The sequence below is a fragment of the Mesoplodon mirus genome (assembly GCF_964341445.2).
Source record: "Mesoplodon mirus genome assembly, chromosome: 10".
Taxonomy (NCBI): domain Eukaryota; kingdom Metazoa; phylum Chordata; class Mammalia; order Artiodactyla; family Ziphiidae; genus Mesoplodon; species Mesoplodon mirus.
Window position 1 is genome coordinate 36,798,483 of NC_138986.1, and position 278,277 is coordinate 37,076,759.

At 37.5% G+C, this 278,277-nt stretch overlaps 2 protein-coding genes and 1 pseudogene across 4 annotated transcripts in view; all 3 read right to left on the reverse strand.

Moving 5' to 3' along the window:
* Positions 1 to 15,397, reverse strand: part of TPD52L1 (TPD52 like 1) — a 95,155-nt gene extending 79,758 nt beyond the window's left edge. For both annotated transcript variants that reach the window (XM_082633461.1, XM_082633460.1), the window contains exon 1: positions 15,274 to 15,397. In XM_082633461.1, the coding sequence (XP_082489587.1) occupies positions 15,274 to 15,292 (19 nt within the window). In that variant the 5' untranslated portion in view covers positions 15,293 to 15,397. The remainder of the gene's footprint in view (positions 1 to 15,273) is intronic.
* Positions 15,398 to 40,211: 24,814 nt separating this feature from the next.
* RNF217 (ring finger protein 217) lies at positions 40,212 to 168,549 on the reverse strand. The gene is made up of 6 exons (XM_082633544.1): positions 167,589 to 168,549; positions 84,665 to 84,898; positions 72,696 to 72,860; positions 53,955 to 54,156; positions 49,242 to 49,313; positions 40,212 to 47,851 (listed from the first exon to the last, which is right to left on the reverse strand). The coding sequence occupies exons 1-6, from the start codon at positions 168,462 to 168,464 to the stop codon at positions 47,778 to 47,780; spliced, it is 1,623 nt and encodes a 540-aa protein (XP_082489670.1). The 5' UTR covers positions 168,465 to 168,549; the 3' UTR covers positions 40,212 to 47,777.
* Positions 168,550 to 253,338: 84,789 nt separating this feature from the next.
* On the reverse strand, positions 253,339 to 254,861 carry LOC309811284 (inositol-3-phosphate synthase 1-like; annotated as a pseudogene). Its single transcript has one exon. The product of its transcript is annotated as an inositol-3-phosphate synthase 1-like (transcript).
* Positions 254,862 to 278,277: the final 23,416 nt, after the last annotated feature.

The window sequence follows — 278,277 nt, forward strand, 5'->3', positions numbered from 1 at the left end:
TACACATCAGGTGTCCAATGACCTCTTTTTTGAGCTTTCTCATGAACAAAACTCTATGAAAAAAATGTGAAATTCTATATTGAATAAAGATATCACAGGGGAAACTAAGAGGTGATGATAGCATTTCCTGGGAAAGCACCATTAGAAGCATCTCTTGTCCTAAGTTTCTCTCCTCAGCCTCCAGGCATCTCTTCTTCTCTCCTGCTGTATTTCTTTCTCTCCTGCTAAGGCTCACTCTTTGCGGGTCCTTCCCTCCCTGCTTCCCATATTTCCCCCTTACCCTCTCCACAGCCCTCTCACTCTCGTTTTCTTAAGAGGAGCAACTTAGCTCTACCCCAGCTTCTATTTTTATGTCGACATTCCCCAACACCTAAGCTTAATATCTTCTTCAGCATTTCAATCTTGGAAACATTCCATGACAATGAAAGAATACTGAGAATTCTTACTATCACTCTAGCACTTCTTTAATTTGGAGAGCTTTTATGAAAAGTTATAATAAAAAATTTTAAAAACTATTCATTTCTTATAAAAGTTGAAATGTTCATCCCCTATTACACCCTGCCGGGGTTATATAAGGCATTATCCACTCAGTACTATTCATTCATTCATTCATCGTTTCCTCCACAAATATTTACAGAGTGCTTTCCATGGGCCAGACATCCTTCTGACGCTGGGGATATGGTAATAAAGGAGACAAAGCCCCTGCCCTAAAGAAGTTTAAATGATAGTTGGGAGAAAATGAAGACAAATAGTTATGCATATATACTATATATGCATATAGTATATATGCATATATATACTATATAACATACCATAGTGCTATGAAGAAAAAGAAGGTAGAGTAAAGGGAATAGATTGTGATGGGGTTTTATATATTTATATTTATACATAAATAGTTTTCATTTGTGCATTATTTATTTTTTGAAACATCTGAAATAGCAAGAGCAGAAATCTGCATTGTCATTAGGAGCTTTACAGAATACTCAGAAATCTCAAGCATGCTGCTAAGCAACAGAAACCGGGATCTTCAAAGGCCTGCCATCCAGAATACACACCTTGCTCCACGGGCTCTGCATTCCTTCAGCAAAGCTGCACTGTAATAATCAACATCCAAGCCACGAAAGATCAGAAATAAGATCAGCTAACTGAAAAGATAAGCACTGCCAGCACTCCCCACCACCCCGATGATTTATTAAATTATTATGAGAGAAGCAATGGAAATGAAAGCAAAAAATTTAACCTGTTCGTCCTCAAAACATGTCCAAACGATGAACATTGCTTTGTTTTGCCTGCATATCTCTAAGCTTTTACCAAGTAAATAAAGAAGGACCCAAAGAGCAATCATTCTAAATATCCTCTTGGGACTTCCCTGGGGGCGCGATGGTTAAGAATCCGCCTGCCAATACAGGGGACACGGGTTCGAGCCCTGGTCCGGGAAGATCCCATATGCTGTGGAGCAACTAAGCCCGTGCGCCACAACTACTGAGCCTGTGCTCTAGAGCCCACGAGCCACAACTACTGAGCCTGCGAGCCACAACTACTGAGCCCGTGTGCCACAACTACTGAAGTCCGCGCACCTAGAGCCCGTGCTACACAACAAGAGAAGCCACCACGAGAAGCCCGTGCACCACAACGAAGAGTAGCCCCTGCTCACCGTAACTAGAGAAAGCCCGCACCAGCAACGAAGACCCAACGCGGCCAAAAACAAACAAACAAACAAATAAATAAATAAATTTATAAAAATAAAAATTAAACAAAATATCCTCTTGTTAGCAAAACTGCAGTGTGTTTTAGTAGGTAAAATTTGTACTTCAGAAAAGAACTTTGCATGTTGGCCAGATGTCCAAATTCCATCAACTTATATACACTTATTTCTATCTTCAACCTACTCATCTTTCCTTAGCTCCAGAGAGCTATATTTAATCATGTGGTAGGTGGTGTACCACATCCAAAGAATTTTCTGATAAAAGAATGCATTAAACATAGTAACTTGACACCTAACTGCTTCAATAAAAATAGGGTGGTAAGCTCACAAAGAAATGACATTTGTTTAATAAATAAATCTCACCTTTCCTTTTAATTACCATAATGGTACCCAAGCACCATCCCAAGCGCTTCGCGGGAATCATCTCCCTCAGTCGTCACCATACCCACTGGGTGGCCACAACTCTCACCATTTTGCAGATGACCAAACTGAGACTTGGTTAAGTTAAAGGTCACACAACCAAAAAATGACTGAACTGGGACACGAATCCAAATCTCTGTGACATCTGTGCTCTCCACCACTAGGCTAGAGTCCCTTTATCTGACAGAACCTTTATCTTTCTTCTATTTCTTCCTCCTGACCTCTCCCCACATGACTGCACTCACCTCTCAGCCTGGAGAAACAGCTTATGTACAGTCAAACTCTAAATGAGACGTACCAGCATCCAGACTAAAATCTTAGGAATTACGTTAGGAAATGAAAATACCTAACTTGACTGCAAACTTTCCATATAGAAATGGAAGCGAGCATAGTTCCATTATGGTTGTTTTATATATAAAGGAACAGCAGCTTTATATATATAAACATACACACACATCTGCATGTGTACATATATACAGATACATACAAATCTTTTTTATTTTTAGAAACAACACGGATAAAAGAACTTGAATGAGCCTTTCAAGAACGAGCTAGTCAGTACCTCAAAGGACATCTGATCCAACCCCTCAGGTAAGAGGTGAGCAAACAGACCTGAGAGGTGAGTCATAATGATGACAAAGCCGAGACCAGACACAAGTCTCCGGGCTCCCAGGCCAGTGCCCTCTCTCTACATCAGATTGCCTCCCAAAAGGGTTTGATCAAGAGACAGAGGACAGAAACAATAGAAAGCAACTACCCAGGGAAAAATGTAGATTTATATTGGGGAAAGCAGCCAGGGCTCTCTATAGATATCCTTTGGACCATGTGCCTGACTCAAAGTGGAGAGTCCTTTGGGGCAAATGACTGAGCTGGCACAGCCTGGTAATTAAGGGAAGGGAGAGAGGAAAATGGGGCACAGACCAGTGGGGAAGCTGGACTCTCTCTGCCTCCTGGATTCCTTCTGTGAGCACATGATCACATCTACAAACCGACCACACAGTCACCAGTCTGCCACAGGAAAAGAAGAGGCCTGCTGATAGAAAGTAAGGGTTACATTTCATGGTGATACTGGTAGATGGACTCTGGTCTTGCAAGAATGGCAAACCCTGGGTCAGTTTGTTCTTTTTATGGGGAAGTCGCAGGGAGTGGAACACATTTTTTCACTTATTTAACTACTATGCTTCAAACTATTTTCTTCACATTTATTTTTTACCATTCATGCAATTATCCAATACTGAACTGAGTCAGTAGAAAGAGCCAGCTGACTTCAGTGGAGCATTAACAAGGAACCAGTAGACTCTCAGAAAGATTGTAGCTTGCTTCATTCATTTAATAAATATTGATTGAACCCCTATTATTCGTCAGCTGTAGGTACTGGAGATTGAGCACTGACGAACTCAGTAAAATATTTTGGCCTCAGTGAACTTACTTTTAGGAGGGGTAGGAAAAGCCAAGGAAAAAAAAATACATTAGGTAAAATATGCAGTATGTGAGAGGGGAATAGCGGTTAAAAAGAGAAATGGAAAGCAGGTTAGGGAAATATCAATAGTAAGTGTCTCTGTGCACATGAGTGGTGAGGGTGCAGGGTGAAGTGTCATGTAAAGAGGCCATGACGAAATGATCATCACTAACCTTTGCAGGGCCTACGGCAAGAGTGCAAAGGAGGCACACAGCCTGTCCTCTCTTCCCACAGACACCCTGCACCATGTTAGCTACCAACTGCCACATGGCATGTTACCATGAAGTTAGCTGCTTCAAATGCATGCTTCTATTATCTCTGAGCTTCTGTGGGTCAGAAACCTGGGCACAGCTTGGCTGGGTCCTCTTTCAGGGTCTCACAGGGCAGTAAGCTGTAACCCAGGTGTCAGCCACAGTGCACTCTCTTTTTTTTCTTTTTTTTTTTAAATTAATTAATTAATTTCTGTATTTTTGGCTGCATTGGGTCTTGGCTGCTGCGCGCGGGCTTTCTCTAGTTGTGGCAAGCGGGGGCTACTCTTCGTTGTGGTGCACGGGCTTCTCATTGCAGTGGCCTCTCCTGTTGTGGAGCACAGGCTCTGGGTGCACGGGCTTCAGTAGTTGTGGCTCGCGGGCTCAGTAGTTGTGGCTCGCGGGCTCTAGAGTGCAGGCTCAGTAGTTGTGGTGCACGGGCTTAGTTGCTCCGCAGCATGTGGGATCTTCCCGGACCAGGGCTCGAACCCGTGTCCCCTGCTCTGGCAGGTGGATTCTTAACCACTGTGCCACCAGGGAAGCCCAGCGCTCTCATCTAGAAGTTTGACTGGGGGAGAATCCACTTCAAGTCTCACTCAGGTTGTTGGCAGAATAATATCCTGGCATCTACAGAGCAGAAGGCCTTAGGTTTTTGCTGCCTTCCTCAGGTCCTAGAAAACACCCACAGTTTCTAGAAGCTGCCCAAAGTTCCTGGTCATGTGAGCTTGTCTAACACAGCTGCTTCCTTCATCAACCCACCAGGAGAGTCTCAACTCCAGTCTGCTAAGACAGAGTATTATTAAAGTAACATAATCAAAGGATAACACCCCATCATGTCTGTCACATGCTGTTAGAAGCGAGTCACAGGTCCTGCCTGAAATCTCGGTGGAAGGACCATACAGGGGTATGAAAACTGGAAATCATTCATCACTGGGGGTCACCTAGAGGTCTGTCCATCGCAAGCACAAACAGGGGCTCCTGTGCACGTGCAGGGGGAAACCTAGCCCAGTGAGTTTATATTGGAACTCTGAAACAGAATGTGCATCAGAATCATTGGGAGGGCATTTTAAAACACAGATGGCTCACCTCCAAAGTCTCTGATTCAGTAGGTCGAGAGTGGGGCTTAAGCATTTGCACTTCTAACAAGTTCCCAGGTTAAGCCCATGATGCTGGTCAAGGGATCACACTTTGACAACCAGTACCCTAGCCTGTATGTCCAAGCGACTCCCACTGCCAACTCCAAGAGCAGCCAGCCCGTCATCTCTCAGGATGAAGAATGTTCACACTGGCAGCATGGTCTACTCTTGGAAGGCACAGGCAAGCCTGGTAACACACTGAGGGCTGTTTGGGCAGAGAATTCTGGAGTCCCGGGTACCCAGAGCTCGGTCTAGAAGAGGAGGCATAGGTTCTAGGTGGGTCTATAGACTACTCATTCCAGACAAGGCTCACACAGAAGGCTAAAATGGGGTCCTCTAAAGTTAACGGCTCAGGAAAGGTGTCAAGAATTGTGAAGTGTTGGATTTCGCCCCACTCGCAAGCAAACAAATTAGGCTGCCAGTTTCACAGATGTTGGCAGAAGATACAAGACTCCTGGGTCACAGAAAAAGAAAATGTATTACTCAAAACAATAGCAGTAGCCATAGTAACATCATTGCACCAGTTCCCTAAGCCCTAATTCCACAAGGGTGACGTGCTGAGGGCCAGGTGGTGCCTGATTACACAGTGGGATGTGTTTCCGAGAGTAACACGGAGATTAGGATGCTCTGATTTTATACAGGGGCTGCTAGCAAATCTGCACGACATGGGGTCCAGAGGGAGTCCTGATCTTTATTATCTTGGACGGTAAATCTATCTGCCCCTAAGGGAGACAAGTCTCTGTCTTCCAAGGCTGCCTGCTATGCAAAACCTCCTTGAAAAGAGTCAAGGGAAAATTAGCTGTGAATGCCTTTGCTCACAAGACCAGTTGCACAGAAACTTGAGAGACCCACAGAGGACTGTCTCCTGACGACAGGGGCCCAGTTGCCAGGACTAAGGGTAACACTGGCTGGAAACGAGGATGAGGACTCAAGCCAGGAAGGCAGCTGAGGGAGAGTTTCTGAGGCAGAAGGCTCAGAAGGCTCAGCTGAAAGGCTCTGAAGAAGCAGCAAAGGGAATTCCAAAGGAGAGCATTAGGAGATAAGGTCGGGGAAGTAACGAGGAGGAAGGGGGAATCACGTAGCACCCTTGTGGTCACAGTAAGGACCCTCCTCTTTATTCTTAGTGAAAGGAGGAGTTCCTGCAGAGTTCTGAAGGGAGGAATGGCATGATACTACCTGTTTTGAGACGATCACTCACGTTACTATGTTGGGAATAGACTGAAGACAGGCCAGGGCCCAAGCAGGGAGACCAGCTAGGAAACTCCTGCAGAAACTCAGGTGAGAAATAATGGTGGCCTGGACCAAGACACGGTCAGCAGAGAGGGTGGGAAGTTGTTCCACTCTTAATATATTGTGAAAGTAGAGCTGGCATGACAAACTGGAAATGGGATATGGATATGATGGGGTGGGGGGGAACCCCAAAACAAAAACCTTTCCTGGGATAGGTTTTGGGCTTCCATATTTGAAATGGAGTTGCCATTAGCTGAGATGGCAATAACTTTGGGAGATACTGGGAGACTAGCGTTATTTCAGAGGAAGAGGATCAGAAATTCAATGTTAGACATGTTAAGTTCAAGATTTTATTAGACATTCATGCAGACATAGTAAGTGAGTAGACTGAAGGTGAGGGGCCAGGTCCAGGCTGGGAAAATAAATTTGGGAGTTCTGGTTTGTTGGTGTATGGATGGAATTTAAAAGCACAGTCACGAGGAGCTCACCAAGAGAGCGAGTGCAGATAGAAGGCAAAGGAAACTGAGGAGGGGCTTGCGAAGAAGGAGGAGGGGGGAAAGTGCTCGGCATCCTGGAAACCAAGAGAACAAAGTGCTCCAGGGAGGAGGGAATGAGCAACTGTGCCAAGAGATGCTGGTAGGTCAACTAAGATGGGGACCGTCGGAGGACTGACCACTGGATTATTTTTTTTTTTTTAAGAGAAAGAGCTAATTTTCTCTTTCCTCAAAGAGAACCCAAATTCAAAGCAATTACATGGGACCATTATAACTCCACCATATATAACAGGTCCCATTACATTAATCCAAAATATCTGTTTTCCCTCAGCCTTGAGCAAGGACTAAGAAGAACAGACAAAAATCTGAGGAAGGCAACTCTGCAGAGGCAGGCACAGGGTGTCATCGGGGAAGAGAGCATCAAGTTCTTTTTTTCCTGAGGTCAGATCTCCACAGGAGGTAGTTTTCATACTTTTACATGTTGTGAATTCCTGGGTCATTGCAAACAAGCATATTTAACTGTAAGTACACAACATGTGGGATGACACTAAATATAAATGGGTTTTTTTCTCTACAGTAGCAAAGGTCATAAAAAGTTATATTTGTATCTAATTGTAAGATTTGGGATAGTAGATTATAACATGTTAGTGCTAATACCACTATTATTTGTCCAGTTCTCTTAATGAGGGAAGTCAGCAACCCCATAACATACATAATCAAAGAACTTAAGTCAATGTGGTGTGAGCAATACTGTGATTCCAATTCTTTTCAAATGTATATCTGAATCTCTTTTCAGATGTGTGTTTTACCGCTGTTGTTTACTGTTACTCAACCGACCTCCCTTTTTTTTCCAATACGAGATTTGCTTTTCAAATGTATTGGATTTTTTATTTGTTAGTACAAGGGCCTTTCTCCTTTGTGGAGGCCAAAACCCTTGCTCGAAAGGAGGGGCCTGGGTCTCAGCCCTTCTCCTGCATGCCAGAGAATCTGTAAAGCATATGCGTTGAGCACTGCCAGGAAGTAACCACCTGCCTTCTGGCTGGTGGATACACTCCCCTGACGTCTTCACATGCAGATTTTATCAAAATAGCAAGATCATATTTCAAAAAATTTCTGCATGTGTGTTGTCTCTATACATTGTATCTATGCATCTAACCTCTCTTATCTGTACACATTCTCTGTCACAGTGAAAAAATGCCAAGTCCTAATCCTCCTTCTTTCAGGGACAGTGGCATTGAGAGTGGACTATGGGAACCTGATGGAACATCTCATAAATGACTGCAACCATGCCTGGCACACAGTAGGTCCACAATAAATAGATATTTTCCTTATCAGTAATGTCCTTCATGGAATGAGGAAAATAGAAATAGGTGAGTGCTTATAAGAACCTTCCAATCACTTGAAATAAACTTTGCAGGATGAATATCTTGAAATTTCCAGATGGAGACCTGGGGTATCAAAAGAGGAATAACGAGGCCAAGGACTTCAATTTTCTCCTGGCCTGTCCTAACTCTTAAGTAAGGGAACCATCTTTCCATAATGTCTTCATGTAGAAATGAATCCATTTTGAAATCCTGAATGTTGGAAATACTTATAAACAATTTTCTTTTCTGCTCTCATTATTGCTACTCTCAGCTCATTCATGTGCAGGGGGGAAAATCAGTGAAAAATAAACAAACAAATATCCAACAGCCAGAGACTCTGAAACTGGGAAATCTGAAGAGATCCCTTCTCACCGTCCCCAATCCCTAGTTATCTTTTTCTTCTGAATGAATCAGTTCTGCTTCCAGGATTCTTGACAAGGAGCTCTTGTTACTGATTGACAAAAGAGGTGTCTAATTATAAGAAAATTGCATTTTGCAATTTCCAAGGGCTTGGAGGATTCTATGTTTTAGATACACAGCAGGGAAAATGTAATTTGTGTAAGGTGCAAATAACCATGGATAAGTCTGGAGATGAGGTGTAACATATACACACGTTTTCAGCGTGTGGTACATCATTTGGCTATAGCACAAATAGTCAAGTGTCAGATTTTTGTCTTTTGAGAAAGAAGCAATATGGTGGTGATGAAGGGGTACTCTTGGAAATTTGTGGTTTTATTCTGGGAATTTCACACCCTCTGCATCAAAATGTAACACTTATAAACGACTCACACTGTGAGAAACTATTTAAAATTCATCTTTCCTTGAAGACCCAAAGCTTTCATTGAGCCAACTCAAATTCATTAAAATGTCCTACTGCCTTCCCTGGTGCATTAATAATGATTCTTAATTTAATGCATAGATTTTAAATAAATTACACTTCATTTCTAAAATATTCATTGAAAAGTAGAATGACAGGCTGGAAAATCCACAGACTGGGGTCATCCTTTACGTGTTCTTAACTGCATCCTAACTCCGTAAGTTTAAAAAGTGGCTTCAAAGTGTTGCTGGGGACCTTCCAAAACTGCAGTAATGGTGAACATCCACATACATGGAGAGCAAGCCAGGCTGATGACTGGGACTTCCACCCTCTTTTCTTCAATTGTCATTTTTAAAAATTAATTTTTATTGGAGTATAGTTGATTTACAATGTTGTGTCAGTTTCTGCTGTACAACAAAGTGAATCAGTTATACATATACATATATCCACTCTTTTTTAGATTCTTTTCCTATATAGGTCACTACAGAGTATTAAGAAGAGTTTCCTGTGCTATACAATAGGTCCTTCTTAGTTATCTATCTTATATATATAGCAGTGTGTATATGTCAATCCCAATCTCCCAGTTTATCCCTTCCCCCTCTTTCCCCCTTGGTAACCATAAGTTTGTTTCAATTGCCATTTTAGACCACAAAAATTTAACACAGAGATTGCTACAGTAGCTTAAGGACAAACCCTCTGACGATTCAATTTTTTCCACTAGGTACCTTCTTAAAGTAGGTATTGTGCTAACGTGCTGGGAGATGGTTAAATTAAAACATATCGGGGTAAACAAGTAATTATAATACTCATGAGACTATAAAAATCTTTCTTTTTTGGGTATTCCTTGAGATGAGTCCTTTTAGCGGGCATCTAGAGTGTACAGACCCTACTCTCTGGAGACAAACAGGTAGATCCTATGCCTTTTATTTATTTTAAAGTCCTGAGATTATGAGATATAGATGAACACGAAGTGGAATAACATATTTGAACCATTCCACCTTTGAAGTGGCTTTTCCTTGCAGCTGCTGATAAAATTCCATACTGGTTCTAAGAATCACATGGCCTGTGATTTTACAGAATTTCCCATCTTGAAAACAGAATTAAAACAGCAAGCTGTTACTACATAAGCACCCCTATCCCAACTTGCCATAATATGGGGCTTATTCTTGCAGACCTCAGCTATTCTGGGTCATATTCCCAGACCTAGACGCTGCCCATATATGCAATGGACAGTATGGTTAAATTCTGCCCTTTTAAAACCCCCTTGACCATACAGAATGTCAAGAAAAATCTATTATTTTTAACTTTGCACACTGACCACTTATACACACCAACTTAAGGAGATGTTATAGAATATTAATAAAATCCCAAAGTGTGGAGTCAAACTCTCTGATTCCAAATCTGGGCTCCAACACATCCAAGATCTATGAATTAAAGGAAGTTGTGCAACTACTCTGTCATTTAGTTTCTTCATCTGTAAAACAAAAATAGCACTACCTTCCTCTTGACTTTGTTGTATTTAGTAATAACATGATTTTTTTAAGTGCATAATAGCATGGCATCTGGCACTTAAAAAAATACAGTATTATTGTTTTTATCACCCTCATTGTGAAATAGTTCTAATTAGTACTTTAATACTCAAAAAGTCCCAATAGATGGAAATATATCATCTAGTTAGTTCTATGTGCCATTATCCATAGGAATGACTCTTCTTGGTTGCCCTCCCTGGAAAGATGACCCATGTCAATCAAACACATCTTTGCTTCCCGTTGGCATATACTGCCCAGCACATACTGAGAAATGGTGTAGTATAGTGGTGGAGCTTACACTCTGGACTCAGATGGACTTGCAATTGAATTCTGCCTTCCTCACTGAATTTTTCTGACCTTCAGTTTTCCCTGTCTATAAAATGAGTTAAAAGTAATAGTATCTATCCCATGGTGCCATTAAAAGATTCAATAAGATAATGCATGTAAAGTTCTTGGCACACGCTACTAAAAACATCAGCAAATGTTTATAGAGTACTTACGAAGTGTCAGGTACCGTTTTAAGCACTTTGCATATATTAACTCGTTAAATCCTCATTACAATCCTATGAGATAGCTGTTATTATTTTCCTCACTTTATGTATGGGGAAACCAAGGCCCAGAGAGATCAAATACATTTTTCAGGGTCATGTTAATGGTAAGTGACCATGGTAGGATCAAAATACAAGCAGTTTGACTTGATTCTGGAATCTTAACCACTATCCCCTGCTACCTCTCAATAGTAAGTGCTTATTGAACATTTGCTATTACTATAGTAATCAATAAATATTTGTTGAAATATTTATTTGACAAATCATTATTTGTCAAAGTATCAATACTTATTTATTATTTACTTAGCTCCCTAAGTACCAAATCTTATGACTGGCCAGAAAAATGGACTGTTTTGCTTTTAAGTTTTTTGAAGCAACTTCTCAGATTCTGCCTACCAAGAGTATCAAGAAAACAAGGTGTATATTAGGGAATGCAATTCAAAATAGGTTCCAATATACTATAGTATCTATGATTTGTTATGACTCCATTTTATAAGAATTTTAATTGCAACAATAGTACATGATTTGTTGTAAATGATTGACTTTATCTTATATAAACATCATTAATTACTTTAAAACTTTTATTTAGAGGGAAAATAAAAGAATAGAAGGTAGCTTTGAAGACACTAAGAATGCTCTTCATAATATCTTCAAAAGTCATTAATCAAAATGTGTAATACCTAGCTTCCACAGTTTGAGGTTTATGATTATATGGCCTGAAATGTGGAAAACAGATTTTTTTCCTTGGGTAATCTGATCCCTACAATATAAGAGACTTGACCTGTTGCTATTTTTGAAAGAAGGGATTATTTTACTGCTTTGTAAAAAAAAAAAAATAACATGCCTTGTTTACAAAGCAAGAATTTGTTTTCATGGAATATTAATAAAAAGGTTATAACTGTATTCATTTTTCTAGAGCTCATTCCTTGCTCCATTTTCTGTTCTTATCCTGGTTTGTTTTCTTTCATCTATTTCTAATTTACATTACCTTGCTGTGTTTCATGTATCTGTATAAGCTGCCCTGAGTTCTTCCCGGAACAAGATGAGTGCAAATAAATGTCCTTTGAGTAAAGTAGAAAGTAAGGTAAATATGACATTTTCACTTTAATGGCATCTGCAAACAGGATTAATCTGATGTTTATTACTTTGTGTCATTCATGGACTTATGAGAATCCTCCTGAGCAGAACAGAATGTCTGAATATAAAAAATAGTTACTGTAATTTGGCTGAATAACGGCACCCAAAGATATCAGGTCCCAATCCCTGGAACCTCTAAATGTTACCTTATATGGGAAAAGGGTCTTTGCAGATGTGATGAAGTTAAGGATCTTGGGATGGGGAGATTATCTTGGATTATCCAGGGGAGCTCTACATGAAATCACAAGCATTCTTAAAAGAGAGACAGCGGGAGATCTGACAGACAGAAGAGAAGGCAATATGACCACAAAGGCAGAGACTAGAAAGATGCAGCCAAAGAATACCAACAGCCACCAGTAGCTGGAAGAGGTGAGGAAAAACTATTCCTTAGAGCATCCAGAGGGATGGAAGCCTTGCTGACATCTTAATTTTGGTCCAGTGATAGTGACTTTAGACTTCTAGCCTCCAAACTGTGAGAGGAAACATTTCTGTTGTTTTAAGCCACTAAATTTGCAGTAATTTGTTACAGCAATTATAGGACACGCATACAATTATTAACCTGAATACATTCAAGTGTTAAGTGAAATTTTGCCTTTTAACATTAAAGACAATGGGAAAGACAAAGTTATTTCCTAGAGTAACGAAATATTGAAAGGTAGTTCAAAAAGATCAGGAACTTTTTACTTTAAAGGACTGCCATATGTTTCAGGAAAATGCTACATTCCTAAATAAATTCTCTGTTTAATATATCATTTTTATAAAAGCAAATTCTCTACTATCAGGAAAACAACTGGCAACGTTGGCCTCCTGTGGGCCTCTCACTGCATCCTGTTCTCCAGGCCCTCTTCATGGAATGGCTCTGCTCCTAACCCCACTTCTGTGTTTTACCTTCTACCAAAGTCAAAGAACATGTCTGCAGCATTTCACTTAGGGAAACGCTTCTAGGACCCGCTGCTGCATTTATGGAGCGATGTGTGCAAATCATGTCCATAGCATTTGTGTGTGGGGGGGGTCCCCTGCAAAGTACATGGGGATATCTTATCAGCAGCTGACCACTTAACCTCACTCAGTTTTGCTTTTCTCTAGATCAAGAGGCAGAAAGAGAAGCCATCCCCACTCTAGATAATTCTAAAATAAACGGTGTTGAGGATAGAAACTTGCATTTAGGAAATCACAGGACTCTCTTAGAATCTAAGAGGCAATTCATTTAGCCAGAGAAACGTGCGAAGGGGCAAGAAGATCCTGAACTTGATGTTACAAGAAATTTACATCTTTGACCTGTTTCCTTTCTGGAGAACTGGAAGGACAACACTACCTAGCTCATGAGACTGCTGTGAAGAAGAAATGAGTCAACACATGTAAAGCACAAAGAGCAGAAACAGGGACACAGTAAACAAACTCTGCTGGTTTGATTATCACCTACTAGGCCGGGAGATTTTTCAGGCTTTTGCTACACTGTGGCCCTCTTCTTATCATTAAGATGCTTGCAATTTTACATTTTACTTATCAAATAACTATCAAATTAATGTCCATCTCTTCCTCTACTGTAAATTTCATGAAGCAGAGGTCAAGGCCGTGTTTGTTCCTCCTAGCACAGTGCTTGGCCAAGGAAAGCACTGGAATATTTGTTACGTATATTCCTCAAGTAAAGCAAACGAATAACACTAGTGGGTCCAATCTGTAGTTTCAGAAACCTGATGAATGTTTCCCATCTGCTGTAGTTTCTCTCCAGCCTCACTGAGTAACAGATTCACCTGGGAAGATTTCAAATATACCCATGCCCAGGCCCCAGAGATTCCAATTTAATTGGTCTGGGATCTGCCAGGGCCTGTATTTAAGACTGCAAATAATTCTAATCTGCAAAGCAGGTTGGAAAGCTCCAGACTTGTTTCCACCTGCTTCAGCTTAGGAGTGAAGGCTTCCAACTTGACCTCTACTTTTGAATTTGACCAACAACCCTTGGTTGAATTCCCCTTTCCTATTTAGAGAGTGGGGGAAAAAATACTGGAATTGGCAGCTTTATGCACAGGATCTTGGCTGATGGTAAGAACGAGGATGGTTTGTACTGTTCAGACCATCGTAATCCTGGCAGCAAACCTGTTGGGTGGCTCCAGGCCCAAGTATCTGCCAAGTCGCTCACATGCAAGACGCTTAGGCCTCTAAAGGGCGAGCACATAGGGTCATGAACCTCTTGCTTTTTCTTTTTTTAAACGGGTTTTTAAATTTATTTTAAAAAGCCTTCACAGAATTTCCCGCAGTGTGTTAGAAAGGTGGTGGTGATTGTTTTAAAGGCTGAACTCTATCCCCGATTCCTTCTTGGCATTGCTCCCAAGATAGACTCCAGAGTCAGTTCCTTTCCTACCAGTCTCCTGTTCCACCTCCGCCCACCTCTGTTTCTTTCCACCGACCATTTACTTCCACTCTTGTACGATTCCTTCGGGATTCCCTAACCCTCGTCCGTGTGTGACCCCAAGACACCAGGCTGCCCTTGGTAAAGCGGTCTCGGGCTCCTCGAGCGGGCGACCCCAGGAGCTGGGAGCGTGGCGGCCAGACCGTGGCCGGCGGCCCTGCGCGCCTGGGGAGGCAGAAGTCGCTCCCGACCGTGGGAAACAGGGACACCCGTGTCGAGCTGCTGAAGATCAGCGGGCGGTAACGCTCTCCCGGCCTCGGAAGGCAGGTCCCGGCCCTGCAAACCCCTCGCGTAGCCGGGAGAGCCGGATCCCCGAGGAACCACCGCCGCGGCGCGCGCCGCGCTCAGCCCGGGACTTGGGAGCTGCGGGACGCTAGCCCACCGCTCAGGGCAGGAGGCGTCGCGCTCCCCGCTACTCCCCGCGGGGAAAAGGGAACGAAACGCGGACTCCGGTCCCTGCCCAGCAGGTCCTTTGGGCGCCCACGAGGTTCGGGAAGCGTGTGGGCGACGGGCTGGGAAAGAAGTAGGGCATTCCGCCGGCGCATTTCCTACGGAGGCTCCTCTGCACTTAATGCGTCCTTCACTGGTCCCCAGCCCCACAGCAAATCCTGAGTTTGGGGAGCAGGAATTGCCCCGCAGGCGCGGGTAGGAGCGGAGTTGCGGACGTGTGGAGCGGTCACCCATCCGCTCGGTCCGGGAGCAAAGTTAGGTGACGCAGGGAAAGGGCCTTTACGCTCCCCAGGGACTGACCCTCAAGGCGGTCGACGACCACTCACCTCGTGCCTGCGCCTCCATGGTGGCCGACTTCGGACTGAGCGCGGCGGGGACGCCCGGCGCTTGGAGGAGAAGCAGCAGCGGTGCCCGAGCTCGGAACGCAGCTGGCACAGCCGCTCGCGTCCTCTCCCCGCACGCTTGTAGCGAGCGCAGCGCTGAAGGGGTGGGAACCGCGGAGCGGCCTCAGCTGCCCGCTTCTGGTTACCTCCGCCCCTTCCAGTCCACCTGGCCCAGGCCTCGCGGGGAGGGAGCCCGCCCCTGGGCGCCACCTGCCGGCCGCTCCGCGCATCGGGCGGACGGCGCCCGCTCCGGGCTCGGGGCGCGTGCTCCGCCCTATGAAGGCTTGAGGTCGGCTCTGCCTTCACTTTTTGTGTGTTTGGGTTTTTTTTAGTGAATGCATTTATTGATACCCATTTTATATAGTTCAGTGAAATAATCCACAAATTTAAAAGCATTTTTCTTTTGGATATCACCATGGTCCATGTAAATACTTAACTGTCAGAATCGTCTGCAAGTAGCACTCCAAGTCACGTGTTTAAGTTTACAGACCTGAATATACATATTTCATTAAACAGTGGCACTTAGGTACTCAAGTGATCCAGTGGCTTTGGAATCTATGACTACTGGGCATGTGGGATAAAAATAATGCGTACGTTTAAATCAAGGGAAGGGTATCAATCATCAACAAAAAGAAAAATTATGAATTAATATCCTAGGTGAAGAAAGTTCCACAGTTGACACTTGGTGTCAGAATACTGGAGATGAACTTTTGTGTGTGTGTGTGTTTTGTTTTTGTTTTTGTTTTTATGGGACAGTTTATTGTGAATGATATTGCTAGGCCAATGGCAAGATCCATGGGCTGCAGCACAGTGGGCCAATGCCCTGGGGAGAGGAAGGAGGGTGGATTTACAATAAGGAATCATTGCTCCTGGTAGAAATACAGTGCTAGGTTCCTCTGACATTCTGGACCCCAAATTTTTGTCAACTGATCAGTATCTGTTTTATGTGTGTTTCTGTTTAAAGATACATCATTTAATACATGCTGTTAACTCATTAACATTGAGCTCCCCAGCCAACAGCGCTATTAAGCTTATTTAACTGACGAAACCTGAATGAAACTTCTTAAGCTTATTCAGTGTATGAATTTCTCCCTAAGGCACAGACTGCCTTCTGGCACTTAGGATACCTGACAGCACTTCAGCACTAGGCTTGGGGGTTATTTTAAATAGCAAAATCACCCTCCATAACACACAGAAATAGTCTGTTTGTAGTCTGTGAGAAGGGCACTTGTTTATAATCTGAGTGCTGAAACAAGAAGGTGGAGCTTAGCCTTTTTAGACCTTTGCTGGGAGGTGTGCACCTGTTTACCCAAAATTTTCAGGCCTCTACCCATGTCCGGGAGGGACCAAGAAAGCACTTTATTGATTCTGGTGTCACAAATAAATGTTTGTGGGGAGGCCAATTCACAGATATGGAATCTGCAAATAAAAAGCATCAACTGTGGATATATTTTCTAATCTGAAACCCATGGGCTGCATCTGTAAGTTGATGAAGCAGTCATATTTTCAGAGAAAAGACTAGAAACATACAGTTCTGTTACTGACCTGGCCTGGCAATGTGACTAGGAAGCATGGCAGGGACTAAGAAATGTCACCTCCTGTCTCACCTCCTCAGGTCCTTAGCTGTCACAGGTCTTCCCCTTTTCTTCCCATCTATACCATCCTCATCTGCAAAATACAACGTAGCATTTACTTACATTTGGTCTTGAATGATTTGCTGTATTACTCAGTCTTTTTTCTCTCTTAGATGGCAAAGTCTGTCAGGGTCCGGTGTGGGTCTTATATTGAGCCTCTCATATTTCCTGCCAAAGAGCCTTATACAAATTCATAGCTAAAAAAAGATTTATTGAATAAACAATTAACTAACTAGTAGGTTCTCTAGTTACTCTCAGAATATAGTCTAATAAACATTAATAGAATCTTACATTTTTGCTTGAAAGAAGGAATACTCATGATTGCCTGGCACGTGTATAAACATATTAGTGTTTTTTGTTATGTTGAAGATGTCCCTGATTTGTAATCAGTGCCATTAAAATTCCTCTATAGGGCTTCCCTGGTGGCGCAGTGGTTAAGAATCTGCCTGCCAATGCAGGGGACATGGGTTCGAGCCCTAGTCCGGGAAGATCCCACATGCCGCGTAGCAACTAAGCCCGTGAGCCACAACTACTGAGCCTGTGCTCTAGACCCCACGAGCCACAGCTACTGAGCCCGCTTGCTGCAACTACTGAAGCCCATGTGCCCTAGAACCCGTGCACCACAACGAAGAGTAGCCCCTGCTCTCCACAGCTAGAGAGAGCCCGAGCGCAGCAGCAAAGACCCAATGCAGCCAAAAATAAATAAAGTTATATTTTAAAAATTCCTCTATAGATCACCAGGCATAGGGCTTTTAAATGGTTTTTGGTGATCGTGACCATGGATGCACCAAGTGATGAATCAGAATCGGTGATTAAATCACTTTTTAGAGTCTATTCCGTTGTTCTGGTCCTCTCTGTGCTGGAGATTAAACACCAGGTTACAGCTGACTCCTAGCTGTTAAAAGGAGCTAAAAATAGTTAACGATGTTCTAGCTTGAGTCATCTAAACTTCTTCTAAACTCTGACTCATTTTTCTGATTTATTAAATTTTAAGGTCTGCCCTCTTAAACTCTTCTATCATTGTTCATAATAATGAAATATTGATATTGATTCAGAAACAGCTACTGAGTATCTTCTGTGTGTCAAGGACTGTGCTAGATGCTGAGGATACAGGTAGAGCCATGATCCTTTTTACCCGGGGAGTTTATGGTCTCGTGAGAAGGAGGGGTAAAGAGATGCTTTCTAAAGCAGTGCAATATAATAAGTCTGTACCAGAGTTAAGTCGAGTATGCATGTGAGAAATGAGGGAGGTCTCCTAACTCAGACGGGGGAGGAGATAAAGGAAGGTTTCTTTGAGGATATTTGCCTCACCTGAGTCTTGCAGGATGAAGGAATTAGCCAGGTTTGCTGTGTTATTCCCCACATAATGGTTTAGGCAAGGAAGACTGTGCCATGTCCTTGTTTTTCCTTGCCACTTGGGATGATGAATTTCCTTCACATCTTTAAAACTTAGGAAAACAACCATCTTCACCCTCTTGTTCTTTGTTCCTGTAGATACTCCACATGGAAAACAACGGGAGGGTGTTTGGTTAAGTCAATGAAAACCTGGTTCACGCCTCCAGAATTGATCTTTCTACAGAGGTGGGGATGCAGGGGAAATCTTAAGTGTCCAAAGGGAAGGTGTACTCAGCAGTCTTTCCTAAACGAGTCCTGGTTAGTTGTAAGGTGCCCTTGGGAGATGGGCAGAAAACAGAAATTTGAGGAAGGAATAGGAAAGGACTTAAAGCATGCCGCTCTGACCATGATCCTTACTTACACACTGAAGGCGAACGTGGCCTTTGGGGCTTCATTTGATTCCCACTCTGAAAATTACTAGCTGTGTGTAAACTGAGGCAAGTTTCTTCCCCTTTTTGTGCCTGAGTTTCTACATTTTGTGACAGCGTGCTCTATGGGGTGTTAATTAGTGTTCATTCTTTCCCTCCTATCCCAGGGACTAGAGCAGTGTTTCCCAGCCCACTGGTGCACCTGCACAACACCGAGGGGCTTTCAAACATTTCTGACACCTGGATCCCACTCTCCAGACATTTTGAGAGCTTTTTGAAAGCGCTCTAGGTAATATTGATTGTGCTTCCAAGATTGAGAATGACTGTTCTAGAAACTGTCCACAGTATCTAAAGATAAAAGATATTAAAATTTGAGCTTTTAAATTAAAACGTCACCCAGAGGTAAACAGAATATAATGAAAAAGAAATGTGGGGGCTTCCCTGGTGGCGCAGCGGTTGAGAGTCTGCCTGCCGATGCAGGGGATGCGGCTTCGTGCCCCGGTCCGGGAGGATCCCACATGCCGCGGAGCGACTGGTCCCGTGAGCCATGGCCGCTGAGCCTGCGCGTCCGGAGCCTGTGCTCCGCAACGGGAGAGGCCACAACAGTGAGAGGCCCGTGTACCGCAAAAAAAAAGAAATGTGAACAGACGAAGAGAGGATTTTCTGCCCCTACTTCCGGAGGAGTTGGGGAAGGAAGAGAAGTTTGAAGGAGAGCTTAGGCATGGGTCTGTCTATGTATCTAACCCTGCCCTTTGTCAAAGAAGACTTGGCTTGGACAATTCCGTAGGGAGCTCTGATGGCCAGATAGTTTTGAGAACTGTTAGGGCAGAATGAGTGTGACGTTGAATTTCCCACCCTCCCAAGCAGTATAGGAAAATACCTAGGAGTTCCCTTGAGCCCCCTATGGGGTATGGAAGTTAGGGGAGAGAGAACCAGCTAGTGAGCCCACATTCCCAGGAGGCTGGAGGAAGGGAGGCTCTGTGAGGGAAGGAATGGGTACGGCAGAATCACTCATGAAGACAGGAGGGGCTGCCCAAAGGGAGAGAGGCAGTTAGTGTCTGTGTGGGACATCTGTGAAGCCAGGGGCTTGCTGGCAACGCCCACATCATGCCACTGAGCAGGGCAAAAGGAAATGGGGAGAGCTTGGTGAGGAAGTTCTCTGGGAAGGAACCAGGACTGTCTTCTCTCCATCTTCACAAAATTCTCAGTCCTCAGGGGGACTGGAGCATAGCTCCTGTTCAAGCCCACCAGCCAGAGAGTTGGCCTTGGAGGCTGGGAGGAGATTAGTGAACTACAGTCCTGCCAGGACCGCTGAAGTAGAAAGCCAAGAGGTGAGCATCAGAGGAGTGCAGCATAAGGCCGTCAGCTGGGGTCCACCAGGGCCCAGGGGAGCCTGACGTCTCTCAACCACATCCAGGAAGATGGAGTTAATTATGGAGTCATTTGGTTTTATCCCTACTGCACCCTCTGACAAAAGGAGTTGGTACCTAGGAGATAGAGGGGTAAAAACATCAGACTAGGTTTTTCTCTGTATGTCTCCAACACACACACACGCAAACACATCGAGAGAGAGAGAGAGAGAGAGAGAGAGAGATTTTCCAAGCAGTGTTAAGAGAGGGGAGAAGAGGTTTACTTCTAGATTGAGGAGAAGACTAGATCATATACCAACATAAGACTGTTCTACTAACCAAAAACACCAAAATTAATGAATCTGGACCAGCTGCCTGTAAGAAAACCATTTTCCAGCCAGTTGAGGAAACAGTTATTGGAAAAATTCAAATATTTCATGTTTATCCCTCAAAGACTCCTCAATAAATTGGTTATATTGTATAAAATCTTTTCCAAAAACAACCTAGTGTACAGATTTTGTTTTTTCTAAGTTCCTCCAAAATTTCTAGACATAGTCTCTGGATCATAAATTATCCACAAATGTTCAGAGGATTTAGAGGATAAAGGTGCTTTTTTTCATTATAAAGAGACATATTATTTAATTGTACCCTGAGGTTTAGTATGCACAAATATTAAAGCCTACTCTTTTAGATTTTAAAGCTTTAAAATATAGAACCATTTTAAAAGAGCAATCTCTAAAATACATTTAAAATGTAGTAATTTTTTAAGGTCTTAATACAGTTTCTTAACCTCAGCACTGTTGCTATTTTTCACTTGCTAATGTTTTCTTGTGCTATAGGATGGATAGGAGCATCCCTGGCCTTTGTTCACTACATGCCAGTAGCAACTCCTCAGTTGTGGCATCAAAAATGTCTCCAGATGTTGCCAAATGTCCCCTGGAGGGCCAAGTTGCCCCCTGGTGAGAACCATGACTTTAACTCTTTCTTGAAGGTCATTATGAATAGAATCATATGAATAGAAATGCTTACCCTGTGTAATATAGGGAGACCCACAGTATACGGAGCCCTCCGCGCCTAGCCAGGGAGGGATTCTTACCCAACACTTCCACACACAGCTGCTCTGGAACTTTCCTGTCGTCTTCCTCCCTTATCATCATCACTCCTCATCTGCAGACGCCTTATCTGAGAAAGGACTAAGAGGGGCTTTACCTCATTCCTAAAGAGAGGGGGGAAGAGAAGCAGAAGGCAGAATGATCCCTGTGGTTTTTCTCTGTAACTCTGTATGAGAGGAAAGTGCTAGAAGTTTGTTCTCTTTTTTGAGGTTGAACGGGTTCATATAAGTTCTGCCCAACTACACACTTGACCTTACAGTGACAGTGTTCTTAGCCCAATCTCTTTTCCTGGGAGACGTGTAACAGAGGATGGGGAAGACATTACTTATATGGGCCCTCAGGTTGGTTCAAAGGTGCAATTTCTTTACAAAAGGCTCCAAGATGGCTTGTTGCTGATTAGATAGCTCTTGTGATTAGTGGCTGTGTTTCCAGTGGCCGCCTTACTTAGCCAGGGTTTGACCTCTAGATAAATGGATATGACCACACCATTCTCGTAAAACAAAAGCGGAAAAGCAGGTATCGGCCCTGCTTTTTCAAACACAATGTACACTTCTGGCTTTGCTGTTTACAAGTGACATTGAAAAATTAGAGAAAGGTTAAGTAGAATGTCACAGAGATTATTGATAAGGTCCTTAGGGATAGTTTTACAGGAGCCAGGAGGCTCGTTCATTTTGTTAACAGAAATCTGGGTGATATCTTAATGACAGCCCACGTCTATCACCCACGGCCACAGGATAGACCGCAGACAATGCTGCAAATGGCAAAGGGTTGTCTAGTGACCACAATAGCTACTTTCTAAAACTTCAAAGTGACTTTGACATTAATCTAAACTGGGTCTTAAACAAATGTGATAGACAATACAAATTGATCATTAAAACTGCAGTAGGTCAATAAGAACATGTCAACGTAACCTGTGTTACACCAGCTTATGTCAAATTCAAGGACCTGGGCTGGTAGGTAGGCTTGTCTCAGTTAAGACTCAGTCAGAAAAATCAGCTCTGCTAGGGTTGTGAATGAGTGAATAGTATTAACTTTTCATTTTGCAAACTATAAAATGGAATAAAGCAATTTAAATTTGATTTGAATTGCTGGCTTGAATGGTATCAAATATTTAATTTTATGATATAATTATAAATTATTTTTAAAATTGTTTCCATTTCTTCTCATACTCTTAGTATATAAGAATTCTTCTTGCTCCATACCCTTGCCAACATGTAAAAATCCTTTGTAAATTTTTAGGTTATACAATGAAATGGGCTAATGTGATCAATATTAATCTTTATAATTATCTGCACAAGCTTCATCAATATATGTTTTTCTTTATGAACTTTTTAACTTAAATAGAATGTTTCTTAAGTGTTGCCAATCTAGTGTGTGTAAAATTGTATTTCATTGCAGTCTTCATATGCATTTCCTAGAATGACAAGATTAAGTGTATTTTCATATGATTATTTACCATTCTGTTTCCTCTTTTGTAATATACATGATCTGTTCTTTTGCCCACTTCTCTATTGGGTTGTTTTGCATTATAAGGTTAACATTTGGGAGCTCTGTACACATTCTACATACTAGTCTTTTGTCAGTTACACATGTTGCAAACATTTTCTCCCACTTTGTAGCTTCTCTTCTCACTTGTTTTCTATATTTTTTAATTGATTGGCATTCTAATTTTAATATGGTGAACTGTTCTATTTTCACTTACTTTTTGTGCTTTTCTGTTTAGTAAGAGAGAACATTTATTGCCCTGGAATCATAAATATATTCTGTCTATATTTTTTTCTAAAGGTCTTAATATTTTGTCTTTCACATTTAAATAAAATATTCTTTCAATTTAAGTGAATTAAATATTGCTTATAGTGTGAAGAAAGAATCCAAGTGCATTTTCCTCCATACCATTCCAGGTCAATTATTAATACACCTTTTTTTTTTCCAACAAATTTGCAATGCCAACTCTGTCATATATGACATTCCCATAATATGTGGTTTAATTTCTGGAATATCTATTCCATTCCACTGATCAATTTATCTATCCCTAGGCCAATACTACAGAATCTTAATTAATAATATTTGATACTAAATTGTAAATCTGCTCAGGAGCGTCTTCTAGCTTGTACTTCTTCAAATGTGTCTTGGCTACACATAGCTCTTTATTCTTTCACAGACATTTCAGAATTAGCAAGACAAATTCTACAAAAACTGCTACTAGAATTTTGATCAAAATATCATAGAACCTATAGATAAATTTTTAAAAATTTGAATCTCCCATCCATGATCAGAGTAACTAATTCCATTCATTTATGTCTCCTTTAATATCTTTCAATTAAGTTTTATCGTATTCTTAATACAATGAATACCTTGAACTTCTTTTGTTACATTCATTCCTAGGTTCCTTGTATCTTTCGTTGAGTCTAAACTTTATGAAGACTATTCTTGCATTTGGCTCCCCATTTTTTTGTAGTTACAAGACCTGTTTTCTTATTTCTTTCTGAATGGAAATAAGAATCTGCATATGCTTCCAAGGTATCTTACTTCCCCAGATATCTGCTCATAATTCACCCTTGTCCTCATATCTCCCTTACTATTTTTTAACCTCTTCTCTTCATTTAAAAAGTGTATTTAAAGTTTTCAATAATTTAAGAATATTTACGTTTTTATCTAGTGGGGTGGTGTCAGGATCTCTGGTCTATCATATTATGAGAATTAGAAATTTGAGGTTTTCATTTGCCAAATGTAAATTTACTAATGCAAGGTTTTCTCATTCCTAGTTTTCCTTACTTTCTAATCTTTGAAGAAGCAATAGACTTCACATGTAAGTATTATCCTGTTGATCTAGGATGATCTTATGTATGGGCAGAGTGGACAGGCAACCACTTGGAGCTGTCAATACAGCCTTTTGCCAAAATTTACTCCTGACTCTTGATGATTGACATTCTCCCACTAGGCAGTTTTCTAGATAACTTGAAAGCAGTTGTTAAAAAGCAAACGTGTTCTGACAAATGGTTAATATACTAATTTATGATCATATATATGGATACCTTAAAAGAGAATTAGGAACCTGTGCTTGATAAGTGTTGACTGGGAAAAGTGAAGATATAGTGCCACCTCTAAGTGACCATCCGGGTGGAATCTCTAGAAAATAGAAGTTAGGAAGGCTGGTCAATAAGACCAGCCACACTAAAATGGTGGGTTAATTCTGGGAATAAGTTGTAGATAAGGTTGGATAAATCAGTGGAACCCAAGGAGAATCTGAAATGCCAAATGGTTCATACTATTAGAGGTCATGTTCTAATTTTCATTTTGAAAAATTAAACCCAAAGTAATAATATTGATTTAAGTTAATATTAACAATTTAATTTTAGACTGTGCCACAATGATAAAATAATCTCTTGCACACACATAAAGTCTCTTTGGAGAGAGGTATTTTCATCCACCTTACAGACAAAGAAGCTGAGTCTTGGGTTGTTTAACTGGCTTAGATCAGACAGCTAACAACTGTGGAGCTGGACTATGAACCCAGATTAAATTCCTCAACCTGTGTTCTTAACACAGTTGCCAGACTGCCTCCAGTTTCTAATTTTCTTTCCCTCCATTCCTGGGAACAGTTAAAAAAATTACAACCACAATTCATTCTGTAATAAGATTAGGGAATATTCAGTGAAAATATAAGTTAAAAAAATTTATTCGATTAAATTCTCCTGAAATAAATGTTGCATAATATCAATGGAAGAATTTGAAAAAAGAAAAAAATTATGTTCACTTTCTCTTAAAAACATTGACTTACCTCTATACCAGGATGCTTCACTTTCTGCATATCCAACGATATCTGTTACCCAATCACCTGTGTTTTTCAGATGAGGAAGAAAAGGGCTGCTCTATTTAGGAGCTGGGTCAACAGTTTAAAACATTCACTAGAAAAATGAAGAAAATTAACACAATCTGACAAGCTGAAGGAACTCTCAAGCAATGTGACATTTCAAACCAGTTCAGTAAAGAAAATGTGTAATTATTCCCCATAACTGTCAAATGAGTAGAGCAGCTGCTTTAAATGCTAGTTAATAAAATCAATTTGAGAGCAAACAGGATCCATCAAACTGCTTGAATAATTCAATATCCTCTGGAAAAAAGATTTTCCTCCCTTTTTACTGCTCTTAAATATTCAAGAAGTTTTGTTTTCTACTTATGAGATTTTTTTTTTAATTCTACCTCTCTTTATCTCCAACTCACTTTTGCCAAAGCACTACCTTGTACAAACATACATATGTTCACAGTCTGGTTTTGATAACTCATAATGATAAGAGTCACAATTGATTTCTATTTCATAAGCTAAAGTGTTCCACCTACATCTGTCATTTTCAATAAAAGCAGCAAGAAACTTTTGAAGTACACAATATAATTATTGAAATAAAAAGGAAGTAATTTTTCTATAATTTGTTACTGTTGAGCATTTATCATACCTTTTATTCTATCATCATGATTATTTTGTTACTCAGATCTGCCTGCCATTGTACTAATTTCTTGGCATGGGATATTTCTCTATTTTTCTAAGAAGTCTCTCCTTCTGTCAGTTCTTTATGTCTCTTAGGTTTTGTCATTCCTTCCAATAAGCTCCATTACTTTATTTAATGTCTCCTTTTTTTTAAGGCATAAATTACTGCTTTCAAATTTGTACTGCCCTAAAATTATTTTTAGCTATTATAGTTTAAAATTCATGACATATGCAGTGATTATGTTACATTTTCTACATGCACTATGGGTGATTCAGCCATAATCTAACTCATTTGGCAGCCTCTAGTTTTTTTTTTTCTTTCAAGTCAGCCACCATACTGTTACTAATGATTCTTCTAAAACACAAATCTAATCATGTTATTACTGTCTTTATAAAAAAAAGAACTCTCCACAACCCAAGGGCATTTCTTACTTGCGCTGTCTCACAGTAAGACAACATTTAAAAAAATAAACTACTCCAAGATCAAACATGTTAGGAAATCTGCATATTATAATGTCCTCTTAGAGTTTTACAGTGCTGTGACAACCTCTGCAATAACAAAATACTGTGTAATTTGATTTAACTCAGCTTTTCGCAAGCTCGACACCACATACACACACATAAACACTTTTGAGGGGTGGTGAGGAGAAATATTTACTAAAATCTCATGGAACTCAATTCTTGGGAAAATGATGACTCTACAGGAAAGGAGTCCACAGTCTTCCCCACGACCCAGGAAGCCTTCCTTGACGTGGTCACATCCACCTCTCTCCCTGTACCAGCCAATTACTGACTTGTACTCCGGGGTCTGGCTATTTGTAACCGCTTGCAGTTTCCACCATGAGGCAAGTGCTTCCACAGCTCTCTGCATTTACATGTACTTTAATCTCTGTTGGGAAAATCCTTTGTCCTCTTGTCCATCGAACTAATGTCTCATAATTCTTTGATTCAATTTTTAAAAATTGCTTCCTCTTTTGAAAACTCTCCTAACCCTTCATATAATGAAATCTGTTGATATAAAATAAGGTTTCTCAGGTGTTGTATGAGGTATAATTCTGGTTGGTACCCAAAATACAGTTTTCTATATTAACAGTTATGTGTTTGACAAATGTTAAAAATATACTGGTTTAACATTGATCATAATGATAGAAAACTGGTTTTGGAAATATATTGATTTTCCCTTAATAAATAAGTCAAGTTAAATAAAATTATTAAGTAAGTAACAGCTCTTTTGGATTGACAAAATAGCATGTAAATGATAGTTTGAGGAAATACTGATTAAGTTAGCTTAACACTACCAACTGATTCAAAATTGCAGTGCCCAGTAGGAACACCAGAGGTCTCCAAATCATAAGCACTTTAAAACATAAGCATGTAAAAGACCTTATTTCAGTGGCAGCAAATCCAATGATGATAATAGCTATCATTTCTTGATTATCTATTTTGTTTTAAGCATTTTGCTAGGCAATTTACATATATAAACTGATTTATTCCTCACGATATCCCTTGAAATGAGCTATTATTATCTCCGTTTTCTAAGTGAGGTTATTTCTGATAGTAACAATGTTTTGTCTCGATTTGATCTTTTGAATTTAACATTGTTCCATGCACTGTGCAGAGGTTTTGATATAGGTCATCTTAGTTATAATTTTCAAGAACCCTGTGAGTTAGGTTATATTGCATTCCTTGTTTATAGATGAAGAAACTGAGGCTTAGTGTGATTAATTAATCTGCCCAAAATTACACGGTAAGGCAGTTTTCGGTGAGACACGTCTGTCTGAAACTAAAGCTTCTGATTTCATGAAGTTAAACAGCTTCTCAAGCATTTCACAACACATCTTTCTCTTCATGTGCATTAAATACATAAGGTTTAGCATATTCATTACATCACTGCTATAACATTGTGGTATTAGGTTAAAGTGTTAAAAGCAATCATCACACAAGGTATAACAATGTTGATACAAGTGTTGGATGTTTATTACAATATTCTTATGTATATTTATCAGAAAAAATAAAGAAGCAAGGGAACGAGCAACTTAAGTAAATTCACCATTGTATACTAAATGCATTTCATAATTTAATAAAGTGACACGTAACAAGGTAAGAATAAATCCTAACCTAAAGCCATTGTTGTCTACGTGACTCTGGGTCATTTTAGAAATGCAAGAGTTATACACCTTTGTACCAGTACCAAGAGAGTTATCTATTAAAAAAGAGATAGAGACCCAAAGAGAGACTCCAGGGTAATCACTATAATGATTATGGCCTTAATAACCATGTCTTGGTTCAACAAATATTTATGCTGCTGACAGCATTTCACCAGCAGCTGAAATGCTGAACACTCACCAGAGTGTTCCCCACAAGAAGCCTCTATGTTAAGTTTATACTAAAGTGGAAGCATCATGAAAGAAATTTAAATTATGAAATTTCAAATGCAATAAGAGGGACTTGCCTGGTTAAGAATCCACCTGCCAATGCAGGGGACACAGGTTCGAGCCCTCGTCCACTAAGATCCCCCATGCCGCGGAGCAACTAAGCCCATGTGCCACAACTACTGAGCCTGCATTCTAGAGTCCACAAGCCACAACTACTGAGCCTGTGCACCACAACTACTGAAGCCCGTGTGCCCTAAAGCCCATGCTCTAGAGAAGCCACCACAATGAGAAGCCTGCAGACTGCAATGAAGGGTAGCCCCCGCTCACCGCAACTAGAGAAAGCCCGCACGCAGCAACGAAGACCCAGTGCAGCCATAAATACATAAATAAATAAATAAATTTATTTTTTAAAAAGTGCAGGAGTAGTCCTACATTAGAATATTTACTCTAGTAATAAATCACCTGGGATAAATGTAAATAGAATAGCCCTGGTTCCTGACAGCAAAGATAATCACAGAATTGAAGCCTTGGCTTTCGCAGAAGTTTTCCCCTTTTGTATGTTCTGGCCCTCTGAACAAATACTTTTCTGTGACAAGCTTTGTTACCTTTGGTCACCAGATTGTCCTCTAAATTGGTTGAAGCTTGTGGATCCTAAGTTATAAGTAAGATCTTTCAAACCACAAGAAGTTATAAGCAATATGATGAGATCAATAGTTTGAATTTAGGCCCCAAATGGCTGTGTTTGAATTTTAAAACACATTTGTTTTTTAAGGGACTTTGAAAGGATTGGAGGGCTACTCGTTTTACGTGGCCCTGTTCTTGAATGTCTGATAAATTTCATGCATATGCTGGTCAGGTCATAACAGATTGTCATATGGCTACTATCTCAGCTAGAGGTCTTTTCTTTCTTCCGCATTTAACCTGTGGGTTGGTAGGTGGTGGCATTAACATTTTGCTCATGCTTTCAAGTTTAGTCCTTCATAGAAAGGCTCCTATGATAGTTTCTATTTTGGAATCAAGATAGTACTATTTTTAAATTTAATTTATCTTTATTATTTCACCAAAATACAATTTACAAATAAGTTAAACCTTTGCCATGTGTGTCTCTGTATAGGCACCCACACATATATATGGACACATACATGTAGTAGTCATGTGCTGGCAAACCAGCTCTCTGCCCCACTCCCACCAAACAAACAAACAAAAATGCTCTGGTGTGTAGAGACTGCCAATTTCTGTAGTGTAAACACTCACATCTTCGCTGATTTGAAACTACTAACTTGACATTACTGAACATAGAGTCTGGAAGAGATGAACATAATTGATTCTTGAAATCTGATGGAAGCCAGTGTCAAGACATGCGTGCGTGCACATGTGTATGTGTGTGTATCAGAGGCTAATGTGATTAGCCTAACAAATTGTCTTATTTATCTTCTTTGTTGGTGTATTTATCCCTACAATGCTGCATTGCTACCGCTTATACTCTCACGTCTCCTCAGCCCAGGCTTTTACTTTGGCCGCACAGAGGCAATCAGTTGCTGGCAAAGGTAACCTGGCAGCACCTTCCTCAGATTTCCATCTTGGGAGCTCTCTGCCTCTACTTCACTGGATGTCCTGTGCAGACTTCTGAGCCCTTAAGATTCCTGTACATGGAAGTATGAGGGAGTTATTGTTCCACGGAGCAACCTCAACTAATGGGCATCAGAGCAGGTGGATAAACTTGTCCTCTTCTGTCTTTGGGGTGGGTAATTCTGAGAAACAGATTACATGGCTCTTCTGAGGGACCTCAAGGATTGATTGAGGTACAGTGCCCACAGAGACAACTGTGCCTTGATAATGCATCCTTAGATAAGCCTACAGTCCTTTCCTGATTCATTCTCCCAGCTGTTCATTTGGGTTCAATGTTTCTTGGGTTCACATCCCAAATTAAGCTATTACCTTCAAGCAAGATCTAATCTTGGACTCTGCTTTTTTGGAGGGCACAGCCTGAGACCCTAGGCTTATTGCTAAGGCTATATGATGAGAATGACCTGATGAAATGTAATCACCACCAGCAACACCGAATAGGTTATTAGTTAAATTTTTGTCTACAAAACACTTAATTTGCTTTCTCCTTAGTTTAACTTCAAATTAAGATCATTTGGCTTAGACTGTAACTTCTAATTAAAAAAAAGACAGTTATGTGATAAAACCCAAATGGCCTTATAAAAAGGAGAAAATACTTGCAATACAATGGTTTACAAAATTGCCTTGGGCTTCTTCTCTTTAAGGTTTATATGTCAGCAAACTATCAAAGACAAAGAAATATACATTTACTCAGTAAACTATCTATTTCTCCTGCCCACATTCACAAAATATGAGTTCTTATAGTCATATACTAGAAGTATTATGTTTAAGAACACACAAAATTCTTATGCAGGGTTTAAAATGGTTATGGAAACCATTGTCATAATATAATAGCAAAACATGGTGACTATGCTGATTTTCACATCAGTAAGTAAAAAAATTAATAATGAACTCAGAAGGTAATTTTAACCTCTACACATTCTGTGTTATAAATTGGGTTATACTATTTTTGGCTTAGGTTTAAAACATTTAAGTATGGTAAGACAGCTATTTTTGATTTATACATTTCTGTGTTTTCCTTCTCTTTCAAATAACCACAAATCAAAACTTAATAGGAGGCATTCTCATTCAAATAAAATGAAAGAAGAAACACTCTAAACACACAACATATCCAAAAGATAAGACATATATAAAACTTAAATTTTCTTTAAATCTTTAGCAGAAAGTACCCAAATACACAACCAGATGAGTAATACTATATTTTACCTAAGTTACTTATTTAGAAACAAATAATTTTAATTTTTCCCTATTTTAAAACATAGAACTTGAACACAAAAGAAAGACGTGTATATAATGAGAATTTAGAAAATACAAAAAAGACTATTAAAAGAAAACCAAAAACTTTATTTGAGTGTAAGAATATTTCATTTTCTTTTCTTCCTTTTTTTTTTTTTGGTGTGTGTATGTAATTAAAATTTTTAAAAACCATTTCTTTGATGTACAATTGACATTAAACTTTTATATTTAAATTTAAAGTGTACAATTGAATGAGCTCCCACATGGGTATAAATCATTACCACAATCAAGTTAATGAACATTTTCCAAAAAGTTTTCTTGTGTCCAATTGTAATCTATCCTCCAATCTCTTTCTTCTCTCTGTCTAGGAGTCCAAGTGCACATGCATGAGAACTTCTGATATTGTCCCCCGGATTCTTAAGATTTTATTCATTTTTCTTCAATCTTTTCCTTTCTGTTCTTCAGATAGAATAATTTTTACTGATCTAGCTTCAAGTTTACTGACTCTTTACTCTGCTATCTCCATTATACTTTTGAACTCATCCAGGGAATTTTTCCAGATATTGCATTTTTCAAGTTTAAAAAATTTCATTTGATTCCTTTTTTTTTTTTTTGCGGTACACGGGCCTCTCACTGTTGTGGCCTCTCCCGTTGCGGAGCACCGGCTCCGGACATGCAGGCTCAGCGGCCATGGCTCACGGGCCCAGCCGCTCTGTGGCATGTGGGATGTTCCCGGACGTTCGTGCCCCTGCATCGGCAGGTAGACTCTCAACCACTGCGCCACCAGGGAAGCCCTCATTTGATTCCTTTTAATATAGTTTCTATTTCTCTGCTGAGCTTTCCTCTTTTCATTCATTTCTCCTTCTCCACTCTCTCCCCTCCACAACTCCCCTCCGGCCCTGTCTTCTTTCTGGGGTTCTGAAGGCAGGTAAAGGCAACAGAGGGTTCTACTGGAATTTTAGCAGCTGTGTCCTCTACAATCATGCCTTTGGAGCAAAACATTAGAGGTAAACAACAGAGACCATCCCACCATGGGGGTGGCTTCTCCACATTTGATTTTCCACCACAACCTGCCTGTTCTTGTTTATTTTAACCTTTTCTGGTACACGTTTTTTGTTTTTGTTGTACTCACAAGAAAGGGTCAGCTATAGGGGGTTTATAGCACCATAGCAGAACAAATCCTCCCCAGAAACATTTATTTTTGTTTTATAAAACAAATTTTAGATGAAATAAAAGCAAAGAGCTAGACTTTTATAATAAAAAATGGCTACCTGTAGTTTTAAACACATTTGTTCAGCCCCAAAGACATTTTGGGGATAAAGACTTGGAGCCTTTTTTTGGCTTATTTAATAGTAATAATACCAAGTTAACATAGTTGAAATAAGTTTCAGATGGTTATTGTATTGTACTTGATACTTCCCGGTTCTGCTCCTGGTCCCATGCCTAATGAATTAGATTATTGCAATTTTCCAGGCCTTTATTAATTCATTTGTATAGAAAATAAGCAACAAGAATAGTGTTCTTAAGGGCTCTTAGCAAAGATATGAGAGATGTTTGACACTGTTTCCTAATGACCTGGTAATTGTTTAGCAATGATGTGAAAGTGTTCCAATACAAACCTCTTACTGCCTCCAGGCTTTAAAAAATGATTCAGCTTTCTCTTCACAATTACTCTTAGTCTAAAACTGAGCAAAGTTTGAATACAAAGTCATGGAAGATAAAAACTGTGGGATCATGCAATCCTTTTTTTAATGCTTTTCATTTAACAAAACACCATCAGCATTCAGTCATATTGTAGATATTTGCTCGTCATTCTGAAGCAACTCCAAGAATAATGGAATGATTCTGAGTGCCTCTGGTGGTTACAGGAAATGTTGCAGTGATGTGTGTGGTGTTTAGCTCACAGATTTCCTCCTCAGAGGACCAAATGGTTCTAGCAATGAGCTAGCAACTTGACTCCAAAAGTTCTTTGAGCAGCCTTTATTCATGCTGCTTGGGAATGGGCTTATGGCCTCCTGGAGTTAATTGCAGCTGCCAGTCTTCCCTGCAAGGCCAGCTGCTTTTTATGGTCAGAGGAGATAAACAGAGGCTCAATAGGAGATCTATTTCTGGATGTTGAAAGGGCCTCTGTGCTGCTGGTTGCAGGGGTGTGTGTGTGTGTGGGGGGGGAATCATCCAACCTCCCTCATGGAATGCCTGGGTGATTTCTCGGGCTGTCCTCATGCAGGCACTTCCTGTACCCAATTGAAATAGTAGATCGGCTAAGACAAACAAGTGTTAAAGCATCTTACAGTATGCAATGATGTCTAACTTGGCAAGCCAATATGTTAATTCAAGGTTGAGTTAATGACCAGGGTAGGAAGTGTATTAATTTGGGGTCACTATTACAACCCAGCGATTGTTAAGGACATTCTCTGGGTCAAGTGTGATTTGCTTGAGGGAAGGGAGATTCCATTCATTGAACACTACTTTGAACCTCCTGCTTGAACAGTATCCACAGTATGTTTATTCCCATTGTGCAGTTGTTAAAGCAAAATTTAACTTTATACAATTGTGAAAGAGGTTTTTAACTGCTGTAGTTTAACGTTATTACATATTACTGTTCATATAATATGTGTGTTAGTGATCTGGTCCCCCCACGTTCAAGGAAGGGAACTTGGCTACAGAAAGATGGAACATCTCCTCCAAGGCCAGGCACCCATGAGCAGGCAGCAGAAGCCAGGCCTTTGGACTCAAGTCATGCTGTTTTCACTACCCCAGACCACCTTATTCATGTGATCTAAGTTTCTTGGTTAAGAACGCAAGTCAGGGGCTTCCCTGGTGGCGCAGTGGTTGAGAGTCTGCCTGCCGATGCAGGGGACGCGGGTTCGTGCCCCAGTCCGGGAAGATCCCACATGCCGCGGAGCGGCTGGGCCCGTGAGCCATGGCCGCTGAGCCTGCGCGTCCGGAGCCTGTGCTCCGTAATGGGAGAGCGGAATGAGAGGCCTGTGTAAAAAAAAAAAAAAAAAAAAGGAACGCAAGTCACCTGGAAGTTTATACCGCTTTGAGAACTTCTAGTTGCAAACTAAATGAGTCACAGCTACGAAATGCAGTGTGGCGTATATAGTCAATAACTATGGAATATGTTTGTTAACATATGGTAACTAGACTTACTATGGTGATCACTTTGAAATGTATAGAAGTATGGAATTACTGTGTTGAGTAACAGGAACTAACAGTGTTCTAGGCCAATTATACTTCAAAAACAAACAACCTCATAGAAAAAGAGATCAGATTTGTGATCGACAGAGGCAGGGGGTGGGGGGGGAGGGGGGATTGGATGAAGTCAGTCAAAAGGTACAGACTTCCAGTTATAAGATAAATAAGCACTAGGGATGTCATGTACAATATGATAAATATAATGAACACTGCTGCATATATATGAAAGTTGTTAAAATCTAAATCTTAAAGTTCTCATCACAAAGAAAAATAGTTTTTTCTACTTTTAAAAATTTTGTATCTATATGAGGTGATGGGTGTTCACTAAACTTATTGTGATAATCATTGCCTGATGTACTGATATGTAAATCAAAACATTATGCTGTACACCTTGAACCTTTGCTTAGCACTGTCTCCACTAGATCAGTGTTGGGGCCTGGCCTTCTCCTAAATGCATATACGCTATATTTCTTATAACATAGGAGGAGCTCAATACATGTTTACCAAAAAAAAAAAATTAACTGAATAAAAAGTATCAAACAGATTTTCAACAAATGATTAAATCAAAGAGAAAATAATTGGCAGTATTCTGTATGCTCGCAGACATGCTGTCTCATTTGATGGGAGCCTCAGCTCTCTATGGTGATTATTCCCTATTTCCCAAAGTTCCTTTGTAAAAAATTGCAGATGTTAAAAGACTGCTTGGGTAACTTGCCTCGGATTCCCTGGCTAATAAGAGGAGATGGAGAAGCAATCCACTGCTGTGGCTCAAATCTCAGCTCTGTCCCTGACAGGCTGTATGACGGGGCAAGTTATTTAGACTCAGTCAATGCTAACGAATAATGTAACAGTGGTAATTCTAATGTTTGGGGGGAACCAGGACACGCTAATGTAGAGGAAAGAAAACTGGCTTTGGGATTGAAATCATATGGGGTTTGCAACTGTCTTGACTTCACTTCTTTGGCTCCTTTTAACTATTCTAGCTTCCTTTTTTTTTTTTTTTTTTGCGGTACACGGGCCTCTCACTGTTGTGGCCTCTCCCGTTGCGGAGCACAGGCTCCGGACGCGCAGGCTCAGCGGCCATAGCTCACGGGCCCAGACGCTCCGCGGCATGTGGGATCCTCCCGGACCGGGGCACGAACCCGTGTCCCTTTCATCGGCAGGCGGACTCTCAACCACTGCGCCACCAGGGAAGCCCTCTAGCTTCTTAAATGTCCCTTTCTTTCCTCTTTCCTTTCCCTTCTCCCTTTCATCCCGTTCTCCTTCTGTTCCTTTTCTTTTGGGTAACGTTTTTTAATGAGATGTAGAAACTTTATCAGCCAGGTTTATGAGAAGTGATCTGGCAAATGGAAGCTGCGATCAGAACACTGCAGGCAACTGTCTTCTAGCCTCCCCATAAAATTAGTTTAATTTAATTTAAAAATTCACCTCAATTAAAAAACAAACAAAACAACTTTCTTCCTTTAAACATGCAGGAATGGGATGTGTTGCTGGCGCACAGACGTCGCAGCCTCGCTGTCCCTCCCCTTGTGCTCGCGGAGGAGACTCGCTTCTCCCAGAACCCCTGTCCAGAGGAGCGGGCAACAGCGGAGGTGGGCGGGGGGAGGGAGGCGGCGAGCAGCGCCCGGGCCGCAAGCACCCCACCCCTGTCCCCGACAGACGCCCGGAGGCAAGGTGGTCACCGCCCGCAGCCAGTCCGACTGCCTTGCTCAGGGCAGCCGGCGGCCTCGTGCGGGGGTTGCTGGCGACCAAGATGCTCGTGGGCACTGGCTCCGCCTCCCCCGAAGGAAGGCTTTTGCAACCCCTGGATCCCAGGACTGTAGTGGTCCTTGGGGCGCCTCCCACTGGACCGGGTGTACCTGGTCCCGGCCTGCGCTGGGAGAGGATGCGCGGAGCGGGTCTCTGAGTGTAAGCTCCTGTCCGGAGACGCCCTTTCTGCTTTGGACAAAGGCAACCCCAATTTGTTTTTGTTGCGGACTGGGGAGAAGGATGTTGAAACTGTGAAATGGTATTTCCCTCTCCCTTTCCTCCCCTCCCCTCCCCTCCCCTCCCCTCCCCTCCCCTCCCCTCCCCTCCCCTCCCTTTCCCTTCCCTTCCCTTCCCTTCCCCCTTCCCTTCCCCCTTCCCTTCCCTTCCCTTCCCCCTTCCCTTCCCTTCCCTTCCCTTCCCCCTTCCCTTCCCTTCCTTCCTGCCCTCTCTTTTCTTTTCTCTTTCCTTTTCTTCTCTCTCCCTCCCTTCTTTCCTTTCTTCCTTTCCTTCTTTCTTCCCAAAAGATATCAGAATTTTCCCAGGGGAAGGAACTACCTACTTGCAGTTTGAATGAAGGCTTTGCTGCATGACTTCAAACAGATCACTGAACTTTTGGTATTTTTAGTTTTGTTTCATTTGTAAAACTTATAAAATGGGGATAATATAACACCACAGGGTGGCTGTAAGGATTATCATAACAATACATTTGAACATACTGGATGGACAGAGATCCTGTATGAACACATAACAGGTTCATGTCAAACGTTATCCATTAAAATAATTTGCCTTTTGGCAAAACACGATGTCTAGGAATGATACCAAGCTAGCATATTCCAGTACTTGTGAGTGATATCAATGAATCATATTGTATGGGCCAATGTGTCCATAATAATAAGAGCTAACGTTTATTGAAAGCTTGTTAAGATCAAGGCACTATTTTAAGTGCTTTACATGGTGTTTTTAAAACTCAGTGAACCCTCACAGCTCACTTGGAGGCATGTGCTGCCCTCCCCATTACAGAAGAGAAAACTGAGCCACAGAGAAGTTAAGTGACTTGGCCAAGGTTACACACCCTTCAAGAGGCAGAGTTGGGGTTTGAATACAGCAGCCTAGCCACCCAGCTATGGTCTTAACCTCTTTGCAAACCTACCTCAATTGCGATCTGAGGATTAAAACCCAGCCTATTGTAAGTTTCATTTCTAATAATCTAGTTATTTTATATTAAGTTCCTAATAGTACCTTGTCTAACACCCATATGAAGTGATACAATATTTTTATCATCCCTTCCTAGTCAATAACCCGCACCCCTAAGGTAACTAGTGTTGTGACTCTGTCACCATCGATTAGTTTTATCATCATATAAATATATCCCCTTTTGTGTCTGGCTTCATTTGCTCAACAGGTCTGTGAGATTCAACCATATTTTTGTGCACTGCTCTGTAGATTTTTAAGAAATTATTATTTTTTCATTGTTGTTGCTCTGTAGTATTCCATGGTATAAATCTACCCCAGTATACTTATCCACATTACTCTTGATGGGAATCCTTATACATGTCCTTTGGTCAACAAATGCCCTTGTTTCCCTAATTATAGATCTAGGGAAAGAATTGCTAGGTTAAAGAGAAGGCATATATATTTAGCTCTAATGGTTTACTGGTTTCTACTTTCCCCACTCCTGTCCAGCCTCTTTTGTCTAAAGAGCAGTCACCATCCTAAGCCAAATTCTTAATTTCACAGTATTTGCTTCTTTATCACACCCCATGCAGAATGATCGTCACTGTTTTGTGTGCTTTCCTCAAAACATGCCACAGCAACACAACACAATCCACCTTCCAAAATACACACTCATGAATTTCTATGCATTCCTGCTTCTCCATTCTTAGAATCTAGCGCAGAAATGACTTTGATAACTTTCCAAATTTACTTATGTACATGTAATTTTGGCACTGCCAAATTTTATCTTTTAATTTCTTTAAATTCCAAATCTATTGGAAAAAAACCTCAAGAGTCTTCTCTTTTAAAAACTTTTATTAGGCATTGCTAGATGACGCTGCACGATGTCTTGCACACATCATGCGAGTAAACAGCACTCCACAGGAATCCATACAACAGGTAATACAGTGACAATCAAAGTAGTTGATTCCCATTATAATTTGCATCCAAGTAGAGTGAATGTCGTTACACCCCTCCATGAGATCTGATCTCACAATTAAGATTACCCTTCCATTCTAAAACAATCAACCAAAAACAAACAAACAAAAAAAAATAGAAGCCCAACCACAACAAAAAGCCATAGGGGTGTTACTGAAAGTCCAAAATGGGACTCCAAAATTTCACAAAGTATCAATCTTTTGAAAGACTAGCCCCTAAATTTTAGGGTAGCCCCTAAAATTTGTGTGATCTGACACTTGGGTTGCTTTTACCGCCAGCAGCAAGTGAGATTGTATTTATGAAGAAGGTTCATTACACTGATATATATCCACTGAAAATTCTTGAGGTAATAGATTTTTAAATCTCATTCCTTAAAAAAAAAAAATCTGTTAATTTCCATGTCCTGTCCAGCAGGACATATCTGTTGGCAGGAAGATTCTTTTCCTCTTTTTTTCTTTGTCAAATATTTACACATGTTTGCGTATACAACCTGTGTCTTTGTCTTTTCTAAGCACATGATTTATCTAATTATTCACTATACATTCATCAGGAAAAGTTGAATTACTTACTATAGTACATAAAGAATACAACAAAACCAGCTTTTTGTATAACACAAAAGGCAAAGACCAAGAAGAGCAAGATAATATATTGTACAAAATGTCTTGATGTCGATAAAGCCCACTGTGAGTTTATAACTCTGTGTAAATAGCAAACACCATCATTCTTCAGCATCTGTGTGGAAGTAGATTACAGACGAAATATTACCAAAGACAAGTGGTAGTGAACTGGTCGAATTCCTGAAGTACCATATAATTACTTTTATTTTTAATGTTTTTTGTAAAGTAATTTTGCCCTAATTGGAGCTATAGATAAAGACTGATAACCATTCCAACTCCTGTTTTAAACTTTAAAATAAATTTCAATTATAATGGCTTCAATTTATGGTGTTTAAGATCCTTTTTAAAATACTTTAGCTTAAAAATGAACAATGAATTTAAGAAAAATATATTGGCTAACCTGCTGTTCTAGAGATAATACAGTGAATGAAAGTAGCAAATGCAGCCTATATATATATTCCTAGAGATACACTGTCTCATCAGCACTTTAAATAGAAGGACAAAAGAACACTCACAAAAAATATATGGCTCTTTAGATAAGAAATAAAGTCAAGTGAAAAAAATAAGGCACTAAGAACATATATAAATGTTTTATATTCTCATCACACAAAGCACCGTATGGAAGGTTAAAGGGACTATACATTAGTGCTATTGGAAAATGGTAATAAACCCAGTTTCTCTGACTTTTATTCACTAATTTCTTCTTTTCTTATAAGTGATTAATGTATAAACACTAAAATGGTGGGGGGAAATTATATATTCTGCTAAAAGCACAATTCATGGAACCAACAGCATGAAATAATCATTTGGAGATAAGCAGATTGCTCTAAAAATGTAAGAAATTAAGGTCTTAAATACTCCTGATTTTTCAACATTTTCATCACAAAAGAGTTTGCTTCCTTTCCAGTTTTCTTTTAGGAATTTCTACAAAAGAGTATTAAGATTTTCTATTTTCTTATTTTATTTCTACATGCCTCTTTCTTAAAATATATTCATAATGATTTCCTCCACATAGTTTTATGAATACCAAAGTTAACAGTATGACTAATGAAATGTAGACAAAGTTAAAAAGTAAAATTATATAAATACTTTCAATGTCATTGAAAATGTAAAGAAAATCTCTTTTCAACCAGGCTCCTATATAAATATGAAAGTAGTATGACATTATTTGGAAAATGGCTACAAGTTTTACAGAACAGGAAAAACGTGTAATGTAATGAAACTATGGACAAGATCTAGTACAAACTACTAGTGAAAGTCATTCATCTTAAAATTAAGAAATTCTTCTCATTTGCTATTGTTTGTGAGGATGTAATTATTGATAAAATGGGATATATTCTGGTAATTCAAACAGGAGGTAACAATTATTCTTTAGAACTACAATTTCTAAATATACAGTAATGACAGCGTAAACACCCAAATGTTTTTCTTTTTAGCATTTTACATTCTTTGAGTAAAAGGAGAATGTGAATACAGTAATTTAATAGGCCCACAATTTTGCAATATATATTTACATATAAATAAATTTGTTTCATGAATATATCTTATAATCAATTTTGTTTACAATAGAAACAAAACAACTAACTGTTGTGGCTTCTTAATAAATAATGTGTTGTTATGTTATGTTAAAATGTGTTAACCTAACAACATTTTTATGCCACTGTTTTTGTGTTCCTTCTACACAGAACTATTTCTATGTTCTCTCGGAATTTACTACTTATTAAATAATAATTTCTTTCATAAGCAACATATATATATCATATATATATACCAATTAGTGTTCTAGGTTTCATAAAAAATATAAGGTTGGTTCACCTTTTTCAAGACCATCTACAGAATTTAAATTATGATGAAAATGATCGAATAACAAAATTAAGCTGTTGCCACATGGAATTAAAAAAATAGGTCTTAGGCAGACGTAGAGAATGGACATGAGGACACAGGGAGGGGGAAGGGTAAGCTGGGACAAAGTGAGAAAGTGGCATGGATATATATACACTACCACATGTAAAATAGATAGCTAGTAGGAAGCAGCCACATAGCACAGGGAGATTAGCTCAGTGCTTTGTGTCCACCTAGAGGGGTGGGATAGGGAGGGTGGGAGGGAGACGCAAGAGGGAGGAGGTATGGTGATATATGTATATGTATAGCTGATTCACTTTGTTATAAAGCAGAAACTAACACACCATTGTAAAGCAATTATACTGCAATAAAGATGTTAAAAAAATAGGTCTTAGAGAAAGGGTTTGTAATCAGCTGATAAAGTCATACTTTATCTAGAATTTTCTTTATCAAGGAACATAAAGCATGCTAATTTTGTTTAAACTGAAAAAAATTCAGATATTTCTATCAAATATTTAGACAGTATTTACTCAAGGGAAACAATAAAGTTATATTTGGACATAGAGGAAGTAATATATTAATGAAAAAATATTATTTTTAAGAACTTGACTGGATTATTGACATGATTTCTCCAGCTGGGGCATGAGGTGAACACCTAACTTTATAGGGAACTGATGACCGATGTAGTCTGCCAGCTACAAGGAAAAATCTGAAGTAACATCATCTCAGCAATTTGAGGGGATTTTTAACACCCAAGTTTGACTATCCCTTGAATTTTTCCATATCATGTAATAAACCTATGCTAAATATATCTTGAGTGTGGCTTATATCTCAATCATATCAATGAAAAAGTTGAACATTTGCAAACGATGCATGGTTTCTCTAGAATAGGGCTGATATTAGTTATATGCAATACCATCCACTTTAGATTATCAGGAAGTCTAATAACATTCCCAGAATTAAGAATCCACAGTCAAGTACAAATGTGACAATATTATAAATCCAGCCCTAAGTCCAAGCTGTGGTACTTTTTGTTGAAACAAAGACCCCCAAACCACACATTTGGTCATTTTGGATGAATCAAGGATGATCTGGGGTCAGACTGGATGAATGTCCACACATGCTTTCTGTCCAACTAATAGGCAAACACAATATTGACCTTATAATAATCATGAAACAATTTCTGAAGCTTGGTTTCAGAGTATTTCTAGGTTCTCTGATTCAAATAACGTCTCATTCATTTTACTTCTTGTCAGAGGGCTGGGCAGGGTTCTCCAACTCCTATCAGGAAGAGGGACGTGTTCCAAGTATTCCTGAGATGTTTTAACTTACAGATAAAGGAAGACAAGGTATATTATGTTTACTACCAGGGCCAAATTCTGGAGTCCTTTCAGTTTGAATTTCATTAGAGTCAAAAAAGTTAATGGTGAGAGAATTTATCCCACACTTCGTCAAGATGGGAAGGGGACTGCAGAGGGAAAAAGAAAGATAACTAGGAAATCTAAAAAGAAAACAGAAACTTGATGTTGAAGTATGTGAGTATCACTTCACAAGCAGGGAAGAAAGTCATTTAACATGATGGAACAGAGTGACAAAAATGTGGGATAGACCTGAAAAACAAACAAAAAAAATTTCTATGCTAATAAGTCTGTGTAATCTAAGTAATGCAGTAAGTAAATATACCTAATGAAATTTCTTTTATAAGCTAAAAGGAAGTGTCCAAAAAAAAGGCAGTAGTAATTTTTTATGTTTTCTTTTAAATTTATTGCCTTTTAAGTTCATATTGTTATTCTCAAAATAGTCACTTCTTTAGTCAAAAAAGAATAGTTTATAATATACATAATTACATGCTGCTAAAATTGGCACTATGTATGAGAAAATGTAAGGTATGTGATATATAAAGACTTCAGCTAATGCCCCAAATAGACAATTACAAGTCTCACACTTCTGTGACTCTCTGCTTCTTGGATTTTGATAAAGTGACTACAGTCCAGCCTCAGAACAGTGATATACAATAAAAGCCCCACACAACAGTTGGCCAAGAAAGGAGTATTAGTTCTACCCTCTAAACCAGAGTTGCAAAGGAATGCCTTTCTCTTATAAAGGTTTGCATTGAAAACGTAGCATTTCACAATCTTGAATACTCCCCAAATTTGGAACTCTGATTTTGTTCAGACCATAGTTTAATGCCTCTATAAAATTATTTCAGTTTTATTAAAGTAATAATTATAGATATTCATATTAAAATGGGACTTGCAACTTATTTTCCAGAGGAGGAAAATGTCATAATTAAAACACAATGATTTGAAAAACAAAATATACTCAAACTGGCTGTTGATGGTAGTTTTAATTTACTATGTTACTAATCAGTGGAATTTCTTTATAGATTTCATGAAAAATAAAAATGCAGCTAAAACTTTCAGTAGAAACTAACTTAATATTTTAAACAAACATTCCAACTAGGTTATTAGGTAACATGTATTAATTACTTGCTACGTTTGAGCTCCTAATACCAATTTCTAGGATTACTATAATTTCAGAAACTTGGCTACATCTTTTCCAGGTACGTTTTACTTGTTTTAAATTTCCAGCTTCTGATTCCACCCCCTCTCTCTGCCCCCCTGCCAAATTTAAAGAGGTGACATATATTTGCTAATACTGTTATTCTACTGTCTCCATCAAAATACTGCAATTAGTTTCCTCAACTCTGTCAAATTGCTTAAATGGCACAAGTATTTTAAAGTGCATTATTGGATCTTAAGGCTATATTTATATTAAGCATTAACACAAAACAATAAAGTTGACCACAGGAAAGATTACTTTCAATAGTTGGGATAGATTTCAGCCACAAATATGAAAGGTTAGGCATACAATCCAATGGGAAGACTCACATTAAGGCATATATGCAGCCTGCATATAAAATTCAAATATAAAATGGCATTTGCCATGAATTTTTATTTTGGTACTTAATGAAGTATACCAATGGATATTATTTAGGCCACTAACTTTTTATAATTATGAATTTAATAGAGCTCATAAAAGTCTAGTGTTAAAAACAACTGCATTGTTTAACAAGTGAGGAACCAGATCCATTTGGTGGCACGTGTACTCAATTTGACAAAGGTCTGGAAGGAATGCTAGTGCTTTGCACGTGCCTGAGTGAGTTTTTAACCCACTCCTTTCTCTCCTCCTCTTTTCTAGTGTAGAGGAGCTGGTTAGAATCTCAAAGGAGTGTAGAAAAATGAGGTTGATCGTTCAGGGACTGGAAGAGTATTTTGAAGGTCCTTTAGGGGATCCACGGGCCATGTATTTAGGTGATAGGATTGAAGGATAAAGACTACCTGTGGCTTTGGGACTCAGGAAATGGTGGGTGACACAAGACAGGGAATTTCCTGAGAGGCACCACTGAATCCTGATATCACAGCAAGCAAAGTACAATTAAAGATACCAGGTTGTAACCCGACCAGTGTTTATCTTTGATTGTTTTCCAGTCTGTTCTACCTTTAGGATACAATAGCACTTATCAGAAAATCAAGGTGGTGGCAACAGAATGTTGTTTGTGCCAAAAGGTTTGACCCCTCTTTTCTTAACTTCACATACAGGAGTTCTTAGGGAAAGGCTGGGATTCATTGTAAAATAAAGGTTTCATGTTATTCCAAGTTTAGGAGCATCCCAACAAACCACCAAACCTCACATACAGTCAAAATTATTTTTCTGTGGAGAATGTGGTCATTCATAATTACCAGCATGTTGCTTCCTACTTTTCACAATGGCATAATTAAGTTCCTCTGTGGAGCAACATGCATGAACATGGATAGTGTTTTAAAAAACGTGACAAACATGATCACTTTGGCTATTTCATTTAAATCCCTCAAGTTTTAAAACTAGGCAATCCAAATGTCAATGCATCTTTCTCACATTATCTTATAGACATCTCATTGCATTTTATTTTTATTGGAATAAGATGAATTTTCTTCTGTAAGTGTTGGCAAGATATTTATTTGGCTAATCAAGCATGGGGGGGGAAGTTATCCTGCAAAAGATGCTTTTCTTTAAAAATTATGCACTTTTACACAAGTCTTTCTCCAAGAAAAGGGCCTTAAATATATTATCTCTATGATCTCATTCATTGAAAATGCATTAAAATTTTATTACTAATATAAAAACCAAATTTAAAAACTTATGAAAACGTTCACACAGTGACAAAAATATATGTAAAGGATCTTCACTAATGCTTTGTAACAGAGAAGTGAAAACAATCTTGATGTTCATTCAATAGTAGACTGATTAAATAAAGTATAGCCCCACAATGGAATATGTAGTAATTGACAAAAGAATAAGGTACATCTATTTAAACTCTTATGGAAATAGTCACAGGACAGTAAGCATATTATTATTATTTATACAAAATGAATACATACACAGATACACACACACACACGCATACTTATTTGTATATTTATAGATAGTATCAGGAAAGACACATACCAAACTATTAACAGTGGTTACCCCTAGAAAATAAGGGGTGGGGAAAAGCAGAGGAATTTGTATTTTATAATTCAATATAGTTTGATTTTTTTAAAAGGAGCATATATTAAATTTACAATGAAAACATACGAAAAAATGACAAGCCTTGGATAAAAAGATATTCATCTTACATGCATGCTGTTTTTGTTAAAGTCGTTTTTAGAATTTACCCCAAAAGGTGCGATTGTTTTACCTTCAAGTTAGCACTAACATATAAATAATCTTTTATGTTTCTTCTCCCTTTTTAAGATCTTAATGATATTTAGCAAAAAAATTCACAAATAACTACTTTAAGTCACTAGCAGGGAAAGGCCTGATATATACCAACTTTGAAAGCGAAAAATGCATATGTTAATTTTTTAAAATCTATGCAATAGAAAAATGAAAATCCTGTGCAGCACTGTGCACACTATCGCGAGTGCTGATGAAAGAGCCTTCACTGATAACAAACGCCGCTCTGTAAGTGGAAAATTGGAACATTTCCAAATAATATAAAAATATCTCCAAAAGATAAATTATTCGAAGAAAGGAATAAAAATCCCTGAGTAGGCCAAAGACAACAGATACAATAACCTAAGAAAATAGATTATCCAGGACCAGAGAGTATATTATTTAGCTAGATGGTATATATGTATTCACATACAGCTATGTATATGTCTAAGTATATATACATACACATATCATACAGAAACACATCCACTAGATTTAGAATACATCATATTCACACATCGTCAAACTAACACCCAAGTCTAGGAAAGGACAATTTACAAAAATTAAGCACTTTTATAACAGAATTACATGGATTTAGGGCTAGAAATTCCCATTCTCTCAGTTTTAATACTAGAGCAAGTAGAATAGGCACTCAATAAATATTTGTTGGATGGATAGATGGTTGGATGAATCGAAAGATGAATTTGTGAAACTAGATTCTTCTTGTATCATGTTATGCTTTAGAAATATGCTATTCCAGGCCATAAATGGCACACCCTTCTCTAACTGGAAATAGACTAGTCCAGCAGTATAGCTTTTCTGAGTGTTACTCAGAAAGAATGGAAGTGCTGGCTTGTTATCTATGAAAGCAAACTTCACTATTACGGACTTTCCAGATCAAATAAAAATGATAAATGTTCTTATACTCTGGAGCCCAACAAGACAAACTATCCATGTTAATGCATGTTTTATCACATAATCTATTTCAATTCAGAAAAGGTTGTTGAAAAGTAAATGCTACATCTACGCCAATAGCTAATGTTAAGGATCTGGAGACAAGTGGAAACTTTAAGCTTCTTAGAGGTCTTTAATTCCCTTCTGCTGATGAACATTCGTGATGAAAACAAACAAACAAAAAAACAGTTTAGTTACTTGTCCTTTTCTTATTTTTAAAGATTTCTCAGCTTGGTAAAACATCCTGAAAATATTTTTTTCATTTTTTTTTGTTTCCTCCTCCAAAAGCAGTTTATATTTTAGATAAACCCATGAACACAAAAAGTTTTGTTTTAAATCACCCCTCAATAAGAATATACTAACACATTATTATGCATTTGAGCAATAAACATAAGAAAACTCCTTCAAAAACAGTATTTGTTTTTATGAAAAACTTGAGAAGTAAAAGAGAGAGAGAGAGAGGGAAAGGAGAGGTGAGAGGGTGGGGTTTTAAACAATATCATATGCTTAACCTAAAGCATAATTATTGTAATCACAAGTTCGTTAAAAAATTAGCAGAATAGGGATATGTTTAAAGGCCTCAGCAGTTCTCTCTACAGCACACTTATTTAAATTAATTATAGAGTGAAGCAAGTATGCCAACATATAAGAAATCTGAAAAAGAAGACAGAGAATTTCCTAGGAGCAGCCTATTAGTTTTATCAGTTTATAAAGTTTGATAATCCTTGAGGTGACACTGCACAAATTTCTCTGTGTGTGTGTGGGACAGAGAGAGAGAGAGAGAGAGAGAGAAAGAGAGAGCAAGAAATAGAAAGGGTCAACATCAAAATAGCCTGTTGTGTACGTTGACTTTAATTCAGTACATTACCAAATTATGCCCACAAAGGAACAATCATTTTTAAATATGTCTATGAAAATGTGGAAAAATAGTGTAGGCATGGAACTTGACAAGTACAAGGTATTGGACCTAGTTTTAATACAGATATGTATATATACACACACATTCACACCCCTACACGTATACACTTCAGTAACTATGATTCTTCTCATTCGTTTAGTTTCATTAGTTCCCTTTTGGGCATTGAGATTTTTAACAATTATAGCATCTGAAGGATGAAGGAATTATACTGCTTGGGTCACGGATGAAAACTGGTGCATATGGTGAGCCTTCATCTTCTGAAAAGTGGCCTTGCTTGTTGGTACAGGTGGGACCTTCAGTTATTCACACCAAGTCTCAGAAGAGGGCATGGAGGGAGATTCAGGTACAAAGACAGTCCAAGCAACGCTCAGGAGATGCATGCTCAGACAGTTCTGAGGATAACTGGTTCTAATTAAAATACTTTCTTCCAAGAACCATTAAGAAGATCAGAGTTATGATATAGATGTTTATAGTCTATGAAAGTGACCATTTTGTAAAAGCAGCAATCTGTATAAGGAAAGGACAGGATACCATGCCGGGAATGCACCGGAGCTAGAGGCATTGTGGCCTGCAGAGAACACAGGAGAAGAGATGGCAAAAGGGTCCTCTTGGCAGTTTTCAAGAAGTGACCCTCAGACAGGTGTATAATTCTGTGTAGCTCCTACCCGGACCAGCGTAGTCAGATGAAATCATCTGCATTTACCAGTGCATTCCTGTCCGTGATCGTTTTCTCTGTTTTTTACAAAGGCAATAGATAGGAAATACAAATAAACCTGGGGATTAAAAAAAGAAAGATTAAAGCTAATTAAGAGGACAGGCTTTTAGTATCACAGATTTGAAAATTTTCTATTTTCAAATTTTTATTTTGCTAGCTATAAATAATCATTATTTAGTAATACATGAAAATGAAAAGTGGGAAGATACCTATGCTATGAAATGTACTTAGTTCTTCAAGATTTCATTCTTTATTGTTTTTCTTCAGCTCCTTCTCCCCCTTTTAATAAAGTCTGTGACACCAGTCTGGATATGAATGTTTTTTTATCAAAATATCAAAACTTAGGTTTAAGTCTTCTTTATATCACTAGTCATATCACTTGCACACTGATATTCATGCTTCGGTTTCAGGCCATATAGCATGTTACTTAAGAAAATGGGCAGTGGAGCAAATGTCAGCTTTGATTCCCAGTTCTACCACTTGTGAGGTCCTAGTAAAGCCTTAATTTCCTCAACTGTAAAATGCAGATAATAACAGTATCTACTTCATAAAGCCTCATTCATTGTAAGAACTTAAATGTTAGTTACCTTATAATTCTATCTGTCCTGCTCATGCAAATTACTTGCTAAACAGAACTTTACATATAAAAATCAATTTATTTAGGAAAAAAGAGAAATCTCATCTACTATGTGGAACAATGATCAAAGCAGCCTTTAGCTCTAGTGTTTAATTTTAAATCCTCTACAGCAATGGTTCTCAAAGTGTGATCCTTGGACCGTCCGCATCAGCATCACCTAACTTTTTAGAACTAGGCCCCTACACTGAATCAGAAACTGTGAGTAGGAACCAGGAACCTGTTTTTTAACCAGCCCTCAAGGTTCTTATAAAGCACTCCAGAGTCTGAGAACCACTGCTCGAAAATACATATTTTAATATACTTGTATGAATAAAACTATATTTATCACTGATACATTTTCTATTTGTTAGTGCTCAAGTATATGTTGGGTACGTGTTCCTATACACATCAAAAGTATCTTTTTGACCCAGGGAACCCTTTTACTAGAACTAACCAAAGACCCAAAGGTGTAACAGAGCCTCTTTTCTTCAATGTTCCAACCTGAACTCAGAATTGGAAAATCTGGGTTCTCGTCTACTGCAATCTTTTGCTAAAATACTAGTTACATTAACTTTTGTATTAAAAGGGGATTAATAATGCTTTATAAGAAACATGAATCAAAGTGTTCATGGACTGAGAAAGTGTCACACAAATACACCCTGTACGAAACACGCTCCTCTGAATCTATAAATCATGTGCTGATTGCTTATTTAGAGCAAGCATGGAACAGGTACCATCTACACTTAATACTGACTCATTATTACATTTACACTCATATTCTCTCTGTGGCACTCAGAGAATTCTCATCTCACATACATTAAGTATTTCTTACCGATTACAACTGCTATGGCCCCTAGTGCTAATCCCAAGACCAGAATTAGAGGTGCAATGAATAATTTTCCAGCTGGAAAACAAAAGGCAAACCATTTAGAGAGTCTTAAACTGAAACTAAAAACAATTTCAGCAATGCTTTTTAATATCACAATGTATGCTATTTTTTAAGGAGTCATTAAAATTAAGGCAATATTTCTCTAAGGAAATGTATCAGGTGTAGAACAAATACACATATGTAAGTTCAGTAACTTCACTCAAGTCCTGGGCACATGTGTCATACATCGCATAAATCATCCTTTACAACCAAGAAAATTCCGAAGCTACTGGTTCACTTTATTCCATCAGGACCATTCATCTTTGTGTTTTTCCTTTAGATCTCTTCCATTTTAGATTTTTAAGATTAAGAAAGGAGTGAACATTCTGAGCTGGCAGGAGAAAATCTAATTAGCTCACAAAATGGAGAGCTAGTAGGTGCTACAGAGGGCTGTGCCCAAGTCTACATCTGCAAATGTGATTTATTTATTTCCTGGGTCCAAAATAAACTAACTATATGAACACCTAATACACTGAATTACAAATGGGATGTTTCAATACCATTGTTAGAGAAAATTACCAATAAACATACAATATATTGAAGGTTTTTCAAATGAATCATTTTAACAAACTTAGAAAGGAAGCACTTATAAGGATGCCAAATGGCTTCAACCAGCACTTTTTTTTCTAAATGAATAACTGAGCAGTGATTACAATAAACTCTAGTTATAGCACAGAGTTCACAACTGGAATCCTACTAGCGTTAAAAGGCACTAGCACAAAAATAGAGGCTAGTAGTTAATATCTTGTCATTCCATAGTAATCTTGATATTAAGACATGTGACACAGCAATAGCTGTACAACCCAAACACAACAAGAGAAGAGGAAGGAATGGAGGGACTTTGCAGTCGACTCCCTTAGCTGTTGAAAATAAAGCAGCAACACCATTCTATAAATAAGGACAGTAATTTGGAATAACCAATTACATTAAAAAACAGAAACATAATGCAGCCATTTGTTGGAAATTTGTCAGAAAAATATTAACTTCTTTATTCTTAAGAAAGGGGCTTTGGAACCACAGAAAAAACATAGATAAAAAATACAGTTTTTAATATCTAATTTTGAAAAAACTGCCATTCAATTGACACAATGTCTAACCATGGGGTTTACTTACATTTTTCACCAATGACAGACTCAACCAAGTAATACTAAATCACATTGAACAATTACATTTTGTACATTCTTAAAGCTACACTTGAGTTTATACTATATTGATTTGCATATTGTAAAAGAATCTGTTTTTTTTCCTACACATGTAGCTCAGTGTGCTCATTCATGTTTCCTTTTTAAGTAATTATCAATATATTTTCATAATAACGATGAAACATGACTGCAAAGTAACAGCACTATTTTTTTTTTCAAATATCAAAGAACTCAAATAACCAGATATGTGCTCTCTCTGTTTGGGAAGTAATAAACTTATTACAATCATGCAATCAATGTTCAATACACGTTAAATCTGCCTTTGAAACTGTCTTGAGGACAGTTAAGCACAGATTCTCTTATTCCTAGATCAATAATAATTCTTTTAAAATACCATTCTCAATAGCTGAAATAGTATTCTATTATATCCATATATTCTAGCTTATTTAAATATTTTAGTACTTATTTTTTGTTCCCTTTTCTGCTATTTTTAATTATACTTGCAAATAAACCATTGTCAACTTAGATTTTTTATCATGTTTTAAAATATCCTTCACATTACTATCAAATTTCTTTGTAAAAGAATTGCACAAAATTTCCAGTTCATTCAATAGAGTATGGATGTCCAGCATAGAGTATTAATTTGACAAAAAATCTGCTAATCAATATCCAGAAAAAAATTTCATTTTTTACATTTCTCTGACTACTAATAACACTGAATCTTTTAAAACATGTTTATTGGCTATCTGTATTTTTTCAATTCTGGTTCCAGACTTTTCTTTTTGAAAAATGTGATATTTAGTTTTGGAGGGGGTGGGTTCCATTGCTTTTGTTCATATAAATTATTTGCCAACTAGAAATCAGTTAAGGACCTGTATGTTCTTTATTATTATATGTTTTAATGTAATATTTTCAATATTTGTATGGAATTATATGAGAACAAAGCATTCTTTCTGTCACTTTTATTCCCAACACCATTCACTGAATAACCTACCTACTCCCTACCAGGGAGATACCTGCATGTCAGAGGCTGCTAATTATCCTCAAATCACTGTTCTCCCTTATCCTCTAGAGGCAGAACCTCTGATCTGTGACTGGGCAGATGGTCACATGACCATCCTTGTTTTCCAACCTCCAGCTGTGAGAGGAGGGCAGGCCCTTTCTCTGTCTCTGTCCAAGGACATCTGCAGGCTGTGGTCCCAAACTGAGACGCAAACTGGGTTCCATCATGCAAGGATGGAGGGCAGGAGGGCTTTGCTGTCATCCATCTACTCTCTTCCATGGCAGGGAGAAGGTAAGCTTGGGACTTACAGAGTAACTCCTTTTCCTGCCTTTTGTAGGGATGAGATGTTTGAAATTAAATTGCTCTTTTTATTTAAAAACATCGCTTATAAAATCATTCTGTCTGATTTTGTAAAATGTAATGGGTAACATGAATTACTGTATTTTTTCCTTGTTTGTCCACAGGAAAAAAGTCCACATTTCCCTGCTATACTTGGAGTGATGGTCCAACAGCAGTTCGAGGCAGCCGTGCTGGAGGTGCAAAAAATATGTGTAGGAGGGAGAGCTTATCATACGGCCAGCTGCTCCCTCCTTTGTCAGGTTCATCCTGACACACACGAGTACACACACATACACAGAAAAGAAAATGGGCCAAAAAGAAAACCATTTATAGAAAGCTGACCACAAAATTAAAAACAAAAACAGAGAAGACTGTACAAAGAAAATATTTCCCTGTTGACAATGTTTATGGGCTGTCCATCCTACAGGCTGTTAAATATCTTGACTCTATTTTATGACCTGGAAAGAGAATTCTAGTGGCATCTAGGCAAATGGTGAAGGGGCTCAAAGAGAATGAACCAAAATATTATTGAACAAATAGGGCAGGAAATGACTTTCCTTATTTAAGAATGACTAAACAGACAAACGAAAAGGAAAAAAAAACAAGCATGGCCAAATCAAAGATTATTTAAAACAAAAATGAAAGGAAACACTCTGCCACAAAATGGCATTGAAGTAGGAAAGAAAAGGACTAACAGTGCAGGGAATATAAGGATTTTGGTTTTTAGGTTGCTTTCTGTATGTACAGACTTACAAATAGGTTACAGCCCAAAACTTAATTTTGCAGTTAGTTTTCTCATGGTAGTATTGTTATAAATAGTGGTTAGATTCCCTAGCTATCCCTCTAAAGTCTGTTTAACTAGTAAGTATATATTGGTTATATAATTATAATATATACCATTATAAGCAACTAAACAGAAAAGCACTGAAAATCATTAAAACCAATCTTGACTATATTGAATGCTGTTGGTTGTGGGAAATTATGTTTAATTAACGCTCAGTAAGGGTGTTTTTATAGATATCATATAAGATTTTAGAAAATGATGGCACTGGTTTCCCCATGATAAAATGAAATTTAAAATATATGTTTTATTGTTTACCTGACAGAAGTATATTATTACCATCAGCTTTGTTCTAATTAGCCTGACATGATTCTAGCGAGGACAGCGGTTTACAACAGTAATGAAGTGATGGAGGGCTAAAGAGTGATATAAAGATAGTCTCATGAAGTAACGAGGCACAAGTAAGTAGAAAGCAAGAAACGTAGACAATGTTAAAAAGTATTGTGTATACATGAGAAAGACTGCCAGAGAAAGAAATAATGGAGTTCTGCATGATGAAAAAGAAAGAAATGTCACAGTAGGTATATTCCAGAGGAGTAGGGAGCCATTGGAAGAACTATTAGGCCAGAAGAACACTGCATCACTCAAAGGTGGTGACATTAGGCCAGAGCAGGAATCCGTGTTTATCTCTGCATATTTATATATGAGACTGTGTGTTGTTGAGGACGAAGAAAGGGGTAAAAATGTCAATTCATAAAAGCATTGCACTTGGATATTTAAACTTGGGTTTGTATGCAATGAGGGCATTTGATGCTCATTTCATTAACTGCTAGCTATTAATATTAACTACTAATACAACAGAAAATACATACAAATATACACAATGGCTTATCAACTATATAGATACAATGGAACTCCATTACAAGACTCTGAAACATAGGGATTTTTAAAATTGCACTGTTTGTCTTCCATGGATGGATAGAGGATATGCCTAAGACACACTGCTAGGTACTGTCACTACAAAAGAAATGTGACATTGTCCCCTTTCATCAAGTGGATTACAATAGGCTTTCAGAAGACTAAGGACTTCATATTTCTGCAGTGTAATAAATTATTTGTTTTTCGAACAAAATCTGCTCGCTCATGTAAGCAGTGCCCTGCTAACAAACAAGTTTTTTATTTTAAACTCAAAGGGAGAGAAAACATCTTCCTCCTATTTTGAGCTAAAGGCTCTACTAGAATACCTGGCAGGTGCTGAGATTTGTCATGGTTATTCTATTACATTCCTAAGTTCTATCATCATCACTGCTTCCTTACTGGGGAAGATTGTATAAGTCACGTCAGACACTCACCACAGACTGACCCTCGCACTAGTCTCCTTAGATGAGGTCTCTCTGGGAGGTAGCGGTATTTGCATCCAAATATACTGAGGTTTGATGTGTGGTCTCCAAAGAAACGGAGCTGGCGGTATCTCTCCCCACATCGATAACAAAAATTAGTGTTACACTGTGAACAGGTCATATGGTCACACCCTTCCGTTCTCTGGATATGGATCTGTACCAGCGAAAGAGGGAAAGAGAAAAAAGGTTACTAAATTTTTTATAAAGTAGAACCTGGCAAATATATGGAATAACAGTTACTAGTTTCACCAAAATAAAAGCCTTACAAAGAATTCCTGAGACCGTAAGTTTGCTTATTATCACGCTCTCCCAGGCCACCTTTGTATCAAACACTTTAAACGTGTAAAGCTCAATAACATTTCAGGTGCTCAAGCTGTTGGCTTATTTTGAATAATACAGATATAAACAAACACATCCCAAAGAAAACTCACTTATCTTTCCAGACATGCATCGAACTCAATGATTAGGAGGCAATTTAAAATGCTGTGAAGGTGAGAAATGCAAATCAAAACTACAAGGAGGTATCACCTCACACCGGTTAGAACAGGCATCATCAGAAAATCTACAAACAACAAATTCTGGAGAGGGTGTGGAGAAAAGGGAGCCCTCCTGCACTGTTGTTGGGAATGTAGATTGATACAGCCACTATGGAGAACAGTACGGAGGTTCCTTAAAAAACTAAAAATAGAATTACTATATGACCCAGCAACCCCACTACTGGGCATATACCCAGAGAAAACCATAATTCAAAAAGACACATGCACCCCAATGTTCATTGCAGCACTATTTACAATAGCCAGGTCATGGAAGCAACCTAAATGCCCATTGACAGATGAATGGATAAAGAAGTTGTGATACATATATAAAATGGAATATTACTCAGCCATAAAAAAGGAACGAAATTGGGTCATTTGTAGAGACGTGGATGGACCTAGAGACTGTCATACAGAATGAAGTAAGTCAGAAAGAGAAAAACAAATATCATATATTAATGCATATATGTGGAATCTAGAAAAATGGTACAGGTGAACTGGTTTGCAAGGCAGAAATAGAGACACAGACATAGAGAACAAACGTATGGACACCAAGGGGGGAAAGCCGGTGGGGGTGGTGGTGGTGGTGGTGGTGTTCGTATGAATTGGGAGATTGGGATGGACATATATACACTAATATGTATAAAGTAGATAACTAATAAGAACCTGCTGTAATAAAAAATAAATAAAATTCAAATAAAAAAAAATGCTCTCTGGGCTTCCCTGGTGGCGCAGTGGTTGAGAGTCCGCCTGCCGATGCAGGGGACACGGGTTTGTGCCCTGGTCCAGGAAGATCCCACATGCCGCGGAGTGGCTGGACCCGTGAGCCATGGCCGCTGAGCCTGCGCGTCTGGAGCCTGTGCTCCACAACGGGGGAGGCCACAACAGTGAGAGGCCCGCGTACCCCCAAAAAAAAAAATGCTCTGAAGGTATGTTTTGTTGATGCTATGATCAGCAAGAATGAGGTGGCTTGGGGAATAAGAAGAGATGAAGAGGATTCCTTAAAAGAAAGGATTATGTAAAATTTTTGTAAACAAATGTCAAGGAAAAGAAATCCTGTTGTGGAAGGAAATGATAGCAGGTGTAAGTGTACTTGCAGTACCATTTTAGTTTCCAGCTCTAATTTCATTTGCAAATGCTTGTACAGGACTGTGTATGCAATGTTACCTGTGCAACTAAGCACCTCCCTCTGTTGTTGCTGTCAAGTTACAGGTAAGTACGGAGGTTACTTCTTATCTCCCAAGCTACAATTTAGATGATATTACTTACACGAAAATAAAAATGTGATAATACGCATACAGTGACTACAACATTTTGGGGGCACATATTGAGTCAGATCAGTATAACATTGCTTCCATCCATCCCTTCCCCTTCACCCACCTAAAAATGTGAGAAACTAAATACCAGGGCAATGCAACTGGCAATCCCTGATTGCCAGGTGATCTCCTTTCTCACTTCTTCAATTGGGTGATTCTTAGGCTGATGCTAGACTAGAGTACCTTCCTGGATAGGTGAGGGCTAGCTTGTGGTTAAGGGCATCTAAACATCTGTGGTCAAGGGTAACTACCAATCAATATTTGGTCAACATAAGCAAAATTTGCTTTTTCTGCTATTGGCCACCTCATCTTTTTCAATTACGTTGAATTCGTTTTCTTTTACCTGACAGACCAGTGAGAGTCGACCCAGGTTTTGTTGGGCCTGGAGGTTATCTAATTGGGGGGCCCACTTAAAGGAGAAGCATGTAAATTACAAATACAAATTAGATACGAGGCCTAAGAAGAGACCTGAGCAGGTGAGGGTCTTTGCAGCTTGAGCTCTTTAGCTTCCTGGTAATTTCTCCCTTAGTCTCCCCATTGCACCTGTTTCTATGAATGATTCTGAAGAACAATTCCTATGACCACATCCATTTAGCACAGCAGATGGCATTAAGGAATGAGGTAGGCTAAGGCCATACTGAACCTTTGAACTATTTCTCATCTTTAAACTACCTGAGCACTAGGAGAAAACTTGTTCAGAGACAACAGCTGAGCACCCAAAATAAAGGTTACTTCATCATATGCTCAACTTTTTGACTGTATATTGTAATTGCTCTTAATATGGAGGTAATTAAAGCTTAACAGATTTCCTGGCCACATAGCATAGTGTTGTATGTGACCTGTAAAGGGAAAAGGACTAATATTTGTTTAGAGCCTACTAAATGCCAAGCACTGTACCTAGCTTAGCGCCTTTAAGCCTCATGACCACACCATGAGACTGGCATGCTTATTCATAACCAGAGCTCAGAAAAGTACTCTGCTTGAATGAATGGAGAAAGTATTTTGATTCTTGTCTGTTTCTTTATTATGCTAAGCAGCCTCTTATTATAAACTTAAAGATAAAACCAGAGGGTCAACTGTATTCTTTGCTAACTGACAAAGTAGTCATGTCTTCCCTCCTGTACAAGGCATGTTCAAGTCTTTCTGCTTGTTTTAGCCACTCTCTGGGCCAGTTCACATTCTTCCTTTAAAATAATGTCAAAAATTTTTCTGACAAGAAGCTTGCTCTAATAAGTTAAACTTGTCACTGACAGTTCATTTGCCTCAAAATTTTACATACCATTTTTTCTGTCATTTTATATCTGCTTGTAATATTGTTTCATTGTGTTCTAAAATCTTTATGTGGTATACTTATTATTTCATTTAAATAGTGAAGACTGCAAATTTTAGCCTCTTTTAACAGTCTTTCCTCATTTCTAAAACAATATTTGAAACATAGCAGGCAACTAAAATACTGTTAGTCCAAAAATATTTCTGCAAAGGAAGTGATAAAATTCTAAGTTCTGACAATACTCTACAGGAACCTCATACGTTGCAGGATTATATAGTTCTATAGATTAATTTGAATATTTTACTCATATAATGGCAATGATTTAATCATGAAAATGGTTTCATAATTTCCAACTATCAAGTACACAGTGATTCCTTTAATACTATTGCAAATATATATTGATTATATATGAATATTTTACAACTTCATGCTAAAAGAGAAATGAACTGACATAATGCAAGTTAACTTGTAACAGAAGACATTACTTTTCATATTTGCTAAGAAGCAAGTTGTAATTTTGAACTCCTAACACCCAGAGGCTAATACATTTCATATGATAAACGACTTCCCTGAATATATCTTTAAAGGTCACATTGTGACAGTGCCGTTTTTGTTTTTAAAACATAGAGCCTTAAAAAGTAGGTTTAAATTACATTTATGTAAAGTCCATTTTATTTCTCAGTGAAGCTTTAAAAGTTTTTTTTATTATAGCTTCAAAACATTTATCAGTTTAGCTCTGCTATAAAACATACCAATCACCCAAGTGGCTGTAATTCAGCATCAAAATTCTGTTCTTACTTAAGGGATGGAGACAGAGTAAGACAGATGAGATATTTCTAACCCATTAGATTAAACTGACTACCCATAAGCCACAAACATCATTTGATTTGTTATCACTAACAGGGTTTCTTCTCTCCATCTATACCAAATAAGGATGGCTGATACGTAAGGAGTTGAATATTTAAGCACTAAATGTTGTTTATATAGCTCTACATTTACAAGCCATGAGATAAAATGTTCAGGATATGCCAGATATTTCTTTAATATGAGTTTGATATTAAGTCCACATAGACAGAAATGACAGCACAGATCATTTTTGAGCCTATGACATTCTTTATAGTACATATCAACACCTGTAATAAGAGAGTAATCAATATATGTACCTGCCCTCTTCAAGCTGTTTACATTTAGTTTAATAAAATGCCCACAAATTATCTTAAAAAATAGAACTAGAATTCAGCTTTTTATTTTCATACAGATTCTACTTAATTATAAGGTGGAAGAATAACAATAAATGAACTGCTAAATATCCAACCTATTTTATAACTAAATCAGTACACATCTGCCCAAGTATTTATCTCCACTTTCACCAAGAATTGAAGGCTTATTTTATTCTTTAAGCAGGAAATGATAACTAAATTAACTGTTATGTATTATTGTTCCCAAGAAATAATTTAATCTATGTATAAAATTATTTTAATATATGTATTTGCCTCAATGGCTTTGATATGGGGGAATTAATTAGAAGCAATAATTATGAGGAAAGTTTTAAAAAATCCCATGAGTAACTCTCAGTTCCTTACGTATCTCACTATACCAATCCTCCATAACACAGGGATTTTTTTTTAACATCTTTATTGCAGTATAATTGCTTTACAATGTGTGTTAGTTTCTGCTGTATAATAAAGTGAATCATCTATATGTACACATATATCCCCATATCCCTCCCTCTTGCATCTCCCTCTCACCCTCGCTATCCCACCCCTCTAGGTGGTCACAAAGCACCGAGCTGATCTCCCTGTGCTATGTGGCTGCTTCCCACTAGCTATCTATCTTACATTTGGTAGTGTATATATGTCCATGCCACTCTCTCACTTCGTCCCAGCTTACCCTTCCCCCTCCCTATGTCCTCAAGTCAGATTCTCTACGTCTTCGTCTTTATTCCTGTCTTGCCCTTAGGTTCTTCAACACGGGGATTTTTAAAAAGCAAACATCTACACAAAGCCTTCAAAGACCTCATTAAAAATATGAACCTAGAATTGTTGTCCAATTACAAAATAATTAATATATGGGGGTAAAAATGAAACAATTCCAGAGATGCTAAGACTCCTCTGTTCCTTTTTTGGTGCCATGACTTAAGGAAGCACTTCATTAAGTGAATGTGCAAGTCAAGAAAAGACAGTGTTACCACATACCAAAAAAGTTGTAAGAAATCTCAGCGAAAGAGCTGAAAAGCAATCAGTCCAATTTAGAACAGGAAGTCAGCTGGTTTCAAGAACACCTTCAAAAAATAACAATGGAATATACATCAAGCAATAAAATTCCTGAGGAGCTTAATATTAAATAACATGATAAATAAAGTTGTATTTCTATTCCCAATAAGGAAGAAAGAGAAACAGTAAGGACTTTCAGGAAAAACAAAACAAAATGAAAGGCGTGTAAGTTCCAAATATGAGGCGTAACAAACTACAGCATGATTAAGTAATTGACAGTGAGCAAAGATGCAAAAGGCATTTTTCCTAGAAGTTGTGATCTCATGGAAAAGGAAATGTAATCTTTGCTCCATAATTATATGTTCTTGATTATGTAAACATCCAATTGGTTTTCCCATGTTAGAATTATCCTTTAGAAATAACAGAAGTATTAAATATTATATTAGAATAGAGTGTGGATGTTATTAAATTTGACAATATAAAAACAAAGTTACAGCTTACAGAAAATGGGAAATAGAGAAGTGGAAAGAGTTGTAGGAGGGCTAGATCCTCATATATCACCTAAAATTGTTAGACTATTGAACCAAGGTTACAGTATATTATTTAAAGGTAAAAGATAATCAAAAGAAGAACTAAAATAATAATTATCAAAAATTAGAAGGAGAAGGGAAGGGATAGATAAGCAGAATGAATCCTCGTCTGTCATGTCAAACATGGTGGCCTCTATTATGGTAAACTATATTGCAAAAAATATATAAGATGATTTCAAAATCATTTGGTGTCTCCTGCTATGTTAGCTTTTTAAAGCCAAGAGTCTAATTGTCCTCCAATGTCCTGGTTTTCTTAGTTATAGGAAATTTCATACATATTTCAGTCTTATGATTGATTTATGATGACAAATTCTTTGAAGAAGAGTGTAGAGTACTGTCCGATTCTCATTCCTCATGGTAGACTGTACTACAAATTAGCCCCTAATTTTCTTCCTTCTTCTTTACCGTACTTCCCTTAGCCCCACACCCCATGTTCTCAGAAATCTCCAGATGTCAGTTTTCCCCTCCTTCCCGTTCATCTTTACCCTTTCCCCTCTGTGACTGCACCGCTTAGCCAGCTAATAGCTCAGGTGTCTCCCCATCCTAATAAATCCTTCCTTTAATTCCACCTGACCTTCTAGCCAATGATTACTCCCACCCTTCCATTTTAACCAAGCTTCTTAAAAGAATATTTTCACTGCTTTTCTTACTCACCTCTCAATTCTTCCTCAGTTGACAGCAACCCCATGTTACTGCAGTCAAATATTCTACCGCTGAGCTATATCCCGACAGCCCCATGTTAATGAAACATCCAGATCAACTGTCTTTCTCCAGGAAACATTCATTCATTCACTCAATAAATATTTATTTGTCCATTGATAAAATCTGACATGCCTTCTGCCTTAAGGAGATTTTAGTCTAAGCTGTAGATAGACATAATCAATTCTGCAAATAAATAGACACTCATAAGCTATGAAGGAAAAGGATAAGGTATGAAGAGAATACTTAAGAAGCTTGATCTGGTCTAAGGGTCAGAAGAGGCTCCTCTAAGGAAGTGTCAGTTGATCTGAGAAATGAAGAACAAGTTAAGTTCACCAGTTAAGAAGACTGGGAGGTAGGGAGACCATTCCCAGCACAGCATATTCAAGGCACTGTATCCATGAAATGAGAAGCAAGCTGTACTAGCTTGAGTGAGTATTTCTCACTCTCTATTTTAAAACTCTTTAATTATATGTCTCTGCTCAAACCCTCTCCCAGTCGATAAGATCTGAAAGGGCCCAGATCATGTACATCTTGTTTGTTATTTTATTAAAGGGAGTTGCACTGATCCTGTCACATAGCATGTTCTCAATAAATATTAAAAGAACAAATGAGTATTATCCATGAGCCTCTAATTGCCAAATCCAATGAACGTGTTTTTAATTCTTATCTTATTGTATCTCTCAGTGTCATTTAATCAGTTGACCACTACTTCCCTCTGACCTTCGATATACTCTTGCTTCAGTGACACCTTTTTACCAGGGGCTCCTCTTACCTCTCTTAGGTTCCTATTTCTTCACTTATCTCTCTTTTTTTTTAACATCTTTATTAGAGTATAATTGCTTTACAATGGTGTGTTAGTTTCTGCTTTATAACAAAGTGAATCAGTTATACATATACATATATCCCTATATCTCCTCCCTCTTGCATGTCCCTCCAACTCTCCCTATCCCACCCCTCTAGGTGGTCACAAAGCACTGAGCTGGTCTCCCTGTGCTATGGGGCTGCTTCCCACTAGCTACCTATTTTACATTTCGTAGTGTATATATGTCCATGCCACTCTCTCACTTCATCCCAGCTTACGCTTCCCCCTCCCCGTGTCCTCAAGTCCATTCTCTACGTCTGCATTCTTATTCTTGTCCTGCCCCTAGGTTCTTCAGAACCATTTTTTTAAATTCCATATATACGTGTTAGCATACGGTATTTGTTTTTCTCTCTCTGACTTACTTCACTCTGTATGACAGACTCTAGGTCCGTCCACCTCACTACAAATAACTCCATTTCATTTCTTCACTTGTCTCTTAATCCCATCCATGAATCACCACTTTGCACATACTCTTTGGGTGATCTCTTCCACACTCAAATGGCTTCAACTTCCTTCCACTGGATCTCATTTCCTAATTTCAACTGCAGACCTGACTCCTGAGCTGCAGGGTCATGTAGCAACTGGTTGGGGGTCATATGCACCTGTATGCCTTACAGCCATTTCAAAGTCAAATAAGCAAAACCAAACTCATAACCATTCCAAGGCTCCCTAGCCCAACAACAAGAAAACTAAGCCCATCTCCATGATTTTATCACAGTTTATGGTATCACCATCCATTTAGATACTCAAACTAAATATCCTGTTGTTATCCTCTTCTCACTTCTCACCTCCAGCCATTGAACAAAATCAGACAGTTTTAGCCACAAGATATTTATCGAATACTTCTCTTCTCCAGCCTTTGACCATTACCTTAGCAAATACAATCATCATTTCCTTCTAGATGTCTACAACTACCTTCATATAATCAACAGCAACCAACCTAAAATATCAATTGGTTACCACCATTCCCTTGTTTATAACTTTTCAGTCTGGAGGATGAAATCCAAGTTTCTTAACATTGCATGCGAAGCCCAGGCTTCTGTTTGTTTCTACAGCCCCACCTTTCACCACTTCCTTCTGTGAACCCTACTCTAAGGGAACCACAAAGCGTTTGTGGCTCTGCTACACAGCACTCATTTCCTGGCTCTGTGCCCTGTCCTTTAAGTGTAATACTCCCACTCCTGGATACCTTTCATCATGCCAAAATCCACCCAATAATCCTCAACAACCTAGCTCTCCCTGCTTTCCCCGAGATGAACGGAGATGTCCCCTTTACCATGAACTCCCTTATAATACTCTACGCAAAGCCCTGCTGAAGTGCAACAGTGTTTTATCATCTTCCGTGACCACTGCGTCTCCCCTTCTGTGGGTTTCAAGAGAAAAAGGACCATGTTGTACAGAGCACATAATGGATTCCCACTAAAAGTACATATAAGGAGGAAAGAAAAATGACGTTCATTCATTCAACCATTTTCTATTTAGTGCTAAACAATGCCCAGAACTGCTCTAAATGCAAAAGGTACCTCAAGGATCAAAACAGATCAATATCCCTGCTCTCATGATGCAAAATATATCCACTATTTTAAATAGTGATAAGCAATATGGAGCTATGGAAAAAAATAAAGCCTATAAGGAGCATATTACCTATTGAGGTAGGGGAAAGTGATTACTGAGAAGCTGAATTTTGCTCAAAGACATGAAGGGAAAGAGCTGGGTGTGTAGATATCTGGGGAAAGAATATTTCAAAGGGAAGAGCAGGCATGGACACCCTGAGAAGGAAACATGCCTCATGTTTTTGAAGCACAGTCAGGAGGGCAGTGTGGCTGGAGGAGGGTGAAGGAAGTAGAAGATGAGGTCAGAGGAATAATGGGGTGTGGGCGTGAGCAGAGTGTGATGGGGCACATGGTCACTGTAAGGACTAACTTTTGCTTTGTGTGAGATGGGAGCCATGGAGGATTTTGAGCAGAGGGGTACGTAATCTGCCTTATGTTTAGTAGTCTCGTTCTGGCTGCTGGGCTGCTGGGTTAGGAACATTGTGAAGAGTAAGAATCCAGTCAGGAGGCTATTGCAAAAATCTTAGAGGGAGAAAGATGATGATGTCCTGTACCAGATTAGTGACAGCAAGGGTGCTGAGATGTTGTCAAATTCCACATATAGTTTGATGGTACAATCTACAAAAGTTAATGACTGACAGTATGTGTGGGTGTGAGAGAAAGAGGTCAAATTCTTGACTTGAGCAGCTAGAAGGTTGCAGTTGCCATTTACTGAGACGGAGAAACTATGAGAAAGCCCATCTTGGGGACAGGAGAGTGCACTGTGCTGGAGAAGCTCACTAAGGCAAGTGAACACATTGCTTAGGAATTTGGATATAGACCTTTTCTCATAGTTCTCCAAACTTTGTTGATCTGCCTACTGATCGCTGCTACCAGCAAAACTTGTATCCTGTTTGGAATTCTAAGTTGAGTTTGCTGCAGAAAGAAAAAGCAATTCTTAAAGCATGAAATCAAATGAAAAGAAAAATAAATGAACCATCTTAGAAAGCTTTAGATCCTTTAGCAAAACTGGCCCCATAGGTATCCAAATGGAAAATGGGCAGATTTTTACTCAATTATTCCCTGTCTACACAGCTCATTGGACTTCATTCCTCTCAGAAGCCCTCATCTCTAACAGAGGCTCTCCACAGGGGCTCTCAGGCCCCTGGAGATACTTCAGAATTTCTTTGGTAGGGGAATGTTCAGTTGTCACAAAGGTGGCTGATGCTGGCATTTCGGGCTGTTCTTCAATGTTTGGGACATCCCACACAGAAGAGACTTAGGTTCCACCCATACAATTTTCTGACACACTAGATGTTCATATAGGTGAAAATCTGTTTATAAATATCTGAACATGTTACCTAACTTCATTTTATATAAAAACGCAAAATAATGTTTGTATGGTTTTACTAGATAATTTTTTAGTTACTGTATAACTACGGTGTAAACTGAGAGTGATTGTATTTAGAATCTAACTTCATTTTATATATAAGCCCCAAAGAGGTATGTATGATTTTAATGTATCTTGAATTTTCTAGCAATAAAATTGTATAAATTCATATGTACATATGCATACATATATAAGCATACATATATATACACACATATATATACATATACACTAATTTTGTCCTAATTTTAAAATGTCAGATAAAAAGGATAGCTATTGATAATATCTAAGCTTCACTTCATGGTTTCTTAAATCCAAATTTATGCATTTTAAATGGGTTCAAAGATCTGACTGCTACTTTTTGTCTTTTAATGTCATAGTACCTGAACATTTACATGTTGAAATACATATTATTTCATTATATTTGCACTTATTTTTATTCTATATTACGAGGACAATATATTGATTTTTAATGAAATGTTCTATGTACTCACATTATACATTTAATCTCAGACAGTAAACAAATATTGAAGTTATTAGTCATAAAAATGGGGCATTGGATGAAATACAGTTTATATCCTATAAAATATTTGTCACCAAACAATCAAGCTCTTCTCACAACTAAGGTCTAGGCTTTGGCACTTCAAGAAGACAGTAGCAGTGATAAACACTGCTTCAAATTTAGTGATTTCAAACAATCTGGAGAGTTAAAGTGGGTAATTAGTGGTCAAGGAGAAGCTATTTTATTTTCTACAATGGGCACTATTTAAAAGCAGTCACCAGCTGCTGAACATACTTTTGCAGCGACGTGTGAAGTGCTAGAGAATTGCAGGATTATCTATAAAATCCAACATTAATACCCTAAGTTCTTTCCTCAGTAACCATAGGCTCTATAGCTATAGCTTAGATATAAGAGTCCACAGACAGGGTTTGTGCTAATTTGATGTGAACAGGAACAAATTAATCTTTTCTCTGAATCAATACATTTTTGCCAAAAGCATCCTATTACAGGATTTAACAGAATAAAATATCTGAAAGGAAATATCTTGACAAGCAAATTCCTTTAATTCCAAATTCTCAATAAATTATGGATGAATATAATGTACTTTCCCCTGCGTGCCTTTTGGTTCAGTTACTTAACCTCTCTGAAACTGTTTCTATATCTTGAAGTGGTGGTAATTACCCCTTTCTCACAACTTTCTTTTGAGATTTAAATGAGACAACAAATGTAACTCACATACTATTGAACCTATCATTTTATTATTACTGTGAAACACCTTAAAGTTTTATCAAAAGGCATTTAATAGTTAAGATTTGGATGGCACATTGGAACTTAGCATCTTAGTATCACATCTGAGGATTTGATGAGATAATATGCGTGTAAAACTGCAATGGAGAGTAATATGTAGTAAATATCAGTACATGTAGATAGTATTGCCATTATTATTACTGTGCTAACACTACGAAGAAAGACAGAGCGTTGTACAAAGGCATTTTTATGAATAAAATAAAGCTGGCATATTAGAACTCAGCACTCCCTGTTCATATCTTGGCATTTCTTAAAAAAAAAAAAAAGTGTCCTGCCTCCTAAAAATAGGATATATGTTAACCTTGGAATAAAATAAATGACTTAATTACCCTTAATTCATAAATCACATTACTTATATATAGCCTATGAAAATGTATAACTTCCTAATTAATTATCCCTATTCAATGTTTTGTAAAATGTCCTAACTAGAGATATGTTATTATTTATATAAGAGAAAAATTAAAGTGGTCAGCTGCATGTCATCTAGTTGGCTATGACTATATTTGTACCACATTATATAAATGTTTACATAAGTATTTCTCTTATCTGACATTAAGGAAGAAGGTAGTTTGGGGTAGGGATGTTTGAGGAATTCCCCTTTAATTTTCCAAGTTATGAAAAGCTAACCATTTTGAGAAATATTAACCCCAACTTTGCTTTAGTAAGCCCAGTATTCTTAGAAACATTTAACTTTTACCTGAGGAAGGAAAAAGAAAATGTAATAGTCAAATCCTTAGAGGTTGCATAGGCAAATGGAGATGTGTAAGCAGCTCCAGAAAGCTGTGATGTTAGAGTCCTTCTGTTCTCTTGTTAGGTTTTATTTATTTTTACTCATGAAGTATTTCCAACATTTAAAATTTAAAGATGATAGTGTAACAGACATCTATGGATTTACCACTGATATTTAATAATGTTAACATATTACAATATTTCTTTCAGAAATATTTTTGAAGAGATAAAACTTTCTTTATATACTGCCTTTTTTATAAAATTGTTTCTTAACTTTAACTTCCTGCTGGCTTAAAACTGGCTTGCCTCAAATTATTAGGTAAAAGGGCCTGAAGGTGTGTCCATCTCTCTTTTGAAAGTACGTATGTTAAAAAAATATACACAGAGGGCAGAAATCTGGCCTTTGTCGAGTTTTGAATGTTAAAACCCCATTTTAAAAAACATTTTAAATAGAAAAACATGATATAGCTAAAAGATAAAACCTGGTTAACTAACACTAATTGACTAGTATTAAACCTTTTGAGGAACAATCAGAAGATTGGATCATTAACCATTTTTACAGAGTTCTCATTCACATTCCTGAAGGTTCACATTCCTGAATGATTGTTTTTATCTTTAATGATGCTTATTATAATATTAGACAATAATATTAGAGATTTCTAATTCTTCTAAAATCTAAAATTGTTCAGGCCTTTAGAATCATCCAGCTGGGGTTTGCTATGACCTAACACACATTTATTAATAAACTAAAATAAATAATAAAAAGACTTTCGGGGAGTTCCCTGGTGGCCTACTGGTTAGGATTCTGGGCTTTCACTGCTGTGGCCAAGGTTCAATTCCTGATTGGGGAACTGAGATCCTGCAAGCCACACAGTGCTGCCAAAAAAAAAAAAAATTTTTTTTTATAACGTATGTGTTGAACAACAAAATTATAGGTGGTCGCCATTTTCTGGAAAAAAGGAAATGATAAAATAATTTCTTTCTTTTTTGCTTTTAATTTAGTTAGTGGGGTATTACTGTACCATTTAAAGAACTATCAGTGTATACTTTTGGAATAGTTTAAGTATTTCAGGCTTTCAAATGATAATATATATTAAAAAAAATTTGCACTTAATATTATTTCCAAAATTTTTCATGAACAATTTAAATCTAAAGTATACAAGTGAAATTGCTTACAACTGCTTATTTATTTGCTTTGTATTGTATAATCTCATGTCTGTTAATTTTTAGGTGTGCATCTCACTTTTCATTTTCTTTGACTCAACAATTTTTTTTTCTTATTAACTCCGAGTTTAGTATCTTATAAGACACAAGTCTCAAATGAATTTTTGCATAAAACTGAACAAATATTCTAATACCTCCAACAAAATTCAAACCTGCTATTTGCTTTAAATTTAACTTAAAATTATCATGAACTAGATTTAGTTTTGTGGTAACTATTTTCCAGAGAGACATTTTAAAATTAGCATATATATCTGGTAGGTTAAGGATTTATACAAAATAGAAGACACATTTTTAAGATAAAAATTGGTGTCTCACAAGTGACTGAAGAATACTATGAATTAAGGAAGCAATGAGACTCAAAAAAAATGGCTAAGAAAAGTTGATCTTACTATGCTACTATTAATTTTTCATAAAAATGTCCTATAAATAAATGACTTCCATAAATGCTTGTATATTTTTACCCTAGTATTAAAGAAAAACACTTATGAATAAGTATCTTGATTGTATATGGGAGAAAAAATGTTTTAATACTCATTCTGATTATGTGCCAAAATTCAATTATAAATAATAATTTTGATTTCTCAGCATAAGTCAGATCTCTTCATAATACTATACCATATATTAAACTGATCTTTCCACTTGAGATAAAGATAAAAACTCATTACAGGATAAATAATAATTATAAGTTAATGAAAGAAAAGTTGGTTTATTTAGAATACTAATTGAAATAATGAATTGATTATCAAACTTTGTATGGATGGGAACATTTTACAAAAACACAATCATTTAACACTCACCAGTACAAGCACAGAATTTTTTTTTAAAAATTAGCAGCTACAAGATTAGGGAGCTCAGAAAAGAGCTCTTATATATATTTAATATAACATCAACATATAACATCTTAATTTAATATATGTTTAGAGAAAAATTACAAATCGATGGGTAGGGGGACACATTTAGATTAGATGCTATTAATTTGGAAAAAATTAGTGTATGTATTCAATGGATAATAAACATCAAAATAAGTAATGGGTAGATCAAAGAGTTAAAATATTTAGAAATTAAATACTAAAAAGAAAGAAAATAGACCATTTATCAAGCTTCTGGATGACAGATAAATTTTTAGGCTTAGGAGTAAAATACTTATAAAAGATATACAAATATAAATATATGCACATATCATATATATGTGTGTGTTTATGTGTGTGGGTTCTGTCTTTCCAAAAATAAAAAGAATGATATATTTGGTCAAACACAAATTTTTAAAAATTAAAAAAAATGCACACACATAAACCAATTAAGTTTAAAAAAAATTATCACTGATATAAAAGAAAGTAATAAAAGATAGGCAAGGGCTTCCCTGGTGGCGGTGGCGCAGTGGTTGAGAGTCCTCCTGCCGATGCAGGGGACACGGGTTTGTGCCCCGGTCCAGGAAGATCCCACATGCCGCGGAGCGGCTGGGCCCGTGAGCCATGGCCGCTGAGCCTGCGTGTCCGGAGCCTGTGCTCCGCAACGGGAGAGGCCACAACAGTGAGAGGTCCACGTACCGCAAAAAAAAAAAAAAAAAAAGATAGGAGAAAATATGTCAGAAAAGGAATTAATATTTTCAAGTAGAAAATAGAGAGCTCATATAATTTGATAATAAAAAGTATCCCCAACCTGACCCAAACAAGTGGGCAAAGGATATGAACAGATAATTAAAAAATGGGCACTTCAAACTCAAAAACACATGAATTTGTACTCAATCTAAAAGCAAACAAGACAATTCAAAATATATGAACAAAATATTTTTAAAGTATTAAATATGCATTTAAAAATACTTGAAAATGCTAATAAGAAATGATCATACAGAAATAGGTTCTCAGATTTTTCTGGTGGAATTATAAATTGTTTCAGTCTTTTTAGAAAGCAAATTGGCACTATGTACCAAATACTGAAAACACTGATATCCTTTAACCTAGTAATTCTGTCTTCAGGAATATATGCTTTTAAGGGTCAAAAATATGGAAAAATACAAATTCAAGATGAATATCAATACATTATTTATAATATATAGATATTTTTTAAAAAAACCCAAACCCAAACAAAGCCAGCTTTGGTAACTAATAGCAGAAGGATATTTAAGCAAATATTACTTAGTTAATAAATGTTACGAAAACTATTTAGTAACATAAGAAAAGTTTGACATGTTAAATGGAAAAACAAAGCATATCAAATTATCCCCATACTACGATTCTTTTTTTTAAAAGCTACTTAAATAGGGGAGAGACCGAGGAGACACTAATATGTTAACAGTGAGTATATTGGAGTGGCAGGATTCTGGTGAATTCTTTCCCTCTCTTTTCCAAATTTCTATCATATGTTATGTGACCTATATGAACAAAACAATCATTTAAAAATCAAAATAGGGCTTCCCTGGTGGCGCAGTTGTTGAGGGTCTGCCTGCCGATGCAGGGGACACGGGTTCATGCCCCGGTCCAGGAAGATCCCACATGCCGCAGAGCGGCTGGGCCCGTGAGCCATGGCCGCTGAGCCTGCACGTCCGGAGCCTGTGCTCCACAATGGGAGAGGCCACAACAGTGAGAGGCCCACGTACCGCAAAAAAAAAAAATAATAATCAAAATAATTATTAAAATTATGAATCAATCTAAGCAAATATACCTGTGCAGGGTACATAAATATACTTTGGTCACAACAAAATTTTAAACATATTTGATCATTATTGAAAACATATTCATATGAAAATATATGATAATTGTTTTGTTCACCTGGAAGCACTGTGTGAAATTTTTTCATAAACTCCTAGCATCTTCCTTTTTCATATTTATAAATTTTAAAAGATTATTTATAAAAATAAAGCCTTAGAATATAAAATATTAATACACTGAATAATATCTCCTTGTGGATTTCTAGTATTAGAGAGGCTTCATGGGCAAAAATATAATTTTATGGTCCAACAACAATGACAAAAAATCACAATTAAGAAAATGCAAAACTTTAAAGTCATATGCTTATAAAAGCCCTGAAACTATTTGTATTCAAACGAGTCATAACATATAACTTAAACTGACATAAATTTTATGGAACCTGGATCTCACCAGCAAGTAGATTCTCCACTACAAGGTAGTCGTGTAAACTCATTCCAAGGTTCTTTGGCTCCTTTCCCTTCAGCTATTTAAAAGGTAGTTCATTTTCAAACCACAACTTTTTAGCTATTATTTCAAGAGAGAACCAGCATGTATGCATCCTCTTGGCTGTTTATCTATATTTGTAAAACCTGTGGGAGCTGTTAGTGCATTCAGTAAATTCCTTACAGCTGGGTGCTTTTTCGTTCAATACATCGAGTCCATTTAATGTTAGATTGAGGGATTACAGTAACAAATGTATGTTTTTATGTATTACCTCAACTCATTCAGAAAATCCCTAACATATAATGTTGCAGTAGTCCTCATTTAGCGCTCATTCTTAGAGCCAGGCCAACTGGTAATTGTTTCACAGCTTTCCAGAGAGATATAAAGTATACTTATGAACAAAGTGTCATGCAGAATGACTTAAACAGTGCTCCTGAATTCCTACTGGCCTTTATTTAGTTTGAAACTGAGCAGTACCTCTGAGTAAATTGGAAAGGCAACAGAAAGGGGGAAAGGCTTCATCTTCCCATTGTCCTTCAATGGGTAAAAAATAAAAATCTACTGAGCAATTGATGCAGTGGTCTGAAGCAGCCTTACTAACACACCACTGTAAAGCTATTATACTCCAATAAAGATGTTAAAAAAAAAATCAAAGGGATAATTGTAGATAAATTTGCCTTCTACACAGAAAACAAAGAAAGCTTTAACTCAAACATCTGTAGATGTCACTTTTAAGAGAGCCAGGCTATCCAAAATATTTCAAAAATTTCTTCTAATTGCTAAGAACATAACATGTTCCAATTGCTAAGAACATAACACGTTATTTCAGGCAATGCTTTACTTACTATACATATAAACTAGTATGTGAATTTGGTGTAGTGAATCTGTGCATTATATTTATTCTCATTTATAGGCTTCAGAATATACTTCTACTACTTCAAGTTGCATTCACATGATTAATTTAAAAATTTTTCCTGATAATTCAAATTTCATTTATCTTGGTGTTAAGTCTCCTGGAAGGAATTGCAAAATTATTCTTGAAAGAAAATTAGGCCTGGTTTAGACATGATTATCAAAAATAAATTTGGCACAAAATGGAAACCACACATGGTGGAGTGTACATATGCATTTACATACATATAATTTTCTAAAGTGAGCTTTAAAAAAAAAAAAAAACTTCAAATTTCAACAGATCCCTATCCTGTAAGAGTCAAATCCAAAGTTTTCTGGCTGGATTTACGTGCTGATTTGTCTATAGGAGATCGTTCCCTGGCTGTCTGCATGGTTGACTTTCAACATCTAGGTCTCTGCTCAAATGCCTGCTAACTCTTGATTACTTGCACGATCATCAAGAGAAAATTGAAAAATGGGATTCATAAAGTCCTGATTTTAGCTCTTAGCTTCTACGTCACCAGATTTACAAAAAGGGAAATGACCAGTTTAATGTAATCCTAAAGTGATAAGCAATGGCAGAGGGGAAAAAACCCAAAGGATTACAAGGATTCAGAGCCTACCTAACTGAGAAGTGATTATAGTACATGTTGGCAAACTAGAAATAATACTTTATATCATTTTCATATGAGCTTTTTCCTGTACACACATCTCCATTTTTAAATGGAAAATTAGAATTTTGAAGTTTGAGATCCATATTTATACATAGCCTCCTTAAATTCTGAAATGTAATGTAAGAATATACATTGTTTATATATAAAAATCTTCATTTTAGTTATGTAACGTAATTACTCTTCTAAAATGAAACAGCAAATATTCTTTTCCTCCACGTCTGCATTAAGAAAGTTATACAGAGACTTCACTTCAATATTGTAAATAGTATTGTTCAGTGATAGCCAGATGCACGTGTTTATTTCCTTCCCTCCCGAAGGCTGTCTCACCTTGCACTTTGGACACTTCTGGGCGTTCCTCTGCCCATGCTCAATTTCGCTGGCCCAGTGACGCAATAATTTGTCTCCTTTTTTGTACTCCTTGCAGTTAACACCTTCATGCCAAGGAGAGTGGCACTTAAAACACCAGACGAATTGGCAAGTGGGGCACTGGATCTGCATAAGGAAAAGTAATATTAAGTACTAGTAGATATATTAAATTGTCTAAAAAGATAAGAATGCTGATGCTTAGGGAAACTAGCTAAAAGGCTATAATCGGTCCAAATTTAAAATACCCCCCCCCATACAAAACTGAAACTAGAATAAGATATGACTGTCCTGTTATTAAAGGAGGGAAGAATTGCTCTGGCTGGCTGATCTGACTGTTTGTAGACCACACTAGAATTAAACCCTTCGGATATTCTGGAAATCAATTTGGCCTTATGAAACCCCCCTAGATTGAAGCACAGAGTAAAATCTGAAGGCTCACAATGTCCCAAATCCACACTCAGGCTTCTGCCCTTGAACTCGCCTGTCCCTTGAACCAGTTTTCCAGGCATTTCCATCGCTCTTCTTACCAATGGCTTCATTCACTTTTATAAAAGCAAAGCTCCACAGATGCTTCATCAAATGAAAAACGCACTGGCAAATAAACTACTATACCAACATTTGCTATGATAATGGATATCCATGGTTTGCTATTAATCTAAGGGAGGTTAATTATAAAAATAATATAAAGGATCTGATTAGAAATATATACATATGGTGGTCCTGTGGCCTGTACCTAGGAAACCATCAGAAGATGTCTTCGTATGTTCACTATGTGGAGGTGTATGTGAAAATGCATGTGTGTATTTTGAAAATATCTGTCTTCCACTTGACATGAAAGACACTTTATCTGACTTCCTGTATTTTGAATAACAGTGCAGCATCCCATTCTCTCACCATATTTCTGGTCCTCACTCTCTAAAAACAAATGAGCATAACTTGACCTTCCCAGGTCTGTTTGATTAAAGTGAATTAATAAAATGTCTCACTATAAACAACTGACTATTCTCTGTGCTCCTGCAAATTACTTCACTGAGCATGACTGAATTTACTGACTACACTTTGAAGATTAGTCAGATAGAATTTCTTTTGGTAAACTGTATACAATATCACTACTTTCGTTTTTGGAAAACCACTTTTTTGACAATGGTGTTTCCAATCTATAGATTAGCTGAGTGGCAATTACAATCAGCTCTTATGTTTATACCTCAAAGCACGGCAGTATTCATTTATGTCAAGAATAGATAATGTTATTCCTATGCAAATATGAGTAACAAAAATACTTTCTCTTTTACTTTATATCAAAACAAAATAGTATTTTGTCATAAAATTCTAAAAATCTTCATGTTTATTTATTAAAATGCTGTTATATGGTAATGCTTATACTGCTGCATAACATGCATAATTTATCTTTATCAACAAAATAATGCTGTAAAGTCAATATGAACATCATAAGTTTACAGATGAGGAAACTAATGCTCACAGAGATTAAATAACTTGCCCAAAGAAACATAGCAAGTAAAGTTGTCTGACTTCAAGGCCAGCATTCTTTTCATTGTGCCAAAACAATTCCTCATACTAAACAGCATTCTTGCTTTGATGACTGAAAACCGAAGTGTAAAAGTCAAAGGTCAAGTGGTTAATCTATTCAGTAAATCAGAATTCTATATGACTATCAACATAAGGTGAATTTTGAAAATCCCTTTCAAGATTTTACTCCCATAAATTAGGAGACCCCTTGTTTTTTTTTTTAAAGGATGATACTATTTAGTCATTTAAAATAGCCATTTTTGCCTTTTCTGATCATTAAAGTTAAAATAAGTTATTTTTAAAGTAAGAAGAATGAGTCGAAGTGCGTAAACTCCAAATAATAAAACAATGTAAAAAGATCACTTAAAACAATGAAGAATACATGTGAATATCACATGGGGGCCTAAGTGAATGTAATTTTTGAATGTAATGAATGAAACGGGGAAGTCGAAAAGATTCACTTTTCCTCCTGCTTCTGCTACTATGTCAGAAGGGCTGGAATATTTAATTCAGTTCTCTCCTATTAGACATTATACATAATTCTAAATTACTGAACTCTAGCATTGTTAAATTAAAAAAAAAACAAACCTCTTTGGTTTTTAATCAGTCAGTCTTAGATTATACTTATGAAATGAATAGTAGAAGAATGACTGTAATGGGTGCTTTGAAACTGGGATTAACTCAAAGGATGTCAGACATTACAATGGTTCAAGGATCTCTGTGACCAAGTGCTGAACTATCATACCTATGGATCTCTAATGAAGACAATTAGAAATGTAGGTTCTCCTAAGAATGATAAGGAATCTAATACTCGGTGTCCTTCCCAGGGACTCTGGCTTCCAACTTCACATAATAAACAACTAAGTTTCACTGCCGATCCTCACAGACAACACAGACTTGGTTGCAAACTATGAAAGGAGTTTTGCAGCAAGCTCTCAAGTGAAGATACATAATTTAAATTCAGACTCGCCTGCTTACTGTCTCACTGAAAACATTAAAATAACTACTGCCTTGCTCTGGATTAAAATAAAACAAGGACTAATCACCAATCCCAACCACCTTGTTATTCAAAGACTGCACCTGAACTGTTTAAATACTGACTTTTTGGTTTGAAGATGCCTTATTCATTCCAACCGTAACCATATTCAAAATTGTAGACATGAACACTGCATCTTCCTCCACACGAAATGCCATCTCACAGCCACAGCCCTCCCACACAGAGTGCCTGCCTCCTGAGTCATCATGTTCACACAGAGGTCACCACACTCTACGCTGGCTACTCAAAGTGTAGCTGGGGGATCGGCAGCATCAGCAACACCTGGGAGCTCGTTGGAGACAAAGAATTCACGTCACACCGCAGACCTACTGAACCAGAGCCTGCATTTTCGTCCCCATGTTAAAGTCTGAGAGCATTGCTCTACATCATGTGACCCCATAGCACTGGCCGCAACTGATTACACCAGGGATGAGTCCCCAGGCTAAAAGCAGGGATCTACTTGTGGGCAAGAAGCCTACGACGTGGCTGGCAGGAGCTTTGGGCAGAGCATGTTCCTTGTTGAACAGAGATTAGCCAAGACAGATTTTCTCTCTTGAGGAATGAAAAAGGGATACACATGCACTCTATCTTGGCTGCAGAGGCAAAGACAGAGAAAAGCTAAGTGAACACAATGCAGATCACTGGAGAAGGGAACAGTAGTCATTTTCACTTCCTAGTAACACAACAGAGGGGCTCTCATGCCCTCAGAGCTAGTGTCTGGTTCTCCATGAGGCCCGCCTGGGTGGCAGCTGAGACTGCTTTCTTGCCCTTCCTACTACTTCCTGTGCAACATTATAGTAAAATGCGTTAAGTGAGGGGGCTTGAAAGACAGCAAAGCTCTGCTTCTTGTAATTGGAGAAGGTCCAATGAACACAATCTGTCTATTGAAATCTTAACCAGATGAAATGCTACTTGCTCCAAGGTGTCTTCCCTATTTCTCCCAACCAGATTCAGTATCTTGCAGAACTTACATTACAGCTACATTACATAGCTATCTAATCTCCCTAACAGCCTACAGGTTCACTGAGGGCAAAGGCTGCTTCTCATTCACTCTGTTTCCTGAGTTAAGTAACACAGAACTTGTGGCACATGGTAGGCACTCAGTAAGTTCTTTGTAAAATGAATTATTTTGCACAGAGCAAGTACTGCATATTGGCTAACATTACATGAATTCCAAGAAAACCCAACATGTCTAATTTATGACCAGTGGCTGAGATGGTATCACTGCTTCTTAGATTACCAAATGCTGTTTACTAAATATTTTATCCACATAACATTTTACTGAACATCATGATTAATGTGCAAACTCTTCTACAAGAGGCAAGGCTACAAGTGTTTCAAAAATAAAGTTATCAGAGTTGGGAGTCTTGACTAACTTGTTCTATAATCCATGAACGATAAAAGAACCTCACATTACATTTTCTTTTACTTTTGAATTCCCTTCATTTTTCTAGAATTCTGGGTTACAGTGACACTCAGATGACAAATTAAACCAACCCACTTGCCCAAAGCAAATGGTATTTTCTCTTGACAGTTCATCATGCCAATAAAGAAATAACCCACAAAACAAAAACAGAATTCAAAACCAAAGAGCACCCCAAATAAGTCTTTTCTTGCCTAAATACTATACACTCCTATATACATAATTATTTTAAATAAACCACAAAATCATTACTTATCAAACTCAAAATATTAGACAACATCCATGTATAAACGTAGCATTGCCAATATGAATTAACTCGATTTACCAAGAAGAATCTGCTTTATTAGAAATTCAGATTAAGACAAATACTCAAGAATGAAGCATTCATCAATTCATTTGCCCATTCAACAGATATCTATTGAGCACCTTCAAGTAACGGATACTGAGTGTACTGATTTTAGGCACATCAAAAAGAATGAAAATACTGTCCTCAAAAAAATTACTGAAGGCAGACAGATATAATAAACCCCAAGAGCTATAAAACCATGTAACAACTGCTAGAGTAGACACTTGGACAAGAGGGTGCCATGAGAAATGTGCCTCAGGGAAGGCGAAAGAGTAGAAGACAGAGAGAATACGGCCTTGGAAGATAAGTGGGATGTCACTGGGACGAGTGACAGGATAACACTTCAGGCAGAGTCCAGCCTGAGCCACCATCAAGGCCTGAGAGCACATGGTGCATTGGGGAAATAGTAAGTGCTCCAGTGGGGCCCGAACAGAGGTGTCACTTCAGCTGGGTCAACCCTGAGCCTTGTAGACGTGCCCCAAAACAGGGTCCAATTAGTCTTACGTTAAGGTTCCTATACCCCTGATGTGTCTTTCAAAACACACTGTGGTCCAGAAACTTCTTATATGAACCATATAGAACTTATGGCTGTCTGCCTAGTATGTCCTAAAGAAAGTGATCAATATACATGTAAATAATCACGACATCTTGTAGTTATAAAAAGTTTTGTAACAACTTAAGGAGGTTTTCTTGAAGAGAAGAAGATTGTGAGGAAGTGCTGGGTATTATAGAGAGGAGAAAAGAAGTCTCTTATGCGTGACTTCAAATACTTTCAAGGAAGCACGATCTGCTCCCTTATAAGATCAAATCCTAGAGCAAGAGTGGCAGTGGGGGAAGGTTCCCCAAGTGGGAAAGATGACTTGACTTCTTGCCTTGATTTTATTCCCTAAGATTTTACCTCCTACTTGGGAACCTCTCCCTGAATGTAGTGACAGTAATACATGGGCTTCATGAGGCACTGCTCCCTAAACAGAATCCAAACGTGGTCAAGTGAGCCTTCCCTTAATTTCTCCCAGCATAGCTTAAACTAAACTGGAAAATGAAAGGGAAACTTTCCTAAAGGTTGGGGACCAAATAAGGATGAGAATGCATAGTAACTCATGACAAGATAACCTAAATGGAGATAGAGTGTTTATTCATATAAATAACCTTACCGACATCCCTCTTATGGTTTCCAGGCTCCTTTGACATATGCAACACACTATTTATTGCACAATACATTCACTTCAATACTAGCTTTTATTTTCAACGGAGAGGCATGCTTTTCTAGGGCAGTATATCGGAACTTGGGAATGGGGGTTTTGTGCTTTGAAAAGAGTCCTTCCTCTCTCCCTAATTTGAGAATCACTGTTCCATACTAGCCCATCTTGCTTGTATCGCCAGGAATCATCTTTAAGCATTTATAGACTCTTCCTCTAAACCTAGAGAGCAAGGCCCAGAGGAATATCTGAGTCTATTTCTTCCACCTCTTCATAGATGAATATAAAGTGTACTGGAAGATTCTGCTCTGATTTGCATAACCCAAATTCACTAGCCAGAGCAGGATGGCATCATCCTGTTTGCAAAAGGACACCCTATTCTGAACACAACACAAAAGGCTAACATCTCACAGAGATACCCATGGAAAGAAGCAAGAGGGCTAAGTACAGAGTGTACATGAGAAAATGGGAGTATTCTCTGTAGCCAATAGGTGAAGCAGGAGAAAGAGATCTCAGCCTGAAGGTAACAATGAATCTTTCAAAATGGAAGGGAATGATTCTACAAGTAGCAAGTTCCCTAACAATGGAAGTGTTCAGTGGCTGAATGGTCACCTGGTAGGCATTTAGACTAATGCATGGGGTTCCCTTACAGTTCTGAGATGGCAAATATGGAAAAGTAGAAATACAGAGTAAAGTAGGTGAGAAATGCACAGTCCTAACATCTTCCAGATCATTTTATAATGGGCACAAGGCTTGGCTTACTTTTACCCACTATTCAGCAGGTCGTCAAAGAGAAATGATTCTTCACTTGTCTCTTGTGCTGAAGATACAAGGGATGATGTGATGAAGTGAAAAAAACAAACAGTTCTCAATCCCATGGCTGGTCAATTTATGGTAGCCATGAGACTCTATTATTACAATTATTGTAGTTTTTTCTTTTTTAAGGTCAGATGAAGGCTAAAATTTCAAATGAATTCCAATATTTGGCTTTTGTTGCTAGAAGTTCCAAGTACAAGTAAAGACTCTATAAAATATTATGGCTAACTTATGCATCAAGACAGGAAACAAAGAACAACTTTAGCAAAGCATCTCATTAGTAACTAGAGGGAGAAATGCATCCTAATAAAACTTAGTAGGCTTGCATCATAGATGAGTGCTATACATTTGTTTAGTGGAAACATATATAACACACCCTTTGTTTAAGATGGCTTCTTTATTTTTTTTAAAATTTTTACTTTATATTGGAGTATAGTTGATTTACAATGTTGTGTTAGTTTCAGGTGTACAGCAAAGTGATTTAGTCATACATATACATATATCTATTCTTTTTCAGATTCTTTTCCCACTTAGGTTACTACAGAGTATTGAGTGGAGTTCCCTGTGCTATACAGTAGGTCCTTGTTGATTATCTATTGTATATACAGTAGTGTGTATATGTTAATCCCAACCTCCTAATTTATCCCTCCCCCACAAGATGGCTTCTTTAAACTGGGCTAGAGGACTTTTATCTTTATCTCCCTCACAAATCTATGCTAGCAACAATCATTTAAGACACTACACTTGTTTTCTATCGGCTCCTGACATCAATGATGCATTACTGCCAAGAGAATTCAGTGTGTGTCGTAAGCTAAACTGATCTTGCCAGGCTGATGCACAATCTGACTCCCAATTTGTAAACACTGTCAACCTAAAGTGATGGTGTCGAGGGAAAACAGAAGAGCAGAGCAGCATGCTAACTACACTTTCATGTGAAAGCTTTAAACATTTTTATAGATGGAAAGAATTTCTCAAATCATGTTTACAAGAAGGAAGCTTAAGCACATTTTATTCATTTATTTTTTATCTATTTCTATATAAATGAAAATTGTTCATTGGAAGTACAGCTGAAGAGGTACAGCTGGGATTTGAATAAACAAAGGACAGGCAGGCCCCCCAGAAGCAGAAATAGTGGGAAACCATTGCCATCCCTAGGGCCAAAGAGACAAGGGAAGAAAGAATTTTCTGGAGCCTAGTGAGAATTAGAAACATGGGGGCGGGACTACCTAGGGGGAAGCCATAGTCATGGAGGGACATAGCTACTGCCAGAGCTTTGGCACTGAATTAGGAAGGGAGTAAGGAAGTAATGCATCAACTATTCTCCTTTCCATCCTCCCATTTCCTGCCAATGCCAACCCTTGGTTGAACCCAAATAGAGATTGAGATGGTAAGGGAGTCGGGAGAAGCAGTCCAAGGAGGTATCTTTCTGGAGTTTAGGACAGGTCATCAAGGTTTGAATAACTGACAAAGGAAGAGGGTAAGCTGTGTATTACTAGAATTCCAGCCTTTCACTTAAGCATATTTTAAAGTTCACCAATTAGGAACAACAAACCCATTGACTTGATTATATTCTTAAAGACCTTAGAGAAGTTCTTTTCCGCATGAGGAAATAATGTATTTGTGCAGTTTTATAATATAAACTGTGATTTCAACCCAGAAAATGTATGATTACAAGAGAGAAAAAGTAATGCATAATATACAAGGTAAGAACATAGAGGGAGTTTCCTCAGGACATTTTATTGGCTTTTTTCACCTTATGATGAGTCAAAGCACTGTTTTGTGAATTATCAAGGTTCTGCTTAATATTTGTGGGAGAAGAGTGGGGATTATTATTAGTTTTGCCTCAAGGAAACCATAAAGAGGATTATCTCCAACACGTTCCCTGTGTTGATTTATGCATGTCCTTCAACTTACCCCAAATCAATATGAAAAGGGGGATCCTTTCTTGGTCTACACTTGGAAATAAGAAGGAAACCCAGAACTGCCCCTACCTCAGTAAAACTCCTAGGAGTAAAATAAGTACATTTAAGTATCTGCAATCCTCTCCTCTCTCCCATGAGAAACTGTAACTTTTCCCACCTCCCAAAACATATATTTTTAATTTCTGTGAATTCAGGGACCTCCTCCCCTCCTCAAATATTAATGCTTTCCATCAGATCACTCCTAGCATTAGATCCATGCTTCTTGGATATCTCTTTGATGCCCCAAAGGGTCTTCAAACTTAACTTTATCCCACATTTCAAATGAATTAGTTTTCTGCTCCCCAAACCTGCTCCTCTTCCTCAAGACACAGTCTGTTTCACCCCCCTTTACTCTGACCATCCATCAGTCACCCCATCTTTTATTCCACCTCTATTCTTTTTGACTCCTCAGTCCCTTCCCTAATAACCCAGGGTTGTTCATTCTGCTGCCTTCGCCTGATAATAAGCATAATAATTTCTAGCATGTGTTGAGCACTTAGGATATATCAGACATGGTGCTAAGCACTTTATATGTGTGAACTTGTTTAATCCTTATTACACTCTTATGACAGGTATTATTACTACCACCAGTAAAAGATGCAGAAACTGTACTCAGAGTTACAGAGCTAGCATATGGCAGGCTGAGAATTTAAATTTGGTCTGAAGCTTGTGCTCTGACCCACCTTTTCGAGCATAGCAAATTCAACATTTCAAGGCTTAGTTTAATGTGTTTGACCTTTACTGAAGCCTTCCCAATCTCTCCTTTTCTTCTCCTGTGCTCTCAGCACCCACATCTATTATGCATTGGCCCATTTATTAGTTCCCTCAAGACATATATTTTGAGAGAATACTCTACCAAAGTGCTTGACACAGGTTATCAGCAGTAAGCAAGCCTGGACCTGGTCTCCTAGAGACCAGTGGGAGAGACTTTAAGCAAATAACCACACGAATACACCATAAAATCTTAGCTGATAATTGCGATGGAGAAAACCTTCAGGTGCTGGTGATGTGTCTGTCTCCAGGCATCACCTGAGAACCATTACAACCATAACTTCAACATTTTTATTTTCTCAATGCTAACTTGTTCTCTGTATTAACATTCATTTGGAGCTGCATTAATAAATTATAGGAACTGTTTAGGTTAGAAATTAGATTTCTAAATGGAAACTGAAATCAATCTTGTAGAAATGGAGTGGTAAAACTTTTTGGCTTCATGAGTTGCAGGGATGAGAAGGCAAATGTTATGAATGAAAAAGACTGGATTTGACCAAAGGCAAGGCTGCCTCAATGTAAATTTCTCAAGTCAGGAATACGCTTGTACTATTTCATATAGTAAGAGTTTTATTGCGTTCAGAACATAATGAAAAGCTCTATTTACTAAATTTTTGCGAGAAGATGTTGAGTGAGGGATCAGTTTATCCTAGAAGGTTAAACTGGCACCTAAAAGTTCTTGTTACTGCTTGTTGATATATTCTGGTTTTCCCTTTTCCACCTGCAGTGTACAAAAAATTTATAAAAACCTATTCAAATGAAGTACCCAAACACGATATTTTATATCTCAGATTTCATATGTGATATACTCAAAGGTATTTCCTGCTATAAAATAGCTATAATATTTTCAAGCAATTTTAACCTTGTATGTTAAGTGCTTCTGAATTGACAGCAGAAACCATAATAAATGCTCAAAGAATGACATCTTGGATCAGGACATTATAAGTCGACTCACAAAGAATAATATTGAAATAAACATTACAAGGATTTTACTAATAGATACAAAACACAATTTGGGCTCTAAGTGATATTATGAAGAGAGTTTAAATTGCTCAGACATGTTAGACATAAGCAGTAAACTTTTTTCTATTTCTGTTGCCTTATGACTCAATTTATTTTATTCAAGTACTTGAATTCACTGCTCTTAAAGTTATGACAAACTATACCAATTTGGAAGTGGGTTCTGTTATTGGGAAAACTGAATTTTAAAAAATACAGCAAACCTAAAAACTATCCATTGGTTAGCCCCAAAGGATGATGATATTAGTCTCAGTTTAGGGTGCTATACTGTAATCATGAATATCACAGTGGCTTTGCTGGAGTATCCATGCCTGTGCTCCCTTTACTCATAATATCCAGACAGGTATGGGCATGTGAATCAGGTAGTTAATACTAATGTCAGAACTTGGAGTTTAATGATGAAAATGCTATATAAACATTGTACTAAATAGTAAAAATCATTGCTTCAGGAATTGTGTAGAACTATGTAGAATATAGAACAGGGGGATGGATAATTTACCTCTTCTGTTATAGATCATCTTTTCTGTAAGAGTAAATAAGAGTAACAACAATAATCATCCCCAAATTCTGCAGTAGCTTTATTTTTCTTGAGAGCTGCTTAATAGTTTCACTTTAGGTTGAGATTTTTCATCCCTCACCTATTACCAATGATTTTAATTGCTTCATGATCAACCACATCTAGTTTGCATTGACTTCTGCTTCATTTACTGCAAAGGTTCCCAATTCTGCTACATATTAGAGTCACCTGGTGAAGTTCAAATATTTGCAAGACAGTTGCTCTGGGGCGAGAGGGTTGTGGGCTGGAGACCAGGCACTGGTGTGTCTAAAAGTTCACCAGGTGATTCTAATGTACAGTTAGGGCTGTGAATCAAGGATTTGCTCCCACAGTTGTTGCCATGATTTCCATGCCTTCAGTCTTGCCCTCCTCTGACATCCTCTATATGCTGCCAGAATGATCTTCCTGCAATGCCCACAGAATTAAATTCAAGCCTGAGCACAGTGTAAAAGACTCAACATGATCTGCTCTTAAATACCTGACCAGCTGCCTCCCTGCCACTCTATCTCCCTAGTTTTATCAAGCACTCATTTCCAACACGCCTGCCTCAGCCTCCAGGCCTGACGCTTACTCATCCCTTGCACTGAAATGCTCTCCACTGTTTATCTGCCTGGAGAACTGCATCTTCTCCATGAAGCCTTTCCTGACACGCTAGCCCCCTCCTCGGTCAGTGTTCTCAAAGCACAAGTGTATTGGGTTTCACTTTTTTGTTTTCTAACTTCTCATATAGAACTGTCATTTCAGAACATATGTCTCTCTCACCTTCATAAGACATTTTTATGAGCAAGGACTGTGTCACATTTGCCACTGTATCCCCAAAACTTAGCACACTGCCTAGCATACACTGGCATTTTGTATTTGCTGAATAAATGAATAAATAGCATATTATACTATTTTCACTTATTATAGACAGAACCGGAGGAGACTCACGTTGGGTTCACTGAAAAATTTAAGCTTGTACTAAAATTTTTTAAAAGTCTTAGTATTTATTTAATATTTAGTAATAGCAATGATAATTACTTTAAAGATTAGTCTTTCAATTAGTGAACTGTACACAGGTTAAAGCCAAAGAAGTTTAATTAAATCCTCAGTAGTGCTCTAACAATAATAATCATAGCATCCCCAAAGCATACATATTCAGAATCATAGCCATTGTATACTCACCTCAGACTCCGATAAGGGAAGGAAGCCCACTTAATGCCTACCACAAGTTGGCCTAATTTGGCTGCTCCCAACATGTGCCATCTAACCCCCAACTCTGGTGAACATGCTTACTTTGTATTTGTTTTCTGATCTGGAAGGGGTGGGAATATGTCCTTTTTTCTTGAAGGTTGTAAAGTGCTTGCACTGAGGACATGGCTTGGTGCTGGAATCAATACGGCCAAGTTCCAAGAAGTACTTGTATTTGATGGAGTCTTCATGCGTTAAGTTATAGATAACCGTTGTTTCTTCCAAGAATTCAAAACATTCTGTGATAGGGCATTTGATTTCCACTTGGCCAAGTTGTACCTGTGTGAAAGAGCAAATGGGAGAGAAAAAAGGCACCAGTTATTAAGCTTCTCTTCTTTTTTCTTTTTCTTTTTTCATACAGTACTGCTTATTTCATGATTACTGTAAAGGATTATGTCATTTTTCATGATTCTTAACATAATAAATGATAATCACTTTGGTACCTATATCAGGCAGTACCAAATAATTAATTACTATATAATGTTTCCAAAATGATTGATAGCATGTTTAAGCATTCTCTATCATTAAATATAATGATAATCAAATATGAGAACTTAAATGGACCTAAGCCACAGGCTCATTTAGGAAGCAAATTCTCATTCCATCCTCTGGAAACTGCAGGATGAGAAAGCATTCAGACAATGAGCCAACTAAAGGAACAGCTCGGATGAAAATGTGTTTCAGATTTTTCAACCTTACTACAAAGTTTCCTTACTACAACCTTACTCAGCAGTAAACTTAGGGCACATTTAACTACTTTAAAAAGACAGAAAAAGAGGGCTTCCCTGGTGGTGCAGTGGTTGAGAGTCCGCCTGCCGATGCAGGGGACACGGGTTGGTGCCCCGGTCCGGGAAGATCCCACAGGCTGCGGAGCGGCTGGGCCCGTGAGCCATGGCCGCTGAGCCTGCGCGTCCGGAGCCTGTGCTCCGCAATGGGAGAGGCCACAACAGTGAGAGGCCCGCGTACCGCAAAAAAAAGACAAAAAAAAAAAAAAAAAAAGACAAAAAAAGGGGATTTTGAAAGTACCTATATATACTACAACTAGTAGCTTAAAAATCATTGCTAGAAAACCCTCTATTTTCCCTGACTCTTCCAGGCAAAGAACATATAACTGTTCCCATGTCATCAGTATCATAGGAACAAGTAAGAAAATTAAACCAATCATAATGTTGTAAAAAAATCCCTATGAGATCTGACTACTACTGAGGTAATTTATAAAATGAATTTCTTCAAAGAACTACAGAGTTAGATTAGGAGAGAGGAGAAGGAATATACTGGAATGCTACATTTATCATTTATTTGGTAGGGGATTCTAGAAATGGTTAGCATTAAAAATTACAGTATAAGATTCAAGTACAAACTGTGGACACAATTATATTTTAAAAGATGAAGAAAATAAGCTACTTTGAAATAAGGAGGACCTGGAATTGTTTTCCACAAGTAGTGAGCAAGAACTCTTTATATTCATAGCATCATAATCTCTTTTTGCTCATCTTAGGGTAGCAGAGGGAGGTAGTGAAAGCTCCAAAAGGCAAACAACACTAAACCATTTCTTTTTCACTTGGGTGAACCTGACATTCTGAGAAGGCAAAACACATTGACCTTAAAGAGAAAAGCGCGCTATGAAAATGGAGGGAGAAATGAGGAAAAGCCACATGATCCAGGGAAAGAAAATCTCTGCAGTGAGCAATTAACAAAACCCCTAAATTCATAGTAACTTTTCTTTTAACTTTGCTGTTTATCTGGCACAGACTTGAGGAAAGGTAGTTACGAAGCTACAGGCTGAAGGATGCCTGGGAACAATATCTTTAATACGAGTGAAGAACATGAACCAGACTGATAATAAAATGAAACAATCTGGCTTTGGGTAAACCATTTTATTAGTACTGATCTGTTGAAATGTAAGTTGCTATATCATCTTATGCTACAATTGTACAAAACATAGTCCAAAGAGGTCTTTCAAATATTAGCCCAAAGCAATTTTTTCTACTTTTTTTGATGAGTCTGCTTATAGTTACAATCAGATTTTATTTTTATGCTTGTTACAGAGTTATTATAACCCAAATTATGTTTTGTAGTAAATTATTTTCAGTTACAGCTAAAGGCAGAGGCTGTACAGATGAACTGGGATCAGAGCAGGAGGGCAGAGCATGAAGCCATGTTAGGAGTCTGAAGTAGACGCCTATGAAAACAGAAAACTTCAGTTTTCAGCATGTGAAAGACAATTTCTTTTCATTCCACATAGAAGGAGTCCACTTGGATAATCTCAAGGGACTCTTGCTTATTGAAGAGCTGCATACTTTTGGGAGTAAGAGCTGGAATGTTTTACTCCCAGGTCAATGTTTTAACCTGGCCTCCCTTGCCTCTAAGTTTATTTATTTTAAGTATATAAATAATAACAATGGAAGCAGTCGTTTCACAACCACCCAGAGAGTCAGGTCGTATAGAAATGGAATGTATATAGGAACCAGAACCATCCAAGGCAGCTCAAGGGAGAGAGTAATCTGGTCACTCTTCCTGCAGTGGGTGTTCATTACCACACCACACTGGGACACCTACCACCTAACGTCCAACCAAGTGCCTTATCTTCTTCTTCAGCGTCTCTCAAATCTGCCTGTAAGTCTATTCTATTTCCATAGCACACACAATTTCCTTATGCTTCACACCCTCTGCATTTTGCGTATTCCATACCTTCTCTTCTCTCTGAAAGCTCCAAAATCCCTACTCCACTACATTGATCCAAATGATCTCATATTTTATTAAACAGACAGAAGCAATATGGTCACATTCCTTTATCTTCCCACTACAAACTCTCCCAATCTATGTCTGTCTCCATCTTTTCTGTCTTCCCTCCTTTTTTTGTATTCTTCCCTGTTATTTTTTTTAAGGATCATGCAGCTTGATTATTCTCTTCATCAGATTTTTTTACAGCTATTTTTTTAAAAATTTTATTTATTTATTTATTTATTTGGCTGCTTTGGGTCTTGGTGGCAGCACTCGGGATCTTCATTGTGGCCTGAGGGATCTTTAGTCGCAGCATGTGAACTCTTAGCTGCAGCATGTGGAATTTAGTTCCTTAACCAGGGATCAAACCCAGGCCCCCTGTATTAGAAGTGAAGAGTCTTAGCCACTGGACCACCAGAGAAGTCCCAAGTCTTCCCTTTTTTTTTAGCTTTTATGTTTTTCTTTCTTTGTTTTTAATTTTTATTTTATATTGGAATATAGTTAATTTACAATATTGTGTTAGTTTCAGGTGTACAGCAAAGTGATTTAGTCATACATATACATATATCTATTCTTTTTCAGATTCTTTTCCCATATAGGTTATTACAGAGTATTGAGTGGAGTTCCCTGTGCTATACAGTAGGTCCTTGTTGATTATTTTGTATATAGTAGTGTGTATATGTTAATCCCAACCTCCTAGTTTATTTCTGTCTTCCCTCCTTTTACAGCATAAGGCCTGAATCTACTTCCAGGACAACTGCATGAGTCTCTTGAAGTGTTTGTTGAGAATTCAAAATTCCTGGACCACCTATGGTTTATACAATTTGAATTATTGCTGGTAAGCTAATATTTGGCAGTTTGGAACAATTACTCATACAGTCCTTTGAATTACACATACTTCTTCATACTAACAATATTCCCTTTTTCATAATAAAATGCTACTCATGACCTATGCAATCTCTTGGCCTCTACATGTCTATCTTTTCCAAATAATTTCCTCAATTTCCGAATAATTTCCTCAAAAGATCACTAAAAACCAATAATCATTAAGCAAAGTGCATTCATTTATTTATTCAACAAGGTACATATTTCATCAATTCATAAATATTTCAGTATGGGTCTAAAGAAAAGAAGAAATCTTTTAAAAAACATAATCACGATACCAAATATTTTCTAAAATGACAATAATTCTTTAATATCAATTTAACAGTTTCAATAACATCATCTAACTTCTATTTGTAGGATTTTATGTACTTAATATCCTTAAAACAAAGGTCTAAATTTCTGTTGTGTTCAATGCTAATACTACTATTTATATCACTGAAAAATATGCTCTCCATTTCTGAACAAAACATGTCCATTCTTGTAAGACAAAATTACTTAATTCTAAAACAATCTCCAAGGGTGTTAGTAAGAGACACAATTATCCACTAGATAATTATCCACTACCTCAAGCTAGATGGCTAATTTGTCACTTGGGAGAACTCAAAAGTAATTTAATGCCACAGGTGAGGGAAACCACTGGAAAAGTGACAGATTAATTAATTAACTCTTCCAAAAAATAAAAAAAGACAGAAAATATAAACCTTGGATTCAAAGTTCAGTTTATCAAATGCATGGTTTATGAATTTGATCTTGGTTTTAAGTGTTGATCATGATAGTTTACAGTGTGCCTTGGCCTTTAGTTCACTTAATACCAAGGGATTTCAGATTTCCTCTATCATTAAAAAGAAACATATTAATATGGCAGAGGAGAAGAGAATACCACAACAAAAGCAATAACAATAGTCATGAAATGTATGCAGCACCTCCTCCATGCCAGGCACTGGTAGAAGCACTTTCTGTGCATTAATTACTTTGTGGAATACCATAGAGGTAGAGTCATTTTTAGGTTCTGCATTTCTCCATAAGGCTGCTTTACTGATAAATATGTTTCTTTGTTTACTCAGCAGGTATTACAGAGCATTGTGCTAGATGCCTTTGATTTTTTAAAAAAACTAATGAAAACCATCAAGTCAAATATCCCAGAAGTTCTCTCAACCCCAAGCAAGAAAAATATAAAGAAAATCCACTTAGGCACATCAAGTAAAAGTGCCAAGTACCAAATACAAAGGAAGTATCTTAAAAGCAACAGAGGAAAAAGACATTCCCACATAGAACACTTCAGCCCCAGGTCCCTTGCTGGTAAATTCTACTGAGGATTTAAGGATGAAATAACACCGATATCACAAAACTACTCTTAGTGAATAGTGATAAAAAGGGGGGGATCACTATTCAGGTTGTTTTATGAGGCCAGCATAGTCATGATACCAAAACCTGATAAGGACATTTCAAGAAAGGAAAACTACTGACTAATTTCTTTGTAAACACAGATGCAAAAATCCTAAACAAAACATTAACAAACCAATCTAGACAATACATGAAAAAGATAATATATCATAATCAAAGCGGGCTTATTCCAAGAATGCAAGATTGGTTTAACATTCAAAAATCAATTGCTATAACTCACACATAAATAAAATAAAGGAGAAACATCATATGATTATCTCAATAGAAAGAGGAAAGGTTATTTGATAAATTTAACATTCATGCATGTTAAAATCTTAGCAAACTAGGATGAAAATTCCTTAATCTAATAATGAGTATATATAAGAAAATCTACAGTAAACCTAACACTCAATGGTGAAATATTGAAAGCTTTTTTCTTAAGACTGAAAATTGGGTGAGTATGCACTGCCACCATTACTAAACATTGACTAGAGCTAGCCAATGCAAGAAGAGAAAAAGAAAAATGAAAATAAAATAATTAGAAATGAAGATATAAAATCCCCCATTTTTTGCAGATTGCATAATTGTATATGCAGAAAATCCAACATAATCTACAGATAAACTTTAGGATAAATAAGTGAATTTAGAAAATTTGCTGAATAGGTCAATACACAAAAATCAAACTTCCATACACTAGTAACAAGCAATTTCAAAATAATATTTAAGAAATAGTCTCACTTATAACATATTAAAAACATTAAATATGAATAAATGCAACAATGTTCAATACCCCTGTATAGAAATATCTGAAATGTTTTTGGGAAAATGGAAAGAAGCAAATTAATGGAGAAATATATCAAGTTCTTGAACTGGAAGATTCGTTAAAGATGTAAATATGGTCCATATTGACCTACAGATTCCAGGCCATCTTAATAAAATTCCCAGCAATTTTCTCTCTCTCTTTCTCACTCTCCCTCTTGTTCTCTCTCTCTCTTTTTCGAGGGGAATCATCTTCTAATTCAAAATTAGAAGATGATTCTAAAACTATAGTAATTACAATAGTGTGACACTGGCACAAGGATAGATAAGGATAGATACCAGAAAAATAGAACAGAAAAAAAGTACAGAACAGAACCACTTACATACGAACTCTCGATGTTTCAAAATTATAGAGCAGTGGGGACAATGTTATTCTTCAATAAAGTGTGCTGGGTCACTTAAATATCTATTAAAAAAATCTGTTTGATTCCTACCCCAAACCAGGTAAACTGTAGCTATAGTTATAAAAGGTGAAACAATAAAACTTCTAAAGATGGTCAAGAAGAATATCTTCATGTCCTTAGGGAAGGGAAAGACTGCTTACACATGACACTAAAAAAACTCACCATTTAAAAGAAGTGATAAATTTGACTAAGTAAAATTTAAAGCTTCTGTTCATCAATAGATACTGTTAAGAGAATGAAAATGCAAATGAGAATTGGAAAAGATATTTGCAATATGTGAAGAATAAGGTTTTGCTTATCCAGAATACATAAAGAGCCCTTCCAAATCAGTAAAAAAAAGGCAGACAACCAACCCAACAGATAAATGGTCAAGAGGATGTTCAAGTGACCAATAAACATATGAAAATACGTTTAACTTCATGAGTTGTCAGGGAAATGAACATTAAAACCAAAATGACATGTAATTTTGAAGGAATTAATTAATTGAGCTCTCATAACTCTCAAAGATTCAGCAAAATAATGTTTAGTCAAAACAATAACTATACAAGTAGTACAGTATTAATTTTCTATTCAATCATGCCAAATGTATTTTTCTATAGACAGTCCTCCTTTATGTTACTTAAACTTCTTTCTTCTTTCCTCACTACCCAAACTTTCATGCTCCCTTATCCACTTAAGTAAAATTTTATCCAATAGGTGAATTGCACATTCAGATTTGGGAACTCAAGCAGTAAAAAATGTTTCTTAATATGTGGAAAGAAATATAAACTTAATCCAGTTTTTCTCCTTGAAAAGCACACTGAGATATATTATTAGGTTTAAGCAAACAATTTTTTAGGATTCTATACCTTATCTTGATTCTTGAAGAAGATAACACCCAAATTCTAATCCATCCTCAAAGAATATTAATATGGAGGGCTTTTTCAATGCAAATCACTGAGTAAGTATTTAGAAGAAGACAACACCCAAATTCTAATCCATCCTCAAAGAATATTAATATGGAGGGTTTTTTCAATGCAAATCACTGAGTAAGTATTTAGACTGAGAGAGAAATGCATAATGTGTGCTCAGATAAACAGAACAAGTACATATTCATTTAACTATAATCAATTTTACCTTTTGAAAGGTAGAAATTTTAGAACAGGCTAGATATTTGGATACACTAGAGAGGGAAATATTTCTAAAAGAAAAAAATTTTGAGCTTACTTTGTTTAAATGTTATCCACTCTTTTTTTCATCATTACACTTATCTAAATCAGATATTCCAATTTATTACAATCAGAAAATAAAGATACTACATAGGTAATTTATGAAAAGAACCCTGGAATGGAAATCAGATATAGGATTCTGGTGTTATTAATATTTATGTGGCTGCAGGTCCTTGGGTTCCAGGGACACACACAACCAAATCTCTTAGAGATGGACTGATTCACCTTTAGGATTCCCTACTGGTGCTAAAATTGTATAATTATAATATATGCTCTAATTTACAAAAAGACCAAAAGTGTATGTAAGCTCTAAAGCTTTAGCTCTAGCTTAAAAAGCTGTAGAGGTTAACAGTTAAAAGAGTAGATTCCAGACTCAAATTGGCTCTGCTCCTTACTACTAGTTGCTAAATCTTTCTCTTGCCCAGCATCTGCATCTGTAAAAACCGGAATTTACCAATCGAATTTGGTTGTTTAGAGGACTGTATGAGTTGATTTACATAAAATACCTGAAACAGTACCTGATAGGGATACTCAATAAAAGTTTGCTAATATTTACCTTTGTTGATATTCAGAAAGCAGTATTTCACAAAATTAATTTCAGAAATTAGAAATTCTTTTATGCTTATTTCTTATACAAGGAGAACATTTTAAATTCTGTAATCATCCGTAATTCATAATTCAGTACTCTCATTCATAATTCAGTGTTCTTCCTCCAAAAGCGTATATGTAAAGGAAGATAACTAAAAGTACAAATTACATGAATATACTGTAGAACTGAATGCTGAGATACAAAAGAAAAACAAATCATATACATTTACATCAAAAGTGTCCCCATTTTTAAAATAAATTTGACCAAGAATGGAAATACAGATGCATAATTATGGAAATGTACATATATAGTTCACATTAATAGACATAAAATAGCTTTGGAAATATTTTAGTCAATCCAGTACCACAGATTAATAATCAGTATTACTCTAGTGGGAGAGGGAAGCCTTAAATTTTGTTTTACTCAGAGGTTTAATTTCAGTTAAAAAGGGCAAGTGAAAATTTCAGAGACTAGAAACAACTTTGGAAGCTTAAAAAAAATATTACAAAGCTCACAAGAGACCTTTTATAACTTCTCTCTCCCCCTCTTCATTGGTGTCTTTCCCTTGGCTTTCAAACTATGCTTAAATATTCTAAAAATGCCAAAAGCAAACAAAAGCAAAAGCCATTGGTGGTTTAGTTATGGAAAAGTATTTTGCCCTTCCACAAATCATATTAAATTCATTTAACAAGTCTGAAAAGTGACATAAGAAAGCAAAATTTTGCAGATACAGGTGATTTTGGGGATTTACGAGTATTAGTGCCCAGTTAGAGCCATTGACTGAAGTGTGGGTATATTTAAGGTACTGGATTCAAGGAAGATTATTGCAAAACAGACATGTCAGCCCAGACATGGGTAATGTAGTAGCTTCTCCAGTTTTCTTCCCCGTACACACCAAGGTAATTTTAATTCTCTCTTGGGTCTTGTAGCATATTTACCCACTCTTCTTGGTAAGGTATTGTTAAATGCTTGAAGATAGCTGTCATGTCCCTTCAGTCTTTTTCTCAGGAAAACATCCCACTTCTTTAAAGTCTTTAAAGTCTTCTTTGAAGACTTTCCTTCTTCCTACGTTGTTGGTTTGTAAAATTGTGATACCCAGAAACCAAAGCCATCATGCAGGTGTGGTCTGGCTACTGGGGAAACAGGATTATCCTCAACCACAGTAAACTGAAAGAAAGGAAAATGAAAAGAAAAAAGTCCTCAGGAATTATAAGTTACCAAAATTAATCCAAGAAGAAGTAGAAAACGTGAATGGGCCAAGTATAATAGAAGACATGAGGGTATGTCTTCTTCTAGGAAGGCCATCTATTTCCTAGATTTTCACCTTTGTTGCAATTGAATATTCTCTCACTGAGAATATTCTTAATGAAAAATAATATTCTCTTTCTCTCTGTGGTTTTTATTTCTTTCCTCATCATGTCTCTTTCTCATTTTCATTACTTTCACTTTGGTCCCTAAATCAGGCTCCCCAAACAATTAATCTTTTGTTTCTTAAAATAATTAGCTTTGGGCTTGCTTATCCTTTATATTGCTTTTTTCTCTTTTAGTTTTCCTTTCTTTTGATTTTTACATTTAGTATTATGCTTTCCCTGCTTTTATTTGTCTCATTTTGTTATTCTTTTTCTAGTTTCTTACAATCACTTTGTTTTCCGCTTTTACTCTTTAGTAATGAATACAGTTTTTGCTACGTTCCAAAAATTTTGGTATGAAATGTTCTCTCTTCATTATTTTCTAGGCAGTTTATAGTCTGTTTTTACTTCCTATTTAAGTGTTTCTTAATTTCTATGCAGTTAAAACATTTTTTGGTAACTTTTTTTCTAAAATTTATTTTCAACTCTACTTGATTATGAATAAAGTAGGTAGACTGTAAAAACTCTTTATTTTGATGTATTAAGGTTCTTTTCTAGCCAATTACATAATCTTTTAAAAATGTTTTTTGGATATTAAAAATATTTAATCAAGAGAAGTAAGATTCTATATAGATTTCTATTAAATCACAGCTTTGATGATTTAAGTCAACTTCTCTATGGGCTCATTAATTATTTATCTACTCAATCTGATTCTGAAAGAGGAATATTGGAATTGCTTACTATAATTTTTTTCAAATTATCTTTGCACTTCTAGTTTTTATATTTTTGGTTTATATATTTGACTGCAGTGTTTCTTGGTGCATACAGGCTTGTGACATATCTTCATAAATAGTCTTCTCTCTATCTGGTGTTTGTACATTTAAATTCTACCTCAACCTCATCAGAAATTAATACTACCACTTCCTCTTTTTATTGTCATTTTCCTTCTATGGCTCTGCTCATTTCTTCTCACCTCAACTTCATTTTAAATCACTTTGCTGGAAATGATTCTATGGATTAAATACTCAAATATTTATTCAGTGCCTACCATGGACAAGGCACTCTACTAGCTACTGGGGGGAATTTAAAAATGAATAAACTACCTTCAAGCAATTTTCAGTTTATTAGGGGAGAGAGACTTGGGCATAAATAACCACGGTTCAGGCAGAGAAGCACAAAGGAGAACTGGGTTTGACTGCTCATGGAAAAGAAGGTATTTTAGTTAAACTATGAAGAATGAAAAGGATCGCAATGAGTAGATTTGACTATGTCTTATTTCTTAAATAGGAAAAAAAAGAAAAATAATATGAAATACATATCTGATAATATTAGGTCAGAAAACATAATAAACATTGTATTTGTATATTATAAATATGTAAAACCATATGTGAAAAAACATAAACTGAGAGGGAAGAAGGAGAATTACTAAAACGATTTTTCAGGTTGTGGAATTATTTTTTTCTTATTTAATGTTCTAGTATTTTTTTTAAAATAAATTTATTAATTTTTTTTTTTTGGCAAGTTGGGTCTTCGTTGCTGTGCGCGGGCTTTCTCTAGTTGTGGTGAGCGGGGGCTACTCTTTGTTGCGGTGTGCGGGTTTCTCACTGTCGTGGCTTTTCTTGTTGCGGAGCATGGGCTCTAGGCATGCAGGCTTCAGTAGTTGTGGCACATGGACCCAGTAGTTGTGGCTTGCAGGCTCTAGAGTGCAGGCTCAGTAGTTATGGCACATGGGCTTAGTTGCTCCACGGCATGTGGGATCTTCCCGGGCCAGGGCTCAAACCTGTGTTCCTTGCATTGGCAGGCAGATTCTTAAACACTGCACCACCAGGGAAGACCAATGTTCTAGTATTTTTGTTACAATTTTTATCATTCAGTAAATTTTTTTTGCATCAGTGTTTTCTGACTCTTAATAGGTGACAGATACAGAATGGATAGCAACATCAGTAAACCAAAACTTTGCATTGGTCTTGAAAACAAGAGAGAATACTGAGAATTATGGGTCCAGGATTTTACTTATCAAAACTAAATTATGAACATTATTTAAGTTTGTTTCTGAACACACTTGGTGGTCTAAGTTTAAAGCCTCTACCATTGCACTGATGGATTCTGGGCTCTGTCCTAACCCTCTGCAGGGTGCAGTGGAGAAACAGACATTTCGTAAGTCAGCTAAACCCTGTGGGAATGTCATCCCACACAGTCCTGCCATCATCACAGCTACTTCACAGAAAGCAACATTCCTTTCACAGAGCTCATGTCAAAATAGTTTTTTTAAAAAAAAATAGTATCCAGAAACCTTCTTGAAACTTGTTTAACAAATAGAACAACAAAATCACTCCTTACGATACTACTTGTAAACCTGGATGTAGTCCAAGTTTGACAAACTTTAAAAATACATGTTCTGTATTTTTATTCACAGCCATTTCAATATTTGGTGGGGTTTTTTTTTTCCCCTACAGGTTTTGGTCTTTCAATACTGGCAAGCATCAGTGCTTTCCTAGACTTTAAACCAAGTTAACATCGTTTTTTAACTTAAAAAGAGCAATTTCAACAGAGCCTTTTCATGCCAAAAACAAAGTATCTTTGTGCACCATGCACCCAATTCTAGGAATAGTCTGTTCATTACCTGGAGTTTTTAGATTCGAGAAAGAAAAATATAATTCCATTCCTGGCTTCTATTCATTATTTGCAGTTACAAAACACTGTTTAATGTAGAGTGACTAAATTTTCCTTTCTGTCTCCCAGGAATAAAGTTAAAATGTATATGAATATGAAAAGAGAAAAAAATATATGTTTTTTTTTTAAAAGTGTCTTCTCTTTTGATGTTTGAATTTTAATACCTCCAAAGTAGGGAGAAATCTTTGCCTAGGAGTATAGAAATCTCTTTTAAAAATATGATTGAGCTAGAGAGGTATCCACAAAAGGCTAGCCTGGTGAATGAAAAGTTTTGTGGTTAGAGTGAAAAAGGGTTGGAATACCTGGTATACCCACAGTGTTAAATGTCTTGATTTACTGCACATACACTTGAGAAAATCCCATCCTGCTTCAACTGAGTTTCTTTTCGTTAGGAGACTACAATACAATGATGAAAATCTCTTGACTTTGCTGCTGGCCAACGAGGTAAATACTGCTCTTGCATTAGAACGGAGACTGCTCAAATGAGATTGTTTTCATTGAAATAACAAATCACTTAAGAAAATTAGCTAAGATAAAGTATAGAGGAAGATGGTAAAACAGAGACCACAACAGAAGACTGTGAGCTATATGGAAAGAGTAGAACACCTCACCATATTCTAACAGAGAAAATAATCACAAGTAAAAATGAAACTCAAGTTGTTTTTAAAAACGCTTATACTTTTCTAAGCCAAACATAGGGAAAAGTGTAAAGGGAGAATAATAATATAATTTAAAAGTTTTTTATAAAGCACTTATGAATACTATATAAAAATACTTTATATATATACTAATACTGTTTTGTATTAGTACTATTTCCAGTTTTATTATATGTTCTTACCTCATTTTTATATTGAATTACAATAAATTTTGCCATTATATTCCAGAAATTAAATCCTCTTAGAACTACTCAGAGTGTATATATATGTATATCAGGGGATCCTAACCTGGGATCCTGAAATTATCTTTTACTATTACTTTACTGTTACTCTTTGCATGTGAAAAAAATGCTACTGTACTATGAGTACATTGTGGTTCTTTTGTATTTGTTTTAATTTTTTTCGTCCAGTAAGGGAGACAGATTTGGGCAGTTAAATCATTTACATACCCACCTGTTCTTCCATGAAATCAAGGGTCATCCAGGAAAGCAATGAGAGTTAAGAGAGTTTAGGGATTGCATATGGAAACCTGCCTACTAAAAAGACTCAACTGATAAACATCTAACTTTGATTCTTTTTTTTGTGTGTGAAAGGTTTTTTATATTTGTTTTAGTTTTGTCCTCTCAAAACAGGAATGGCCAGTGCCTTCTGTCATTCTTTCTACCACAGAAAAGTGGAGCTCTGATGACATGTTCATGCTCTATAGTAAAGGCTTAAATTGTAAACCTTCCTGAAACTTCTGGTACTGTCACAGTGAACTGAATGATGGTGATGATGACAGCAGCAGCTAATATTTATTGAAGCTTTAATCCAAACCCAGTCACTGCCAGAGCCTGGACACACTGTCACTAAGCAAGCCCCTGCAGATGCCTCTCCAGACTTGGCAAAATTAGTCACTTGGAATAATAATGCCATGTCGCTAGAGGCCACCCAGAATTCTTAAATGCCTAATGAAAAGCAGTACATGCCTTTCTAAACATGATCCCTGGATGAGCATAAGCAGTCTGTTGACAAGCAGATGGTCCCAAGCGCATCTGGGCTGTCATCATTGAGCAGCAGCCTTTCTCTGGGTCCCTCTAGGTCACTCCTTCCTTACCTATGAAACATTTCTAATTTCCACCTCCTCAAGTCCTCATCCCAACCTTTCAAGTGACTGATACACACACAATCAACAACCTCACTCCCACTTGACACGGTAAAATATAATGTGTTCAGTTGAGAACCCCTTCAACTTTCTGTTCCCCATACATTCTCTTCCCCCCTTCCTTCCTCTTTGGTAGAAAGCAAGACCTTCCAAGCTTCCCAAGATGAATATTTCTACCTGCCTTGTCAGGAATCTCAACTCTCTTTGGTAACTTCAGACAATCAAGCATATGATGTGCTCAAGTTTCTCCCGTCATAAAAGCAAAATGAAATAAAAACTCATTAGGACCCCTATTTGCCTTAGTCTCTACATCTTAGTCTCCCTCCATTTTTCAGCCAAGCTAACTGAAAGATTATCTAATGTTCTTGTCTCTGTGTCCACATTTAAAAACCCACTACAATCTGTCTCCCCCCTCCTCTTTAAGTCACTCTCTACAAAATTACCAATGACCTTCTCCTTCCTAACTGCCCTCATGAATCCTTATCTTACTCGCCTCCTCTGCAGCACTGACCCTGCTGACCTCTGCTTCTTTCTTGACCCCTAGGACATCACATTCTCTTGGTTCCCAGTACCTCCTTCTGTCCCTTTTGTGAATTCTTCCTATGTCTATCTCTTAAAACTTCCTGGGTTTCCAAGGCTCTGTTTATTACAGATTGTTCTCTGAGAGTTATTCCTTCACCCCTATGGTTTCAAGTCCACACATATGCCGAAGGCTTCCCCATGTAAACCTCCAGCCCAAATCTCTCTACTGAGCTTCTGATATCTACATGCAATTCCTTACTTGATGTCTTCAGTCACATACCTCAAACTCAGCCTAAAACCAAACTCATCACCTCCCCATCTCTCCCTGACAGCCCACTGTCCTTCATGTTCCTTATTCCTGTGAGTGACGCAGAAACCAGAAAACAAGGTATTCTCTCTCCTGACTTTTCTTTGCCTCGTCTCTCCCTCAACCAATCAATCAACAAAATTCCATTTTATTCATACTTCAAAGAACCATTTATATCTTTTGATCTCCACTGCCACTAAGTTAGCCCAGGCTCTGGAGTACTCTTTCTAAAACACAAATCTGGTCATGATACTCCACTAATTAAGTGAAAACTCCTTTGTATATGAAATAAAGATCCAATTAATGATTTGATGGCTTTTCTGGATTCCCTATTGCCATTGCCCCATCGCAAGCTATGCCCCAGTCATACACTAGTTTGCCTCTAGAACCTGCTGTTCCTTCTATCTGGGACATGATTCATGCACATGCGTCTTGCCTAAATTCTGCAGGTCTTAGCTTAGATGTCAAATCTGTAGCAGCCTGTACTCATTCCTGTCATTTTATTTATCCCATTACAGACTGATTGCTTGTATTTTCCATTATCCTATAAATTTTTTTGAGGGCAGAAACTCTGCCTTGTTTATTCTTGCATTTCATATACCTCACTCACTACCTGGCACAGGGTAGGTGTTTAATGAAAATTTGCTGAAATTCAAAAAGAGGTTAATGTAACTAGTGTTGGTTTGCCAGGTAGTTTTCAGGTAATGGATCTCTAGCCACAGAAGGCTAAGGGTCAAGCAGGGAGCATAGACAGAGATGATAAAGGGGAGCACGGGGCCACTAGCCCAGGTGCAGCATTAATTGTACGGGAGGAAATGTGATTTTATTTGTTTTGTCTAGTGTATAATGTAGGCTTGTAGGAAGAATAATTAATGTCCTGTTCTGGATCATTCTAAGGGGTTCTGGGAAGGAGGGGGGTGACAGTCAAATTACCCTCGATCAATAGTTCTAAGAAGATAAAAAGATCAGTTATAACTACCAGGGCAGAGAACTCACATGGGCTGGAAGCCCAGCCTTCCTTAAGGGGAACAGACACATCCTTGACTGGCCACAGGCTCAACTATTGTACCCAACATGTTAATGGAAAGAAAAAAAGGCTGGGATGTAGGAAAGGAAACACTTCTGGGCCTCTCTAATGGTCAGCCCATCCTTCCTAGTCCAACTCCTCTAAAGTGTCCCTAGGCTGCTCCGATTAAGGGGCATTGATTTTTTTTTTTTTTTTTTGCTTTTGTTTGTGTTTTAATGCACTAGCTGCCAAAAGTGTTACTGGCTGACCAAAATTTCACTAGATCCTTACTATATATAATGGAAGTATGTAAGTTTTGTTAACTGTTGAATAATCTCATCATTTTGAGGAAGAATAGAAACATATTTTTTCTCCCTAAACGAAATAGGTCTGGTAGACCTATTTCTCACTTGCTAGAACTAACTGGAAATCAGATATCAATCATACTGGGGCCCTGGAGTGTAGGGAAGTGTTTGATAATAGTCTTGGGGTCTCTTGTGTTTGTGCTTAAATGATTTTATAAAGGAAATGTGGAAAACAGAAAAAGAGGAAAAATTAGGTTTTGTCTTATCATCCAAATGTGAACAATATTAACACCTTCATATATATCCTTCTAATATATACTGTATTTATTCTATACACACACTAAATTCAATTTGGCATCCTGCCTTTCCATATAACACAACATGAGCATTTTCCATGTTATTACCACTTATAATCATCGTTTCAGAATACTGTATAATATTTCAGAAAGTAGAGGACCCAGTTAACCTGTGGAGACTCCTTCCAATTTTATGCTATTATAAATAATGTGGTGATGAATAACTTCATGCATGAAGCTTCTTCTGTATTTCAGATTATTTCCTTAGGATAGATTCCCAGAATTGGAATTATTGGGTCAAAGAACATGATTATTATAAGACTCCTGACACATACTGCCAAACTGCTCTCCAAAAGCCGTATTTATTTACAGTCCATGATAGTAACCATTTCACCATAACTTGCTCCGATTAGTACCATCATTAAAAAAACAAGCATGCAAAATAAAACAACCAAAATAACCCTCCGATACTTTTGCCTTTAATGTGATAAGCAAAAATGGCAATATTTTTCTTTTTACATGTGTGGTTTAAACCTTTTTTTTTACTAATTGTAAGCTTTAATATATACGTCAGTATATTTATTTGTTGTTTTCTCCTTTCCTGTGAATCTTCTAGCTATGTGCTGACCTGAAAGAGTTTGATGACCTATACATACTATTCAGTATTCATGAAGATTATATAATACTCCATGTGAAGTAAGAATAGTTTCCAACAAGATGAGCCAAAGCAACAAGCCCGTATCCAGAATCCAACCCTGAACAGATGTTTGCTTGGCAGCCTAGCTGCAATAATTAACATCAGAAAGCAGGGCAATTAAAAAAAAATACAACCAGATCTCACATCTATGAATCATGGTTCTGTAAATGTCCCAAACCATCTGGATGACTGGGCTCCAATCCTCCATTTTGAGAAAGACCTGAACGATGGTCCTAAAGACAAGGGACCTCTGAATACCAAATGCTCATAGGATATTGTTTGTTGCCTCTTAAATCACTTCTCATTCCCTACCTTTTAATAACTGATATTGATGTAACTGTCTCAGGCCCTCTTTCCCTGGATTATATACTTCTCTTAGGCACATACCACATATGATTTATCTTGGTATCCTAGACAGCACCAGGACCCTGCCCTGCATACAGTAAGCACTTTGTATTTGTTTGTTGAAATAAATTGAAATAGAATAATCAAAGCCTTGGCAGATGTCTGACCCCAAGCCAGAGGGTGTCTCCTAATTGCACTGGTAGTTGTTTACCATTATGATAAACAGCTCTGTCTAAAGCCCCGCTGATGGTGGGAAGTTGGCACAGGAAAGCACAGCAGTGCTGCGGTGAAAAGCAATGTAAAGACAGAACAGCCCTTGGCTTCTGAGGCAGGTGGAGCGCCTTCACAGCACGTATGGTGCTTGCCCAGGTTTGCTGTGTGGTTCTTCACAAAGCTGACTGAGCGAGGAGGCAAACAGTGACGTCAATTTCATGTGCAAAATGGCAATATACTATTATTTTAACATACATTATTTTAGCTAAGGATTATTCATTTCCCCAATAAACAGATGGTAACAGGCAATTCTCAAAGGGAAAGAGAGGACTGCCCACCTGAATTACCAACTTAGAGAGATTTTCATTTAAATTTCTTAGTATTATTTGATCGAATATTTTCAAAACATTTAACTAACATGTATCCCGCATTTTAGGAAACATGCTAATTGCCTCCAATCCACATCATTTCTTTTGCAATATTAAAATCTTCACTAAATCTGTTCTGGCAAAGAATTTACTAAAGCACTTTTTAAAAAAAGAATGCATGGCATAATCTGTCCCTCAAATTATTTCCTTCCAGTTTTCAATTAATGAAACATTTCAAGTCTCTGCCTCTCTCTCTCTCACACACACACACGCACACGCACACACACATGCCTCTTACTTTTTTCTTTTTTTTTGCTTAACCACTTAAGAGAATAGGGGCATTATTTTACTTAATTATGATATAATCATCTCATCAGGAAACAGCATAGATAAAATATTCCTAACTAGTACACATTCTATATTCATATTTCCCTAATTGTCCCCAAAATGTTCTTCATAGCTGATTTTTAAAAATCATTCAGGATCCAGTCAAGGATCATATAGTACATTTTGTTGTCATTTCTCTTTCATCTGTTTTAATCTTTGTTTTTTAAATAAAATAATTTGTACTAGCATTTTAAGAATTCAGGCGAGTTGTTTTGTAGAATGTCTCACAATCTGGAATTGTTTGCTATTTCCCCATAAACAAATCTGACTTCAACATTTTGGGTGGTGTGTACTTCCCATGGTGTCAGATCAAGAAGCATGTACTTTCAGCTTTCGCCATTGTTGGTGGTGACAGTTTTGATCACTTGGTTATGGTGATGCCTGTGCCAGATCTCTCTATTTTAAAAGTACTTTTCCCTTGTAATTAATTAATAATCTGATTGATACTTGACTATGGGACTATATTTTATTCCCCCAAAACACTTTAGTCAGTAGTTTTACCACTGGGTATCAAAAACCACTGAGCATCATTGTCTCTAGGCCCTTTCAGTCATCAGAGTTATTAAATATATATATATATATATATATAATTTTATACATGTATATATTATAAATTTAATGTATTTTAAATACATATATTTTTTTTCTTTATTTTAAATCAGCATTTCATACTGATGCTTCCACTTATAACCCAATGCTACAAGGGTTCTTTCTCACTTTCCCTCATTCCGTACTTATAACTCTCTTCTGCCATGGTTAGAAAACTGATATCAACATATTTATTTATTTGCTTTATCTTCCAGTACATAAATAAGAATTTCCTAATTACCCTATCAACAAATTAGCAACAACAAACCACTACAGAAAGATAAAGATTTGTCTGAAATTCTCTTTCTGCTCATAATATATCCTACTAAGCATACACTCAGAGTACTGTTTTTAAAGTTGCCTGAACTCATTCTTTTTTTTTTTTTTTTTTTTGCGGTATGCGGACCTCTCACTGTTGTGACCTCTCCCATTGCGGAGCACAGCCTCTGGATGCGCAGGCTCAGCGGCCATGGCTCATGAGCATAGCCTCTCCGCAGCATGTGGGATCTTCCCGGACCGGGGCACGAACCCGCGTCCCCTGTATCGGCAGGCAGACTCTCAACCACTGTGACACCAGGGAAGCCCTGAACTCATTCTTCTGTGTCTATGCAATTTGATAAATAGTTATACCCTTTGCTTCTGTTCATACTCTATCTTCAGGCTTACTTTAAAATTTTTTTTTAAAGTTCTTTTTGATTGAATTTTATTTTTGATAAGTAGAACATTAACATGGTTCAAAGTCAAAACTACATGGAAAGGCATACTCACAGAGTATTTTTACTCCTACTCTACCTTCCACCCCATTCCCACCCGCCTCTATAGGTAACCATTTCACTGTCTTGTGTATCCCTTCTATGCTTCTTTTTGCAAAAATAGGCAGATATATTCATATATTCACATTTTTTTTTTGTATTTTGCCCTAAAGTGTTTTTAGTCTAGTTGAAGAGATACAGCATTCCCACGTAAAGAGTTAACTAAAGAGTGCAAGGCACAATATTAGTGACAAAATAGTCCAGAAAATACATGCACTAGTACTAAATGCTCTGGAGGTTTTCTTCAGTACATCTCTAAGAGGTATTCAGAGACAGGTTTTAATAATCTGTTTATTCATGCACAGGATTAAAAAAGCTATAAACATCCAGAGCTTTGCATTGCCAAACACATAATACAGTAAGAATAACATTTTCAAAATTAGCTAAAGCAAGTTGTAGTCATTATTTGCACTTATTCTTCACCATCAAATGAGCATTCACAATCTGTCATGTACATGACAAGAAGTAATAGTTATCATTATACAAAAGACAGTGGAAATCATGAAAGTCCACCTTAGAATTTTTAAACGTTTAGCAATAGAAGTGTATATACGCTAAAAGCTTTTTATTTTTTTCTATTTTAAAATAGAATACACAAGCTAATTCTTCACTTTAAAACAGCAAACTTAAAGAGTTCTCATAAATAACTCTAACTGGCCTTAGAAGTAAAAACTTTATTAGTGATATGACCTTTGGCTAGAAATTGATTAAATATCCAGACATGATCATTTCTGGTTTTAGAGGTTAATTAAGTAACTATTCAGTTAAGTGCTATTCAGATGTAATCTGCTTTCCCATAGCTTATCAAAAACTTAATGGATTAGAGAGGCAAATACATCTGTATTAAAGTAGTATTAATAATACCCAACATGGACAATACGTACCAAGCACTATACCAAATGCTTTGTATGCATCATTCTGTTCTCTCTTTATAACATTCATATGAGGTTATTTTTATTGTTATAATCACTGCCATCATCTCCATTTTGCAAATGAGGAAACTAAGGCTTCTCAAAAGTTAAGTAGCTTTCCCAGGGTCACAGAGCGATACAATACTGTCTATGCAACTGAAAAATTAGAGTTAGGTAAGTCACCTATATGTGATTGTTTACTCTATTTTTATCAATATAATACTTGCCTGTTATTTTAAAAAATCAAATGATTCTTACAAGGTAGGTAATAAAAACAGAAATCCAACTCTAACCCCTATTCTGAGGGAAACAGTTTTTAACATAACCGTTTCTTTTGTTACCCTTTTGTTTCTAGAGAATATGCTTATGCTCCTAATATGCGAAGATTAGAATTTAGAACTCTCCTACTTTTCTCTTTTTACTTATTTCCATCCTCTCTGTAGTTATAACACACATTTTTGTTAATTAAAAATTCATTTTAAAACTATTGTGACTATGTAAGTGATATTTACTATTTACTAGTGAGCCTAATATTATATTACAATGTCATTTCATTTCTCACATAACTCTTTTTTTTTTTTTTTTTTTTTTTTTTTGCGGTACGCGGGCCTCTCACCGTTGTGGCCTCTCCCGTTGTGGAGCACAGGCTCCAGACGTGCAGGCTCAGCGGCCATAGCTCACGGGCCCAGCCGCTCCGTGGCATGTGGGATCTTCCCGGACCGGGGCACGAACCCATGTCCCCTGCATCGGCAGGCGGACTCTCAACCACTGCGCCACCAGGGAAGCCCTCTAACATAACTCTTAACATTTCTAGGGCTTATAATTTTTGTTTATTTTTCTTTTTTAGCTTTTTATATACCTATTACTAATATTTCTTAAAACTCTGCAACTGAATTACAAACTTCTCTTGAAGATTATTTTGCACATAATCAGATGAACTAGTTTATCAAATTCCATTTCTTCTTTCTCAGAGCATACTTTCTGAAGCCCTCTGTCCTGCTCCAATATGGACTGTTGCTAAGCCTAATACTTTTGCCTTTTGTTGGAGCCCATAGCTTCCTGGAGTTCATGTTAACCACTATCTTGCTTCATTTCTCCTGTTTTGCTGAAGAACATCTCCATGGAGGAGTCATGCAATCCACATTTCAGAGTGAGAGAGTAAGAAGCTGAGGGGGACATCTGTGAGCCAGCCTCACTGGCTGACTGCACTGCTAAAGTCAGGTGGCAAGCTGGCCTTTTTGCTGGGAAATCACCAAGTAGCAGTAACCTTAGGTATTTTCCCTGGAGCTATACACATTCTCCAGGGAAGAATCCTCTGGCTTTATGCCTGGAAGCGTATGTCCAACAGCCAGTGCCAGAGCATGTGACCAAACTGGGTGTGGGGGATTTGTTGCCCTTTGTGTGGACTTGCCCACAGATCCCTACTGTCAGTGCAGAGCCTCTATCTCATCACACTGGGCCTGCAGCATCCCTGCTAGAAATCTTATTACTCTGGGAGAGGGGCAATCACTTTGCTATGTAAGGTTCAGAAAGGTGAGGGGGGTGGGGCTCCTACTCTTCATTCAGATTTTCAACTAATCCTGCTACCTTCAGCCCCACAATACACCACCATCTTAAAAATATTCTGAGGCTTCCTGTTCCAAAGATTTTCTGAGATTCATGGGTGCAGACTAACCTCTTTCCTTTTTTTAGTCATCCAAGTTTCAACTAGCTCTAAGTCAGTTATCCCTCCATCCATTTTTTCCTTCTAAAAATGGGTCTGGATTTCTGGTCCACTGTTGTCTTCTCCCTAGTTCTTATTGTCCTTCTGAGTTGAAATCCAAGTTTTGTGAATGCTAATGTGTTTGGAAAGCCTTCAACTAAAACAAACAAGATGTTATGTTTTCAATGAAAATTCTTCTACTCAAGGAGATTTGTCCTTGAAATAATACAATGAGATCATTCTGTTGTATCAAAATGAGGTATGAATTAGACCAAGTTTTGGGAAAAAAGGGTAAATAATTCTAATTTTTAACACAATACCAGTGACCCCTGCATTTCCAGCAAGTCACTTGATCTTATGAAAATAAAGGTAATTGTAACTTTCCTCAAATGTAAAATGGAAGGCTTGACTAAGAAATTATTAAAAACGCCATACAAAATACAGATATAATGCAGTAGCATTTTTCAGTTCTGTTCTCCATTAATTGATGCTAATGCCAAAGAAAGGAGCCAATTTACCATGCTTCTATAAAGAATATAAAGCTTTTCTTTAATACTTACAAGTTACTCTATCACAAACTCTTGAATAGCCAGCATTAGAAATGACTAGTGGTTATACTTATAAAAACTCTAATTCTACTGTGTACTATTAGAAGGTTGAGTGTAAACATATGTTTAAATGCATCAGAAGATCTGATTAAAAGAAATAAGTGGTAACCTCTTTTGTAAAGTGAATAAATGCTTCTCTGTATCACTGGCTTTGTAATTCTACATGTTTTATCTTAACCTTTTACCACTGAATATGTTCATCTATTTATAATGCTTTGCTTTTGCCAAAATAACCACTGAATACAATTTGAATAGAAAGATTAATATGACTGGTGCCCAAACTGTAAAAATATACACTCAGTTAAAATTTAATAATAACTTCCCAAAGTCAATGACATTCATATATACATAACTAAGGAAAGAATTTAATCCCTATTTTAATCATAGGATTATATACACTTGAGCTTAAAGGCCAACAAAACACATGATCCTAGTATCAAGTGGAGAGAAATGTGTACACTCCCTAAAACAACACTACTTATCCAGAAATCTTTTTACTCCATGTAGGTTTTTTTTATCATTTTATGCCTCCATGTACATGTTTTCTATACCTAACTTATAGCTTATGGTAAGACATACAAATAAAATAAAGCTGTAAAATAAAGGCAAAAGAACCCCTGTCTAATCTTGCTCAGGAAAACTCCAATTAATCCCGAAATTTAACTCCATGTTTCCCAGTGCAAAGACAAATGTGAAAAGTAGTGGGGTGAATGTCTGTTAGTGTTCAGTAAAGAAAAGCATACCAACTCACTGAGAGAAACATTTTTTTCTACATGAAATTCTAAGAAAACCTATATGACTCTTAATATAAAACACTGAATACCATGAAAGGCAGAGTCACCAAAAATATTTTTTGAAAGATGTGTTCACATGGCCATGTCTTTTTTTCTCTTTAGTGGTATTCACAGCTAAGATTTATTTCAGTAAAAGGGAAAATAAACAAAGGAAGAAGGCACATGGAGTGAAGTCCAGAGGAAACCAGGTGCAAGTTTCCAAAAGCGCTCTCGCAGTGAAGTCACACAGAGGGCAAGTAATTCTGCCAGCAACAGACAATGCATGTGAAGCCTCATAGCCCATTAGAGATTCAGGGCCCAAGCTTTTACTGGGGACTGCTCATGTTAGCTCCCTCTGCCTAGCACAAACCCAAATTCCAGACTCCCAGAAGATAGGCAGGTTTTCAGGATAAATTGTATTCTGTTCACAAAGAGTTTAGGGACAGTGACCCACTCTTACCATTTGAGGAAGGTTTTACCTCAGTGTAGGAAAATGTTTCCCACTCAAGTTCCCATATGTCAGCCAAGGGTCCAACTTGCAAGTTGGACTTTCTAAGGATGGTGGGCTCAAGCCTGCTATGTTAACTCCTTTCTGCACAGATTCCATGAAAATGGGGCACTAATGACCCACTAAACTGACCTACAACCTATTAATGAATCATGCCAGTTTGAAAATGCAGTTTTAATATTTCCCATCTTAAACAAAGAAACAAACAAAAAATCCCTTTCTTGACACCACATTCCCCAAAACCTTACAATTTTTTTCTTTGCTTTCTTTCACTGTAAAATTTTAAAAATCTAGAAAAGTAAAACAATAATGAATGAAACATATTCCTGTCATCTAGTAATAATAACTATTAAGATGTTGTATTTGCTTAGACTTTCATTTATGTGTGTGTATATGATTTATTTAGTTATCTATTTATTTATTTAAAGAAAAAAAATAGTACAAATTCTGAAGTTGCCTTTACCTAGCCCCATTTTCTTATTTCTTCTCCCAGTAGCATCAACAGTCATTAGACTGGCAGGCCTCCTTCTAGTCCTCTTTAAACTATTAGGTAAAAGTGTATTATTTGCCTATATAGTCAACATGTATTGTTCTATATTGTGCATTTTTTCACTCAGCATTTTTTGAGACCTACTTATGTTGGTAGATAAAGATTTAATTTTTTGGCTGAAATGCTATATATAATGTTTTATCAAATGATATGTCATATTTTATTAATCCAATATGTTTTTAGCGGACTCAAGGTTGTTTCCAAAGTTAGTTCTTAGAAATAGTATAGCAATGAAAATGCCAGTACATGTTAATATATGTGTGAATGACTATCTTCAGAATTAAAATTCTTGGGTCTTGGAGGAACTATGTCTCTTTTTACATTACTATTTTTTTAAGATAATGTGAAAATACAGAAAATACAAAAAAAGATATATAGTTCTATCTATAATTTTATAGTATCCATATTTATAACTCTATAGGATTGTATGCATATATATTTTAAATAAAATACAGATCATACTATATACACTATTATGACTTGCATTTATACTTATTGTATCATAATAATATTTCCTAAAATATTTTAAAGTGTCTGCATACATGGTGTCCCATTATTTATTTAACCAACATCTACCATTCAGCATTTAGAGTTTTCCACGCTTTCTCTATTATATAATATAGTGATGAATATCCTAGTGATAAGTATTTGTGTGTGTGTGCATTTCTGACTGTTTTCTTACAAAAAATCATAAAATTCGTGACTTTAAAAGTATGAATTTTGAGGTCCTGGAACCAAGATGGCAGAGTAGAAGGAAGTGCTCTCACTCCCTCTTGTGAGAACACCAGAATCACAACTAGCTGCTGGACGATCATCGACAGGAAGACACTGGTACTCACCAAAAAAGACACCCCACATCCAAAGACAAAAGAGAAGCCACAATGAGACACTACAAGGGGCACAATAACAGCAAAATCAAATCTCATAACTGCTGGGTGGGTGACTCACAGACTGGAGAACACTTATACCACAGAAGTCCACCCACTGGAGTGAAGGTTCTGAGCCCCACGTCAGCCTTCCCAACCTGGGGGTGCGGCAACTGGAGGAGGAATTCCTAGAGAATCAGACTTTGAAGGCTAGTGGGATTTGATTGCAGGACTTCGACAGAACTGGGGGAAACAGAGACTCCACTCTTGGAGGGCACACACCAAGTAGTGTGCGTATCGGGACACAGGGGAAGGAACAGTGATCCCAGGGGAGACTGAACCAGACCTACCTGCTAGTGTTGGAGGGTCCCCTGCAGAGGCGGACAGTGGCTATGGCTCACCGTAGGGACAAGGACACTGGCAGCAGAAGTTCTGGAAAGTACTCCTTGGCGAGAGCCCTCCCAGAGTCCGCCATTAGCCCCACCAGAGAGCCCAGGTAGACTCCAGTGTTCGGTTGCTGCAGGCCAAACAACCAACAGGGAGGGAACCCAGCCCAACCCATCAGTCGTCAAGCAGATTAAACTTTTACTGAGCTCTGCCCACCAGAGGAACAGTCAGCTATACCCAGTCCCTCCCATCAGGAAACATACACAAGCCTCTTAGACAGCCTCATCCACCAGAGGGCAGACAGCAGAAGCAAGAAGAACTACAATCCTGCAGCCTGTGGAACAAAAAACACATTCACAGAAAGATAGACAAGATGAAAAGGCAGAAGGCTATGTACCAGATGAAGGAACAAGATAAAACCCAGGAAAAACAACTAAATGAAGTGGAGATAGGCAACTTTCCAGAAAAAGAATTCAGAATAATTATAGTGAAGATGATCCAGGACCTCGGAAAAAGAATGGAGGCAAAGATCGAGAAAATGCAAGAAATGTTTAACAAAGACCTAGAAGAATTAAAAAACAATGAAACAGAGATGAACATTACAATGACTGAGAAGAAAACAACACTAGAAGGAATCAATAGCAGAATAACTTAGGCAGAAGAACGGATAAGTGACCTGGAAGACAGAATGGTGGACTTCACTGCTGAGGAACAGAATAAAGAAAAAAGAATGAAAAGAGACCTCTGGGACAACATTAAATGCAACAACATTCACATTATAGGGGTCCCAGAAGGAGAAGAGAGAGAGAAAGGACCCAAGAAAATATTTGAAGAAATTATAGTCAAAAACTTCCCTAACATGGGAAAGGAAATAGCCACCCAAGTCCAGAAAGTGCAGAGAGTCCCATACAGGATAAATCCAAGGAGAAACACGCCGAGACACATAGTAATCAAACTGGCAATAATTAAAAACAAAGAAAAATTATTGAAAGCAGCAAGGGAAAAATGACAAATAACATACAAGGGAACTCCCATAAGGTTAACAGCTGATTTCTCAGAAGAAACTTTACAAGCCAGAAGGGAGTGGCATGATATACTTAAAGTGATGGAAGGGAAGAACCTACAACCAAAATTACTCCACCCAGCAAGGATCTCATTCAGATTCGATGAAGAAATCAAAAGCTTTACAGACAAGCAAAATCTAAGAGAATTCAGCACCACCAAACCAGCGCTACAGCAAATGCTAAAGGAACTTCTCTAAGTGGAAACACAAGAGAAGTAAAGGACCTACAAAAACAAACCCAAAACAATTAAGAAAATGGTCATAGGAACATAGATATTGATAATTACCTTAAAGGTGAATGGATTAAATGTTCCAACCAAGACACAGGCTTGCTGAATGGATACAAAAACAAGACCCATCTATATGCTGTCTACAAGAGACCCACTTCAGACCTAGGGACACATATAGACTGAAAGTGAGGGGATGGAAAAAGATATTCCATGCAAATGGAAGTCAAAAGAGAGCTGGAGTAGCAATACTCATATCACATAAAATAGACTTTAAAATAAAGAATGTTACAAGAGACAAGGAAGTACACTACATAATGATCAAGGGATCAATCCAAGAAGAATATATAACAATTATAAATATATATGCACCCAACATAGGAGCACCTCAATATATAAGGCAACTTCTAAGAGCTATAAAAGAGGAAATTGACAGTAACACAATAGTGGGGACTTTAACACCTCACTTATACCAATGTACAGATCATCCAAAATGAAAATAAATGAGGAAACAGAAGCTTTAAATGACACAATATACCAGATAGATTTCATTGATATTTATAGGACATTCCATCCAAAAACAGCAGATTACACTTTCTTCTCAAGTGTGCATGGAACATTCTCCAGGATAGATCACACCTTGGGTCACAAATCAAGCCACAGTAAATTTAACAAAAATTGAAATCATGTCAAGCATCTTTTCTGACCACAACGCTATGAGATTAGAAATCAATTACAGGGAAAACTATGTAAAAAACACAAACACATGGAGGCTAAACAATACATTACTAAATAACCAAGAGATCACTGAAGAAATTACAGAGGAAATCAAAAATTACCTAGAGAAAAATGACAATGAAAACATGACGATCCAAAACCTATGGGATGCAGCAAAGGCAGTTCTAAGAGGGAAGTTTATAGCTATCCAAGCTTATCTCAAGAAACAAGAAAAATCTCAAATAAAGAATCAAACCTTACACCTAAAGGAACTAGAGAAAGAAGAAGAAACAGAACCCAAAGTTAGCGGAAGGAAAGAAATCATAAAGATCAGAGCAGAAATAAATGAAATAGAAACAAAGAAAACAATAGCAAAGATCAATAAAACTAAAAGCTGGTTCTTTAAGAAGATAAAGAAAATTGATAAACCACTAGCCAGATTCATCAAGAAAAAGAGGGAGAGGACTCAAGTCAATAAAATAAGAAATGAAAAGGGAGAAGTTACAACAGACACCACAGAAATACAAAGCATCCTAAGAGACTACTACAAGCAACTCTATACCAATAACATGGACAACCTGGAAGAAACGGACAAATTCTTAGAAAGGTATAACCTTCCAAGACTGAACCAGGAAGAAACAGAAAATATGAACAGACCAATCACAAGTAATGAAATTGAAACTGTGATTAAAAACCTTCCAACAAAAGTCCAGGACCACATGGCTTCACAGGTGAATTCTATCAAACATTTAGGGAACAGCTAACACCCATCCTTCTCAAACTCTTCCAAAAAATTGCAGAGAAAGAAACACTCCCAAACTCATTCTATGAGGGCATCATCAGCCTGATACCAAAACCAGGCAAAGATACTACAAAAAAAGAAAATTACAGACCAATATCACTGATGAATATAGATGTAAAAATCCTCAACAAAATACTAGCAAACAGAATCCAACAACACATTAAAAGGATCATACACCATGATCAAGTGGGATTTATCCCAGTGATGCAAGGATTCTTCAGTATATGTAAATCAATCAGTGTGATAAACCATATTAACAAACTGAAGAATAATAACCATATGATCTTCTCAATAGATGCAGAAAAAGCTTTTGACACAATTCAACATCCATTTATGATAAAAACTCTCCAGAAAGTGGGCATAGAGGGAACCTACTTCAATATAATAAAGGCCACATATGACCAACCCACAGCAAACATCATTCTCAATGGTGAAAAACTGAAAGCATTTCCTCTAAGATCAGGAACAAGACAAGGATGTCCACTCTCACCTGTATTATTCAACACAGTTTCGGAAGTCCTAGCCACGGCAATCAGAGAAGAAAAAGAAATAAAAGGAATACAAATTGGAAAAGAAGAAGTAAAACTGTCACTGTTTGCAGATGACATGACACTATACATAAAGAATTCTAAAGATGCCACCAGAAAACTACAAGAGATGATCAATGAATTTGGTAAAATTGCAGGATACAAAATTAATGCACAGAGATCTCTTGCATTCCTATACACTAATGATGAAAAATCTGAAAGAGAAATTAAGGGAACACTCCCAGTTACCACTGCAAGAAAAAGAATAAAATAGCTAGAAATAAACCTACCTAGGGAGACAAAAGACCTGTGTGCGGAAAACTATAAGACACTGATGAAAGAAATTAAAGATGATACACACAGATGGAGAGATATACCATGTTCTTGGATTGGAAGAATCAATATTGTGAAAATGACTATACTACCCAAAGCAATCTATAGATTCAATGCAATCCCTATCAAATTACCAATGGCATTTTTTACGGAACTAGAACAAAAAATCTTAAAATTTGTATGGAGATACAAAAGACCCCGAATAGCGAAAGCAGTATTGAGGGACAAAAACGGAGCTGGAGGAATCAGGCTCCCTGACTTCAGACTATACTGCAAAGCTACACTAATCAAGACAATATGGTACTGGCACAAAGACAGAAACTTAGGTCTATGGAACAAGATAGAAAGCCCAGAGATAAACCCACGCACCTATGGTCAACTAATCTATGACAAAGGAGGCAAGGATATACAATGGAGAAAAGACAGTCTCTTCAATAAGTGGTGCTGGGAAAACTGGACAGCTACATGTAAAAGAATGAAATTAGAACACTCCCTAACACCATACACAAAAGTCAACTCAAAATGGATTCGAGACCTAAATGTAAGACCAGACACCATAAACCTCTTTGAGGAAAACACAGGAAGAACACTCTGTGACATAGATCACAGCAAGACCTTTTTTGATCCACCTCCTAGGGTAATGGAAATAAAAACAAAAATAAACAATGGGACCTAATGAAACTTCAAAGCTTTTGCACAGCAAAGGAAACCACAAACAAGACAAAAAGACAACCCACAGAATGGGAGAAAATACTTGCAAACGAATCAACGGACAAAGGATTAATCTCCAAAATATATAAACAGCTCATGCAGCTCAATATTAAAAAAACAAACAACCCAGTCCAAAAATGAGCAGAAGACCTAAATAGACATTTCTCCAAAGAAGACATACAGATGGCCAAGAAGCACATGAAAAGCTGCTCCACATCACTAATTATTAGAGAAATGCAAATCAAAACTACAATGAGGTATCACCTCACACCAGTTAGAATGGGTATCATCAGAAAATCTACAAACAACAAATGCTGGAGAGGGTGTGGAGAAAAGGGAACCCTCTTGCACTGTTGGTGGGAATGTAAATTGATACAGCCACTATGGAGAACAGTATGGAGGTTCTTTAAAAAACTAAAAATAGAATTACCATATGATCCAGCAATCCCACTACTGGCCGTATACCCAGAGAAAACCATAATTCAAAAAGACACATGCACCCCAATGTTCACTGCAGCACTATTTACAATACCCAGGTCATGGAAGCAACCTAGATGCCCATCGACAGACGAATGGATAAAGAAGATGTGGTACATGTATACAATGGAATATGACTCAGCCATAAAATGGAACGAAATTGGGTCATTTGTAGAGATGTGGATGGATCTAGAGACTGTCATACAAAGTGAAGTAAGTCAGAAAGAGAAAAACAAATATCGTATATTAACACATATATGTGGAACCTAGAAAAATGGTACAGATGAACAGGTTTGCAGGGCAGAAATTGAGACAGAGATGTAGAGAAGAAACATATGGACACCAAGGGGGGAAAGCAGCTGGGGGTGGGGATGGTGGTGTGATGAATTGGGAGATTGGGATTGACATGTATACACTGACATATATAAAATTGATGACTGATAAGGACCTGCTGTATAAAAAAATAAATAAAATTAAAAATTTTTTTTAAAAAGTATGAATTTTGTAAAACATCTCATACATCTAATATATGGCTATTTTAAAAGTCAACACTAATTCTATGAAGAGATTTTTTACAAGGACATAAAGTAATGCAGTCCAGGTTTGTAGCTTTCTGAAGATGTGACTTCAGACAGGACACTTAATGTGTCCCTTTGTTTCCTTTTCTGGAATATCAACATATTTTGTTGACCTTCTAATAACTAGCTAGCATACACACTGATATCAAGAAAACTGCTATGTGGCTGCTAAGTGTTAGGTGAAAGTCTGTAAATTCAGACACTAGGATTTAAATGGTAATTTTGGTGGCTTTCTGTGAGAATAAAAACACACTACTAATAAACGTATACAGTTGCAGGGCCAGTTCGTCTCAGGACACAGGTGGCCTAAACAATATCATGAGCAGGGTCAATATGATTCATCAGGAAGCAGCTTTGGATGTGCTCAAAAGTTCAATCAAGCAAATGACTAAGTCCCCATCAATACTATACTATAACATACGTCAAGAGATGACCTTAAACTGAAATAGTATTAGTTTTTAATTAAAAAGTAATTTCCCTTCATTACAAAAATGGATTCTTCAGAAAACTGTACCCTAGGTAAATGAAAGATTCATTGGAGGAATGAAGTCTTTGTTACTGTCCATCAGAATGACAAGCATCTAACCAACATGAAAAGCTTAGTTTTGGTGTTTGATTTTTGAACTATTTCTGACAATAACTGACTGAAAGATTGAGTTATCTTTCAAGACTAATTATTCTACCTATAGTTGGATGATGGAATCTGTGTAGAGAAGAATGCATATCCTATTTCCATCACCAGAAAGGATACTGTTCAATTAATAGTTATATCAAATAATTTAATCCTAATATTAACTAGTAGAAAGCAGAGCTTTATATCAATTATTATTTTATTTTTCTATCTGTTCCTTAGTTTCATCATCTGTATATACCTCAGAGAGTTTTTCCAAGGATTTTTTTTTTTTTTTTTTTTTTTTTTTTTTTTTTTTAGCGGTACACAGGCCTCTCACTGTTGTGGCCTCTCCCGTTGCGGAGCACAGGCTCCAGAAGCTCAGGCTCAGCGGCCATGGCTCACGGGCCCAGCCGCTCCGCAGCATGTGGGATCTTCCCAGACCGGGGCACGAACCCGTGTCCCCTGCATCGGCAGGCGGACTCTCAACCATTGCGCCACCAGAGAAGCCCTTTCCAAGGATTTTGTGAGCTAATCCATGCAAGGCATTTAGAGTAGAGCCTGGAATGCAGTATAAACTCAATTAAGTGTTAGTGATTATCATCATTATTGAAAATCTTTTCCTATCTACTCTACAGCGGTATTTTGTTAAAAGCACAGACGAGATTCCAATCTATTCTGGGATCACCTAGTTTAGTCAGGGCCATCCATTTTGCCCAAAGCCAGGGATTATGTTATAAATGTACTACCTAGGGCCATCTACCTAAACAGTACCCTCTGGAGTTGTGTAACATATTAGCCTTGAATTTGGTCCAGAGACAGTTCCTATTTAGAAAATTACAAGATGATGAGTAAAAAGGGTTGGCTGATTTAGTATAACTTGCATATGTAGCTTGGAGGGCATTATATTTCTAGGATTTATACTAACATTTCACAAATGAGTTTTCTATCTTACAGCAACAAATAATAACTGCTTTTACTTCTTGGTGCTGTTTTATGTCATTTATCTTATAAACATTATCCAGTAGGTAAATAACAGCCAAGTGGTGATTTGAACCTTGACCTGCTAGGTGAAAAATATTGTGCTCTTTTCCAGTTGCCACTCAGTGAGATGACACAGTGAATTATTAAAATACAATGAGTATACATGGAGTATTCTTGCTATGCCCTTTCTTTCAGAATCCACATACTTCTCTTTTACTATATTATTTAATATGAATTAGATATGGTAGATGAATAAGAACTGTGCAATGAATAAACTGGCATTAAACATAGCCAAAGCTTTTAAACTTTTTTTTTTTTTTTTTTTTTTTTTTTTAGCACAAATATACTCTGGCCTCAGCACTTTTGTGCCTGCTCACCCTTCTCCCTGGAAGTCTCCTCCTCTGGGTGTTCACATGCCTCATTCCCCTGCTTTACTCAGGGCTCTTCTGAACCATCCCATCACACACAAACCCTGCCAAAAACAGCACATGAGCTCACACGCGTGTATGTGCACACACACACACCCCCCACATTACCTACATCTACCTATCTACCTTTCCTCTTACCTTGGTTCTGTTCTTCTGGCAATAACCATTATCACCACTGTCCTACTATGTATATTTATTTATTATCTGTTTCTTCCTATGAGAATGTAAGCTCCAAAAACTGCTATATCCCTAGAACCATGACCAGTCTATGTTATATATAGTAGGTGCTCAGTAATATAATAATGCTGAATCAGTGAAAACATCAAAATTAAATATCAGTTATTTCAAATATTTTTCTTTTTTTCCCCAATGGGCTTTTAAGAATAATTTTTAAGAAATGGTAACTTTCAGGGAATAAACACTTAATATTCTATATCTGAAAAACCACCATGACAAATGAATGTGTTGTTCAAAGATATTTTACTCAAAGCTCTGAAAAGATACTTGCAATTTGAGGTATGAAATAGGCATTTAAAAAGGACATGGAATACAGTCATCAAAATATAATGAACATTGAATAAGAAATTCAATGATCAGAGATTAGTCAATAAAGCCAAAACTCAAATTAAACTAAATCATTATTTCTAATTTATTCAAATATTAATGACACAAGCACACTACAAAAGTAAAATATAACTTTAAATCCCACAGGCTGTCTGCTACCATAATTCTGCTAAGGAGCACCAAAGGAAAACACGGGACAAATTCTTGGAAAATTTCAAATAGAAAAAATTTCTGTAAAACACAAAACTAATGCTTTCTATGAATATAAAATACTTGAATTATAAATCTACCTTTATCAATAAAGCTCATGTTAAATTACAGTAATTATCAAAATATATTTTAAATAGAAGCCCAAAAGCAGTATATACAACTGTGAACCACTAGGCAAAATGGATATATGCAGTGTTAATACAATTAATATATGAAAACACACTGCAGAGATGATGGAGTACATTTAAAATGTTATATTCATTATAGATACCTTATATTTATCTGTGAATGTTAATTTAAAAAAATTTCCCAAATTCTGTCAGGTGAGCTATTCAAACTTAAAAGTCCTCAATCTGTTCTGTTTACCAGGATAGGTCTTTATAATGCTTTCTATTTTAGTATTATATATATTTAAATATATTTTAAATATTTAGAAACATCTAGAATACCTAATTCCTTTCTATTCTTTGGAAATTTCTTATTGCTTCTTTTTAAGGATGCTTTAAAGAACTAGATGCCAAACTACCTTTGATTATCTCTTTTGTTTAATCAAGGCCTTTAATCAAATTCAATATCTATTTGTTCAATAAGTGTCCTTTTAAAAGGAGAAAGTGTCTTGATTTAAAAGTGACCTCTGGCCAGCACCTCCTGATGTGACCCTTTCAATTCCCACTAAAATGCATATGAAGACAAAGGAAAAAGACAAGAACTCAGTAGCAAAAACTAGGGCTGGCAGTTAATACCCTACTAGGAAGAATTTCTTTAAATACCAAGGTTGAGGAAGGAGATACAGAGGAGGAGGAGTAAAGAAAAAACAAAACGCAATGACAAATAGAGAACTAAGTGGAAAATACCATGAAAAGAAATAATATTCGTTCCGATTAAACGCTCATTTTTAAACTAAAAGTGACTTTTTCAGAACCTAACATTTCCTTGTTCTCTCATGTAAGACTTTTGGATCTAATTCAATGGAAGACGCATCCACACTAATGAATGTTGGCAGATGCTTTAAGACATTACCTAACCAAGTGATTTTTGAGTAATTACATGAAGAAAATTGTTAACAAGGCTAAGATAATCAGATCAAGAAACTGAAAATCATAGACAATGGCATCTGACAGACACACAGTAGATACTCAATAAACAGTGGCTATTATTATTACCTGTATCATTGAAGGTGACAGCCCATTTAACACTCAGGATTTGCTTTTAGTCTTTAGCAGTAGTCTACTGTCCCTGAAGATTAAAGTTTTTGTGGAGCAAAACCTAGGCAAACTTTAAAAGAAGAAAAGTTTGTATTATGTGTTCTGCAACCTTCCCTTTTATCTTCCCCTTGTCATTTCTTGAATTCTTGGTTCCCTTTTATCACCACCATAAGTATACCTTCAAAGTTATTGCTTTCCAGAGTGATTTAAGTCTAAAGAGCCTGTGCTAATGTGTCTGAGATGCCAGTAGCTTAGTGTGTTAACCTTCCCAGGTTTTTACTGAATTTCACCCCCTGTCTTTTTGGAGACACATCTTAATTGAAATCATGAATCTAACAGCAAAACTTTAGGTTCCATGGCAGACCAGGGAGGGGCAGACATGGGAGCTGGCAGATCTTAGATCATTTCTCAGATCTCTTTTCTGCTGCACCCAAACATAGCAGGCTAGGGAGACTACTAAAGGCACTTGGACCCCAGAGTCTCTGGCTTAACTGGGATGTCATGGGGTGGCCAGGAGCAAAGAAGCAAAATGCACTCTTCCTGTAAATTTTGCCTAAGAGAGTAAATAGTTGGGTTAAAGAGCCAGTATATATTTAAACAAAAGCAGTTGCTTTTTTCCTTAAATTCTAAAAGGTACACTATTTTTTACACAGCAAACTTTTTATTGAGTTAAAAAAAAAACCTCAATTGAAGCATTTTTGAACATTTCCTAGAGATTCAATGTGAAATAGTTTGTGCCAGAAGAATAGAAATTGGTACAGGCATTCAAATCTGCAAAATGCAATTCTCCCTTGAGCTACTTTGTGAACTGCTTATTTAGAAGGCAGTTAATGCATATATTTAATTAAATATTAAATATCAAATCAGTTCATACATTAGACTTCATTAGCACACTCCAACAAGGAAGCTCAACTGAAACTAAAGTTAAACATATACAATTACTAATAAACCAAGAATAATATAAACAAAAACTTGGTAAATCATTATGTTCTGGCAGTTCCTATCTTAAGAGAAAATAATTTCTAGTCATACTAGTAGCTTTGTGCCTGTTACTTAAACACCATCCTCATTCATTTAGAGCAAACACTCAAGAATAATAATTTAAGAAAATGCTGTTCATTTCAATTATGTGAAATGTATGAGATGCAAAGAAGACAGTACACCCGGAGGGCAACTGCTGTCCTTTCTTCTTTTCTCTGTGAAAGCCACACCTATCAGTCTGAAAACCTGTCTGACCCTTAGATTGAAAAAAAAGAAAAAAAACCTGCTAAGCTGTTTTTGCATCAGCAAACAGAGGTGGAGGAAGACAAGCATGAACCAAAAAAACTATTTACTGAAACTAGTCTAAAATAACTGGAGCAATAGAGAAATCTGATCATTTTTAAAGATTCTATAACAAGGGTAAGATCAACTGGAAATAAAATTGCAAGGATATAAACAGTTTTTTTCAGAAATTTCTCCCAATGAATATGCATGGAGAGACTGCAGCTTGTAGCAGTTTATGTCTACTAGTTAGGAAAACAAAGGCTTTTATATTTGTCTATATCTTTCAGGGGAATAACACAATAGAAATGATAGAAAAAAAGGGAAGGAGGGAGGAAGGGAGGGATGGAAGAAAGGAGGGAAAGAGAAAGAGAGAGAGAGAAGAAATAAAAGAGAGAGTAAGAATAGAGAGAGAAAGACAGTCAATATCAAATTATAATGCCAGGAGAATAGTCAGCTGCCATGAACCAAAGTCCTGTGGCATCATGATGCATTATTACATGGATATAGCTCTCCATGGCATATATTCATATTCATTCCCTCTCTCTCTCTCTCTTTCTCTACCTCCCTCCCTTTCTCTCTCTCTCTCTCTGTGTGTCTCTTGCCTCCTTCTTATTCTTTCTAGAAAAACATGGCATCATTTGAAAGACAATCACCTCTGCTTCTAAGAAAGTGAGAAAAATTTACTGTCCAGGTGCCATGTCTGTGAGAGGGCTTGACAGGAGGTGTTTTGAAGAAATCACAAGGGCTCCTGCAGCACAATTAAATGTGCCCTTTGTCTACATAACCTACCTTTATCCCTTTCTTGAACTGGCTTGTGAGGGTGGATGAGAAGAGAAAAAAAACTAGTTATGCAAGAGCCTTGATTTTCATCCTATGCCTTTACCCAAGTTCTAGCAACAGACCCATGAATACAAATAGAGAAAAAAAATGGTTCAAGGTCAAAGAACATATACTCTTATATGTACATTTCGGACACCTCTGCTCAGGGAAGCCCACTCTACCTACTTTTTTGTTCTTTGTGAACTAATTATATAAAATTACATGCAATGTGGTATAAAAGTACATATAATAAGGTATAATTTTCAACCGTTAAATCAAGTAAAAACATTTTAATTGATAGCAGTGAATGTTAATATCAGTATGAAGAAACAGTCTCATGTATTGCTAGCAGCATAGTAAATTATAAACCATTTTTGCAAATAATTTAGTGACTTCAGTTCAATATGATGAACTCAGCTGATATGAAAAATTTATCATACACAAACACATAAAAATACTGAATAAAATGAAATATTTTTCCTATCTAATTAAGCTTAAAACCAAGAGAGGGAAATCACCAGGATCCAGAAGAAAGAGGGGTCTCCAAGGAAGGGGCCAGATACAGGCTATAGCTGAGGGCAACCGAGGGAGGGGAAAGGATCCAATCACAAGGAGATCTTGATCTGAGCTAAATGCACAAGGCCACAGAGGGCTGCTCCATTTGCAGGACTAATCAATACCCCACCAAAGGCAAGAGGGGAAGCCATCAGCCTTGATGGATGGTAGAAAGAGAATCATTCCAAAAAGTTGGAAATCAAGGCTTAAACTGTGCTCAGGACGGGGATGTCCAGACCCATAGCACTCTGTGATTCGTGGACCCCGAGCAAAAACTGGATATGATGACTGGTCTGGGATTAGGTAATGCTTAACTTCTTTGTAAGTATGGCTCTCTAACCTGGAGCACAAGGGATGTTTGTGGAACACAATCCCAGTAACGATTCACGTAACCATAAGAAACTGCAAGGTTAAGAACAAGGAAACATACATGCACGAAGCAACAGTCACCACAAATGAGATTTTTGCAGCCCAAGCAATGGACACAGCTGAATACATGAAAAAAGACTTTAAGGTAAGTAGGTTTAAAACCTTCAAATTGAGTAAGGGAAGAGTAGAAACTATTAGGCAAGGATAAGGTTGCTACAGGAAAAAAAAAAGTAAAAGAGGTCAAAATGAAGTAGATAGAAATTCTAGATGAAAAGCACAATCATTGAAATAACTCAACCAACAAGTTGATTTCTAGGCTCAACAGAGTTGAAGACAAAATTAAAGAATTAGATAATAGATCTCAGAAAATTACCTAGAATTTTATTTTATATATATGTTGAATATACATATATTAAATATATGTATATATTCAATAATTGTATTTATTGAACATATCCAAAATATTGATAAAGTTATATATAATACAAAGATGTTCATCACTGAATTCAATTTCAATAATAAAAATCAAAACCCCAAAATAATTGCAACATACACTGATAAGACTATGAAGTTGTTATAAATCCATTTAGTGGAATAGCATGCTTTCTTTAAAATTAATTACAAAGTCTGTGGAGCAAATTGGTAAATCCATAAAAAAGAAACCTAAGTGAAAGAAAGGATAGTAATTTCTATGCAATCATTATGAGTATATAACATATATAGAAATATGTATAGCAATACAACATCGTACTAGTGACTGTGCTAGGGAAGTGAGGTTATATACTTTAATCTCTTCTATAGCCCTGTAGTTAGGAGTTGAGTGTTACTAATCACCTGTATTAGATAAGTCCTCTAAAATTTCTCAACTCCCAACATCACAGTTATAATGTAAATTTTGGAATCTAGAGAAAAAAGTTCAGGCCTCTTTTCTCTTCATTAAATACGACTTAACATCTCCAACAAAAGGGGGTACTCTACTTCTATGCCCCGTTCTTCATTCACACTTTAAATGACACTGTTATGGGAAAATGGCCTCTATAAAGAAGCAGGAGCTCTCTGGGAAGTGTGCTCAGACCTCTGGTCCTTTGCAGGAACTGCCAGAGATGATGCAGACTTTGACAGCTCTTTCCTGGGCCTGGCAAAGTGCCTCAAAAAACATCTGTTGAATCAACAGACCATTATTGAGTCCTTAGAAATGGACACATTTTCTTACTGATTTTTCAAGGCTGTAGGACAGAGTATAAATCTTCTTTACCTGCAGTTTAAATATTACTCCTAGAAAGTGTGATATAAATCAAGCCCGAATTTGCTACATAAATAACAATTTCCCATAATTCCTAATTATGCTCCAATGCCTTATGCTCTAGAGAAAACCATATTTAATTAATTAGCAATCTATACTTGAAAGCTTTCTACTGCATACAGTTCAAGGAGAATAGCATAAATTCGTATTTTTAGAATATAACATGATACATGAATTTCTAGCATTACATCCTAAAAATTCTTAAAGATTAAATGTCTCTTCAAGATTGCAAAGATTTGGATTTAAGAAAGAAATTCTTTCAAAAGATTTTCAAAGGCAGCTTTGAAGATCTGTTATTGGAAGCTTAGGCAATGACCGCTTGATGACTGAAAATCCTATCCAGATATCTGCTTTTATCAAGAAAGATTTTCCTGCAAAGATCAAGTTTCTCATTCTGTTGCCTGCAAAACAGAAAGTCTTTCTGCTTTCTCATCATCTTTAAGAAGTTTCACCTTATACCCTTATGTTATGCAAGATCTATCTGTCTTTAAATTGCAGAGTCAACATCCTTGCATGGAATTTTTTATCCTTTGATGTCTCAATATGCTGATATTTCAATGTCAAAAAGCTTCAGATACTTCCCTGAATGACCTGAGGCACGAGGTTTGAGGCTGAGTTTACAAAATCAATCTTTTCCATTGCGGCTATAAATCCTACATACAAGCCCTTAGAAAATACCTTTTATTTTTCTTCCTTTAGTCAGCTACTGAAAAAAACCTGAATATTCATGTGACTATAGAATAGTGAGATCACTGTAGTATATACAGTAGTCGAAATATAATACTGTACACATAATCGTAACAAAATTTTATTTAAAAAAACAAACAGGGAAAGTCTGAAAAACTGTCACAGCCAAGAGGAGCCTATGGAGAGACATGATGACTAAATGTAAGGTGGTAACCTGGATGGGATCCTGGAAGAGAAAAAGGACACTGGGGAAAAACTAAGGAAATCTGAATAAGGTATGTACTTTGGTAAATAACAATGTATCAATATCGGTTCATGTGACAAATGCACCATACTAATGTAAGATGTTAATAACAGGGGGTACTGGGTATGGGTTATACAGAAACTGTACTATCTTTGTAATAATTCTGTAAATCTACAACTGTCCTAAAATAAAAGCTTATTTAAAAAAATAAAAAATAAGAGACTAACTTTCACAGGAACAAGTCAGAATTAACATTTCAAAATGAGTGTGGCTCTTGTCCTTTGTGTATATATTTTGCATTCATAATTTTACCTTTCCCTTTACACAAAAGGCTTGTAATGAACACAACAGAGGATCATTAAAAAAGATTCAGACCCTCACAGAACCTCACTAAGAGCTTTGTTCTTCTTCTACCGATGCTATCTATCATGGCTCAGAACACTTCTGTACCTGCCTTTGGGGACAATTTCCTAGCCAGGCAAGAAAATCATTCTCATTATCTTGAATCTGCCAGGCATTTATTCTCCCTAGGGCTAGGGCCTTGACTGCACTGCTTATCTCCCCTCAACTTCCACCCCCATACCTCTTGCCTGTGATTCACCAGCCACAGGAAAACTATCCTATCTGGATGCTGGTGGGTGTGGTTTGAGGGTGAAGGCAGAGGAAAAGGCTAGGACGCAGGCTAGAATTGCAGTGTGATGACAGCCATTCCTACACCAGCAGCCTCCCGCTCTTAGGCACACAACTGGACCTTAGTAACAGGGTTAAGATAGGATGTAGACCGTAAGTCAAAAGAGAAATACTATCATTGGTATATCTTGTTTCTTTTAATAATTGGTTTTAGATCTTATTTATACATTTCTCTAAAACTTTCCTACTGGATTTTTTCTAAAACTACCTCTGAGAGAGGTAACCTTATTTGATTGCTGAATTCTAAAGAAAAAAATTTTAACTCACCATTAAAGAAAAAAGATCAGAAGCAATTTTAAAACATGCATTTCACGTGCAGAGTTTTGCAGAGCTTGATGTCATTTGGCTGCTGGACAATGAAACTAAACATAGATGTTGGGATCAGTTAGTTCTAAGTTCCCATCACAGGCCTTTCCTAACTTCTCTGAACCTCAATTTCTTCCTCCCAAACCATTTACCTCACAAGGAGATTTCAGGACTAAAAAGGACGGCATAAGTGAAGGGGCACAGTGTGAGATCTGACAACAGCTACTCACAAACACTCAATAAACATTTAGCTTTTCCTTTCCTACAATTACCTTTCATAATGATGATGATGACGTTGCTGTCTACCAATCCTCGAGTGTTCATTATGTACTAGCTACTGTATCTCCATTATAACATGAGGACCCGGAGACCTGGGGAAGCTAAATACCTTTTCCAAGGTCACAAGTCCACAAGCAGCAGTGCTGGGAGTTTACCCCATATCTGCCTTACTCCAGAGCCAGTCCTGTTTGCCACTGCGATGCTTATTCCCTCTTCTTGTTTTTTTTTTTTTTTTTTTGTGGTACGCGGGCCTCTCACTGTTGTGGCCTCTCCTGTTGCAGAGCACAGGCTCCGGATGCGCAGGCTCAGCGGCCATGGCTCACGGGCCCAGCCGCTCCGCGGCATGTGGGATCTTCGCGGACCGGGGCACGAACCCGTGTCCCCTGCATCGGCAGGCGGACTCTCAACCACTGCGCCACCAGGAAAGCCCCTTACTCCCTCTTCTTAACAGTTGTTGTAGAAACATGTAGCCTCTCCATTCTGCTTCTTACTGACCCCAACTTGAATAAACCTATCATATGAAACAATGTATTTTAGTTTGATTTTAAAAGAATAAATCCTGGATTGCCAATCACAGCTATGTATGCCACATTTTGGTAACAAATACAGAAAAACATTCAAATGAGAGGAAATGATGAAAAATGAGAAATCTGTTTCATTCCACTCAATTCATTCTAGACTAAACGCCAATGCTAATCGCTAAATCATATGATCTCGACAATGCGAGTCAAGACTTTAAACATCACCTACTATACCCACATATCTGATTCTTAGCCACCTTTACCTGTCTAAACACATGTGCATGTGTGTGTGTGTATAAAATGACAGGATGCTCACTACTGAGGCAGGCCACTCAATCTTTGGCCACCGCTGTTACTAAATCAATCTTTCCAATATACGACCAATTTTTTTCACTTTCTCCTTATCCTACAGTAAGGTTCCCAGACTCCATGGCATGCTGGTTGCTCTTATTCATCTGACATATCTGCCTTATACCATGACTCCAGAACTATAACAATATAACGAGTAGCCTCCTCTGACTTACAGAGTCCTCAAAACTCCTCTACATATAATAGAACAAAATAGATTCTACAATATGCATCAAAGTACTTAGTTACAAAATAACACAATAGGGAAGAATCTACTATAATGAGGGATATGAAGCCTCATAAGCCAACACAAAAGTCACGTGGACACCGGCAGAAAGTAGAGAAGAGGAGGGAGACTGCCAACAGGAAAGCGTGGGGCCAGGGTTAAAATGACAACAGAAAGCAACAAAGGAAAATGGGGGCAGCGGTAGGTAGGAGTCAATAATAGGGTCCAAAGAAATAATAACTTTCGGGATGAAAGTCAGGGAAGGGATCCAGGTTGGAAGTAAATGAGGAAATGCAACCAAAACAAAGCACAGAGAAGCAAGCAATTCTTCTAAGTCCCATAGGGAGGTGAGGAGTGGCCAGGAGAGCATTTAAATATTGAGATGGAGGCAAAAGTAGGACAGTAATTCAAAGCGACCTGGGCCAGTTAGAAACCTCATCACCTCCAGTGATGAGGAGGATTAGAAGACTTAAGGTCATCAATTACTTAATCCACAAATGAGCACATTGTTGCTGCAGTGCCTGGAAAGTGGCAGCTAAATTCCTCAGCAGCCAAGCAAGCTTCCTCACACTCAACAGTGACAGACCAGACAGAAAGACACTTTATTTAGAAGCTAACAACTAGACAAAGATGTTCCAATTGGGATAATCAAAGTAGGCCACTGTAAGGATTGTTATTCTTTTCAGTATTTTACTCTCCGACAATACCAAAATAATTCAATGTATACCAACCCTTAGAAGTTTGGAGTTTATAAAAACTTGTCATTAAAGATCCTATTTCATATTTAGAATACAAAAGCACTTAAAATATACCTGCACAAATTATTTTAGTATGCCCTGCCTAGCTGGAAACACGGGAATTCTAGAGGTCGGCTTCAGAATACTCCATCTGTCAGAGATAATTGATGGCAGTAACATTTGTTCTTCAGCTGCTGTGCATTTTTTCACTTATCACTGCTTTGAATCACACCACTGAGGATTAAAAGATAATCACTTCGTTTCCCTCTCTCAGCACAAATAATAAGGAATCCATGCAGTGATGCATGGAGGATTCCGTTACAATGTATTCCTATCACACAAGGAAAAAATCCTATGCTTCATTCAAAATTGTAAAATTAAAGGAGAAAACCAAGACAAGTGTGTGAATTCTGGACTAGTAAGTAAATAATCCCTAAATTTAATGACTGTGATTCAATTTTTAACTTCACATTTTTACACTAAAAAAGTGTATTTATAATTAGGAAGAAACTAACTTATTTCAATTTATTTTTATTGTCATATTTAATTACTAGTTGAAAATGTATTAGTACATCTTTATCATAAGATACTAACAGGTGGTAACATTAATATGGGATTCTGTGTACCTCAGCTGTCACTAGATCCTTCATTCTATAGTTCTTAAATTAAGTCCAACAAGCTTAAAAGCACAGTTCTATTTATTGCTGACCTCAAAGGCATAGCCTCTAAAAATAAATGGTAGCAAGAATGGAGTATAGTAGAAGAATAAACACACAGGAAGACCAATAACAAGAAAAAAATACAGTGAGAATACTAGAAAATGTATTTAAAAATTCACATCAATACTAGACTCAGCATTCCCTAACAGAACTCTAATCTTCGGAATACTTTTGCCTTCTTTTATTTTCCTCATGAGAAAAATCTCATAAATAAGCAGTAGGTGCATATTAATTAATAAGGAAATCAAAGGACAATTTAAAAATTAATATTCTGCAAAATGCCAAATCAATAAGTAAAAGGTAATCTCTGAGTTGATGGTTGAAAATTTGAGACTCTATATTCCAAGGTCTTTTTGGAATTTTTAAATTATGTGTAACTGAAGTATAGTTCTCATATATCATACTTTTATACATATGAAACGCCTTATAACATTAAAAGTAAAAGGAAGAACATAAAAATGCTTAGTAAAAGCATGTTACCATTTAAGTTTACCCTATTTTTAGAAAATCTTTTTACATAGTAATCCATTCAGGACTCTCTCTTCCCATTAGTGGAGCATGTTGCTGGACTACAAAGCCTGATTCAAACTAGAATAGGAAAAACTTCCTCAAAATGTATTGGGTCACAAAATTATTTCCATTCCCTTTAAAACATGCAGATACTCCCATACTTCAGTCAACATATTTACATAAAATATATTCTAGAGTGTCTATTTCTCTAATGAATACAAATCTGAAATGCACCAGGTTTTCCTAGAATATTTGATTAACATGAGGACCAAAATTTTCTTAGGAAATCAAGACAGAATATTTAAGGGTAAAAGAATCAATAGTTGTGTTTTTCAAAAAATAAGAAAAAGTTTTCTTTACAGGATTTACATTCATATAAAATGACAGCGAACAAATTGTAACTGTTGTCTGATACCTCTAATACCCACCCCTTGCATTTATACATTACGTGTTATATATAACACCTCATATGTTATAACATTATGTTGTTTCTGAAACTGGAATCCAATATACAGTGATCATCACTATACTCAGGGAGTTTTTTTAAAAACAGGTTTTAAAGACAAAACTCCTGGGCTTCCCTGGTGGTGCAGTGGTTAAGAGTCCGCCTGCCGATGCAGGGGACACGGGTTCCTGCCCCGGTCCGGGAAGATCCCACATGCCACGGAGCGGCTGGGCCCGTGAGCCATGGCCGCTGAGCCTGCGCGTCCGGAGCCTGTGCTCCGCAACGGGAGAGGCCACAACAGTGAGAGGCCCGCGTATCGCAAAAAAAAAAAAAAAAAAAAGACAAAACTCCTTTTTGAGTGATTATCCATGTCTTACACCATTTAATAGAATATATCTAGCTTCTAGACTCTTAAATAAATTAAAACACTGCTTTAAGATCAAGATAATGGTACAACATGGCAAGGTTTTGTACTACCAATTGCCAAGGGCTAAAGGGAAAGGAACAGAGATGTTAATGCAGAAAGTAAATATTAAATGATGAAACCCCATTATATAACCAGGGTTTCTCAGTAGTCTGAATGGAGAAAGGCTTGAGAGAATTGAGTCATCACATGACCAATGGCAGACTAATTAGGATAACATTCATCTACACTGATTTAGTTTCAGGAAAAAAAATATTCATTGCATTAAACTGATCTTGTAAATTTGTAGTTAAGTTACTGGTTGTGTAATTGTGTTGGGACCTATGTTAAAATCTGTTTCTGTTTTATAGCTGTAGAACTGCATGAGGGGAATAAATATAAAGCATATGGAAAGTGTAACTGCATGTTTATGTATATTATAATCTTAAGTCAACAGCAGGGAGTCCATAACAATTTTCTCCTTTAAAGGTGGTCTGAGTATTTCTCAATTTTAAGAAATACTGCTGCATACTTTCCTAAGCAGGCTTTATCATTTCATCTGATCCTCAGAGCAGCCCTGCAGGGCTTACTTATCTCAACATTTTCAAGATTAGGCAAATGTGGCACAGTTGGCTTACCTGTCCTGTCTGCAGTTATACTTTCAGCTTTGGCTAAGTACAGTGCTTTTTCCATAATACCACAAACATATCAGTGAGTGTGAACTACAATTTTAAACCTTGGGAGAAAAAAAAAAGATTCCATTTGTATTTGCTCTTTTTCTAAGAGAAGTGACAGAGATGAAAGAAGAGATACACTTATAGGTATTCACAAGGCAGAAAGCATCCAGTGAAACCGAAGAAGAGCTCTGCTGGGCCTGTCAGCTGAGGAAGCAATGAATCCCTGCCAGCTCCAAGCACCAACTTCCCCGTGCACCTGCGGTTAGCCACTGATATCACGAGCAGGCTAAAAATGGAATGGCGTTTCTACAAGAGGAAATTTAAAATAAAATATCCCAAGACCAACCACCCTTAGGACTCGACTAGGAGACTCAGGACCAGAGCTAATAGGAGCCAGCAGGCCCTGCTTGTCCTCATTGTCCTAAGCGCTGTGTTTTTCCTTGTTCATTCATCAGAGGCTCCAAGTCACCCTGAAACAGGAAGGTGTGTTTGATGTCAAATTCTGCTATACAACTGCAGGTTCTAGACCATAGGTAAAGGTGTAAGAAGACATGTTTACACTTGAAAACAAAAAGTGGCAGCAAAGAGCACTTTTGAAGGACTCAATTCAACATGTACTTATTTAGTGCCTACTATATGCAAGGCATTGTTCTTCACCAAAGTGAGAATATAGATTCCTTGTCAACTACAAGTTTATAATCTCATAGGTGCTTATAATCTTATGTTGACAAATAATTACTATACATTTGATAAGAGCTATGACCAATATAAACATAATATGTATGGAAAATGGTATTTAGAGAATTTAGAATTTTGAGATGTTGGGCAAACTGAAGATTTAGGTAAGCTTATGGATTTACATTAGCATTTAGGAAACCTCCAGTCAAATGAGTCTTCACTCCCCCTTGTCTATACCCCATGGCAGTTCTTTTCCTCAGCTCCTTTCCCCTGTTTCAGACTGAGAAAAAAAAGGCAGATGTAAGTGACACATAAGGTGTCATCCACAGAGTGGGATAACAAAGGTGCAAAGGGGAAAGTGACGTGCGAAAAAATGAGGTAATAGTCAGAGATGACCAAGATTTGAGGCTAAGCGACTAGGAGGATAGAGATGACAGTAACTGAGAAAGGAACATAGGAGGATGAAGTGGTGAATGTTCTGGAGAAAACATAAATACTTTCTTTTTGGACATATTTAATTTGAGGTATGTCAGAAGCAATGTCTCTTAGGAGATGCCCCCAGCTCACAATCAGAAAAGGGACTCTGGAGCCTGCAAGAGATCAGGGTTAAACACAGAAATTCTGGAGTCACTCCTGCATAAGGGCAGCTGAAGGGATGGGAACAATGAGGTCAAAGGAGTACGTACAGGGTGGAAAACAAGTCTGAAGGCAGATCATGGAGAAATACACTAACTGAGAAGACAGGGTCCAGAGACGCCATCGAGGGTGAGACAGCAATAAAGCTAAAGGTAGAGAGAATGGAAAGACAGCAGGGACAGCAGTGTTCAGGGCTGTAGAGGGTGAACAGATAGAAGGCAGCATTACCTTGAAAACAATGTCAGGGCTTCTCATGTGCACTGGCTCCCTTCAAGGTCCTAGGAATGTACTCAAAGGGTCACATTTTTGCAGAAATAAGATATTTCAACTGCAACTGGTTAACACCACTTTCGCCTTCCACTCTGACCTCTCCCCATCACTGGGTCAGCTGTTGTTATTGCGGCTATGAGTGAACATTTTTCAGATCTGAGAATTTGAGTTGGTGATATAAGAAGTGTGAGTCTGGGGGGATATGTCGATGTGATTTGCCGTCACTTTTGAGTATAGTTAACTAATTGGTAGGGCCCCAGGGTAGGAACAACTTCCAGGAATGTCTTACTTCCTCCTGTAATGACTCACCTGGATCATGACATAAGGTACAAGGATTGTATCACACAGCGTCATGTCCTACAGAGCTCAGGGTGGGAAATACGCATGCCATGCAAGAGAAAAGAGGTTTGAAACGTAGGGAGGCAGACATTTATCTGTGGAAAACTCCTTCTCATCATCAAACACAAAGCATTTAAACAGGGATTTTATTCGTTATGCTTAGGTCAAAACGGAAGTTCTCTTCAATCAGTTTAACAATTAAAAACACATCATACTTTTTCTTTTTTATAGAAATATGACATAGAATTTATCTGCATGCCTTTGTCTATAGGACACACATTTGTAGGAGTACTACAGGCAAGTTTGTATGAAGAGAGACATGTTTCACGCAGCCCAACTATCAATACTAAAAACATAATACAGATGTATGAAGCAGTTAATACCATATTATATTGTAAAACTGTGTGACTTTGTAGTATTTTTCAGCTTTCTAAATTTGTAATTTGTTTTGATTTTTCTAACCATTTTCTTTTGCACCTAATTTTATATTCGCAATTTATGGTTCTTTGTCTTAAAGACTATACCCACATGGCATAAGCTTCAGAGTCCAAAAACCTAGGTCTACCCCTGATTACAGATCTTACTTTCAAGACAGCTTATCAGTAGAATGGTGGGGACAGAACTCAGATTGCAATGGCTTAAAGAGATTTAAAACTCTTCATAAAAAGAACATCATAAAAATAACAAAAGGAAAACCATGAACTGGGGAAAGATATTGGCAACACTCATAACTAACAAAGGATTAGTACTGCGAGTATAAAAATACAACTCCCATGAATCAATAAGGAAGAGACAAGTAACCCAAGAGACAAAGAGAAAAAATGCGCTAGACCTGAAAAGGCACTTCAAAGAAAACATGAATGAACCATAATGTAAAAAAAAAAAAAAATGTTCAACCTCATGCACACATTAAATTATGAGATTTTTTTTCATACTCACCAGATTGGTCAAACACTTAAAGCACTACAAAGTGCTGTTGAGGTTATGGAGCAACAAGGACTTTCATCATTTGTGAGAGCAAGTATAAACTGGCTCAATGACTTTGGAAAACAATTTGGCAATACCAAGCCAAGCTAAAGATGCAATAGCTTCCTGGATATAAACCCTGGAGAAATTCCAGTACATGTGTGTTGTAATAGAAACAGTAAGCAACAACATCAGAAACAATTCAAATGTTTATCAATAGTATAATGTCTGAGTAAATTGGGGTTTATTCATACAATGAACTACAAAACAGCAATGAGAATGAGCAAATTGCTGTCATGCACTTCAATATGGATGAACCTCAGGAATTTAACTTTGAATTTAAAAAGCATGGCATAAAAGAATATACAACAGGGGCTTCCCTGGCGGCGCAGTGGTTGAGAGTCTGCCTGCCAATGCAGGGGACACGGGTTCGAGCCCTGGTCTGGGAGGATCCCACGTGCCGTGGAGCAACTGGGCCCGTGAGCCACAACTACTGAGCCTGCGTGTCTGGAGCCTGTGCTCCGCAACAAGAGAGGCCGCGATACTGAGAGGCCCGCGCACCACGACGAGGAGTGGCCCCCGCTTGCCGCAACTAGAGAAAGCCCTCACACAGAAACGAAGACCCAACACAGCCATAAATAAATAATAAAAAATAAATTAATTAAAAATTGCAACCTCCTTTAAAAAAAAAAGAATATACAACATATGTTTTCATTTATATAAAGGTGAAATTAGGCAAAAATAATCAATACTGTTTAGGGATACATATATTTGTGGTGAAAATATATTAAGAAATGATTCAATAAAATCTGAGATATTAATTATCTCTCAAGGAAAGAGCACAGAATGTTTTGGATGGGTATCACGAGGCAATAAAACAATATTAACTTAAAAAATTGTGTCAAGAAGATAAAGGTATAAATAACAAGTCCCAAACATCTCCCTATTCAGGGTTGTAAATACCATCAAGAATTAAGCAGTACTCTTGTTTCAATTCTTTCTTAATGGATATATAAGTTTTCCATAGGTAATATTTGAGTACCTAGCATCACGGTTTTGCATAATACTAGCAGCCTGGATTTACAAATGATATTTTATACACCTATAACATCAGAAATTCTTGTACTATATCCTTGACTAGTGCTCTCTCTTTCAGACAGTGAGCTCCAAATCCCTGAGGCTGTCAATAGTCAGCCACAGAGCTATAAAATTCAGAGTCAAGTAGCAGGTATAAATTTTCAAGTATAATTCTTACTCCTAAAAAGATGAAAGCATAGTTAGAATATAATGCCACACAACTGCCTACTGTAGCACTGTGAGCACTGAAGGAAACAAACGGCAGTTCAGGACACATTAGTTTCAAAATACATTCAAAAGTTGGTTGTAGAGATTTTTGTTACCTACTTAAAGTCATGCTAGTAACTATCTTCTTTCTCCAAACTGGAAGCAGCAATTGCAACTGAGGGAGGTTTGGAGTCAGAAGTCTGGGCAATCTTGGTTATTTCACTTACAAGCTTGTGAACTATGGCACTTATGAGGCAACTGGAAATTTTAACACTGACTAGATATATGGTGATATTAAGAAATTATTGTTAATTGTTTAGGTGCAATAATATATTCTGGTTATGTTTAAAAGAAGGTCTTTATAGAGATACATACTGAGGTATTTGAAGATGAAATTATGTCAGGAATTTGCTTCAAAATAATAAAGAGAAGGGAAATTAGTGAGAATAAAGATGGAACAAAATTGGTCACGGGTCACAGACTATTGTAGTTCGGTGATGGGCATGAGGGGATTACACTACTCTGTCCATTATTTTATGTTTGAATTTTTCCATAATAAAAAGATGCATACACATATTTATAACACACACATATCCCTTACATACTTTTTTCTCTAGGCTAACACTTAAAAATTACCATTTCTTCTAGCCTCACTTTTTCCTCCTCCTCCCATCATGATGCCCTCCCCTTCTCCAACCTTTACACTCAAGGAGAGCAATTCATTTTCTAAAATGTAAAACATTGTTGCTTCAATGACTCCTCACTGCCTGCAGGATAAAGGCCCAAATTCCCTGCTCTTGATTACAGATGCAGCTCTTTGTGACTGAGTCCTCCTCACGGATCAACTGTGTCTCCTGCTTCTACTAAAGTCACTTCGATTCAATGGAAGAGCTATGTTTTTGCAGTCGTGGTTCTCTCGGGCCTGGAAACCCTTCAGTAGCCCCTCCCACATCTGGCTAATTCCTTCTTACCCTCAGATCTCACCTGAAGCCTGACTGGGTTTTTAATAAAACCCTTCCTAACAAATAGCCTAGCCTACCTATCCCTCCTGTGTGCTGTCCCAGCACCTGAACCCACCTCTAATGTAGCAACTACTACACTGCAAGACAAGGGCTTTTACTTATATGCCTATCTGTCTAGTCTGTAATTCCTTGACTTAAAAACATGGTATGTTTGCTTTGCATCCCCAGGACCTGGAACAGTACGTGTAGTATCTAGAAAGCACTCAATGAATATTTGTGCAATTAGGGAATAATCTTATTCTCTCATATTTCCTTAGCCTTTTCATCAAAAAAAAGGAGAGCTGGGGCTTCCCTGGTGGCGCAGTGGTTGAGAATCTGCCTGCTGGTGCGGGGGACACGGGTTCGAGCCCTGGTCTGGGAAGATCCCACGTGCCGTGGAGCGGCTGGGCCCATGAGCCACAACTACTGAGCCTGCGTGTCTGGAGCCTGTGCTCCACAACAAGAGAGGCCACGATAGTGAGAGGCCCACGCACCGCGATGAAGAGTGGCCCCCACTTGCCACAACTAGAGAAAGCCCTCGCACAGAAACGAAGACCCAACACAGCCCTAAATAAATAAATAAATAAATAAATAAATAAATAAATAATTCAAAAAAAAAAAGGAGAGCTAAGCAAATGGTGGTCCAGATGAGCTAAGGATATAATAGTTTTAATAATAACAATAGAAAGGTGGGAGAGAAGAGCTAATATGTATTAGTGCTTACTACCTGCCAGTTATTGTTCTAAGCATTCTATTTATATTAATTCATTTAACCAGAAAACCCAAGCCTCTTGTTAAAAATACAGATTCCTGGGACCATCCCAGAATTACTGAATCAGAATTTGTTAGGGCTGGACTCAGGAATCTATTTTTAATAGGTGCCTCATACATTTCTGATGTTAAGTCAGCTTTAGGAATAACTAGCAGTACAGAGCCAAAGAAAGTTCATATGATAGCATGTACACTTTTCATTTTGAAGTTCACAGTTACATAATATTTATTATTCCATGACGTTCTATAAATCTGTGAATAATCCTAGTGTAGGCAGAGTCAATGACATTGGCTTCTCAGCCTGTAAAATGGACAAATATTCTGTTAAATTGGAGAATTTAAGAGGCTTCACAGCAATGTCTTTTTCTGATCTCCAATTATTACATCACCAAGGAAACAAATTGTTTTAGGTAAGCGATGGCTGGTCGTTTAGCAAGTAAGGATAAGATTAATAAACTTCCAATTGCTTTAAAGTTAGAATTTGACAACAAATTAAATTATAACAAAGAATAATATCCTGCTGAATAATTTACAAAGACTTGGAATAGAAATCTCCAGTGTTTTATCATTCAAAAGTTAATTTCCAACTTCTTAAAACCAAATACAAATTCTGAACAAAAACAAAAAACATGTCAATTTCAACAAGAAAATTCTTCTCTCCTCCTACTATTCTAAACTTTCATTATTTTGCTCTAGGAATCAGCAAACTGGCCATTACTTTACACCTACACACCATTATAAATATAAAGCATCACAAAGCATCCTATGTCAAGTACATTCTTAAAATGAATATTCTACAGTTTCTCGGTTTCTTGCTTGTTCCTGCTTGACTATGTATTATTTATGAAGCTTTCATCTGAGAATAGGGAATACATTTTAATATATGTAGCTGTCTGTGAGACCAGTATTTAAGATACCAGTGCGTTTTATTTAGGAAACATCCTAATTACAAAAGTACACCTTTGTGATAATAATGAGTAAGTGTCCTACTAAATAATATTAAATAAAATAATATGAAAAGGAAGTATTTCTTCACATGTACAGAGTACTGTCTAGCCTTACTACTGAATGTGTGATGTCCCAGACCAGCAGCACTGGCGTTCCCTTGGAGTTTGGTAGAAATGCAGAACTTAAGCCCCATCCCAGACCTACTGAATCAGAATCTGCAATGTTAACAAGATGCCCTGGGCCTTGAAAGTGTTGTTTTATAGTTTTCATAAATCATTTGAGTCTCTTGAGTTCTATCTGAATTCTGGATGAACAACCTGTGTGGCCTTGGAGGAATCCACCTGACTCTGAGCTGTGCTGTCCAACAGAGCTTTCTGTGAACTTTCTGTGATGATGGAAATGTTCTATCCCTGGGCTGTCAAACACAGTAGCCACTGGTCACACGAGCACTTGAAATGTTGCTATTGAGACTGAAGAACTGAATCTTCAATTTTATTTAATTTTCAATTTATATTTAAATAGTGCCATGTAGCTATTAGTACAAATCTAGAAAGTACTGATAGTATAAAATCCCTTCCAGCTCTAACTTCTTACAAACTAGATCCAGAAAAATGACTTACAAAATCATATTCAGGACTGTATTTAAAACAAGTATCTGTTGAGTTCCTACTATGTGTCAAGCACTCAGGCTTCACTAATGAACAAATGGAACAAAATCCTTGTCCTCATGGTTTACAACCTTGCAGGGAGAGAAAGACAATAAAATAAATATAATAAATAAAATGTAGCATTATTAGAAGATAATAAGGCTATGGGAAATAGAGGAGAAAAGAAAGGATGAAGAATGGTGGTGCAGGGATGAGGGCTGGTAGCATTTTATATGAGGTGCTTGCAGAGAGGAGGCCACCAGGAGAAGCTGACACTGGAGCACAGCCTGGAAGCAGACAGGAGTTAAACATGTAAATATCAGGAGGAAGAATGCACCCAGAGAGAGTAAAAAGCTACTGCAAAGGTCACAATGTGAGTAAGGACCTGATGTGAATGAGAAACAGTAAAGAGTCTCCGGAAGCTGGATCTGAGTGAGCCACGGAAGGAGTAATGGGAGATGGATCAGAGAGGAAACAGCAGGGAGGAGAGGGTCATGGGTCATGCGGGGGCTTCAGGCCACTATAAGTCTTTTAACTTTTATTTTGAGGAGCTACTATTAAAGAGTAATGTGTCAGATCACAGTTTTTAAAACGATCTCTCTGGCTTCACTCTTGAGATCATTCCACAAAGGCTCCAGGGCAGAAGCAGGAGGAATAGTTAGGCTCTTATTGCTGGATTCCTGGTCAGAAATGATAGTGGCTTGGTTCACAGTGGTAGCACGAGAAATGGTGAGAAATGGCTGGATTCTGAATAAATTTTAAAGGTAGAACTAACAATAGTGCATGAAAATTAAGAATGTAGCATGAGAGAAAGAGAAGAGTCAAAGTTGTTTCCAAAGTTTTTGTCTAAACAACTGGAAAAATGGAATGGCCATCAACTGAGATGGGAAAAACTATGGGTGGAACACATTTAGAGGGAAATATATTAAAGAGTGGAGCATTTGACATGCCTATTATACCTTCAAGTAGAGAAGTATTACGCAGAAGGATAAACCAGTCTGGATTTCAATGGAACAGCCAGAGCAGGTGATATAAATTAGAGAATCCATGGTATGTAGAGAATATTTGCTAGAAATTGAAGAAGATGACAAGAGCAGTGAACATAAACAGAGAAGAGAAGAGGACCAAGGCCATTGAGAGTTAAAACAAAAGTTAAGAAGTGACTCAAAAAAGGAGGAATTAAGAAAGAATCATACAAGAAATATCCAGAGTAGAAAGGAAAAAAATCAAGAGACTATGGTGTCCTTGAAGTAAAGTGAAGAAAGTGTTTCAAAAGGGAGTGATCAATTATGTCAAATACTGTTAAGAAATTAAGTAATGTGAGAGTGAAAAAATTACCGTTAGATTAAGCAATATCAAGGCCAATGGTGACCTTTACAAGAGCAGTTATAATGAAGAGGTAGAGGGAAAGCTTGACCGAAGTGTGTTCAAGAGACAATGAAAAGAAAGGATATAAGAAATGGGGAATATAGACAACTTTTGCAAAGAACTGGACTGTAAGGAGACTGGAGGAAAGGAATGCTAGCTACAATGGAAAATGGGGCCCTATGAGGGTTTTTGTATTTATTTTGTGGTTGTTGTTGTTTTTAAAGAAAAGAGCAATAACAGAGAGTTTGTATGCTGATGAGAAAGATCCAGGAAAGGGAAAAATCAATGATGTGGGACAGTGTTAAGCTAACTATTTGACACGTGGGCCAAATCTGGCCCATTGACTATTTTTACAGCCCACGAGCTGAGTGATTTCTACATTTCTAAACATTTGAAAAGAAAAATCAAAAGAATAATAATATTTCATGAAATAAGAAAATCACTTCAAATTCAAATTTCATTGTCTACAAATAAAGCTTTATTGGAACACAGCCATGCTCATCATTTACGCATTGTGTATGACTGCTTTTGCTTATGATGGCTGAGTTGAGTTGTTGTGATAAGGGATTATATGTGACATTTTCACTGATTCCCACTGTTGCACAGAGCTCTATGAATCACAATGATAGTTACTGTTATAACTTAACAGTATTTCAAGTGTCATATATATTGCCATAGTGTGCACTTTATTTTCTTATTACAAATGCAAAAGGAGATAAAATGGACTTGGAATGTCATGCTTTGAAGGCACAGTACAGTGTGGATTATTTTGTTATTGAATTAGATGGCAAAGCATTTTGTTATGTAGTAACATGATAGCTATGCTAAAAGAATACAGTATATGTCAACATTACCAGCCTACTCACTCATCACAATACTCCCAACTCATAGGAAAGCAATAGTCAGTCAAATTAGAAGATTTAAAACAGAATATCCCATTACAGCAGAATTTCTTCACAAATGTAAAAAGTAAAATGAGGCTGCAACAAAACTTAATTTTGCAAATGGCATATTTGTTAGACAAGCAAAGAAAGCTGTTTACCAATTGCATATTAATTAAATTATATTATACTGCAGTTGCCAAAGATATGTTTCTAGAGAGAATAAACTTATTTAAGACTAAACCTTTTGGTAAGAACACTGCTGCAAAGAGTTGAAGAAATTGGAAGCAACATCAACAGTCAATTAATTTAAAAACAAGGCAAATGATTTCAAGTCATTTTCCTTAGCTCTTTACATGTCAATAGATGTACAGATACTAATTAATTGTTGTTATTTTTTTGAGGAGTCAATGCTATTTGAAGTGATAGGAAAATTAGCCTCGTATGGATAGTCTGCATGAAATAAACTACAGGCAAGAATATTTTTAAAGACGTTGAGAAAACATAAATTCAGTATAACCTGAAGTGGAATCTGCTAAGATATATTACAATGGATTTGTGGTAAAAATATATGTAAAATAAAAAAAGGTTTAGTTTGTCAAATTAACAAAGCTAGTGAAAATTTAATGTGTTTAAAGGCTAGGATTACTCACTGTTCTATTCATTAACAGGTACTTTACGAAAAATATTCAAATCTATCATGTTATTGAATGAGTAGTGTTAACAGTGGAATTAATTTGCTTTCATGAAGTGAATTATGATTAGCTCTGTGCATTTTGTCAGGAATAGAAGTTGAATATACTGACTTACCTTACCACACAGTACACTGTAGTGTGATGGGCTAGTACTGGTAAAATTTAATTGCAATTTTTTTAGCTCAGATCAGTTTGAAATTTTTCTGAATGACAAGAACCACCTTTAACCACCTTTGGAAATTAGATTTTGCTGAAAACCTTATGTTTATTAATGAATTCAACCTAAAATCACAGACAAGATAGCACTTGTATTCAAGAGTTATACTATAGTAAAATCATTTTGACAACTACCATTTGAATCACAAGTAATGTCAAGCTGCTCTATAAATTTCTAGTACTGTTAAAAATTAAAACTAGAAGTAAAATATCCATTTCCACACAAATTTGCAGCTGATATTCTTTCTGAGCTCAAACTACAATTCAGTCAGCATTTCTTTTGGACCCTGATTGCAATGCAATAGAAATTTCATATTTCAAAATTCATTTCAGTCACAAAGGAACACATATTGTATGATGCTATTTACATGAAATATCCAGAAAAAGCAAATCTATACAGGCAGAAAGTAGATTAATGGTTTCTTAGAACTGGAAGGGATGTCGAGGGGGCAGGGAGTGACTGCTAATGGGTGTGGGATTTCTTTGAGAACTAAAATGTTCTAAAATTAGATAGTAGTAATGGTTTTACAACCCTGTGAATATACTAAATAACATTTAATTATACACTTTAAATAGGTGAACTGTATGATATGTGAAGTACATTTCAATAAAAATGTTTTTAAAAATCCATTTAATTGTTCATCAAGGAGCTTCCACCTAACCTTCGATTGGAAGTAATCAATTTGCAATGTAATGACATTCCAAATGCAAATAAAGAGAAAAATCTACTAAATCCTATAAAGGACTTCCAAAGATAAATATGAATATACATACAGGCCAGTAGGTTGATACCAGTGTTTGACAATGCCTACCTGTGTGAAAAGACATTTTAAAGATGAAATATGTAAAATCTCAAGACAGATCAACATTGACAGAAGACTTATTTGTAATTAACACTGATGATAGGGGACACTAACTTTGAACCCCAATTAAGCAAATTGTTATCCCAAAAGAAAAATTCTATTATTTTTTTTGTGTGTGTGCAGTACGCGGGCCTCTCACTGTTGTGGCCTCTCCCATTGTGGAGCACAGGCTCCGGATGCGCAGGCTCAGCGGCCATGGCTCACGGGCCCAGCCGCTCTGCGGCCTGTGGGATCTTCCTGGACCGGGGCACGAACCCATGTCCCCTGCATCAGCAGACGGACTCTCAACCACTGAGCCACCGGGGAAGCCCCAAAAATTCTATTCTTATTAGTAGATCTGTATTACATAGAAAAATTCCTCTATTATTTTTATTTTTAAGTTTGTCAATAAAAATATGTGGAAATTTGTTTTATTCTCTTAGAAGTTCTTACATAATATTCTTGAATGTCTCTTGGCCTGCAAAACCTAAAATATTTACTGTGTAGCTCTTTACTGAAAATATTTGTCAACTAATGATATAGAAGAAAGAAGATATAGATGTTGGAAAATCGTTTTGAGAAAGCAAAAAAGGGAAGTTCTTATACCACTGGAGAGATTTAATTCAGCCTTTAAAAAAACCTATTAGAAATGATTAGGTACAATGACCTAGCATGAAGGTAGGACTTACAATAATCAAAACAGATTACAGCAAAGGTCAAAGACAACTGGGGGAAGAAATCAATGGTGGAAGCCACACATACTATATCTTTGTAAAATTCGAAGGATATGTGAGATCAGTAGTTGAAAATAATATCAAAGAAAGTTTGTGGTCTGAAGGTTGTCCCCATTTTCCGCTAACCACAAAACTGTATCTTTCTAAATGTGAAAAAAATATGCCAACATGGCAATACCGAGAAACAAGGTCAAAAATGAAGGTAAGGCATTTATAGAAGTAGTGATCTTTAGCTTTATAAAAAGAAATAGTTTAAGATCAAGAATAATGTCAACTTGGCAGTGAAGACAGATGCATACTTCCACTTAGATGAGGAATTGAGAATTATGCTCCTTTAATGGAGATGATTATTTCTACTTTTGTAACCTATCTAGAATTCATTTTAAAAAATGAAAGAACTGAAAGCAGAGAAGAGTGGAAGATACAGTTTTCATTAAAAACATGGTGAATAATTATGGACTATCATCCATAACTTCTATCAGAGAGGTCTCCAGAGCTTTTGCAAATACACAGTCGACAGTGGTAGGGCAAGAGACCCAAGAGGTTGAGTTTAAACCCAATAATCTCTATGGCGACACACTACATTGTACTTTGTAGATGTGTGCTATCTAGTAAGAAAGTGCTAGTTTGGTCCCTGCAGTGAGCCACAGCCACCCGCCACCTCTGCAGGCTACCCTCCAATACTAGCAGCAGTGTGGCCGACAGGGTCTTGGTGCTCCAGCCTGGTGTCAGGCCTGAGCCTCTGAGGAGGGAGAGCTGAGTTCAGGACATTTGACTGCCAGAGACCTCCCGGCCTCACGTAATATCAGTCGGTGAGAGCTCTCCCAGAGATTTCCATCTCAATGCTAAGATGCTATGCATCAATTCTAGTAAATGGATTAAATGCTCCAGCCAAAAGACAGAGACTGGCTGAATGGATATGAAAACAAGACCCACATATATGCTGTACACAAGAGACCCACTTCAGACCTAGGGACACATACAGACTGAAAGTAAGGGGATGGAAAAAGATATTCCATGCAAATGGAAACCAAAAGAAAGCTGGAGTAGCAATTCTCATATCAGACAAAATAGACTTTAAAATAAAGACTACTAGAAGAGACAAAGAAGGACACTACATAATGATCAAGGGATCAATCCAAGAAGAAGATATAACAATTGTAAATATTTATGCACCCAATACAGGAGCACCTCAATATGTAAGGCAAATGCTAACAGCCATAAAAGGGGAAATCGACAATAACACAATACTAGTAGGGGACTTTAACACCCCACTTTTACCAATGGACAGATCATTGAAAATGAAAATAAAAAAGGAAGCACAAGCTTTAAATGATACATTAAACAAGATGGACTTAATTGATATTTACATGACATTCCATCCAAAAACAACAGAATACGTTTTCTTCTCAAGTGCTCATGGAACATTCTCCAGGATAGATCATATCCTGGGTCACAAATCAAGCCTTGGTAACTTTAAAATATTGAAATGGTATCAAGTATCTTTCTGACCACAACGCTATGAGAGTAGACATCAATTACAGGAAAAAAACTGTAAAAAATACAAATACACAGAGGCTAAACAATATGCTACTAAATAAGCAAGAGATCACTGAAGAAATCAAAGAGGAAATCAAAAAACACCTAGAAACAAATGACAATGAAAACACGATGACCCAATACCTATGGGATGCAGCAAAAGCAGTTCTAAGAGGGAAGTTTATAGCAATACAATCCTACGTCAAGGAACAAGAAAAATCTCAAATAAACAACCTAACCTTACACTTAAAGCAATTAGAGAAAAAAAACACACAAAAAAAACCCCGAAAGTTAGCAAAAGGAAAGAAATCATAAAGATCAGATCAGAAATAAGTGAAAAAGAAATGAAGGAAATGATAATAAAGATCAATAAAACTAAAAGCTGATTCTTTGAGAAGGTAAACAAAATTGATAAACCACTAGTCAGACTCATCAAGAAAAAAAGGGAGGGGCTTCCCTGGTGGCGCAGTGGTTGAGAGTCCGCCTGCCGATGCAGGGGACGCGGGTTCGTGCCCCTGTCCGGGAGGATCCCACATGCCGCGGAGCGGCTGGGCCCGTGAGCCATGGCCGCTGGGCCTGCGCGTCCGGAGCCTGTGCTCCGCAACGGGAGAGGCCACAACAGTGAGAGGCCCGCGTAATGCAAAAAAAAAAAAAAAAAAGAAAAAAAGGGAGAAGACTCAAATCAATAGAATTAGAAATGAAAAAGGAGAAGTAACAACTGACACTGCAGAAATACAAAAGATCATGAGAGATTACTACAAGCAACTATATGCCAATAAAATGGAAAACCTGGAAGAAATGGACAAATTCTTACAAAAGCACAACCTTCTAGACTGAACCAGGAAGAAATAGAAAATATAAACAAACCAATCACAAGCACTGAAATTGAAACTGTGATTAAAAATCTTCCAAAAAACAAAAGCCCAGGGCCAGATGGCTTCACAGGCAAATTCTATCAAACATTTAGAGAAGAGCTTACACCTATCCTTCTCAGACTCTTCCAAAATATAGCAGAGGGAGGAACAATCCCAAACTCATTCTATAAGGCCACCATCATCCTGATACCAAAACCAGACAAAGATGTCACAAAAAAAGAAAACTACAAGCCAATATCACTGATGAACATAGATGCAAAAATCCTCAACAAAATATTAGCAAACAAAATCCAACAGCACATTAAAATGATCATAGACGATGATCAAGTGGGGTTTATCCCAGGAATGCAAGGATTCTTCAATATTCGCAAATCAACCAATGTGATACACCATATTAACAAACTGAAGGATAAAAACCATATGATAATCTCAATGGATGCAGAAAAAGCTTTTGACAAAATTCAACACCCATTTATGATAAAAACTCTCCAGAAAATAGGCATAGAGGGAACTTACCTCAACATAATAAAGGCCGCGTATGACAAACTGACAGCGAACACCATTCTCAATGGTGAAAAACTGAAGCCATTCCCTCTAAAATCAGGTACAAGACAAGGATGCCCACTCTCACCACCATTATTCAACATAATTTTGGAAGTTTTAGCCAGAGCCATCAGAGAAGAAAAAGAAATAACAGGAATCCAAATTGGAAAAGGAAAAGTAATGCTGTCACTGTTTGCAGATGACATGATACTATACATAGAGAATCATAAAGATGCTATCAGAAAACTACTAGAGCTAATCAATGAATTTGGCAAAGTTGCAGGATACAAAATTAATGCACAGAAATCTCTTGCATTCCTATACCCTAATGATGAAAAATCTGAAAGAGAAATTAAGGAAACACTCCCATTTACCATGGCAACAATAAGAATAAAATACCTAGGAATAAACCTACCTAAGGAGACAAAAGACCTGTACGCAGATAACTATAAGACACTGATGAAAGAAATTAAAGATAATACAAACAGATGGAGAGATATACCATGCTCTTCATTTGGAAGAATCAACATTGCAAAAATGACTATACTACCCTAAGCAAACTACAGCTTCAGTGCACTCCCTATCAAACTACCAATGGCATTTTTCACAGAACTACAACAAAAAATTTCACAATTTGTATGGAAACGCAAAAGACTCCGAATAGCCAATGCAACCTTGAGAAAGAAAAATGGAGCTGGAGGAATCAGGCTCCCTGATTTCAGACTATACTACAAAACTACAGTAATCAAGACAATATGGTACGGGCACAGAAACAGAAATATAGATCAATGGAACAGGACAGAAAGCCCAGAGATAAACCCACGCACATATGGTCACCTCATCTTTGATAAAGGAAGCAAGAATATACAATGGAGAATAGACAGCCTCTTCTTTAAGTGGTGCTGGAAAAACTGGACAGTTACATGTAAAAGAATGAAATTAGAACACTCCCTAACACCATACACAAAAATAAACTCAAAATGGATTAAAGACGTAAATGTAAGTCCAGATACTATAAAACTCTTAGAGGAAAACATAGGAAGAACACTCTTTGACATAAATCACAGCAAGATCCTTTTTGACCCACCCCCTAGAGAAGTGGAAATAAAACCAAAAATAAACAAATGGGACCTAATGAAACTTAAGAGCTTTTGCACAGCAAAGGAAACCATAAACAAGATGAAAAGACAACTCTCAGAATGGGAGAAAATATTTGCAAATGAAGCAACTGCCAAAGGATTAATCTCCAAAATACACAAGCAGCTCATGCAGCTCCATATCAAAAAAAAAAAAAAAAAACAACAACCCAATCCAAAAATGGGCAGAAGACCTAAATAGACATTTCTCCAAAGAAGATATACAGATTGCCAACAAACACATGAAAGGATGTTCAACATCACTAATCATTAGAGAAATGCAAATCAAAACTACAATGAGCTATCACCTCACACCATCAGAATGGCCATCAACAAAAAATCTACGAACAATAAATGCTGGAGAGGGTGTGGAGAAAAGGGAATCCTCTTGCACTGTTGGTGGGAATGTAATTTGATACAGCCACTATGGAGAACATTATGGAGGTTCCTTAAAAAACTAAAATCAGAACTACCATATGACCCAGCAATCCCCGTACTGGGCATATACCCTGAGAAAACCATAATTCAAAAAGAGCCATGTATCACAATGTTCATTGCAGCACTATTTACAATAACCAGGACATGGAAGCAACCTAAGTGTCCATCGACAGATGAATGGATAAAGAAGATGTGGCATATATATACAATGGAATATTACTCAGCCATAAAAAGAAACAAAATTGAGTTATTTGTAGTGAGGTAGATGGACCTAGAGACTGTCATACAGAGTGAAGTAAGTCAGAAAGAGAAAAACAAATACCTTATGCTAACACACATATATGGACTATAAAGAAAAAAAATGGTCCTGATGAACCTAGGGGCAGGACAGGAATAAAGAGCAGACGTAGAGAATGGACTTGAGGACATGGGGAGGGGGAAAAGTAAGCTGGGATGAAGTGAGAGAGTAGCACTGACATATATACACTACCAAATGTAAAATAGATAGCTAGTGGGAAGCAGCTGCATTGCACAGGGAGATCAGCAGGGTGCTTTGTGACCACCTAGAGGGGTGGGATAGGGAGGGTGAGAGGGAGATGCAAGTGGGAGGGGATATATGTATACGTATAGCTGATTCACTTTGTTATACAGCAGTAACTAACACAACAATGTAAAGCAATTATACTCCAATAAAGATGTTATAAAACAAATTATCACAATAAAAAAAAGTGCTAGTTTACTTACAAAATAAACCTATACTACCTGTCACCATGGATGCCATAAGAGGACAATGATTACAGAATACTAGAGCTAGAAGAAGTCTTGGAAATTATAGTATTCATATTCCTGAGTGTTTAAAATGAACTTAAACAATAAAAAATATTTATTTTCCAAAAATCAACCAAATTTTAAAAAGTAGATTAATGTAACATACATGTTTTCACAACACCCATTATTAACAAATGCTAACATTTTATCATTCTGCTTCCTATTTTTTATACAAAAAGATAGAACATTACAGATAAAAAGTATTTACCATTCTTCTCTCCTGCAGAATTATGCACTCTTATAAATCTGGCTTATGTTTATTTTTTAATACTACACTAAAACCATATCTTTGAACAACATATCATGACTTTATATGTTTTTTAAAATTTCATTGCATTGAAACTGCTTGAATTCTGAAATGTGGTCAGTTTTTACTTAATATTGCATTTTCAGTGTCTATATTTATGTTAATACATATAGAGAGATTTAGTTGATTAAATTTAAGTGCAGTTGAATAGTATACTTATGAATATACTAGAATTCACTCATCCATTTCCTAATGATAGAAATTTGGTTCCAATTTTTCAACTATTATAAATAATGCTGCAATACATACCTTGTACATATCTCTCACATATGTGCAAGAGTTTTTTGGGGAACAAGCAGTGTCTAAACATTCCTTTGCCCCATATCCTAACCAGCACTTGGTTTGCATCAGACTTTCTGATCTTGCCATTTTTAAGACCAAAATGTTATCTTGTTTTGTTGTTGCTAATTTGTGTTTTCCTCATTAGTATAAATTGTAATGTGTCTTAATAATGAGTATGAACTTTTTTGTATACATTTACTGGCCATTTATGTCATTAAACTTTGCATTTTCCAATGAGTAACTAGTCTTTTTCTTATTGATTTCTAAGTTTTTCTGTATAACGGATAATAATTCTTTATGACTTGTATATTTTATTTTATTTTTGTTTTGTTTTGGTTTTGTTTTATTTTGTTTTGCGGTACGTGGGCCTCTCACTGTTGTGGCCTGTCCCGCTGCGGAGCACAGGCTCCGGACGCGCAGGCTCAGCGGCCGTGGCTCACGGGCCTAGCTACTTCGTGGCATGTGGGATCTTCCCGGACCAGGGCACGAACCCGTGTCCCCTGCATCAGCAGGCGGACTCTCAACCACTGTGCCACCAGGGAAGCCCTATGACTTGTATATTTTAGAAAATGATATTTACAGGATGTGAATTGACTTTAACCCTAATTTATAGTATCATTTTCCTCCCTCAGAGATTTTTCACTTAGATGGAAACTTCTTACTTTTAATTTTAATGAATGTATTTTCCTCACCTATTGAAATTATTGTATGGTTTCTTTCCTTCAATCTATTAATGTGATAAACAATATGAAATAGATCTCTCAATGTTAAATAAAGCATTTTGCATTCCTGAGATAATTGACCATGATGTAATTGTGGTTTTTAAAAATGCATTTGCTGGATTTTATTTGCTAGCATTTAGTGAGGATTTTAAAAATTAATGTAAATGATGTAAATGGGACTACAATCTCCTTTTTCTTACTCTTATTTTTGTATTCTCCCAGTCTGCCTTTATTTATCAAGCTCATATGAGCTTCATAATATAAACATTTTACAATGTGTAAAGGTTTCCCATACATCATCCCATTAATTGACTTTTCCAATAGTCATAGGCTTATAATATAGCAAAGATTGAAACTCAAATGTTCTAACTCCAGACTTCCTTTTTACTGGTCCAGTAAGAAGCACTACAATTGAAATAGGTCCACAAAGCACTGAAGGAGATTAATTAATTAATTGGTTTACTAGGGGTGAAAGGTCACTATTATGTTCACACACACCCCCCCACAAAAGTGAGAGCTACAACAGATGAAGAAACAGAATGACCCATATGAGTATTAGTATTTTTTACTGGTCATCTCTGTTCACATAAGTGTATGACTGAAAAGAAGGTAGCTTTGATACTTAGATATCTACCTTGAATTAGATGACCTCTAAGGTTCTTTCCAGTAGTGAGAGGTTAGGACATAAATCCATTAAACCACCAGTCAGGCTCTAAATTTACACTTGTCCTGCTCATATTCCATCCACTACCTCAATCTTCTATTTATTGTGCCTTCCTCTGTACACTAAATAGACTGAATATTCCACATATTCATATCTAGCCCATATCTTGGTTATCATAAATACAAACACCAGAATTTGTCTTTAGCTCCCAAGACATGAAAATCTTTCAAAGTTAGTAGCTCTAAACCTTTTTTGGGTAATGGTCTAAAAACCAGTAAATGTTATTAACCTAATCACAAGAGAAAATGGACTTTGCATAGGATCTCAAGGCATTTATAACCCTTCTGAAGACAATCCATGAACTATTATGACTACCAAGTTAAGAACCCCTATTTGGAAAAAGGGATGCTGAAGTGATGTTGAACAGAAAATACACAGAAAGCTTTTCTTTTCCTTTAAAACAAAGTACTCTCTAAAGTGGCCCTTCCACTCTGACAGTTATATCTGTTTCTTCCCTTTTCTCACCAGACAACAAACCTGCAAGCCAAGGAAGGATGAATGACTTCCCTTTACAGTTCTTCAATCTTATTTAAAGAAAAGATTTGAGTAATATAAACCCATTTTCATTCTGCTCACCAGAAACTGAGTAAATAACTTTCACATACTATAAAGTCATCAACTTTTGACCCTTTTTCTTTACAAATTTATCAATGGTATACCCAAGGTGACCTGGTAAACAAGTGTTTGCATACCATATAGAAATTTTTAAAGTCTTGAGAGAGTAGGTATGTAGGTAAAACAATTTTTTAATTTGTTTTCAGGTAGAATCTACCATAGCATCATATATAAATAGATTATTAATGATAAGTAGTCTACAAGATGGCAGTGGTTATAAATTATTATGTGAAATGTGTTATTTATACAAAACACAATGCAGGAATATATATATATATATATATATATATATATATATATATATATATATATATATATGTATTTTGGTGGTTGGGGACAGGGTTTTGACTATGGAATTTTTGAAATATCAACCACATTTTTTGCTACAGAAAATATCGAAGTATCTATAAAGTGAGATAAACATTGAAAAAAATATCTTATATCACCTCATGAACTAGCTTTTATTTTTAAATAAAATCGGTACTTCTGGGACCTCCCTGGTGGTGCAGTGGTTAAGAACCCGCCTGCCAATGCAGGAGACCCAGGTTCGATCAATGGCCCGTGAAGATCCCACATGCTGCAGAGCAACTAAGCTCGTGCGCCACAACTACTGAAGCCTGCATGCCTAGAGCCTGTGCTCCACAAGAGAAGCCGCCGCAGTGAGAAACCCACGCACCACAACAAAGAGTAGCCCCCATTCTTCACAACTAGAGAAAGCCTGCACGCAGCAACGAAGACCCAATGCAGTCAAAAATAAATAAATAAAAATTTATAAAACATAAATTAATTGTTTAAAAAATAAATAAAATAAAATAGGTACTTCCAAGAAAATATGTTAGAGTGTTGGGATACAAATTAAATCCCATTCACATTTATAGAGGAAAAATAATGAATTGACTTTGAAATGAGTTGTTCTTGACAAGAAGATTAATACAGAGGAAAAAAAGAGCTAAATTATTTGCAAACAATTGAAATGAAGTATTACAAACATAATGGATGTTCTAAACATAAACTATAAAGTCCAACTTTTCTAACTACTTAAATTTTTCTCAAATTGTTTTATAAACAAAGTACTCCTAGATGTACCCGGTATCTGTGATTGCTCACATTACCTAATTTGAAAATATTTTAAATTTAGTAAACACTACTGGTCTTTAAATAACTTTTATCCAGCGGTGTTACATGGCAAGACAACTGAAAAACCTGTCATGATACAAATGCATAAGGTTTATATTCTTCTAAAATTTACACAACCCACACATGGAACAAATCTATTTTAAAGATAAATACTTGAGGTTTTCTCATAAATACTTTAAAAAATCGATATTTTATTACCTCCAACTGAAATATTACTGGTTCTATGATGAATAATAGAACGTAATTAGAGGAAACACTTCAGGACTCTGAAATAAACAAATGAAGGTTCATATAGGAGAGAGAGGGAACTCAGTTACTCAGCATAAAATCAACAAAGCAAATCTTTAAGTAATTACTTTATCAGTGTACCCTTACTAAAAACAAAGAAAAGGACAACCACAGTCAAAATAAAACAGCCACTGTACAGTTAAGCCATGACCCCAGGGCCTTTCCCATTAAAAGTAGAGGAAGTGGAACTGACACCCAAAGAGAATACTGTTACAAAAACAAGAATTAGGAGTAAGAGAGGAATACGTGTAACAAAATAAGAATTAATTGAGGAAGCAAAGGACAGTCATTCAAAACAATGCAAAACCATAAGGACAAGAACTAAATAGAGTTATGAAATAATCCTAACTTCCTCTCAGAACTTACTGGTGGACCAGTGAGACCTTCGCCATCTGTGAGAAGGGGAGGGTGGGAGTTCCTATTTGTTTTAAGTAATGACATAAGCAAACTGTTGAGCATAAAATGAGGACAGACTAAGAACGGCAAATTGCAAAAAAGTAGGTAGCAGAAAATAGCTCAACTTCTTTGATAAACTGATTCTGACAATCAGTAAAATAACAACTATGGACACCTATTCAAAAGATGTTTTCATATTTTTCGGTCAGTGATTTTCTACATGGTGTCTCTGGAACCAAACAATTAAAACCAAACAAACAAACCCATTGCAGACAGGCAAAATGCAAGAGGGAATCAAGTTGAACAGAGGTTGATCATACACTGCTTGAAAGATAAAGACGGCAGCTGGTCCAGAGTTATACAATGTGGACCTCTGAACATTAAAGGCTGCAAGGACTGGCAGGACATTCTGCTAGACCAAAGGCAAAGCACTCCCTGCACCTTTTAAAACCAAAAGCCCAATAAGTGATAGGACAGGAGACAACCATTTCCACACTAGCGCAGACCACTGTCACCTCTGCCCTGGACTGCTGCAGACGCCTCGTAGCCCATTTCCCTGCTTCTCTTCCTGCCACCTCACCCCTCAAACACAGTTTATTCTCCACACTGAAGCCAGGCTCTTTTCGGAGCATTAATTATCATTTGACAGCTCTACTAAATTTTCCAATGACTTATGATTACAGTTGGAATAAAGTACCAATTCCACAGAGGGGCATCACAGCTGTAAGTGATCTGACCCACGTCTCCCTCGATAAGCCATCTCCGACCAGGCTCCCTCTGTTCCCTGGTCTTGAGACACAGCACACCCGTGGGTCTAGATTTGCAGAGGGATGCTCTGTCCAGCTGCCTGCGGTGCTCTGCTCTGTACTGAGGCCTCTGTTCCACAGACTCCTGCTCACCATTCAGCTCTCACCGCTCTACCTGTATTTGTGTACTGTCCTTCCCAACCACTCTCTCTAGCCATGGTGACTTGCACGCCCTCCCTCTTTATTTCCACAAATGTAGTTTTTTTTGTTTTTTTGTTTTTTTGTGTGGTACGCGGGCCTCTCACTGCTGTGGCCTCTCCCGTTGCGGAGCACAGGCTCCGGACACGCAGGCTCAGCGGCCATGGCTCACAGGCCCAGCCGCTCCGTGGCATGTGGGATCCTCCCGGACCGGGGCACGAACCCGTGTCCCCTACATCGGCAGGCGGACTCTCAACCACTGCGCCACCAGGGAAGCCCAACAATCACTTTTTAGATACTAGCCAAGTTCCAACTTTTTCTACTCCGATAAACACAACTTTCTCTTCCTAGAACCACTTAAGTCAACAATCAGCATCACACAACGTAATTATAAACCTTCCCTAATATTTTCTGGACAGCTTACTTTTCACCTATTGAATTTCTAAACTCGCTGAGGATGGATCATAGACTACACTGTCTCTTCTCATAGTGATCAGCATAGCTCTAAACAAATATTTTGTGCTCAGTAAATGTTTTTAAGAGAATAAGAATGCTCTAGTTCCCCCTCCCCTTTGATTCCCTTAAACCTATTGAGTACTAGAGAACAGATCTTCTACCATGTGAATACAGTGAAAGAAAGGAAAGTCTTGTCCACTTGAAAAGATTTCTCTACATAAAGGTTTCTGCAACTCACTAATTATCTAGTAGAACTTTTTTGTCGTGTGTTTTTCCAGAAGTGGTGATGAGATGATTAATAGTAATTCTTCCATCTTGTCTCAGCTACAGTCTTATGATCAGAAGCAGACACTTTATATCTGACTGTGCAGGGTTAAGGGTAGGGTTATGGTCCCAGATCAGCGTCCTTAACCAGCCTGTGATGAGACCTCCTGCTTTACCTTGACCTCATTAGCACCCTGAGCAAACCAACAAGGTTTTGTCCAATCCATCTAGACTATAACAAGCCAAAAGAATCCAAAAGTTGCAGTGATTTTTTTAACATCTGAATCTTAATTTTATTGTATTAATGATACAAAACATCTTATAATCACTAATAGAATGAATAATTGTGAAAGCAATGTGTTAGAACCAGCTTTCTTATTTTTAAAAATCTTTCTTCAGCATTTAGTGACACTGGGTCTCTAAGGTCTATGTTCAATTTATTTTGATATATTGCTTGAAAAAGCACCACACACAGAGAGGCAAAAAAAAAAAACAAAAAAAAAAACCTGTTGCCTGGGCTTACTAAATCATTATACTTATTTTTACATCTCATCTACCAAGTACTCAAAGATTGCTGATGAAATTCAGCTAGTAGATGTACATCTTCCCTAATGTCAATCAACTATTCTTGCAGCTAATCATAAAGTGTTATTTTTTAAACAAGTGGGTCAAAACTCTCTGAAGCAATTCATTTGGGTATTTTTCAAGCAAGATTGAAAATTCTACTTCCAAATTTTATAAGTTTGTAGTGATTTTTAAAGAGAAAAGCATATCTGGACAAACAATATTTTTCAGAAATCCTAAAAACTAAAAAAAAAAAAAAAAAAAAAAAGAAGCAAACTCTTGGGAAAAGAATTACTATTGTTTCAAATGTTTTCTTTTCAAGCATTCCTCTAAACTCTCCTTTTATCCTAAGGGTGAAGCCCTCAGTGACTCACAAAGTGACATATTAAAAACTAACAACAAAAAAGGTAAGTTCAAGGGACATCTATTTTAGGTTGATTCAAACTAAACCTGAAATACATGAATTTACCTGAATGACTATACTTAGATATTTACAAATCAAGAGCAGCAAATAATCTTCTTTTAACACACAAATAAACTTGAGACGTTCTCACACACACACACACACACACACACACACACAGAGTTTTAACATAAAGCACGAGCACACTGAACACACAGAATATTTCTTTTATTTTTAGGAGCCTATTATTTTCAAAATGTTTCTTTCACAAACAAACAATCTTGAGGAGGAAAAATGGTAATATAAGAAAAAAAACACTAAAGTTAATAGTAAGACTAGTTAAAAGTAGGATTAAATTAGAACTCTTGGGATTGCACCTATCATTTCCCACCAAGGGCATCTCTAGCAGAAGAATAAACACCCCCCTACTCTCTATAGAACTAATGAAAGAAACTCACTTTCCCTACCGAGGTCATATGCTCATACAAACATGGTACACTAAGATCTAGCCATATCGAAGTCATTTCTGATTTGACCCAACAGCTCTACTTAGACTTAAACTAATAATAAACTAAACTGTAAACATTAGGAAAAATGGCATTATCAAAGGAAACAAAACACTAGTGAAACACTATGACCAATTGTTTTATTTTACCTGCTGTTTTAAATTGTTAAGCAACCAGAGGAAAAAGCTGCGGTGATTTAACTTGCCTCTTACATCTCGGAGATTCAGGAACACTGAATATGTCCAATAATCACGTGAGGAAATAAGGCAAGAATCAACACCACAAAAAGGGAAGTCATTTGCTAGGTAGCCTATAATTAGCCTCTGAATCTTACAGTAGAGAATATCATTGAGGCAAACAGCTTAGGAAGATTTAAAAATGGATCAGTCATTCACATGAATGCATAAGCACAGAATTTAGTTACTTCAGCTGGGGGAAAAGAAAAACGCCCATCATAAAAGCAATATACCTCCTTTGTTTCAGGGTGCATATATCCTCAACCAGGAAGAGATTTCTGAGCACAACATGTTTGGTTCTGGAAACGTAAGGTTTACCTATTTGAGAGAACGCTAATCACATGATAAAATCAGCCAAATTGGAATATCATAAACAATAAAAAACCAACAGTGGGTCAATTTAACAAAGGTTAACTAGGGTGGTTAATTCTTAGGTATCATTAAATATAATATAATTTCTGTATAGAATATCCCTGGACTACAAAAACTATCTGTTACATCAACTCTCTTTATTCAGCAAGGTATTCAATCTTTTCAAATAATATTTTAACCTCTAATGAAGCTAAAATGGAAATTACATTATGTAGAATAATTTTAAGTGGTGTTAATAATTAGAAGCTGACCCTGATCTCAAGATATTTCAGTTACAATGGAATTATCTAAAATATTTAATTTTAAAAGGGAACAACTTTTATGTAAGATTTACTTAAAACTAAATGAAGCTTTATTGTTAAATTATTCAAGGATAAAGCACAAAAAACCCCCACAACACCAAAGTATAAAATCAATATAATGATATGAATAGGAAATATATAATTAAATGATTGAAAAGACATGAAATTTTTTTAAAATAACAAATTAAAATTCAGGCTCAAAACCTTTACTACCTAAATTCACAACATTCCTGATTTTTGTCTGAAGTAGTGTGGTGGATTAAAAATATGGCCCCAAATTCTTTTACATGTTCACAAAAAAAGTTGAGGTCTAAGTCTCTTCCCCTTGAATCTAGGCAGCTTTGCCCAGGTGATGCTGATGACTTCCAAAGTTAAGACAGAAAAGATCATGCAGCTTCCACCTGGCTTACTTGAGACTCTTGCCCCAGAGGAAGCCAGCCTCCATGTAAGAAGCCACTTCCCTGAGACTATCTTGCTGTCAAGGCCACATGTAGGCACTTCTGTACACAGCCGCAGCTGAGCATCCTGACAAAGGCCAGCCAGCATCAGCTGACAGCCAAGTGAGCAAGCTGACATCTGACTACAACTGCATGAGAAACCCCAAGTGTGAACTGACCAGCTGAGCACTTCCCAAATTCCTGACCCACATGCCATGATCGAAAAAAAAAAAAAAAAAAAAAAAAAAAAGGTTGTCTTAAGTTCCCAGGTTCCAGAGGAATTTGTTAAGCAGAAGATATAGTAACCAGAATAGGTTTTATAATTAAAGAAGCATTTCAGTGATAGGTGGGATGCTAGGATAAAGAATCAGGACATAGCATTCTGTTGCATTAAAATTTTAAATCTATTGTGAAATAAGATATCAAAAATTCAGGTTCAAAATCCTACCTTATTTTTCCTACCAAGCTAAACTTACTATAATTTACTATCAATCATTCACTCAGTCTTTAAACAAATACTTATTGAGCACCTATTCCATTCTGGGCTTCATGCTAAATGCTAGTTATAAAAGCAGCTCAAATAATAGTGGGGAAGGGGAGATAATTAATCAAACATCAAATAATCACACAAACATATAATTACAAAAGGAGATAAAGATACAATGGCTGCAGAGTAAAAAGGACTCTAAAAGCATAAACGGCAGGACTGATTCAGTCTGGAGACCCAAGGATGGCTGACATCTGAAAGAAGAGAAAAATTAACAGAGGGAAGGCTACACACCTGATACACGTCTGACATAGAGCTGGAGGGACAGAGAAGAGACTGAAGAGAGCAGAGGCCAAACCTAATCATCAGTGTTATGAACTGGAATCTTTTTGTACAGCAATGGGAAGGCCTTGTAGGTGTTTACGCAAGATAATGAAATGTTGAGATTTTCATTTTAAATACCATCTTGGCTATCTATTCTCATACTCTGTATATTGACAACTAGCACCTCATTTATTAATTATTTATAGACTAACTACATAAGTCCACTATACAAATACTCATTTCATGTGTACAATATGCCAAGAGCTAAGAAATCAATCAAAAAAATGAATAAAGTTTCTGCATGCATCAAGCGTTACAGTCTAATGGGAGCATAGAGCAGGAAACAGGTGATTTAAATATAGTGAAATGAGAAAAATCTTATAGTGAGTCAAAGCGTTGTCACAGAATATAGAAAGGATGCTTAATCCAGATATAGAGGGTCAAGAAGAATTCTCAAAGGAAGAAATGTCTGAGCTAAGACTAGAAGAATGAATCAGTGTGAAAGAGGCAAACAGAGTTGGGGGAGTGTGGGAAATAAAGTAGACCCCCCCCCAAGACAGAACCTAATGTTACTAAACTAAAGGATCATAATTAAGAGAGTCACAGAGTGCTCAAGGAACAAAAAGAAGTTTAATATGGCCAAAGGCTTAGGGGGGCACTTGATGAGAAACAAAGTTAAGAGTGGTAAATAGGAGTTAGATCACTCAGGCACATGTAAATCATGTTTAGATTCTATTCTACAAGCAACAGGCAGACTGAAAGGCAAAGAAAGGGAATGCTAAGACCAGTCGTGCCTTTTATAAGACAATGCTGACTGTAGTATGAAGGACAGATTGGAAATGGTCAAGATTGGAGCACTAGGACCAAGCAGGAAGCTGTGGTTGGAATCCAGGAGAGAAATAGTGGAGACCTCAGTAAATGCCAGTAGAAATGAAGAAAAGTAGAGTAGAGAAAATATAAAAATAATTTCAGGAGGTAGAACTGAAAGAACTTGGTGATTAATTAGATCTGGGGGGTGAGGGAGAGGAAGAATTCAGGGACGATACCCAAGTTTCTGGCCTGGGTATAACTGATGGAAACACAGAAGCCCAAAGGAAGGGCAAACAGGAGGAGACAAACAGCTACCTGGTACTGCAGGTGAGAAGAGTCATCCGGGCTAGAGACAAAGATCTGGAAATCAAGAGCATATAGGTGTTACCTAAAACCATGGGAGTGGACGACATGGCCCCCCTACTAGTACACAGTGTGAGGAGAGGAGAGAGAGGGTTTAATATAGGACCATGTAGACACCAACATTAAGAGATGGTAACATAAGAAAAAGCTCAAACGGAAACAAAAGGAATGGCCAAGAGAATTAGGAAGAAAAAGGGAGAGTGTGCTGCCATTAAAACTTAATAGTAAGTCAAATCATAGCTCCTCTAAAGTAAACTCCTCTTGATTTTCGTACATGACGATGAGGCTGACTTTGGTAGAAATCTTCCTCTGGATCTAAATTTGGGCAAGAGACTTCCACTTCCTCAAAACATGTAATTAAGTTTCTTCTTGGACTGGAAGACTTGTGATTCTGTACAATATCGATATAAACTTAAAAGAAAAATGAAATAAATATATATTTAACCTATAAATAAGATAATAAATGCAAAGACCGTAAAAAGACCTTGGGTTTTAGAGCCAAATGGACCTGAATCGAAATCCCACCTTTGCCATTTCCTAGCTGTGTGATTTAGGGCGAGTTACTTAATCTCTCTAACCTTGAGTTTCCTCACATAACATTCTGCTACCTACAGTACAGAAATTGAGCTATTCCTGTTTTCTTGAACCCATTCTAATCAGAAAGCCAACCCCACCAGTGCCAATGAAAACAGCACTGTTCACACTTACAAATAATCTCCTTGTTGGGAAATCCAATGGTCAATTTTAATCTTTATCCTGCTGAAACTATCGGAAGCATTAGACAAAAATGATTACTCTTTCCTTCTTAAAACATCACCTTTGTTTGGCCTTTGGGTAACCACTCTGCCTTGGTTTTCTTCTTGCTTATCTGGCGCTCTCCCTTTCAGACTTTTTGCTGGTTCTTTCGTAAGTCCCAGACTCTTTGTCTGCAAACACTGGTATGCCCAGACTCAGTCCTCAATCCTTCCCTATCAACTATCATGCCCCAGGTGACCTCATCTGGTCTCATGGCTTTACATATCAACTATATGTCAAAAATGTTCAAATTTACATCTTCTGTTGAGATCGCTCTGCTGAATGCCACACACCAACTGCCTATTCAACATCCTTTTATGAATGTCTAAATACCTTTTTAAACTTAGCATGAACTCCTGATTCTCCTTAAAACTAGTCCTCCTACAGTATTCCTCACCTTATTAAATGACAAACCCATTCTTCTAATTGCTTGGGCTGAAAACCTGAGTCATCCTGGACTCTTTTTTCTCTCATCCCACACCCAATCATCAGCACATTCTGTCAGCTCTACTGTCACAATATATTCAAAATTCCACCAGTGCAAACCATATTCACCTCTATCACCCTAGTCTGAACTGTCACACCTCCCCTCTGGTTTACTGCCATAGTCTTCTAACTGGTCTTTTTACTTCCATTCTTGATTCCCATAGTATATTCTCCACAGAGAGCCAGAGGTACTTTCTCATAAAGTACTTTCAGCCAGTACTTTCTCATAAAGGTAAAGTCATATCTGATTAGCTCAAAACCATCTTACAGCTTCCGATCTCATTCAGAGGAAACGCAAATTCTCCATGGCCTTAAAGCCCTTTCCGATCAGCTTTTCCCACTCTTCCTGCTGGCTTCTTCTTATCGCTCACCACCTCATTCCCTATGCTTCAGCGGCATGGATCTTTTTGCCACTCCTGGAACCCCCCCAAGTATGCTCCTGTCTCTGGAACTTTATACTTGCTGTTCCCTTAGATATCCTCATGGTTTGCTCTCTCACGGCCGTCAGAAAGATCTCTGCTCAAAAGTCACCTTGTAAAATAAACCCTCCCTGACAACTCCTAAAAACACTATAAATGTATAAAGAAAAACCTCCTCCCCAATATTTCTTATCACCCGTCCCTTGTTTTTCTTTCTCTATAGCCCTTATTATCTCCTAATATACTAAATAATTTACTTATTTTATTATCAACCTCTCCCCAGCCTGGTATATAAACTCCATGAAGTAAGGGGCTTTATCTGTTACTGTTCTCTGTATCCCCAACACCTCCAACAGTGTCTCATAGGTAATAAGTATTTAACATGTAAGGGAATTAAAATTAAATAATAAAATGTGTAAAAATGCTTGGAATATAGATGTTCCATTACTGGTTGTTATTATTTGTGGAAACTCAAGTGTAACTACCCAAAATTGATAGGGCAAATAGTACTGATAACATTGAAAGAGAATATTATTCTAGGAATTAATTGTCCTGCAGACACTGAATTTTTGTTTTAAGACAGAACTTGATTTGGGAAGGTTCATTTCGCTTATCACATAAAACCCTTCTGACACAGTGAATTTAAACAAAAAAAAAACCCAATTCTTTGAAAGTATCATAACTTTAAAGATTTGTCACATTGTCATGAATGATCCAAAACAAACTTAGCAAAATTATGTTTTCTTTTAAGCAAAGGTAATAAAGATTTTGAAAGAAGCAAAGTATTAACTAATATTCTATTTATCACAATTACAAAGAACTCTGAGAAATATGTTTATTAAGAAAAAAGTAATGCGTAGATTTATTACTTTGAAATAAACATAATAGGAGGAATAGTAATATGCTTACTAAAAGGTTAACTGGTATTTCAGAATCGGCTTAAGAAAATCCTCCCAGAAAGGAAGCAGAAGAGGGGAGACCCACAGCTGTCTGAGAACTTAAAGGAAAGCTTATTTATGCTTGGAAGACAAAGCTTGGAAGAAACACTGCCAACTAGTCTCTAAGATGGCTCCTTGGGGGCATTTAATACATTTATAGATTATCTCATGGCCCTTGCCACACAAGTACTCAATAAATGTTTGTTAAATGCGTAAATGGTACATTAACAAATGAAAAAGTTAATTATAAAAAATTATGACTCAAGTATCTGTCTACATCCCCATCACAAACTCTTAATAAAAAGCTGGGAGCTCAAGTCCTAACGTTCTCCTTTTGCCGTCTCTCATATGAGGAGTAAGGAAGAGCCTTCAAGTGTAAACGCTGAGCTCTATCTACTCTAGGAGAAAAAAGAAAAAATCACCACTGTAAAGGTTTCAGTTGACGCCTGAGGTAAGTAGTACTAGTCATGTTATTTGAGATCTTGTAGGCAATGGAGCACAATGCAGGGTTTCTCCACGTGGCGTCGCCATCTCCAGATGCTGGAAGCGACGGGAAGGAAGACACCCAGGCAGTGCCTGGACCAGGTCCTGCTGGCCCAGGGATGAGCCCTTGATAGGGGATTGATTCCTCTGCAGAAATCAAGTGCTACTTAAAATCGAATTTTGAAAAGTAAGAGAAAAAAGAAATTATTAAAGAGAAATGAAGAAATTATTCAAAGAGATACCATTAAAGAGTCAGAAGGGGAAAATAAGTAAGTGCATGAGTCAGGAAGGTATAAAAGCAAACGTTATCACAGCCCCCCAATACACATACACACACACACACACACACACACACACACACACTCATTCTGTACACAAAAAAATAAGCTTACATATGCCTGGATTCTCACTTTTCAAATTCTCAGAGTGATTTAACAGAGTTCAGTCTCTTTTATTCTTCACATTTTTAAGACTACCAAAATCACACCTGGCATGATAGGATCTGTAAATCACCTGTGTGAAGACGACTGCATGCAAACTCCATATTGAACAGGACAGATTCTAAAAATACCCAGGTTGTTTTAAGGTTTAAAGGGAAAAAGTAGGTTACACTTTTACCCATACAAGTCTGGATGACTCAGAGTTTAATAATAGGATACAGAAGCTTTCATCCCTAGGTCACTGATTTGAGGGTGACTATGGTAGACAGTCATTCTAGGACATTACCACCTAGCAGCTGTTTTGTTCACAAACTGTAGAAGAAATGTGTTGCTTGTCTCTATTAATACTCATTTGACAGGTGTATACATTCCAAGTCACATGCATCTGCGAGCACTTTGAAGCAGAGTGATGAAAGCTACAACAGCTGTTACCTTTAGAAAGCCCTTAGCATGCCCAATTCTCTTCTTTCTTTACGTAAAGTACTAAATACTAATATTTCACATCATAACAGATTTTACTGTCTCAAACCAAAATCATAAAAGAAAGATACCTGTGGAGGATTTTTTGAAATGAGCACAATATCATCCTATGAAACAAGGAAAACAACAATCTTTCCTCCTAGAAAACGTGGTAAAGGCCAAACCAGCTGAGGTCAGTACTCAGAATGGCCCTGCGACCTGCAGGAGACTGCAGACATCCCTGGGACTGTGCACTCTAAGCCATGGTCATACATGCACACATAGCTTACTAGGAAACATACTTCTAAAATGTATGTACCAAAGATTTATGTACCCAGGGAACACAAACCAGTTAAACTCCCACTATCTCTGTCATGGTACTCTAGAGCCTTTAAGTAACTCCCCTATGTAAGTGCCAAAGATTATAATGTGTCAGTTCGATCCTTCACCATGGCAACTGGAAACTGGATGGTACCTATCGGCCAGTAAAGTCATTCCACTAAGAAGGATTCTCCAACAGCCCCAGTCACAGTGATAACTGAAGAAGAATTATGTTTTGAAAAACTATTATTTTTAAAACACAGTATGGAGGTATTTAAGTCACCACCCTACTATGCCTGCACTGAAATAATGAAGACACCTATCTATCAGCCTTTGCCACATATTCAGTCCACGGCACTAATGGAAATAAGATTTATGATCTAAAAACCTGCATTCCTGTCTTCCAACTTTGTACCTTCTTTGAAAGAACTCAGCATCTCCTTTTAGAAGAATATTAATTTAACCAGGCAATATTCCAACTCACATTTAGTATGCATTTTTAATGTTTGCATAAAATGCTTAATAGGGACTCTGCTTTGTTTTCTTAAATGATGTTAAATAATACACTATTTGGCACAGATCCAAAAGATGATGAAAAAAGTCACTAATAACTTTTTATTTCAAATATATCATTTTACTTTAAAATGTCTTAAAAGAGTCTTGCATGTTCAAGCTTGACAGATGTACTTCTGTCAAAACCAAAAAGCCTTATAAAATGAGAAAGAGGGCACTCTCCATGCCCTTTGACCTGGCTCAGTAATGCAACAAAACAACTCTGCAGTTTGATTTTGTTTTGCTTTAGAATTGGTGTGTCATTACAGATCATGGTCTGCAATCCCATTTCATTGATGTGGAAATTAAGACACAGAGAGGTTAAGTGATATGGAAACACAGACTCTTTAAGTAGAAGGGACCTTATCATTAACACAGATCAGAATGATAACCACAGGCCTAGTTTTATCCAAGTGAAAGAAATGCCATTTTTGTATAAGCTAAAAGTTTGTTTAAAAACTCTTCAATTCTAAGTTTAATAACAAACTTAGCAAACCTATTATTTTTGTCTACTTTAAGTCTTTGTCTTTTGTCTTAAACATCAAGAATCTCAGAGTAGAATTCAGTGCTCAGGCAGATCACCTCCTTCTAGCCGTGGTTTCTGGGGGCAGTTTCATCATCTCTTTGTCGCTCAGCTCTTCATAAACTCAATAACTAATTAGTTGAGCATCTGTTATGTGTCAGACAACATTCTAGGTGCTAAAGCCACAGTAGGGAACAAATCATGTGAAAACTCCTGTCTTCATGGAAATCAACTGCATAAGTACAAGACAGAGTATTTTTATCACTATGGAGAAAATAAATAGCTGGAAAGGAGATCTAGAGTGTGGGGTGAGGCTCAACTTTGGTTGACCACCAAAAAGGTGGTCAGTGAAGGTCACACAGGTGACATCTGCATACAGACCTGAAAGGGAGAAGGGGAAGGAGTAAGCAAGGGAATGGGGGGTGGGGGGGACTCCAGGGGGATAGTCCAGGCACAAGGACAACACACACAAAGCCCTGAAGTGGAAGCATGCCTGGCCTGCATGATTCATCTTTTTGTTGTTGTTTCTTATTTCAAATAAAGTGTATTTTTTCTTTATTGAAAGTTCTGTCAAATACTTCAGAAGAAGGTCAGAAACATACATACAATCCTAAATACTGCCCACAACCTTCAGATACTATGTTACCTCAGAGGAGTTTTTCCCAGTTGTGCATGGCAATGATTCCTCACTCACCTTGCCACCCTCCCACTCCCCACCCCCATTCCTTCTCTTTCTCCACTGGAGATCAAAACACTGACTTCCTAAAACTAACTTATGGTGGCCAAAAAAATTTTGCTGTGGGGAAAGGGCCCACCTTAAAGGAATCAAACTGCAGAGTACCCCAACCTATAACGACCACCTCCCTTGAACTTGTAAACGCACTGCATCTGTATCCAGCCCTTAAGAGTAAGTGTTACATGATATTGTTACTCCGCTTACATCTTATTATATGCTACCTTGTATTGTTCTTGTGTACACATCTTGTATACACACAAGGGGACTTCCTTGGAGCAGGGTCCATACCTTGGGAATGTCTGAATCCCACCACAGGGCTTTGCACATGGATGGCACCGATATCTGTTGGGCTGTTTGACAGTGATGTCATAGAAACTGACACAATGGGCAGCAGGCTTTCCTCCTTTTTCAAGCATCTGTCTGCCGATAAAGCATGAAAGAGACATCATAGTCTCTCACAGGCGTTCGGATAATCTCAGCCATCTTGGCCAAGTCACTGTTTGTCTAACATTCCATTCTGTCTAAATTCCCCTTTGCGTTTGCCGTTGGGCACGTTACACACTTTCAGTCTAGACACAAGCATGGATTAGCCACAATACACAGAGGAACGGCACCGTGTGAAATCCTCTTCAGTTCGCTTCAGCCAATGTTATTAAACACTATTATGGGAAAGGATACCAACATGAAACTACCAGACACAGTGGCTATAAAACACTGTCCATACAGCCCAGTCAGACAAACAGACACATATGGAACAACTTCAGTGCATGCAAGACATCCAGAAGTATTTTGAAAGTATACAAGCAGTGGCCTGGAGGGTGAGGTAAGGCTTCACAGAAAAGTTGGCACCTGAACAGCCAGAGTTTTGAAAGACGAATAGGCGTAGGACAATCAGACATGGGATCAAAGGGCATTCCGAATTGTGCAAAACACTGGCAGAAACATAACAGACTGAAAACTGCTGGAAGGACGCATTCACCACCAGGGAAGGAAAGCTGGTCTACTGCACTCTTAAACTTTCCAAGAAAAAAAACAAGTTTTCAAATAAGGAGCTGAGGAGGAAAGTTTCACCAGCACTTGTTTTGTTAAGCCTCTTAGCCTTGCTTTGCTTTGTTTTGCTCTTTCTGTTTTGTTCCCTCTCAGAGAAATAAAGCACTCTGCTGGCATAAAACTTCAGTGAGAAACAGTACTTCAACTTCACTGAGGAAAAAGAAACTGAAAAGCAGACCAGGGCCAAGGAATAAATAAATTAGTAACACTTTTTCTGGATTATCTAAATGGAGCAAAATTTCAAATTCGGTATCATTCATTGCAACTGTTCTCTCCACCAACTCAATACCTATTTATTTTATGCCTACTATTTGTTAGTTTCTGGGATACCAGGCCTCTGAGGCACTCTCATTGCCCTCCTCTTTGAGCAAGCTCCTTGCTTGCAATCTAATAAAAGAAATAGCAGAAGGCAATTCACTTGTACCCTGTTCCTTCTATGGTTGCCAATCAAAGCTGGAAGCTCAAGCAGAGTTAAATTCCAGTCAAGTTAACCAGCAAAGACAAACACACTTAAACCAACAATGGAGATGTAAGAAACTGACAGAGGTCCTCCATAAGGGTGTTCATCACCTCTTCCTGTGAGCAGGGAGCTGGCGAGCTGGACTTCCTGGCCAGTGATTTGGAATGCTGAATGGGGGACAGGGGAGGGACAGAGGGGCTGAGGTTACCTGGGAGCTCAGGTAGACTTTGAGGCACTCCTCGCACACGGCCTTCTTGCAGCAGGGCAAGGGCTTGATGGGCTTGTCTTCCAGGCACACCCGGCACATCAGCACCATGAGGGGCGCATAGGGATCCCCGACCCCACCCAGGCCAGAGTAGGGTGGAGCTCCCAGCAGGCTGGGCACGGAGAACGGCTCGGGCGCCAGGTAGAACTCCAGCTCGATGCTGCCGCCGTCGGGGGACAGGGGGTCCGCTGGGAGCGACAGCCGGGGGCTGGGGAAGGAGGAGGGGGTGCTGGGAGGGTTGGTCACCGGCGGAGCCCGGGGTGGCGACGCGGGCAGCGAGAGCCGCTCCGCCGAGGGGACCTCGGGCAGATCGTTCTCCACGCAGAACACGGAGCAGAAGACTTGTCTCTTGGCGGGGGGCGGGCGCCGCTGGCCCAGCACGTCCAGGACCAGTCCGTCTGGGGCCCCGACGCGGGCCCGGGGCTCCGGCAGCTCGCCGGGGGGCGCCTCCTGCTGTTCATCCCCTCTCTCGTTTCGGTCCCCCGCTTCCTGCTCCTCCTTTGCCAGCTGCTGTTGCAAAGCCTGGGGGTTGAGGGGCCCGGTGTAGGCCAGTCCTGCGGGCTGCGCCGGTGCCTGGTTCTTCTTCCAGCTCGGGGCCCCCCGGCTCCTCGCGGGCTCCGGGACGCTCGTGTCCGCGCAGCCCCAGTCGCTTCCGCAGCTGTCGCCGCTCGGCTCGGCGGAGGAGGCGCGCGGCCCGGGCGCCCCGGTGCTGTCCCTCGGCGGCCTCGGGGGCTCGGGGTGGCCCGTGGCGCCGCCAGGGGGGGTCCGCGCCTCCAGGGGCCCGCCGCTGCCGCTCACCGTGCTCTGCTCCTCGCCCATCGCCGCCCGCGGCCGAAGCCGCCGCCGCCCATCCAGCCGCCGGGACCCCCACCCGGCGCCGGCGGGCAGCGGGGGCAGCGGCTCGGCTCCACTCGCGGCTCCGCTTCTGCTTCCGGGTCCCTCCTCCGGGGCTGGGACGCCCCGAGCTCCCTCAGGGGAGCCCGTGCTCCCGGGCGGCGGCGCGCGGGGAGCCCGGCCCGGCCCGCTGCTCCTCCTCCTCCTCCTCCTCCTCCTGGTCCTCCCGCGCGGCCGGGCACCGCCTCGGGGGCGCCGAGGGCCGCTCGCTCGGGCCGCCGGCGCGCCCGCCCCACATGCAGGTCGGGGCGGCGCCGCGGCCCCCAGGAGCCCCTGGAGGGACAGAAGCGTCCGGAGGGAGGAGGCCGTCAGTCCCGCGCCATCGCCGGTCCCCGCTGGGGGCCGGGCGGCCGGAGGGCGGTGGTCAAAGGGTCGAGGGGCCTGTGGCGCCGCCGCGGCGCGCACCAGGAGGGGCAGCCGGAGCGCGAGCCAGCCGCCGCGGCCCCTGGGGGAGAGGCCGGAGCGCGCGACCTCCCGCTCCCGCTCCTCGCGCTTCACCTAGCGCCCTCCTCACGGCCCCTCACCCCACCCCTTTGGCACACACCTCCCCACACGTACACACGCGCGCGGGCACCGCGCACTCACTCACGCACACCCCGAGTGGGTGTGATCTCAGACCAGGATGCGCTCTCGCCCCCAGGGTTCACGCTCGGCCTCCACTAAACCCTCCAGAGCCGGCAGGCTGCCCTTCGGGCTATGCTTTGAGCAGAACTTCCTACAAAACTCCTCTTTACGGAAAGCTAGAACTAGAAAACCCTGGCTTGTTAGGATTTTGGTTTCGCTTGTTTCTCTTGCGTTCGTCCGATTTTAAATCCTCCAAAGAGGGAGTTCAGAGAATTAACGCTAGGCATTATTAGTTCAAAATGCTGTGTATACAACACTCTGCTCTCTGCTTAATGAGGTAGGAAGGATGTTTGAAACCCACAAAAGTGCCAAAAAGCACGTTTAACCTACTCCTTTAACTAGAAGCCTTATGAGAGCTGGTAAATAACGAATTTAAGATTTATCCCCCTTTCCTCCTTTTCAATGTCCTCTTAGGAACTTTTTTTTTTTAACCCTTTGAATATTCCAAAATGGGTAGCATTAAGGTAGTAAGATGGTCTGGCCTAATTAATAAACCGGATCGTTGGTGGAAATCATGAAAAGTTTCATTAGCACAACCATATTTATCCCCAAAACCGTTTCCAAGACAACAATTATAGTTGAGCCAGAACTTAATTATGTGTTGATCTATCTTTATTTTCCAGGAAGTATTAGTCACCCAGACTGGTGCATGTTAGTTCCCTAAAGCCAATGAAAACATTTTTGGGAAGCCAACCTTTGTTTTTTTCATCTTGAGAGGGAATTCAATTTACACATTCATGTAATAGGAAGGAGCTGTGAAGTGTGTAGAAATTTTTATCTTGAAGTTGATATTGAGTTGTTCTAAAATATTTTCCAAATCAGATAACAAATGCTAGAAAGGTGACTAGCTATGCAGTACGAAGAAAGGAGGGTAACACCAAAGAACATGTCCATGATGTATGTCTGATGTTCAGCGGCACCACAAATGGATGAATCTAATCAATCAGCCTAAATGCCCACCTCATTGATCAGTCTGACCCAAGAATGAAGAATTCTTATTTGGAAGATTAAATGCTATTTAGGGATTTTTTTTTTCATTTGGCTAATTGATTTCATAGTAACTGCTATTTTTTTTCCAAATGATCCTAGTGTTTATTGTTTTAAAGGCAGGGACAAGAAGCCTACATGTTTGTGTCTTTTTTGTGTGTGTGTGTGGTACGCGGGCCTCTCACTCTTGTGGCCTCTTCCGTTGCGGAGCACAGGCTCCGGACGCGCAGGCTCAGCGGCCATGGCTCACCGGCCCAGCCGCTCTGCGGCATGTGGGATCTTCCCGGACCGCGGCACGAACCCGTGTGCCCTGCATCGGCAGGCGGACTCTCAACCACTGCGCCACCAGGGAAGCCCTGTGTCTTTTTTGGTATGCCATCTGATAACTACTTTTCTATTCTTTCTAAAGGGATATAAAAGTAATCCATGTTTTCTGGGTGACAACAGTGAGAGTAAGACCAGAGTAACAATAATGGATACAAAAAAGTATATCTCCACAGTGTCTCTAGGAATCAAACCCCTCAACGTCTTCCCATAGCTTGGGGACTCCCTCCTCCACACATATTTGTCGTAGGTGTTCCAAGAACTTGTTCTTGCAGTGCCCACCATTTTGTTCCTTATCCCTCAGATTTGGTTCACTGAAAGTGGCTTTCCTCGACACTGGATCAAGTCACTGGTGGGATTTTTGAAGGCTGCCCTGTAGCTCTGCAGCCCTTCTCCTTACCATGACTTCCTCCCCATGGGATTCATCTGGTGTTTGTGAAAATAGAACCATGGCATGCCATATCTCCAGCCTCCAGACAGACTCAGACTTGCCTCAATCCTGGGCCCAGCACTCCTGGTGTTCAATCTGGGACCCATGGGACACCAGTAACATGGAATTAAAATGCAAAGTTAATATGGTGATCCTACTATCAATTTCCCCTAAAATTAAACACATGAAGCACCTATGATAGTTGTACTGATAGGATTCATTTTAAAAAATTGGTTGAAAATATAGTACCGTAGCAAAAATTTCACTTATCTAACACAAGCTTAACATTCTCAAAACTCAGACCGTCTGCTCCATGTCAGGCTGTATACAGTTGTTAGTACAGTATAAATGTTATCACCAATATTCCATCACTACCAGTTTCAACTTTCAATGTTTTGTAATTTGCAATGGGCTGTGCACATTCCCTAAAACCAAGACTTGAATACTGGGAGACAATGTCAAGTTTGAGAATTGACATAGTCAATTACTTTTGGTCATTACTGAACGTTATTTTTTCTATTACCAACTTTCTTATCCTGGCGTTTAAGCATGACTTGTTTTTGCTTCCCTGGAAAATTTTTATTCAGACTTTAATTTGATAATTAAAGAGCCTAGATTTATTAATTTATTAAAAAATGTTATGAAACCTCAGAAAAGCTGTGAATAATTTTAATTTTACATACTAAAGGTAAAGCAGATTTCTTCATAACTGTTGTGGAGAAAAAATACATAATGTTTAAATACCATGAAATAATTATACAGCAAATACCTGATTTTCAACTATCAAATATATATGTGTGTGTGTATATATATACATATATATATTTTTAAATTCATTTCCTGAAGAGGAATGAAAACAGTGGAGTGAATTTCTAGGTCTGCTTCTGAAAGACACAGTGAAATGTTGGTCCTCACTCTCCTATTTTCTCTCCTCTTCACCCATGGAGGGAGAGAACCCGGAATCATTAAGGAAAAGGGGCATTAGTACAACACAATTGTTTCGCTTTATTTTTTCACCCAAATTTCCTAAGGAAAATCTAAATGAGATAAAGTTAAAAATAAAATGAAACAGTATATTCCTTCAAATTATAAAATTAAAGCCCAAATGCTTGGAAAACAGAGGAAACCAAGAATAAAAAGGAAGATGAGGAAGGAAAATGAAGACAAATGGAAGGGAGGAAGGGGAAAGAAAAAAAGGAAGGAGAGAAGGAGAGAGGGAAGGAGGGAAGGAAGAAAGGAAGGGAAGAACTTTATTATCCACTACCCAAAATAACCACTTAAACTACTTTAACATATTGATAAACTTCATTCTAGTGTTTACATCTGTGTGTATAAAAAAATATCAAATGAAATTTGCTCCTTTTCCTACATTTTTAAAATTAGTAATATATCCTGACCATTTTTCACACTATTAAGACATCTGTATATCATCATGATTTGTGACAATATAGAACTTTACTATATAGATGCATCACAATTTATTTAACTAATTCCATTTTATTTTTAAAAAGTAGATTATTTATGATTTTAAGAAAACATACAATATAACATTTAATATATATGAATATGTATTATAACCTTTGTGTACATTCCTAATATACTATAGCATAAAGTCCTAAAAATTAAATAGTTGCTCAAAAGAGTAGATGTAATTTTGAGGTTTTGGCACACATATCAGAGAAACTTAGCACCAATTTATAACCCCATTAACAGTGAGGGTATGAGAGAGTCTACATCCCTAATCCTTCTAAGGAGATTTTTAAAAATTAAAAATGCTGTAAATAACAAGTTACTTTTAAATTAATGAGCACATTCTTTTAGATTAAAAGGGAAAAATCAAATATTAACTGTCGATTGCCTTTGGATATATATAATTTAGCATCATATGTTATTGTTCTCTATTCCTGAGGTTATGGTTCTAACAGCTTTCCTTCCTCATCTTTTAAAAAAATTTCCTCATTACCTCTTCTAGTGACAGTAATGCTCTAAATATACTCAGCGGTAACCTCAGTCATAGGTAATACTTCTAAGTCTATGATACCAATTCCTCATTTCCTAAATACAGGTGCACCTAAATACAGGTGCACTTATTTGAGTGCCCCAGACTCATTCCCAAATGAATACGGTGCCAAGGAAACTCCATCTTTCAGCCCTCACTGTGGAAGCTCTTGAATTAAGACAAGAAGAGATCCACTAATAGTGCAAGATCGACTCTTCTTGACCTGAGAAAAGCCCGTTCCCTCCTCACAGAAAAAGTCACCTTGGAGTTTAAAGGCATCTCAGAGTTTCTACTATGGTGGCTTTGGTTTACCAGAAAGATGTCAACCCTGGCTCTGCATCTAGAAATCCCTGGTCTCCTCTTCCCAAGGTACAGAGTGACATAAAGAGAGAGGTGTATTCTGTTCTCTCTGTTTCCCAGCTTCCCTTTCTAAAAGGGGTGTCAAGTCACAGCCTCCTCCTGACAGGCTTTGTTTATAGCAGGAGTCAGAAAAATTTACAGCCTGGCTCCTCCCTGGCCCTGAGACTGGAATGCCTCGTTGGTTCAGTAAGCAAGAGCAAGATAAATCTCTTCTTGTACAACTCTCAGTACCCAGTACCTCCTTGCTGAGTAATTCACAGTAAAGGAAATCATTTTGTCCAAACTAAAGGGTAATCAAGCATCAATGTAACAGAACTGAAGATGCCCTTTTACAAAATGACACTTTAATTCTGAAAAGAGTAGAGATTTTCTTAGCAAAAGGAAAAGCAAATCTCTTCCAAATTAGGGAAGAAGGAAGAGGTAATTTAGAGAAGATTTATTTAGAACAATGGCGAAGTGCTTACAGAACTATGTTAAATGAAAAAACACAAGAAAAATCTAATATATATGATTACAGCTGTGTTGGGATGTATATGATAAAATAAGGACAAAAGTAATAGGAGTTATTGTATAAGGGTGATGTGGTTATGATTTTTTTTATTTCCTAAAATTTCTAAAATATTATGTTGCTTTTATAATGGACAAAAGAGAAAAACAAGATTTTTTTTTTAAAGAGTGAAACAGTTTCATCCTAATGAACAGGGAAATAGATTTGGTGTTAATAGATGTTATTTGCATGTACACTCGCGATAGTTAAGGTAAGCCATTCCTCCCATTTGTGTTACAATTCAGTCCAACAACCATTTCCTGCAAGTCTGTTAGATCCTGTGTCAAACTTTGGAAAATTCAATTTACCAATTTGTTCCCCAAATTTTCCTTCATTTTTAACTTCATAACATCTATTCAACACTTTAAGCTGTCCAGAGCCAGAGCATATCTTAGCTATACGTGGAAGCCCAGTTCCTAGCATTCTACACATATTTAGTTCTCAACAAAACATTTTTAAAGGAAAGAAACCACGAAAAAATGATCTTCTGTAGTGATTTAATCGTTATATAGAACTATGGTTCTCAAATTGTGTGCCAAAGGGCCCTGAGGCACTGCAGTAAACTCCTAGTTTCTAATTTATTAAAACTCTTAGGATATTTAGAATTTTTCAGGGAATCATGGCATTACCTGTTGGACACCATGTAAACTACTGCTATTGAGTTGTTTGAACCTAATTACTATTAGGAATTTCTTTTTGCCTAAATTAAAGGGCACCATGAAAAATAACTGAGACATGAGGGTGCCACAATCTGAGAAAGTTTGGAACCTCAGGTTGGAAGCCACAGGTATACAGCAGAAACAACAGGATCAAGACGCTAACCTCTTAGAGATTTATATTTTAAATGTATGAGACACCTATGTCATAAAGGATTAACCTTGCCTAAGAAAAGTTTTGGTCTTTTCTGCCAGCTCCTGGAAGGTAAGTATAGGCCCTGACTACAGGAATGAGTCTCTCTGTTTATGTGAGGACCTTAGACCTCACATAAACCATGCCACAGAGTCTCTGCTAACAATGTCATGTATGGGGTGGCGGAGGGTGTCCTTGGGTCACGTGGTATCAGCTTGACCTCTGGAGGGGCTGGGAACTAAGCTGAGCCATTTGCATGGTCTGCCATGTCTACATCACTGACTTCCCATAAAAAGCCTGGATACCAAGGTTTGATGAGCTTCTGTGGTTGGCAAAATTCCATGCATGTTGTCACACATCATTGCTGGGAGAAATAAGCACTGTCCACACAACTCCACTGGAAGGAGACAACTGGTGGCTCCATGCCCAGCCTCTCCTGGACCCTGCCCGTACCTTTGCCTGTTACTGATTTGAATCTGTGTCCTTTCATTGTAATAAACCATAACCGTGAGTAGACATTTTCGCTGAGTTCTGAAAGTCCTTCTAGAGAATTATTCAATCTGAGGGTGGTCAGGGGAACTTCCTGAAATACACCACTGCAAAAATGCAAATCGACTAACTTTTATGAGTTTCCATTTCCCCAAGCAGAAAGATGTCATTGAGAAGGTACAGTATCCACTAAAGCAAGAATAAGACAAGTTTAATATAAAAACAGAATAAGAGAAAATTCATGACCTTGTTCTTGGCATACAAGAAAGTTGATTGGGCTTCCCTGGTGGTGCAGTGGTTGAGAGTCCGCCTGCCGATGCAGAGGACACGGGTTCGTGCCCCTGTGCGGGAGGATCCCACATGCCACAGAGCGACTGGGCCCATGAGCCATGGCCGCTGAGCCTGCGAGTCCGGAGCCTGTACTCCACAACGGGAGAGGCCACAGCAGTGAGAGGCCTGCGTACCACAAAAAAAAAAAAAAAAAAAAAAAAAGAAAGTTGATTGTCTCAGAAAATATAGATAATTAAGTGACCCTTTTAATTTATGAGGTGCTTGAAATTCATTATGACATTTCACTTGACAAAATCTAGGAAAATATTAAGTGATTCTGAAATGTTCTAAGCTGACAGTTTAAACCATTCAGTTACATTTATTTTTAAATTATGGCAAATAATTTTATCTATTTATCCCTTAACACACTTGCTACCAAGTTGGAATGGGAGAACCCAGATGCCTTTGGAGGATGTTAAATACCACAAGCTGTTTCTCAAACACTGTGGAATCAATAAAGCACAAAATATTTTCTCAAATACTTTAAAAAAATTTCTCAGCATGTATCTTAAAAAGCTTTTTATTCACAAATTCCTAACTCATTTACATTTTATTTTTTCTTATATTTATAAGACTTTGGAGTTGTTATTATAAGCCTTATGAGAATAATGCTTTATTCCATAATTATATAATAGAAAAAGCACAAGACTGGGTAATTTAATATCTGTATCATAGTCGTATTTTGCCATTGTCTATTTCCGGGCCTCAGTTTTTACTTTTGTAAAACGGGCAGATTGAACTGGATGACTCTAAGGTTCCATACTAAAATTATCATTTTCAATTTAACCAATAGGCATTAATCCCTATTTTGTGTACATTGTTGTGAAATCTATAAGGTGTGTAAATGGTGAATGTAACTCAATCCATGCCTTGAAGAATCTTGCAATTAAATGGAGAAGACTGATGCCTAACTATAATATCAGGCAGATTTTAGTGGATGGTATAGAACCATAAATTCAGGATTATGGGAGTTGCAATGCAGGGAGATTTCTGCCTTGGTGGATCATAAAAAGTTTTATGAAGAGCCTGGAAGATAAATTAGATTCTTACAGATGGAGAAGTTAGTGAGGATAGTAAACATTTCAGTAGGAGGGCTAGATAAGCAAACATGATGGCAGATCACATATGGTGCCTTGGGTGGCAGCTTGTGGTCCTGGGTGTCTGATCATATGTGATGCATGGAGAAAGGACAGGAGGGGAGGCAAGAAAGATAAGCTGACACAAAATTATTTAGGGACTTTGTACTGGATAGTTCTATTTGTCCTTTTAGATCCACTCTCTGCTTTCCTCTACCCTCTCTGCCTCTGGAGGCTGATGCATAGGGGCACACATCAATGGCCTCAATCACCCTCTGCCTTCCAAAGCAGGTCAGCCAAGGGAAGGTACTGGCAGGTGATCAGAGAGTTGGTGTGTTTATTTTTCTAGCTCTCAATCTGCCAGTTCCCTGCATGCTGCATGCTGTCTGTGCCCCTCTATCGAAGGCCATAGGTGCCATCATCTCTGGGTTCTGAGAATTTCTGCCTTCAGATCAAGAGGAGGTGTGTTAGTTTCCCAGGGCTGCTCTAACAAAATACTGCAAACAAGAAGGCTTAAAATAACAATAATTTATTGTCTCATGGTTCTGGAGACTAGAAGTCTGAAATAAAGCTGTCAGCAGGGCCATGCTCCCTCTGAAATCTGTATGGGAGAATCCTCCTTCGCCTCTTCTAGCTTTTTGCGTTTGCTAGCAATCTTTGGCATTCCTTGGCTCGTAGAAGCATCACTCAAATCTTTGCCTCTGTTATAAGAAGATGACATTCTGAAGTACAGGGGGTCAGTACTTCACGTATCTGTTTGAGGGACACAATTCAACTTATAACAGGAGATAAGGCTCCCCGCAGTCGCTAATACCGAGGTACTGTGCTATCTCTTATGCAAGTCCTAAACCCTAGCCACACCTTTGTAATTGGTCCCAGGACTAAGCTCTTCTATGTTACCCAGTTTGTCTGTACAGTCTGTTTTCTTCAGGGATTCTGATTGTATAGATTCGATTTCCCTGACAATGATTGGACCAAGCATTTTGTTTTGCTTTAGACAGTGGGATATATTTAATAGTTTAAGTTCTGGGTTAAAAAATATATATATATATATATATACTGTAGCAAAGTAAATATGCAATAGATGAAGGAGACCCAGGGGACAAGACATGAGGTAGTAGCTTATGGTTATATTGCCATGTTGGGTCCCGACGGGGTCTGAAGTGGGAAGGGGCACCAAAGGCTTCCTGCATCCCAGAGTAAAATCCAAAGTCTTCCTTAAGGCCTTTCATATGGTTTCACCTTTTCCTACCCATGACCCTCATCTCCCCCTCATTCATCACACAGACTCTCACTGGCCCTTTGCTTTTCCTCAAATGTCCCAGTCATACTCTTAGCCCAGAGCCTTGATCCATATTCCCTCTGCCAGGAGTGCCCTTGCTCCCTGGCATAGGCATGACCCCCCCCCACTTCCTTCTGGTCTCTGCTCAAAATGTTCCTCTTCCAATAGAGGCCTTCAATAACGGACTGTGGTAAAATACAGTCACCTTCATATACCTCATCCCCAGTCATCTCCAACCCTTTATTTATTTTTCCTTACTGTGATCATCAAGTGAGGTAGTACTTATTTCTTTATTTGTTAATTGTCTCTCCCTCCTTAGAATTTAAGGTCCGTGAGAACAGGGATATTTTCTGTTTGTCTCCTATGCTGCCCCAGTGGATAGAACTATACCTGGCACAACAAACATTCATTAAATGGTAGTCACCATTAGAGGCAGAATCTGTGGGATATGGTAATAGATGTAATGTGGTGAAAAGGATGACCAAAAGGAACTGAATATGGCTCCAAAGGATTTTTTTTCCTCTTAGGTAAACCTGATTTCACACAAGTTAATTTTAATGCCTTTCAAAGACGGGAATGTATGGTAACCCAGTTTAGTTATTTTTTCATTTTACATTTTAAAAAAAAGTTTCTTTTATTTTCAATGTAATTTTAAAAGTTCTAACGTTAGTCATTGAAATCAGTAATTCTTATGAGAAATGTGAGTAGGTTGTGACTCATAAATACATTTTTAAGATTGTGCTTCTGATTTGTATACTGTTATTCTATTATCAGATTCTATTGATACGATTCTGTCTGTGGGCTGTGGCGGAGAGTTCTAGTGCTTTTTTTCCCCTTTCCTTTAACTTCATGTAACAGTCTTACTATGCCTATGCCTCACCAGCTGACTCAATGCTCCCTTTTTTACATCAAATAGTCAAGTTAGAGAATTCGTCAATGTGTTTAACATGATTATCCAGCTTGCTCTGTGATGCATGACATTTGTTACTTAATTACTTGCTTCCAGATTTAGGCATGACTAAGAGATATTGTGAAATTACAACTCAACAATGCTTTATGGGACAGGTGTTCCCACACCTAAGAGACTATCCAGCATCGAGCCATCACCTCGCAAAATGGCGTCAAGCCAGCACTTCTCAAAATGGCGTCAGTGGATGAAATTCTGCAGGCAGATGGAGACGCGATCTGTTGACCTCTAATTGTCTCAGTGAGTCACGAATCTGCAAAACCTCTCAGACCCTGGGCTCTAGAGACTATTTATGCTATTATTTTAAGAATCCTTTTAAATTCATAGGGACTATGAAGTAATAAAATTAGGGTAATTTTAAACGTTACTAGTGATAAATAACTGTCAACAAACTTGAATCAAACAAGACTTAAGTCCGGGAAAAGACCTTCTTTTTATCCCGCTAGAAAATATTATGATTAGTAAAGTATTTTAAAGTCTAGATATAATTCCTACTTTTTATGTTCACTAAAATGCAGCAGTGAAGACTCAGAGTATATAATCATTCACTTTTTAATATATAATATTCATTTGAAAGACAAATAAAAGTTAAAACTAGGAACTTGGAAATTCAAGTTTACTTCAATTGTTTACTGAACAGTTATGTTAAAATCAGATTATGAAGAAGTCAAAGTATATCACCTTCCAGGCTATGGAGGATTATGACTATTGATTTTATGCCATTTTTCTCTAATTCCAAAGCAGCCAGATTATTTTTGCTAAGGTTAGATTTGGAAAAATATTGTGAAGTGAACAATGTGTGTGTTGGTGTACCTCGCCTTGCTCATGGTTTAAGTGGTAGGATCTTACGCTGGTAGTACCTGGAAAATAATGTTGCCCACCAAATTCATCTGGCAAGACTCAAAACATTCCTTTATCATTCCTTTCATCAAAACTTAACCTTACCTATGTCCAGTTCCCTCAGACCTTTGTGTTGCCCTCAAAATGACAAGGGGTAATTATTATCATTAATAATAATATCACTTATTTATAGCATGATTCACAACATATTTTCACATGCATTATCTCATCCAATTCTTCAACATTGTACAATAGGAATGTCTAATACACATAAACCAGCAAACTACCACCCGCCACTTGTACAGCTTTCAAGCTAAGAATGGTTTTTATATTTTTAAGGAGATATACAAAAAATAAAAGGGGCCATGAAGCAGAATGTTGCCCACAAAGTCTACAGTATTTACAGTCACTTTACAGGTAAAGTTTCCCTATCTCTGGATCAGCATTATAACATTCATTAAGAGATGACTAAACAGAGACAAAGCTACATATAGGTTAAAAGCTAGAAGCCTTTGACTTTAAATCTATTTTTAACAATGCCAAGAAACTAGTGTGCTCTGTCTCTCTCTTTCTTTTTAAATTTTATTTATTTATTTATTTTTGGTTGAACACAGGCAAATTTATTTTGTTTTGATAGCTATCCCTTTTAATATGTATTAGAAAATACATACTTAGCACATCAAACCCATGGTTTCACGGTGATCGCTACTCAGGATGAAATTGAAGTAGATAACTATATTAGACCTAAGACAACCTCAAGAAAAATATTTACTAAATAGTACAGGAAGGAAGTACCTATTAAAAACAAAAATATAAATAACCTACGATTCTGCAATTCAACTTGTAGGCATCAACCCTCAGTAAATTTTCACACACACACACACACACACACACATGCACACACACAACGCTTCTGCGTAGTATCCTATAAGAGCAAAAACAGAAAAGTCTTCCTGTCTATCACATGAGAAATGGGTAAATAAAATGTGGCAGAGTCACATCATGGCAATCTACATAACAATTACAAAGGATGAACTGCATCTACACTTAGCAACATGCTAGATTTCAAAAACATTGCTAAGCAAAGAAAGAAAATTGCAGAACGATTCAATATAACATCTGCATTAAACACAGTATTTTCAATAAACTCCCTTTCTCTCTCTCTCTCTCTCTCTCTCAATTTCTTTTGCTTAGAAAGGAGTGGGAACAAGTACTCTCTTCTCACTAACCACAGCCTGAGACCCTGCTGACCTCATCCTCCTTACTTATCTGTCTCTTTGAATCTGTAGTACAGTGAAGGTAATGAAATAGTAAGGATAAACAAGACAAGGAGAGAAGAAAGGATGGGCATATGGGAAAGTTGTATTATTTTAGAACAGGAATAAAATAAAAATTCCAAAAAACAATAAGAGTGCTACTTTCCCTTGCTCTCCCTGAATTCAAATGTATCATGAGGGCATGAGCAATTAATAAGAAAGATGAGAAGTAGAAAGATGAAGAATGAGTACGTACTGACACTTATTTTGTACTAAGAACTTTAGGATGTGTTTTTCTTTTTCTAACATCACCTAACTTAATTCTTAATTTATCCAGTATTATCCTATGTATAACAACTACTCAGGAATCCTCTCTGATTCTTAGCAGCTCAGGAAATAACACAGCCGTAAAGACATCCAACAGAGGGATAGAGTAGATAGAGTTAAGAATATGTAGTGACATACCACAGAAATATAATCCCTAGGGTATGATACAAATAGCTCTTATTGGATATGCAACATCAGGAAACTTTGTCTAAGGCCCATTTGTGTTAATGTTTAAATCATGTAATCATTTGGTCTTCAATTTCTAATCTGCAAAATTAGAGGGTTTGTCTGGATACTTGAATCTGTTCCATCTCTAAGGTCTGTAAGTCTGAAATGCCTCCACTGACTAAACTATAGAGAATTACATCCTTCCAAGTCCAAAATATACCATTAGTTAAAACAATAAAATGTTGCAAGGGAATTGTATCATGACTTTGATTCTCCTGAAGGCTCTGAAAATAAACTGAGATTGAGTTCAATAGGAAATAAAACTTTTTGAAATACCTACTTTCTTTGACATTTTAGACACTATTATTGGACTTTTTCTCCCAGAGACTTAACAGTTCTATATGATTTTAAAATTTCAAAAACTGACAATCAAGTTCTGCTTCTATAGTCATGTAAGTTCTTAGGGGACTGACTCTCCCACATATAACAGATATAAACTCTGAATCAAAACCAAAAATAAAACAAACAACAACACACAGACCAAAAAACAAAAACAATTACTGAAAGCTCTGGACAGTGAGCAAAAGCAGGCAGATTCTGGAGGAGAGTCAACCTGGAAAGAAGGAATTGGCTCAGGATGAGACTCCTGTTTCTATATCTTTATCTGTAGGACAGACCATGGTCTGCACTGCACAGGGTGGCAGGAAACATGTTAGAAAACTCAGAAGTTTGAATGAAACTCAGAGGTTTGAATGACTGGAGGAGAGTTTGGGCAACATCAGCTGCCAGAAAGTAAGGGGGGAATTTCATAAAGAGAGAGCCAGTAGGCTAAGCCACAGACTCTATGTATTAGTTCTGCCAGAATCTCTGGCTGACTCTGAAACACACATGAATGGGGCACACTGTAAGCAGTCCAGCTAAGGATAAAATAGTTAAAATGAGATGAAAGCTGCTACAAAGAGACAACATTTGTAGTTTAAACCCAGCCAAGTTAATTGCTTGTTCAAACAAAATCAATAAACAGTTAATAAATAGCTAAATCCAAATATCATTAAATATCAACAATTTGGAGAAATATAGAGAACTGATAATCCTACAACATATCATTCCCAATGTCCAGCATACAATCCAAAATTATTTGACATGAACAACAAGGAAATATGACCCATTTGCATAAGACAAAACATCAACAGAGAGCAAACACAAAATAACCCAGATGTTGGAATTAGCAGACAAGGACATTTAAAGCAGATATTATAATTATGCTCAGTGAGGTAAAGGAAAATCTTCTCATAATGAATTGTAAACTCTCAGCAAATGTACAGAAACTACAAAATAGAACCAAATGGAGATTGGTTCAAGATGGCAGAGTAGAAGGACATGCTCTCACTCCCTCTTGCAAGAACACCAGAATCACAACTAACTGCTGAACAGTCATTGACAAGAAGACACTGGAACTCACCAAAAATGATACCCCACATCCAAAGACAAAGGAGAAGCCACAATGAGACGGTAGGAGGGGCGCAATCACAATAAAATTAAATTCCATAACTGCCAGTTGGGTGGCTCACAAACTGGAGAACACTTATACCACAGAAGTCCAACCACAGAAGTGAAGTTTCTGAGCCCCACATCAGGCTTCCTAACCTGGGGGTCCAGCAATGGGAGGAGGAATTCCTAGAGAATCAGACTTTGAAGGCTACTGGGTTTTGATTGCCGGACTTCAACAGGACTGGGGAAAACAGAGACTCCACTCTTGGAGGTAATGTACAAAGTGGTGTATGCATGGGAACCCAGGGGACGGAGCAGTTACCCCATAGGAAACTGAACCAGACCTACTTGCTAGTGTTGGAGGGTCTCTTGCAGAGGCAGGGGGTGGCTGTGTCTCACTGTGAGGACACAGTCACTGGCAGCAGAAGTTCTGAGAAGTACTCCTTGGCATGAACCCTCCCAGACTCTGCCATTAGCCCCACCAAAGAGCCCAGTTAGGCTTCAGTGTTCGGTCGCCTCAGGCCAAACAACCAACAGGGAGGAAACCCAGCCCCACCCATCAGCAGACAAGTGGATTACAGTTTTACTGAGCTCTACCCACCAAAGCAACAGCCAACTCTACACACCACTAGTCCCTCCCATCAAGAAATTTGCACAAGCCTCTTAGACAGCCTCATCCACCAGAGGGCAGACAGGAGAACCAAGAAGAACTACAATCCTGCAGCCTGTGGAAAAAAAAAACCACATTAACAGAAAGAGAGACAGGATGAAAAAGCAGAGGGCTATGTACCAGATGAATGAAGAAGATAAACCCCCAGAAAAACAACTAAATGAAGTAGAGATAGGCAACCTTCCAGAAAAAGAATTCAGAATAATGATAGTGAAGATGATCCAGGACCTCGGAAAAAGAATGGAGGCAAAGATCGAGAAGATGCAAGAAATGTTTTAAAAAGATCTAGAAGAATTAAATAACAAACAAACAGAGATGAACAACACAATAACTGAAGTGAAAACTACACTAGAAGGAATCAATAGCAGAATAACTGAGGCAGACGAATGGATAACTGACTGGAAAGACAGAATGGTGGACTTCATTGCGGCAGAATACAGTAAAGAGAAAAGAATGAAAAGAAATGAAGACAGCCTAAGAGACCTCTGGGACAACATTAAACGCAACAACAATCATATTATACAGGTCCCAGAAGGAGAAGAGAGAGAGAAAGGACCCAAGAAAATATTTCAAGAGATTATAGTCAAAAACTTCCCTAACATGGGAAAGTAAATAGCCACCCAAGTCCAGGAAGTACAGAGAGTCCCATACAGGATAAACCCAAGGAGAAACACACCAAGACACATAGTAATCAAATTAGCAAAATTAAAAACAAAAATTGTTGAAAGCAGCAAGGGAAAAATGACAAATAACATACAAGGGAACTCCCATAAGGTTAACAGCTGATTTCTCAGCAGAAACTCTACAAGCCAAAAGGGAAAGGCATGATATACTTAAAGTGATGGAACGGAAGAACCTACAACCAAGATTACTCTACCCGGCAAGGATCTCATTCAGATTCGATGGAGAAATCAAAAGCTTTACAGACAAGCAAAATCTAAGAGAATTCAGCACCACCAAACCAGCTCTACAACAAATGCTAAAGGAACTTCTCTAAGTGAGAAACACAAGGGAGGAAAAAGACCTACAATAACGAACCCAAAACAATTAAGAAAATGGTTGTAGGAACATAAATATAGATAACTACCTTAAACGTGGATGGCTTAAATGCTCCAACCAAAAGACACAGGCTTGCTGAATGGATACAAAAACAAGACCCATATACATGCTGTCTACAAGAGACCCACTTCAGACCAAGGGACACATACAGACTGAAAGTGAAGGGATGGAGAAAGATATTCCATGTAAATGGAAATCAAAAGGAAGCTGGAGTAGCAATACTCATATCAGATAAAATAGACTTTAAAATAAAAAATGTTACAAGAGACAAGGAAGGACACCACATAATGATCAAGGGATCAATCCAAGAAGAAGATATAACAATTATAAATATATATGCACCCAACATAGGAGCACCTCAATACATAAGGCAACTTCTAAGAGCTATAAAAGAGGAAATCAACAGTAACACAATAATAGTGGGGGACTTCAGCACCTCACTTACACCAATGGACAGATCATCTAAAATGAAAATAAATGAGGAAACAGAAGCTTTAAATGACACAAGAGACCAGATAGATTTAATTGATAGTTATAGGACATTCCATCCAAAAACAGCAGATTACACTTTCTTCTCAAGTGTGCATGGAACATTCTCCAGGATAGATCACATCTTGGTTCACAAATCAAGCCACAGTAAATTTAAGAAAATTGAAATCGTATCAAGCATCTTTTTTGACCACAACACTATGAGATTAGAAATGAATTACACGGAGAAAAACGTAAAAAACACAACCACACGAGGGTTAACAATACGTTAGTAAATGACCAAGAGATCACTGAAGAAATCAAAGAGGAAATCAAAAAATGCCTAGAGACAAATGACACTGAAAACACGACGATCCCAAACCTATGGGATACAGCAAAAGCAGTTCTAAGAGGGAAGTTTATAGGTATACAAGCCTACCTCAGGAAACAAGAGAAATCACAAATAAATAACCTAATCTTACACCTAAAGGAACTAGAGAAAGAAGAACAAACAACACCCAAAGTTAACAGAAGCAAAGGAATCATAAAGATCAGAGCAGAAATAAATGAAATAGAAACAAAGAAAACAATAGCAAAGATCAATAAAACTAAAAGCTGGTTCTCTGAGAAGATAAAGAAAATTGATAAACCACTAGCCAGATTCATCAAGAAAAAGAGGGAGAGGACTCAAATCAATAAAATAAGAAATGAAAAGGGAGAAGTTACAACAGACACCACAGAAATACAAAGCATCCTAAGAGACTACTACAAGCAACTCTATACCAATAACATGGACAACCTGGAAGAAATGGACAAATTCTTAGAAAGTTATAACCTTCCAAGACTGAACCAGGAAGAAATAGAAAATAGGAACAGACCAATCACAAGTAATGAAATTGAAACTGTGATTAAAAATCTTCCAACAAACAAACGCCCAGGACCAGATGGCTTCACAGGTGAATTCTATCAAACATTTAGAGAACAGCTAACAGCCATCCTTCTCAAACTCTTCCAAAAAATTGCAGAGAAAGAAACACTCCCAAACTCATTCTATGAGACTACCATCACCCTGATACCAAAACCAGACAAGGATACTACGAAAAAAGAAAATTACAGACCAATATCACTGATGAATATAGATGCAAAAATCCTCAACAAAATACTAGTAAACAGAATCCAACAACACATTAAAAGGATCATACACCATGATCAAGTGGGATTTATCTCAGGGATGCAAGGATTCTTCAGCATATGCAAATCAATCAATGTGATACATCATATTAACAAATTGAAGAATAAAAACTATATGATCATCTCAGTAGATGCAGAAAAAGCTTTTGACAAAATTCAACACCCATTTATGGTAAAAGCTCTTCAGAAAGTGGGCATAGAGGGAACCTACCTCAACATAATAAAGGCTATATATGACAAACTCACAGCAAACATCATTCTCAATGGTGCAAAACTGAAAGCATGTCCTCTAAGATCAGGAACAAGACAAGGATGTCCACTCTCGCCACTATTATTCAACATAGTTTTGGAAGTCCTAGCCACAGCAATCAGAGAAGGAAAAGAAGTAAAAGGAATACAAATTGGAAAAGAGGAAGTATAACTGTTACTGTTTGCAGGTGACGTGATAGTATACATAGAGAATCCTAAAGACGCCACCAGAAAACTACTAGAGCTAATCAATGAATTTCATAAAGTTGCAGGATACAAAATTAATGCACAGAAATCTCTGGCATTCCTATACACTAATGATGAAATATCTGAAAGTGAAATTAAGGAACCACTCCCATTTACCACTGCAAAAAAAAAGAATAAAATAGCTAGGAATAAACCTACCTAGGGAGACAAAAGACCTGTGTGCAGAAAACTGTAAGACACTGATGAAAGAAATTAAAGATGATACACACAGATGGAGAGATGTACCATGTTCTTGGATTGGAAGAATCAATATTGTGAAAATGATTATAATACCCAAAGCAATCTATAGATTCAATGCAATCCCTATCAAATTACCAATGGCATTTTTTACTAGAACAAAAAATCTTAAAATTTGTATGGAGACACAAAAGACCCAAATAGCCAATGAAGTCTTAAGGGAAAAAAAAGGAGCAGGAGGAATCAGACTCCCTGACTTCAGACAACACTACAAAGCTACAGTAATCAAAACAGTATGGTACTGGCACAAAAACTGAAACATAGATCAATGGAACAAGGTCGAAAGCCCAGAGATAAACCCACGCACCTATGGTCAACTAATCTATGACAAAGGAGGCAAGGATATACAATGGAGAAAAGACAGTCCCTTCAATAAGTGGTGCTGGGTAAACTGGACAGCTACATGTAAAAGAATGAAATTAGAACACTCCCTAACACCATACACAAAAATAAACTCAAAATGGATTCGAGACCTAAATGCAATACCGGACACTATAAAACTCTTAAAGGAAAACATAGATGAACACTCTTTGACATAAGTCACAGCAAGATCTTTTTTGATCCACCTCCTAGAGTAATGGAAATAAAACCAAAAATAAACAAATGGGACTTAATGATACTTTAAAGCTTTTGCAAAGCAAAGGAAACTACAAACAGGATGAAAAGACTACCCTCAGAATGGGAGAAAGTATTTGCAAATGAATCAGCGGATGAAGGATTAATCTCCAAAATATATAAACAGCTCATGCAGCTCAATATTAAAAAAACAAACAACCCAACTCCAAAATGGGCAGAAGACCTAAATAGACATTTCTCCAAAGAAGACATATAGATGACCAAGAAGCACATGAAAAGCTGCTGAGCATCACTAATTATTAGAGAAATGGAAATCAAAACTAAAATGAGGGGCTTCCCTGGTGGCACAGTGGTTTAGAGACCGCCTGCCGATGCAGGAGACGGCGGCTCCAGTCCGGGAAGATCCCACGTGCCACAGAGCGGCTAGGTCCGTGAGCCATGGCCGCTGAGCCTGCACATCCAGAGCCTATGCTCTGCAATGGGAGAGGCCACAACAGTGAGAGACATGCACACCAAAAAAAAAAAACTACAATGAGGTATCACCTCACACCAGTCAGCATGGCCATCATCCAAAAATCTACAAACAACAAATGCTGGAGAGGGTGTGGAGAAAATGGAACCCTCTTGCACTGTTGGTGGGAACATAAGTTGATACAGCCACTATGGAGAACAGTATGGAGGTTCCTTAAAACACTAAAAATGGAATTACCATGTGACCCAGCAATCTCACTACTGGGCATATACACAGAGAAAACCATAATTCAAAAAGACACATGCACCCCAATGTTCATTGCAGCACTATTTACAATACAGGTCATGGAAGCAACCTAAATGCCCATCAACAGATGAATGGATAAAGAAGATGTGGTACATATATACAATGGAATATTACTCAGCCATAAAAAGGAATGAAATTGGGTCATTTATAGAGACATGGATGTATCTAGAGACTCATACAGAGTGAAGTACGTCAGAAAGAGAAAACAAATATCGTATATTAATGCATATATGTGGAACCTAGAAAAATGGTAGAGATGAACCAGTTTGCAGGGCAGAAATTGAGACACAGATGTAGAGAACAAACGTATGAACACCAAGGGGGGAAAGCAGCATGGGGTGGGGTTGATGGTAGGATGAATTGGGAGAATTGGATTGACATGTATACATTGAGGTGTATAAAATGGATGACTAATAAGAACCTGCTGTGTAAAAAAATAAATAAAATTAAATTTAAAAAAAAGAGAACCAAATGAAAATTCTACCTGAAAAATACAATATCTGAAATTTTAAAATTCACTGTATTGGCAGAATAACAGAATGGAGATGATAGAGGAAATAGTCAGTAAAACTTGAAGATAGATAAAATTTTTTAATCTGAAAAAGAGGAAAACATTTTTTTAAATAGCAAGAGCCTCAGGTACCTATAAGACAATACCAAAATACCTAATCTGCAAGTACCTTAAGTCTCAGAAGGTGAAGAGAGGTTTGGTGAACCCTCTCTCTTAAGAGAAAAATACTTATCCAAATATTATTATTATTAAATACTTACCTAAAAATTTCCCCAATTTAGTAATCAAATAATTCAGCAGTCCTCAAGCAGGGTAACTAAGAACCTTGGCTCATTATAGTCAAATTGCTGAAAGCCAAATATAAGAGAAAAAATTTAAAGCAACCAGAGAAAAATGACATGTTACATACAGAAAAACATGGCTTCAAATGATCACTGACTTATCTGAAACTATGGAGGGCAAAAGGTACTGGAACAGCAGTACCTTTAACCTTTGAAGTGTTAAAACAACAATAACAACAATAAAACAAAACTGTCAACCTAGGATTGTATAACCAGTGAAAAGATCCTTCAAGAATAAAGGTGAAATAAAGACATTTCAGAGAAAAGAAAAAAGAGAAATTGTTACTAGCATACCTTCCTGTACTATGAGTAGTGCTAAAGAAAGTTCCTCAGGCTGAAGGGAAATGATACTAGAACAAAATCTCTATACTAGTGAAGAAATTAAGAGCATCAAAAATGTGAAGTTTTGGGCTTCCCTGGTGGCGCAGTGGTTGAGAGTCCGCCTGCCGATGCAGGGGACACGGGTTCGTGCCCCGATCCCGGAGGATCCCACATGCCGCGGAGCGGCTGGGCCCGCGAGCCATGGCCGCGGAGCCTGTGTGTCCGGAGCCTGTGCTCCGCAACGGGAAAGGCCACAGCAGTGAGAGGCCCGCGTACAGCAAAAAAAAAAAAAAAAAAAAAAAAAAAAGTGAAGTTTTATGTAAATTAAGTACAAAATATTCTTTCTTTTTAACTTTGTTAAGCTACATATGAATATTTAAAGCAAAAATTACAACATTGCTTTCTGAGAAATATCTTTTATTTTGAGCTCTTTTTCATTTTTGGTTTTAAAGTGTCCTATATTATAAGGTAAAAGTGTCCACCTTTACTATTTCTATTCATCATTAGATAGGAAATCCCAGTTAGTTCAATAAGAAAAGGAGGGATATTAGGGGGAAAGAAGAAATTAGTTTGCCTTTATTCACAGATGACACAATTTTTACAAAGAAAATTCTACAGAATCTAAAAAAAGTTTTTAGAGGAAATGAGCATGTGTAGCAATGTCATAAGATACAAGGTTACTATATAAAATGTTGTATTTTTATGTATGAGCAGCAAACAATTAGAAAATGAAATTAAAAATCATTTCAAATAGTGTCAACGTAAAATACTTGGCAGTGAATTTAACAAAAAATGTCAAAGACCTCTACATTGAAAATTACAGAATATTGCTGAGGGAAGTTACAGAAAAGCTGAATAAATGGAGAGATAAACCATGTTCATGAATTGGAGGACTCAGTATTATTAAGAAGTTAATTCTCCTCAATAGATCTATAGACAATACAGTTCCAATCATAAACCCAAAGTCTTTGTTTTGACTAAAAATTAACAAATTGATTTAAAATTTTATATGTAAATGCAAAGGATATGAATATCTAAAGCAATCTTGGAAAAGAAAAACAAAATTGGAGGACACATATTGCCTGACTTCATGACTCACATAACTTCATGTTACTTCATAAATCAAGATGGTGTGGTATCGGCATAAGGATAAACCAACAGAGTAAATGAATAGAATGAACACCTCAGAAATAAGCCCATGATTTATACAGTCACTTGATTTTTTACAAAATTCCCAAAGCAATATACTGAAGAAAAGACGGTATTTTCAATAAATTGTGCTGGAATAACTAGATATACATTTGGAAAAAATGAAATTTGACCCCTACTCTCATGTCATACATGATAATTAATTGGAAATGGCTCTTAGACCTGAGTACAAAAGCCTTAATCATTGGGCTTTTCAGGAAATCATAGGAGAATATTTTTGTGACTTAAACATAGGCAAATATTTCTTAGATTATGAAAAAACAATAACTATACAAAATGAATTGCTAATTATCAATTTATCAAACTTAAGACTTCTCATTGAAAGACACACATGAGCCATCAAATTGAAGTCTGGGAGAAAATATTTTAAAAACATGTATCTGATAATAATAGACTGGTATCCAAGTTGTAAAAATAGCTCCTATGACTTGATAATAATGTCAAACAATCCAATAAAAAGTGGGCAAAGAATTTGAAGAGAAAATTTCACAAAAGAGATATATGAATGACCAATAAGTACAGAAAAAAGTGTGTGCATCATTAGTTGTCAGGGAAATGCAGATTAAAACTTCATGGAGATACCTCTACATAACCATGAGAGTGGCTAGAATTAAAAAGACTAATAATATTAAATGTTGGTGAGGAAGTTGCATGAGTGGAATTCTCATACATACTTGCTGATAATGTACAAAGGTATAACTACTTCATAAAAAGCTATGTCAATTTACTATAAAGCTAAACATTTTCCTATTCTATGACCCAGTATTTCCAATCTTAGATATTTACCCAAGAGAAACAGAAACAAATGTCTAAATAAAGACTAGCACAAGAGTGATCATAAGAGCTCCATTCATAATAGTAAAAAACTTGAAGTATAAAGGAATGTATTTTAAAATCTATGGCATATTTATATAATATAAATTTTAAAATAAAAACATAAAGAATGGACTATTGATACACACATTAACATAGATAAATTTTTTTAATATGCTAAGTGAGAGACACTTTACACAAAAAAGTACCTACTGTATTATTTCATTTATATGAAGTTCTACAGCAGGCAAATCTAATACATAGTAGAAAACAAATCTGAACACTAGTTGCCTTTTGGGATAGAGGAAGAGATTGCTTGGGAAGAAGCATGAAGAAATTTTCTAAGGGGATGGTAATGTCTTGGTAAAGGGTTGGCTTATACCAATATATACATTTGTCAAAGCTCAGAAATAAAAAAGTGACTGTAAATAAATTTTGAACTCTAAATATGCAAGCTTAAGTATTTGAGGGATATGTATAAATGTCCGTAATTTACTTTGAATTGCATCAGAAACATAAGAGCAATTAACAAATGGATAGAAAGGTGGCTAGATAAATAGGTATGTGATAAAACAAGCATAATAAAATGTCAATGGTAGAATCTAGGTGGTGGGTACGTGGGTGTTCACTGTTATATTCTTTCAAATTAGAAAAGTTTCACAATAAAATGTTAGAAAAAAATCATAACCAGGAATTATATTGTGGGAATGACCAAGAGTTCGTCTTATTTAAAATTCTTGAGTTTACTTAAAGGCACTTTGGAAAGTCTCTTTATATCCCAGGCATCTACTTGAGGGAAAATTAAATTCCATATTAATCTACAGAATCTTAAAGTTAATTCTAATGGTATTTTTCTAAAATTATTAACAAACTCCTCAGTAATTTACAGGTAAAAACAAAATGAATGTTTTATAAAAGGGAGAGGAAAGTACACACAAGATGCTATAGACTGCATGTTTCTGTCTCTTCAAAATTCATATGCTGAAATCTATTCTCCCAGTGTGATAGTATTTGGAGGTGGGGGCTTTGGGAGCCCTCATGAATGGGATTATGAAAGACACCCTAGAGAGCTGTCTTGCCCTTTCCACCGCCTGAGGTTATAGTGAGAAGACAGCCATGTATAAACCAGGAAACAGGCTCTCATCAGACACAGAATCTGCAGGTGCCTTGATCTTGGACTTCTCAGTCTCTGGAAATGTGATAAATAAATTCCCATTGTTTATAATCTATGGTATTCTGTTATGGTAGCCTGAATGGACTAAGACACTAGACCTAATTGGTTTGTATAGAAATTTAGACTTAGTCCAGAAATTTAAGAAAACTTGAGAAGATGGGCTCTGGGAGAAGTGTGTCCAGACAGGCTCCCATAAGAAGAGAAAGCACAGAGCCCCTGATAGGCATTGTCCAGTAACAAATGTCTTCTTGCTGTATTTGGCTAGCTATAGGAATTTAGACATGAAAGATATTCTGTTTTTTTAAATATAAATGTTTTAATAATTGCATCTGTGCAGCTCCTTTGACCACTTTCCAGGAAAAAAAGGAATTTTCCAGCTATTACTAAACTATCTTACTATTAGCCTTGAATCAGAAGACAATAAATGATCTACTAAACAGATGGCATAGGCCCACAGGACATCTCCAATGTCTGTGCATTTTCAGTGGAATCAAACCAATATTCACCATGGTGCTGCTACTGACTTTAGATACATTTTTTTCTCCAAATACATATTTCCTGGAAAATTTTTAACTGTATTATATTGTATTTTAGTATTTATCAATAGCATCCTATTGTTAGTTTTAGGGAAAGAAAAGTTTCATGAGTTGGAATAATTGTGTTTTTGGCTAAGCAAAGAGTCCCCTTATTTTTCATGTCCTCTCTAGCTTAACTTGAAGTTATTCTTGGGTTGTATTAATATTTGCTTTCACAGAAAAAAAATTACAACTTGCTGAAGACTCAGATGATGGTTAGCATTTTTAGCAATAAAGTATTTTTTAAATTTAGGCACATACATTAACTTTTTTAGACATAAAGCCATTGCACACTATAGACTACAGTATAGTGTAAACATAACTTTTATATGTACTAAGAAGCCAAAAAATTAGTAGATTCTCTTAATTGCTATATTTGCTTTATTGTGGTGGTCTGGAACTGAGTCGGCAATATCGCTGACATACACCTGTATTGTCCTCTCAGTAGTGAATGTGTGTTGACTGTTTGATGGTGGTCCATGCAAGGGGAGATGCCCTCTAGACAGCTGGAAATATGGAGCTACTCTGCTGTGAGGAACAGGGCATTCAGATTGGGATGATCACATAGGGATGAAGCCTTGGGGAAAAACTCTCATGGACAGCTGGGTGTGGAGAGAAAAGAGCAAAGAGGCCTAGTCAGGAACTCTGTGGAGGTAAAGTAGGAGAGGTGAGAAGCAGAATAGGAGCACTTGGTATAAGAGAGCTGTTGGGAAGGGGGAAGTAGGATATAAAGGAGGCTAGGATTTTACAGAGTAATTAATAGTGAATTGGCCAGAAGAAATAGTTTCACTACAGCTGTGGGATCAAATCATGATTACAAAGAGTCTGGAACAGGGAGAGTGTTTAGCCATATTTTTGGCATTAAAAATTCCTTCTTTACTTCCTTAGCAAGCAAAATATTGAATAAATTATTGTGATTTAATGGACTAAGTTGTCTGACCTGGTTTTCCAGAAGGAACATCTACACAAATGTATTTCTATTTCCTTAGATTTATTGGTTCCAACTGTAATTGTATCTGGATGTTCTCCATTTATCTGTGCTTTATTCATTTCCTTTCTTGATAGCCTCATACCTTTTACTGCCTTCCTTTTGCCTCTAGACCACTCCTGAAGTCATTTCAAAATGCCAAGTGGGGACAACCTACAGAATGGGAGAGAATATTTGCAAATGATGCAACAGACAAGGAATTAATCTCCAAAACATACAAACAGCTCATATAGCTCAATATTAAAAAAAAAATAAACAACCCAATCAAAAAATGGGCAGAAGATCTAAATAGACATTTCTCCAAAGAAGACATACAGATGGCCAATAGGCACATGAAAAGATGCTCAACATCCCTAATTATTAGGGAAATATGAATTATATTAGAGAAATGTGAATCAGAATGGCCGTCATCAAAAAATCTGCAAATAATAAATGCTGGAGAGAGTAGGGAGAAGAAGAAACCCTACTACACTGTTGGTGGGAATGTAAATTGGTGCAGCCACTATGGAGAACAGTATGGAGGTTCCTTAAAAAACTAAAAATAGAGCTAACATATGATCCTAGTAGATCTGTTATAAATACATAACCAACAAGGGCCTACTGTATAGCACAGGGAACTATACTCAATATTTAGTAATAAGATTTAAGGGAAAAGAATATGAAAAAAGAATATATATATATATATATATATATATATAACTTTGCTGTGCACCTGAAACTAACACAACATTGTAAACCAAGTATACTTCAATAAAAAAAATAAAATGACAAGTGGGATTGATGGTTCCTTGGGAAATACTACTGAAGAGATCTCAGAAAAGATACTTAATGTCCATAGAAAAGGAGGTAGGATATAGTAGATAACATAGCTCCACTGTCACCTTAAGAAGGGGAGTGGGATGTGTCTACTGAAGAGCTACCCAACATATGTTGGGATGCCCTTGAGAAAGTGACTAGGAGGAGAGCAAAGCTTTCCAGGAATATTAGACCCTTGGAATGAGTGTGAAAAAACTTTGTACCTCTCTTTGAAGCAATTAATTTATCAGTCCAATCAAGTTGGGGTTCTAGTGCCAAGTCTGTCATGAACTGGTTAGATGAATTAGACCAGTCATTAAGCTTTCACTTCTTCATTTCTCACGTTTGAGTGAAGAGGGGTTGGACAATGTGACCTCTAAGGTCTCACTGAGATCTAACATTTGGTGATTCCTTGGGGAAGAAAGCTGGAATATGCCAAAATACATAATAAAATAAGTAAGTGGAAAGATCAGCCTGCTAGCTTTCCTATGTAGATATAGAGCTCACTGAATAATCTTTCTTTTTTTTGGTTTCCACATTTCTATATCACTTAATAATTTCTTAATTACTCAATTATTTGCATTGAGAAATTTCATATTTCTTCTCTTTTCTGCCAGATAAATAAAACACATAGCACACTAAAAAGAATCCTCAAAAACAGAAGGATAAGATAAATGCCTAATAAAATTTCCCAAGTTTATTTGTAAGTTATATTTATTGTTTGAGACCAAAACTTCATAGTCAAAACAAAAGGTAGAATTGAGGCAAGAATTGATTTTGGTTCCTATAAGGATAAGAGGAAAAAAGATTCCACAACTGATGTGACATAGTATAGAGAGACACTTGTTTCTTCTGTCTAAGCCCACAAAACCAACTGTGAGAGAAAGACCTGCCTGTCTTTTTAATTTACGAAACCCCTCCTCCCTTTCCTAAATAGCTTGTAATTCTTTGATTACTAGTAACATTGAAAGTCTTAGCATATCTTTATTCACTATCTGTAGTTCTCCTATCACAATCTTTGGTTATTTTTCTATTTATTGACTTATGTATTTTAAAGATATTAAACTGTTGTCTACTATAAATACACTAATTTGCATTGTAGATCAGCAACGTAATGATAGCTAATCACATTTTATTTTTTTCAAAAATTATTTCTTATAGGCACCCATGATTTTATTGGTGCAACAAATCAGATATCAGCCTATAGGTCAGTATTCATAGGAAATATCTCTAAAGGTCTCATACACATTGTGTAGCAAGTTACAGTTTTCAAAGCCTTCCATTACTAACTTGAACCAGTAGGATTACTGCACAGTATTTTCACTGCAAATCCAGTTAATCTGGCCTCTTCTGTCTCCGTATACCTCATAGCACCTTCCCAAATAATCATATTTAATGTGTTATACTTACTCTGTGAAAGCTTTACAGCATGCAGAACTTTATTCTTCAAGAATTTAGAAATACTAAAAGTGCCAGAATTTCAACAGGAACCTGAGAAAAGTAAATGAAAGAGAGGAACCATCGCTGGCAATGAGGGCAAAGAAATGGAAGACATTTCCACAGATGCATTGTCTTGACTTTATGTCACCTCTAAAATAGTCCAATAAAATGAGAGGATAGTTTTAGAACTAGAATTGTAAAATCAGAATGAATAGACTTTGCTTAGTTTTATGTTCTTTGTAAAAGCTTTTGGAGAAATCTAAAATATAATCTAATTTATTGAGCGTTGCAATCACATGAGAAGAGGAGGCATACTAAGAGGAATTTTTTGTTTCATAAACACTGGGCAATATCTTTTTTATGGTATACTGAAATTAAGAAATATTTTCATAGTATTACATGACAAACAAGAGGCAGATAAACTATAACCAAGAAACAAATGAATTATAGCAGAAATCATTAAATTAACCAGCTGCTCATTCTAATATACGAGTGAATTTTGGAATAAATTAAGACTAAGTCGCTTCTGGGGAAGATGGCGGAAGAGTAAGATGCGGAGATCACCTTCCTCCCCACAGATACACCAGAAATACATCTACATGTGGAACAACTCCTACAGAACACCTATTGAACGCTGGCAGAAGACCTCAGACCTCCCAAAAGGCAAGAAACTCCCCACATACCTGGGTAGGGTAAAAGAAAAAAGAATAAACAGAGACAAAAGGATAGGGACGGGACCTGCACCGGTGGGAGGGAGCCGTGAAGGAGGAAAGGTTTCCACACACTAGAAGCCCCTTCGCGGGCGGAGACTGCGGGTGGTGGAGGGGGAAAGCTTCGGAGTCGCGGAGGAGAGCACAGCAACAGGGGTGTGGAGGGCAAAGCGGAGAGATTCCCGCACAGAGGATCGGTGCCGACCGGCACTCACCAGCCCGAGAGGCTTGTCTGCTCGGCCGCCGGGGCGGGCGGGGCTGGGAGCTGAGGCTCGGGTTTCGGGTTTCTGTCGGAGCGCAGGGAGAGGACTGGGGTTGGCGGCGGGAACACAGCCTGAAGGGGTTAGTGCACCACGGCTGGCCGGGAGGGAGTCCGGGGAAAAGTCTGGACCTGCCGAAGAGGCAAGTTTTTCTTCCCTCTTTGTTTCCTGGTGCGCGAGGAGAGGGGATTAAGAGCTCTGCTTAAAGGAGCTCCAGAGACGGGCGCGAGCCGCGGCTAAAAGCGCGGACTACAGAGACGGGCGTGGGACGCTGGGGCTGCTGCTGCCGCCACCAAGAGGCCTGTGTGCGAGCGCAGGTCACTGTCCACGCCTCCTTTCCGGGGAGCCTGTGCAGCCCGCCACTGCCGGGGTCCCGGGATACAGGGGCGGCTTCTTTGGGAGAGTGCAGGGCACGCCTCGGGCTGGTGCAACGTCACGCAGGCCTCTGACGCCGCATGCTTGACCCGCACTCCGTACCCCTCCCTTCCCCCCCACCCCCGAGTGAGCCAGAGTCCCAGAAGCGGCTGCTCCTTTAACCCTGTCCTGTCTGAGCGAAGAACAGAAGCCCTCCTGCGACCTACACATAGAGGCGGGGCCAAATCCAAAGCTGAGACCCGGGAGCTGTGAGATCAAAGAAGAGAAAGGGAAATCTCTCCCAGCAGCCTCAGAAGCAGGGGATTAAACCTCCACAGTCAATTTGATGTACCCTGCATCTGTGGAATACATGAATAGACAATGAATCATCCCAAATTGAGGAGGTGGACTTTGAGAGCAAGATTTATGATTTTTTCCCCTTTTCCTCTTTTTGTGAGTGTGTATGTGTATGCTTCTGTGTGAGATTTTGTCTTTATAGCTTTCCTTCCACCATTTGTCCCAGGGCTCTATCCGTCCGTTGTTTTCTTTTTTTAAATTTTTTTCTTAATAATTATTTTTTATTTTAATAACTTTATTATATTTTATCATACTTTATTTTATTTTACTTTATCTTCTTTCTTTTTTCCTTCCTTCCCTCCTTCCTTCCCTCCTTCCTTCCTCCCTCCAGCAAGGTACAGTGCTGGACACCCTATGCCAAACAACTAGCAAGACAGGAACACAACCCCACCCATTAGGCCTAAAATCATAATAAGTCCACAGACACCCCAAAACACACCACCAGACATGGGCCTGCCCACCAGAAAGACAAGATCCAGCCTCATCCACCAGAACACAGGCACTAGTCCCCTTCACCAGGAAGCCTACACAACCTACTGAAAGAACCTTAGCCACTGGGGACAGACACCAAAAACAACGGGAACTACGAACCTGCAGCCTGCAAAAAGGAGACCCCAAACACAGTAACATAAGCAAAATGAGAAGACAGAAAAACACACAGCAGGTGAAGGAGCAAGATAAAAACCCACCAGACTTAACAAATGAAGAGGAAATAGGCAGTCTACCTGAAAACGAATTCAGAATAATGATAGTAAAGATGATCCAAAATCTTGGAAATAGAATAGACAAAATGCAAGAAACATTTAACAAGGACCTAGAAGAACTAAAGAGGAAACAAGCAATGATGAACAACACAATAAATGAAATTAAAAACACTCTAGATGGGATCAATAGCAGAAAAACTGAGGCAGAAGAACGGATAAGTGAGGTGGAAGATAAAATAGTGGAAATAACTACTGCAGAGCAGAAGAAAGAAAAAAGAATGAAAAGAACAGAGGACAGTCTCAGAGACCTCTGGGACAACATTAAACACACCAACATTCGAATTATAGGGGTTCCAGAAGAAGAAGAGAAAAAGAAAGGGACTGAGAAAATATTTGAAGAGATTATAGTTGAAAAGTTCCCTAATATAGGAAAGGAAATATTTAATCAAATCCAGGGAGAAATACGCCAGGACACATATTAATCAAACTGTCAAAAATTAAATACAAAGAAAATATATTAAAAGCAGCAAGGGAAAAACAACAAATAACACACAAGGGAATCCCCATAAGGTTAACAGCTGATCTTTCAGCAGAAACTCTGCAAGCCAAAGGGGGTGGCAGGACATATTTAAAGTGATGAAGGAGAAAAACCTGCAACCAAGATTACTCTACCAAGCAAGGATCTCATTCAGATTTGATGGAGAAATTAAAACTTTACAGACAAGCAAAAGCTGAGAGAGTTCAGCACCACCAAACCAGCTTTACAACAAATGCTAAAGGAACTTCTCTAGGCAAGAAACACAAGAGAAGGAAAAGACATACAATAACGAACCCAAAACACTTAAGAAAATGGGAATAGGAACATACATATCGATAATTACCTTAAATGTAAATGGACTAAATGCTCCCACCAAAAGACACAGATTGGCTGAATGGATACAAAAACAAGACCCATATATATGCTGTATACAAGAGACCCACTTCAGACCTAGGGACACATACAGACTGAAAGTGAGGGGATGGAAAAAGATATTCCATGCCAATGGAAATCAAAAGAAAGCTGGAGTAGCAATTCTTATATCAGACAAAATAGACTTTAAACTAAAGACTATTACAAGAGACAAAGAAGGACACTACATAATGATCAAGGGATCAATCCAAGAAGAAGATATAACAATTGTAAATATTTATGCACCCAGCATAGGAGCACCTCAATACATAAGGCAAATGCTAACAGCCATAAAAGGGGAAGTCAACAGTAACACAATCATAGTAGGAGACTTTAACACCCCACTTTGACCAATGGACAGATCATCCAATATGAAAATAAATAAGGAAACACAAGCATTAAAGGACACATTAAAAAAGATGGACTTACCTGATATTTATAGGACATACCATCCAAAAACAACAGAGTACACTTTCTTCCCAAGTACAAATGGTACATTCTCCAGGATAGAGCATATCTTGGGTCACAAATCAAGCCTTGGTAAATTTAAGAAAATTGAAATCGTATCAAGTATCTTTTCCAACCACAACACTATGAGACTAGATATCAATTACAGGAAAAGATCTGTAAAAAATACAAACACATGGAGGCTAAACAATACACTACTTAATAACGAAGTGATCACTGAAGAAATCAAAGAGGAAATTAAAAAATACCTAGAAACAAATGACAATGGAGACCCGACGACCCAAAACCTATGGGATGCAGCAAAAGCATTTCTAAGAGGGAAGATTATAGCAATACAGTCCCACCTTAAGAAACAGGAAACATCTCGAATAAACAACCTGACCTTGCACCTAAAGCAATTAGAGAAAGAAGAACAAAAAACCCCAAAGTTAGCAGAAGGAAAGAAATCATAAAAGTCAGATCAGAAAGAAATGAAAAAGAAATGAAGGAAACGATAGCAAAGATCAATAAAGCTAAAAGCTGGTTCTTTGAGAAGATAAACAAAATTGATAAACCATTAGCCAGACTCATCAAGAAAAAAAAGGGAGAAGACTCAACTCAATAGAATTAGAAATGAAAAAGGAGAAGTAACAACTGACACTGCAGAAATACAAAAGATCATGAGAGATTACTATAAGCAACTCTATGCCAATTAAATGGACAACCTGGAAGAAATGGACACATTCTTAGAAATGCACAACCTGCCAAGACTGAATCAGGAAGAAATAGAAAATATGAACAGACCAATCACAAGCACTGAAATTGAAACTGTGATTAAAAGTCTTCCAACAAACAAAAGCCCAGGACCAGATGGCTTCACAGGCGAATTCTATCAAACATTTAGAGAAGAGCTAACACCTATCCTTCTCAAACTCTTCCAAAATATACCAGAGGGAGGATCACTCCCAAACTCGTTCTACAAGGCCACCATCACCCTGATACCAAAACCAGACAAGGATGTCACAAAGAAAGAAAACTACAGGCCAATATCACTGATGAACATAGATGCAAAGATCGTCAACAAAATACTAGCAAACAGAATCCAACAGCACATTAAAAGGATCATACACCATGATCAAGTGGGGTTTATTCCAGAACTGCAAGCATTCTTCAATATATGCAAATCAATCAACGTGATACACCATATTAACAAACTGAAGGAGAAAAACCATGTGATCATCTCAATAGATGCAGACAAAGCTTTCGACAAAATTCAACACCCATTTATGATAGAAACTCAGCAGAAAGTAGGCATAGAGGGAACTTTCCTCAACATAATAAAGGCCATATGACAACCCCACAACCAACATCGTCCTCAATGGTGAAAAACTGAAACCATTTCCACTAAGATCCGGAAGAAGACAAGGTTACCCACTCTCACCACTCTTATTCAACATAGTTTTGGAAGTTTTAGCCACAGCAATCTGAGAAGAAAAGGAAATAAAAGGAATGCAAATCGGAAGAGAAGAAGTAAAGCTGTCACTGTTTGCAGATGACATGATACTATACATAGAGAATCCTAAAGATGGTACCAGAAAACTACTAGAGCTAATCAATGAATTTGGTAAAGTAGCAGGATACAAAATTAATGCACAGAAATCTCTGGCATTCCTATGCACTAATGATGAAAAATCTGAAAGTGAAATCAAGAAAACACTCCCATTTGCCACTTCAACAAAAAGAATAAAATATCTAGGAATAAACCTACCTAAGGAGACGAAAGACCTGTATGCAGAAAATTATAAGACACTGATGAAAGAAATTAAAGATGATACAAATAGATGGAGAAATATACCCTGTTCTTGGATTGGAAGAATCAATATTGTGAAAATGACTCTACTACCCAAAGCAATCTACAGATTCAATGCAATCCCTGTCAAACTACCACTGGCATTTTTCACAGAACTAGAACAAAAATTTTCACAATTTGTATGGAAACACAAAAGACCCCGAATAGCCAAAGCAATCTTGAGAAAGAAAAACGGAGCTGGAGGAATCAGGCTCCCGGACTTCAGACTATACTACAAAGCCTCAGTAATCAAGACAGTGTGGTACTGGCACAAAAACAGAAAGATAGATCAATGGAACAGGATAGAAAGCCCAGAGATAAATTCACACACATATGGTCACCTTACCTTTGATAAAGGAGGCAGGAATGTACAGTGGAGAAAGGACACTCTCTTCAATAAGTGGTGCTGGGGATACTGGACAGGTACATGTAAAAGTATGAGATTAGATCACTCCTAACACCATACACAAAAATAAGCTCAAAATGGATTAAAGACCTAAGTGTAAGGCCAGAAACTATCAAACTCTTAGAGGAAAACATAGGCAGAACACTCTATGACATAAATCACAGCAAGATCCTTTTTGACCCACCTCCTAGAGAAATGGAAACAAAAACAAAAATAAACAAATGGGACCTAATGAAACTTAAAAGCTTTTGCACAGCAAAGGAAACCATAAACAAGACCAACAGACAACCCTCAGAATGGGAGAATATATTTTCAAATGAAGCAACTGACAAAGGATTAATCTCCAAAATTTATAAGCATGCAGCTCAGTAACAAAAAAAAAACCCAATCCAAAAATGGGCAGAAAACCTAAATAGACATTCTCCAAAGAAGATATACAGACTGCCAACAAACACATGAAAGAATGCTCAACATCATTAATCATTAGAGAAATGCAAATCAAAACTACAATGAGATATCATCTCACACCTGTCAGAATGGCCATCATCAAAAACTCTAGAAACAATAAATGCTGGAGAGGGTGTGGAAAAAAGGGAACACTCTTGCACTGCTGGTGGGAATGTGAATTGGTACAGCCACTATGGAGAACAGTATGGAGGTTCCTTAAAAAACTAAAAATAGAACTACCATATGACCCAGCAATCCCACTACTGGGCATATACCCTGAGAAGACCATAATTCAAAAAGAGTCATGTACCAAAATGTTCATTGCAGCTCTATTTACAATAGCCAGGAGATGGAAACAACCTAAGTGTCCATCATCAGATGAATGGATAAAGAAGATGTGGCACATATATACAATGGAATATTACTCAGTCATAAAAAGGAACAAAATTGAGCTATTTGTAATGAGGTGGATAGACCTAGAGTCTGTCATACAGAGTTAAGTAAGTCAGAAATAGAAAGACAAACACTGTATGCTAACACATATATATGGAATTTAAGAAAAAAAAATGTCATGAAGAACCTAGGGGTAAAACAGGAATAAAGACACAGAGCTACTAGAGAATGGACTTGAGGGGGAAGGGTAAGCTGTGACAAAGCGAGAGAGAGACATGGACATATATAGGCACTGCCAAACGTAAGGTAGATAGCTAGTGGGAAGCAGCCACATAGCACAGGGAGATCAGATCGGTGCTTTGTGACTGCCTGGAGGGGTGGGATAGGGAGGGTGGGAGGGAGGGAGACGCAAGAGGGAAGGGTTATGGGAACAGATGTATATGCATAACTGATTCACTTTGTTATAAAGCAGAAACTAACACACCATTGTGAAGCAATTATACTCCAATAAAGTTGTAAAAATAAATAAAATTAAAAAAAGAAGCACATATGTTAAAAAAAAAAGACTAAGTCACCATATTACCCAATTAGATTATGTATAATTCTCAACAGAACAGCTTATCATTTCCCTCTTTTATGTCTTTTTTTCTTACTTGAAACTTTATTAAGCATTGAACATTGGTTAGAAAATAGAGTGGTAATATTACAAAGTCCATTAAGAATATGAGTTTCACAATATTAATAATTTTAAAATATTCTAGAAGAAAATCAAATTAAGCAATTAAATATGATCAATCTATATGGATACATGAAATGGCTCAGATTTGCCATGTAATTGCATTTCTCTTTTCTTTCAGGCAAAAATTTGAGAATAAGATTAAAAAAAAAAAAGCCTTTATAGTTACATGAGTAGATGAAATAAAATTTCCTTTGTTGCCTGACTTCATATACTCTATGTTTCCCAAAGAATTTCACTTTATTCTCCAAAGCTTTTCTGTTAATTATAGTACAAATCTTCAAATAAGGTAGTAGCTAAACTTCAATAAATTTGAAATTAATTCCTTATGTAATACAAATCCAAAAATAAAATTATATTTGCATAATAAGGAAAAAATGTAATTTATGGACTCACTCCTATCAATATATCATTTATATTTCATTTAAAATAATCCAGTGATATCTTTAAAATTGGCCAGGTAATTATAGTCAGATTAATCTCAATGTTAGAAATATTTTTTAGATAATATTTTCTCAAAAAAAAATTGTATTTTCTCCAGTACATGTAAACAATTCTGGGAGGGTCTTGGTGGTCAGGTCTACTGGGGAATGTATCAGAAACAGGGCCTAGGGTGATGCTTATCTCCTTCACCTCAACTTAAAATAACTCTTCTTGGTCATTGCTTCACAAAGTTTTTTGTATTTGAGACACCCTTTTGAATACAAAATGTTTAAAATAAGGAACAATTAAAATTCTCGAAACAAATCGGCAAAATTTACAATAAAGCAACCTGCATGTAACAAGATCCCACAGAGTTTAGAAAAGCATCTATAGAACTACATTACATAAGCTCTTTGAGAGCTTACTGAAACATGCCTTTGAGAAAAATTCTTTACTGCTCTAAGCTCTGTCATATACTCACAAAGCAAATTTCATGAATATCCTTGTAAATACATGATTTTTCCTTAAAACCAGTTGGATATTATAATATGCTTTCTTCCTTAGAGCCAGCTTTATATCATTTTGTCAAACTTACTCATCTAAATGTTCACATAGTAATATATGTAGTTTCATTTCTAACAGAAGTGATTTTCCACACTATAAAAAATTTCACAGCACTCTATAAAGCACTGTGAAGTTCCAGTAACTCCATGGAACACAGCGTGTATGGTTGAGAAACACGCTTCTAGAATCTTGTCTGCTATGAGTCCATTTCCTTTTCTCCTGATTTATGCTTTTATACTCCATCAAATTTCCTATTGTTCTGCATCATTTAATATTTTCCAGGCATGTAGTGAACTTTGCTTCATTTCCTCTTTTTTGTTGCCGTTGAGCAGTAGCCTTTTTAATTCTCTTTTTTGTAAATCCACTACCAATGGTTACTTTTCTTTGGACTAACTCCAACTCTTGTAGTTGGTTTATAATAGATGTAAAAGGGAAATCAAGAAATCCTTGAAATCTAGGCTTCTAGAATAGAGGCAGAGAGACATAGCAGTGTTTGGGCTAAGCTTTTCTCTCCCATCCTTGACAGAGTCTAAAATCTAGACCATTTGAGTGGTTCTGGAGGGAGTACCATTTTGGGGCTGAGAGACTTGGTGGACATCCAAAACCACAGTGTTTAGGAGCATCCTGAGTCATGAGCATGACCCATCTTGACAATGAAACTGTTCCACTATACAAATACCAGCAGTGTCTGGGCTCTAATCCTGTCACTCAAGCAAGAGCCATAGTGTATCTTGCTTGCACTGACTGGAAAAAAAAACTGCGAACAGCTTGAGGTCTGGATGATAGTCAACCTTCAACCTTTCTAAAACTGCCAAGGAGCTCACTGTTTTTGCAGAATTGTGTCTGTGGACCCACATTTCCATTAGACTGGAGGACCTCCAGGTGTTTGCTTAAGGAAGTCATTGAAATTCAATGCAAACTAAGGCCAGATTTCCAGAAGAAGAAATTCAGCAGTAAGACTTTTCCAAGCACAAGATTTCAAGACACTATTTAGGTGTTCAATATGTGCTTATAATATGAAGAGTTAAAATAAGTTTTAACTTTTAAAAATACAAGCTACTTTGCAGTTTGATATAAGGAACATTAGGTTGAAATATACAGAAAATTTTAGGTTCAGGTGAAATTTGTTGATTTAATGGTAATAAGATACCATTACATCATTTCCCAGGAGCTTGTTCAAGATATAATTTTCCAGTGAGAATTTAAAAGCAACATATTGTCATATAGAAAAATCAAGAAAGATTAATTTGTGTGGAATGTAATAAAGATAAAAAAACAAATAATGTTAATTTTAAAAATTCATTTTCACTCTACATGGAGCTAGTCAGGTGTTACCTAAGAAAGAAGGCCCTATATAAAAAGTTTAAAAACCCTTTAAGTTAAGGGATACATTGGAAAATCAGACTAAATGAGAAGATTAAATAATAAACGACATGCTGTATATGCTAAGTTGAATGTTTACAACTTGTCTAGATATAACATTCATAGAAAAAACCTATCATTTTCTATCTAGCATCCTCATTTTGAAGATGAGAAAACCCAGGTAGTAAGTGGGTAAGAGATTCACTTGCTGTCACACAGCTCGTATGGTTGAATGGTTGAATTGATTTCTTGGTCCCTGATCTAATGCTAACTAGAGCAGATAATAAAACAGTATATATTAAAAGAACAAATTCTTTAACCAATAATGTTAAAAAACAGTTATAAGAGTTATAAATTTGCAGCATTTTGATTAGAGAACATATTTTTCACATGTAGGATTATAGTAATTAGCTTCCAATAACATCTTAGTTAATACATTTATATGAGTATTTGAGCAAACTTGTAAATATTAGTAATAACGTGGAAAAAACACATAAAAACTTTATTAGAATAACTAAAATGATCGGTTTCATTTAAAAATGTTAATGTAGCATATTCGATGGCAAAAAAACGCCACTTCTTCCCAAGACATACCAAAGCCAAGACTATTTCCCCATCTGAAATATGAGTTTATTTTCTCTTGAAGTTATTTTGAGACAGAAACAGGAGTCTTTTGAGAAAGAAAATAGGTGCTCAGGAAAAGGCTCATAAAGGCACAGGAAAGATCTAAAGAAAACAGAAAAACATTCAGTTATCCTTTGTAATTGACTAGTTTAAGGAAGCCACTAGAGTGATTTTTAAAAACAAATCAGATCAAGTCTTGCTCTTGCTCAAGAATGTTCGTTCATTGGCTTTTTGAAGCCAAGTAAACAAAAAGTCCTCACCATGGCCAACGAGGTCAACCTGCCTCCTCTAAGATGACCTTTCTCTCCCCCTCCTCCACTGTGGACACCTTGTCTCTTTTTCCCAAAGTCATTTCCTCCTCAGGGTCTATTTTCTTTGCTTCCTGCTGCCTTTCTTGCTGTGCCCCCAGATAACAGCATGGCTGACTCCTGCATGCCATTTAGATCTGTCGACAGATGTCACCCTTGCAGAGCAGACTTTCCTACTATCTAAAACATCCTCCCACACAACTTCGATATCTTTATCCTATTTTATTTTCTACCCAGCACTTATCACTACCTGGAATTAAGTTATCTATTGCCTGTCTCTCCCATGAGAATATAACCTTCATAAAGGCAGAAATGAACACTTATGAGAATATATGTTTCCACTTACGTAAGAAGAGTAAGATTTCTTTTGCATTTACTGTAATTCCTGCATTATAAGTGCTTTACATTCATTTTCTCATTTTATCTTCATAATAACCATACTAGAAAAATACTGTTATCGTCATCATTTCCAGGTGGGGAAGTCAAAGCTTGTAGACATTGAATAATTTACCTTAAGTCACATAAGTATTAAATATTTGGTATGGGATTCTAACTTTGGTCTTTTTGGCTTTAGATCCTGAGCTGAAAACAATATGAGAAATGGAGTTTCAAGGCAGGTAAGTGACATAATCATTCTTGTATATACAAAGTGATGGAATTAAAGCAGAATGTAGGTAGCATGACTCTCAGGGAATAGAATCACAAAGAGAAATTTTACAAAGACTATGGAAAAAAAATATTACAAGGTCTATGATAAGCAAAGCTGAAAACATAGTAAGCTCTTAAAAATATTTGCTAAAAATATTTGATGCAAAAAATAGTTCCTGCTACTATCAAGTCAATTATACTACCATGTCTGAATATAGAATTATAGATTCTTAGACGTGGACAATGTTTTAAGATCTCCTCATGCCTGGGGTTCCTGCCTCATTGAGGCTAGTATCTAAAATATCAGAAAGAGACTCTCTTCATATATTAAAGATTCATGGAGTGGATTTTTCTTTTCTTTCTTTTTATCAAATAGATTCTTCCCTCTTTTTACCTGTACTTAACTTTTCTGAACAAAGTTTCTTTTTCTGGTGTTTTTGTGGAGTTGGGAGAACAATAGATCTGTGTTTCCTCATCATAACGCATCTTGGTTATAAATGTCCTTCTACCTACTAGAACTTCTATCCAGTTCTATTGACAGTAAAGAGACCCTTTGATTACTTAGTAACCAATTCCTCCCTTTACATGAACCATGAAGGCTTAAGAGCTGGCTGCAAAGTGTTAGAGAATTTCTCTTATCTCTGGAGCAGTTGGGAAATTGCTAACTGGTTTCTGGAGTGAGCACGTTTTCTCGATTATCCTTTTGGGATCCTCACGTATTCTGGGATACATCTTCAGAAGACTAAGTCCTGGCAACACAGGACTGCAGTATCAACTACCAAAGTCACCAAATTATAAGACTAGGATGGAAGTTGAATCCATTTTGGTTGAATAAGTCTGATCAAAGCTAGTCCCTCCAAGTCAGACTTCTGTGTAAATGCACAGATTATAAGCTAATTATTCTACATGAAACACAATTGGCTCACTTGCCTTTTGACGCTTAAATAGAAAATCAATAGTGTAGACTGGCTCAAATTAACTTCGGTGAACCAGGCTTCCTATGGAATTAATCAAACAACTGTATCTTGTTGTGGCCCAGACATGCTCTCAGGGATTTTTGGATAGATGATGTACTGATTAAGAGTGGGAATGATAGAGCTAAACCACGCAGGCACATCTATGCTAACCACAAATATTTCTTTTAGTAAGGCACAGAGTAATTTTTGTCTTTAAAATCTCTAATGAAATCCCTAAAAGCATGGCATATAATTAAATTCAGAGTTTTTCAGGTGATTGAAGGTGTCTGTGTGAATAAACATGTGGTTCAATTGGACCCGCTTAAAAATTCCTTGGTTGGCTTGTCTGTATTTGCTTTCACTGCTCGCAGTGCTTTAAAAAGGTCCAGTTAAATCAGACTGTCAAAATGGTGAGGTTCCCTGTTCGACTTACCCATGCCACACAAACCCACGCAGACTGTTATGAATATGCCACATTTGGGAAAACCTCCCGTTTGTGAAAACATATTGGGTCACATTAAAAAGGAGTTAAATGAATCCCTTTTTCAAAAAGTTTTTGGTAGGTAGAAAGGAATGCTGAGGTGACGCCTGTGTAATGGCAAAACTGCAGATGTCTCTTTCTCGTGGAAATATGCTCTATGGGCTAAATTTCATCATATTGGGGGAGGGGAGAACTATAAGAAGCATGTTTCAAATTACCCTGAAATGGAAGGCTGGCAACTTAAATCCTGACCTTCTGCAGGGTATTTAGAGTGCAGAGCAAGAAGCAGCCCACACATTTTCAAAAGGAACCCTGTTGTGAGCTTTGCTATACCTCAGCACTGCCAGGAATGCCCTCCTTCACTGCTCTACATTGTAGAATGCTGGCAGTCATGTGTGTGACTCATTTATTTTACTGCTACAGCATTTACTGCAGGCACACTTTGTTTAAAAGGTCTCAATTCTGTTGCTTTTAAATGCAATTATATAAGCCAGTGGATTTAAATGCATATGTAGGTGCATTATATAGATGTGTCCTAAATTAGATAAGATGGGGTTTTACAGAAGCTGGAGTGTCTTCCAGAGTCGAGTGTGCACCAATGTCCAGCAAGATGCATGTGAGAGGATAGGATGACTAATGACTCCTCCTGGGGACCTTGATTCATGGGGAGCAATGGGGATGAGAAAAGGGATGGGTGACTAACCACACCCTTCAATTTAATGACCCTCCATGTAGGACTAGAGTCAGGCCCATAAGGAATGAATCTCAACACTACTAGCTCTGCTCTAAGTAAAATGATAATGATTGGAGAAATAGCTTCAGTTCTCTTGAAATAATTGCTTGTAATCCTGAAATTGAAGGGTTTTAGGTTGAAAGATAATTAACAGAAGGGTGAACAAAATTGCCACGTAGTTTTGGTTATAATTTCGCTGCTTCTGGACAAATTTCACAAGCAATGAAAAGGTTACAAGAATGCACCATTTACTAAATTCATTCCTTTGCATCCTTTAACATGATTTGCTTATCAGTTGAGTCCTATTGGAGTCATATCACAACTGCAGTTCCAAACCATCACCACAATCACTGCATTGTTGGAATTTAATGGGATAAGATGTCCATGTTGCTCTTTAGGAGCTCTGTTTGGTAACCCCTCACACTTAATTTGGCTTCTGCCCCTTTAATATTACAAATCAAGCTATTTTTCCATCTGGTCTAACATGTCATTTAAGGCTGATATTTTCTTTCTTTTTTTTTTTTTTTTTTTTTTTTTTTTTTGCGGTACGTGGGCCTCTCACTGTTGTGGCCTCTCCCGTTGCGGAGCACAGGCTCCGGACGCGCAGGCTTAGCGGCCATGGCTCACGGGCCTAACCGCTCCACGGCATGTGGGATCTTCCCAGACCAGGGCTCGAACCCGTGTCCCCTGCATCGGCAGGCGGACTCTCAACCACTGCGCCACCAGGGAAGCCCCTAAGGCTGATATTTTCTTATTGATTTTCTGTCTGGATGATCTATCCATTGACATGAGTCGGGTATTAAAGTCCCCTACTATTATTGTATGGCTTCCTATTTCTTCCTTTAAGTCTACTAATATTTGCTTTATAGGTGTTCCTGTGTTGGGTGCATAAATATTTACAAGTTATATCCTCTTGTTGGGCTGACCCCTTTATCATTATGTAATGCCCTTCTTTGTCTGTTATTACAGTCTTTGTTTTAAAGTCTATTCTGTCTGACGTAAGTATAGCTACTCCAGCTTTCTTTGGGTTTTCATTTGCATGGAATATTTTTTTCTGCCCCTTCACTTCCAGTCTGTCTGTGTCCTTACATCTAAAGTGAGTCTCTTGTAAGCAGCATATAGATAGGTCTTGCTTGTTTTTCCATTCAGCCACTCTGTGGATTTTGATTGGAGAATTTAGTCCATTTACATTTGAAGTAATTTTCATTTAAAGAAATAGCAAAGTGTGTACACATTGTCATTTTGTTAATTGATTTCTGGCTGTTTTGTAGTTTCTCTGTTCCTTTCTTCTTCTCTTGCGCTCTTCCTTTGTGATTTGATGATTTCTTTAGTGGTATGCTTAGATTTATTTTTCATTGTCTTTTGTGTATCTAGGTTTTTGCTTTGTGGTTACTATGAGGGTTACATATAACAACTTATATTTGTAACAGTCTATTTTAAGTTGATAACAACTTAAGTTTGAACACATTCTAAAACTCTACATTTTTATTCTCTCTATCATGCTTTAAAATGCTGTCCTATTTTACATCTTTTTATCTTGTGTATCTCTTAGCTAATTATTGTAGTTTCAGTTATTTTTACTACTTTTGTCTTTTAACCTTCACACTAGCTTTAAGTGATTAATCTACTAAGTTTACTATATATTTACCTTTACCAGTGAGACTTAGACTTTCATATGCTTTCTTGTTACTAATTAACATCCTTTCTTTTCAGCTTAAAAAAAAATCCTTTTCACATTTCTTGCGAGGTTGGTTTAGTGGTGCTCAACTCCTTTAGCTTTCACTTGTCTGGAAAACTTTTAATCTCTCCTTCAATTCTGAATGATACCTTTGCTTGGTAGAGTACAAGAGTCCTCCCTTATGCACAGGGGATACATTCTAAGACCCCCAGTGGATGCCTGGAACTGCAGAGAGTACTGCACCTTGTATATACTGTGTTTTTCCCTTAATACATCCCAATGATAAAGTTTAATTTATAAATTAGGCACAGTAAGAATTAATGACAATAAGCAAAAATAAAATAGAACAATTATAACAGTATATTGTAATAAAAGTTATGTGGATGTGGTTTTCTGTTTCTCTCTCTCAAAATATCTTATTGTACAGTACTCACCTTTCTTCTTGTGATGATGTGAGATGATAAAATGCCTACATGATGAGATGAAGTGAGGTGAAAGAGAGATGCTAGTGCTCTGGAGTGTGACAGAGGGAGAGTGTAAAGATAGTGCCCATCCTCCCAGGTCTCAGAGGAGGTTTACAGTCAGTCCTTAGATATGTGTTTAATTAGAATCCTGCCCCTCAGGCTGCAGTTATGCTAATAAGCTAATAGGCTTCTTCCACAGAAAGACTGAGCTCCTGGATCGGTTGCCTCTAGTGCACTAGGGGAAGTAGCTGTTTAAGAACACTTTCTTCACTGGATACAGCCCTGTAGGACCCATGAGCGTAAGCCCCGCTGGCCACCAGAGCCAGGCAATGTAGAGGTGGTCCCGGCAGCAACTGCTTTGTTGTGATTTCCCTTTTGTTTGCCCAATGTGAAGGGGTCGCTCTGCCAGTCTTAAGGATTTTTTCTTGAGAAAATTGTTCCATAGATAGCTGTTGATTCAAGGTTTCTGTGGAAGGAGGCGAGTTCAGGTTCTTTCCAAGTTGCCATCTTGAACCAGAATGATCAAGTTATTTTCAAACCCAAATACTTAGTGTTTAAAGCACTAGTTTCATAGAATAAAAAAAGACCTAAGTGAAAAGAACAAGCTAACTTTGTTTATTGCTATTTTCCCTCTCAGACAGGAAGAGAATAGAAGACTGTACTTAGAACTGGAAAGAAGACAGTTCTACCTGATCCATTTGTAAAATCCTTCACACTCTTAACTTGTTTTAGAGCCTAGATGAGTTGAAAATCCAATATATATGAAGGCTATGTTTCATTTGTTGAGTCTCTGGGATTGTGTCTGCAGGTCCCTAAACATGTAAAAAAACGTATGTAATTGAGAGTAAACATAGAACATTGGAAGGTGTGTCTGGAGGGTGGCCAAACATAGCAAAAACATGATTGGCCAGGGGCTGCTTTAACAGTAAGGGCTGCTAGCCAGGTAGATTCCCTTAATAGGGCCATGAACTTGGCCAACATGGGGACTGTCTGGAACTCAGCATTGTATTTCTAAAGGATATCAGGACCTTGTGATGACACTCCTTCCTACAGAATAGACTTTGGTTTCATTCCAATCAATATTGAGCCTTATCCAGGAAAGTACTATGTAGATTTATCAAAGAGATTAATTTGGTTTTTAAGTGATTTCTCCCAAAAGGGAGACACGTTACAAAGATTTAAAGATCAGCATAATTACAAGTCTACTATTTTGTTTTGTTATTTGGGAATGTACAGTTTAGCTCTATAACCGGCTCGCCATAATGAGACTATATTTTAAGTATTAATTTAACATCTTTGAAAAGTGGTGAAAGACTTTATACCAAGAGAAGATTTTGGTGAGTCTTGACATACAAGGGTACAAAAGATAATAATTTATCTTATTTTCAAGTTCCAAGATCATAACCAGACTTTTTTCCCAAACAGATGGGACCTAATACACTGTTCCTTAAAGGTTATATAACTTTAAAAACAGACAAACAGAATATCTTGGCAAAAGAACATATAACAGAGGCAGAACTTACTAAATTATACTCTCTCATGGTAGCACAATGACAAATATATTGAAGAATATATTTAGTGAGACAAATTTTTAAGTTTACCGTTTCAGTTATAAATAGCATTTGAAAAATAATAGGAGAAACGTTCAAAGGAATTTCTATTAATGTATGCTTCACTTAGAGTTTACAAGCATGACTCAAAATTTTATTTAAAATATCAGGACTTAGAGACAACTTAGCAAAAAATCATCCATATGCAATCAGTCTTCCATCTATAGATAGAGGATTTGAAGATGTGCATAAATTAATTGTTTCAAAAGTGACAGTGTTTAGACAAATGAAATTACAAGAGCTATTGTTCTGTGTGGTCATTTTTTTTTTTTTTTGCGGTATGTGGGCCCCTCACTATTGTGGCCTCTCCCGCTAGGGAGCACAGGCTCCGGACGCGCAGGCTCAGCGGCCATGGCTCACGGGCCCAGCCGCGGAGCGGCATGTAGGATCTTCCCGGACCGGGGCATGAACCCATGTCCCATGCATCGGCAGGTGGACTCTCAACCACTGTGCCACCAGGGAAGCCCCTGTGGTCATTTTTTTTAAAGCGAAGCTAATAAATACTCTTTGAATGCATGGGCAAAATTTGATAATACATGACAGGCAGATGGGCCAATTTTTTTTTTTCTTTTTAAGGAACAAACAATTCTTAATAATATGGCACAATATGCTTTAGGAGTCAAAAAAGTGGAAGATGCGGGAGATGTTCCAGGGATTCAGTAGGAGGAAGCGTCTAGTTTTAGAACAGTCAGGAAAAACTTCTGAAATGAATTAGGATTCCAGTTGGATCTTGAGATGACTGAGGGGCCTTCCTAGTGAAGGAATTTAAGCGAGATACGCGGACAAGAGAAGACTTTGCATAGGAGCTTCAAAAAAGAAACAAAAGAAATAGAGAAGATGATTTCTGCCCTCTTAGAATTTACATATAAATGAAGGACTATCTACACAGGAAAAAAAAAATCCCATGAAATGTTTAAAAGAGTCATATTTTATGGACAATTCAAATTAACATTGTGGACTATATACAATGTTGAGGAAGCATTAGAATGGCAGTATGATTCTGGGCTAAATTAGGGGAGGATTGTGGAGAAAATGGGTTTAGAGTTACAGTATAAAGAGAACCTTTGGCATGAATTACTTAGACTTAATTCAACATTCTCACTGAATATTTGATCATCCAGTAAATATATCTTGACTGCTCATTCTGTCGCAGGTTTCCAAAGCCTAATAAACTGAATTTGAAAGGTTTTTTCCCCTTTATTGTTCCTTATAAATGTAACTTGTAATTGCTACAATGAACCATAATTACCTAAAGTCAGATTAGATGAAATCTAAGTGCCATTACTATCTCCCTTAATTAGGGAAGGCAAGCTCAAGGGAAAAGGAAAATGGATCCGGTGATGCTGGCTTTTACTTAAGCAGAGCAAGGACACTCAAGGGAAGTTAGACTACACCATTCTAATTCTAAGCTTATTAATGCAGTACCAAGTTTACCATTTAAAAACTATTTTTGCTGCTATTTTAAAGTCATAGCTTAATTTCCTGAAACCTCTAGTTTGACTTTTTCTGTTAAAAAGCCGTTCTTACGTGTGTGCAATGAAAATAAATAGAAAGAGAATGACTTTATGGTTGGAACCAATGACAGGACTTCCCAAATTTAATATTTCTGTATTTATTGTTCTCTTTAATTATATGCCAGTTGTTTAATTTTTTCCGGTATTTTGTTTTATAAGGGAAGATAATCGTAACCCAGCTTAGATGGAGGAGACTGCAGAAATAGCCTTGTGTTTTTGTGCAGAGAAAAATAATTCTGCAAATGTAAAGACTTGCCATATCTGTTTCCTTTTCTTCTAGGTCTCTTTTATTACTGAAATGGTGGTAAATAAATCTCAGAGAATTATATAGATAAACTGCTTCCACCTGTCAAGAAAATAAATCCAAAAGCAAACAAACAACCAAAGAGATGCAGACCTTCTGCTTGTGCACCCTCAGAGCATAATTTCCCCACTGTGTCTTGTCACGAGGCAAGATCTTCCTATGCAACCCAGGGCTCCTGAGGGACTGCTAGCGCCAGTCTCAGAAGGCTCAGGACGAGCATTTGAGTGTGTTTTAATATCACTGGGCACTTCTCACATTTCTTTCAGTTTACAGGATTTCATTATGGTCAAACAGGAGCTCAAGAACTTTTTCTGATGAATTACTTAAAAGGGGGTAAAGGGAGCAAAGACTTGTCTCCTACATATTTTATACTGGAGCTGGGACACAAAGCAATATGATGCCTAAAGGTATAACATTTGCAGTAAGAGAACTCAGAGTTTGAATGATTCTTGCTGCGTGACCTTGGAGAACTCCTTGTTTTTTTTTTTTAAGCAAAACATTTTTGATACAAAACAATGCATGTCAGTTGTAATAAAAATATTCAAACTATATCTAACAAATACAGGGTAAAAATGGATAATTTCTTTTTCTCTTTTACACTGACTGCCCAGAGGAAATCAGATTTGCAGTATGTCCACAGGGACCTTTTCCTATACATCATACCGTTTTTGCATCGTGTGGATGCTATTTATTTTAAGCAACAACAACAAAAAGGATTTAATTTATTAGACAGAAATACTTCTACTGAAATTATGTAATTAGATGGGTGGATTACTTAACCCTTTTTTTTTTCTTTTCCTTTCCTGTGGCACGCGGGCCTCTCACTGTTGCGGCCTCTTCCATTGCGGAGCACAGGCTCCAGACGCGCAGGCCCAGCGGCCATGGCTCACGGGCCCAGCCGCTCCGCCGTATGTGGGATCTTCCCGGACCGGGGCACGAACCTGAGTCCCCTGCCTCGGCAAGCGGACTCCCAACCACTGCGCCACCAGGGAAGCCCTACTTAACGTTTTTCCTTAAGAGTCCTCCACTTTAAAATGAGGATGTTAATTCCTATTTCAAAGAAGTTTGATGAGGATTCAATGAGTTAACAGAAGCCAAATGACTGGGAGAGAGACTGAAATAAGGAAAGGGCTCAGTAATGCTGAATGTTTTACACAGATGTGCTCACTTTCTCTTGTCTGGTTGTACTTCACTTCCAGCGTTCCACAGTGGCACAAACCATGTTACTTATTTATACCTTTCCAAATCCTAGAACATGTCATGGTTCACAGAAGGTGCTTAATCCGTGATTACCAAGTGAATGAAAACACCACAAGTTTAATAAATATTGAGATGCTTTGCAATGATTGAGTACATCAAGTTCTTTTTATGCTGGAAGCTCCTCGAAGACACTGTTCTATCCATTTTCTTCTCTTCAGCACATAAAGTGGGTCTTAACCGATACCTGGTTAGCATGCTCCTAATCTAGTTAAGTCCAGAGCTAACCTTTACTTCAGTGGAAAGTAATCTGAAGGAGCAACTTCTTTAAAAAAATTTTTTATTTAGATGTATTTATTTTATTTAAGTTTATTTTTAGAGGTTTGTTGAAGAATTATTGGCATACGTTAAAACTCACATGCTTAAGTAGAACAATTTGATGACAACTGACATATGTATATATCATTGAAATCATCACTTAATCAGATTAGTGAATATGACCATCATGCTCCACATCTTCTTTTTTGACCCTTTGTAATATTTCCCCTCCTCCACTGCCTGGCCCCTGAACTAGCAAATACTGAAGGCCCACTATGGGTAGAATGAGAAGCTCACAGCCTCATTTCTCTCAGGCAGGCTGTTACCATTTTAAAACACCAAAATAATCCTCTAGCTCCTTGTGAAATTTTGGTTGTAGAATGTTTGTTTGAGGACTACTAAGGAAGGGGGAACTGAAGCCCGGACCCATGACTCATCTTTGAGAGAAGCCTCAAGGGAGGGAGGATCCACTGACAGTTAAGAGAAAGCCTTCGGGGTCCTTTCTGGTTGGTCCCCAGGCCTGGATTGAGTTCTCTCTTCTCCTCCTCTGGATTCTTGGAGAAAAAAAATCTTAACTAAGCACAAATTTCTATATCTTTATTTTCATGTCAAAAATTGTTTCATCTATCTAGTCTGGGTATTTATCCACTGGGATTTATCCTGAAGAATTAGATAATCATCTTCCTATTTAATTGCTTTTAAACATCATTTAAATTAAAATCTTCTAGTAAACTTACCAGAATTTCCTGGCAGCCTTTTTGTTTCTTTGAATGAAACAAAGAAACATCAGTTTACCTGCCCGGGAGCATAAAGTCAGTCATATAAGCAGCAATTACCAAGTCTACTAAGTCCATTATCATATCCTTTATATTTCCCACAGGTCCTCAATTACAAGCAATAATTTTTTTATTCTGTACAACATCTGTAGAAAGTTTCCATTTAGCAAAATATTATTATATCCGAGACAATATCAGGACTTAAAAAACAATGCTAAATATACATAACATAAATTTTAGCATTTTAACCATTTTTAAGTGTATAATACAGTGACATTAAGTACACTCATAATGTCATACAACCATCATCACTATCTATTTCCAGACCTTTTTTGTCATCTTAAACAGAAACTTAAAGCAGGCCTTTATTTTTTTCTTTAAATAATAGACTTTATTTTGTAGAGTAGTTTTAGGTTCACAGCAAAATTGTGTGGAAAGTACAGAGATTTCCCATATACCTACATATACTCCCACATATGCATAGCCTCCCCCATTATTAACATTTCTCACCAGAGAGGTACATTTTTTACAACTGATGAACCTACGTTGGTACATCATAATTACCCAAAGTCCATAGTTTACATTAGGGTTCACCCTTGGTGTTGTATATTGTATGGGTTTGGACAAAAGTATAATAACATGTATCCATCTTTATAATATCATGTAGAGTATTTTCACTCTCCTGAAAATTCTCTGTGTTCTACCTTTTCATTCTTCCTTCCCCCCAGTCCCTAGCAACCACTGGTCTTTTCACTCCATAGATTTGCCTTTTCCAGAGTGTCATATAGTGTCATATGACTCCAACTATGTAGCCTTTTCAGATTAGCTTCTTCAGATTTATTTCTTTTTAGGACTGAATAATGTTTCATTGTCTGGATATACCACAGTTTATTTATCCACTCACCTACCAAAAGACATCTTGATTGCTTCCAAGTTTTGGTAATTATGAATCCACTCATACTCATAGCAGTATTATTCACAATAGCCAAAAATTGGAAGCAACCCAAGTGTTCATCAATAAATGAATGGATTAAAAAAATGTGGTATATACATACAGTAGAATATTATTCAGTCTTAAAATGGAAGGAGATTCTGACTCATCCTACAACATGGATGAACCTTGAAAATGTTATAAGTGATATAGTCAATAACTAAAAGACATAATGTATCATTTCACTCATATGAGCTTCCTAGAGTAGTCATTCATAGAAACAGAAAGAAGAATGATGGTTGCCAGGGGCTGGGGAAAAGAGGAATGAGGAGTTAATGTTTAAAGAGCTCCAGCTGGGGAAGAAGATAGGTGGTGATGGTGATTGCACAACTGTGTGAATGTACTGAATGCCACAGACCTGTACACTTAAAAACGGTCAGAACTTAAATGTTATGTTATGTGTATTTTACCACAAAATTTAAATTTTTGCGGTTCAGCCTTATATTCTTTCTTTTTCTAGCTGTCTAAAAGTAGACAGTATTTTTAGATGACAAATAAAGAGAAATTTTTTCTTATTTTTGTGTTTACTAGCATCTTTCTGGACCTTATTCTTGAACAAAAATGATCTAGTGAGATTTAATCAATTATCCTCTGGAAACATCTGTGACGTCTATAATTTTTCCCAGGATGGAAAATCAACAACAGAACCCTTGAGCTCAAAAATAATCTAATCTAACTCCTGAGTTTTACAGACAAGGATGCTGAGACCTGGGGGGATTTCGTGACTTGGGGAGATAACATAGCTGCTCTCTGACGCTGTGGGTCCACTGGCATTACTGTTCTAACAGAAAACAGGTTTCCAGGCTGTGTACTTCTTGTGGTGCAAATCATATTAGCCAGGAAAACAAAGTACTGACAAATTCAGTAAACAAAACAGCCATTAGGAAAACAGGATTAGGACAGGGCTCAAAGAAGCCTCCTGGCAGTACATTTTGCGATGTTAGAGGCTGTTAGGGCCTTTGATCCCCTGTCACAATACTCAAGGGCACTCAACTAACTGCTCACTTCCCTCTGCTGCAAATTGAGCATAATTTCAGGGCATCCATCATAGAGCTCCTGTGAGATTAAATGAGATGGTGCGTTTAGATGAGCTGGTACTTTCAGATGGCTCTGTGGAATGGTCTATTCTTGTTGTTTCTGATTCTTTTAGTCTAAAAATGAGCAACCCAAATTCATAGAATGGCTATGATATCACAAACCCCAAACTGTAAAATTATTGTGCTATAATCTTTGGGTTTTTCCCCCTTATTTATGAATTTTGTTCACCAATTTGCTGCCTTAAATGTCTGGGAAATTGTGCTAAGGCATATTATTCTTAGATATTCACTACTTTATTTGAAAGACTTAAGAAGTATTAAACAGTAAACTTATTCAAAATGATTTATGCTTATTAGAAACTTATTAAATTTATTAGCTATGGTAACTTGAGGTTTGCAGGTACAACCAGGTAGTGGACTGTAAAGTGTTTAAGGGAAAGAACATTGTCCCATCTATGCTTCTCTTAACAAGTAGTTGTAGGCGTATGATAGGTAGTTGTTGGATAAGTAATAGAATGAATAGAGAAATAATGAACTACCTGTTCATTGCTCATTAATATTGGTATAGCCTTGATTATTTTTTCTAGTGTGTATTTCCCATTCATCTTTTATGTACTATCATTTGAAGTTCTTTCATTAAAAAATTAGTTAAGGCAATAATGCCACAATGCTGGAAAATCTTTAACCCTGGGCTCAATATGTCTGTTCTACCAGAGTAGATTTATCCTGGCCACAATCCTGTATCCTGTGTTGATTAAGAACATGGGTCATCCCAGGCACTGGAGTTGGGGAAAAAAGCAGCTTAGGGACATCCCAGAGTGAGTTGAAACAATGAACTTGCAAAGTATTTAGGACTAGGTCTCAGGCTTAAGGTGACATCAGTGAGTATCAGACTCCCGTGTGGACTGATCTGAAAAAGTTGCCAATTGGTTTTCTTTTTATTGTGAACTTGCTTTCTTTTTATCTGTAGCCATCTTAATTAATACACTTTTTTACATTAATTTATATTTGTCGGAATATTGATTTTTTTCCTTTTGTCCCTCACTTTCTGTTTTGGGTCTTTTCCTTTATCATAAATAAGGTAAAAGTTTCTTCCAGCTTTGTTTTCTGTCCCTCAAAGCCTGTAAGAATATTCACAAAGTACAATTAATTTGTGAAAGAAATGTTGCAGAAATCGGATGTGGTTTACAATAATTTGGGAGCTGGAGTAGGACCAAGAGTTAGTCATGTATAGAAAAAAATTTTATTTGCTGCTATCTGAGAAATAACTGCTAAGTCTACTGTTCTCTGTGACTTTTCCAAGAAAGGGATTACAATTACTACAGAAATGAAGTGTATGGTCATATATTACTTCTAGAAAAAATAATTAGTACCTACATTTGACAGACAGCCCTGTGTATGTTCAGAAAATATAGAAGCATAATGAAATAAAAAATTTCTAAAAGCCTAGTTGGTCAAACAATTTAACATCTAAACTCTTACATCATTTTTAAAATAAGAACTTTAAGAATTTGGTTGAGGTTAAGGAAAAAGTGTAGAGTCAGCATCTCTGTGACCCTTGTCACATGTCTTTCTCTGGCACCACTTCATTGATAAACTCATAGCTCTCTCTTAATTAAGACATGGATTAATTTACTGAAATTATTTCCTTAACATGTCTATTTATATTTCTGTTTTCTAACTTTCCTATTGTCTAGTTTAGAACTGGTCCATCTGAAGAATTTTGTTTTTTATTCCAGAAAATGTTATTTGAATTATTATTGAATTTCACATTACCTCAGTTAAACTTCCCTTTGGTTTATGTTGACATCTGATTTATGGGCAATAGCCAGATGCAAGGGCTGCTAATTTCTCAACTGCTTTCTGCCAAGCTCTCGTTAGCATTTAGTTAAGGTGATTCAGTGACATGCATGGGCATTATCATTTACGGAGCACTAAGAAGATGAATGCAATTGGCAATGTAGGCAATTCAAGCGAATAGTGGAAGAACTCATCCAAAGATATGGAAAATGTGATGTAGGGAAGTAAGTGGCAAAAGGAAGGGGTGCTAATTGATTGTCTTTGATGCAAATGGAGAATTTATGTTGATGGAATCTAGGTCCTAGTGAGAGGCCGGCATGTTCTAAGAATAAGGAGGAGGCCAGGGTAGCTGGAGGGGAAAGAGCAAAGAGAGAGAATAATAGGAGTTGACGCTGGAGATAGGTAACAGGATCACTGTAACATCTGTATGAAAAATAGACTATTGGCAACAAAGTTGAATCAAGATGAACAAGAGGTGGAACCTAGAAAAATGGTACAGATGAACCGGTTTGCAGGGCAGAAGTTGAGACACAGATGTAGAGAACAAACGTATGGACACCAAGGGGGGAAAACCATGGTGGGGTGGGGATGGTGGTGTGCTGAATTGGGTGATTGGGATTGACATGTATACACTGATGTGTATAAAATTGATGACTAATAAGAACCTGCAGTATAAACAATCAAACAAAAAAACAACTAATACTAAACTTTCTTTGGGTTATTTGTATGGAAGTATGTTAATATAAATGTTTCAGACATTACATGAAATTTCTAAAAATCTTACATGTTCTAGTATAATGTTATTAGTCATAATTCTAGTTATTACTTTAAAATGTATATCTCAGAAATAACAATTTCTTTGTCAATTGCATTATTATGAACTTTCATCAAATCTTTAACTGTGGTCATTTTTAAGTCTTTTGGCATTTACAGAGACTTCTGGGTGTACTCTGATGCTTTTGCGAAAATGTTCCTATAAACGAGTTTCATCTTCAAGGAATTCAGGGAAAAGACTATGACAAGTACAGGTTTCTGGTAACTGACTATACTGCTGAACTGAATGAATGAGCAGTTTCAGAACTCTGATGGAAAACTGATGAATTCATAAAAATGCTAACAAAGGATCAAGATAAAAAAATTAATTACATGGGACTGAATGAACTGATGAGGATGATTATAATTTTTGTGACTCTCTGTTTGAATAAAAAAAAAATCCCACAAGGACTCAGAGGCAAAAAATATACAAATCAATTTTCACTGCAAAGTAAAGGAGCTGTTACAGTGGAGGATTACTGGACTGAATGTCAATATTATGACATAGTATGAGTGTGTTTCATGTTTGGTAATTGCAATCATTGTTGCTTTTGTTGTGGTCATCCATTTACAACGCTTGGTGTCAGTTTATTTATCTCTTGTAAAAATAAAATACGGGGCTTCCCTGGTGGCGCAGTGGTTGAGAGTCCGCCTGCCAATGCAGAGGACACGGGTTCGTGCCCCGGTCCGGGAGGATCCCACATGCCGCGGAGCGGCTGGGCCCGTGAGCCATGGCCGCTGAGCCTGCGCATCCGGAGCCTGTGCTCCGCAATGGGAGAGGCCACAGCAGTGAGAGGCCAAGGTACGGCAAAAAAAAATAATAATAAAATAAATAAATAAATAAAATAAAATAAAATACAGTGTGTGTGTGTGAAAAAAAAAAAGATGAACAGGAGGCCATTGCAATAATACAGGGTAGAAATGAGAGTGGCATGGATTTACTGGTAAGTGGTCAGATACTGAGTAGGGTTTCAAGGCAGAGCCAACAGGATTTGTTGATACATAAGATGTGGAAATTGAGAGAAAGAGGGGATCCCTTCTATATTTATTGAGTCAGTATATGTGTCAAACATTGTGCTAAGTATCTTGGCCTAGAAAGATAAAAAAGCACAGTCCTTGCTCTTAAGAAGCAGATAACCTAGTACATTTTCTCCCCAAAACATTTTGATAACAACAGTAAAAAAATAAATTTTATCCTGTGACCCAGTATGCACGTACATATATCTGCATAACTGAAATGGAAGTTTCAAGAAACTATATTTATCCATGTGGTGTAAAACTTTAATTTAAAATATAATTTTAGTAATATAAAAATATAGTGTTCTTTTATATTCTATTTCATTAAAAAAATGCTGGTCACAATCCATTAAATCAGTGGTTCTCAAACATTTGGTCTCAGGAACATTTTACACTCTTAAAAATTAATAAGACCCTAAAAAGCTTTCGTTTATATGGCTATATCTTTTTTTTTTTTTTTTTTTTTTTTTTTTTGCGGTATGCGGGCCTCTCACTGCTGTGGCCTCTCCCGTTGCGGAGCACAGGCTCCGGACGCGCAGGCTCAGCGGCCATGGCTCACGGGCCCAGCCGCTCCGCGGCATATGGGATCCTCCCGGACCGGGGCACGAACCCGTATCCCCTGCATCGGCAGGCGGACTCTCAACCACTGCGCCACCAGGGAGGCCCGGCTATATCTTTTGATTTACCACATTGTAAATTAAAATAGATAACTAAAAATATTTAATTGATCTAAAAATGACAATAATAAACCTATTATAGGTTAACATAACATTTTTAATAAAAAATATTCTTAAGGAAACGTATGCAAAAATTAGTGAAAAGACACATTGTGTTACATTTTTGAAAATCCCTTTAATGTATAAGACAGCTAGATTTTCATATCTGCTTCTGTGTTCAGCTGGTTGAGATGTATTGTTTAAATCGAAGTACAGGTGACCCTTGAACAACGCAGAGGTTAATCTGAATTTGACTTACACTCCTTATGTGCAGTTCCTCCACATCCATAGATTCAACCATCCATGGACCGTGTAGTATTGTAGTCTTTATTATTGAAAAATATCTGTGTATAAGTAGATCCTCAAAGTTCAAACTTTTGTTGTTCAAGGTTGACTACATATGAAGAAAGTCTGGCCTTATACAGATACATAGAAGAGGGAGGAGCATTTTAATGACCTTTTGAAGGTAATCATGGATATGCTTTGTTACACAAAATTCAACAAGCGGTAGTTTCTAAAATGTTATTTGCATCTTGAAATCTGAAACTGTGTCAATGAACTTTTAGTACATTTTCATTTAAATACATTGGCTTGTCTTGTAATTTAAATGGATATTTTACCAATGCATGATTTTGGAATGTCACGCATTGGTCATTTGGAAAATATTGCTTCACCGAGTTACGAAGATTTTCCAGATGTTTTAGACATTTCATTATATAATATCAAAGAATTGCATTTGTTAATATCACAATCCATTTCATCAGAAAAGTAGTTTTGGCCTTGTGAATCCCTGAAAATATCTTGGGACCTCTCTTCTGCCAGGGTTCCACAGATCACACTTTGGGAACTGCAATGTTAAATTGGTTTGGCAACCCACTAACAGGTGGCAAACCACAGTTTGACACAGAGAACATTCTAAGGCAGGAAAATTTAAAAAGAAAGAAATTTGAAAGAAGTATCATTGAACTAGATTTTAGTTTTATCCCCACCAACCAAGGTCATGGCTAATAATTGGATGAGAGGGAATTCAATTTAAGTTTATCCCATTTCAAAGACCATGTTTTTTCCAATATAAATGTCATCTTTTACAGGAAATTGTTGTAAAAAAATTATTTATCTTTCAACAAATATTTATTTAGTATCTGCTATAAGCCAGAAGCTATTTTATTATTGGGATTCCTATTATTCTAGGTATTATAACAGGCAAAATCTGCTGTTAGTCCCGTGGTAGCAATATTTTTTTAAAGTATATAAAAAACCAAATAAAATAATATTTCAGGTAGTATTAAAGTCTATGATGGGAGTATGGAAAAGTAAGAGCAGTACTATCCAGGCCCCATGCTTTAAAGGTCTCCACTTGAAAATAAAGGCCCTTTAGCCATACCTCTGCCCACCAAACAAAGAATCCACGGGACCAAGGTTCATGGCCACCCTAAATCACAATCTCCAAATTCCTCATTCTCAGGGCCTCCTAATGGTGTTTGTATTCTAAGGGGAAGAATGAGCCACAGGTGTGGACATTCCTAGGACAATTTCTGGAAACAAGGAGGCTGGACTGAGCTGTCCATAAGAGCATGAGGTCTTTCTTGGTGCAGGATGAAGTGGAATGGGGAGGAAGGTAGGCATGTGGCAAGAGAATCCACTTATGCTCTGCTTTGTCCTATAAATGTTGAGGATGGGCCTGGATAAAGGGGTAGAGAGACTGGCTGAATGGTTCGGAAACTACTTGTACTTAGGCAGGTCAGTAGGTTACTTTTCAACGTGGACTAGACACACTTGTAGAGACCCCATCTCATATCATATCAAACATATTTTAAAAGTACATATTAAATATTAATTTTTGCTGTAAAAATTTTAGAGGTTTTTATAGTTTTGTTTGCCATAGAATTTGGCCATGAGAAACTCATTTAATTTACAACTGGCTATGGTTTGATTTCTTGGTGATTATTATGTATACTTGGAATTCTTGTGAAGAGGAAAAAATAAACAAATTATTGTGGAAACGCAAAGCAATTTTCTTGAGTCCTTAAATGATTTTTTAAAACCGACACAATATGTTTTGCAATATTTAAACATTTATTAATTTTGAATTTGAGGTTTATTGTTATTTTGTAATAATATTTTCAAGTCTCATGTATTTTCCCAGGTCCTTGAAAAAGCTTATTGTGTTTAATGGGTTGAACTCTCATAGTATCATCTGATAGCTGAGGGCCTAGAATTAGGCTGTGTTATCCAGTAGAGTAGCCACTAGCCACACATGCTATTTAAATTAAAAACAAGTAAAATTTAAAATTCAGGTCCTCAGATGCACTAGCCATATTTCTGGTGTCCAATAGTCTCACATGTGTTTAATATCTACCATATTGAAGAATGCAGGTATAGAACATATCCATCATCATAGAAAGTTTTATTGGACGATGCTGATCTAGGCTAACCATAGCCCTGGAAGTGCGGACACTGATGCTATCTGCAGGCTACAAATCAAGTGAGTTATGAAGTACTGAAAATTCTTTCAACTGGGTTGTAAAGGAAAGGAGTGTGAAGAAGACAGGTAACGTTTGCAGAATGTTTTGGAGGAAGGTCTCCAAACCAAGTACAAATGAAATAGAACTGAGTGCAGAATGAAAAGAAAGGCTGGAAGAAAATGTGAACAAATAAATGGGTGAAAAGGTGATACTAACTGATAATCAAAAAAAATTCAAGACTTTGAAAATGAGAACTTGTGGCACGTAGGAAAATGAGAGCCAGTGTAGTCAAGGACAAGAAAATCTGATTCAGGTATCTGTCTGCTGCATTTAGAGGAAGCAGCAGATTTCCAAGATAATACAGAGGAAATAACAGCAGAATCTGGCAACTGGTTAAGTGCGATAGGGGAAAAAAAAAGCTTCTAGGAGACAGAAGAGAATGAAGAGATGATTCTACAGAGTTAGTGCAATTGAGAAGGGTCCTGTTTGTGAGACTGGACAAAACTTGGGAGGAAATAGAGACTTGAGTGTTTATTCTTTTCAATTGAGAGGGTAGGCAGAGGGTGTTACCATCAGAAAACAGGAAGAAATGTGGGACTCGATGGGGTCATGGGTCAGCGGGTAAATCATTCACACAAAAAAGCGATGGCTACAGACCTGAAACAGATGGGCTTTCTCAAGGAAGGAAGAAAATAACCAGCAATCCTTGTTTGGAGGGCACTCAGCTCAGTGAAAGGAAGGAAAAGCTATGCCCAAAGGAATGCATAAGAAATAGTCAAAAAGGGTGAACAGTCCAGAAGAGGAACAGTTCTAAAAGCCAGTAGGAACATCTTAAGGTAAAGGAATGACATAGAGAACTACAGGTAGAAAAAACTTTGAGATTAGAATAGAAAATGAATTGACTTACACCTATAACTACATCACTGAAAGCCTTTCTTATAGTGCTTGAATATGAGGGCAAGAAAATGCCTTGACACTAGGGCATGAAGGACCACATAGAAAATTCTGGAATCAGGACTTCTAATTGCAGAAAGGACGTGCACATTGATTAATGGGGTGACAGCAGAGGGGATATGATTCTGTAAGCCAGTGTTTAAAAGGCAGAGGCATATGTTTACAGTTAGTAAGAACTACTAAAATTTGTGGAACATGATCTTGTTTCCAGAGCGCACTTCTTGAGCACACTACCTCATTTAAGCTCTGATGTGTGTCATGTAAAGGCGACTCTGCTCTTACTTTCATTTCATGCATTGATAATGAAGTAACTGAGGTAAGAAGATGATTATTTGTCTGGGATTATCAGTTCCATCTACTGTGGCCCTACTACCACTTCTTTCCACATTCCTAAGGCTGCGTGCAAGGCTTTGCAACCTATTTCCCTTCCAATTATAATCAGGTTTCACCTGTCTGGTTTTCTTTTTCAACGCACAATCAAATTTTGCTGAATTGAATCTAATCTCCCTAGGACTATGTAATGCTTTAAAAGTTCACCCTTGGCCAGAAAAGAATAGAAGGAAAAGTTTTCAAAGGTGGTTTTCTGACTCTTCCCAAGTCAGAAAATTATATTCTGGGTCAAACCTTATGCCTTATTCCTAGTGTAGATTTTGTCTCTCTAATCTTAAAGAAGCTGTTTTGTCACAGAAAGAGAGGGAGAGTATGGACTCCTATTGATAGCAGCAGACTTTGGAGTAATAAGGGAAGCTTACATGTGGTTGAAGCTACACCTTACTAGTAGCTTCCACATAAAATCTGTTGAGAAAAGTGTATTTCTTTTTTATTAAGGTATAGTCGATTTACAACATTATATTAATTTCAGGTATACAACATAGTGATTCGATATTTTTATGAATTATACTCCATTTAAAGTTATTATAAAATATTGGTTGTATTCCCTATGTTGTACAATATATCCTTGCACCTTATTTATTTTCTACTTTGTAGTTTGTACCTCTTAATCTCATGCCCTGATCTTGCCCCTCCCTTCACTGCTCTCCCCACTGGTAACCACATGGTAACCACTAGTTTTCCCAAAGAGTGTTTCATTTAACAGTAGAACTCCCTAGATACATTGAGACAGATGGAGGGAGAGAGAGAGAGAGAGAGAGAGAGAGAGAGAGAGAGAGAGAGAGAAGACATTTGCCTAACAAAGCAGTGAACAACTGAAAAATTGTAAGGAATTTTTGAGCGAGGGAAATACCAAGAACACCTCAAGTGGCAGAAATGGCTGAGACCTTCAGGCTACTGCTTAAAGGATTTGAATGGCGCTAACATGGAAGTATTAAATGTTGTAAGCTCAAGATAGAGAGAGAGAGAGAGAAGGAGAGAGAGAATCATCTAGATAAGAAGAAAAATGATCCATCTGGCTCCATGAGTTTAGTTTTTTTTTTTTTTTCTGTTTTTGTGTGGAAAAACATTTTGGAATATTTTTTGTCTTAAACTAAATGCCCACATCTGTGTCAGCTGAAGATTTCCTACTTTCACAATGAACCAAACAAAAGGTGGGAATAAGAATGGAGAGAAAGTGTTTTTAACAATAAATCACCCTGGGCATGATATAAAGCCTAAACCTTTTAAGAAGTGAAATTTATTTTGAGTAATGCTTATAAGATGGAAATACCAGTGTGTTATAATGTAAGTAGTGTGTTTGACCAAAAGAACAATACAAAACAAAATGCAACAAAGCAATAGAAACCAAGTTAAGAACAAATTATAGAATAATGCTTGTCTCTCTCAACAAATTTTCCTGATTCAATTTTATATGATAATTTGTACCTTTCTATTTTTGGCTGTTTGGGGGGTCTGGTCTTTTTTCTTCCTTGAAAGAATCTGACAGGAAATGATTCTTACCACTAAGTCAAAGGAGGCATATTTTCTTAGTTCCTCATGATGTGACCAGGAAATCCTGTTGTAGAAAAAACGTTGCAGAAAAAGGAGGAAAAAAAAATGTAGTCTGCTCATGTTTTCTTAAACTTCTCCTGCCCCACCCCTGGAGCCATTTAAAATACGGTCTCACTTTTTTTTTAACCATAGATGTCAGCACCAAAGTTCATATTTTGGGGTTTGCTTGCCTCTTGTTGAAAAACTAAGAAGGCGGAGGTTTCAGATACATTTTCCCATCATTTCTAGGTCTGCCCAGTCTCAACAGGGATGGTTGAATGTCCATGTGCAGGAGAAGGCATTCCAGCTTTGCACGTTTCTAATCTCTTGCCTGACATGCCATCAGGTCTCCTGCTGACGTCTGTGAACTGTGCATCAAAGGCAGAAAGGATCTAGGCTCTGTGATCTCTCTCCTGAATGACAGCAACACTGCCAGCCAGGAGGGGGCTGTCACTTCAGATTCCACAGCGACTTGAGCAGCTGCAGCTGCTGCCTGAGGGAAAACCAGATGCACCAAGGTTTTGAATGTGCTGTTGTCAGGTTTGCTAGGAATGTACAGACTTGTTGCAGTTGTTGTGCAGGAATCTGGTATTTGAAATCTGTCACTAAGCCAATTCCAGTTTGGGTAATAATATGGTAACTCTGAGCACTGGGCGCCATGCACTAAATTTTACTTGAGGGTTCACACATTCTTACTGGCAAGTTCTGTGAACCCCATGTTATAAATAGGGAAACTCCCCAGCATGTCTAAGGACACATGGTGAGTCAGTTCTATAAATGGTACTCTGGCAGCACATCTATTCTCCAGTAACTTTCAACCATTTGTGTTCTACGTATAACATATTCTATCCTGGGAGGGATGGAGGCCATTTGTTACCACCTGGGAATGAAGACTTAGCTAGGTAAATCAATTGCTCTAAGTACATTTTATTTGGAAGGAAACATTATTATTGTAATTCAGAGACAAAACCACACCTTTTATATTATATGTATTTGTCTATGATCCTTATTGGTTATTCAAATGGCACTCATTCTCTAATTCCCTTTCTTTGTAAAGAAGGCAGACTTTCACTCTCCTAATCAGATTTTCTCTTTCTATAGCTGTTTCCCCAAATTTGCTCTTTTTGTCGCTTCAGAAAGTGTGCGCATGACAACTTAACATTATATCAGAGTTCACAGTTTTAAAAGCCATAGTTTTAAAAAAGTCCTTGCTCTATTGACTATCTTGATTTTCACCTTAAATGTTATTTGATCTTTTTGGAACTTAGTTGAATTCTTTGATCATTAAGGATTTTCATTAAGCAAAAGCACAAGTAGGAGAAATTAAAGTTCTAATGCGATTGTGATGAACTTCCACTACAGGAGATTTTACCTCTAAGGAAGAGGATGTGGGCCTGTTGCATAAGCAAGGATGCTGTCTGCCTCATTTTCCTTGTGTCTCTGTCATATAGAACAGTGCCTGGCATGAAGTAGGGACTATATAATATTTATCAAAGGAAAGCATGAATGAATGAATAAATTGCAGACTTTCAAGAGGAGCTTTTGATGTTATTCTGGGAAGAAAAAAGAACACTGGGCAAACTCTTCCAGCGATTTCTTTGTTCCTCACCTTTGTTAATGTCAATGTATATTGTATGTGCAGAGGGGTTAAGATAAGGCCTCTGCCCTCAAGCCACTTTCATAACAGCTACTGATTCTGGTAAAACAGCTAGCTTCAGGTCCTCAGTCCTTCTAATGTCAGAGATATACCATTATTCCCCAGTAAATATTCTTTTTTTTTTTTTTTTTTTTGCGGTACGCTGGCCTCTCACCGCTGTGGCCTCTCCCGTTGCGGAGCACAGGCTTCGGACGCACAGGCTCAGTGGCCATGGCTCATGGGCCCAGCCCCTCCGCGGCATGTGGGATCTTCTCGGACCGGGGCACGAACCCATGTCCCCTGCATCAGCAGGCAGACTCTCAACCACTGCACCACCAGGGAAGGCCCCCAGTAAATATTCTTGTATGCTCATCCCAAGATTCAGAAAACAGGAACTTTGTGGTTCGCATCATAATTTTTATTTGGAGTTTCCTTCTGCTCTAATTCCTTATACCTACTTGGTGTTCTATTAGTATTATTGTTGAACTGAATTATTAAATTTCAAAAGCATATTGTAAAAGACAGTTTCAATAATATTTCCAGATTATAAATAGCTTTTTCATTACTTTTTGCTAAGTAGGGATGCTGAGAGAATTCCAAAAAGTTCCTTATCACTGAACTCTTTTGCATGGACATTAATAACTTTTTCGCCATCTGTATATTTATTTTGTCTCTCCAGCTTAATTGTTGTGTGTCTTTTTCTGACCCTCAGTTTTCTAATGTAGAAAATGGGGATAATAGTTACCTTCTGAAGAGTTAGTAATATTCAAAAGAGCCCATATAAAAACCCTGAAAATTTCTGCACATTGTAAGTACTCTGCTCAAAGTTGCCGATTATTAGTATTGTATGGAATTATGACAGAGACACTACAAAGGAATAATACATTGACTTTACCCTCAAGTGGCAACAGTCCCAGCACGTAAATAAACAGATCATAATGCAACTGGATGATAATAATAAATGAATGAAGTGCTTAAGAACATGGTGATTAACTTCATCCAAGGATACTTCCTAGAGAACAGAATTTTGATTTCAGACTTGAAGAATGGGTATAAATGTACCAGGCAAAGAAAATTAAGAGGGTCATTTTAGGCAGTGGTTATTCATGAAATAGAAGTTCAGAATGACCAGAACCTTCAGTGACGGTTCAGCCAAAGTGGAGGTGGGAGAGAGGTGTTTGAAGAAGCAGGTAAAGTTTGTTGAAGACAGATGTGAAGGAATTTGTATGGTAAGCCAAGGAATTCAATTTAATTTTCTGTAATTAGATCTATGTTTTGGAAAATTAACTCAAGAGGTTGTGTGTGTGAGAGAATAGTGGTTAAAAGGATGGAGTCTAGAGCTTGCCCTATGACTTTAGGGCAAGTTACTGCAACTCTGTGCCTCAGTTTTCCCAGCTGTAAAATGGGGATACTAAAAATACATACTTCACAAAGTTATTGTGAGGTTTAAGTGAGTTAACCTCTGATTAGAATAGTGCCTGGCACATAATAAGTGTTATAAATAAGTGTTGGTTAAATAATCATATAAAATAGAAAGTGGATAACATGGAGGCAAAACCCAGAGGGGAGGCAAGTGAGGATCAGGTCTCAGACTTAGACAGTCATTTCAGTGGACTCCACAATGCAGAAAGAAATTTGTCTGGTTCAAAACACAGAGAAATCTGAATAAAATGACAATATTTCTTGAAACATAGGTGAACTTGAACTATCAGTGATTGGGGGCAAATGCACAAAAACACATAGTAGTATGTAAACCAGATCTAGTCCTATTGCTGGGGACTGGGACCAGCAAGAGGCGGAAAGGGAAAGCTTCTAGGCATAAGCACACAGAGACCTGAAATTAAGCTACCTGTGTAAAGCTGGAAACATTGAAGAGCTGCTCAAGCTATGAAAATGGGGCCAGAAAGTCTATCTCCTGGCCTGGGAGATGTGAGAAGGACATTTTTATTCTACTTATTCAGTTCTGTAGATGGAAAAAATGCCATGTGCAAAACAAATAGGTATGCAAAGCAATGTGGGGTCCTAATGCATATTACCTACAAGTTATGGAGATTTTACACTGATGAAATGAACATAAAAAGTGTTCATGAACAACCCAACTATGTGCTATATAAGAAACACACTTCAAATTCAACTCCATGGGTTAGGCTGAAAATAAAAAGATAGAAAAAGATATACCATGCCAATATTCATTTTTTTAAAAAGAGTGACTCTTTTCATATCTGATAAAGTAGACTTCATAACAATAAAAATTGCTAGAGAAAAGGAGGGACATTACATAATGATAAAATGACTAATTCACCAGGAAGACATATCAAACCTAACTGTATACATACCAAACAACATACATGAAGAAAAAAATCATGAAGCAAAAATAAATAGAGCTGAAAAGGAAAGTAGACAAATCCAAAATTATAGTTACCTAGGATATAGATGATCTGAACAATACAATCAACCAGAAGCTCTAAATGACATATATAGAGCATTTAACTCAACAACAGCAGAATATATATTTATTATTTTAAAATTATTTATTTATTTATTTATTTTTGGCTGTGTTGGGCCTTTGTTGCTGTACACGGGCTTTCTCTAGTTGTGGTGAGTGGGGGCTATTCTTTGTTGTGGTGTGCAAGCTTCTCATTGCAGTGGCTTCTCTTGTTGCGGAGCATGGGCTCTAAGTGTGCGGGTTTCAGTAGTTGTGGCATGCGGGCTCAGTAGTTGCAGCACACGGGCTTAGTTACTCCATGGCATGTGGGATCTTCCCGGACCAGGGCTCAAACCCATGTCCCCTGCATTGGTAGGTGGATTCTCAACCACTGCCCCACCAGGGATGTCCCAGAATATATAGATTTTTAAAGCTTCCGTGGAAGAGTAGCCAAGATAGACCATATAACACAACAAATTGAAATCATATAGAGTATATTTTCTGACCATAATAAAATCAAACTAGAGATCAACAGTAGAAAGGCAATAGGAATATCTTCAAACACATGTAAATTAAACAACACACTTCTAAAAATTCATGGGCCAAGGAGCAAGTTTAGACAGAAACAAAAACAAAAAAGAACAGAATGAAAATGAAAATGCAGCATATCAAAATGCTATGTAAGATGTTGTTAAAGCAGTTCTGAAAAGAAATTTATAGCATTAAAAGCTTATGTGAGAAATGAAGAGAGTTTTTAAATTAGTAATTTAAGTTTCTACATCAAGAAACTAGAAAAGGAGCAAAATAAATCCAAAGCAGCATAAGAAATAATACGGAGCAGAAATCAATAAAATTGAAAACAGGAAAACAATAGAGAAAATTAATGAACCAAAAAGCTAGTTGTTCAAAAGAAAAACAATAAAACTGATAAAACTCTAGTAAGACTGATAAAAATAGAAAGTGAAAAATAGTGATCAACAATATCAAGAATGAGATAAGTGACATCACTCCTTATACAGCAGCCCTTTAAAAGGATAATAAGAGGATATTACAGACAATATTATGCTCATAAATTTGACAGTTTGGAAGAAACTGACTCATTCTTTGAAAAACTCAAAGTAGTACAACTCAGCCATAAAGATATAGTTAATCTGAACAGTCCTATAACCAGTAAAGAAATGAAATTCATAATTAAAAATCTCTTTTAAAAAGATCTTTAGGCCCAGATGGTTTCACTGGTGAATTCTACCAAATGTCTAAAGAAGAATTAACGCCAATTTTACACAATCTCTCTCAGAAAGTAGAAGAGGGGAAAACTTTACAATTCATTTTATGAGGCTAATATTACTCTGATACCAAAACCAGTCGAATATAGTACAAAAAAAAAGGTACAATTTCTCTTTTGAACCTAGATGCAAAAATCTTCAGTAAAATATTAGCAAATGAAATCTAACAATGTATAAAAAATAATAAACTGTGACTGAGTGGGATTTGTTCCAGATGTGCAAGGCTAGTTTAACATTTGAAAATCAATCCATGTAACCTACCATATTAGCATGTTAGAGAAGAAAACTCATATGATCACATCACTTGACACAGAAAAAGCATTTGACAAAGTCTAACACCCATTCGTGATAAACAAAAGCAAACAAACAAACAAAAACTTAGCTCATTAGGAATAGATGGAAATTACCTAACTTGTTAAAGAACAAATACAAAAACAATCCACACCTAATTTTATATGTGGTTTGAAAAACTGAACAAGATAGGAAATAAGGCAGGGATGTCTGCTCTCACCACTCTGAATTCAAGATAGTACTGAAAGTACAATATAGTAGTGATAGCAATAATGCAAGAAAAAGAAATAAAATGCATATGGGTTAGAAATGAAGAAATAAAACTGTCCCTATTTGAAGATAAAATTATTGTCTATGTAGAAAATGCCAAGGAAACCCCACACACCAAAACCCCTCCTGTAACTAATAAGTGAGTTCAGTAAGGTTGTACAATACAGGAATAACAGAGAAAAATTAATGGTATTTCTATATCCTAACAATGAAGATGTAGAAGCATAAATTAAAGACATAATAACATTTATAAACATTCAAAAGAAAACTAAATACTTAGGTATATACTTAAAACAGGTACAGTCTCTGTATATTGAAAACCTTTAAATGCTGATGAAAGAAATCAAAGACCTAAATAAGTGGACATATCCTAGTTCATGGATTGAAAAGCTCAATATGGTAAAGAAATAAATTCTCCTCAGATTGATGTATTGATTGAATACAATTTCAATCAAAATCCTAATAGTATTGTTTATTAGACATAGACAAATTTATTTTTAAAATTATGTGGGAAGATATAGGACTTAGAATAGCTAAAGCATGATTACAAAGAAGAATGACATGAGAGGAATGACTCAACCTAATGATAAGGCTCACCATAGTAATCAAGATAGTATGGTTGGCAGAGGGACAGACACAGATCTATATGACAAAATAGAGAAACCAGAAACAGACTCACTCAAATATGCTCAAATGATTTTTGACAAAGGTGAAAAACAATTCACGGGAGAAAGGATGGCCTTTTCAACAAATGGTGCTGGAGCATTTGAACATCAATAAGCACAGAAATGAACCTCTACCTACACCTCAAACATATAAAATGTAACTCAAAACCAATATAAATATAAATGATGAAACCATAAAACTAAGTACATACTTTATATATGCATGTATATGTAAATAATATACCAAACACACAGCTGAGTACAACAACTAGGGGAAATCTCAATAAATTTGGTGAATTGTATCAATGTCAATATTTTTGTTGTGATACTCTATTATCATTCTGCAAGTTGTTACCTTTGAGAGAAACTGAGTAAACAGTGCATGAGATCTCTCAGTATTATTTCTTACAACTGCATGTGAATGTATATGTATAACGATCTCCAAAAACCAGTCCTGAAATGGTGAAGCCACAAGGGTCTTGGCAGAGAAAAGAAAGTTGTGATTCCATAGAAATGTTTCCACAAAGTAGGCCCATTGAGACTCTTGGTTCATGAAAACAGCACTGTTGAAGAGGAGCTTACAGTCATAAATTTCCAATCACATGAGAAAATGAACTACTATGAAAAGGTCAGCAGGTGTAATAAATGTAAGATTCACATCTAACAATTTGAGACAGAACAACCTGGAAAAAAAAGTTTAAAATTAGCTTGTTCAAAAATTTCTAGGAAATCTTGGAAGGGAAGAAAAAAAACTATGAATCAAGAACAGAATGATAGGGCTTCCCTGGTGGTGCAGTGGTTAAGAATCTGCCTGCCAATGCAGGGGACACGGGTTCGTGCCCCGATCTGGGAAGATCCCATATGCCACGGAGCAACTAAGCCCGTGTGCCACAACTACTGAGCCTGCACTCTAGGGCCTGTGAGCCACAACTACTGAGTCCGTGTGCTGCAACTACTAAAGCCTGTGCACCTAGAGCCTGTGCTCCTCAACAAGAGAAGCCACTGCAATGAGAAGCCCATGCACCGCTACGAAGAGTAGCCCCTGCTCGCTGCAACTAGAGAAAAGCCGGTGTGCAGCAATGAAGACCCAATGCACCAAAAATAAATAAACAAAATAAGTAAATTTATAAGAAAAAAAAAAAGAAAAGAACAGAATGACAAGGGGGCTTCCCTGGTGGTCCAGTGGTTAAGACTTCACCTTCCAATGTAGGGGGTGCAGGTTTGATCCCTGGTTGGGGAGTTAAGATCCCACATGCCTCGTGGCCAAAAACCCAAAACATTAAAAAACAGAAGCAATATTGTAATAAATTCAATAAAGACTTAAAAGAAAAACAAACAGAATGATATTCTGGAAAAAAGTCAGGAGGATTGAAAAATGAAATGAAATGGCAAGTACAGACATAAAAGTATATTTTGTAAAATAACTCTGTGAATAAGCTAAATAGCAGGTTAGACATAACTGAACAGGAATTTAATGAATCAGAAGAGAGATCTGAGGAAAATATAAAAGAACAGTTCAGAGATGATGAAGGCTGAAATTAAGGAACATAAAGAAAATAGGCTCAAAAAACAGATTCTACAGGATTCGATTATAAAAAGTACGTGGGAAGTGTGAGAGGGGGTTATTATTGAAGACGGGTCTGAGATCTCTATCTTGGAAGACAGTGGAAATTTGAACTACCTGCAGAATATTTAAGTTGGATGCCCAGCTTTCAGTTATGAGTAAGAGCCGGGGCCTCAGGAGCAAGCAACATGCTGGAAGGACCTTGTTTTACAGAGGAGAACACTAAAGCCCATAAATGTGGTAGAAATTTTCCAAAAGTGGAAAAGCAGAAATTTTGATCTACATGTCAGAAGGATTGATTGCCAGCTTAGTGTGGAATAGATGAAGACCAATATTAATAATTCAAAGCATTTGTTTTTGCCCAAACTCCTACAGGATCATATGATAAGGAATGGCATGATGGTTCGGTCACACAAAAGCTCTTGATTGCACTGCAACAAGTGAGTATTTTATCCTGACAAGCAGCTCATTAAAGAGAAATGATTTTTAGAGAATAAGTGAAATAAGTTAGTTGCTTTTGGGTAGCTACTAACTTATTCTTGATTGAGCAGAGCACATTACTAGAGTTAATAATCGTTGATGGCAGGGAAGCATTCACTGCTCAACATATTTTCCTTTTCAGTATCATTCAAACAAAATGGGCTATTTGTGCAAACAATTCTACTGAATTTTAACCAGTAATGAATGAAGGGGATGTCCTCACTTATTTATACATGAATATATTGTGTCGGTGTCAATAAGTTTATAACTTTACTATTAGCTTACTTATTTACTAGATCTTCTGTTTTCTAGGACAACATTGTAATGATAATATAGAAACCCCTGTCTGAAATAATAGGGTTGGAAATCTTGATGCTTAGCTTAGTGAAATTAACAGAGGTGGCATGTATATAAAATCAATTCGTTTACCAATTTGTTAAAATGTACGGAGAGCTGGAACTCTACTGCCAATAATGTTTAAGCAAACTTTCTGTTTCATAATATACTTGAGCAGTAAAGGGCAGTGGTTGAAGAATTCCGGCTTTTGTGGTCAAACACATCTGCTCTGTTGATCACTAGTTGTGTGGTTTTGAGTCAATTAAAGTAGCCTTTTCATGCCTTCATGGGTGGCAGTAGGAGGACTTTATCTCAAAAAAGTCTGCTGATTGAATTAACTCCAGCTTGTGATGCACAATTCCTGATAAACTGCTCAAAATAGTGTTAGGTTTTATTAGAATTTGTCATTGCCTCAGTGCTATCATGATATAGTCAACTATCAATTCTACTTATGAGACAGCTTTGATATGGAAATCTGATTAATAGAGTTTTCTGTATGTGGTTGTTACTAAAAGGCAAACTTTAATGATGGGGTTCTTATAAAATTAGAAAATAAGAAAGTCATTTATATTGAGCTGCTGTGTTACAGGACTGTGTAAAGAACTTTCACGTATTTTATCTCATATATTATTTCATATTTCACATATATTATTTCACTTTATGTGCACAAGAGTCCCATAGGACAGTAATATTCTTTTCATTTCAGAATTGACATAAGAGAAATCCTGTTTCAAGAGCCACACAGATACTTAGTGGTAGAATCATATTCAAATCCCCTCAAGTCCTTATTTTTACTTTCTTGTAGAAAATATAATTAAGCTATAATATCAATTGAATGGAGATTAATTTTTCCTCATTTTATTGCTTCCACTAAGCTAACTGATTGAAGCAGGTCATGATGTAATCTTTTATTCCTGCTGTTGTGTACGTAACTATGCTAGAAAAAAGTCATGAAACAATTATTGTTTTTGTAGTTTCTGGTTGATCTCTGATAAACTACCAATATATGGGTTACAAGGTCTGACTGATAAAATTATAGTTAGATGGATAGATAGATAGATGGATAGAGAGGTAGATGATAGATAGATAGATAGACAGATATAGCTACTAGGAAAAATAAGAGCCAGTCTGGCTTGACCACAAATGGGTAAAAGACTAATTCTGATGAGAATCTAGAAACTTGGGCATTTGTAAAGTCTTAGGAATGTGCCCTTAAACTTTAGCAGCCAGGAGAAGTTAAACTAGCAGGAGGATGTAGCAGAGGGGAAAATGACTCCACCCTCCACAATTCTCAAACATAGTTAAACGTCAAAAAATGACATATAATAATACATTGGTAAACCTTTTATATACTTGTATATTCAAGTATATGAGTGGACATGCTGTTTTATAAACATGCATAGAAAGAAAGTATTTCATGTTAATAAAATTAGAGTTTACATTGCATTTGAAAAAAATTAATTATTCCATATTTAAATATTTGGATTAAGATCCAGATTTTTTAAAACTTTTTCTGGATTTATTATATAATTTAGGTATTTTGGGTTCAGCGTTTGCTTATATTGAAAATTTGAGTTTTAGCTTTGTGAAGGCCGGAGTTTATATTCCAATCTTAGTCCGCCCTCTACTGGTTACTGATAAGTATAAAAGATTCTGAATTTTCTCAATGGATTCCAAGATTTGTGTCAACATTTCTATTTCTGTATTTTTATAATTAACTTTCTGAAACATGACTGTAAATCACCACATTTGATAGTTGACGATTGACCAGTTTACCTGAAGTACAGTGTGTGATGATCAGGAACCCAACTGTATGCACCAGGAACCTCTAAGAAGCTTCCTTCTGGGAGTCAAGATGCTTTGAATCTCAGGGGTCAAATGGGAACACCATAGGGAAGAAGAAAGAAGGAAGAAAATGGAGGTAATTCAGTAGTTGCTATATGTCAAATGAAGTACTAGATATTTCCCAGCCATCATCTCAAAGAGATCAATGATTGCTGATTTGACAAAAAAGGAAATTGAGGTTCAAAGAGCTTAAGTGACTTTCCCAATATCACATAACTGGTAGAGCCAGGCATATGATGCTTTCTTGACTCCAAATCCTGTCCTCTCTTCACTAATACATAATAAAAGGTAGAGAAGCAGAAAAAGAGTGACCTACGGCAGAGAAGAGTTAGTGATTTATTTATTCAATTACGCATTTAATGAGCACAATTCAATTTGTGGATTGTGGAGTATATATTGTTAAAATAATTTAAACATATTCTAATTTACAATATTTTAGTGGGCAGTTAGATTGAGCTATAAATAGTGTCAGATGTCAGATAATCTCTTCATTACATAGTAATAACACAAAGTAACAAGTAAGAGCGAGTAAGAACAAATTGCATTCTTCTAATTCTTTATTTTAACACACACACACAAATTGTTTTTCTTATCCCCCAGAGGAAGGGGAAAAAAAAGAGACAGGACAGAAAGATGCTAATTTTCACCTAGTGCTGACTACCTGTAAGTGTTTTATGTATTTTGTTTTTATTAATTGTCTCAACAACGCCATGGTGTGAGGCATTGATTTTTAATTATCCTGATAAGATAACCACACATCCTGGCTTGCTGGATAGTCTTGGTTTACTCTTGTTGTCCTGAGATAACGATTAATAGCACCTCCTTTCACTCTTAAAAATATCCCAATTTGGACAACGTATTATATGTCCTTCTAATTATCTCTGTTCTGTACTTGTAGAAGCCAAGACCCAGAGAAGTTAAGCAACTTGACCAAGGTGATCAGTTTTTAAGTTGCCACATAAGGACTGGGAGAAAACTCTGCCCGACCCTAAAACCCATACTCTTCTTACTGTGCCAAGGCTGTGTCTGTCACAACATCTTCAGAATTTCTTCATAGCCTTTTTGACTCTCCCTTGCCTATTGAGGCATAGGATTTACTGCTTATCTTGTAGGCTTTATAGGCTAAGTCATAACTGCCATTGAACTTTCCACAAATAATATAATTTCATTTTCAAAAGGAAAAACAGATCTTGCTGATAGGACCACTCATGAATGCTAACAGCCTTTTTAAACTGCTTCTTCCAGTTGCTTTGTAAAGCCATCACCATACAGTGCTTAACTAGGTCATATCAGAAGCTTCTTGTGGTATTGAAAGGCTGTATTATCTTTAATATTCTGCCCTTTCTCTAGTGCTCTATCAGATCAAAGTGTTAACCTTGTTGAGTAATAATTTTGCTGATGAGTTCCTGGTAAAGTTGTGTCATTATTAGAGAAGAGAGAATCATTTGAATTAAAACTATCAATGCTGGGCTCAAATGTCAAGTAAACCAGATCCTTGAAATTTATCCTCAGGAAAGCTTGTCCACAGGTGAAACATGCTGTATGAATATAGGGTGAGGGGTGGAGGGTAGGGAGTAATTTGAAGCCAAAATGTGAAATGCACAGCAAGAATGCCCTTGGGGGAAAAACTTACAAAAAGTCAGCTTCGGGGCTGTATCGGAGGTGTGTACCTAAAGGGAAGTGGTTTTACCTCCTTTTGCTAAAGGTAGTTGAGGGTGGGGGAACTGAACAGCCAGATAGTAAAATATTATGCTTGATACAACTCATTAACTTTAATGTGACTTAACACATTTCTTCTCCCAGGAGTATTTTTTTTTCTTTTCTTTCTCCCAGATATTTAAAAATTGAGAATATAGACAGAAATTTCAACATAGGTTGACAGCCTAGATACCCTTCAGTGAGGGGTCTGCCTGCAAAGTCTCAATGCAGAGGTGAATGCTATTTTATCTGGCAGTTGGTGGGGTGTCTCTCAGGACTTAAAGAAATATTATGAATGATGATTTTAAAAAGCTGCTCCCTTTCTGGGCTCTGTTCTTGACATAAAATTCCCAATTATATACTATTTTTTTTCTCTCTCTCTCGGCTTAAAATAACATATACATAATACAAGTGTTATCATAAACTTTCTCACATTTGTGTGAGAAACACTTTTGTGTTTTATGTGGGGAGAAAAGGAATTTTTGGTGGATAATGAGGGAGAAGGAGAGAGAAATATTTCAAAATCTACACTTTGTACAGAGAAAAACCATCCTGGATTTTGCAAAAGCACTTCTACAAAGTCAGCAAGCTGAGAAGCTCTCGAATTTTTGCAAAGTCCAACTGGAAGAATTATTTACCATTTTATCAGCATCGTCTTTCTTATCTTGGCTTATTAGGGATTGCCAAAATGTATTACAAAGTACATTAAAAGAAGCCTCCCTTTCCTTTTCTACTCATATATCCTTGTGTCTAGCCTCTTAATAGCCCATAATCAGGTGAATTGTTTATGCTGCTGTTAAGTGAAGATGGCCTTATGCTGGAGGTACCCTGGTGTGTTGCCATGGAGATGCCATGAGCACTGATTGAGCATGAGGATTTTTAGCCACACTGTGGAAATAAGCATAGAGAGAAGACAAGTTGAGATTGTCTTTAAAAGGATCCAAAATAACCTCAGTTATACTCATACCTTGCTTATGCAACAGACACTTCCTTTAAAGAGTTTATTTTTCATAAATAAAAAAAAAATCCTGTTATAGATACATTAAAGAAGCTGATAGTTATTGTTGGCTAATCTGGAAACAAAGAAAATGGGGATTTTTGTTGTTGCAATTGTTGTTAGTGATAACAGTACCTACTCCCTGGTTATTTTATTTTAGTATAATTAAATACTATAATATATGTCAAGCATTCAGCATGGCTTTTAATAAGCAGGCAGATTTCTAAAGCTGCCCCTTAAGACTCCCATTCCCTGGTTATTCAACCAAAGACTAATCTAGACATTGCTCTATAGAGCAATCTAGGAGAGACTCTACAAATGTAATTAAGGTTACTAATCAGCTGACCCTAAAATAGATTGTCTTGGGTTACCTGGATGGACCCTGAGAAGCAGAAGAGGAAGGCAGAAATATCAGTTACATCAGTTAGAAGGATGTGACAGAAGAAGTTAGAGATATCTGAAGTGTAAGAAAAACTCAGTCCAACATTTATGAGCCAAGGAATGTGGCAGCCTCCAGAAGCTGCCCCTAGACAACAGCTAACATGGAGACAGTTACTCCAGTCCTACAACTGTGTGGAGCTGAATTCCACTAACAAACAAGTGAGCTTGGAAACAGACTTCTCTCCAGAGCTTCCAGAAAGGAATACAGCCCTGCTAACGCCTTGATTTCAGCACTGTGGGACCCAGAGAAGTTATCTGACTCCCAGAACTCTGAGATAATCAATCTGTGTTGTTTTAAGCAGCTAGATTTATGGTAATTTGTTATGGCATCAATAGAAAACTAATACAGGCACAAAGGAATGAGCAATGCATGTCTTTCTTTTTCTTCCTCTTTCTGCACTGCCCCCATCTCCCATTTATCATTGCTCTCTTCCTCCATTATTGGTAATTTGTTGTTATTACATATTGTACTTGCAATCAGAAGGAGTAAGAGAAAAAGAATGCTGCTCTCTCTCTCCCCTTGTCTTGTTCATCCTCATCTCCTCTTCCCCCAGCAGGTTCAAAGTGATAGATATGCTGTAGTGGCCGGAAGTATGACCAAGATTATTTAGGGCATGGGGGAAGAAACATTTCACTGTTTCTTTACATAACCCTCCCCACCCCCATACCCTGTTCTTAGGTTAAAGCAAATTTTATGAATTAAAACAAAGAAAGAAAAAGGTGAAAGTGTCTTAGGAATAGGTTTATTTCTAATGTAGTACTTGCTTATTTTTGTAAAACATAGTGGAGGTGATTGAGAAAGTAGCAATCATGAGTTTGTAAGAAAGATAGAAACCTATGAACATCCTCAACAAGGTCAGAGTCATTAGTGCCCAATGTCTGTCTTACCATCAAGATTTCCTCCTCTTAATGTGTTGAGATTCAACATGTGAAGTGCCCAGCTCCACTATAGCATCATGTAATAGATGACATCCTCCCAAGCCAAAGGCATCCCTTAGATAAAAACAGCTGATGATAGAAGGTTGTGATGTGTTTAAGTGGGAAGTGAAATGGATCTGGAAAGTTACACCACATGCTGTATGACCTTAGTGGAGGTCTCTATGTTAGGGCCTCCCTAGAAACCAATCTGTCTTGGTTGGGTGCTCTCTTCAGCATATTCAGCATCTCAGGTTTAAATGAGTAGAGTTTTTTCCAGATGAACATCTTGGAAATAGAGGATATTTTCAAAATAGCAAGCATAATTTTGCACCATAAAGTCTAAGCTGGTCATAGAGGAAAGTAGACTCCCAGGCTGAAAGTGGTCACTTTGGGGTAATGAAAGTTTACACTTGACATATGGAAGGTGATCAGAAGATATCAATGTATAATGTGAGAATGTACAGCTTAGAATAAAGTCAAGAATTTCCTGGAGCTGAACTTTGTATCATCATCATCATTATTTATGATATTAAAAATACTTCGTGAATGTAGGGAGCTTTAGAATTTATTTTAAAAATTCTCACTTACAAAACCTTCTCACAAGAGCACTGCGAGGTAGATATCATTATTTTTTCCATGTTACAAATTAAAAGAAGCAAAGTCTCAAATAGTTACATCATTCCAAAGGTCATTCGTTAAGAAGTGGTGAAGATGAGATTCACATTAATGCTTTCTAATCCCAAGGTAGCTGATGTTTTCTTCTGAGTTCTCAACCGACTCCACAAAGGTACTTGGAGAAGACTAGTATACAGTTCTTTTTCCTCCCCCATTTTTAAAAATTGTTGTAAAATATACATAACATAAAATTTGCCTCTTAACCATTTTTAATTGTACAGTTCAGTGGTATTAAGTACATTGATATTCTTGTGCAAAATTACCATCATCCATCTCTAGAACCCTTTTCATCTTCCAAAACTGAAATGCTGTACCCATTAAATAGTAACTCCCCATTCCCCCCCTTCCCCCAGCTCCTGGCAACCACCATTCTACTTTTTGTCTCTAAGAATTTGAGGTACCGCATATAAGTGGAATTATATAATGATTTACCTTTTTGTTACTGAACAGTCCTTTTTAATTCAAAATAAGAATTCTAGGACTCTTGCAGGTCAAGATAAGCTAAGAAATGTTTTTTTGTTTTTTGTTTTTCAGGTTTCTTGACTTGCCAAGTGATGTTCTCCCATCACTTCCAGTGACTCATTTGCAGACTTCATGTTTCTCATTCCTGTGGGTTCTGATAGGCTGGAGATCCTGGTTCCTGGGGAATGGAGTGTGAGGAGGGTTTCCTACAAAAGATACAGTAAGTGACCCATTGAACCTGAAAGTATAAACTGCCACCTGGTCACTTAGGGGTTCTCATGCCAAGGGACCAGGAGGCATAGAAAGGAGTACTACAACTGGCAGGGATAATTGACCTGTCGTCTTTCAAGAGGCAATGGAATTGTTACATATGGCAACAGGGAAAATTATGTCTAGAACTCGGATTCACTGGAGTGTTTCTTGGTACTGCCAGGCATGATAATAACCTGATGGACAATTGCAAAAACCAAGGCCTGGCAAAGAACAAAGAACCAAGGGCATAGACTCCTCAGTGGTGAAGGTCTGGGTCATCCCACCAGATAAGCACCCTAGGCCAGCTGAAGATGAGGCAGAAGTAAGGGAAATCTAGAACAGACTAGAGAATAAGGAGATGATGAATACTAATTACAGCCTGATTACTAGTTAGTATTTCTCAGTTACCTCTCAAGAAATCTGCAACAGAGTGGGACTCAGTGTGAGGTATGAGCAGATCTGAGAGGTGCAAGGAGGATTACAGCAGACGCCTTTATTGGCCCCTGCCATGTCTCCTTGGTCTACCTCCAATCTCAGCCATTGCCCAGGTGGTTAGTTTTGTATGAGCTCATATTCACCTTTTGCTGGCAGGTGTTCCATCTTAAGAGTATATTGTATACCTTTGCACTTTCAGGGTCTTCTCTAATGCCATGGCACCCTGCTTGGCCCTTGGGTAAGGGTAGCTCAGAAGTGCAGGGGGAGTTAGAGTGCCCCCAGGGACAGCTCTCATCCATAAGGTGATGATGGGAAGGAACCAGTAGATGAATGCTCCAGATTCCAGTTCTCTGAGTAGTAATTCCAGGAAGGCATTTTCTATCCCTCTCAGAGTATCAGTGATAACAAAGTCTCTATTGCCAGTTTTTTCTTTTCTTTTTTCTTTTTTTTTTCTACTTCCTTGGAATAACTCCCCAGTTAATGACCTACTTCCAAGTCCTTGAATTCTTCCAGAAAGCAAATGAGCAGAAAAGTGTTTGCAGAAATGACATTAACATTAGGATCCATCAGAAGATGAACTTGAAGGATAGCTCCCATTAGCATATTTAAGTTTAAGCATGTATCTTTCAAAATGTATGGCTAAATAATCTATCTTTTGGGAAGGATTTTTGCACAAAAACAGTTTGACTTTAGTTGTCTTAATACTAATTATTATCATTTGTAGTTGCAGATGGTAAATCTTTACAATTCTTTTATACATTTTTTGGTGACACAATGAAATTTAAAAGCATATCTGTATATGTGACTCAAGATAAGGTGTCTACTTATCACTTGTTAAGCAACTACTTTTTACTGGGTATTTTTTCATAAGTACCTTATGAACTGGGTGGACATTATTAACTTCTAGATTTACACCTTATGAAGATAATATGCCTTAGAAAAAGTAAGTTTCTTTCCCAAGATCACACAGCTGTTGAATGGCTCAAACAGGATTTAAATCTAGGAATTTCTGTCTCCAAGGTCTATGTTCTTACTATCATATCTAAAAGAGGTTATTAGGAAACCCTAAAATGAATTTTCATAATGCCTGGAACAGGTATAATCAGACCTTGGATTTTCTAACATAATCAGAACAATTATAAAAATAAAATTTTGGATATGCATAAGAAATAAGAGATCATTAAACAGTTTAATCTTTATCAGGTAGTTGAAGGTATTAAAATATGAATAACCAGATATTACCTAATAAAATTGTATACTAATATGATTAGTAGCATTAAAATTTTACAGAGTCACTCAGTGAAATAAAAGAATATTGCAAATATGATAACTAAGAGAAATGGTAAATGTTTGGTAGACTTTCACCCAAAGAAAGTCATAGATCTTGGGCAATAGGTCACCTGGGATTATCACTCACATTTAAATAATAAAAAAAATCAACATCTTGCTTTGTGATTATATTTGATTTAAGGAATCAAGTCAAAAGATGGAAACTAGTGAGCAAAAGATAGACTCACCATACTTAAGAATCTAAAATAATCACAAAAATAAACATAAAATTTTCCTTTGAGAGAGAGGTATATAGAGTTTGAAAGAAGGTTCTGCCCCAGCTAGAGGAGGCTTCCTTTGAGATAGGAACTTTGAGTGAGATCTTTCAGTTATTCATTGTTACGTAAAAAATTGGCCCAATTTGGTGGCATGAAACAACCAGTTATCTTGCTCATAAGTTCTGGGGGTGATGAATTTGGTCAGGACATAACAGATATATTTTTTTGTTTCTGCTCCATGGTGTCTGGAGGCTTAAATGGAAGATCCAAAGACCCAGGGTGTGTGTTGGTGGGGGGTCGGGGTGGGGGAGGGTGGGAGGTGGATTCTAAGGCTGGGAATCAGAGCCTTCTAAGTGCTCAGTCACCCAGCTTGCTGTAGCTTGGGACTTCTTTTGGGACTTTTGACCAGAGCACCCACACATGGCCTCTCCATAAAGCCTGGACTTCCCCACACATAATGGCTGGGTTCTAGTTCCAAGCTTGCTGAGAAAGAGAGAGCTAGACAGAAGCTATATGATGGTGTTGCTTCTACTACATTCTGTTCTCAAGGCAGTCACAAAGGCCAGCCCAGGTTCAAGGGAAGGGGAAATCGACTCTTCCTCTTTACGGAGAAAGGCAAGATTCTGGGAAAGCTCACAGGGCACAGGAAGTATTGTTATGACCATTTTTTGTGAAGGATAATGTATCACAGATCTGAAGAATGAGTAGAAATTAACTGAGCTAAGAAGGAGTGGGTGTGAGATAGGACGAAGAGGAAGAGCGTTCTAACAGAAGGAAAGAGGACCTCAGAGGACTTGCACACCTGGAGAGAGGAGTGGTACTATTTAATGAGACAGGAAACACCTGTTCTGATGGAAGAGCAAGTGTAGAGTTTTGCTTTGAGATGATTTTAAACACTCAAATTCAAATGTCAGTTCCCAGGGCTAGGAACTCAAAGTATTTCATCAGACTATATCAAATAGATTTTCCCATGGTTCAGTCTCCACTTATAAACTGGAAACTCCAAACTTCCTTAAATTACTCTGGCATATCAAAAGTTTCTTATTTAGTCCTTCCTTTAACCAATAAGTAAATATTGAGCACCATAAGTACCAATTACTGTTCTAAGTACAAGTGATATTGTTGGGAAAAAATCAGAGTTCCTGTCCACATGGAACTTACATTCCAGTGATATAAGTTCAACCCATAGGCAGTCAACTCACAGACAGATAGCTATAGTCATCCCTTGGTATCTGCAAGGTATTTGTTCCAGGACCCCCCTCAGATACCAATATCCTCAGGTGCTCAAGTCCCTTACATAAGATGGTATAGTATTTGTATATAACTTATGCACATCCTCCCGTATACTTTAAATCATCTCTAGATTATTTATAATACCCAATACAATGTAAATGCTATGTAAACAGTTGTCACCATGCTACAAATTCAGGTTTTGCTTTTTGGAATGTTCTATAATCTTTTCCAAATATTTTTGATCCACATTGGTTGAATCCTTGGATGCAGAGCCTATAGATAAGGAGAGCTGGCTGTATAAATAACTGTAAGTGCTATGAAGAGAAAAGGCAAGGCATATATGGTACTAGAGAGTGGTAGGTGGCAGTTATTTTACACTTTAAAGGGAAGACATCTTTAATAAAATTATCTTTAATAGCGGCCTGCTGGTGGGAATGGTGGGGGAAAGGCTATCTTTGACCAACTGAGCTGCTGAATTGATCCACCTGAGCAGGATTCTGACTTGGAAGTGTTCAGTCATGACTCCATTGACAAGAGCTTCATCCTATTGGTTCCCCAGCCAAGCACATACTCCAAATGTCTGATGACTTGATTGAAGTGGAGTTCCAGCAGGCAATTACCTGTGGGAAGAATGTTTGAAGCAAAGGGAGAGACAGTTGTAAAAGCCCAAGTTAGGTGTGCTCCTGATATATTTGAGAAAGAAGAAGGTAGCCAGTTTGACTGGAGAGAAAGTGGTAAATGAGGTCGCTGATGTATCCAGGGACTAGCTCATGGGGGGCCACTTAGTCACGGTAAGGAAGGTTGACTTTATTTTAAATACTATAGGAAGCTATCAACAATTTCAGGTAGAAGAATGACATGATCCTAAATATATTTTAAATGGATCTGTCAGGCTGCTGTGTGAAAACAAGCAGGAGGGGTTAAGAATGGGAGCAAGGAAGCTAGGAAGGAGGTTATTGCAGAGGTCCAGAAAGAGAAAACAGTGCTCAGATCAGACCGATGGAGGCAGAGATACTGAGAACAATCAGATTTGGGATAGAGATTGAAGGTGAAGCCTACAAAAAACCTCCTCTCTTCCAGGTCATCCTATAGCATTGCGGTTTCCATCCGCCCTGCCACATTCACCACCTGGAATGAGCTGGTTTGATTCACTTCCCAGGCTACCGTGCTCCTATAGCTTACCTGGTCCATAAAATGCCCTCTCCTATCAGATCATGTGTTGCCTCACCAGAGGGGAGAGAACATGCTTCCTGCCTCTCTGACATGACTCGCGGTGCTTGATCCCAGCATGTGTGCCTTGTCTCTCTGTTTCTCGAGTGATTTTTTTTTTCCCCCATGATGCTGCTTGATCTCTTAAACAAAAGGACGCTATTGACCCCATCCCTCTGCCATCCAGGCAGTACTGGATATGTTGTGTTGATGCACTACCCAATGACAGCCCATTCCCCAAGAGTCCCTGAGGTAGTGTGGGCAACAGAACGTTGGGAATCTGTGTGGTACAGTTATCTTTAAGCTCCGGTACATCAGTTAATGATTTTCACCATTGTAGGAATCTTAGAACTTTAAAAAATGAAACCAGCTTATGGTGAATTGTACAATAAGATTCACTGTCTTATATCTGAAGGCATTTGTTCTTCCTTTTATAATGATGCTCATTTATTTAATACTTAAATATTTACTTGCCTTTGCCTTCCTTTGTGCTTTATCCTGAAAATTGTCTTTTAAATCTGTAAAATGCCTCAAGCTTTTTTTGGAATCAATAAAGGATTCCAATATTAAATGAACAAATGAATGAATATTTAAGTAAATAAAATACTTTGTCTTAGCTTAAAATGAAGACTTAGAAAAAAGAAACAATTATTTACTTTACAGAGGAAAGCTTCATGAGGCATCTTAAAGCTTATTTTCATGTGTATGAAAGGGAATGATGAACAAATATTGAATTTCTTTAAATATAGGACCTCAGAAAATGATCTTGGGTATTTTTTTCAAACTGACATATAACACTGTGTAAATTTAAAGCGTACAACATGTTAATTTGATACATTTATATATTATAATGTGATTGCCATAGTAGTGATAATTAGCACCTGTATGACCTTGAGTATATATCATAAATACCCAAGAATAGAATATGTACTTATTAGGAAGAATTTCTGTACAAAGACAATTGTGAAATATTGGGAAGAATTAATGAAGGTAGTTGTGGCTGGGACTTAGATGATTCTTTAAAATAACTTGTTTTCTTCTGCGTGAGACTACTTGCAGTTCTATGTGGAAAAGAAGATAGAATAGATGAGTTAAATAAAAATAATTTTTACAAATAAAAGACACAATTAATATGTAACTTTCCTATAAATTTATTTTTGGAAAAAAATTTAAAAATAACGTAGTTTTAAAATGTTTTAACGATAAAACTTTTGGTTATATAATGCATTGCATCTCATTTGAAGCAATTTTAAATGGATATTTAATGGAAAAAAATCATAAATTATGGGCAAAACACAACAGCAAGTCAAATTTATGATTTCTTTTTCTTGTTTTCGTCTCTACAGTCAGTTTGACGACTAGTGCTCTAATTGATTGTTAGAAGTGCCAGACCAGGTTCAACCATTCACTTAAACCAGAATACATATTAGGGTTAAGGATGAATAGTTCAAGAAATATTTTGGGGGAGCTCTTTTCACATTGCAACTCTAATCAGCAGATGGAATTTAATAGCGCCTGGATTAGGCAGAAACTACTGAGGTAAAATTTTCTTCCTCTCTACCTACAAAAAAATGTTCTCATTTGCACTAGGAATTTTTAAAGGGAGAAATCATTCAGATTATATTTTTTGAGTACACAGAAGGTATAGCAAGTTAGTTGAGAGCCTCCCACATGAGAGAAAAGATATATGCTTTTGGATCAGAGATGAACTCACAGCAAAATGTACTGTATTGGGCTACTAGTCAAAGAGGCTTATCTGTGTTGCTTGTTACTTAATACACACACATTCTCACATACACCCATATGCAACTACTGCTACTGCCGCTCTCCAAAATTCAGTTTTAACCAAGGGAATTTCCAGCCAGGCACTACTCACTTGCCTTTCACCTCCTGTTCTCTCTCCTCCCTTCTAATTGACTGGTCTTCAGTATGTCACACTGTTGATTGATAACTTCTTGAAATAACCTCTATTTCCATAACTTCCTGGGGGACCATAAAGATTTAGTCCTATAATACCTGGTATAGTGGTTCCTGGCCTGTGCAGGCTTGGACTAGACTGAGCATTCTGGGAGTGGTTGCCTCTGCAGACACAGGCAAACCGAGACATGGGTGACTCTGTGCCTGAGTCTCCTATGACTAAAGAGGAAGTATTCACTTCCACTTAAAAGCACCAACTGCTGTCCAGTGAGAGTCGTCGCTGGGTGGCATTGCTGCATCCTTACAAATGCCTTTATGAGCCTAAGGGAGTGCAGCTGGCTAGTCTGAATTTTTAAAAAAATTAGCCTAGGGTAAAATTATGATGATATTTTCTGGATCTTGTGGTATCTGTAGTATGTATCACTTTTAATAATTTGTAACTTGTTTTGACTTTCTCAGCCCAATCCTTTTGTTCTAAGAGCAATATGAATTTAATAGCATGTAAATTCAGCTGTTTTAGATGGTCAGTGAATTAATAGTAAAAGAGGAGAAAGAATGAATCTGTTGCCTATCCCTTGTTTCTCATGGTGACTGCAGAATTTTTTGTTTTTTTTAGTTTTATGTTTCACACATAACAATAACATAGTTTAAATAAACTTCTGTTTTGTTAACCCAGTATTGTTTGTTATAGGGTAAAAAAAGAAAGCTGTGTTGTTTTGATTAAAGAACTTTGGTTTTGGTGATGGTGATCGTAAATCTACTGATTTGCTGCATAAAACTTTTTTTTTTTTGATAATGGCACTAGCTTTATTATCTTTGGGGGACCTGGAAGGGTTGGGTTCTCAGGAGCAATGGGGACAGGAGTTATGGTGGAGCTGTATGGCCATGGCCTTAGGGGGTGGGCATCTGGGGTGACTCAGCCTACAAGTGCCCATTGGCGTCACCAGTATAGCCACTGGGGGCGGTGGGCACTGGTCCTTTCTTGCAAGGCACAGGTGGCAGCCACAAGCCCAACTCGCTTGAGGCCAGGGCACTCCATCTGTGCTCCAGAAGCTTGTGGTTCTGCGGCCAGAGTCGCACGCAGGCCGTGAGGATATTCTCCGTGCAGCTGCAGGGGCAGAAGGACACGCTGACCACCTGGCTGCCTGGCGGCACAAGCGGCACCTGGAAGAGGATGCCAAGTTGAGCAGCGACAGCACGGGGTGGAAGCTCCGCGGCTGTGGGTCGACGTCGGTGCAGTAGCTCACGCGCTGGCACAGTTCTGTCAGCAGTGCCAGGTCCAGCATGATGGGCGCGGCCAGGAGCGAGTCCTCGCACGTGTTGAGCAGCACCAGCGTGTTGGTACCGCCCAGCATCAGCTCTGATGTGCTCATCCAGGGCACGCTTGCTGTCGCCCACATATGGCACATACTTGATGACGACAGTGACCGGGCTCCACAACCGGCTAGTAGAGCACTGGGTTGCTGTGCACTGTGTCGTCCACCACGCTGCTCTTGGACACCTCCTTGGAGCGGAACTGTGGCGGGGTCGACAGGTTCTGCCGGTCATTGTTGCCCAAGTGGTTGTACCTCACGATGGACGTGGTCTCGTGGCCAGAACAGATAAGCAAATCCACGAGCACAGACTTGACCTTGGTCTGGCCCGACCTGAAGTCGTCTCCACCCACAAAGAGGCTGCACTGCCACTTGAATTCGAGGGCACCAGGCGCCAGCATGGTCAGTGGGGACCCACCGAGGAAGGAGCAGCCCTCCAAGATGCTGGCCACCGCAAAGAGCATGGAGGGAGACACTTCCAGGCCCAGCTGGATGGTGCGCAGCAGGTTCTCAGCAGTGTCATTGAGGCCCGGGATCACTTCGGAGAAGTGCTCCGTATTCGCTGTCTTCCGCACGATGACTTCAGCCAGCCCGGCGCGGGACTAGAAGCTGAAGCCGATACAGATCCGCTCCAGCTGCTGTGCGCGCGGGCCCAGGATGACGTAGTCGGCCCGCGCGCTCTGGTTAGTTAGCCGCGAGAAACTCTGGGAGGTAGACGGAGGGCCGCGGAAGCAGGGCCTCCGGGCGCAGCCACTGTTTTTCCTGTGGCTCCTGTGTGCACTGCATCGCCTCCGCCAGGTGCAGAGACGATTATGGCCCAGACGTCGAATACGAGGTCGTCGGGCGCCACCATGGGCAGCAGCGAGCTGAAGGGCACGAATACCTCCTGGCGTTCTTTGACCAGCCCCAGGTTAATGGGGCCGCCTGCGTCAGTGAGCCGTTGTAGTTGGCCTCCCTGCGGCAGGTGCGCCTGGGCCAGGACAGACGCAGTCGGTGGGCCAGCACTGCAGTCAGTCTGGAGCCATTGTTCCCGCCCCAGCCCACGAGCACGACCGCGGGCCCGGGCACCTGCCGGGCGGTCCGGAAGGTGAAGTGCGTGGACCTGGGGTGCATCTTGAGGACGGCGGCTTCGCGGCTGCTGCACGTCATCCGGTACTTACTGCACCTCGCTGGCCTCGGACTGTGGACCATGTTGGACTCTCGACCACAAACTCGGTGGCGACCTCCATCTCGACGAGCGGCGCAGAGTCAGCTGGGACAGCGGCGGACAGCTAAGTAAAACTTTAGAAAGCTTTTAATAGAGCTATAAAGTGAGTCATAAAATAAATTTTTATTTAAAGACATATTACATAACAGTTTAAATTCAACTTGGTTTGAATCAAACATATCCTCATAGACCGAAGACTCTATGAAAATATTTATCTGATTGGGCATTTCAGTGAGAACTATTCCCTTTGTTTTATTGTAGCTGAGGTCCTGACTGACATCTCCTGTAAAATAGTGAAGGGATGACTTGATTTCTTTTATTTCATAATAATTTAATTTCTAGAAGCCCACATAACCTTACAATCAGTTATTTTATTGTCAGTATTTAATGGAAAATCTTAGATGATATGACTGGGGTGTAGAATCAAAGAATATATGTTGACAAAAATTTTAAAACTAAATTGCGTATTTATTTACACTGTGAAGCCTTTTAAACACTAGATGGCGCTAAAAATATATCATGATAAATTTTGTTATTCATCAGGTTATATTAATTTTATGACCTCGTAAGTTGGTGCATTCTTTGTTTATATTTCTTAAACATTTTAAACAACTTAAGTGCTGCTAGTGTAATTGATTATTGAAATAGGTAATAAAATCACCAAACTGTAGAAATACAGAATTTGTAATTAAAATTATTCAAAGTGTTATTTTGGTGGCCCACAGATACTGCCTTACGCAGCCTTTCTCATCATATAAGGTTCCTCTCCTCTAAATTCACTAAGAGGAAGAAATACTTTGCATGTGGACATAATGAATAGGTTCATGAACTGTCTGATAATCTGATTAATGATGAGGTGTGACGTATGAACACATTGATAAAAGATTTAAATTCTTGACACATGATACTTCCTCCAACAAAGATAACATAAAACTAATGATATGCCACTACATGAGGACATCAGTGATTCATGATTGATTTGTCCTCATTTCAAGGAATATTTACAATTAGTGCACAGAATGCTTTGAAATGACCCGCAATGTCACACAATTTAAAGGGTTTCCTCAATTTGACAGTCCTAAAATTTTACCCATTATTAATAGATACTTTGTGAAGTTGAAAGAAACTTTTATATACTATTGCTAGTAAACACATTATGATCAGCTGTGCTAGAGGAAAGCCTGAGTTATCTTCCTTGTCCTATGGAGACAGGATTGAAGAGTGTAGCCAGTCCCTGGAGAGAGGTGTGTTAGACAGTAACGTAATTCACGTGTTGCATAGTGTCTGGATCTTGTGATATTTGTGGTATTTGCTGCTTTTAAAAGTTTCTCATTTGTTGTGCCTTCTTTTCTCATTACAAATACATATTCATTTTTGTATGTAATTTTGTATTCTTTTTCTTAAATAGGGCTCAAAAAACTGGATAAGCTTCAGATTGCACAAATTATTCATTTTTATTCCATACAGTCTATGCTTTTTTTTCACTATTGGACTTTTGTTTATGTTGTTTTCTTTGTTTTTTTTATGCCCTTTCTCTCAGTATTGCCTTTCTAATTTCTACTTGCCTAGGTCTACAAGACCTGGTACATATATCATATTTCCTTCATGAAAAGGGCTCTGATCTCTTTCCCAAGACTCTGCACTTCAAGTCAGTCAAGAGTAATTTCTCCCTCATCTAGAAAAATGTATTTTTATTTCTTTTGTGACCCATTTCTTTGTATATCTTGTATTATATATATTTATGAATGTGTTATTTTCCCCTATTGGGGTCTTAACTTCCTGATGAAAGAGTCTCAATCTTACCCATATTTGCATCCCATGTAGTACCTAGCACAGTAATTTATATATTATAGGCAACCCACAAATATGTGTAAAATAAATTAATGAGGGCATGAACATTGTCTGATCTGAGGGGCACAGCATATGTTCTTCTCTGCCTGTTTATTTGAACTCTGAATATTTTGGTCTTAGGTGTATGCTTATATTTAAAATACAGTATGCATCAACCAGACTCTTGGAGAAAATAAAGGAGCGTATTCTACATTTACAAGAAATCATGGTCCTATCTTGATATAGGCAACATTACAATACCATAGATCCCTCTTCCAGCATAGATTTAGTCTACATCAGGAGGTATCAGACTATAGCCCATGGGCTAAATCCAGCCAGCTGCCTGTTTTTGTAAGTAAAGTTTTATTGAAACACAGCTCATTCATTTTTATCATGCCTGTGGTTGTTTTCAAGCCACAAAAGCAAAGTTGAATAGTTTTGACAGAGACTGTTATAGTGAGCAAAGCCTAAAATCTTTACCATCTGGTGCTTTATTTATTTATTTATTTTTTAACATCTTTATTGGAGTTATAGTTGCTTTACAATGGTATGTTAGTTTCTGCTGTATAACAAAGTGAATCAGCTATACATAAACATATAACCCCATACTTCCTCCCTCTTGCATCTCCCTCCCACCCTCCCTATCCCACCCCTCTAGGTGGACACAAAGCACCGAGCTGATCTCCCTGTGCTATGTGGCTGCTTCCCACTAGCTATCTATTTTACATTTGGCAGTGTATATATGTCCATGCCACTCTATCACTTTGACCCAGCTTAGCCTTCCTCTTCCCCGTGTCCTCAGGTCCATTTTCTATGTCTACGTTTTTATTCTTGTCCTGCCCCTAGGTTCTTCAGAACCATTTTTCTTTTTCTTTTTTTTTAGATCATATATATATATGTTAGCATATGGTATTTGTTTTTCTATTTTTGACTTACTTCACTCTGTATGAAGACTCTGGGTCCATCCACCTCACTACAAATAACTCAATTTTGTTTCTTTTTATGGCTGAGTAATATTCCATTGCATATATGTGCCACATCATCTTTATCCATTCTTCTGTCGATGGACACTTAGGTTGCTTCCATGTGCTGGCTATTGTAAATAGAACTGCAATAAACATTGTGGTACATGACTCTTTTTGAATTATGGTTTTCTCAGGGTATATGCCCAGTAGTGGGATTGCTGGGTCATATGGTAGGCCTATTTTTAGTTTTTTAAGGAACCTCCATGCTGTTCTCCATAGTGGCTGTATCAATTTACATTCCCACCAACAGTGCAAGAGGGTTCCCTTTTCTCCACACCCTCCCCAACATTTACTGTTTGTAGATTTTTTGATGATGGCCATTCTGACTGGTGTGAGGTGATAGCTCATTGTAGTTTTGATTGGCATTTCTCTAATGATTAGTGATGTTGAGCATCCTTTCATGTGTTTGTTGGAAATCTGTATATCTTCTTTGGAGAAATATCTATTTAGGTCTTCTGCCCATTTTTGGATTGGGTTGTTTGTTTTTTTTTGATATTGAGCTGCATGAGCTGTTTATGTATTTTGGAGATTAATCCTTTGTCTGTTGATTCGTTTGCAAATATTTTCTCCCATTCTGAGGGTTGTCTTTTGGTCTTGTTTATGGTTTCCTTTGCTGTGCAAAAGCTTTGAAGTTTCATTGGTTCCCATTTGTTTATTTTTGGTTTTATTTCCATTTCTCTAGGAGATGGGTCAAAAAGGATCTTGCCATGATATATGTCATAGAGTGTTTTGCCTAAGTTTTCCTCTAAGAATTTTAGAGTGCCTGGCCTTACATTTAGGTCTTTAGTCCATTGTGAGTTCATTTTTGTGTATGGTGTTAGGGAGTGTTATAATTTCATTCTTTTACATGTAGTTGTCCAGTTTTCTCAGCACCACTTCTTGAAGAGGCTGTCTTTTCTCCATTGTATATTCTTGCCCCCTTTATCAAAGATAAGGTGACCATATGTGTGTGGGTTTATCTCCGGGCTTTCTATCCTGTTCCATTGATCTGTATTTCTGTTTTAGTGCCAGTACCATACCGTCTTGATTACTGTAGCTTTGTAGCATAGTCCAAAGTCTGGGAGCCTGATTCCTCCAGCTCTGTTTTTCTTTCTCAAGATTGCTTTGGCTATTCGGGGTCTTTTGTGTTTCCATACAAATGGTGAAATTTTTTGTTCTAGTTCTATGAAAAATGCCATTAGTCATTTGATAGGGATTACATTGAATCTGTAGATTGCTTTAGGGAGTATACTCATTTTCACCATGTTGATTCTTCCAATCCAAGAACACAGTACATCTCTCCATCTGTTTGTATCATCTTTAATTTCTTTCATCAGTGTCTTATAGTTTTCTGCACACAGGTCTTTTGTCTCCTTAGGTAGGTTTATTCCTAGGTATTTTATTCTTTTTGTTTCAGTGGTAAATGGGAGTGTTTCCTTAATTTCTCTTTCAAATTTTGCATCATTAGTGTGTAGGACTGCAAGAGATTTCTGTGCATTAATTTTATATCCTGCTATGTTACCAAATTCATTGCTTAGCTCTAGTAGTTTTCTGGTAGCATCTTTGGGAGTCTCTATGTATAGTATCATGTCATCTGCAAACAGTGACAGTTTCACTTCTTCTTTTCTGCTTTGGATTCCTTTGATTTCTTTTTTTTTTCTCTGATGGCTGTGGCTAAAACTTCCAAAACGATGTTGAATAATGGTGGTGAGTGTGGGCAACCTTGTCTTGTTCCTGATCTTAGTGGGAATTGTTTCATTTTTTCACCATTGAGAACGATGTTGGCTGTGGGTTTGTCATATATGGCCTTTATTATGTTGAGGTAAGTTCCCTCTATGCCTACTTTCTGGAGAGTTTTTATCAAAAATTGGTATTGAATTTTGTCAAAAGCTTTTTCTGCATCTACTGAGATGATCATATGGTTTTTCTCCTTCAGTTTGTTAATATGGTTTATCACGTTGATTGATTTGCATATATTGAAGAATCCTTGCATTCCTGGGATAAACGCCACTTGATCATGGTGTATGATCCTTTTAATATGCTGTTGGATTCTGTTTGCTAGTATTTTGTTGAGGATTTTTGCATCTATATTCATCAGTGATATTGGTCTGTAGTTTTCTTTTTTTGTGACATCTTTGTCTGGTTTTGGTATCAGGATGATGGTGGCCTTGTAGAATGAGTTTGGGAGTGTTCCTCCCTCTGGTATGTTTTGGAAGAGTTTGAGAAGGATAGGTATTAACTCTTCTCTAAATGTTTGATAGAATTCGTCTCTGAATCCATCTGGTCGTGGGCTTTTGTTTGTTGGAAGATTTTTAATCACAGTGTCAATTCAGTGCTTGTGATTGGTCTGTTTATATTTTCTGTTTCTTCCTGGTTCAGTTTCAGGAGGTTGTGCTTTTCTAAGAATTTGTCCATTTCTTCCAGGTTTTCCATTTTATTGGCATATAGTTGCTTGTAGTAATCTCTCATGATCCTTTGTATTTCTACAGTGTCAGTTGTTACTTCTTTTTCATTTCTAATTCTATTGATTTGAGTCTTCTCCCTTTTTTTCTTGATGAGTCTGGCTACAGGTTTATCAATTTTCTTTATCTTTTCAAAGAACCAACTTTTAGTTTTCTTCATCTTTGCTATTGTTTTCTTCATCTCAATTTCATTTATTTCTGATCTGATCTTTATGATTTCTTTCCTTCTGCTAACTTTGGAGTTTTTTTGTTCTTCTTTCTCTAATTGCTTTAGATGTAAAGTTAGTTTGTTTATTTTAGATGTTTCTTGTTTCAGGATTGTATTGCTATAAACTTCCCTCTTAGAACTGCTTTTGCTGCATCCCATTGGTTTTGGGTCATCGTGTTTTCACTGTCATTTGTTTCTAGGTATTTTTTGATTTCCTCTTTTATTTCTTCAGTGATCTTTTGGTTATTTAGTAGTGTATTGTTTAGCCTCCATATGTTTGTATTTTTCACAGATTTTTTTTCCTGTAATTGATATCTAGTCTTATAGCATTGTGGTCAGAAAAGATACTTGATACGATTTCAATTTTCTTAAATTTACCAAGGCTTGATTTGTGACCCAAGATATGATCTAGCCTGGAGAATGTTCCGTGAGCACTTGAGAACAAAGTGTATTCTGTTGCTTTTGGATGGAATGTTCTATAAATATCAATTAAGTCCATCTTGTTTAATGTATCATTTAAAGCTTATGTTTCCTTATTTATCTACATTTTGGATGATCTGTCCATTGATGAAAGTGGGGTTTTAAAGTTCCCTACTAAGATTGTGTTACTGTCGATTTCCCCTTTATGGCTGTTAGCACTTGCCTTATGTATTGAGGTGCTGCTGTTTTGTGTGCATAAATATTTACAGTTGTTATATCTTCTTCTTGGATCAGTCCCTTAATCATTATGTAGTGTCCTTCTTTGTCTCTTGTAGTAGTCTTTATTTTAAAGTCTGTTTTGTGAGATATGAGAATTGCTACTGCAGCTTTCTTTTGATTTCCATTTGCATGGAATATCTTTTTCTATCCCCTCACTGTCAGTCTGTATGTGTCCCTAGGTCTGAAGTAGGTCTCTTGTAGACAGTATATATATGGGTCTTGTTTTTGTATCCATTCAGCCAGTCTCTGTCTTTTAGTTGGAGCATTTAATCCATTTACGTTTAAGCTAGTTATCAATATGTGTGTTCCTATTACCATTTTCTTAAGTGTTTTGGGTTTGTTATTTCAGGTGTTTTCCTTCCCTTGTGTTTCCTGCCTAGAGAAGTTCCTTTAGCATTTGTTGTAAAGCTGGTTTGGTGGTGCTGAATTCTCTTGGATTTTGCTTGTCTGTAAAGGTTTTAATTTCTCCGTCAAATCTGAACGAGATCCTTGCTGGGTAGAGTAATCTTGGTTGTAGGTTTTTCTCTTTCATCACTTTAAATATGTCCTGCCACTCCCTTCTGGTTTGCAGAGTTTCTGCTGAAAGATCATCTGGTAATCTTATGGGGATTCCCTTGTATGTTATTTGTTGCTTTTCCCTTGCTGCTTTTAATATTTTTTATTTATATTTAATTTTTGATGGTTTGATTAATATGTGTCTTGACATGTTTCTCCTTGGATTTAACCTGTATGGGACTCTCTGTGCTTCATGGACTTGACTATTTCCTTTCCCATATTAGGGAAGTTTTCAACTATAATCTCTTCAAATATTTTCTCAGTCCCTTTCTTTTGAACCCCCTTTGGTCTAAATCCTCTAGGACTAGTTAATGCATGCTTGTGTCAAGCCCTCTGGCATGATCCAACTAGAACCAGGATAGGGGTTTCTGATTCTTCAACTATTTTGAAAAGTAAGACAATACAATACAAAAAGATAAAGTCATTTGCATAATTAGCTGCAAGTTATTTTGGACTGTGCCCCCTTCCTTCCCCTTCCTCCCCCCCCACTCCCTCATAGGCTTAGAGGAAAGATACAAGAGGGGATAGAAGAAAAAAGTGAGAGCAACATGAATTTTACATTTTCTGCATTTGACAGCCTTGTTCTTTCTACTGCTTAATGATACCAGATTATGAACAGTTTGTAAGTCTTTTCATAATATAAGTGCCTATCATCATCAGGGGTATTTTGTTTTTCCTCACTAAGACCATTCACTCTTATTTGCGTAGTGAAATCTCAGTAACATGCGAAAGACATAAACCACTGAAATTTAGACTGTTTTTAGCCATAAATGGTTCTGATCAGCATGCATATCTGTAGCACTCGCTGCATATTTACCATGCATTATTAATTCTTTATGTTCACTAAGGCAGATATCTCAGTCTTAATATTCCTTTGTATCCTATTAGATTTATGGTACCTAGTAAATCCTCAGTACATATGAGTTGATTTATACAGCTGTAAAAGAGGATAGGTTCAAATTTGTTGGTGACGCCAGTTGGAAAATTCGAGGTCTGTACAGCTGCACATGGATTAACGTTGATAAATGAAATGTCTGGTGGATACTATGAGAATATTCTAGCAAAAATTATTTAGGAAAAGTGGGCAATTCTTTATGCAATGAGAAATTTACAAAAGAATGGTGATATATTTCAAAGCTTGTCTTTATAAGATTTGCACTCATAAGCATTTTGCAAAGTTAGAGAAAAAGACACTCTAAATCCTTTTGGGAATCTTTATTGCCGTTTGCATACATAGATACTCTCTGGGGGCCCTCGGTTATAAATCCCTTCTTTGTGATGAAGACAGGGCAGTTTTTGCCTCCCTTGCTGACCACACCTTATACATATGCCACATCTGTCAGGAACAGTCTTTGTCTTCTGTGTGCCCCATCCTGGAAAGTACCCACATACGATTTTCTTTGCTTCATTTCTGGGTACAAATGTTTCTCTTTCTGGTTTGTTATATCAAAGACTGGGGCTATTCTGAAATATTAAGAAGCAAATGAAAATCCATCTGGCAGAGATTTTTTAAAGACATTTATCACCATTTTGGGAGCAATAAGAAGCTATTCTGTCTTCATTAAGGACAAAGTAATTGTCAATATGCTTAAATTGCTGGAAAGTGCACTAAGAATAGACACAAGGAAGAGTTTCTCTGTAGGGAGTGTTGTTGGGCCCTTGAATGGGTGACATAGGAGGCAGGTCACTTCACAATAGAGTTTTATTAATAAATCTTGGGTGTCTTTTTTTTTTTTTTTTTTGCGGTATGCGGGCCTCTCACTGCTGTGGCCTCTCCCATTGCGGAGCACAGGCTCCGGACGCGCAGGCTCAATGGCCATGGCTCACGGGCCCAGCTGCTCCATGGCATGTGGGACCCTTCCTGACCGGGGCACGAACCCGCGTCGCCTGCATCGGCAGGCAGACTCTCAACCACTGCGGCACCAGGGAAGCCCCTTGGGTGTCTTAATAAGATCTGAATTATAGACAAATGTACATTTCTCATATTTTGGAAATAAACAAAACCAAAACTTCCCACCAAAATGTCCTTCTTTAAGGCATCAATTCTTCCCAGAGCTAATAATAATCGAAGGCATATGGAATAGATTTCACTGAAGACTATGAGTGCTGCTATGGAAAAATTTTCAAGGAATTTTGTTAAGTGTGAAAGAGCAAGGTGCCCACACAGCATGTATAACTATGGCTGCCTTCAAAACGGGAGTATGACGTTAGAAATCAGGTGTGAGAGAGGGCTTTTTGATTTTGAATCTAGTGCATATATTGCCTATTCTGAAATAAACAAAAATAATAAAATTCTAAAAGCTCTTTGTTGCTAAACAACAACAACGAAAAACACCCTGAATTCATCTAATGTTGACCAATAGGGAAGTGGTTAGATGGTACTCCGTCTAATGGAATAAACTCTGCATCTATTAAAAAGAATGAAGTAGATAGGTATAGAGAACGTAGTAAGTGAACAAAAGCAAAGTTCAGTATGTGCAAAGTTTCATTTCTGTACATTTTTAAAAGTCACTCAAAGAGCATTATATACATACACTATTCTATGTGCGAGTGTTCTTTTCTGGAAAGACACACATGGAATGATGAATAGAGATTAGCCATGGGGAGAGAATAGAGGGTGAATGTATGGGGAGGATGATTTTATTTGTCATAAATTTCTGAGTATTTTTAATATGTGTGTATGTTATTTTTATTTAATGAACACCTAATAGTTAATTTGTGTTATGCCTCTGTGAAAAATGTTTAGTGTCATATTCTGTATTTTCCTAAACTGATGTGAATCCAAGTGGATGAATTATATAATATAGAAAACTCCTGTAAAAATTTCACAAGGAGATAGATAGCAGCCAATCCATTCTAGACACTTTCTTTTTCTTTTCTTTTTTTAGTCACAGTCTTTAGGAGTTATTTATTACAAATGATTGGATTTTCCAAATTATTAGCAACAGTATGATGCAGTGGAAACAGTAGTAGCCTGAGAGTCTCACTGTGACTTCCACCTGGGCCCTTTCAGTCTAAGACACAGAAATCTTCTGTGTTCAGAGAAAGAGATGACTTGTTTATCTTTAAGATTCTGTCCCCCTTAGAATTCCAGGATTCTAATTCTTATTGCTAGAAAGCAGAGGATTCAATGCTGATTTAAGTAGTTCTGTGATTTAAAGATTTTTAATATCCTATGTGATATTATATATCAGCAGTTAGGAATGCTGGCTCTTATACCAGTGTGTGTGGGGTAGTACCTAGGTAGACTTGGTGATTATGGTTGGTATAATAATGACCCTCCAAAGATGGCCATGCTTTAACCCCTGAAACCTATGTATGTATTACCTTACATAACAAAGGGATTTTTGTAGTCCCTTTTGCATATATGATTAAGGACTTCGAGATGGGGAAATTATTCTGGAATATCATAATCACAGGGATCTTTGTAAGAGGGAGGCAGGAAGGTCAGTGTCCGAGGGGAAGAGGTGAAGATTACATCAGAGGTCACAGAGTCAGAGAGATTTGAGGATGCTATACTTCTGACTTTGAAGACAGAAAAAGAACCTATAGCCAAGGAAAGCAGGAAGTCTCCAGGAGCTGGAAAAGGCGAAGAAACAGATTCTTCTCTTGGACCTCCAGAAGGAACAAAATCCTGCTGACACCTTGATTTGAGCCCAGTGAAACCCATTTTGGACTTCTGATCTCCAGAATCATATCTTAATAGCTTAATAAGTTTATGTTGTTTTAAATCACTAAGTTGTGGTAATTTGTTATAGCAGCAATAGGAAACAAATACAGTGATTTATATCTAGAATTAAAATTTGAGGGTCATATCAGTTGTATGTGTTTCCATCTCCTTTAATACAAACAGAAATTGTCAACCAAAGCAAGACTGAAAAAAATTTGTGATCATTCACTAACAATCAATAATACACATAAAATGCTGTTGACTTTTATAAACAAAATATAAGAAAAGGTAAATCAATAGGTAAGTTTTTTAAGGAAGTTGCTTGGCTTTTAATTGTAAATGTACACTGTTTCAGAAGGATAAATTGCCAATAGCTATTTGATGAGAATAAGAATGAGGGAATACCATTATGCTTGGCATGGGTGGTGGAAAACTGTAGGGAACTGTTTCAGTTTTTTCCTAGCCTTCCAATGTAAATAATCCTTTAGGAAGATGTGACTTTTTGTAGTTGTAGTAAATCCTGCCTGTAAGAATGATTAACACTGGCAACAAATACTTAACAAGTCCTGGTTCACTGTCCATCTACATCCCATTTTCTCTAGCTCAGCACTTCTCTGTTAGTTTCAATTTTAAATGTCAAGCACAACCCAAGTGGGACTTATGGAGAAGGGAATTTATAAACATAATATATTTCAAGTGTCTTGTTTTCCTTCAGAATTGACCGTATTTACGAAGATTCACTGTGCTTTCTTTTTCTCACTGTGCTTTTTTTTTTTCCTTCCTATACAGACAGTGAAAGAATGTTGATGAGAGAGGCCCTGTGGTCATGATAGGTCCACTTTTAAGCCATGGAGACCCTTAGGGAAGGCTAATTCCAGGGTTTTCTGCTGAAGTCCACCCTCTGCCTGATGGCCTTCATTATTAAGAAATCCCATTTTTTTTTCTTGTTTCAGTGAAATGTGTTTGGGGAGAAGGTGTGGGTGGAAAGAAGTGAATTCCCTGAATAGGGTCAGAACTACAAATTCTGTGAGTGAATGAATAAGAATCAACTATAATAAGAGAGACAGATCTTCTTTGATGTTACAGAGAAACATAGCAAGCTACTTACATCTGCTCTCTGGAGACTTTATTAGAAGTTAGAACTGTGGACTCTGTGGACAGACTCTGTGTTTGAAATTTGGATTTGTCACTTAGATGCTGTGGCAATACAGAATATTGTGTGGCACTTACCATATCCTTAATATTATCTTACATTGCAGACTGTTTATAATAGAAAAAAGTAAGAGAGGTAACTTTGCTATTCTAATGCTTCAGATATATGCCCACATAGAGACCTATGAAAGAAGAAAATATAATATCTCTCAATCAATTACATAAAATATATTATCTCGATTTACTCATTTGACACTGTGTCTTTTTTTTTTTTTTTTTTTTTTTTCAGTACGCAGGCCTCCCACTGTTGTGGCCTCTCCTGTTGCGGAGCACAGGCTCTGGATGCACAGGCTCATGGGCCCAGCCGCTCTGCGGCACGTGGGCTCCTCCCAGACCGGGGCATGAACCCGTGTCCCCCGCAACGGCAGGCAGACTCCCAACCACTGCACGACCAGGGAAGCCTGACACTGTGTCTTGATTCATGATGCATTATAATTAGGAATATTTTCCATTCCTAAAATCATTTTAGCAAGAAATCCATCTTATTTTAAATTTATTGGATATTTGAAGAAAATATTTGAAGAGATAATATCTGAAGTCTTCCCTAACATGGGAAAGGAAACAGTTACCCAAGTCCAGGAAGTGCAGAGTCCCATACAGGATAAACCCAAGGAGGAACATGCTGAGACACATATTAATCAAATTGACAAAAATTAAAGACAAAGAGAAAATATTAAAAGTGATAAGGGAAAAGCAACAAATGACATAGAAGAGAATCCCCATAAGATTATCAGCTGATTTTTCAGCAGAGATTCTGGAGGCCAGAAGGGAGTGGCATGATATATTTAAAGTGATGAAAGGGAAAACCTACAACCAGGAATACTCTACCCAGCAAGACTCTCATTCAGATTTGATGGAAAAATCAAATGCTTTACAGACAAGCAAAAGCTAAGAGAATTCAGCACACCAAATTCAGCATTTACAACAAATGCTAAAGGAACTCCTCTAGGTGAAAAGGAAAGGCCACAACTAGAAACAAGAAAATTATGAATGGGAAAGCTACATATAGTAAAGGCAGGAAATCATCCACAAACAAATATGATATCAAAATCAGCAATTATGAGACTAAGAGAGTACAAATTCAGGAGATTGGAAATGCATTTGAAATTAAGAGACCAGAAACTTAAAACAATCCTGTATATATATATGTAGATTGCTATATAAAAACCTCATGGTAATGGCAAACTAAAAATCTACAGTGGATACACAAAAAAGAAAAAGGAGTACAAACACAACACTAAAGATAGTTCTCAAATCAAAAGAGAAGAGAGCAAAAGAAGAAGGGAAGGAAAAAGACCTACAAAAACAAATCCAAAACAGTTCACAAAATGGCAATAAGAACATACATATTTATAATTACCTTAAATGTAAACGGATTAAACTCTCCAACCAAAAGACACATACTGTCTGAATGGATACAAAAACAAGACTCATATATATGCTGTCTACAACAGACCCAGTTCAGATCTAGGGACACATACAGACTGAAAATGAAAAAAGGTATTCCATGCAAATGAAATCAAAAGAAAGCTGGAGTAGCAATACTCATATCAGAAAAAATGGACTTTAAAATAAAGACTCTTACAGGAGACAAAGATGGACACTACATGATGATCAAGCGATCAATCCAAGAAGAAGATATAACAATTGTAAATACATATGCACCCAACATAGGAGCACCTCAGTATATAAGGCACATGCTAACAGCCATAAAAAGAGAAATTGACAGTAACCCAGTAATTGTGGGGAACTTTAACACCCCACTTACATCAACGGACAGATCAAGAAAGAAAATCAATAAGGAAACACAGGCCTTAAATGACACATTAGATCAGATGAACTTAATTGGTATTTATAGAGTATTCCATCCAAAAGCAGCAGAATATACATTCTTTTCAAGTGCATGCAGAACATTCTCCAGGATAGATCACATGCTGGGCCACAAAGCAAGCCTTGGTAAATTTAAGAAAATTGAAATCATATCAAGCATCTTTTCCAATAATAACATTATGAGATTAGAAATCAACTACAAGAAAAAAACTATAAAAAACATAAGCACGTGGAGGCTAAACAATATGCTACTAAACAACCAATGGATCACTGAAGAAATCAAAGGGGAAATCAAAAATACCTAGAGACAACTGAAAACGAAAACACTATGATCTAAAACCCATGGGACACAGCAAAAGCAGTTCTAAGAGAGAAGTTTATAGCAATACAATCTTACCTTAGGAAACATGAAAAATCTCAAATAAACAACTTAACCTTACACCTAAAGCAACTAGAGAAAGAAGAACAAACAAAACCCAAAGTTAGTAGAAGGAAAGAAATCATAAAGATCAGAGCAGAAATAAATGAAATAGAGATGAAGAAAACAATAGATCAATAAAACTAAAAGCTGGTTCTTTGAAAAGATAAACAAAATTGATAAACCTGTAGCCATACTCATCAAAGAAAAAAAGGGAGAGGACTCAAATCAATAAAATTAGAAATGAAAAGGAGAGGTTACAACAGACATCACAGAAATACAAAGGATCATAAGAGACTACTACAAGCAACGGTGTGCCAATAAAATGGACAACCTGGAAGAAATGGACAAATTCTTAGAAAGGTACAATCTCCCAAGACTGAACCAGGAATAAACAGAAAATATGAATAGACCAGTCACAAGTACTGAAATTGAAACTGTGATTTAAAAAAACCCCAACAAACAAAAGTCCAGGACCACATGACTTCACAGGTGAATTCTATCCAACACTTAGAGAACTAACACCTATCCTTGTCAAACTCTTCCAAAATATAGTAGAGGGAGGAACACTCCCAAACTCATTCTATGAGGCCACCAACACCCTGATACCAAAACCAGACAAAGATATCACAATAAAAGAAAATTACAGGCCAGTATCACCGATGAACATAGACACGAAAATCTCCAACAAAATAATAGCAAACCAAATCCAACAATACATTAAAAGGATCATGTGCCATGATCAAATGGGATATTTACAAGGGATGCAAGTTTTTCAGTATCTGCAAATCAATCAGTGTGATACACCACATTAACATATTGAAGAATAAAAACCATATGATCATCTCAATAGATGCAGAAAGAACTTTTGACAAAATTCAACTCCCATTTATGATAAAAACTCTCCAGAAAGTGGGCATAGAAGGAACATACCTCAACATAATAAAGGCCATATGTGACAACCCACAGCCAACATTGTTCTCAATGGTGAAAAGCTGAAAGCCTTTCCTCTAAAATCAGGAACAAGACAAGGATGTCCACTCTCACCACTTTTATTCAACATAGTTTTGGAAGTCCTAGCCACAGCAATCAGAAGAGAAAAAGAAAAGGAATCCAAATTGGAAAAGAAGTAAAACTGTTACTGTTTGCAGATGACATGATACTATACATAGAAAATTCTAAAGATACTACCAGAAAACTACTAGAGTTCATCAATGAATTCAGTAAAGTTGCGGGATACACAGTTAATACACAGAAATCCGTTGCATTTCTCTACACTAACAACAAAAGATCAGAAAGAGAAATTAAGGAGACAATCCCGTTTACCATCGCATCAAAAAGAACAAACCTATCTAAGGAGGTAAAAGACCTGTACTCTGGAAACTGTAAGACACTGATGAAAGAAATCAAAGGTGACACAAACAAATGGAAAGATACACCATGTTCTTAGATTGAAAGAATCAATAATGTCAAAGTGTCTCTACTACCCAAGGCATTCTTGGGATTCAATGCAATCCCTATTGGATTACCAATGGCAATTTTTGCAGATCTAGAACAAAAAATCTTAAGTATGGAAACACAAAAGACCTTGAATAGCCAAAGCAATCTTGAGAAAGAAAAACGGAGCTGCAGGAGTCAGGTTTCCTGACTTCAGACTATACTATAAAGCTACTGTAATCAAAACAGTATGATACTGGCACAAAAACAGAAATACAGATTAATGGAACAGGGTAGAAAGCCCAGAAATAAACCCATGCACCTATGGCCAATTAATCTACAACGAAGGAGGCAAGAATACACAATGGAGAAAAGACAGTCCCTTCAATAAGTGGTGCTGGGAAAACTGGACAGCTGTATATAAAATGGTGAACTTAGAACATTCTCTAACACCATAGAGAAAAATAAACTCAAAATGGATTAAAGATCTAAGAGCAAGACCAGATAGTATAAAAAACTCTTAGAGGAAAACATAGGAAAAACACTCTTTGACATAAATAGCAGCAATATCTTTTGTGACTTGTCTCCTAGAGTCACAGTTTAATGAAAATAAAAACAAAAAGAAACAAATGGGACCTAATTAAACTTAAAAGCTTTTGCATGGCAAAGGAAACCATAAACAAAACAAAAAACCCACAGGATGGGAGAAAATATTAGCAAATGATGCAACCGACAAGGGATTAATTTCCAAAATATACAAACAGCTCATGCAGCTCAATATCAAAAAACAACCCAATCAAAAAATGTTTGGAAGACCTAAGTAGACATTTCTTCAAAGAAGACATACAGATGGCCAAAAAGCATGTGAAAAGATGCTCAGCATCTCTTAAGTATTAGAGAAATGCAAAGCAAATCAAAACAACAATGAGGTATCACCTCATACAGGTGAGAATGGCCATCACCAAAAAGTCTATTAACCATAGATGCTGGAGAGGGTATGGATAAAAGGGAACCCTCCTATACTGTCAGTGGGAATAAATTGGTACAGCCACTATGGAAAACAGTATGGAGATTCCTTAAAAAACTATAAATAGAGTTACCATATGATCCAGCATTTCCACTCCTAGGCATATATCCAGAGAAAACCATAATTTGAAAAGATACATGCACCCCAAGGTTCATCGCAACACTATTTACAATAGCCAAGGCATGGAAGAAACCTAAATGTCCATCGACAGATGAGTGGATAAAGATGTGGTACATAAATACAATGGAATATTATTCAGCCATAAGAATGAATGAAATAATGTCATTTGCAGCAACATGGATGGACCTAGAGATTATCATACTAAGTGAAGTAAATCAAAGACAGACAAATATCATATGATATCACTTATATGTGGAATCTGAAAAAATGATACAAATGAACTTATTTACAAAACAGAAATAGACTCAGAAAATAAACTTGTGTTTGCTGAAGGGGAAAGTTGAGGGGGACGGATGAATTGAGAATTTGGGATTAGCAATGCACACTACTATGTGTGGAGTGGATGGTTGGCAGGGACTTACTGTATAACACAGGGAACTCTACTCAGTGTTCTTTGGTGACCTGTATGGAAGAAGAATCTGAAAAAGAATATATATATATATAGCTGAATCACCTTGCTGTACACCTGAAAGTGACACAACATTGTAAATCAACTATTTTAAAAAAAAGAAACAAAGGAAACACAGTTTGCTGCTATTCCTGATTCACTAGGTCTGGGGTGGGGGCTGTGAATGTGTGCTCCTAATAAACTCCCAGGTTCAGCTAATTCTGCTGATCCAGGGTCTGCTTATGTGTTGAAAACCACTGTTATAGTATGTACATACTTTAAGAATATAAGTCAGTTTGTTCCTCCAAACCATTTAGGGCTTTTCAATACAGGAAAAGCCAAAGTCCTGACAAAGCTTTCAGGGGCCAGGGGCCCTGGCAGTTACCTCCCTTGCCTCATTCTCGAATCCCTTCCCCATTGTTGAGAAACTCTGGCTGCAGGGTTGTTTCTGGAACAAACCAGGCAAAGTCCAACCTGAGGGCCTTTCCTCAAATAGATCTCGCAATTAAACGAGTCTCCCCTAAACAGGTACAGGACTCAGTCCTTTACCTCCTTCAGCCTTTGCTTAATTCTACCTTTTCTGATTTTAAATTACACTCCCCCTCCCCCTCCCACCAATCTACTTGGCATGTTGATTTCTGCAGCATTGTCTCCACCTGACAAGTAAGAACTACATCTTGCTTATTATCTACCTCCTCCCACTAAAACTCAAGTTCCACGAACACAGAGACCTGTGTTTATTGTATTTACTGGTGTTCACAGTAGTGATATTGTTTCCCAGGACGTAAGAGGTGCTCAACACATGTGTGGAATATGTGTTTACAGAACAGAGATACCCTAATCTGACCCTGTTTGTTCATGCTGTGGGCACAGGCATTAAGTCACCCGAAGAACAGGGCATAAAGAACCATTTGCAGAAAATGTCTCCTTTGCAAATGGGAAGTCACCCAAGAAAAGCCAAGTCACCCAAGTGTGTGTGTATGGGGGGTGATGAGTGGGTAGGACTTTAAAAATGCTATTGCCAAATGACTTAGTGTAATTTGACAATTCCACAGCTGTCAGCTATTTGTTGTTTTTGTGGTTGATAATCAGTCTATTGGGCAGTAGAGGCAGGTGGAAGGTATATCGCCTCTCCACAACCCTATAACCAGAGTGTATCACAACCAAGATGAGGCTTAGAGCCCATTCTGATAAACATACAAATGTTCATTAGCAATCAAGCACCGAGCAGTCACATACTCTAAGTTCAGAGAGTTCCCTACACTTTGTCCCCAAGCATTCCTAAAATAGGGTGAAAATTTCACTCTGGGGCAAATGCACTGATACCCGCCAGGCAGAACTGGTCAAACCTTTCATCTGTTCAGGTATTTGAGACATCTGTGAAGGCAGGGCGGCTGAGGAGGGAGAACCCAGCCCCACAAGTTGCTCACAGTACAGGGTACAGGGAAAGGTGCTGGGTTGATGGGCTGCTTGGTCCCTAGACCCTGTCCGCCCAAGGGTGGTGGCATCTGTGCAGTTTTCAAGGCAGCCACATGGCCGTTGCTCATCGTGCTACAGAGAAATTATTTCTGATGTTCCTTAGAAGCAGAGGAAGGTATTTAAGGTGCTTGGTAGTCTTCTCTAGATATAGAATCCCATTTAAGTTACTTCAAAGTTAACTAAAGGCCCCTAGGATATAGACTAAAGGTATTCAAACATCTTACACTATTTATACTGAAATATTTTTATTTAAACTACACATAGACAATATAATAAGTGTCTTTATGTATGCACATAAAGTTTAAAATGTGTTTGCTAAAATCATCAACACATTAATTAAAGTAAAACTATGCAAGTGAAATAGTTTCAAGGTGCTTTGCTTTAACATCAAAGCTGGCAATGAAACAAAAACCATTTAATTCATTGAACTCACTGTATTTCCCAGTCCCGAGGACAAATGAAATAAAGAAACCTACAACCCTTGCATAGTTAAAATTCCAAATTCCTAACTCTAACCATTTACATTCTGTTTGTAGGATCTTCACCTTTGGAAACTCCTATCATCTTTCATGTAGACCAAACCCTAACACTAAACACCTGACACTTAATGCCTCAAATAGGGGATAATCAAACTTCTTTAAAAAATCTCCTGGACACAATTGGTGAGTTTGTTCACAACTAATACACAGAAATACACATTCAACAAATCTCACAAAACTAGTAGCCTTTTCTACCAAACATTAAAACAGTTTGAATTGTAACAGGAAAGGCTTCCTGTCCTTAAACAGGCAGAGCTGAGAGATGTCTAAGGTAGTTTGTAAATCTAAGTGGTTTAGAACAACTCAAAAGCATTTAATTAAAGCAGAGTGTTTCGTTACAGCTCCTAGTCCTGTAGGATATATATTCTCTTCCATTATGGTTAATCACAGGATACTGAGTGCGGTTCCCTGTGCTATACAGTGGGACATTGTTGTTTATCTATTTTCTATTTAATAGTTTGCACCTGATGGTCCCAAACTCCCAAACCATCCCTTCCCCACCTCCCTAGGCATCCACAAGTCTGTTCTCTATTAGATCCCTTTAATAATTAGATCAGACTGATTATTCGTGGAACGAGAGAGCCGAGAAGTAGCAAGAGGTTATTATTGGTATAGCTGACAAGTAGAAGCCCCTTAGGACCATGTTTCCATAACTTACGAAGCACAGGACATGCTGCCTCCTGTCATCGAAGTGCTATGTGGGTACCAGGCCATCAGCAAGTTATGAGCTGCAGAACTTGGGTTTTCATGCAAGTTTAAATGTCACTCTTCTAAGACTCAGCATGTCGTGAAACAAACTTAATTGAACCCATCACCTTTTTCCTTAAACTGGCAGGGATTCAACACCCCTTATCAGTCGCAACAATTCTCTTGTCAGCATTCATGTCACCAAGAGGAAATGACCCTGATCCCAGTTCCAGTGTTTCATGGTGACATGCATCCATACTTGTCCTATTCTCTCCTACAGGACACATCATCCCCATTTTAGGAAATGTGTTGTCGGTTGGGTCTTTCTCAAAGCAACATAACTAGTTACTGGTGGAGAAAAGATGTAGACCCAGGTCCACCCAGTCAGCTGGCTTCTATTCCTTGATGCTGGGAACCACGTGAACTCAGTTGTAGCCTTGCTCCTTCCTATTCTTGTAAACCTAGGCTTTCTTGTCTGCTTTGATGCCAGGAAAAAAAAAAAAAAGGATTGGATATATACTATCACTAACCTCAATAATTCTTCTTTTAGAACTTTAGTGGGAGGTACTGAGAAACAACCCTTGTTGTTATCCTTGAAATTTATTCTTAAAGTTGTTACTAGATTGAATTACAGCCGTGAAATGTTAGTGCCCATGCACTGCAATGGATTTCAGTTATCCATACAAAATCTTTCTTTAATAAAAGAGTAATAAAAACCTGGATAATCATACATATAACCAGTATTTGATCCAATTCATTGGAAGTTCTGAAAATACCAGCCTTGGTAGCCTACGTATCCAATCTATTTTTTAAATTCTTTTTTGAAACATAATTATTTTTTTACTCAAAAAAATCCCAGGAATATTTTTAATAATAAATGAAATATATCCTAATTATGTCTATTCCAGTAACAAAATGGGGATAACTTTGAAGTGTGGGTAGAAGCAGAGGAATTTTTACTCTTGTCTTATCTAGCAAGCAGGGCTAGCTTTTTGGGCATGGGGTGTGTATCACATATGATCCCCATGCTCACAGGAGTCTGGTGCTTGGTTTAATGCTCTACTGTCCTCTTCAGGAAGTTCTTAATATACTATTTTTGAGCATGTGGTGAGCAGAGGAGATACCCTGGGGGGACAGCCCTGCCAGTGTTTGTGATCTAGCAGCAGTGCCTGAGGGCTCTGACTCAGTCCCCTGGGCACAGCATGCAGAGCAATTGGTCTGGCCAGCCCCAGGGCAATCCAAGGAGCCACTGGGCTGAGTGGGTGACCAGGAAAGAAACTGGGACCAGATTGGCAGCAGTGACAGTGAAAGCAGCAGAGGAAGTGACTGCTGTACCCCTGGGGAAAGCAGAGGGCCCAGGCAGCCCTGGGAACTGTGGGAGGCCGGCTTGCCCGTTAATTCATGAAGAGAACGGGTCCCTGCAGCTCCTGCACAAATATTAACTATGGTTTAGTGCTGGGACAGGAACTGCTAGTGCTCAGGCAGTAAACTTTGTCAATAAATTATTACAAGATAAAAGCATACACATGGATATTGCAACAAAGCATATCAGAGTTGTTAGAATTATTCAAAGAGTTTAGAGTCTCTGGTTGTGAAAACTGCTGCAACATTGTAAACAAATATCCACTTACACATAGAAATTAGTCTGTAGCTAGCAGTAGACAGAAAAGAGCTCTTTTCCTGTGAACTTCAAATGAACAAATTACTAACTAGGAAGACAATTTTAAAATTATTTTTCTTGTTATTGAAGATAACAGCAGTAGAACACATAAGTAGGTGTTTTCAGTGATGTTGACATGAAGCCATTTTCAGATTCTTAAACAACTTCAAGTTATAGGAAATATCAGAGGAAATACTAAAATGCCACTATAATTTTTAAAATTCAGATTACACGAAACTGATTTTTATGAAGAGTTAAATCTTTTTAGAAAAATTGTTCTGTGAACCATTAGTTCAAATGACTAAAATTTATATTTCAAAATAATTTATCAGAAATACACCCAATATTGTCACTTTTTATAAAATATTCTTCACAGCTCCAGTAATAGGTGTATCAGCAGAAAGATTCTTCTCAAAATTAAAAATTATAGAAAACCATTGATGCATTTGCCAAGATGATTGATGTCATATTTATATTGATTGCAAATGAATTGGCTAAAAGCATAGAATTTTTTTTTTTTTTTTTTTTTTTTTTTTTTTGCGGTAGCGTGCCTCTCACTGTTGTGGCCTCTCCCATTGTGGAGCACAGGCTCCGGACGCACAGGCTCAGCGGCCATGGCTCACGGGTCCAGCCACTCCACGGCATGTGGGATCTTCCCGGACCAGGGCACGAACCCGTGTCCCCTGCCTCGGCAGGTGGACTCTCAACCACTGCGCCACCAGGGAAACCCCAAAGCATAGATTTTGATGACTTAATTGTAGAAAAGTGAGTCAAATCTTACTATCAATCAGAATATCCCACTTAATAGGCTACTGTATTTAAAATTAGAACACCAAAATATTATGTTTTATAATTTATATTTTATATGGTTATTTATGTTACTACTACCCTCATTATGTTTTGTAAGTAATAAAATATTTTAAGGGAAAATCTTCTTTAGCAGCACTTTCTTTTTACTCCTCTATAATGGGGCCCCACATTTTCATTTTGCTCTGGGCCCCACAAACTGTGTAGTCCACCCTGATAGCAAGATTTAGCACTGATGCTCCCCTCCAGACATCTTCTCCTTGAGTTCTTATTCTTTACAATTTGAACTGACAGATGCATTTGCCCATTAGAAATAGAAATGTTTCATGTTTAAGAATACTTGCCTTTTAGCACTCAAAACAACACATTCACTGAATATGCTCTGTTTTTCCATGAATTATTAGCCTCGGTCTCAGCCTCTCAGCCCTTTGGCTTTTGCCTACCTACCTGCTTTTGGAGATGGGAAGGCTAGTTCCATGGCGCGTGGAGCACAAGGTTGTTATATCCTTACGAATGGAGGATTTTTCATAGTTTTCGCTCAATTTGATACTTCCCCATTGACTTACCAGTCATAACTCAGTGCCCATTTGTTTGACTTCATCCTAAGAGTCTTGGTCAGCCTGACATAACAGTGACAAGAAGTTCAGGTGTTCTGGTGGCTTCCACTGTGAGGCTGGAAAGATTTATGTCTAGACAGCTGTGTGCAAAAACCTCTCTGCATGTGGAGATCAACATATCCCCAAAGGATATAATGAGTAAAACTAGAAGAATAATGAAGAAAAATGACAGGCGCACGGAAGGGGAACAAACAGGGTATGCCTCTGGTAAATAACTCCCTGAAGGGCTCTTAGAAAGGACTTACTGATTAATTGAATCAATCCATCATCCTTGGGGTGACAGCGTCAATTTGCAATCTTTTCTGGGAGTTGTTTTATTCCATTGCTGTTGCCACTTAAATTCATATGAGGGTAGAATGAGATGTTAAAAAATATACCTGTTTTATTATTAGGGTACCACGGTTCTGTGCTCTCATTATAGAAACAGCTTACATTGATTTTAATAATGGTTTAAAATGTCGGGACATCAACATGTGGCTTATACAAGGATTTTTCCTCTTTGAATTTATCTTACAGAAATCATCTTTTAATACCCATCCAAATTTTAAGCTCATTTGCTTCTAAACTCTATAATGTTTAAGAATTTTTGAAAAATGATCTTCTTTATAATTCTGGGGACTACAAAAATATC

Bases quoted from the DNA above. Each gene is read 5' to 3' on its own strand.
- RNF217 (XM_082633544.1), bottom strand. From the start codon at position 168,464: ATGGGCGAGGAGCAGAGCACGGTGAGCGGCAGCGGCGGGCCCCTGGAG. The intron at 54,157-72,695 runs GTGAGACAGCCT...TCGCTGGTACAG, and splicing joins AGAAGTGTCCAAAGTGCAAG to ATCCATATCCAGAGAACGGA. The intron at 47,852-49,241 runs GTAAGAAATACT...TTTAATCCCCAG, and splicing joins GGCCATAGCAGTTGTAATCG to GTTTATTTGTATTTCCTATC.